This window comes from Euleptes europaea, chromosome 17 (assembly GCF_029931775.1).
Source record: "Euleptes europaea isolate rEulEur1 chromosome 17, rEulEur1.hap1, whole genome shotgun sequence".
Taxonomy (NCBI): domain Eukaryota; kingdom Metazoa; phylum Chordata; class Lepidosauria; order Squamata; family Sphaerodactylidae; genus Euleptes; species Euleptes europaea.
The window spans coordinates 25,145,513-25,433,870 of NC_079328.1; the positions used below are offsets into that span (position 1 = coordinate 25,145,513).

The window sequence follows — 288,358 nt, forward strand, 5'->3', positions numbered from 1 at the left end:
AGGGCTGGGTATGACATAAATGCCACTAGGTCGCCTCGCCAGCCCAGATCGGGACTGAGGGGGTGGCTACCTCGTGGGCCAGATCCAGCCCACGGGCCTTATGTTTGACACCCCTGGTCTAAAGGAAGCTGGCCCATAACTTAGTGTAGCAGCTTTGAGTAATGGACTCCTCCCCCCTTATTCCCTCCCGGCCCTCTTTATACACATTTAACTCTCGAATAAAATTTTGGGTGAAGGCTTTTGATGTATTTATTTCTAAGACATTGCTTAGGAGTGGTTCCGCCTCTTTCCCCCAACTTCTGCATGTTTTGGTTTCTGAAAATATGTGAATACAAGTTGGAGAGCTCATAAAATGTCATGGTGAAGTGTGTGAGTGGGGGAATGACAAATAATTGGGAAAACTCCCTTTCCTTGATGGTACAAGACAGTTCAGCAGCCCTGCGCTGTACCTAGGGTTGCCAACCTCCAGGTGGGACTTGGAGATCTCCTGGAATTACATCTGATCTCTAGATGACAGAGATCAGTTCCCATGGGGAAAATGGAAGCTTTGGGTGGTGGACTGTATGGCATTATACCCCACTGACGCCCCTTCCAAGACTTCGCTCTCCCAGGCTCCACCCCAATTTTCCAACCTCAAGGTGGCGACCCTAAACGTAACACATTTGCTAATGGCACTGACTGCTGCCTTAAAGTAGGTAAGCAGGAGGATTTAGCCCCTGAATTGTGTGCTATAGCCAAGGCAGGGTGGCATTTTAATCTCACACTCCCCATGCTGGATTTTCCCACACCAGATTTTGGCTCCAGCTTGGCTCCTTAATTGCATGGGTTTTCCCCCTTATCTTACTCATAGTATCATTTCGGATTGGCACCAGGGAAGGGTGGATTTTCGAGAGGGAACTCAGCCAGGGGTATGATGCCATAGAGTCTACCCTTAGAAGCTGCCATTTTTTCTAGGGGAATAGCAAAAACAGTAGCACTGTGACTAAATGGAACTGACAACCTCATTATATTAGGAAAATATATATTGCATGTTATATTTAGTGCAAAACCACTCCACATAATACAATGAAACCACATACAGTCTCAGGAGGGTGCAATAACAAAAACCGAGCAATTAACAAATCCTGATATATCCAAAAAGAAAATATATGCACATTGTGATTAATGCGCACCCTTCATACATTTCCCTAGTTCCCCTAGTTTTTTCTAGGGGAGCAGATATCTGTAGTCTGGCGGGAGAACTCCAGGCCACACCTGGAGGTTGGCAACAATACATGAACATCAATTTTAATATTTTGTAGACTGGAAGCTGACTCTATCCTAGGGTTGTCAGGCTGTGCCTAGTAACTGGCTTTGCGGGGGGCGGGGACATGGCTCCATGGTTGGTGTGCCATCATGTCACGTCTGGAAAAACACATCACTCTAAAAATCGGTGGAAACTCTCTACGGTAAGACTCTGTGATTCTTAGTGCTACATGATGTCACTTCTGGGTTTTCCCTGGAAGTGACATCACACCATGTGTGATGTCAGTGTGTTTTTTTTTTAATTCTCCCGTTGACGCATGGGTGATGTTGTTGCCAGTGGGAGGCCTCCCACCATAGTGGGAGCCCTGGCGATGCTACTCTATCTAACCTTTACAAAGGTGTAGCTGTGTTACTGTGCCATAGCAAAATAAAACCAAAGTCCAGTGGCACCTTAAACTCTAACAACGTTTATTTCTGAATAGCTCCATAAAGCTCACAGGGAAATAAATGTCAGTCGTGAAGGTCCTCCTGGACTTCTATTTTACTTTCCATCTTAACCTAGTGAGCAGCTTCCTTGTGTCCTGTAGAGGGCGGTCTCCCTAAACAGTAAGGCTGGGCGCCCTGTGGTGGTAGTAGGCAGCTCCAGGCATCCTTGTCGCAAACTGGTCCTGCTTCTTTTGCTCTTCAAGTGTTATGTATTTTTGCGTTTTTTTTTTTTTTTAAAGAAAAGTTAAGCAAGAATGTTACTCTAACTTGTAGGTGGAGGTTATAAATTCCAGGAGGGTTAGTTCTGTGAGTCAATTGCAAGGGAGCGTGAATGAAGGGTCACTGAAACACAGTGAAATCATTTGGGACTCATATCTCATCTGACCTGCTGTTTGGTTTATTTGCACTTACCTTGTTTATCTCTTATTTAGTGGTAACCAGTCAGATATCTAGCCCTGACCTGGGTAGCCCCAGGCTAGCCTGATCTCGTCAGATCTCAGAAGCTAGGCAGGGTCAGCCCTGCTTAGTATTCGGATGGGTAACCTCCAAGGAATGCCAGGGTTGTGATGTGGAGGCAGGCATTGGCAAACCACCTCCGAATGTCTCTTGCCTTGAAAACCCTACAGGGTCTCCATAAGTTAGCTGTGACTTGATGATGTGCACATACATGCACACAATCAGATGTCTAGAAATAACCACACGATTGTGATAAATCAAACTTAGAGAAAGATAAGACAGATATTTTCTATAAATAAGCGTGACAAGCAAATCAGATTTCTGTGGCTGGAGGTCTCCGAAGAAGAAGAGGTAAGATCTCTTGGTGAGATTTTGGGTAACCTGGGCTATTTTGATAATCCCTAAAAGTGAGACAAAAGTTGAGACCTGATGTGTTTTAAAAACTATCATAAGCCATAATATGGTTAAGCAATGCTGGGGACGCTGATAATTTTAGCATTATGTTCACAGACTTTGTGGGGTTAATTCTTTTGTGCCTTTATTTTTTTCCTGTCTTGCTCAATAAAACAGATCTTTTCTTTTCTCCATAAAAGAAAAAAGTTTGTGCAGGTGTCTTGTCTGGTTTTTTGGTTCAGAGAAAAGGACGGACTCACATTATCAGAGTGAGAGACAGAAACATTTCTCTAACATGATAAACCATGGAGATCTCTGTGACTAAGCAATGTTTTTGGTTAAATTGCTATAATTTTTTACCTTTTGTATAAATGATGCATGTGTTTTACGGGCTTATGCTGTATTAATAATAAATCTGAATCTGTGACTAAGCAGTGTTTGCACAGGCAAATCCTTGAAACTTGTCTAGTGCAGAATCTTTAATAGGGCGCGTGGGTTAATCTCTCGCTGTACTGCTATTTACAAAATGAGGAATCCTGATTACATTCACTGGGCCCTTCAGGGAATCAATCTCAGAATGGGCCAAGAGGCTCTCACACATGAAGCCGCCTTATACTGAATCAGTTCCTTGGTCCATCGAAGTCAGAATTTTCTACTCAGACCGGCAGCGGCTCTCTAGAGGCTTGTTAATGGTTCCTCATCCATGGAGAGGAGTGACTAGTGGAGTGCCTCAGGGATCTGTCCTGGGCCCTGTGTTGTTCAATATCTTTCTAAATTATTTGGATGAAGGAATAGAGGGATGCTTATTAAATTTGCAGATGATACTAAATTGGGAGGGGTAGCAAATACGGTAGAAGACAGAGCCAGGATACAGAATGATCTTGATAGGCTGGAGAATTGGGCTAAAACCAATAAAATGCCTCTGTCTCTCTGCCTGAGCTACACAAACAAAGGCACCCAACCTGAATAACCACACTGTCGCATGCTTGCAAGAAAGAATTCATTGGATTACTTATGCAGCATCCCTGCGGGCACTTTCTGAATAGCCCCATGTCACAGCTCTGGTATGTGGACAACCTACATACTGTTGCTTCTTGCTTGTGTGCACATTGGTCACATACATTGTTTTCTTGTGGTTCTTCCTGTAGTTTCTGTAGTGGCAGTGTAGATTTGAACTTTTTTCATATGTGTGGGAATCTTTTTTTTTTAAGTATATATCCCATGCTGCCATGATCCTTTAATTAATTAATTTAGTTAATAGTTCCCGAGGCAGCTCTCAGCAGTTCCTGAAGGTCGTAAAGAACTGCATCATAAGAACATAAGAAAAGCCCTGCTGGATCAGACCAAGACCCATCAAGTCCAGCAGTCTGTTCACACAGTGGCCGACCAGGTGCTTCTAGGAAGCCACAAACAAGACGACTGCAGCAGCACCATCCTGCCTGTGTTCCACAGCACCTAAGATAATAGGCATGCTTCTCTGATCCTAGAAAGAATAGGTATGCATCGTGACTAGTATCCATTTTAACTAGTAGCCATGAATACCCCTTTCCTCCATGAACATGTCCTCTCCCCTCTTCAAGCCTTCCAAGGGATTGCATCCAAATGCCATGTGTTACTGTGCAACTTCAGAGATCATGGCTGAGAGGCACAGCATCTGCTTTGCATGCAGAAGGTTCAATCCCTAGCATCTCCACTTAAAAGGATAATATAGTAGGTGATGTAAAAGACCTCTGCCTAGGATCCTGGAGAACTACTGTCAGTCAGAGCAGATAGGGTGGCCAAGCTCCAGGTGCTGCCTGGAGACCTCCCGCTATTACAACTGATCTCCAGGCAACAGAGATCAGTTCCCCTGGAGAAAATGGGGGCTTTGTCAATTGGACTCTATGGCATTGAAGTCCCTTCCCTCTTCAAACCCTACCCTCCTCAGGCTCCACCCCAAAATTTCCAGGTATTTCTCAACCCGGAGCTGGCAACCCTGTTCATATATGTGTTCAACCATATGTGATGGCGATTCTGGAGTCTTAACTGAATCCCAGTTGACATTATTCCTGATATCCTGAGCATTTCAGTCTTGAAATATGCAAGCTTACTACTGGTGTATGTCACTGATCCATCAAATTGTTGCAGTAGGCAGGTTGGGCCCCGATCCTACCGGCTCTTCAGAAATCAAGAATCAAGTTGGAAAGATCAGGATTTTCACCGCTGTTGCCCCAAGGCTGTAGAATAGAGTCGCTGACCTCAAGGAGGTCTGGGTGTGTTTTGCTTACAAGTGAGCATCTGCGCATGGAACAGAGCCTCATTAGCTGCAGCGAGGATATGGAACACGGCAGATCTTCGGATGCTGAGCCTCTTCTAGGCTTCATTCTAGGAACTCCGATTACTCAAATGCACCTCGGCAATTAAATTTAAGTGGCTGTTTTCCCACTTTGTCTCTCGTGGCCTGACATGGTAATGAGGTTGTTTCTGGATTACTTTTGACTACGGAGCTCTGAGCATTGAAAATATGTTGTTGGACAGTGGTCTTCAGGACCCTTGGAGAGTTCAGGAACCCCTCCTGCTATGCTATGATCCCCTGTAGAGCAGCCAGTTTTGCCTGGAGAGAAAAGGTACCATTCCTTCTGCCGAGGGTTGCCAGGTCCCTCCTCGCCACGGCGGGAGGTTTTGGGGGCAGAGCCTGAGGGAGGCGGAGTTTGGAGGGGAGGGACTTCAATGCCATAGAGTCCAATTGCCAAAGCTGCTATTTTCTCCAGGTGAACTGATGTCTATCGGCTGGAGATAAATTGTAATAGCAGGAGATCACCAAGGAAAACTGGTGTTCAATTCCTACTTTTCCTTGGTGATGAGGGAAGGGAGTTGCAGCCTAGGATTGGCATTGAGGTAGTGCACAAACACCTAGTTTCGTTAGATGAAACAAAGTCCTCAGGGCCAGATGAATTGCATCCAAGGGTACTTCAACAGTGGCGGACTGTGTCTAAAAATATTGGTTGCCAGGAAACAAAGGGGCCCCACCTAAAAGTATAAGGCTATCATTTAATTTTTATAATAATAAAAATTTAAAAAAATACATAAGTGGAAAAAAAGTACAATTAAAATTTTAGTTGCATACAGTAATAGTATTGGAACTTCTATTATATTTTCAAGCTACTAAAAGGTCATTAACATTTTTAATATATTGTCTAATGCTTAAGGAGGCCCACTTCATCAGAGGCCCAGCCATCGGGCAAGCTGACAGTCCGCCACTGCATTTAAAGAACTTGCAGGTGTAATTTATGAGCCTCTGTCCATTGTTTCTGAGACTTCTTAGTCAACAGGCGAGGCGGCTTTGGCAATTGGTCTCTATGGCATTGAAGCCCCCCCCCCGAGCCCCGCCCTCCCCCAAAATCTCCAGGTATGTCCCAACCGGGAGCTGGCAACCCTCATGATCATGACCCTTTGCTCAACATCTATCACATGGTGTCTGGCCTGGAAGATTTCCAGTCGTGCCTTGAGGACCGCGGGGGAATTTTTGGCCCCAGCCAGCAGCCAGCGGGAGGAGCTTGGCCAACCGGGTGACTCAGAATCAGCAGAGCGCCGGGAGCCGCTGCAGTCGGGAGTCGCCTCTCCAGGGGTTCGCGTCCCCGGGTCCGTGGGTTCGCGGCTCACATTCAGAGGGGTAAGTTCCCAGGGAATTTGGCAAGAATCCCCCCCCCTCGCCCCTTACCCCTTGCCCCTTACCCCTTGCCTTCTGATGAGAGTAGAAAGCGGTCTGAACAGTCGTAGACCAGCCTGCTGTGTTTCAGCAGCTGGAAAAAGCCTCCTGGAAGGCGATCATCTTCCAGCTGCGCTGGGAGAGGGGTGGTGCTGATTTCAATGGCCGGCGGTTGCAGGCAGAGGTTATTCTGCAGCGTGCAACAGAACGGTTTACAATGCTTTCAGGAAGGGGGGTGTTGAGCACGATTTACGAAGCGAAGCATGCTGAGATCTAGCGATGCAGCCCCTGCCTACTCTCAGGTCCCTTGCGATAAAAAGGAATTTTTCCCCAGGAAAGAGTCTTCTTGTGCCTTTGGCCGTTTATTCATGGAAGGTTTTGCATTGGAGTTGTCACTCTCTAGATGCACATTTTCCCCATCTGAATTCTCAAAACTCTGCACGGCGGCTTATTGTGGAGTTTGGAGAATATGGATGGGTGGGGGGAAAGTGCATCTAAAGAGTGGCAACTCCGATGCAAAACCTTCCATGAATCAATGGCCTTTGAGTTGTGTTTGAACTGCTTCCACGCTTCAACAAAGTCGTTGTTCAGCGTTTTTCATCCTGCAGGAGGGAATCTTTAAATTGCAAAGTGGCAGCGCGTTTATTCAAATCCAGTTGTTCACCTGTTTCGGGATAATGCAGTAATCTGCGTGCGTGCAAAGTAGCATCATGCGATGGGTTCCTGGCCAGGTTTAACGGTTTACCCTCAGCGCTGAGAGAGGGGAGATAACTAAAGTCTCATATATGAATAGACTTTGCCCTTAATTCACAGGTATCTGTGGCTCACGAAAGCTTATACCCTGCCAGAAAATATTTTTGTTAGTCTTTAAGGTGCTACTGGACTCTTGCTCTTTTCTACTACTGTACACTTTGCCCTTGTGGGTATGCTCGTGTTGAAACTGTTACTCGCGTCTTGTTATACTGCCCTTTCTATGCAGAAATCCGGGTTAAATTCTTATTACCCTTGCTAAGTAAAAAAAGAAGGAGTCATCTGATAAATATAAATTACTGTTCTTATTGAATAACCAGAACCCAGACCCAATCAATCGGGTAGCAGAATTCCTACAACCTGCAATAAGCATAAGGGAGCTTGTTTCTTAACTGTGCAAATTTTAAACTTGGATGTATTTTAACTGTTCTGCTTATTCCTTTTTATGCCAATAAAGGTGGTGATTGATTGATACGCTCCTTCAAAAAGAGAAAAGAATAACGGCAGCCGGGGTTGTTCATTTAAACAAGCCGGAGGTTTGGGCAATAAGCGGTCCATACGGAGAGGGGGGGACCCCTGTTTTCCGAGAAAGGGTCCTTTGCAGGGAAAATGCCCTCTTGGCTTTTGAAATCGTTTTTATTTAGAGCACTGGTTCCCAACCAGGGGTCCGTGGACCCCCAGGGGTCCGCGAGAACTAAATTAAGGTCTGCGAAAAAAAGTTATAAACCCATAATAAATTAATATTTTCAATTAAAAGTTCTCTATTATAAAATATATATATTCAAATATTATTCTAAGTTTAATGTTTAACTAACAGTTATGATTAAAGTTTATTTTCAAATTCTCAGAATTTTTATTTTGAACCTTGGGGTCCCTGCACCGAACAAAAAAGTCCTAGTGGTCCCTGGTCAAAAAAAGGTTGGGAACCACTGATTTAGAGGAAGTGGTTTGAGGTTTTGGGGTCCAGGCGGTTCCTGTTTCAGCCATATGGCTCACTTGAGAGGTTTCACTTTCTCCAGCTCTGTTTTGAGAGAGGGGCAGGCAGGGCAGGAACCGGCCTCCATTTATGATCTGACATTGCAGGGCTTTCTGTTCTGATTTCAAGGTTTTTTAAAAAATATATATTGTAGTAATTCTTCGCCCTGATAAATAGATGTGATGCTGTCACTGGTTAGGTTGTCCTCTGGGGTTCTGGGACTTCCAGCCTGGATGGGTCTTGCCAGCAGCTTTAATTACATGACCAAACAACCCTATCTTTACACCAGATGACAGGCTTTTTCATGGATGCCGCGTTTTAAAGGTGGCACGTTTAATTTAATGTATGTTCCATGGTCAGATCCCCGTGGCGCGGAGTGATAAGCTGCAGTACTGCAGTTTAAAGTTCTGCTCACGGCCTGAGTTCGATCCCAACGGGAGTTGGTTTCAGGGAGCCTGCTCGAGGTCAACTCAGCCTTCCATCCTTCCGAGGTTGTAAAATGAGGACCCAGCTTGCTGGGGGTAAAGGGAAGATGACTGGGGAAGGCACTGGCAAACCACCCCGTGAACAAAGTCTGCCTAGTAAATGTCAAGATGTGACGTCACCCCATGGGTCAGGAATGACCAGGTGCTTGCACAGGGGACCTTTACCTTTTTTATGTTCCATGGAGGCTTTTGAATTACCGTGTACTAGTGTTGCCAGCTGCCTGAAGAACTGTCCTGTCACTTTAACAGATGTTTAATGGGATGTCATTTATTAGTTGATGCTATTGACCATGAAAAGCTTCAGCTCCCCATTTCTACACATTAAGCCTCTACTGAAGAAGAAGAGTTGGTTTTTATATGCCGACTTTCTCTACCACTCAAGGAAGAATCAAACCTGCTTACAATTACCTTCCCCTCCCCACAACAGACACCTTGTGAGGTAGGTGGGGCTGAGAGAGTGTGACTAGCCCAAGGTCACCCAGCTGGCTTCATGTGGAGGAGTGGGGAAACCAACCCGATCCACCAGATTAGCCTCCGCCTCTCATGTGGAGGAGTGGGGAATCAAACCCGGTTCTCCAGATTAGAGTCCACCGCTCCAAACCACCGCTCTTAACCACCACACCATGCTGGCAAGACATATTACTCAAAGCTTGTTGGCAGCCCAACATTTTGCTGTCTACCGCCCAGAATAGAGGGCATTTTGAGGGAGAGAAATCGGGTTTGTTTAAATGTATTTAGTATTTCTTCTACCCTCCATTGTAGACAGTCTTCCTTATAATTTTAGTTTCATGTTTTGTTTCTTGGTGTGGTTGTTCCCTTTTCCTCCTCTCTAGCCTTCGTTTATGTCCCTTTATATTATCCTGGAAACTGCCCCCTTCTCCATCTCTCTCGCCCCTCCCCATTGTGTTGCATGTTTTTAACATGGATATTTGGAGAAAAAATTATAAGAAAAATGGAAAATACAATAATTTTTTTTACAAGAAATCCTTGACATTAATGCTTGGGCTGTGGAGTTACTCTTTCCTTTCCACGTCTTATGTATAAAACTCGCATCTTATCCAGCTTTATTTGCTGAAGCATGGAGGTGTAAGGTAGCATTGTGAACCTTGCATTAGATGACACTTCTCTAGATAGGGTGTTGGAGGATGTGGGGTGAGAATTGGGGGATTTATTATTGCAGGTTAGGAGGGACCTCGTCTACTGCACTACCCATGGCCAGCTGCAGCATATGGGCCATGCCATCCATTCTCCCCACCATCTCCCGCCCCACTGTGGACACGTGAAACAAACTGCTGGTCCCTCAAAGTCAGTATTGTTTTCTCAGGCTGGCAGCGACTCTCAAGAGGTTTCAGGCATAGGTCTTTCACATCACCAAGTATCTGATCTTTTTAACTGGACATACCGGGGATTGAACATGGGACGTTCTGTGTTCAAAGCAGGACCTTTGCCACTGAGCCACAAGCCCTGAAATATTTACCTAGTGGATCTTGTTCAGTTTCTGTGATATCATGTGCTCTCCTTTTTGACTGGGGTACCCGACCTGCAAATCTAGCAGCCATTTTCTCCAGGGGAAGTGATCTCTGTAGTCTGAAGATCAGTTGTAATTCTGGGAGATCTAAAGGCCTCACCTGGAGGCTGGCAACCCTTTTGTGTGAGCTCATGTGCCCTTCCCTCCCACCCAAGGATAACAACATATTGTTCTTTCCCTTTCCATGCACCAGCTGCAGCTATTTTGTGTTGATCGCTCAATGGAGCTTAAGTTCATCTCTATTTTTAGAACTCTTGCATTCATTGATGCTGCCTGACTCATCCCCGGTAGCGCTGCGAGGGTGTTTTGGTGTTGCATGCAGCACACCAAGCCAGTGACATCACTGAATCACACACCTGTCTCTGTGCTCATAGGCTATGTCTTGTCTTTCAGTGGAGTTCTCTGAGTCTGGATTTTTTGCAGAAAGTGATGCGTTCCTGGCAAGTCTGATGAGGTAATGCGTGAACATTTGAGGCGTATATCTTGATCTTCAAAGGAGTGTGATGAGCACTACTGTGGGAAACCTATTCAGAATGAACTGATCACCCTTTAGAAAACATACATAACAGGCTGGACAAAGCTAGATATTACTCTCTGATATTAAGAAGAAGAGTTGCTTTTTATATGCTGACTTTCGCTACCTTTTTAAGGAGAATCAAACCGGCTTAAAATCTCCTTCCCTTCCTCTCCCCACAACATACACCTTGTGAGGTAGGTGAGGCTGAGAGAGCTCTAAGAGAACTGTGACTAGTGCAAGGTCACCCAGCTGGCTTCATGTGGAGGAGTGGGGAATCAAACCCTGTTCTCCAGATTAGAGTCTGCCGCCCTTAACCACCACACCACACTGGCTCTCAGATTAGATTTCACGCCTGATCTAAGTCGCTCTGAAAATATATCATTTACAGTGAGATTTTTGGATGAAAATGGAGGCAGAATTTGTGTGCAAGAACATTTCCTAGGATTCAGGGCACCTGGCACCCCCTGGAGCTTGGCACCCTGGGTGGCCACCCAGCTCACCCACTCCTAAGGCTGGCCCTGACTACACCATGAAAGAAGGGAGGGGGATTTCGTGTGGGGGGTATAGACGCATGAGCCCCTCATCTTAAGTAAGGCTTAGAAGATCAGAAACACTGCACCTCCACCAAGTGCTTCTAGATTCAAGTCTGGCCTGAATGTCCAATCGACCAGATGTCTGTGAAAGGAAAATCTATTGTGCTGTGAGAAAGTGGTCTGGCAGCCATTGTATCTTATGCACTCCTTGTTTGAAAGGAGGTGATGGCAGGGAAACTTTAGAACTGCACCTCTAGCACAGGGTACTGCTTTAGGCTCCAACTGAGGGTTGCATGCAACTGTCTCCCAATGTGTTTTTTTTTAATACAAAAAGCAGCCATGGGAGGCTCAAGTGTTGACTCTGCAGCACTGGCAGGAGGGCTGCCTGTCTCTTCCCATTTGGACCATTTTCCCACTCAGTCTCTTCCCATCCCCAATCCCGGCAAAACTGCTTTTCTGCTTGCAGGGAAAACAGCGTGGTTAGCTGTGGCCCTTGCCCTGAGAAAACGGTGCCGGGGGAGGTTGAGTGCCTATATTTGCCCAGAGGGTGGAAACTTACTGTGGGTGTCCCATGCAAGTTTCCAGCCCCGTGCAAAGTTGCTTTTCATATGGAATCCGTATTTAAGCTTTGCACGCAGCTTCAAGTTTAACCGGAGGAACAGAAATTTCAGTTTCTGCTGAAGGCGCTGTCCGGGGTTGCGGTAACTTGCTCATTCCATGGTGTCTCAGCAAAGAATTCCATATAAAATGAGCAACGGGCACGTCACGAAGGCATCGTGTTCTTCAGAAAAACCAGACTCGGAATGCTACTGAGACTATGAGTCCAAGGAAAAATGACGAATCGTTGCCTAATCAGCCTGCAAGTGGAGAGTCAGATGTGTGATTCAGAAGTGTAATCCAGTTTTTGCATCGCGTTCAATAAAATAAGAAAGGTCCCCAGAACCTTTCAGGGAAGGGAGAACTCTATGAGCTTTGATGGCGGCTTCACTGCGTCATTTTCCCACCTGCCTTTATAGAGAGAACATCCAGGGCCTTTTGGAGTTTGTGAGGCAGGTCCAGAGATTAAGGAGCGTTATTTCTTCCGTCTAGCTGACTTTTGGATTATTCAGTGTAATACTTCTCAGATAGTATTTATTTACAGTCATAGACCATCAGATAAAACAGGATTACAGAATTGCTTGATGAATAGTAAAACACGTCAGAATGTGGCTAAAATTACAATACTTAAAATGGCAAGAGCATTGCAAAAATGGTCCAGTCGTATATATTTGTAAGATCAGTATAAAACCCGTCGGAGAGGTTCCGGGCATTAAAAATCTTATGCTTCCTAGGCTATTGCATAGATTTAGTCCAGCTACCACAAAGTTAGATCAAAGCTTATTTTCCTCCTGCTTGGTAAATTCCCTGAAGAGTCAGTTGAGCTTTTGGCAAAGAAGCTCCTATTTCGAGAAGACCCTCAGTTTACGCTCCAAACTGCCAAGTTCTGCGCTGTTGCTATTAAAATACGCAGAGCTTTATTAGAGAATGATCTCTAATATTTTAGAGAATATTTTACAGTTTTATCAATTTTAAGGTGATAATTTTAATCAGGGGTTGTTTTATTGATCTTACACCTTTATTTGTACAGGCAGTCTGTGATTCTGTGGTGCAAAACTATTGAGTCTGGAAATTTTGATGTGTTGGCATCTGATTGGTCAGTTGACCGTATTAATAAATTTGATTTGATTTAGCCCAGCTCTGCCTTATTTTAATTGCTAGCCAAGCAAATCTAGCAACTTTATCTATTATCTATTGTATCCAATAATAAAAGCTTAAGATGTTGTTTCCTCAAAACTCTTGGACCTGGGATCAGTGATCTTGTCTGTATATGATCATAGAGTTTGCATTCGAATAACACATGTTCAGAGGTTTCAAGTGCATCTTGTTTACAGATACATTTGCGTGCTTCCAGTGGGGGACTCAGTGTATTATTGTGCTGTTATTTACAATGTTTCAGCCCAAACTCCTAATTTCTATACTTTTATTTAAAAGTTGTGGGAGGGGTGGAGTTGTTTAAGTACAGGTTTGAATAGGACAAGACCACCTCTGTAACCACAAACAGCCTTACAGCCTCTCCCGTTTATGCTGATGAGTTAAGCCAGAAGGAATATACCTGCTTTGCAGCTAACTCTGGTTAAGTCTAACCAGGATTGCCTTTGCAACCAGAGTCTGAAACTGGTTTCAAGGGAATCATTTAGCAGCAGTGGAGATTGCCCCGTGGAAGTCAGAGGCAAGCCGTTGAAGGGAGGTGGGGCGGGGCACAAATTGTTCAAGGCCCAGCTGTTATGAGGAAGTGGTTATTTTTGCAGTGACCAAATGAACAACAAGGTTACTGGAATTAGGGAGATTTATGCTCTTTGGTCCCTGACCTGGATGGCCCGGGCTAGCCTGATCTCATCAGATCTCAGAAGTTAAGCAGGGTCGACCCTGGCAAGTATTTGGATGGGAGATATCCAAGGAATAACGGGCATGACGCGGAGGCAGGCAATGGCAAACTACCTCTGAATGTCTCTTGACCTGAAAACCCCACCGGGGGTTGTCGTAAATCAGATGTGACTTGATGGCCAAAAAAAAAATGCTTTGGGGGGAGTAAAAGGATCAGGGCTGTAGTCATTGTCTGTTAAATTTAGGCAGTTTTCATTGCACTGCTCACTGTGTATATATTCTGGTTTTGTTGCATTGTTCTTCAATTTTGTAATCGAACGTAATTGTCCATATTTTACAGCTTTCTGCTGCATACTGTAATTTTGTAATCCAGTTTCTATTGCTTTGCTTGCTGTATTATACAGCTGCATTCTTTTTAAATTTTGTAATCTGCCTTGAGTCTAGAAAAAGGTGAATTAGAAATGAAGGTTATTTTTTTAGTGACTGCTGTATATTTCCAGCCATTGGGTGGCAACCACCTGGAGAGGGAGGGGACAGGGATGAATGATGTTGTGACAATGGCACGATGTCACTTCTGGTGAATATCCAGAAGTGATGTCATGTCATTGACATGATGCTCTAGGACTCAGACAAAAATCTGGTTTTACCTTAGAGCTTTGGCCAAATCCGACAGTATTGCATCCGCAATTCAATACATAGAAATGGTGTGATGCCATTGCCATGCCTGCAATGCTTCTTTTTGGGGGGCAGTTTTTTTCTGCTGCTGAGTGCCTTCAGCCCTCCTAGAAGGCAGGTATCGCCATACTCCTTTTTACCAACGATTATGCCCATGCAAAACAGAGAAAGTGGAAACCATAGAACATATTCTGCTGCAATGCCCTTTTTACAACGATATAAGATTGCAGTATATTCTCCCCGTATTGTCATCCTTTCCTGGGAGATCCGAAGAAGCTAAAGTTCCCCTTCTCTTAGCAGACTCCTCTCGGGAGATAACCACCTAAGTAGCCAAATTTTGCCTTCGGTCTTCGAAAACGGCTGACTGAAAATCTTACCCCATAGATGATCTTTCCTCCTCCAGATCATCTCTCCCAGAACCATTAACATTTTTAAAATTATTTTAACCTAACTTTTCATTTTTATTTAGAGCTGATCTTGTATCGAAATAAAGATGATTTGATTTGCTGCTGAGTGGTGGTGTGCAATGAAGAGAAAGGCTGGGATGTCATCCTAGGCTGCTGTGATGATTTTATTACTTTTCCCCCCACCCCAGTTCTCCTTGGTAAGCATCGCAAAGATGTCCATCGTTTCCCCAGAAGATCTGGAGAGTATTGCCCTGACTAGGGCGGGGTTTGGCTTCATTCTCAAAGCTTTCCATGGACCTCGGAATGCTGATGTTGTCTTGAAGCTGTTGACTTGCAAGAACGCAACAGACAGGTGGGTCTCCTGGCAACGGCTCCTTATTGTATCAAGCAACTGAGAACAATTTGAATCCCAAACTAGTATTATTATTGTAGATCTTAAACAGGCATAACAACTGCTGCCTAGGACCTGGTCAAATCTCCTCCTAGGAATTTCCTAGCAAGGAATGTTTCCAACTCATATTTATGGTCACTACTGTGTTCAGCGACACAGTTTTGTTTTAATAAACCTTTTGAAATGTTTTAACAAACACAATTACTTGGAAATGAAATATCTTCAAGTTCAGGATTCTCTGTCGGGATTCAGATAGTTCTACTGGAAGAAGGGAAACTCCAGCAGCAAGCTGCATGTGAAGTAAATGTAAATGCTGTAAAGTGTTAACCAACTTATGGTGATGCCAGCAAAGGGCTTTCAAGGCAACTGAGAAGCAGAAGGGGTTCGCCATTATCTTCCTCTGCAGAGTCTTCATTGGTAGTCTCCCAGCCATGTATCAACCCTGCTTAGCTTCCAGGATCTGACAAGATCAGGCTACACCATGCTGCCTTCCTTCCCAACTTATTATTCTACTGCTGAACAGAGCTGAAATTTGACTAGAGAGTCAACCAGATGTGATTAATTGGTTGTTACCTACTTAGAGAGCTTGATAGAGTGAGTGACTCAAATACTAAGTTTCTGTTATAGCATCATTTTTGTTACCCATCTTGAGTTTTGATTTTGAACTGGTCCTTTTGCCGTGTATCAGCCCCTAAGGTGGCTCACAATAATTCCAGGTTAAAAATAACTTTAAATTGTTCAGTTATCTCTTTCTCCAAATAATAGTTCAGAATCTTGAGTGTGTTAGCGTGAAGACTTCATAGAAAAAGCCTCAGGCCCAAAGATTCAAGCATGGAGAGAGGAGATTAAGTTGTGTTAGGAACGAGAAATAGGATGCATTAAGTCTTCAAACATGTTTCTGTGGTCAAAGGAGTGTTAACCAAAAGGCAATAAAATTGTCACTTATTTTGAAAGCAATAAGAATTCAAAACTGAATTGTGGATTTTACCCTGTAGATCCTTTACAAACTGAAAGGAAGATTTTCCATGTAAATTAATTTCAGTCCTCTGAAACAGCTCCAGGATATTAGGTGGGATCCTCAGATAAGGCACCCCACAATAGTCCCCATAAATTGGAAGAAGCAGGTAGGGCAGCCCACGAATTCCCACATTCTGCCTTTCCAGGTGCCCTGTGCAAAGTCTGGAGGGTGGTGCTCTTGAAATGGCTGTTTACCATTCTTGGGGCCCTGGGAAACCCTCATGAACTAATGAAGCGGCCTTAATACTGAATTAGATCATAAGTCCATCAAGGTCATTAGTATCTGCTCAGGCTGGCAGTGGCTCTCCAAGTCTTTGGTTGAGATTACCTGATCCTTTTTAAAGTGGAGATGCCGGAGATTGAACCTGGGGCCTTCTGCATGCCAAGCAGATGCCCTACCACTGAGCCAGGACCAACATTGCTAGAGTCTGATACTGACCCCGTCAGCCCTTCACACATAATCTCGAAGAGATGTGTACTCGCCCCTTGCATTGTGCAGACAAAAAGATCTGAGCTCAACTATGGAAGAAAGTGACCGAGGGAGCCTGCAGCAAACCTATCGGTAGAGGACCACAGTTCCCTTGCATTTTTTTTCCTTTTGTCGTCTTGTCTAACTCATTTCACTTGAAGCGGTTTTGTGAAATCGCTACCTAAAGCTCCTAATGTATTTGCAGAGACTTGAAGGCGCTGCTTGAAGACGTAGCTGGCATCCAGCGTGTTCATTGTGAAAGGCTCATGCCTTCTATTGGCATCTACCAGTTCCAAGGACTCCTTGGGGTTGTTACTGAATGGATGCACAACGGATCGCTCCATTCCCTCATCCATGAGGTATGCAAGAGAGAAATCTGTCTCTTTTTCTTGTGCAAATAGTTGAGGGGGGCTTTGAGATCCCCCCCAAATCAAGTAGGAAAAAATGTATATGGCCAAAGATGGTTACATTTTCCAACCAGAGTATTAAATTTCATATTTTTATATTAGGTGTAGTTGGTTTTTTTGTCACATGAACACATGAAGCTGCCTTATACTGAATCAGACCCTTGGTCCATCAAAGTCAGTATTGTCTATTCAGACCGGCAGCGGCTCTCCAGGGTCTCAAGCAGAGGTCTTTCACATCACCTACTTGCCTAGTCCCTTTTACTGGAGATACCAGGGATTGAATTTGGGACCTTCTGCATGCCAAGCAGATGCTGTACCACTGAGCCACGGCAAGCTAGAAACCCAGAATAGAGTTTTGAGTGTAAACACTGAAGTGAATGTGTTGTTTGGATCTCTCTCTCTTTTTTTTTAGCATGAACTCTATCCGGATTTGCCTCTTCCTCTGTGTGTAAGGATCCTGACAGATGTGGCAGAAGGCCTCCGCCATCTACACGGTTTGGAGCCTCCCATCCTTCACCACAGCCTGAAACCTTCCAATGTCCTCCTAGATCTTGAGTACAGAGCTAAGGTGGGCCTTTAAAAAAAATACCACACCGTTTCCTTCTGGTGGTGGAAAGGGCTGTCAGGTTGCAGCTGACTTACAGCGGCTTCTCATGGGGTTTCCAAGGCAAGAGATGAGCAGAGGTGGTTTGCCATCGCCTGCCTCTGGGTAGCAATCTGAGACTTTCTTGGTGGTCTCCCATCCAAGTACTAACCAGGGGTGACCCTGCTTTAACTTCCAAGTTCTGACGAGATTGAGCTGGCCTGGGCCATCAAGCTCAGACCTCATTTCCTTCAAGCTCACAGTAAAATGCATTTAAAAGAAAGCTCTGAGATGAAGATGGCGTAACTAGCATTATGCTCAGAACACTGGATGAGTTTTGCCAATGGCATACCTTACTCCTTAAAGTGGTTCCTTCCTTCCTTGATTCCAGATATCAGATTATGGCCTTCCCACCTGGAGAAGGCAACAGTTAAGATCGGTCCTACAGAACTGCAACAACAGAAGTTGTTGGGATTTGCTTTACCTGGCCCCTGAAATACTCCAGGGGGGCGGCTTCTCACAAGAAGGTGATATTTACAGGTGAGTTGAGTTGTTACAAAGCAGAATTCCATCGCTTGAAACTTCTATGTTTGAATGGGGCTTTGGCATTGCCATTCAATATATATGTGAAGCTGCCTTATAGTTTAGCAATCTGCTCAGATATGAACACACATGCGTGAAACTTCTTTATAGTGAATCAGACTGTGGATCCATCATAGTCAGCAGCTCTCCAGGGTCTCAGGTGGAGGTCTTTTTGCATCACCTACTACCTGATCCCTTTTGACTAGAGGTGCTGGGGGTTGAACTTGCAACCTTTTGCGTGCCAAGCAGATGCTCTGCCACTGAGCCACAGCCCCTCCATTATTCCTGTTAGCAGCAGTTCACCAAGTTCTTGGGCAACCTACTTGACATCTGGACTTTGAGGGTCAAGCCAGATGCTGGAAGATCTGTGGACGTATTTCCAAAACGCTGTTACTGCTAAATAGGGAATGTGGCTTGGATGTGTGCTGGAAGTGGGGCGGAGCTACATCTTCCCCACCAACTCTCCCAACTTTGTTTCCCTAATGTGGGCAAGGATACAGCTTGCTGTGGGTTTCTACCAAAACAGGAGTTTCTCCATAAGGAGAAATACAGATGGATCATGGAAATGGCACCTTAGTCTTGTGAATTTGCTAGCTGAGATATCAGATGCTCCAGAGTAACACACTCTTTTCTCCTGATATTTATGCTTAGTTTTGGAATGATGTGTTGGGAAACCCTAAGCAGACAGAAGCCACTGGAAGGTAGGCATCTGTGTGCCTTTTCTGAGCCTTTATTTATTCCTGTGAGTGTTTCTGTTCTTGTTTTTGTCTGGCTTGTTGCTTTCCTGAATATAATCATGCCTCTAGGACCAGAAGGAGCATCTTTTGAAATGTTCCTGCTCATTTTCTAACATGCCCTGTCGTAGCTCAATTTTGGGATGAACTGGTTGTAACTGTTTTGTGGTGCACAGGTCTACCATGCATTTCCACAGATGCATCGGTTTGATGCATCTTATTGGACTTCCTGTTGGAGAAATGCACTGTTCGAAATTTCCACAGATGTTATGCTTTACAGGGACCTCTGAATTCTGTTAGTCCACTTAACCTGCTCTGAGGAAAATCATTCAAGGACCAAGTCAGAGCTCCAGTTCACAAACAGACAGAGACTATGGTGCCATCATTTAGAAAAAATTTCACCTCACTTCCCTATACAGTTTTCAGGGTTAACCCTTCTTGAAAAGATCTGTTGTCCTACGATGACATGAGACAGATTTGGAGAGTTAGGATGTATCTGTAATAGTTGTTCATGTTCAAATATCCATATTGGAAGCTAGCGAGCTTCTAAAGGCGGCAGCACAACCATTAATCCTTCAGCAGATTCCCAGAGAACATCATCTGCTTTCAGTTTTAAAACTTGTGCAGCGCACTGCCTCCCAATTTGGCTTGCAGCTTTTTCTGTCATCACTCCGATGGACAGAACGATTATTGTAGACTCCACCCCACAGGTCCTGCATCCGCAACCATTAGCAAGCGATCAAACGGAATAAGAAATGGCCAAGACTTGCTTGATGCTCCAGGATAGCATTCCTATAGTAATCTTTAATAGAAAGTTTGGAAACTGGACTTCAGCTCCAATCCAATAAGCACTAGGTGAATCTAGAGAAATAGCTTGGGTGTGATGGGGAGAAAGAACATTGTTCTCTACATTAACACCGCAGCTGAACAGAGGTAAACAGAATGTTAATTCATGCTATTTTAACATAACTGTGGCTGAAAACTGGAGGGATAGAAAGGGTAGAAATGATTGGGGGGTGTATCTAGTGTTGCTAGCCCTTGAAGTCATCTGTGAATGAGGGCTAGGTTCACCGCCCAGCCTTGTGCAAACCGAAGGGGGAGGGAATTGGTGTGCTCCCATACTTCCTTTCCGTATGCAGTCCAATTGTTAATTTCCGTATGCAGTCCAATTATTAATTATCTGGGAGCGGGTGGGGTGGCTCCCAAATTACAGCCTGTTCTTGGGTTTAGTTCCCTAAGCTTTCCACTCGAAGCTTTCATCCTGTGCTCAGGTGGATTGGGCAGGTGTCCGTTCCTTCTGGGATTCTCAAACCATAAACAACACAACTGCAACCCTTCTGACAGCCTCTCTTCAGATCTTGCACAGTCTTGATGGAACTTTCCACCACCAGGACTGGATCAATAGCTGTTTTGTCAGAAGGAGGATTTAAGGTTCCCTGTATTGTGCTGTTTCCCTTTGGCTGAAAATGCTGCCCCTCCCCATCTGGAGTGCTTAAAGCCCCAGTAGAGGAAAAGATAGGCACAATATAGGGTGCCGGTCCTGTTTTCCCTACCAAGATTAATATCTGCCAGGGAGGAGAGGAAAAGATGCAGAGTATAAACAACAAAGTGAGCCCCACGGTGCAGAGTGTTAAGCTGCAGTACTGCAGTCAAAGCTTTGCTCACAACCTGAGTTCGATCCTGACGGAAGTCGGTTTCAGGTATCCTGCTCAAGGTTGACTCAGCCTTCCTTCCGTCTGAGGACGGTAAAATGAGTAGCCAGCTTGCTGGGGGTGACTTGCCGGGGAAGGCACTGGTAAACCACCCCATAAACATATTCTGCCCAGTAAATGTCATGATGTGACGTCACCCCATGGGTCAGAAATGACCCAGTTCTTGCACAGGGGACTACCTTTGCCCTAAAAACAACAAACTCTTCCCCCTCCCTCAAGTGCCACTGTCCTGATCAAACATCCTCAGCTTGTAGGGTTGCCAGCCTCCAGGTGGAGCCTGGAGTTCTCCCAGAATTACAACTGTTCTCTAGACTACAGAGATCAGTTCCCTTGGAGAAAATGGCAACTTCAGGAGGCAGATTCTATGGGGTACCACAGATTCTAGGTAAAATCCCTCACCCAATTCTCCCCCTTCACAGGCACTGCTCCCAAGTCTCCAGGAATCTCCCTGGTAAAGTCGGCAACCCTCCGCAGCTGCTTTTTAGGGCCAAATGACATAAGGCATTCCCATTACACAACTCCAGCCTGTGGGCAGTTTGGAGTGGACTGAAAGTCTGGATGGAAAAAGGTGGAGTTTGCTTTCAGTCTTATACTGCCCTCTTGTGTGGATGTGTGTGCATACTTGTGTGTGCATACTTCATCTATATAATTGCATGTGGAAATCACCGACAGTGTTGTGACTCTTGCATGTGGAAGGCACCGACAGTGCTGTCCCTCTTGTGTGGATGTGTGTGCATACTTCATCTATATAATTGCATGTGGAAGTCACCGACAGTGTTGTGAATCAATAGACCGAGAAGGGTGTACTCTGTTTAGGATTGTTCTGTAAACGTTGCCGGTATAAACCCTAGATAGCAGCAAGGCTCACATCCACAGCTTTGGTAAAGAAACGGTTTTTTTGGGTGCCTCAGGCAAGAAGACCCTGCTTGAAGCGGTGACTGGTGTCTGCAGCAGAGTGCGCCCTGGGGTTGAACCGGCGTTTATTCCCAGTGACCTGCCCCATCGAAACAAGCTGCTGCAGCTGGTCGCTGTGTGTTGGCACCAAGAACCCAGTTACAGGCCGTGCGCCGCAGGTACGTTGGCTCGGCCCTGACAAAATACTTGGATTTTGACATAGGGCCCCATGGGTCCTGCATTGGGGCCCCACGCTTGTCTTTGCCGCATTGGATCCTGTGGAGTGCTGTATTGTGTACATTCACAGAATTATTCCATTTGAATCTTTGAAGCTTCTTTGGGGCTCTCTCCTTAGTTAAGGAGGTTGGCAGCAGACTCATAGAGTCTCATAAAGCTGTTTTGGCAGTCAAGCAGAAAAAAACTGTTCTGGCTCAGTGTAACCTTGGCGGATTGCCAAGCCTTTGCAACTGGTCAGAATAGTCTGAAAAAACATACAGTGTGACATAGGGTGAAGACGCCTGGTCGCTTTAGCCTCCTTAGTCCCTGTTTCAGCCAGGGTCCAGCCAAGATTGAAAGCATGTGTTTTCGCCGAACGTGCGTTCGATCCTGGCTAAATCCTGGCTGAAACAGGGAATAAAGGAGGCTAAAGTGACCATGCGTTTTCGCCCAATATCTGCTCTAGCTGCTTAGCTAGAGACTAGGAGAGACTCTTAACTAAGAACTATACGAAGCTAAAAGTTATTAAATTGAGATGTTATAGGTATTCAGTAGTTATTATTATTGTAGTTATTGTAACCGTAATAACTGAAAGCTAGTAAGGTATCTGGGCATACATGAAATCTCACAACACAGGGACGCTGACTAGACATGTATGTAAAGCACCATCAAGTCCCAGCCGACCCAGTGCGGTTTACACAAGTGCAAATATTTGAATATACCCACAGAAATATTGTGCATTCCCTCCCCCTTCTACAGATTGCGAAGCGCTGCTACAAGATGTTCTCGGTATGTTTGGCAAGGAGATGCTTTCTGACGCCATCTACAGCCTGATTCACGCCAAGGTGAGTGACCCCCATTTGTCTCCCATGTGGTTGTCATCATGTCTTGCCTTTTGGGCTACCAGCTTCAACACCACCACAAAAGGCTCAGTTACTAGACACCAGGTAAACCAGTGTGGTGTAGCGGTTGAGAGCAGTGGAGTCTGATCTGGAGAACCGGGTTCGATTCCCCACTCCTCCACATGAGTGGTGGAGGCTAATCTGGTGAACTGGATTGGTTTCCCCACTCCCACACATGATGCCAGCTGGGTGACCTTGGGCTAGTCGCACTCTCTCAGCCTCACCTATCTCACAGGGTGTCTGTTGTGGGGAGGGGAAGGGAAGGTGATTGTAAGCCGGTTTGATTCTTCCTTAAGTGGTGGAGAAAGTCGGCATATAAAAACCAACTCTTCTACCGATGATCAGACCTAGCTTTGCAGTGTGCTTTTTGTGGTGTGTGGATTAAATGAATTTTGCAATGTGTTGTACACTATAGTTGATCCACACCCCCTACCACTACCATACTGCAAAGAGTTACCAAGCATTTCTAAAACAGAGTTCTCGACAACTGTTCTTGCGGCACCCTGTCAGATGGGTGCTGCTATTAACATTTTACAGATGGAATCTGGACTGAGACACTCTCTATCTTTTCTGCTCACCTAGAAGTGATGAGCAGAAGGGCTGGCTGGTTGCTAAACACATTGCCAAGCTTGGTTTCTCCCATTCTTCCCCACCCCCACCCCAATTGCTGTTGAAGCCAAAGAAAGACAGGAGTCAGTATGGTGTAGTGGTTAAAATGTTGAACAAGGACTGGGAAATCTGGGTTCAAATCTCTACTCAGCCATAAAGCTTTCTGGTGTTGTGCTTGGACCGGTCACTCTAGCCCATCATGACCATGTGTACTGGGAGCCCACCAACCAAGAAATAAAAGGAAGTATTTCTTCACACAACGCATAGTTAAATTGTGGAACTCCCTGACCCAGGATGTGGTGATGGCTGCCAACTTGGAAGGCTTTAAGAGGGGAGTGGATATGTTCATGGAGGAGAAGGGTATTCATGGCTACTAGTAAAAATGGATAGTAGTCGTGATGCATACCTATTCTCTCCAGGATCAGAGGAGCATGCCTATTATATTAGGTGCTTTGGAACACAGGCAGGATGCTGCTGCAGTTGACTTGTTTGTCGGCTTCCTAGAGGCACCTGGTTGGCCATTATGTGAGCAGACTGCTGGACTTGATGGGCCTTGGTCCGATCCAGCATGGCCTTTCTTATGTTCTTATGCGTATGTATCAGGAGCATGTGCTGCAGGCAATCCTCTAGATGTATGCAGTAGTCATTTTGTTTGAAAGGGTGCATCTTTTCAGCGTTGGTACACATGCGTTAGAAGCCTGATTTTTTTTCCAGGTTCAGGTTCTCATGTACCCAAAGCTGCAAATATGCACATTGTCCATCAGACAAAGAGGTAACCGTACATATTGGAAGGATTTCATGTTGTGCACTTTCTAGTATGTGTATTCAAATTTAAAACTGAAAAGGGCTTCTCTCTTGGTCTAGCCTACCTCTGAGGGTTGTTGCTAGAATAAACTGGAGGAAGAGAAAACCGTGTAAGTCACTCTGAATGCCTTTAGAGGATGGGTAGGGTAAAAATGTAATTAAAAAGTTGACAGAGAAAGGATCTCCTCATATAGAGGTGTGCATATGGGAGAAATGGGCCCACCACCACAATGCCAATGTTGGATCCCTCCCCCCCACCGCTGACTGCTGGTTTGCAACTTATAGAACTCATCTGAGATTGAAAACTAATACACAAAGCAGCTTAATCATAAACTTTGCCAGGCTGACATCATAGATTACCCTCCCCCACATTCCTTGAAAGAAGAAAAAGAAGAAGAGTTGGTTTTTATATGCCGACTTTATCTACCACTTAAGGGAAACTCAAACTGGCTTGCAACCACCTTCCATTCCCCACAGCAGACACCCTGTGAGGGGGCTGAGAGAGCTCTAAGAGCTGCGACTAGCCCAAGGTCACCCAGTTGGCTTCGTGTGTAGGAGTGGGGAAACCAACCCGGTTCACCAGATTAGCAACCGCCACTTGTGCAGAGGAGTGGGGGAATCAAACCAGGTACTCCAGATCAGACTCCACCGTTCCAAACCACCGCTCTTAACCACTACACCACGCTGGTCATCCCAGCAGCGGACTTGGGTTTATTTTCTTGCGGTGATACCCTTGTCAGTTGTCCACCCTTTTACACTCGAGCGAAAAGCAGTTTCCAGCTATGCTTCTCTTTTTCAGGACTGCGCAACAAACGCTGCCAAAAGCCCAGCTTCTCCTGGCCTTGAAATTGATTTGCGCAACTTGGAGGTGAGCACATTCTGTTTGTTTGAGGCATTATCCTGGAGGATGGGTGTGGCCTCTGCTAAGACGGGCCCTCGCCAGCCCTCAAAGTGTATATTTACTGGGAAACGTAGAAGGAATCCTTTCTCATGCTTTTCTTGGGAGTTATGACGAATGCGCCTTGCTGTAAGAATGTTGAAATATTGATGGCTGTTATATAGTAGGGGTGTGGTGCGGATGCCGGCATAATTTTTTAATAGTATTTCAGAGTTTCTTATGGGTAGTCTATCATAAGAACGACGTGACCAATGTCACGTCATGAGACGACAAGAGTCACTGGAAAAGACAGTCATGCTAGGAAAAGTTGAGGGCAGCAGGAAAAGAGGCAGACCCAACAAGAGATGGACTGACTCAATCAAAGGAAGCCACTGCCCTCAATTTGCAAGATCTGAGCAAGGCTGTCAAAGATAGGACATTTTGGAGGACTTTCATTCATAGGGTCGCCATGAGTCGGAAGCGACTTGACAGCACTTAACCCACACACACACACACACATCATAAGAACATAAGAAAAGCCAATACCAACACCTATAATGTCATAAAAAAGAAACCTTAAGTTATACAATAAAATATTACATATGGCTTGAATAATATTACAAACATAAACAATATTCATCCCTGAGTTTTGTCATGTCGTACTTTTATGACACACTGAAAGTATTTTGCCACTTTTCTCAATTATGTTGGGAGAGGGATTATTCAAGAGAAAAGACACCTTTGCAGGATCAGATAACACCTGTCTTGGTAAACAAGACTGGATTAACAGTTTGGATCAAATTTTATCGTAATAAGAGCAATAGAAAAGCATATGTGAAATTGTTTCAATTCAGCTCTTACCACAGGGGGAATTCCTTGCTGAGTGGGGTAGATAAGAAAAGCAATGCTGGATCAGACCAAGGCCAACCCAGTCCAGCAGTCTGTTCACACAGTGGCCAACAAGGTACCTCTAGGAAGGCCAAAAACAAGATGACTGCAGCAGCACCATCCTGCCTGTGTTCCAAAGCAGCTAATATAGTAGGCAAGCTCCTCTGATCCTGGAGAGAATAGGTATGCATCATGACTACTATTCATTTTGACTAGTAGCCATGAATAGCCCTCTCCTCCGTGAACATGTCCACTCCCCTCTTAAAGCCTTCCAAATTGGCAGCCATCACCACATCCTGGGATGTGTATGTGATGAGGGTATCATTGTGTATGGATTAAAAGGGAATTTTGTAATCTGTTTTTTTAGATTCAAGGCAAAAAAGAAAGAGAAAGAAGAAGCCAAAATCGTTAATTTTAAAACTGTGTGTGTGTGAATGGATGAAGCAAGGTTTGAGGCAGCAAAATTTGCATATTTCTCAGCTAGATATAATAACAAACAGCTTAAAGGAACTGCCAAACTCTGACATATTCAAAATATTGTCGAAGGCTTTCACGGTCAGAGTTCATTGGTTCTTGTAGATTATCCGGGCTGTGTAACCGTGGTCTTGGTATTTTCTTTCCTGACGTTTCGCCAGCAGCTGTGGCAGGCATCTTCAGAGGAGTAACACTAAAGAGACACTCCTCTGAAGATGCCTGCCACAGCTGCTGGCGAAACATCAGGAAAGAAAATACCAAGACCACGGTTACACAGCCCGGATAACCTACATGAACCAATCTAACGTATTCCTTAATCAAGGGGAATTGGGACAGGGGAAGGGAACACTTGCCAGAAAATCCAGGGTACTGCTGCATCAGGGCAGTACATTTCTGCTGTTACACTAAATTGTAGATTTCCCTTTTTGTCACAGGTAACCAGTCCCCAGGACAAGAACAGGCCAACCAGAAAGATTACTCTAGAAACACAGAGCTTGCCAGGTTTCCACCCTGAAAGCAACGCACACAGGCAAGAAAAAGAAGCTGAGCAGACACTGTTTGCCAATGCCACCCCTCCTAATACAAGTTTGGAAAAAGGTATTAATAAACTCTCTTTCCCCCCCCCCTTCTCCATGTAAAACTCTGGTTCCCAAAGGATACCCACAACAACAAATGCAACTCAATTCCCCCCCCTTATGTTGAGAAATTCTGTGACTCCCACTTCTATGATCAGCAGCTCTCTGCTGGCGTGGAACAAAAGAGCTACATTCAAAAGATGGCCAATGTCCTGTAGCGTATAGAGTGTTGGATCAGGATCAGAGAGACTTGGGTTCAAGTCCCCACTCTGCTATGGAAGCTCACTGGGTGACCCTTGGGCCAGTTACATGCATCAACCTCACTTGGTTGTTGTGAGGATAAAAATGAGGAGAGGAGAAGGATGTAAGCCATTTTGGGTCTCTATTGGGGGGGAAAGGTGGGGCATAAATGAAGTAAATTAAAAAGTGATAAAATAAAATGCAACTGGAAAATGTCAGAAGGGGTTACGTCTTCTATACCTCAGTCCTACTGGTGGAATTATGTGTTTCCAAACATCACTGAGCAAGCAGCCAGAAAATGCACCGCTTTAGGATTTATCCTGTGCGGTTCTTCTAACCAAAAGGACGTCTACTGACTCCCAGCATCCTTCCTCCAGCTGGCCAAATACCGCCTGCTCTTCTTTAGTTGGCTCTGAGGGGAGAGAAATATGTGAGAACGTGGATAAATCCCATCAAAACGTTAGGCGTACAGCCAGCTTCTAGGTCAGGTTGAAATCCCGCAGCCGTGCTTTCCTAACAGGTCAGCAGGATGCAAAACAAGTCTGAACAAACAAGTCTAAAGTTTGAAGGTTATCTTCGAGTCACTTCCCATTTTACTTTGTTTTTTAAGATGTGCCTGGGAAAGGAGAACCACCTTTCTCAAAGTGCAAGAAGTTAAAGACCGGCATCCTGCAAACCTTGCCAGAGCTGGTCCGCTGAATGTGTATGCTTCTCAGACAGCATATGTGGCGCTCTCCCTAGGGTTGCCCACTGTCCCGTTCCTTTCATAGAGGCTTCATGGGATGTCATTTACTTCCATGGCATGGAAAGACTCACCTGCCCATTTCCACACATTAAACCTCTATTAAAGGGACAAGACATTTTTTTCCTCCAGGTTATTGGCAGCGTTGCTCAGGCCTTGCAAACTGAGGGCCGTGGCTTCCTCTGTAGAGTCAATCCATCTTCCACTTTTCCTGCTGGCTTCAGCTTTTCCTAGCATGATTGTCTTTTCCAGTGACTCTTGTCTTCTTATAATGTGACCAAAGTACAACAGCCTCAGTTTAGTTATTTTAGCTTCTAGGATCAGTTCAGGCTTGATTTGATCTAGAACCCACTGATTTTTTTTTTTTTTTTTTTGGTGGTCCAGGGTATTTGTAACACTCTGCACTAAAAAGTCATTACAAGGTGCTTTGAGGAGAAAAGCTGCATATAAGTAAGACAATAAATACAAGTTGCTGTATTGGATTTAATTCTGAACTCTGCATAAAAGGACAATGGTCTGCTTCTTTTCCCAAAGCATTTACAAACCAGCGTTTTAAAAAAATATTAAATGGGCAACTGATTCTGGGAAACAGCTCGTGTTTGTTTGATCTGGAAGAAGATCTAATGGCAGGCTGCTTGTGTTTTTAATTGTAAGCTCCATCCAGCAGTACTCTGAAGAGTGGCATAGAAATATTCCAGATAAGTTAAAGGAAGTGGTTTATTGTAGGTTTATTGAAGCATCTGTATGGTTTGCTGATCCTTCCCTGGTTCCAGGTCTGTCTGTCTGTTTTTTGCTTCAGTGCAATTCTTGAACTAATTTCTGCAGGTCCTCCAGCATGTGGCAGCAAAGGATTGAGCTCTCGCCATTCCTTATCCACTGTACTTACACCGGATCCAAGCGAAGAAGTCTCAGTTCCCTTGCGCAGGAAGTCCGAGGGTTGGCAGCCCCCGCCTGTGCATGGAACTGATCGCAGCCCTTCCCACAGTAACCTTCCCTCCACCTGGCCTGGACGCCCATTTACAGGTGAATTTTTTTTAAATAACTGTTTGTTAGGACGAGCCAGTTCTGTTTCAGATCAATCCATCCTGGATTGCAGTATGTTACTGATTTACTGTGGCTTGTACAAGAGAAGGAAGCAATATGTGAAATCAGTATACCTTATTGGGGGGGTGTGGGGAGGAGAATGTCCACGAAATGAGTCAGAACCTTCCTTCAAAATGAACAATCCAAGTCTCAGAAACTGTCCAATAAACTTCACTTTTACAAAGACAGATTGTAGCTGGGGAACCAGCTGAAGCCACAGCCCTACACAGACTTGGGAGCGAGCCCCCAAGTGAACTGCGTAGGGCTTACTCCCAAGTAAACAAGCATAGGATTGAACTGCAAAAAAACGATGACAGCTGCTTCTGACACTGAGTCCAGATGGCAGGCATGTTAGTCTGTAACCGTGCAATAACACTGAAGTCCAGCTGCACCTTAAAGCCTAATGAAATTCATCTCGACGTAGGTTTTTGTGAGTCAGAGCTCACTTCATTAGATGCATTGGAGTGTACGTCTTTTTTTTCCAAATATTTTATTGGTTTATAATATTAAATAGGGATACAGGAAAAAAAAGAAAAGGGGAGGGGGAAAATATCAGCAAGAAAATACATATTTCTACCCCCTTATAATATCCAAATTATCGTTTAAATCCTCATTCAGATTTTCATTCTGATTATCATTGTTTGTTAAAATAATGTATTTAATCATCATTAAAGCTTTCGTAGTATTTATAAAAAAATTATTGTTGTTTTTTGGTTTTAATATATTCATAGAAGGCATGCCATTTATCTTTATTTGCTCTTTGAGTATTTGTTTGCAATAGTTCTGATAGGTGTGCCATTGTTATAAATTCATACGCTTTATCAATCCAAATTTCGATTTTTGGAATTTTATCTGTTTTCCATTGTGATGCTAACACTATTCTTGCCGCGGTTATTAGGTATTTTAATACGATCTGTTGATCTTTGCTGCATTCATCTAGTATTTTACTCAGTAGGAAAAGTTTGGGATCGTATGAGATGGGTTGACCAATTATAATTTCTATGTTCTTATGAATTTTCTTCCAAAATCTTTGGAAGTACACGTCCACCAGCAATGATAGAAAGTACCTCTAGCTTTGCCACACTTCCAACACAAACCAGATGTCGAACTGTTCATGTTCTGGATATCGCTCGGCGTAATGTACCATCTGTGTAGCATTTTCAGCCAATTTTCTTGGATCCCTTGACAAAGAGTGAATTTGAGATTTCCACGAAATAATTGTTCCCATTCGTCCGTTGCTATAATCTCGTTCAGGTTTTCCATCCATTTAATTTGACATGATTTTATTTGTTCGTCTTCCGTATCATACATCAACAATAGCTTATAAATTTTTCCTAAAAGATGGTCTGCTGGCTTGCTTATCAACTGTTTGAAATCTGTTTTACCTTTTTGAACTCCCCGAGTCCAGCAGTCCTCTTTGAATCTTGAAATTAGTTGATGGTAGGTCAGCCAAGGCATCTGTGGATAGTTAGTTTGTATGGAGTGTACGTCTTCAGTAGTTACTTATACTTACAGTTAGAAGCAACAAATGGGCGGCTGTGGGGAGATGTTGCACAGAGAGGCCAGTTTGAAACAATAACCAGTAAAAGAGAACTCAGTCCATCAAATCCAGTCAAGGAATCTTCACAGTGTGAAACAAGATAAATAGAACTAATTAACAGCAGTGTTGGGGATGGGGGTGTGAGAGTCCCCAACCTAGCTGGGCAAACTTCGCCAAATCAATTGCTCAGACTTGGATGCAGAAACAAAAGATTTATTGAAGGCTTCAGGTAGAGAAGACAGACTCATGGATTCAAAGTTGCGAGTGACTAGCTTATCGGGGTTACAGTATTTATCTACTACAGGGCACGAAGGTTCACACGCATGGGAGGCATGGGAGGTTACAAGGCAAACCGGTGCAGCATAAAACATCAAACAGTCCTAGAGAGACAGTGAGGGCTATCTGCATTTCAAGGCCGGACTTGGCCCGAGGGAGTGAAGGCAGAAAGCACAGCAGGGGAGGAGAGGTGGCACCTGGGCAAGAAGGACGAGGCGGGGGACTCAGGAAGATACACAGAGGTGCGAACTGCTTGTACGAGTTCAAAGGGGTAGAGATAGAAACAGATAAGGGCCAAAACCAGATGGCCCTCACATTCTGCCCCCCTTAAGGCCCCCCTCCCGCGAGTTCGGGAGGTCGAGGCTTCTCGGGATAAGCGCAATGGAATTCGTGTACGAGCCGGGGGGCGGCCATATGGGGGGCTGCAACCCATTCATCGTGCGCAGCGCCTAGATGTTTCCACCGTACAAAGTAAAACAGCTTTCCCTTTTTCCACTTGGAATCCAAGACCTTGGATACTTCCATGTGGGTATCTCCTCCCACAACAGTGGGCACTTCTGGCTTGGAAGGGGGGTGGAACTGGGGAGCGGAGACGAACGGTTTGAGCAGACTGATGTGAAAAACGGGGTGTACCCCGCGAAGAGTTTTGGGAAGACCCAGCTCCGCAGTTACCTCGTTTATCACCCGGGTAATGGGGAAGGGGCCCACATAACGGTCACTGAGTTTTTTACAGGGTCGAAGGGAACGCAGATTTTTCGTGGAAAGATAAACCTGTTCTCCCACCCGGAGTTCCCATCCCTGTGACCGGTGTTTGTCAGCCTGTTCCTTGTATTTCCGCTTGGCCCGTTCAAGGTTCTTTTGTAGCCAGGGCCAAGTGGAACTGACCGCCTGTACCCATTCCTGCATCTCGGGCACTGCCTCGAGTTCGGGGGAGACGGGGGCGGCACCGAAAGGGCCGAAATCGGTTCCGTATACCACACGGAAAGGACTAAACCCCGTGGAGGAGTGGGGGGCGTTGTTGTAAGCGTATTCGGCGAAGGGTAACAGGTCCACCCAGTCATCCTGATGGTAATTGACATAACATCGGAGGTAGCACTCGACCACGGCATTCACCCGTTCGGTTTGGCCATCAGTTTGCGGGTGGTAGGCAGATGAGAGACCCTGTTCCCCCACCCCCATAAGCTTCAGGAAGGCCCGCCAGAATTTGGCAACGAACTGGGCCCCTCTGTCGGAGAGGACCTTCCTAGGGATCGAGTGAAGCCTGAGGACATGGGTGACAAACATTTTGGCCAACCCCTGCGCCGACGGGAGTCCAGCGCAGGGGACAAAGTGGACCTGCTTGGAGAAGAGGTCCGTAACAACCCACAGTACGGTTTTGCCCCTGCTGGGGGGTAGATCGGTGACGAAATCCATGGCGATCACCTCCCATGGTCGGGTGGGGATCTCCAGAGGTTTCAGAAGCCCTGGGGTTTTGCCCCCCCTGTTTTTGGCAGTGGCGCATATGGGACAACTGCGAACGTACAATTCTACATCCCCTCTCATGCCCGGCCACCAGAACTGCCGCCGTACCAAATGCAACGTCTTGACAAACCCAAAGTGACCGGCCAGCTTGGCTCCGTGGACCAGTCCCAAAACCTCCTTGCGAAGAGAGGCTGGGACATAGAGTTTCCCTTCCTGCACCCACCAGGACTCTTGCTGTTCCATACCGGAAGGGAGCGTCTGCTGCTCCGCTTCCTGTAGGGACGCTTCCCGGAGGCGTTGCTGGAAAGCCTCCGGGATTCCCTTGAGCGAGGGACCACTGGGGTGGCGGGTGGAGACCGCCAAACCCGGGATCTCTCCCCTTTGCTCTGGAGTGAAGAGAGAGTCCACAGGACGGTCAAAATCGTTGCGGTACTGGGGCAGTCGGGATAGAGCATCCGCTAGGGCGTTTTCCTTGCCGGGCACGTGTTTGAGGGTGAACCGAAATTTGGCAAAGAATTGGGCCCAACGTATTTGCTTGGCGTTGAGCTTTCTAGCCCCTTTGAGAGCCTCCAGATTCTTGTGATCGGTACACACTTCAAACGGGAATTCTGCCCCCTCTAGAAAATGCCTCCATACAGTGAGGGCGTGCTTAACTGCCGCGGCTTCTTTCTCCCAGATGGCCCAGTTGATTTCGGACTGGGTAAACTTCTTGGAGAAATAGGCGCATGGCTTTAAAGCGCCACTTTCGTCCCGCTGCAGGAGGGCCCCTCCCATAGCTACATCGGATGCGTCCACCTGGACCACAAACGGTTTGGTGCAGTCCGGGTGGGCCAGGACCGGTTCGGACGAGAAGAGTAGCTTCAAGTCCTCGAAAGCCTGTTGGCAGGGAGGGGACCATTGCAGTCGGGCCGAAGGCAAGGCGGCATTGGCACCCTTTCCCTTCGTGCGCAGAAGGGAAGTGAGAGGAAGAGCCACTTGCGCAAAGTTGGGAATAAAATTGCGGTAGAAGTTGGCGAACCCCAGGAACTGCTGCAGTTGCTTGCGCGTAGTAGGGGGTTCCCAATCTCGCACAGCCTGAACCTTTCCGGGGTCCATTTCCAACCCCTGGTGGGAGATTACATAGCCTAGAAAGGTAATGGAAGGCTGGTGGAATTCACACTTAGACACTTTGGCATATAACTTGTGGTCCCGTAACCGCTGGAGGACCTCCCGCACCAGCCGGACATGCTCTTCCATGGTTTCAGAATAAATGAGTATATCGTCCAAAAATACCACCACCCCCCGAAACAACAAATCATGTAACACTTCATTGATTAACTGCATGAACACACTCGGAGCCCCAGAAAGTTCGAACGGCATGACTAAATACTCAAACATGCCAAAACAGCTTGAAAAAGCCGTTTTTGATTCGTCCCCCTCTTTTATGCGGATGCGGTGATAGGCTTCCACTAAATCCAGTTTGGTGAAAATCCGGCCCTCCTTCAATTGTGCTAGCAGGTCTGGAATGAGAGGGAGGGGGTAAGCGTTAGACTGCGTGACAGCGTTGAGCCTCCGAAAGTCAATACACAGTCTTAAGTCACCCGTTTTCTTTTTGACAAAAAAGGCGGGGGCGGAGTACGGAGCTTTGGAGGGGCAGATGAAGCCCCTCGCCAAGTTAGTGTCCAAATAGTCCCGCAACACTGCCTTTTCACTGGGGCTCATGGGGTACACCTTTCCCTTGGATAACTTGCCGTCTCCAACTATTTCAATCGCACAGTCGGTCTCCCGGTGCGGTGGCAGTTCGTCACACTCCCGCACATCAAACACATCCGAATATTGGGAGTATTCCGAGGGCAGGTTGGGGGTATTGGAAACGGGTCCTGGGGAACCCACTAGGGCGGCCGCCGGGGTCCCGGTCATGCGGTCCCTGTCATGCATGGCGCAGGGATCCTCTGGGAAGGTAAGGGTCCGCTTGACCCAATCAATGGAAGGGTTGTGGCCCCGTAGCCAGTTCATTCCCAGCACTACAGGGGCAACTATGGGGGCAATGGTAAAGTACAGCTGTTCCCAATGCTCCCCTACAGTCATGACTATCGCGGTAGTCCGGTGAGTGACAGGCCCCTTTTTAAAGTCACTCCCGTCCATCTGGGAGAAGCGGAGGGGACCCGGGAGGCGCTTGCGGCGGACTTGCAATTTCCGGGCTGCCTCCTCACTAATCAAAGTGCGGGCGCACCCCGAGTCCACGAGCGCGGGGAATTCTAAAACTGGGCCCCCCTTGGGTAGTGAGAGGTGAACCCGGATATAAACATTATCCTCCTGGGCGCTTACCATCGGTGGAGCTCCTTGCACAAGGGACGGTGCGGTCTGCTGAGGAGCCCCCCTTACAGCAGACCGACGGCGTTTTTTGCCGGCACATCCCACTCCTCCTCCTCGCTGGACGAGGGGGACGAGGTATTTGTAATCCGTGACTCGGCAGAGTCAGAGGTTGCACTGGTAATCCGGGGTCCCGATGAACCGGTCGAACTGGCGATCCCATCCAGGGCGTGCGCGTGTAGTGCCGAGGGAGTGCTCCGTCGTCCTGGAGCGTTGCTTCGGCGTCGCGGCTGACCCTCTGCGGGGGCTTTCTCTGGTTCGCTCGGGACGGGACGAATGGAAGCCGGGCGTCCGGAGCGGGATGGGCATTGGGAGGCGAAGTGACCCTTTCCTCCACAAACCAGGCACACCCCTGCCTCGAAGCGCTTGCGGCGCTCCGCTGGCGTGGGGCCGCCGCCGCCTGGGGTGCGAGGGTCACGGACCCCACTTGCCTTGTCTCCTCTCGGTTTAAAGTCGCGGCCGGACCGTTGCTTGGACAAATTTAGGAGCTGCTTCCTATTTTCTATATCGGCGGCGTGACGCACCCAACCCTCAACGTCAGGGGGGTTACCTTGCATAAAGGCCCAATGCTGCAGGTCCGGGTTTAGGCCCTCCCTGAACAACTGCACCCGGGTAGCCTCGCTCCAGTCCAGGATCCGACTCGATAAGGACTGGAACTCGCTCGCATACTGCGCCACCGACTTGGTCCCTTGGCGCAGTTGCATCAGAGCGGCTTTGGCCCGCTCCCCCAGATTCGGGTCCTCAAACCGGTTACGGAGTGCGATCATAAAGTCATCCAAACTCTGTAGCACAGGGGAGCGGAGCTCGTACTGTAACACCATCCACGCGGCCGCTTCGCCTTGCAGGAGGGAGGCCACATACTGGACCTGGGACTCCTCGGAGGTAAAGGTCCGGCCCTGCTCCCGCATAAAAATGTCCACTTGGACCATGAAAAAGGTCAACTGGTCCCCCGACCCATCATACGTGATCTTCAGGTCCCGGCGGGCCGGGGTGCTGGGAGGAGGCGCGGGGGGAGCCGCCGGTGTCCCATCCGGAGGGTTACCCGGCGGGGGCTGTACCTTCAGCGCGTCCATGGCCGCGGCCATCTCCTCCATCACAAGTTGCATGGCATCTATGCGCTCCACCATCGCTTGGCGTTCCTCCTGCCACTGTCTCCGCTCCTCATCCATCAGAGCGTCCCGACGGGCGGGGTCGTCCTCGAACCCCGTACCAGTTAAGGCCAAGCGGCGGTGCTTTGCCTCGGTCCGGGAAAGCGACCAACCTTTCGGCGAATCCAGCCAAGTGTTAAAGGTGGTCTTGGGATGTGTGCCCGGTCCCGGGCCCGGGCGGGGCGCACCTGGCACCTTCTGGTCCGGTCTGTCCTTCGGGGCCGGCTTGTCCGGTGCGCCGCTTCCGTCCGGCGAGGCCGGAGGGGTAGTTTTGTCCTCGTCGCCTGACATGGCTGTCCCGTAGGGTACAGATGCAGAACGAAGAGGCAAGGACTCGCAACTTAATGTGAGAGTCCCCAACCTAGCTGGGCAAACTTCGCCAAATCAATTGCTCAGACTTGGATGCAGAAACAAAAGATTTATTGAAGGCTTCAGGTAGAGAAGACAGACTCATGGATACAAAGTTGCGAGTGACTAGCTTATCGGGGTTACAGTATTTATCTACTACAGGGCACGAAGGTTCACACGCATGGGAGGCATGGGAGGTTACAAGGCAAACCGGTGCAGCATAAAACATCAAACAGTCCTAGAGAGACAGTGAGGGCTATCTGCATTTCAAGGCCGGACTCGGCCCGAGGGAGTGAAGGCAGAAAGCACAGCAGGGGAGGAGAGGTGGCACCTGGGCAAGAAGGACGAGGCGGGGGACTCAGGAAGATACACAGAGGTGCGAACTGCTTGTACGAGTTCAAAGGGGTAGAGATAGAAACAGATAAGGGCCAAAACCAGATGGCCCTCACAGGGGGGGGGGGAATCATGCTGAGCTATTACCAGGAGTGAGTGAGGAAGTCCAAGTCTTTGTTCATGCCTGGGAGAGAGATAGTATCTCGCACATCCGGTAGCAGTTTTTACGTTTGTGTGGGTGTAGTTGGTTATAACTGACCACTAATTTTTCTCACTGCTATGAGCTCTAACTGAATGCTTATACATTTTACTGATTAGTTGATGGAGTCAGATAAACCACTCTTGGTATCACATTTTTATCCCACCCTTCCTCTAAGGAGCTTGCTTAATTTAGTTGTTAAATAGTTCTTTAAATATGTTAAATGTATTTAGTAATTGTTCCAAGTTCATATAAAACTATGAAATTGTATTGAAGGATTGTGTTGCAGCACAGGGATACAGTTGTTCAGGAGTGCTATCTGGGGTGTCTGTTGACCACTCCAGTCAGGGTTGCCAACCTCCAGGTGCTTCCTGGAGATCTCCCAGTATTACAACTGATCCCCAGACGACAGATCAGTTCCCCTGGAGAAAATGGCTGCTTTGGAGGGTGGACTCTATGGTATTATATATCAATTAGGTCCCTTCCCAAACCTTCCTTCCCCCCAAGCCCCACCCCCAAAATCTCCACGTATTTCCCAACCCAGAGTTGGCACCTCTAACCCCAGTGTTAATTCCTCATCTACTTTTGGGTCTCCCAGGAATATGATTTTTTTTAAAAAAAAAAAATCCTAATTGGTTAATCTGCCTTGAAAGTTGCATGAACAAGGCAAGTTCTGCTCATACATACATATTTATTTGCAGTCATAGTGTTGGATGTAAATATACACTCTCCTCTGTGACCAGATTTATTATCACAAAGTAGAGACGACGCCAGGTTTAAGAAGCAAAGGGAGAAAAAAGCTTTTTTTTATTTTGCCAGGCAAAAGAGGAAGACATTTCAGCCCTTTTCGGGTTCAAAAGTGAAAGTCTTCTAACAGACTCCGCCTAGTCCTCATATTTATACTTTTTTAGAGTTCTTTGTTCTAAGAGGATTTGAATATCTCCTCCTTTCAAATCCACCCTAACTCGACCATCAAATAGAGCGAATTACCTAGCTAAATAGTATAGGGTAAAACAAGTTCAGAATACAAATGTAATTAAAATGCTTAAAAAATGGCAAAGGCTACAGAGGTACATAGTTAATATCAAACAGAACAAACCTTGAATATCATTAAAATTATAATGCATACTAATAGCAAAAGATTACAAAGGATAAAACTGTCAAAAATAAACTTGCTTAAATATATAGATACAAACAGTACATGCAGTACACATTGACTATTTCCTTGACTATTGTAGAGTCTTAACTCTGCCTTGTTTTAATTGCTAGCCAAGCTAATCTGGCCATGCTAGCATATAAATTAACTATTGGATCTGATAGGAGGAGAGCTAAACGTCGCTTTCTCATAGATCTGGGGCAGTCCACTAATAATGGAAATAATAAGTTCTGCTCTGTTTTCACACACCCCTTTTTAAATAGAAGTCTAAGTAACCCCAATGCCCTCTTAATGAAATCCTCCATTTAAAGGGGTGTGGGTGTGTGAAAAACTTCAGAATAATTGACCAATTTTGTTTATAGGGCAATGCGCAGAGCAGCAGCCTGAATAGCTCAGACTAGCTCAAATTTGTCAGAGCTTGGAAGTGAAACAGGGTTAGCCATGGTAACTACTTGGCAGGAGACCAACAAGGAAGTCTGGAGTTGCTATGCGTAGGCAATGGCAAACTACCTCTTTCTCTTGCCTGGAAAACCCTATGGAGAGCTAGCGTGGTATAGTGGTTAAGAGGAGTGGTTTGGAGTGGTGGAGTCTGATCTGAAGAACCGAATTTGATTCCCCACTCCTCCACATGAAGCCAGCTGGGTGACCTTGGTCAAGTTACATCTCTCTTAGAGCTCTCTCAGCCCCACCTACCTCACAGGGTGTCTGTTGTGGGGAGGGGAAGGGAACGTGATTGTAAGCCCGTTTGAGTCTCCCTTAAGTGGTAGAGAAAGTCAACATATAAAAACCAACTCTTCTTCTTCAACTGCCATAGGTTTGCTGCGACTCAATAGCACTTTATTATGATTATGTGGATTATATAGTGGTATGGGATGCAGAGGGACGGGGTGGTCATATAATCCCAAAAGTGTAGGAAAGAGTTCATTCTATGATATTCCTCTGTGCTACAGATCCATGCTATAGAGGAAGCTGCTGCACCATCCTGGCCTGCAGGCGAGAAACCATCTTGAGCTTTATGACAGAAGGGCGCCTGAACCACATCTTGGACGTCCTGCGTGCCCAGCAGATTTTATCCAGAACAGACTACGAAACCATCACTTCGTTCTCTACCGTGACCAGCCGGGCACGTGCTTTGCTGGACACCTGCCTTAGCCTTGGGGAGAAAGCTGCCCAGACCGTCGTGGGCATTCTGTCTGCCAGCAAGTGTAGCCCTTTGGCAAGAACGCAGTGAATCGGATGGCTTTTAGCACAGCATGTTGTTCGGAAATGTCTCCGTGAAGGGTGACTTGGCGCGGGCATCGATTCATGTGTTTCCGTGACCTTCTGCCATGGACGAGAGAGTCTCGCACGCTTCCGCTCAGTGACTAACCAAAGGAGAATTGGATTAAGCTGTCAAGTCAGCCACTTCCTGAGCTCATAACCGTCAGAGTCTTTTTTAAAACTAATGATGGATCTTGGAGAGGTTGGAATTAGGGCACAGCTGAAGTCTAGCGTTGGCTCTTCCTATTTGGAGAGAATGCATTGTGGTGCTCTCGTTTTTCATACTGGGAGGAGAGGAGATTGCCAAGACTTGGCAAGTGGAGGGGAAAAGGCACCTAAGGTTGGGGTTGGCCCGCAGAGCGGCAACAAAAGACGCCTGCTGGGGTAAGCAAACCGTGAGGGCAAACTCAAGCCAGCCGTCACACCAGCAGGGCATCCTGGTTCAAATGAACTTTTGTTAATTGCAGAGTTAGAAGGTTTCTGAGTAATCATTGAGGCTCTTGGTTGGGTGTCATGCTCAGCCTATTGCTGTCTGAGCTGGGAATCGAGGCTGGTGAGTTCTCAGAGAGGCTCCGCTCTGCCTTAATGGGCATGTCCATCTGATGGATAAAATGGCGCTGAATGTTTCTAATGAGTCTGGCAGCGTCTGCTTAAATTAGCGGAGGCAATTAGCTTGGCAACAGCCCAGACAAAAGTCTGTAAGTCGCAAGTGGTGGATTGGCTTTTGAAACTAAGCAGGTGAGAGACTTCCTGGGATGCACATTTGCCGTTTTGAACTCCTGGGAGGAAGGCAGGGTGTAAAACTATAATCAATATGTATTGGGATTTGTCTTCAAACCCTTAAACAAATCACACTTCTTTAGCCGTTGTGGGTATTTTCCCCTGCAACTGGCCCTGTGAGATGCATTAGTCACTGCCGGGGATGGCTCTCCAAAACTGAGAATTAATTATGCTTTTTTTCTTAGGTGTTACAGTCAGGGGTATAAGTAAAAAATCTTACTGGTACCATCATGTGGGGGGGGGGCTTGAACCAGAAGATGGGAGATAACACTGGTTGGCCACTGTGTGAACAGACTGCTGGACTTGAAGGGCCTTGGTCTGATCCAGCAGAGCTTTTCTTATGTTCTTATCTTACTGGTACCAGTTAAGTGCAGAGGCGAAAAATACATACTGAGAAAAAGGAGTGAGAGAATAAAACTAACACTGTGGTGACATTTACTGCTGAAATAACATTATTATAATCTTTACAGACAGTCAGATCTCCAGTGGCCAATCAGAAGTCCTTCTGGGAGACCCACCCATTTTCTAAAACACTTGGCGGGTGTTTTAAATGGAGTGGGCAAGCCCCAGGTGCCCTTGAGCACCATGTTGGAGACCTCTGAATGAAGCCATATTTTAAAGCAGAGAATATTCACTGTCATGCAAATGCTCTTTACATTTCCAGGAAGATTCTTTCATTAAATGTAATCATTTATTATTTATATGTATTAGATCCAATTGCGCCTATTCCATACATGTTAAGTACTAGTGCAATCTGCTGTGGTCCCCTGGGACAAAGTAAAATGTCTTCCGGAACTGTTTTTCTCTCATTTTAAATCATGTTTATTAGGTGTGTGTGTGTGAATAAGAATACAGAATAGAAAAATAGATTTTAAAAGTCATTACAATCATTACATCTAGATAACAACTGATAATCAAAAAACAAGAGATGACAGACAATATTCTTCTTTGCAATACACAGTAACACAACATTATATATTAATGAAAACATGGATGGTTCACCAGTTATCTTAACGGTCTTATTGTAAAACATAGATTTTCTATATGATACTTCTAGAATACTGTTTTAAAATTAGACATTGGCCATTTATGCATGGTCAATTTTGATGCTTGCTCAAAGCTCTTTTTTAAAATGTGACTTTACAAAATGCCTATTCACGGCCCCGAAGCAAAAGAAGAAATTCTACCCCACCCCACTCGCCTGCTCCTTTGTTCCTGTTTGCATAGCCATTAGCATGTGCATAGCTAACGCGCTGCTGTTATTTTGCATGGTTCCTTCAGGAGATTCTTCGCAGCAAACACCAAAGGTCGTGTTAAAGGGGCTCTTAAGTAATGCAAAGCTGGTATGCGTCGGCTTTGCAGTCACTTACGGAATGACGGTTCAGCGTGCAAAATTTAAAAAAATAACATGCGGGGCAATTCAGCCTGGAACGCACTGCTAATTACCATGCATAAATGGCCATTATTATAGAACAGCATTGTTATTAAATCAGATTATTGAATCAAATGTAACATATAATATATAAAACTATTTATAATATGACATGTTGTTTTAGATATCTGAGATTTCCCCAAAAAAATACTTAATCAAGATATACTTATTTTATTATAATTATTTTTAAGAGTAATGCAAATAATATGATTTCCACTTTTCTTGAAATTTAGATGGTTTTCTGTTAACGTAGTTTGTGAGATTTGCTGCAGATGCATATCCTTTCTGAGTTTTTCCTGGATTTTTAAATCTATAGGTATTTATTTAGGCCTTCTTCCAGGTTGCAACTGTTTTTTTTTTTCAAATGGGGGCCAGGACCCAAAAGTGGGTCACAACTTTTTTGTGGGTGGATTGCGAGGCCAAGAGTCTCAATGGCGACTTGGGTTTGCTTCTGCAGAGCATGCAAAATGGCCTTTGCCAATGCATCTGACCACTCAATAATGCTGTATCTTTACAAAGATGAAACGTGAAAAATAAAAAACCCGAACTTGTTCCCTGTTTAACTAATTGGAGATTTCCGTTTTTGTATTTGGGGGAAGAAGGAGCACGGGGTTATTGTTGTTTTTATGACCCACTTGCAAAGTTCCAGGAGTAAGTCCCAATAAGTTCAGTGGGATTCACTCCCATGTACGCATGTAGCCGAAGAGAGCAATCCTAAAGAGGTCTAGTCAGAATTCTACTAGGGTCTAGTCAATGGCACTTACTCCCAGGAAAGTGTTCTTAGGATAGCACTATTAGTTTACAAGTGGGTCCCAATTTTAAAAGTCTGAGAAGGAAACTTCTCACTATAAATTGCCTTAAGCTTTAGGGAAGGGCTTGTCTGAGGACTAATATGACGATCACTTAGGTTGCCAAATGTTTTATGCTTCCAGGGTTTTATTGGTTGGCTTTTTAATGGTTATGAATTTGTTTTGTTTTTGTTTTTAAATTTTAATTCCTTTCCCCTCCTGGTTCTCCAGATTAGAGTCCGCTGCTCTTAACCACTACACCACGCTGGAAATAAAAAGAGGCAGAAACACAGAAAGAAGGAATGACAGTAGCGTTGGGGTGGGGGGAGGAATGACAGTAGCTGAAATAGAAATAAAAAGAGACAGAAAGAGACAGAAGGAATGACAATTGTTTGGGAGAGGAGGCATGACAGTAGCCATGGCTTAAATGGGGAAAAGAGAGAGAGAAACAGAGAGAAGGAAGGGAATGACAGTAGCAGGAGGGAGGAGGCAAAGGTGCGGCAAATGGGATGGCTGCCCCAAGATCCTTGCAGGTCCCTGTTTATATTAATATAATTGCTCATGCTATGAATTTTAATGGTTTTATGTTTATGATTTTGTCTTGTTTCATTTTGTGAGCCACCTTGAGCAGGTCTCTGAAGAGGCGGCATATAAACGTTTTAAATAAATACATAGCTCTCCAAAGACTTCGGCAGAGGTTTTTTCCAGCATCTGTTACCTGACATCCTTTATCAGCACCCATGTTTGAACCTGACCGCTTCTGCAGGCAAGACAGGTACTTTGCTACTAAATTATGGTTCTTCCCCTGTGAGGTGACTGAGCAGTAAAGGGGGTAACTTTCTCACCTCGATTAACAGCTAGTGAATGAAGCTTGGTGGTTCTGCATTTAAACCTATACAAATATGCATCTAATTCCTAAGCAAATCCAGAGAGAACAGAACAGTGGGAGAAACCGGTTGCATTGGCTGAGAAAGACGGCCATTGCTGCCAAGTTGGGAAGTGGGTGTAGGCACATTTCCCTACCCTAAAGGGAATGTGTGACAATGTAGGCGATTGCCTTCAGACAAGAAACAGGTTTAAAACTCACCGTGGAGGCTCTCATGAAGTCTGGTGGTTGCAATAACAAACATTTAAAGCTGCACACAACAGTCACCTATTGTCTCTCTTGTGAATGTAAACAGTTGCTGCAATAATGGGTCCTCTTCTTGAATTTGTGGCAAAGCTTCAGGCATTCTTAAGCAAATACCTCTTGGACCTTGAGATCCCATATCTACTGAAGAGTCCTAAGATTTAGCATTTAGCACGCTGGGCTCTGTAAAGCTTAGAAAGTTTCCAGTTCAAAAACAAGACAATTAAGTGGGGAGGGGAACATGATTACGGGTTTTATGTGGGGGGTGGGTGGAGAAAATGGATAGAGAGAACTTTTTCTCCTTCTCCCATAACCACTAGATAGAACTTAGAGAGAGGTGCCTAATTACCTTGACGGGCAATTAAGTTGTAGAATTCACTGCCAATAGATGTAATGAGGTCCACTAGCATAAATAACTTTTAAGAGGGGGTTAAGCAGATTCATGGAAGGGAGCTACATCAATGTTTGCTGGCCATAATGAGCAAAGAACACCTCCACATAAAGAGGCAGTAAACCTCTGAATACTAGAGCTAGGAGGTAACAGCAGGGGGAAGCCTTGTCCTCTATGCCCAGTTTGTTGGTCCTCCAGGGCAATTGTTTTGGAAGCATCATCAAACTGGATGCTGGACTAGGTGGACCACTCATCTGAGACAGCAGGGCTCTTCTTAAATTCTTACAGCTCATTGGATGTTTGTGCATGTGTTGGCTGTTAAAGCTCATAGGATGCTTGTGCATGTGTTGGCTCTATGCTGACACCAGGCTGAATGCATGCAGGCCAGATTGTGCAATTTCACCCCCTCCCCATGCATGCTGCCTATACATGCTTGTGTTATGCACACAGGGCACACCTTTCTGATGTAACACTATATACTTTGCTCATACATGCCTGTACAACTTGGCTTCTGAGCACTTGCGCTGTGTACCTTTGAGCCCTGTGCAACAAATTGAACTGGGTGGAAGAGGAGGAAGGGGGTTGTGGTTGCTCCTGCTTGCCCTCCCCAGACATGTGTGCACTGATCATATCTCCTCCACAAGGGTCTATGTGCCCCTGGACATGCAGTCAACATCCTTCATGTTCGCAAGGTGCCAAGTGTATTTCAGAGCTCGCGTGCCCTGCGTTCATGTATGTCCCTCAACACAGTTCATGCCAGATCACTTGGCATTTCAGTCACCGAGTGATGAGCATACGTGTGTGAACTAGCTCAGCCTGCAGCCTGACCTTGATTTAGCAGATAGCAACCTCTGAACCATCTCACAAAAAGAAGTTATGGTCAACAAAGGGCATGCTAGCAGCTGTGTCGTATCCATCAAGTTGCTTACATACCAAGTGGTCCCTGAAGAAGGCCTATTGGTCGAAACAGAGTGATAACCAGACCTCTGTATCAAGAATTACACTCCACTATACAAAGTGAAGACTGGAACCACATGATTATATACTCTTGAGTAGCAGTAATTATTTGCAGCTGTTCATTGCATGATTGTAGCACTGCACTCAAACGAACAAAACGTTGTCGAAGGCTTTCACGGTCAGAGTTCAATGGTTCTTGTAGGTTATCTGGGCTGTGTGACCATGGTCTTGGTATTTTCTTTCCTGACGTTTCGCCAGCAGCTGTGGCCGGCATCTTCAGAGGAGTAACACTGAAGGACAGTGTCTCTTTGCAGGAACAAAACGTTGTCCACTTGTGGACTTGTTGTTCATATAATTTGTTTCATGTATTACAAGTTGTGTATATGTAATTTGATATGAAAACATAATATTACTTTTTCATGTTAAAAAATTGTACATGTGGCATATTTACTGCTGATTTTGTTTCATAACTACATACCAAGTGCAGCAAAGAGTTCTAACAATGCCAAAGAGCCATGCCCAGAGACACAGCCTGTATAAAACTAGTTACTTCCATAAAATGTGCCCATTCTCTGAGACTGCCTGCAGGAATACTTGGCCTGTTGGCATTTGTTACCATTTTTGCTCAACGGTTGGCTGAACGTTTGGCTGAGTTAAGAAAGGCTGCTCCAATCTCTATACAAGGGTAGCATTGCACTAGCAAAACCCAAATCTGTAAAATATTTAGCCAATGCACTGGCCCTTCCAATTCAAATTAAAAATACATTTGTAAAAAATCTCCTAAGCCTTTGTTTTCCAAGAATCACCGTGGTTAACTAAAAAAAAAGGGGGTGGCATTGGAAGATTTCCAAAATTTTGTGAAAGTTTGGGTTGGTCTCTTCAGGTCCTCTTCTGCACAGCAAATGTTGGGATACAGATCAGAATTCTCACATTTTTGCCAGCAGCTGCCCAACCCTCATGGAAAACAACACATGCATTTTCTACATACATTGCAGGTAACAGTTTTCCCTTTACAAAGATTATGTCTATTCAGGAAGGGAATATGTGTGAAAACAGCCTTGTTATTGTAATATATTGTGCAAATTTTAGAGGTGCTATAGACCCAGGCTAGCCTGATCTCGTCAGATCTCAGAAGCTAAGCAGGGTCAGCCCTGGTTAGTATTTGGATGGGAGACCACCAAGGAATAGCAGGGTTGCTGTGCAGAGGAAGGCACTGGCAAACCACCTCTGTTAGTCTCTTGCCATGAAAACCCCCAAAAAAGGGGTTGCCATAAGTCGGCTGCAACTTGAAGGCACTTTACACACACACACACACATACTGCAACAGCTAAGGATATATGATCCAAATCTCACCTCAGTTAGAAACTCAGCAAGGGGCATTAGATAAGCCTCAATTCTCCAACACAGTTTAAAATGTTTGTTTTCCTCCTCCCCCAAAGTGTTTTCCTTCCCCCACCCAAATAAATATTTAAGTGAGGATTTTCTCCTCGAGCTTTATCTCTGTCTGCAATCTTGTGCCATGATTCTAGGTAAAAAAAACCCTCCCACAAGTCAACATGGCAACCCTGATTGTAAGTGGTGGCAATATGATCCAGAAGAAAGGGTGGAGATATTTGCTTTAAACAGAGGGTTCAGCGTCGTATGAGATGCTCCAAAACAACAAAAGGTGCTTCACAGCCTCTGAACTTTATTTTACCTCATCTGAACTAGGTGGATCTTAATACATAGTTCATATAAGGATAAAGTTTTTTTCTCTTGTAGCTAAAAGCTGGAAGGAAAGTACTTCATTGTGGATGTAAACCCCTCTTATTGTTGCTTGTTTGAGGATGGTTTATGACGTTCTTTCATTTTAGTAAATATGGCAGTCAAAGGTGAATAAACACCCTATTTAAGGTATGAACAAAGGCCATTTGACTTTACAATGAAATGCCAGGCCAATTTGCTTTGCGCTCCATGCAAGATAACAATGTTTGTTAAAATGATGTATTGAGAATTATGACCTGGTTCTATAGAGAATGTGGGGTGTTGTTTTTTTTTTACTCTTCCCCTTCTTTTGTTAATATAGGAGTTAATTTTTAAACTGTTCTAGAGGATCACATGAAGCTGCCTTATACTGAATCAGACCCTTGGTCCATCAAAGTCAGTATTGCCTACTCAGACTGGCAGTGGCTTTCCAGGGTCTCAGGCAGGGGTCTTTCACATCACCTACGTGCCTATTCCCTTTAACTGGAGATGCTGGGGATTGAACCTGGGACCTTCTGCATGCCAAGCAGAGGCTCTACCACTGAGCCACAGCCCCTCTTTGTTATTCCCCAGTAAGCAAGAATACAATCTTCTCAGATGGGAAACATGTGGATTTTTGCTTGCTCCTTAAGCATGTTAAAAGTGCTGTAGTCACTGTCCTACCATTTCTTCAAGGAGTGCAAAGTGGCATTCTACAGTTCTATTCTCCCTCTCTTTTTCTTCATAACAACCCTTTGAGGTAGGTTAGGCTGAGAGAGCGTGAGTGGCCCAAGGTCACCCAGTGAAATTCATGACTGATCAGGGATTTCAGAGCAGGCTCAAACCCAAGTGTTAAGCGGGTCTGCTCCGAATCCTGCCATACAAAGCAACTGCTTCAACACAAAAAAACTAGCTTGTCAGAAAGATTACTCTAGAGCCGTCTCCCTGGCAGATCTCTGTGAGAAGGAATTGCTCTTTATGTATTATGAAATATCAGCCATGTGAGATACAGCCCAGGTGCATGTTTGCCACCTCAATGAGAACTAGGTCATTGAAAAATGCAAACCCCTTGTTTTTACTTGCAAATTTTTGTGGCTTCTTTATTTATGCTGAGAGAGAGACCATGAAGCGGCTTCTCTGCCTCCACCCCATGATGACTGGAAGGTATATGTGAAGCGGGTCAGTGCCTTTCGAGTGACTAAGCTCTTAGAATTGATCCCTTCCTGAGAAGTGGTATGTTATCTTATTCAGCAAGTTACCTACTAAGCAGGACTCAATTACTTTACTCGCTTAAAAAAGAAAGTCTTTTTATTGATATACTTTCAGTAAATATGTGTAAATGCAAGTTACAAAGTCTTTATGTTCAGTAACAATGTATGTTTACAATGTATACTGTAAAGCAAGCAAGTTCTACATACTATTCAGTATTAAAATCCAACACTTTAAATATAACAGTCAAATAAGTCTGATTTAGTTCTAAGTATCTAATGCACACTCTAGAATAATATATTTGTAAAGCCATACATACCAACAGCCTCTTCTTGAGACCCTCTGAAAGAGGTCTGAAGTACCGTACTAGCCTTTCTGTGTCTATTTATACTATTTCAGTCACCTTGTGGCTGTGAAACTGTTTCTCAAGGTATGTGAAACCGTTTCTCAAGGTAGGTTTCACTGTCCTTCTATCAAGAAGCTAAAGGTAGGTGAGGGATTGACTGTCCTTCAATCAAGCCTCTTATTCCATTACCTTATTTGGATTTCCCCTTACAGGAGACTTACTAACTATAAACAATCAGTTTTAAGCTTTATCATTACTCTATATATTCAATTTTAGTATCATTCTCATCTACAGAAAAAGACATTTCATTTGAACGCATTCATTAAGTTCTAGGACCTAGCATTCATGTTTAAATCATAAAACACAATTATAGTTTACATTACAACATCAGTATCACATGAGTAGATGGACAGCATATCTGTATGTGTAGTCATTGGAGTCTGACATTGGAGTCTGCTTTCATTAACTATAAAGGACTTGAGAAACCGATTCTTAGTCTAGAAGTCAGGTAAAGGACAATGAGAAACTGATTCTCAGTCTGGAGGACAATGAGAAACCGTTTCTCTTCTGGGAAGGTCTTTGGCAATGATATGTCACTTGAATGTTACTGAAGCCTCTGTTAGAGTGATAGAGACAAAAGCCTCTTGCATATAACATTCTTCTTCCTTTTATGTATTTTCTGCAGTCTGTATATGTAGTTGTGTTATGTTCTGAATAATTCTGCATATGTACAACATTAATACCATGTTCATGTGCTCTAATATGTCAAAGCCTGTAACATGTGGGTTGTGAGATCCATTTTAATAGCCTTTTGATCCAAAACAAACACACCCACCCCACCAAATTCCAGAGGACTATCATTTCTGTGGGCCTTTTGCTCCTCTAGCGTTTCATCTTTTGGAATAAGATCCCCCCATCACAAAACACACTTTCCCCACTTCCTTTTAGATCTGAGATTGCAAGGCAGAAAAACAATGGTCAGCCGTCTGGGCCAACTGGACCAAGGTGTTGGAGTCAGACAGCTGATATCTGGATTCAAATTGCAGCACAAGTATGAATCTAACAGTGCATTGCTAAGGAGAGTTACTCCAATCTAAGCCCATTCATTTCAATGGGCTTAGACTGGAGTAATTCTCCTTAGGAATGCACTGTAACTCTCAGCCTAGCCTACTTCACAAGGTCGTTGTGAACGGGGAATAAATGACTTATTTAAAACATTTCTACACTGCCTTTCTACACAATCTAAGGTCCCCAAGGCGGCAACATTAAAATTCCAAAGCTGAAAACATTCAGACATGAAAAAGGATTTAAAATACATAGATACACACATAATATTTAATGCAATTAAATAAAACATAATTTAAACTTATAAAATATAAGCAAATAAAAATACAGAAACGGAGGAGGGCCAATAGGAGTTAGTGAGGGAACACCAAACAAGACCCCCCCTCCAAAAAAAGGTCTTCGCCTTCTGCATAGAGACAGTTGAATCTCCCTGGGGAGGAAGTTCCAAAGATTTAGCCATGGCCAAGAAGGATTCCCACCAGTCTAGCTACAGCTGGTGAGGGCACCTAAAGGTGGGCCTCTGAAGGTGACCAGAGAAGTCGAGTTGATTCATATGGGGGTAGCCGATCCTTCAGGTAATTAACTTCATGTATGATGACTGGCTGAAGGAAGAGTAGAATACAAAGGTTTAAACAAATTCTGCCATAACTTTTGTGAGGGGACATGTAGCCTAGTGGTAAAAGCACGTGCCCTGCATGCAGAAGGTCACAAGCTCAATTCATGGTATCTTCAGCCAAAGCATTTCAAGTAGCAGTTTATGAGAAAAGACACACACACACCCCTGGCCCAAACCCGCAGGTGTCAGCCGGCACAGGTAATGCCACACCTGGTGCACCGTTAGTCTGACTTGATATAAGAGAGATAATTCACAGTGGGTAGCCGTGTTAGTCTGTCTGCAGTAGTAGAAAAGAGCAAGAGTCCAGTAGCACCTTAAAGACTAACAAAAATATTTTCTGGCAGGGTGTGAGCTTTCGTGAGCCACAGCTCACTTCTTACAGTAGCTCATTTCATTCTGAAGAAGTGAGCTGTGGCTCACGAAAGCTCATACCCTGCCAGAAAATATTTTTGTGAGTCTTTAAGGTGCTGCTGGACTCTTGCTCTTTGATATAAGAGAGATTCATTTTGCATTTTTATAAGTTCACAACATGGAGTGATCCCGGGAGTAAAAAACATGTAGAAAAGCTAGCTAGATAAATGCATCCTAGAGAGATACACAATTGTTAGTTCTGAAAGATGCATGTCCTTTCTGGGTCTATCCTCGGTTTCATGCCATCTTTGGATCAAACTAAACAGATGACAGCAAAACCAGGTTTGGGAAAACGGGTCTCTTCTGGTCTTCTAAAAAGTACCACAGGGAATACCTGATTTGCAAGCAAAGTGTCACAGGAAAGGAAAGCATACTTGACCCTCCTCTAACTACCACTCCCCTCTGCCAGCTAGGATTCCCAAGTTCATGTTTGCCTCAATTGGAAGAAAATTAGCTGAGGGAAGGGAGTGCAAAGGAGAAGCGGCAACCTAATAAACAGCACGATGGCTAAACCAAGTAAACATATAAAGACACATAAAATGAATATGCATTTTGCATGAATATCATTGTTTGTTACTTTAGATTCACAACAAGTTGTATATATTCCTTTGGGGTCTTTATCTGTTTACTTGGTTTAGCCATTGTGCTGTTTATTAGGTTTGCGCTCAGTTTTTCAGCACAGGTTTGTTCTTGTAATTGCTTAAGGAGAAGTGACAAGCACAGAAGCTTAGAGACCACCTCTCACAATCCAGATCCTTGTTAAGATATTCTAATGAGGCCTAATTGTTTTATGTGGATAAGACTGGCGACAGCAAGGAGCAGGGTCTTGACTGCAACAACCCCAAACATCTGGAAATCCCTATGGACTAGTTTATTTTTGATGGCATTCCAAAATAGTTGCCAAAATCTAGCTTTTTCCCCCCACAGGCTTTGATGAGTCTACTCCAAAGTACTATGGGGGGTTGTCTCACTGCTATATTATTCTAGTTTTTTTGTTGTTTTATTTCACTACCATAACAGACTAATAAGGCATCCCCCCTAAACCTTTTAGATGTTCAAAAGAGACCTGGATTCCCAGACCAGGGAGGAGTGATGGAGCATTTGTGCCAAGAGAAAGGGGGGGAAGTGAGAGCAATACATGGATTAAGCCAAATTGGAGTTGACAGTAAACCCTAATTTTGTTTAATCCATCTCCAAATTTTAATTGCTGTTCTCATTATATGTGTAATGGTACTGAATCATTGAACTAATGTTTGGCTGTTTTTGGCATGTGCCATGCATTGTGTGTAGTACATTGTGTGTAGGGATGTGTGTTCTCTAACACTTTTTAACAAATCTGTTTTTAGTATTGCACACTCCAAGACTTTGGTAGTCCTGCAAGCTTAATTTCTGCCTGTCATAATAAAGGTGTGTGAATCTTTTAGACTTTCTTAAAACTTACGGGGAGATAGTGAAAAATTTAGGATATTTTGGGGGTGTGTGCATGTATGTGTAAGTGCCATCAAGTCACGTCTGACTCATGGCGACCCTATGAATTAATGACCTCCCAAACTGAGGGCCATCCAATCCATCTCATGTTGGGTCCTCCTTTTTTTCTGCCGCTTTCAAATTTTCCTAGCATTGTTGTCTTTTCCAGTCGCTCTTGTCTTGTATTCTTGGTAGACTTTAATTAACTTTTTTGGGTCTATTTGGTGGGGTATTTGCTGTATCAATTCAGGTAAAACATATACACTACAAAGGAGACCCACCGTGGAGTTAAGTGGGAAGGGGATGAAGTCTGGAAAGACTAACAATGAAGTTTAGCACACTGCAAGATATATTTGGTCTTATATTAGTTTATCTTGTACACCCCATCTTGTGAGATCACTGAATTAGAACTCATTCACCAATTCAAGATGATGTCCCCACACCACCCCATGACTTAATAGAGACTCTGGATTCCTAAATCTCTATACGTATAAATAGCTCTATAGGTACTAATGCAAACTCTTACAGTAGCTCATTTCATCCTGCATTATAATTTATGTTTACTATACTCTGATGTTGTTTGACTGCTGTTCTAGGTGACCTGATTTCTCTTTTGATTGCATCTTAGTTTACATCAGCCTTTCTTTCCTCCCACTGGGTGTTTAACCAAGCCAATGACTGAACACCTCTAGGCATCTGAGAAAGTGAGCTCTGACGCACAAAAGTTCATGGTGAAATAAATTATGCTAGACTTTACAGTGCTACCTGTCTCTTGTATAATTGAGCAACTAAGCAGGTTACATGGTGCAAAGTGTTAAGCTGCAGTACTGCAGTCAAAAGCTCTGCTCACCCCGACAGAAGTAGGTTTCAGGTAGCCAGCTCAAGGTTGACTCAGCCTTCCATCCTTCCGAGGTCGGTCAAATGAGTACCCAGCTTGCTGCGGGTAAAGGGAAGATGGCTGAGGAAGGCACTGGCAAACCACCCCGCAAACAAAGTCTGCCATGGAAACATCGGGATGTGACGTCACCCTATGGGTCAGGAATGACCCGGTGCTTGCACAGGGGACCTTTATTTTTTAGCAGGTTAACCATTTTGGAATGCCATACAGAGATACATTTCATGACTGAAAGGTCTTCCAAACCAAAAAATAAACAAAAATACCAAAAAAAATCTGTACATAGAAAAGTTGCATGTTACAGAAAAGGCTAGTCTAGAACCCTCCTCCCTTTAAAAAATATATTCTATTTTAGTAATTTATATGGCTCTGTCAACCAAAACTCAGTAGCACCAAAACTTCCGAACTCCCTCCTCAGGGGGATTAAGAACATAAGGACAAAGGAAAGGCCATGCTGGATCAGACCAAGGCCCATCCAGCAGTCTGTTCACACAGTGGCCAACCAGGTGCTTTTAGGAAGCCCACAAACAAGACAACTGCAGCAGCATTATGATTCATCTGTCTCCCTCTATTAGTGTCTTTCACCAGCAGCTCAAGACCTTTTTGTTTTGTCTGGCATAACCCAATAACAGTATTAGCCCTCCTTCTAGGGCTGTTTTTTTTTTTTATGAATTTTAAAAATTTAACCATATTTTTAATTGCCTAAATGTTTTGATATTCACGGCCTTGTGGACGCTGATTGGGTGGAAAGGAGGCATAGAAATGTTTTATAAATATAAAGTTATATTTAAAAATACAATCAGTTTTTAACAAGTTACAATGTGAATGTTTTTCCAGCATTTAATTCCCCATTCTTACTTATTCTCCCGTTCTCACAGGACATACAATTGGAAAGCCTCTGAACTTTTCCTCCTGATAATGATACTTCCCACCCTTAAAGTAGGGAGGAGCCTTCGACCATGTCAGCCTATATCTGCAGTCTGAGGACCAATCTAGACATGGCATCCTTATGGCTGCCAAGAGGTTGCTGCTATTTTAAAGTCATTTAAATATGCTGCAAGAGCCCAATCTTGATTGGGTGCACAGCACAGCTCTCTTGTTCCCCTTCCCCACCTTTTCAAGTGCCAAAACAGCTGCCAGGGGAGGGTTTTTTTTAGCACCTGATAAGGCATGGGGGGGGGCGACAAGCGCCTCACCCACTGCACTGATCAGACCCTTGCAGCATTGTAAAATGACTTTAAATGGCAGTAGTGTCCTCACAGAAGCCATGAGGATACCATCATGTCTAGTTTGGCCCTGAGTATGCCCAGACTGGGTTGCCATCTTAATTGATTCTTGGCACATGAAAATTGTGCTGAATTTTCAGTGACGTGCTGAATTTTCAGTGACGTGCAGCAACTTAGCTCTGAAGCAGGAGAGGAGGATTCGAAACAAAAGCACTCTCAAGTACGCATGCTTCTATAGAATGACCCTCCTTGGGCTTTCTGTTACGTCTCCACATGACTTAGTCCATTTATATATTTAAAAACTTTCATTTTGAAAGGTGACATGTGTTTCCAATGTTTGGTCTTCTAAAGAATAGCTTATGATTACTTAGGTGATGCTGAAGTGCTCCCAATAAAGGACCTTTACCTGTGGCACTATAAACTGCCCCTGTGTACATAAACAGGCTCAGGAATCCTCCTTTTAGACGTGACACCCTTGTAGATAAACGTGTGTCAAGAACCACCACCCCCTTCTTCTCTTTTCATCTTCCTTTCCTTTCACTTAGTCTGCATAAGCTCGCACACATTCCTCTAACTGCAACAAGTAACAGCTGCCGGCATTTAGCTTGTTATCTAGTTAAAGGGACTCTGATGTTCCCTGCAAGGGAACTCTGTTCGGACCTAACGCATGCGTAATTAGAGAATCGCTCCCTGCCAAAGTTGCTGAGTTGTTGATTTCAATAGCCAAGAATGACACCATGGGAAAATTAGAAATGTATCCTTATTGAAGACAATTGTTAGAAGTGTATAAAAGTTGATCAATGCTGAATGGCAGTGTGATTCTTTCTGCAGTGTGATTCTTTCTTTTGGTCTCGGCTGGAGAAACTTGAACCCAGGTTGTACTGTCAAACTGGTACCATTAAATAGCATAAGCTGTAAAAGTAATTCCTGATCTCCAGTGCGTTATCCTTGATCAGATCTACCTGGGGTAACGTTTTAGGCACAACAATGCAACAATGCAACCATCACATAGGTTTTTAAACTTAATCTCTTTTACTCCATTTTTCTTTTAAAAGTTTGTTGTCTTGAGACTATTTGCTTGGTGCAATAAATAGCTGCCATGTTAATAAGTTTAAATCCTACCTGCTTTTTTTTTTCATTCACTCCTGTTTGCTCTAATTATCCCTGACCTGTATTGCAGCCCTGGGCGGTTTCTTTCCAGTTCTTGCTAGATCTCCTGGAAGTACGTGGACAGAGGCTTGAAAATATACTCAGTAATACCTTTTGGCTTATTTTTTGTGTGTAAATGGATAATTATGCCAGCAGAGAAGTTGAAACACCTATCCCTGTGTCAAATGCCAAATGTGGAAAATTACATGTGGAAACTACAAACACAGGTGGGGGACTCCCCCCAAACCCTGAAGCTGCACAAAACAAAATATTATGCTAGCAAAGTCTACTCTTGACAGGGTGTGAAGAGTTTTAATTCAAGCCCATTTTACCAGCAACGTGAATTTAAATGTCATTGCTTGAACACTCTCTAAAGGACTTTGGCCTGTATTAGTTTTGCCTGCTAACAGTATGCTAGCATCAGTGTAAGCTAATATGTTATCTCCAGTAGATTCACAAAATCCTGACCTGGATAGCCCAGGCTAGCCTGTTCTCATCAGATCTCGGAAACGAAGCAGAGTTGGCCCTGGTTAGTACTTGGATCATGGGAGACCATCCAGGAAGTCCAGGGTTTCTGCACAGAGGCAGGCAATGGCAAACCACCTCTGAACATCTCTTGCCTTGAAAACCCTACGGGGTTGCTATAACTCGACTGTGACTTGATGGCACTTTTCATCACCACCACCACCAGATTCACAAAAGATTGTACAGGAGGTTTTCAACAGCTCATGCTATAACTTGGATATTATAACACACATTGCCTTCTATGGAACATTTATTTTTATTTAGGTTATTTATAGCACACCTTTCTCACTGAGACTCATGGTAGATTACACAGTGTAAATCCAGAGGCAGATTTCAAATAACATCAATAAATAAAATTGGGAAAGGAGAACCATTTATACTCCCTTTGAACTGTGTGCTCCATCTTAAACCAGCCACTGCTTTCCCAGGCACACACTGAATGGAAACAAAATCCCCTGTAACAGGCAGATCATGAGAGGGAGGGCATCTTGGCCATCTTCTGGGAATGGAGTAGGGGTCACTGTGTGTGTGTGTGGGGAGGTAGTTGTGAATTTCCTGCATTGTGCAGAGGGTTGGACTAGATCAGGGCTTCTTAAACTTTTCCCACTTGTAACCCCTTTTTGCCGAGAAATGTTTACGCGACCCCGGGTATATAAAATAGGTATACAAACCAAACATTTACTGATAATAAATCATAAAGAAATTTATTTTAAAACAATTCTTTGGTATACATAGAATGTTACCATTTATTAAAGTCGAAAGCAAATTTGCATACTAATTTGCATACTGTTGCCAAATTTTTCGTGACCCCCACATTCAGTTACGCGACCCCATATGGGGTCGCGACCCAAAGTTTAAGCAGCTTTGGACTAGATGACCCTGGTGGTCCCTTCTAACTCTATGATTCTATTTATTGCAGGTATTACATGGAATTTGTTCTTGTCTGGAGGGTTTTTTCCTTTATTTTGCATGGACCGATATGACAGTGCAGCTTTTTCTTATTATTAAACACTGAACGAAGCCCACCAAAACGACTTGCTGCCCTTTACCTGGAAGCAAGCAGCCCTTCTCCCCAACCTCTCAGATTCAGATTCATTTATTAATATGGCAAATGCCGTTAAAAACATTCATATCAGTTACAGAATTAAAATCGGGGAGTACACAGTAACTAAAACTATAGGATATACAATTCATAAACAGTTTGTGTGTGTGTTAAGTGCCGTCAAGTCGCTTCTGACTCATGGCGACCCTATGAATCAAAGTCCTCCAAAATGTCCTATCCTTAACAGCCTTGCTGAGATCTTGCAAACTGAGGGCTGTAGCTCCTTTTATTGCATCAATCCATCTCTTGTTGGGTCCTCCTCTTTTCCTGCTGCCCTCAAATTTTCCTAGCATGACTGTCTTTTCCAGTGACTCTTGTCGTCTCATGATGTGACCAAAATACGATAGCCTCAGTTTAGTCATTTTAGCTTCTAGGGTCAGTTCAGGCTTGATTTGATCTATAACCCACTGATTTGGTTTTTTTGGCAGTCCGTAACACTCTTCTCCAACACCACAGTTTATACTATTTATATATATAGTTTATATAATTTAAATTTTACTTCTAAGAGCCCTGAGCTGGATGGCCCAGGCTAGCCTGATCTTGTCAGATCTCAGAAGCTAAGCAGGGTCAGCCCTGGTTAGTATTTGGATGGGAGACCACAAAGGAATGCCAGGGTTGCTGTGCTGAGGAAGGCACTGGCAAACCACCTCTGTTAGTCTCTTACCATGAAATCCCCATAAGGGGTCCCCTTGACGGCACTTTACACACACGCACAGCCCCAGGGCCGGATTTAGGTTTGATGAGGCCCTAAGCTTTTGAAGGTAATGGGGCCCTTTATATGTCCAGCTGTCCTTTGTCAACAACAAATTGTTGTTGTTTTTTGTGTTGAATATATGCTATATGGTAATCTATGGACCTAATAGGTATCTAAAGCCATTTGCACATAACAAAAATATGTATTTTATCAAAGTAATTGTTGAACTGAAATATAATTAAGAAGAAGTATATGAATAGTGAAATAATCATTGAGCTCTAACTTAAAATGATTTTTTTATTCATAACAAACTTAATAAGGCAAACACTGTTGCTGTATAATTCACAGCGGGTAGCCGTATTAGACTGTCTGCAGTAGTAGAAAAGGGCAAGAGTCCAGTAGCACCTTAAAGACCAGTCCAACGTATTATTAAGGACCTACAACCAATGCTGGATTGTGACACTTCCCTTGCTGAAGCACTGGGGGGGGGCCGTCCCTTTCTTGCTTACAGACAGCCGGCTAACCTAAAACAACTTCTCATCCTTGATGATAAACGACTTAACAGGAACATGGACTCTGGCACCAAGGCCTGCAACAAACCAAGGTGCCAACTTTGCCCTCATATAGATTCTAGGAACATCATCTCTAGACCCACCAATGTCAGCCATACTATCTCAGGTTCATACTCCTGCTCATCTTCTAATGTGATTTATGCCATCACATGCCAGCAATGCCCTTCCACAGTCTACATTGGACAAACAGGTCAGTCTCTTAGACAAAGATTAAATGGACATAAGTCTGACATCAGAAACCACAATATTCAAAAACCAGTGGGAGAACATTTCAACCTTCCAGGACATTCTGTTGCAGATTTAAGAGTAGCAGTTCTCTTACAAAGGAATTTCAAAGGGAGATTGGAAAGAGAAACTGCTGAATTACAGTTGATATTCAAACTAAAGTCAATGCATTTACCTGGGCTGAATAAAGACCTCGCATTCATGGCTCATGACCAATGCTGATTTCTCCACACCCATCTCTCCCCTGGACATCACAGACTCTTCTGCACACCACACCTAATCCCATCACGCCTGCTATTCACATTTGCATACTGTTAACATTTACATACTAATGCTTGTCTGAATTCACTCTCCTCTACTTAAAGACAGATGGATTCACATTCTAGCTGTATCTGAAGAAGTGACCTGTGGCTCACGAAAGCTCCTACCCTGCCAGAAAATATTTTTGTTCGTCTTTTAAGGTGCTACTGGACTCGTGCCCTTTTCTACTACTGTTGCTGTATGTAGGTTTTATCTTATCTTATATTTTTTATCTTATATTTATCTTTTATTTATATTTTATCTTATCTTATATTTTTTATCTTATATTTATCTTTTATTTATATTTTGTCTTATCTTATATTTTATCTTATATTTATATTTTATCTTATATTTTTATCTTATCTTATATTTATATTGTATCTTATCTTACATTTATATTTTATCTTATGTTTTTATTTTATCTTATATTATATCTTATATTTTTAATCTTATATTTATCTTATAATATACTTCTTCTTACATCCAGTTTTTTTTTCCTTTAAATTTTTGCCCCCCCCCCCCCCCCGAGAGTGGGGCCCTAAGCGACAGCTTGTTTAGCTCATACGTCAACCCGGCACCTCGCCTCGAGGCGGGCGCGGCCGGCTTGGCTTGGCTCGGCCTTCCCTGCCCGGGAATCCCCCTGACGGGGGGGGAGGGAGGGGGGAAAGAAGACACCGCCGAGGGGTGGCGGGGCGGTTGGGCCGGCCGGCCGGGCAGGCAAGAGAGAGGCGCGGTGGGCGGGGCGAGAACGCGGGGCGGCGCGGTGGGCGGGGCCGAGGCGAGCGGCTGATTGCGCCGCAGTCCCCGAGGGGGGAAAACAAGCCGAGGCAGCGTGGTGGGTCGGGCTGAGCCGGGCCAGAGCATCCTCCGCCGCCGCGCCGCGACCACCGCCCGGAAGGGAAGGGAAGGTGGGTGGTGGGCTCTGTCTGCCCGCGGGGCCGGCCCTCCCCTGGTCCCAAGAGGGGCGGCGGGGGGGGGAGGAAAATATATTGGGGGGCGGTGAGGGAGCGGGCGGCGGGATTCACCTCAGCCGACGGCCTGAGGTGAGGTAATGAGGCGGAAGGAGACCGGGCCGGCCTCCCCCCCCCCCCGCTGCGGTTCCGGGCAAGGCAGGGGGGCGCCTGGAGGGACAAAAGAGGCCGCCCCCCCCCTCCGAAGAAGGGTGGTCGGGGAGCGGCGCCGGTGGGCTCCGACCGAGCTCCGGCTTTCTCAAGGGCTCCGGGATAACATGCCGGATTAGAGACACCTTTCTTGTGGCGGGGGGGGGGAAGGGCGGGGATATTGGGTCACCCCTCCCCCCCCGGTGCGCGCGTGTGTGTGTGTGTGAAAATTAACATTTCTCTCCCTGCCTTTTTTTTTTTTTTTTTGCATGGGGAAGGGAGGGATTTGGGGTTCCCGCATTATGTATTCCCAGGGATGTATTAAGAGTTTGAAAACGTTATAAAACTTCCTGTGTATTCCCACCGATGTATTAAGAGTGTGAAAATGTTATAAAAAATACTGTTCGCGCTTTGGGGGTTACTGCATTATGTATTCCCACCGATGTATTAAGAGTGTGGAAATGTTATAAAAAATACTGTTTGCACTTTCTATGTATTCCCACTGATGTATTAAGAGTGTGGAAATGTTATAAAAAATACTATTCGCACTTTGGGGGTTACCGCATTATGTATTCCCACCGATGTATTAAGAGTGTGGAAATGTTATAAAAAATACTATTCGCACTTTGGGGGTTACCGCATTATGTATTCCCACCGATGTATTAAGAGTGTGGAAATGTTATAAAAAATACTGTTCGCGCTTTGGGGGTTACCGCATTATGTATTCCCACTGATGTATTAAGAGTTCGAAAGCGTTATAAAAAATACTGTTCGCACTTTCTATGTATTCCCACCAATGTATTAAGAGTGTGAAAATGTTATTAAAAATACTATTCGCACTTTGGGGGTTACCGCACTTGTATTCCCACCGATGTATTAAGAGTTTGAAACTGTTATAAAAAATACTGTTTGCACTCTGTTTGGCCCCTTTAGCTGCGAAGACGTCTTCCACCCATTTTTTAGCCGTGGTATCCAAAACCCCTTTTAAAGCGATGTTTTTATAACATTTTCAAACGCTTAATACATCGCTGGGAATACATAATGGTAACCCCCAGTGTGGTGGGTGTTTGTCCCTCCAAGGATGGAGATTTTCTCAGCCCCTCTCCTCCAATTCAGCCCCTTTTCTAAGGTAGGGTTGCCAGGTCCCTCTTCGCTATCGGGAGGTTTTTGGGGCGGAGCCTGAGGAGGGTGGGGTTTGGGGAGGGGAGGGGAGGGACTTCAATGCCATAGAGTCCAATGGCCAAAGTGGCCATTTTCTCCAGGCGAACTGATCTCTATCGGCTGGAGATCAGTTGTAATAGCAGGAGATCTCCAGCTAGGACCTGGAGGTTGGCAACCTTATTCTACGGTCATAACATAAGGAAAGCCCTGCTGGATCAGACCCTGGCCCATCAAGTCCAGCAGTCTGTTCACACAGTGGCCAACCAGGTGCCTCTAGGAAGCCCCCAAACAAGATAACTGCAGCAGCATTGTCCTGCCTCTGTCCCACAGCACCTAATATAGTGGGCATGCTCCTCTGATCCTGGAGAGAAGAGGTATACATCATGACTAGTATTCATTCTGACTAGCAGCCACGGGTAGTCCTCTCCTCCATGGAATGTGCAGTACAGGTATCGTAGAAGGTATAGTAAAGAAGTATAATAGATTAGAAGTTGTAGAGTAATTGCATAAGAATATAAGAAAGGCCATGCTGGATCAGACCAAGGCCCATCAAGTCCAGCTGTCTGTTCACACAGTGGCCAACCAGGGGTCTCTAGGAAGCCCCCAAACAAGACGACTGCAGCAGCATTGTCCTGCCTGTGCTCCATAGCACCTAATACGATAGACATGCTCATAAGAACATAAGGAAAGCCCTTTTGGTTCAGGACCATCAAGTCCAGCGGTCTGTTCACACAGTGGCCAACCAGATGCCTCCAGGAAGCCCCCAAAGAAGATGACTGCAGCAGCATTATCCTGCCTGTCTTCCACAGTACCTAAGATAATAGGCATGCTCCTCTGATCCTGGAGCATCTGATCCTGCATCATGACTAGTATTCATTCTGACTAGTAGCCATGGGTAGCCCTATACTCCATGGAATGTGCAGTATAGGTATCGTAGAAGGTATAATAGATTGGAAGTTGTAGAGTAATTTCATAAGAATATAAGAAAGGCCATGCTGGATCAGACCAAGGTCCATCAAGTCCAGCAGTCTGTTCACACACTGGCCAACCAGGGGCCTCTAGGAAGCCCACAAGCAGCAGCATTGTCCTGCCTGTGATCCAAAGCACCTAATACAATAGGCATGATCCTCTGATCTTGGAGAGAATACGTATGCATCATGACTAGTGTCCCATCTGGCTCCATACACTCGGATAGAGTAGAGGAGGAAAAAAACTTTGGGAGTTGAGGTAGTGCAGCAGTTGGCTTTCCCCTCAATGGAAAAATTAATATTTTGGTCTTTATCTTTTCTGGGGAGAGAAATTATGTGGGGTCTTTTTTCCTGCCTGTGGAGGATTTCTCATCCCCTTTTTGTGGTCCCATCCCACTCCATTTACTTGGATAGAGAGTAAAGGATGAGGGAGGCTTCAGAGGTTGGGGTAGAAGCAGCAATCGGTTGCCCACCATGGAAAAATTAATATTTTCATCTTTGTTGGGGGGGGGGGAGAGAAATTGTGTAGGGTGCACCCCACGCTGCGGAGGACTCCCCACTCCCATTTCAGCTGCCTTTGTGTGGCTCCATCCAAGTGAATGGGCATTCTGCTTTATTCACTTGGATAGGGTGAAGAGGGAGGGAATCTCAGAGCAGAGGCAGAAGCAAACTATTTGGCCAGGTCTGGTAGGAAGATTAATTTTACTATTTCCACCTTTTTGGTGGGAGGTGGGGGAGACATTGTGTGGGGTGTTTGGGGGAAAACTCACACCACACAATGGCTCCCCACCCCATCTAGCTTTCAACCGCTTTCCCCATTCCATCTCAGTGAATCAGCACTTATCTCCATTTGTTTGGGGGTAGGGTAAAGCAGTAGCAATGAGAATGAGAAAAGTTTGCTCTCCCTTCCTCCCTCTCAAGGACTCTCCCTATTTATTAGGAGCCTTCCCTCCTTTTACCTGGGACTTAAAACAATGCTTTCAGGTTTTATAGACATTTTAGAGCTGTGTGGGTAGTTTTAACAGAATTTGTATTGTTTTGTTATTTTATCAATGTATTGTTTTGATTGATATTTATTGCTTTGTTTCATTCTGGATTTTTTTGTTAACCATCCTGAGCTATGGTCTGGAGAGGTGACATACAGGTGTTCTAAATGATAGCTAGATAAATTGTAAGTGCCCTGGCTGGCCTGCCTGTTAAATTGTGCTGGCCCTGCAAAGAACCGAGGCACCTTGTGGACAAAAGTTGTGGTGGGGGGCAGCTGTTTGTAAATTAAGGCATTTCTTTTACCCCCACCCCACATGAATATACCAAATCACAGAGTGCTGAGAAGAAGAGGTGCGCTGTCAAGCTCTTGCTTCTCCAGGTGAGATATTGATGTTGCTGCTTCCTCCCCGTTTTGTTGCCTGTAAGGGGGGGAGTGACTTATGTGTTGTTATTCTTTGAGCCCCTGCTTTGTAACCTTCTTCCCTGCTTCAGTTGCATGCACATTTACAGACATGTGGATCTGTTCAGTTGCTATGAGCTGTCAGGAAAAAGCAGGGGTGGCGTGGGAATGGGAGACCCGCCTTTTGCCGCAATTTCTCAGACCCTGTTGTTCCAAGGGTCTTGAGCATGGGGGTGGGGATTGTGTCCTCCCCAGGATTTCCTATTTAGTTTGGGGCTCCTGGACTTGTCAACAAGTATCTATACTGTACTGTACTTATAAGCACCTTTACACCAGTTTCCAAACACTGGACGGAGTAAAATAAGTAGCACAGTTGAAATAATACATTCTTTCCAAGAAACATTAAAAGTAACCATTAATTGTAGAATAGCAAGAATAAAAGGCAGGCATTCTGCATTATCTGTACTTTCTGGACTGTGCCCAGGAAAAGCCTTACATAGAGCACATTAAATACTCTAGTCCAATGCAGAGGTCACTAAGGCACAGATGACTGCGGCAAGAACCTGATCTTCCAGCAGAGGGTGCCGTCAGTAAATCAGACAAAAATGAAATGAAGCAATCCTGGATTTCGAGGTATTGGGAGTGGCCCCAGATAAAGCAGGATCTGAGAGTATACCCCAACTGTCAAGGAGAGTGTGACCATGTCAAGAAGAGGCCTTTCGTTTTCTGTGTGGCCTGATGTGTCACCACTTCCGTTTGGTCAGGATTGAAGGGGGGAAGAGTTGATAGAACAACATTGGTTGGATCAGCACTGCCAGGGAGGGGCCTACAAAGAATTTTCCCTCACCCACCTCCTTGAGAATAAGGTTGCCTAGACATAAAGCTAATTTCTTGCTTTTCCCTCCTGCCTGTCCTATGAATAATCATCACAGAGTAGCCTTATTCTCCCTTGTTAAATGCCCCAGAACCATTTATGTGCTGATATGCTAAGATGTTGCCTGTGACTTTGTGAAGCCCCATTGGAAATTTGCTTAGCCATTCCCTTCCCAAATCCTCACAGAGGGCTGTGGAACCTTTCAATATGATCCTAAGCAAGTCTACACAAAAGGAAGCCCCACTTAAATCACTTAATCTTTAGTTCTTAGGTATGCAACCTTTATTGGTCAGTTGCTGTGTAAATTCCATTCTAAAACTATGGATAGGAAAAAACAGAACGTTCTCCACCCTTTTCTCTTGTTGAAAGCATCATGGAGTCCCCATCATATGTATGCACGTTATATCCTTGAGTGAATGTACGTAGCTATTTAGAGTTTTTAATAAATGTTTTATGTTTTAAGGTGTCAAACTGGAGCTGCTGCCTCTTAAAGGTTCTGCAGGTCTTCTGCCCAGTTTCCAACCCAGAGACAAATGAGTGCAGTTATTATGTCTTCATGTGCTCTTCCAAAGAGTTTAGGGTAGAGTGTGGTTCCCCCTTCTAATAGCCTATGGCGATAGTTACTGGCCAAATGTTGCCCAGTGAACACTATAGTTGAGTCAGGCTGTCCAATGGTTATCTAACCACTACAGCTAATCTCTGCTGTGGTAACAGCTTTGCTAGGATGGTACTTCTAGGGGCTGGGGAGAGGTGAACTCACCACCCGTCTCTCCAATCTCGAAGTAGAAAAGTAGATGCTGATCATGATCATTAAAGGCATAGAGACAGGCAATGTTTCTTGGAAACAGGCAATGTCTGGATGGCGTTCCATTGAAATAAGTGGAACTTCTCCTGACCCCATTTGGATTTATTCTGAAGTAGCTGTCTAGAAGTGCTCTGCAGAAGTTCACAAACGAGGCAACCCATTCTTATGCCAGAGTTTTCTCTGTTGTTCCCTGCTGTGAAGTGGAATGCTACCCTCTATTTTCTTCATGCTTTTCTTTCTTACCCTATTTTGCCACTTTGTCAGCCCCTGTATGTCTTAGGGCTCATTCAGCCTTACCGTTTTCACTAAGCATAATTACAGTGGAGTTCTATTCCTGTGGTGGTTAATTGGCTTAGTATAGACACATACATCCTTTCTGGTGCAATTAAAGTTCTTTTGCATTCGTTTCATAGTTATGCTAGCATTGTTTTCTTGTGGGTTCCCTGCATTGTTTTTTGTATAGTCTTTTGCAGTGAATTTTCAAAGCAGCTTTGCAAAGATCTCCTCACCACATTTATCCCCCGTCTTTCATCTTTCCCTATCTGTTGACTATTTTTAATCCCATGTTTCTTCCCCCCCTCCCCCCCCCCCCGAGTCCACTTTGCTGAGATGGTACTCGTATGTAAACTCTTATGAAATGTTGTTGAGTCTTGAGATAGAAGAAAAGGGTACTGTAGCCCACTGTTAGATTCCAGGAGGTCAACGTTATCCCCCCCCCCCAAAAAAAGCCAGAGTTAGGTGCTATCTTGGAAAGCTTGGAACTGGTGTGAGACACAGTTTATTCAGCAAGTATCTAGAAATTGACACAAAAGCAGCAGGGCAGGTGTGTGTCTTTCCCCCCATTGTAATTCCTGTTATGACACAATACATGGTAATTTGTAGTCCTCTCTGGTATAACTAGCATTAGCAGATCTTCTCCTTTAGTGCCAATAATTCAAGAAATTCAGAATTTTCAGGGTTTCACAGCTCTTAGAATGCTATTGTTACTGTTATTAGCCTTTAAAGGAAAAAGCTTGGCCATCGAAGGGTTATAACAGAGCAGCCATCATAGATAGTGAGAGTGGAGTCTAGATTGGTTTCTCCCATTTTTCTCATGCACTGATTCTTTTCATCCTTCTCTTGATAGCTTAGCCATTAAGTGTTATATCTACCCTGGCCTTGATTATGATTAATGCCAACAAAGGTTCCTATTGAAGTTGGGGGTCTTCATTAGCATTATTTGTGTTTTTTTGGTGCAGATGCAGCCCTTAATGTAGTAAAAACTGTTGGGGAAATGTGGGGTGCAGTTGATGCAAGAGAGAGAATGGGTTAGTGGAGGAGAAATGCAAGATTCCACAGCTCTTTCCCAATCTAATCATGTTTACTGATTAGGAAGGTTGTACTGCTTTTTTTGTTTTGGAAACAAAACAACTGTGGTACTTATGGAACACTGTTTTCAGATCCTGAAACATACACGCATGTATGTATGTGTGTGGCATGCCTTTTTTGAAATAAAAGGTGGTACTTGTAACATTGCTATACAGTGCCAGAGAACACCCATCTACGGGCAGTGAAGAACAGCGTCATCTCTGTGATTTAGAAGACAAATGCATTTTAGAGTGGCTTTCTTTCCAGCAGAGAAGAGGAGCTCAGGTTACCCGGGAAGATTTCAACTGTTATGACACTGCTAAAAATAACTTCCTTGTTGAACCGAGTTGTTTGTTACATTTAAAAGCCAAATATTTTACAACCGGTTAGATCAGCTATGACACAACATTGGTTAGGCTAAAGCCTGGCAGCGTTTTCCCTGGCATGATGAAAACAGCTTATTTCTTGAAACATTGGTATGTCAGAACCCACGAATGGGTCACACCTGGCCTAGGATGGCTTGCACCCGGAGCACCTTCATTTTTTGTGTTTAGGGTTGTTTATGAGAGAAGGGGAGAGTGCAGAAAGAGGAAAACAAGATTATGGTAAAAGAAAATTAATGAGACTTTAATCAGGGGGTTGTCCCTAATATAGTGATTAATATGTTTTGCTATGTGAACTGAATGTACGTGCACACGAAGAGTATTACATTTAGAGTATGACAACTGCTTGCATTATAAAGGAAGAATTGCTCTGTGCCAATGTCCCCACTCTTTGGCATTGTAGTTGAAGATATTTATATCTCTGTTGGAGGGTTTGTATCTGGCACAACAACCTTTATGTTCTTGACATCTTAGTGTAGGAATGAGATGTTTAAGCAACAAGCTAAAAGAGGTCTTCAGTAGAATTTTTGAGAAATATGCTAAGAGTGCAAGTAAAGGAGAAAATTGCTGATTTGAAATATCTTCTCAAGATATTGCTTAAACCGGACCTTGATGAGTGAAAGCATATGAATTGTCTTCTAAGCCACCAGGAATTTGGTTTATAAAGAGTTTTATAGCTAGCTAATTTATGGCTCAACCTTATTGGGTGTTAATATTGATTATCATATTATGGGTTGGGTTTTACCACTCCACTCAGTTGATGGTAGGTTTCTGCACCTTTTTCCACAGCAGTGAAATGTCAGAGGTAAGGTGAACTTAATTCATGTGATAATAGGTAACTTCAAAAGAGCCCCGTGGCGCAGAGTGGTAAGCTACAGTACTGCAGTCCAACCTCTGCTCATGACCTAAGTTCGATCCTGACGGAAGTCAGTTTCAGGTAGCCGGCTCAAGGTTGACTCAGCCTTCCATCCTTCCAAGGTCGGTAAAATGAGTACCCAGCTTGCTGGGGGTAAAGGGAAGATGACTGGGGAAGGCGTTGGCAAATCACCCCGTAAACAAAGTCTGCCTAGTAAATGCCGGGATGTGATGTCACCTCATGGGTCAGGAATGACCCGGTGCTTGCACAGGGGACCTTTACCTTTTAGGTAACTTAATTCTGTTCCTTTGAGCTTTTATAATGGTGTATTTTTGCCATTAAGTTGATGTCTGTTGATGAAACTTCTGTAACCAGGTGTGTTTACACTGTTTCTTTTCTTATAAAAACACACAGAGATCTCTAATTTTATCCATGTTGTCTCCAGGTTTCTCTATGAAGACCTTGTATAGTCAGTATTATTTTCTACTCTTTTCAGATGTTACATGTCCCCTTCCATTTGCTTTCTGATAAATAACCCCCTCCCTTGGTCAGTGCATGAAGAACAGAGAGCATAACACTGACAAATTACATCTATAAATGTTTCTGTATTGTTCTTCGAATAGATTACATCTGGATGAAATTTGAAATTTAATGTTGTGGTTTGCATAATGCAGAAGGATGTATTATATCCTCTGTATGCCTCTGAAGCTCAACCTTTTATTGGAGACCAGACACTAGGGAAGCAGGCATAAATTTTGGTCGCTACCAAGGTGAACCAAAATTTGTGGACCTCTGGAAACATACCTGACGTCTCAACTGAGTATGCATAAATCACAGAGGATTTTTTCTTTTCTGAAGACCAGCATTTCCTGTTAGGTTTTCCCCCTTTCCATACAGACTATCTTTTATTTAAACACTTCTTATGTACGTAAAACATTCCTAACAAAATGTTTCAAATATGGGAACCTCAGTGAAATCAGAGGATAACTATACATATTTATGTATTTAACAGTCTACTTGGAACATCAAACACTTTTTATTCTTTATGTAAGGCTAGAATGTGTTGCATTTCTAGGTAGGTTGAGCTATGCATATGTAACTCAGTTGTATTTTGGCAATAAGCGGTAATGTCTGGTTTTCTGTGGAAGTAATCATAGTTTTTTGGCTAATTGGATACTTACGCTAATTGGATACTTACGCCTTGAATAATGTAAATTTCAAATTTCCAAGCTGGTCTGAAATGAATAGAGGTTGCATAAGAGTGGTGCTTGTTGGAGGGTGATATAAAGATTCAGCTAGAGATTCCTAAAATAGCTAAGTAGGTTACTTATTCATATTTATGCACACTCAGTGTCTTGCATACATCCGTGCTTACTTCAGAGGTAAGTCTGTGCAAAATTTTGTCCTTTTTTGTTTTTGTGCTTTTGTATTGTGACCTCCACACATTCGTCCCCTGTAGACCATTTTGCAAATGATATTTTCTACACGGGGATAATCCCTGTGTAGGAGGGAAACATGTATGAAAAAAGAGTATTTGAGAAGATTCTGTGGTAGAACTCATCTTTTCTGTCAGTAGTCTTGAACAACTCAGGCAAAGACCTTCCCAGTTCTCCTACACGCCATCCTGATCTGGGGACCTTTTTCTTATGAAGCTCTAGCATTGAACTCTGAATACTTGTGACATTACTTTAAGACAGCCTTGCAAATGAGTCCACAGAAAACTAAGGTTGTTTTGCTTGCACATTAGTAATTTGTGATGGATGCATCATGACGGATAGATGGAAAAATAAAAAGACCCAGCTTTCCAGCTTGGTTGGAGGCAATTTGTATCTACCACTGGGCAGTCGCCACATTTCTTTCTCAGTCAATTAAGATTAAAAAATACTACTTTCCTTATGGGTTATTTAGATCCTTTTTTTTGTCTCAGTGTGACATTGTTCAGGGCTGAATTGGCCACATGAACAGTATCATCAAAGTAAAGAATCTACTACTAGTAACCAGGCAACTGACTATTTTCAAGCCTGCTTTTGACTCATTTTAAAATCTGTGCAAACTTTAGGATGAAGGCATTCTGAGAAACTACCAGAGATCTGTCATGAAATAACAGGTGTAGTATTAGTAACAAATAACAGGTGTATCTTAATCTCATTTAGATGTATCTTAAGATATGAGCTTTGTTCTGGCAGTGCACAAACAGAAATGTAAATGGACATAGCGTCGTTCTGCTTGGGCAAGATCTTGTGCAACACATAGCACTTTCCTCCCTCTATATTACTTTGCCCAGGAATTGATTGCTCTGGATCTTATCCAAGCAGGAACACAAGTGAGGATACTACACACTTGACTTAGTACGAATGGTTTCCATGGTCTTTTTCTTGCATTTCTGCTTGCACAAGAGATCTAGCTCAGGTGGACATTTTGTGCTGGATCCATCCCAAGCAGTCTTTTCACAAGGAACATCTGAACTTCTGCACTAAGGCTTCCAGAGATGTAAATACCATTTCAGCCATGTGGCTGATTGCATCCTTTCTTTCAGCCCCCCTCCCTACCATGTATACTTTAAGATAGGTGACAGATTGTAATTGTACTTTCCTCTTTTGCAGCAGTTTGTGACTGGAGCTGGGGTGAATACATGCTGATAGCATGACGGAAGAGGCAGAAAAATTTTCATCTCTCAATTCACTGGCTAAATACTATCCCGTTAAGGAAGCTGACAAAACTGATCACAGTGGCAGAGGTCAAAGGAATGAAGGGAACCAAGGAACAATGCAACTGAAAAAGGAAATCTCTCTTCTTAATGGGATCAGCTTAATAGTAGGAAACATGATTGGTTCAGGTATCTTTGTTTCCCCCAAAGGAGTACTTAACCACAGTACATCGTACGGATTGTCACTAGTCATATGGGCAATTGGGGGCATTTTTTCAGTCATTGGTGCTCTCTGCTATGCTGAACTTGGAACCACTATCACTAAGTCAGGAGCCAGTTATGCATATATCTTGGAGGCCTTTGGAAGCTTCATTGCCTTTATACGCCTGTGGACTTCACTACTGATCATTGAGCCAACCAGTCAGGCGATTATTGCAATAACTTTTGCCAACTACATAGTGCAACCGGTCTTCCCTTCTTGTCAACCTCCTTATTTTGCTTGTCGACTTATTGCAGCTGCCTGTATATGTAAGTATTTTGCACAAGCAAGTGTGGGACAACTGGGTTGATGTAGGCTTGGGGAAAGAGAGCAGCCCGTCTGTGTACTTGTGGCAAGGTTGCTTTAAGTGCTTGTGGGCCAGTATGCAGCTGTTTCCAAAAGCAATTCATAACTTATTGCATGATACTAGGCAAGGCAAATAAGCTTAAGATGATATAGATAAGAAGAGAACAAGAAAATCCCATGTTTACAAAATAGCCATCTAGCAAAAAAAACCTTTTGAATTAAAAAGGTTGTGGAGTTTGGTTCCTAAGGAAGTAGACCACCTGTGCTTCAACAGAAAGTCCAGCAAGAAAATAGTTAAGCCCAGTCCTGTCATGTAGCATCAAAGTCATCAGATGGGAAACTAAGCAGGAAAGCAGTAGAATCCTCAGGGCAGCCAAAAGCAGAGGACTCCAATAACCTACAGCTAGAATCAGCAATTGTTTCCTTGACACTGACATGGTAGAACTGCAAGTGAGATATGTGCTGTGGTCCTGTTAGCAGATTAAGGCTCTGGTCTTGTTCTAACTTGCAGTTCTACATTTTGTACAGGATTTGCCATTGTAGCCTGGTGACAACTTTGCTTCTGACTTTCCATCAGTAGTTGTCATAGTGCCTCTTGAGGAAGGTTGTTTCGCTGGAATTCTTAGGCTAAAATATGGAGGAAGCCAATTGTGGAGGCTGGTGAGCTCCGGGTCTCTTGATGCAGTTAGCTAATGGTTCTGTGGAGCAATCTGTGAAGAGTACCCTAGTTGTGGGGGAAGTGGGAGGATCTCATCTTGTTACAACTGTTCCTCTAATGAACTTTGGGATCTTCCCAGCTCCCGGTGCTGGCAAGCCTCTCTGAGGGTGGCAGGTTCCTGTTGCATCGCAGGGTCAGATTGGCTCACTACAGAGACCTGATTGTGCAACGCTTCATTCAGTGGCAGAACACAAGCTCATCATACATTGATCCTACAACCGATTACTTTGAAAGCAGGTTTTCTTTTATCTGTGGGACTTAATCCCGAGCAAGGAATCCGTGAGCTGAAATGCATGCAAGCAGTTATTCCAGAAGCCAACTAAATCCCATCTCAATCTGTTTTATGTGTGTTGCTAATACAATTTCAGAGGAGTACATCCTCAGAATATTTCAGTTCAAGCCACAAAATCATTTCCTGGTTTGCCCACAGGTGATGTATTGGAACTGAATTCTATCTCCCTTCACTGCCATCTCTTGACTCCATCCAGTATGCTTTGCTTGCTCAAAACTGTGGATAGAATGAGGGGATCACAGCCTTAAATAGCGCACAGGCTGACTAAAGTATTAGGTGTACTGTTCTATTATCCTGACAGATATTCTTGTGTGCCTATGTATTCTTTCAAAGTGCTTTCTCCTGTTCCCCCATTCAGCTGTGACCACACTAGAAAAGAATGTACTATCTGCCGAGCAGAACACTCACTAACCCCCTGTTGTTCTTTTATTTTCACTTGTATTTTTAACTAGTTGTCAAAGTGACTAGAGTTTCTGGATCTGTGTTGCCACCTTTATGGATGTTGTGGCTATGCTGTATTCTGTTCATGCATGGCCAGAATTTAGCAATGGGCTTGGCTTCCCACCCCCCCAGTGAAATTCAGTTAAATTTGTAGATACTTCTGTAGCTGAGAAGAAGAAGAAGAAGAGTTGGTTATTATATGCCGACTTTCTCTACCACTTAAGGAAGAATCAAACCGGCTTACAATCACCTTCCCTTCCCCTCCCCACAACAGACACCCTGTGAGGTAAGTGGGGCTGAGAGAGCTCTGTGACTAGCCCAAGGTCACTCAGCTGGCTTCATGTGTAGGAGTGGGGAAACAAATCCAGTTCACCAGATTAGCCTCCCCTGCTCATGTGGAGGAGTGGGGAATCAAACCCAGTTCTCCAGATCAGACTCCACCACTCCAAACCACCGCTCTTAACCACTACACCACACAAGCCTAATTTTTTTCTTACAAGAAGGTGTCAAGGGGGAGGAAAACGTCTAACCCTCCTCCCTAGGTCCCAGAGGGGAAAAGGCAAGTTCTGGTAAGACTGGTTTTAATTCACCTCCCTGTCCAATGTAGGCAAAAACCGTGGATAAATGTTGAGGGGGCTGAGACCACTCAGCTTCCCCTAGGTAGTCCTGCCACCAGTCCCGGTTAGGGACACCTTTTCCCTGTTGCCTCAGCAACCACATGCCAAGCTTGCAGAGTAGGACCTTTGCAAGCTGGGTGGCAAAATATATACAAATTCTTGGTAGTGTGTAGCCTAGTCAAAGCCACTAGAAACAGCTTAGAGCTGACAGAGTTTAAGGAGCCAGTCACCTTATACTTGAAGGAGTTTATTTATAACTCAGCACATAGTTCCTTAACACAATGGGTAAAAGTTGGAGCATTCAAAAAACAACAAAACTACATTCAGCCAAAAGGTTCAAAGCAAAAGCAAGGACTTTCTGAATACACAGGATTTACCCTTCCCTGGGTTCTTTCACACGGGTCCATCCGGAGTTGTCAGGATTGCTTCCAGCGAGGCAAAAGAGTACATCTCTTCCTAGGAAGATCGAAGCAGCATAATAAGGTTCTGCCTTATCGTCTCACGACCTCTCACTGTCGTTTCTGACCTTTCCCTAAGGTCTCTCTGGGAACCCCCTTTGGGTAGTCTTATGTCCCTTGCAAGCTAGGGAGGCGTGGGCCCTTCCCCCAATCCCCTGCTCCGCATGGATCATTGCCAGGTGATCTTGATCATAAGGTAAGATCTACCTCCGCCTTTCTAAAGTAGATGATGATGGGTGCCGGCCGTTCGCCCATTACCCCCCTTTCAATCAGGTGATGTTAATGAAACCGCCTGTATCGGGTATTCTCCTAGCACCGCGGCCTTGTCATTGCTCCCAGTTGTGCTCTTTCAGGGAGGAGTAGATACTCCTTAACAACACCTTGCATACCAGAGTTTACAACCCTGTTTCAGGCCTGGTAACAAGGCTAAGCCTGAAGCAAAATGATTCCCACAAGAAATTGCAAGATGACATTGCAGTTTCTTGACAGAAGGACCTACCTATGTGATTATTTTATATTTGGAAGAGCATAATTGTTTTCCAACTGCAAGAGTGGGTTGAGAACAGATTCTCTGTCTTAACATCCTTTAATACAGTGATAGGTCGAAATATTGATTAATTGCTGCACAAATCAGGTGTTTTTCAAGTAGGATGCGATATATATATATATGTGTGTTGCCCAACTTACCTCCTGGGCAGACAGGTCAAGGCAGCTGTGGATGGGGGTCTTGCCTGATAACCTAGTTACCGTCCACTATACTGAGGCTGAGACATTTCATCATACCCTTGTTTACCAAGTTGTTCCATAAGTACTTTGTGCTGTTGTCACAAGATATTCCCCGTGTGTCTAGATTGGCTTGTAAAATAGCCCTGACTTAGCAGAAAGAACTTGTCCTACAGCGTATGGTAATAAATTAAGCAGCCCTTGAGAATTTTACTGTAAACCCCCTTGCAACTGCTCAGCCTCCAGGGGGGTTCTGTGGCTTCAGATTCAGCTGTGCAAGCTGTTTAGACCCCACCGCTTTCAGCCAGGCCCCATCAGTTCCACCCACTGTTGCGGGTGGTGTTGGAAAAAGATGGGAAGACTGTTTTTTTTTTTTTTTGGTAGTTCAGTTCAATATGAACTCACCAATAAGATAGGTGTGTAAGAATGACTACATTTGGATAAGTGGAGAAGGCAGATATCAGTTTTCTTTTCCTATCACCCCATGCCCTCCATTTAGATTGCCAATAAGAGCATTAATCCGTTTGTTAAGATTAATTTAGTATAGAGTAGGGGTGGGGTTGCTTTGAATATTCTCCATGTTTGCTGTTATATGGGTAGCGTAACGATAAAAAGCTTCAAAAGGAGAACCTCCTTCCATCTGCATGCTTAAAAAAAAAAAGGTAAAGGTCCCCTGTGCAAGCACCGGGTCATTCCTGACCCACGGGGTGATGTCACATCCCGACGTTTCCTAGGCAGACTTTGTTTACGGGGTGGTTTGCCATTACCTTCCCCAGTCGTCTTCCCTTTACCCCCAGCAAGCTGGGTACTCATTTTATTGACCTTGGAAGGATGGAAGGCTGAGTCAATCTTGAGCTGGCTACTGAAACCGACTTGTCGGGATCGAACTCAGGTAATGAGCGGAGGGTTGGACTGCAGAACTGCAGCTTACCACTCTGCACCATGGGGCTCATATCCTGCACACTTAAGGTACAATTTATTGCTATCACAGTGGCTCAGCTCAGACCATTTTTCAAATCAGAGTTGGGAGGATTGATAACTTGCTCCCACACTCTCACCTTGGTTATGCTGCACTTTCCCCCCTCCATTTGTGGGTTGCTCTAAGCATTTTTTTTTTTGCTATGATAGCCAAACAGGAAAAATGATAGAGCTGATCTCCAAACTGATCTGAAACCATGATTTGAAGTGGGACTGCAAGTCATGGCTGGAGCCCAGCACTCAATTTGGGTGCCCAGTTTGGAGGTTGTGGCACCCAGAAATTGGCACGTGAGGCTTCAGGAGAAAAAGAGGACAGTATGACCTGGAAGGCCCTGACCTGGATGGCCCAGGCTAGCCTGATCTCCTCAGATCTCAGAAGCTAAGCAGGGTTGGTCTTGGTTAGTATTTGGATGGGAGACTACCAAGGAATACCAGGGTTGCTGTGCAGAGGAAGGCACTGGCAAACCACCTCTGTTAGTCTCTTGCCTTGAAAACCCCCCAAAAAGGGGTCACCATAAGTCGGCTGCGACTTGACGGCACTTTACACACACACATGACCTGGATGGCACAGGTTAGCCTGATCTTGTCAGATCTCAGAAGCTAAGCAGGGCCAGCTCTGGTTAGTATTTGGATGGGAGACCACCAAGGAATACCAGGGTTGCTATGCAGAGGAAGGCACTGGCAAACCACCTCTGTGAGTCTCTTGCCATGAAAACCCCTAAAGAGGTTGCTATAAGTCGGCTGCGACTTGACGGCACTTTACACACACACGGTCAAGCCACAGTAGTCGTATGTATGTGTTTCAACCACCTGATTTACAGACATACACAATGAAATAGACAGGTTTGGATTTTGGGGTGGGTGTAAATGCTTGTGTTCTTGTTTATTGAAATCATAACTTTTCTGAGTGTATCCGTGGAGATTTTAGAAAACTGATGTTAAAGTTTAAGTTATAGCTGCATTATGTTTTACTGTTTCTGCACAATTGGCCTGACAGGAAGGAGATTACAATTTTGCTAGCATGCTTTCCTGTTATAAACAATTGTGTTTCTTTGCGGCTTATCAAGTAGATAATTGTTTAGAGCTGTTCTGTACTTTTAAACCAGTTTCTTCATTCAACAGGGAATTATGTATGACCGCTTGCCACATTTCAGACTGTACGAAAGCATTCTGTAACTCCCCTTAAGTGTACCTAACCTTCTAGTCTAATGATGGAGTTAAACTAATTAACTGACACTCTTTGATGTTGTTTGAGTAAAGGTGTTTCCTGAGTGGTACTTCCTGTTTTCACTAGGAATGAAAGCTGTTTACTTCACCGTGAAAGTGCAAATTGCAGGTTGATAATCCCTAAAGATAATACATAGGTTGGGATCAGGGCCAAGAAATCTTCTCATGCCTTAGAACCTCTCCATATGAAGTGTGTATGTCTCATAATACTAGAACACGGGGTCATCTGCTGAAGCTGGAGGGTGAGAGATTCAAAACTGATAAAATGAAGTATTTCTTCACACAATGCATAGTTAAATTGTGGAACTCCCTGCCCCAGGATGTGGTGATGGCTGCCAACTTGGAAGGCTTTAAGAAGGGAGTGGACATGTTCATGGAGGAGGGGTATTCATGACTGCTAGTAAAAATGGATACTAGTCATGATGCATACCTATTCTCTCCATGATCAGAGGAGCATGCCGAATGTATTAGGTGCTATGGAACACAGGCAGGATGGTGCTGCTGCAGTTATCTTGTTTGTGGGCTTCCTAGAGGCACCTGGTTGGCCACTGTGTGAACGGACTGCTGGACTTGATGGGCCGTGGTCTGACCCAACATGGCTTTTCTTACATTCTTATGAAGTCAGCTCTGTTCTGCACTAAGGAAACAGAGACCACTGATATGAACCCCTCTGCCCACTACAGTTCTGCTTAATCCAGCCTTGCTAAGCTTGTTCGCACTAATATGTAGTTTGTGGCGTGTTAACTCTGGCATGGAGCAGAATTTCAAGCCAGTGCTTAATAAAACGGAACACTGTCTAATGTCCTCCTTGCTTCCCTTTTTTTGTCTTGTAGGTCTTCTAACGTTTATAAATTGTGCCTATGTTAAGTGGGGAACCAGGGTGCAGGATGCATTCACCTATGCCAAAGTCACTGCCCTTATTGTCATCATCATAACAGGAGTTGTTAAACTAAGCCAGGGTAAGATTAACAGCTCAATACGTGGAGGTTTGTATTTATCAGAAGATAAATATTGAGAAGCGCTGTTGGATTGTTCATGGGAAAATATCCTCAATGGTTATCGGTTCTTTCTCCACCCCTCCAGCTAAGTTTTTCCATGGTAATGAACTTCTGTTAGCAAAAACAGAACTCGCATGATTGTGTGATCTTCAGGTAGGAACGAAAACGGGATTGATAATGATAACCTGTTCTAAATTAGTGGCTTAATATTAATTTAATAAGGAAAACGGTTTGGAATACTTCACAGTTAATAACCTTCATTTGTGTTTCTAGTTAAACGCAATGAATATTATTGACTTCAAGAGTTTAAAAGGAACATTGCGTACGCTGTTCTGAGTGTGTGAAAGCTTCTGATAAAACTAAAAAGCCAGTACAGATTTTAAAAGAATTGGTTCCTAGGCTTTGCTGGTATATTTGGTCAGCCTGGTTTAGGCAATCCAGGTTCGCTAGGATTTAGTTCCTAGTGGATGTGCTTATGATTTCCGTAGTAGTCTCAGTTCCTGACTGTATAAACTCCTCTTATGTACATGCTCTCAAATTTGATGGTCAAACTTGCCTTGCAAGCTTCATTTAAATATTGTTAATATACTACTTTTTTCATCTGTTATGCCACTTTAACAGCGGTTTGATGTGGAAGTCCAACCAATGAAGGCCATTTTAAAGCAACCTCTGTGTGGTTGGTTTTGGCAAGGTTGCAGCTTAAAAGCAAAAGCACTCTGCACTTTACCTTTCAGTCATGCTCCCCTTCCCCTTTGTCTGTTCAGTTTTTAAACAACTGGCCCTGCTGACTATTTTTTCTGTGAACTATAGTATTCCAGCTTTTGTGGCTTTATCAGGTGTCTGTGTATAAGCTTTTATTCCTGTTTATTTTGGAAGGTTTCTTTGTGTGCTGACTTGAGAAAATAGGAAGCCTGCATTTCCACTCTGCTGAAAAAGTGTTTTGTACCATTTGTCCTTTCCAAATTTGAAAGAGTTGTGGTATCAGTCCCCCACCTCCCCGCCTTTTGCGCCTGTGGAGGATAACACATGAACATAACACAGTCACATCTCTCCTGAAAATGTGATTTTTGTTTTTAAAATCCTTTTAACTCCTTAACCATCTCTGTTCTAACCTGGCTGCTGTTTCATCTTCACAGTGCTGCACAGGGAGGTTAAAGATATGAAAATTAAGAGAGATGAATTGGCTATGCCACAGTCATCTTAAGCATTGCTAAGATTTCAGGATGAGAAATGCTTTAACACTCTTCAAAATTGCTTTTGCAGTTCAAGCCAAATAAAATAAGTTTTTTAAATGCATTTATGAAACTCTCTTTTCCATTCTAAGAAAACAATTTTAAACAGTCAAGTTAGATGATGTTCTTGTTACTGCTAGTTGCTGTAGAGAAGGAATTGTAGTCTAGTGATATATCCATTTTTGTATACCAGCTATTCAGAAATTAGAATGGTTTGGTATGTATGACAGTCCCATTGCAGGAACCCACAGTACAATTGTAAGTGGGACTGCTGAAAATATTGCTTAGATCTGTTCTTATTCCCAGGAGAATATTGTTAGGACAGTACTGTCAGCATCCCAGGTTTTTGTTTCTGACCCGTTGTCTCTGCAATCATAATAAGCTTTCCCCCCCAAGATCAAGTACCCAATTCAGGGTAATAGTTAAGAACGTTGCTACTTGGTCATTTTATTTTATACCGCATCTGATTTTTGTAACTTATGCCTGACCTTGCAGAGCTAGCTTCAAAACTAACTTTAACATTTTAGAACCCAATAACAAATGACACGAGGCCTCACTGTCCGAGACTGATCATCTTAGTGGTCCATAGAACAATTCCACTTTCATGATTAACTTTGGGTTGGGTCCAAAACCCTCATCTCGCTGAATGTTACTAATAGAAATACCTTCTTTTGTTAAACGCTTTAGATTAGTGTAATTTTAACCTACATGTCTAGAGGAGTGGATAATAGGTGAGATTGGAAAGATCACACATAGATTTTGATTCTTTGGGTATATACTCCTTATTGATCCCTCCAAGGAAGGGATCCCTCCATACCTTGGGAAATGTCATTTAGGGTAGCTACCCACCTCTGTGGATGAACATCACAGAACGAGTGACTCAATCCAAATCCGTAAAACCCCACATGAAGGTTGACCCCATTAACATTTCCAAAATCAAATTGAGGGCTTTAGTGATGTTGGACTTAGTTTTGCTTATGGGTTCTACACTAAGATGAGCTGTTTTCATTCTCCCTATTTTTGAAATGATTAACTCTTTTATATACATGCATTTAACATTTTGTGTGCAGTGAAAGGAAAATATGAACTAATTATAGCAGTGACTTAATGGTAAAATGGATTGCTGTACCCATTTGTATGTGTGTAAATGGTATTTTTAATATTTAAAAACAGACGTATTATGATAAATCAGGATTATACCTCAGCAAGGGATCATAGCATATCAATTGTGTCAGCTTCAATTTGAATTTCAAGCTTGTATAATGTTCGTTGTGAGCTTGCCTATGTAAGCTTCTGTGTAAGCTGGCCATGCATTGAATTGGCCTTTCAGTTGAGCAAAACTGAAGCTTACATTTTCACTTTGCAAGGTGAACAGAAAGGAGAAAAAATGGGGGCTAATCTATATATGCAGCAGAATAAGGAGGCTGAGGGGTTGACTGTACCACTCTATCCCTGCTGGTGGGCATGCTGTTTTTCAGTGCCCTCCTCTATAACTTCTTGAAAGCAGAAAAGTAGGGCATCAGGGAGAGAGGATCTAACTGTGCTAGTTTTCTAATTGTACAGGTGGTTTTTTTTATGTTGTCTCTTTGCAGATGTATTTGCAAGGAAGCATTTTATTAAAAATGAAATCTTGCACCTGTAGTTGGATGTGGTACAGTTCATTCGTCCTTGTTATTCTACTGCCCGTGTAGATCGGATCTCTGCTTGCCACCTTCAAGGAGCTTTCGTTCTTGGCTTATGTCCTATCCTTGAGTAAACAACTTAATCTTGTGTGTGCCAACATTGTATTGATTTCTGTGTTTTTTTCCTTCTGCGCCCAGGATATTCACAACACTTTCAGGATTCTTTTGAGGGATCAACTTGGAACCTTGGGGGCATTTCTCTTGCACTTTACTCTGCCTTGTTCTCCTACTCAGGTTGGGACACCCTTAATTTTGTAACTGAAGAAATAAAAAATCCAGAAAGGTAAAAATTTCTTAAAGGAGTTGCTTCATTAAATTGAGTTTGAGATATCTCATAAGAGTCTGTCACTAAAAAATGTGTCCTGAGCTGACAGGGAATCTGATCTCTGTAGCTAAAGAAATATTTTACACTGACATTAACAACTCAGGGCTAACATTTATAAAGGGCAACCTACAGACTATAAAGCCTAAGAAAGACCCATGAAGAAAAGCTTGGCTGGCTGCAGCAAATTGTCAGGGTTGACAGCTCTGAATGTGTTGCGTTTCATGACTTTTCTGGGGGGTAAATTAACTAGCAAAGATACCCTGGCATTTAAAAATGTTTCAGTGTATGCTGAAAGTTTCATAGGCCACTGCAGAACCTTTTAGTAGTTAACACAAAAGTTGTGTGGTAGGGGAGAATACCCAAATACAAACAATACGATTTCTCTGCCACATTTCATTACATGGTGACATTAGACCTGAAGATCTGTCTCACCTGTACCACTTTTGATAGGCAGTCACATAATTGAACATCTTTTTTGAAAGAAAGAAAGAAAGAAAGAAAGAAAGAAAGAAAGAAAGAAAGAAAGAAAGAAAGAAAGAAAAGCCATCTCCCTGCATGTAGAAATCTAATAAGTTGGGGTGGTAGGAAAGGTTCTAGTGTCACCTCCCTGACTTTCTAGTTTTCTAGGTGAAGTAAGATCTGTGGGGTTTGTTTGTTTTTTGGTATGTGTAAAGGAACATGCCATCATTGGCTTCAGACTGAAGTGGAACTGCCCAGGCATAGTTTTACTTACTACCTCAATAGAACAAGGCCCTGTTACTATTTGAATAGAAGGCTTAACTTTCACTTGTGGATTTAATCAGTTTGTGCTTAAGTCAATCTAAATACGATTATAAATAGCTGATGTCCCAAATTTCAAGAATGCATTTTTCTTGCACCATTACCACTTCTAAGCTGTTTTTCTTTCATTTAATCAGGAACCTGCCACTGGCGATTGCTGTTTCTATGCCAATTGTGACAATTATCTACATTTTGACCAATGTAGCTTACTACACAGTGCTGGATATTAATGCTATACTTTCTAGTGATGCGGTGGCAGTGGTAAGTCAAGTATTGTTCTATTGTGTGTGTGTGATAAGGATGTAATTCTTGGATCAGCTCATCAACTCTGTGGGGTTCTTGTTGAAGATTAAGGTGTGCCAATTTCTGCTTGGCCACTATCCATGGCTTGACTGCCTTTTGACTTTTCCAACCTACTTAGATCAATTTATCTTTCACACATGGGTGAACTGGTGTGACTGTCCAAAGTGAAACCAAGAACCGCCTTAAGGAATGCATTTTAGAGCTCTATATATGCAGCAAGTAACCTGTGCATTTCTCCCAGGCTTAATAGCTTCCTTATAGACCGAAACACAACTGGTGCAGAATTAGTAGTGCTGGCCTTGTGAACATGTGAATCTACTTTCTGCTGAGTCAGACAATTGGTCTCTCATGAGTAGTATTGTCTACTTGGACTGGCAGTGGCTTTCCAGGGTTTCAGGTGGAACTCTTGCACATCACCTGCTACCTGAGCCCTTTCCCCCCCCCCCAAACTGGAGATGCTGGGGGCTGACCTTTGGCATGCAGAACAGGTGCTCTGCCACTAAGCCACAGCCCCAACCCTGTGGATGCTAGAGATCGGCAAAGTTGGCTATTTGGTGAGGTTCACAACAGTTTAAGGGCTTTCCAAGATAAGTGTTGCTGTATTTTGCATAGAGGAGATTCCAAAGTGAACTTTCATTTAAGGGTGAAGCACCCAGCTAGGTTGGAAAGGGCCCCTGTAGGTTCTGATCGACCCTTTACATAGTGAACACTGTTCTAGAGACCATGCAGCAACACTGAGGCCTTGGCAGTGGGCTGTCATCTCAACCAGATTAAAAATGGCACTCTTTGCCCAGTCCGCCATCCTGGCACTGGACTACCAATGGGCTGCAACATGAGCTGTCATGGCAGGTTGAGTTGGATGAGGCAGGGGGAACCCACTGTTGGCACCCTGCCTGGATCCCCTAAAAAAACCTAGCTCCAGCGCTCTCGTAGCTGCTTACTTCTTAAAGGTGTTTTACAGATTGTCAGTTAGTGCCAAAAGAGGTTGTTTGAAAGATGTTCCTGTTTTTTTATTCCAATGTTATTGTTAATTGTCATGTTGAACGAGACCAGCTATCTTATTTCTTATCTGTTTACTTACCTAGGTGTTGACATGCCTAATGTTTGAACTTATCGATCAAGCTGATAGGTTACATCACCTCTCTGCTTTCTAGTCCCACTAAAACTGTTGTGATGTGTAGAACTCTGTTGAATTAAAGGTTAGCATTTTAACTAAGTTTTTTTTTCAAATAAATATGAAGGCCTGTGGTCTGTTATGTGAGGTAATGTTAGCATGGAAGCAGATATTCACGAACGTGCTTTAACTCCTGTACTGTTCACGTACAAGGAACAGAACCGTGACTTCTCTTTTAAGATCTTGAATACTTTAAAATCCTGTCACGTTGGTGGGTGTGAATGTGAGTTGGTTAAAGTTTGTATCCCACCCATTTTCCAAGGAGCTGAGGAGATGGTGCTTAATTTTGGTAAAAAATAGTGTGACGAAGGCCAGGCAGAAGAGAGAGAAATTTTCCCAGTAAGCTTCATAAGGATTTGGCTTTCCATGTTCAATCCCACACTTCAGCTGTGCCACACCAGTTCTTTCAGATTAAGGATCTGCGTGTCCTTTTCAGTGTGCCCCACTGCACTGTAGGGAGCACAGCCACTTGCACTGTGGGAAGCAGTCCTAAAACACTCCACCCAGATCCTGAATGAGTTCATTCTTTACCTTTCTTATTGTGTGTGTATGTGTGTGTGTGTGAGAGAGAGAGAGAACAAGAGAGAACGAATGAATATGAAGTAGAAGTTCCAGGAGACGTGTGTGTGTGTAAAGTGCCCTCAAGTTGCAGCCGACTTATGGCGACCCCTTTTTGGGGTTTTCATGGCAAGAGACTAACAGAGGTGATTTGCCAGTGCCTTCCTCTGCACAGCAACCCTGGAATTCCTTGGTGGTCTCCCATCCAAATACTAACCAGGGCTGACCCTGCTTAGCTTCTGAGATCTGACGAGATCAGGCTAGCCTGGGCCATCCAGACATGACTGCCACCAAAAACAGTGGTTTTATTCTCTGTCAACATGGAAGCAAAACAAGATCCATCTACCCGTTTCATTGGTAGCTGTTTACTGGAGGGGGTAGGGAAGGAGTTTGGACTGTAATGATGTGTCATGTCATGCTTTTTGGATTTTTGTTGTGAGTTCAGGGAGAGGACAGAGGAGGCGAAGATTCAAAGGGCCATTTTTTCGGAGGCAACCACACAGCTCCTGCGATGTGACTGTAGTGTTAAACAGCACAACATCTTAAACATGGATCCACTGAGATAAGAAGGGGAGAAAAATCTCAAATTTGGGAGGTCCTTAAATTGGATGCTTTCTTTTTATGTTTAGAGCAGCAGGTTGTGATACGAACGTCTCGGAACCATATCTCGCTATTTTTATTTATGCTGATAGTCCTGTATGGTTTCTTGAGATCTATTATGATAATACATTTTACATATTGTTCCTCATATAGTTTCCTTTGTGCCATTACTTGGGAGTACCTCTTCCTTTCCCTTCTACCTTTTTAAATCGTAACCATTCGGTTACACTGAATTGTGAGTTTTGGTGTAAATAATTATAGGAAGATATGGGAAGTCAGTAAAAAGATCTTCTCTTAAGCTCTTGTTAAGCTTATTCATTATTCTTATATATCTTCACCCACAATTCAAAGAGGTTCCAACAATTTAATACTAACTTTGTTCAAGATCTATCTGTCCATTGAAGCTTCTTAGCTGTGATTTAACTTCTCTAGCTTCTTCTGCATATTTGTCTCCAGTACTGGTTTGTGACATCATAGAGAGTACTGGTTTGTGACATCATAGAGAGTACATACAGCACAGATTTGTTTTACTATTTGTCCCCTCTTCCCAGGGAACAGTACTTCTGCAAGGTATCTTTAACATCACCACAGCGTAGCGTAGTGCTTAAGAGCGGCGAACTCTAATCTGGACAACGGGTTCGATTCCCCATTCCTCCACATGAAGCCTGCTGAGTGACCTTGGGCCAATCACAGTTCTCTCCGAACTCTCTCAGCCCCACCTACCTCACAAGGTGTCTGTTGAGGGAGGGGAAGGGAAGGCGATTGTAAGCCGCTTTGAGACTCCTTAAAGGTAGAGAAAAGTGGGGTATAATAACCAACTCTTCTCTTCTTCTACAGTTCCTAGGATTCTTTGGGAAAAACTGGGACAACTGAACTGATGGAAAGTGAAGTGTGTATGACCTTTGTGGCCCATCCATGTGGCTCTTGTGACCACAGTTTTTGTGAATGGTAATATGTCACTTGGGAGTTGCTACTCCTAAAGTTGCTGCTAATAGTACTAGTAGAGTGATTACTGCCTTACAGAACAGCCCCTGAAGATAATGTAGGAACAGCCTGTTTCCTGCCCACTGGTTTATCATCTAAAGTGCACAGGCTGAAAATGACAGAGGAAATATTCCTAACAAAGTTTTCAGCTGGTAGAAGACACTTCTGCCAGGGGAGAAGTGGGCAGTGATTTTTCACAGATTTCCTCCATCACACAGCAGATGCCCCATGGAATGCCCAACCTCTCTGGTAGTACTGTTAGCAGCAAATCATCACTGTCAAAGTAGCAACTCCCCAGTGACAGATTATCACCGACAAATAGTGTGGTCATAAGAGCATCCTAGATGGGCCACAAAGAGCATAAACACTTTAAGGGGCACAGCAGACTGTAGCAGGGGTGGGTAGGCAGAAAAGTTTGAATCCTCAGGTGCTGCTGTGTGCTAAATCAGATCCGCCTGGGTGCTGCATACAAGATGCTGCACATGCGCCTTTTTCTCCTTACACAGCACTTGTGATACTTTCATCCTGCAATCATTGTGTACCCAATAAACTTTTCACTCCACCAAACAACTTCCTGCTTTTATCTTTCTCCCTCTGGCATTCTTTGAAGTCATCTTAAACAACTGTGTCCTGTTTACAAGCCACACCAGCTTTCCAATTCAGAGGCATGTGATTCTCCTCCCCTTTCTCAAAGTGTTTCAAGCTAGAACAGTTTCTTGACTGGGGATTGCATTTTGGAACAAGACTGTTCTTGCCTGGGTGTTGGTTTATACAGCAAGCCTGTCCTGATTCAGGGGATAAAGAAACCGCACATCTACAATGTGTAACTCTTGTTGGGATCTGATAGAAATTTCATTGCAAAATATTATTTTATTTCTTCACTAGACTATTTATTCTACGGGCAGGATGTTTATTCTGGATGTTTATTCTGTTTATTCACGGGCAGGATGGTGCTGCTGCAGTCGTCTTGTTTGTGGCTTCCTAGAGGCACCTGGTTGGCCACTGTGTGAGCAGACTGCTGGACTTGATGGGCCTTGGTCTGATCCAGCAGGGCCTTTCTTATGTTCTTTTCCAGCTGGTTGAGACTGAGTGCTCCATTCAGGAGAGCATTGTATTGTTGCACCCAGTCCTGTTCCTTTGTTACAGTTGTTGCTAGCGAGCATGCCACACCTGAAGATGCCATAATGCACAGTGCAGCTGTTGCTTTATTAGATATACAGCTAAAACATGTGGTTCCCTCTCTGTCCTTCTTAGAATATACTGTTGTGTTAGGAATGAACAAATGTAGTCATTCCTCGAAGTGGAATGAATTTTTTTGTTCCGTTGTTCAGTCTCTGGTTTCTCTCAGGTATTAAATCATAAGTTTGAAGGGATCACCAGGGTCATCTAGTCCAACTCCTGCACAATGCAGGAAATTCACAACTACCTTCCCCCCACACATCCTCAGTGACCCCTATTCCATGCCCTGAAGATGGGGGAGGGGAAACCCTCCAGGATCCCTGGCCAGTCTGGCCTGGAGGAAAATTGATTCCTGACCCCAAAGTGACCACCGGAATTACCCTGGGCATGCTAGAAGGGGCCACGAGAGCCAAGCACTGATGCGACCCTTCATGCCCTCCCTCTCATGATCTGCCTAAGTTCACAGTGTTAGTGCTTTATTGTTAGTGCTGCTGTTAAGATATAAAGATCCTGCCTTCCTTAGCTACAACTGGATAGAAAATGGATCTTTTTTATTTCTGCTTGCACCAGCTCTTGCCTAGTAAAATAGGTCATTTTACAACCTGATTCTATGAGTGTCTACTCAGATTGAAGACTTGGGGCAGAACGGTACATTACCCTGTTTACAGATCTGTTCCAAGTTCTGGCAACTCAAATGTGCAATGAGATTTCCATGTTTGAAGCTTCCAGTGATTTCTGAACCATTTCTCAAGTGATTCCAGATCCCAGTTGTGGACTACACTAAAATTTCCTCAACTTTTAAGTTTCCCCAGCCTTGTAAATAGCGGCTCCCTGGTGCTGTTTCAGGTTGGAAAAACAGAGTAGGGGAAAAGCTAAGCTCTCTATCCCAGTATGCTGTGGTCCTCATTCAAAACACCCTGACCCATCCCTGAGAATTAAATTTTGGCAGGGAACACCCATTGCATATTTAGTTTGATAGGTCCCAGGGCAGATCTGTAAAGAGGATAACATGCAGTTAGGCCCTCAGTTCAGAGTGATTTATTCTCAGGCAATAGAATGGCAACCCTGATGGCCAAGTATGCCCATAATCTGGAGAAGCTGAAATTAATCATGCCAAGGCAGGAGAGCAGCATGCTGGTATAGCCAGTAGGCAGAAATCTGGAAAGGTTGCTAGTGACATTTTCTCTGTTTTGGACAGAGAAAGAATGGATAGAAATTAGGTGATCTGGATACTTTTGTGTATGTCTAATGAGAGATTAGATGACACTTTTAAGTGGACTGGGCTATCTCATGGGTACACCACGGTGGTGGGTTAAATGTTATGTAGAAACTTGAGGTGTTGGTTCAAAATTTGCCAATGTCCCGGAGAGGTAAACATTATGCCGTTGTGTACTTAAGGTCCTGTCTGGTTCTGAATCCAAACCGAATTAAATGACAAAAGCCTTCAGGCTTTATAGACTATAAAATAAGGTCTGTAGAATTCGTGGCCCCAGCCAAGGATCAGTGGAAGTTGCAAACAAAGGGTCAGCCTGTACTGGGAAAATAGGAGGTTGGGGAGGAAAGTTATGTTTCCTCTTTGGCAAACTTGGAAGGAGAACCAGGCCTGCTGACCGAGCGTTTTCCTCTGACGGTTTCTGTGAGATACGTCCCCTGCAAAAGGTTTGCTTGAAAGATCTCTTGTCCCAAGATGTGTTTTTTTTTTCTCCTCTTAGGATATAGGGCAGTTTTCCAGTTTTGTCTGATTCTTATTGTGTTCATGTGCCTTACGTGAGGCCGAATTCTTTTTGTTGCTGTACTTCCCAAAATAGGTTTTTGATCAAAATGCCCATTCTAATGGACATGCTGAAGATTTCGGGGGTGGGGGGGATAGTGAGACTATGTGGGTGTTTTATGCACCATCAAGTCACTTCTCACTTATGGCAGCCCTTTGAATTAATGACCTCCAAAATGTCCTTTTATTAATAGCTTTGCTCAGGTCTTTCAAGCTGAAGGCCATGACTTCCTCTTCTACTGTCTTCGACATTTCCTAGCATTATTGAAATTTCTAGTGATTCTTGTCATGATGTGACTAAACTAGTCACTAAAGGAAGAAACCCTCAGTTTAGTCATTTGGGGGGAACTGTTAGTAGGTGGCAGCATGAGGAATATAGTTGGCATGCACATTTGGGAGAAAATGGCCCTTTAGGTAATGTGGGTCCTAGGCTGTGAGAATTATACGGTGTAACTCAATTCTGCTTGATCATTCCATTGCGAGGAACTTAGGATAGCATCTCAAATGTAAGCATTTCAGGTTCAGGCACCCAACTGTAACCTGCTGGAATCTTGCCCTTATGCTTCCATTTAATTAATATCTGTCTGGTGACTTGGGCTTTTAATAAAAATGAAATTTACGGATGTTTGTGCTTATCTGTGATTTAATCTTTTTAATTGGAAGAGTTGGGGGGGATTTAACCAGATTTCCTTATTAATCCGCTTTTTAAAAAATCACTTCCTGACTGCAGTTCAGGAGAAGCTATGCTCCTGTGGCTTGTCAAACTGCAGTGTAAATGATTTAAACCTTTTAATGCTTCTTGCTCTTCAGAATTTCTCGGAAGAGGCCCTGAGTTTTATGAAATGGACCATCCCCATAGTGGTGGCTTCCTCCTGTTATGGTGAACTAAATGCTTCTGTAGTAGCTGCCTGCAGGTAGGCCCTCAGTTTGCCCGTAGATTGTTACTCGTTTAACCCCTTAGTTGCTTCATCGCTTGTCATCAGTGATTCATGTGTTTGTAGAAAAAAAGATTTGGCAGTGATCAGAGCTAGATCTCTCGTGAAACAAACGGCAAGCCTCTTGGTACCTTGTTAGTCTTTAGTGGTATACACATTACGCTGTTTTCAGGTCCTGTCAAACCAGATGTACACTCAGTGTTTCATGTTTGGCGCTCCTGGCAGGTTTTGAAACTTAGTTCTCAGGCAAGAGCCAGCATGGTGTAGTGGTTAAGAACGGCGGACTCTAATCCGGAGAACTGGATGCAATTCCCCACTCCTCCACATGAAACCTGCTGGGTGACCTTGGGCCAGTCACAGTTCTCTCAGAACTCTCTCAGCCCATGCGGCAAAACATCTCCAAATGTTCTCTTGCCTTGATTTTTATTAGTCAAAAGTAGATGGAGTACACACCCTTATATCTGTGGACATTTTTTTAAATCAGGCCTTAGGAGTGAGAGTATGCGGGATAAACATACAATGCTATAGTTCACACTCCTGCTGTCTTTATAAAGGTGCCCTCCTGAACCATTTGGTTATGTTGAAGCCCTATTACCTTTAGAAAAATGACCTTCTGAACAATTCTGCTTTACATAGTTTGCGGAAGGAGGGCATCTTCTGTGAGTGGAAGGACTCCTTTCATTGGATGAAGGGCTCCTTTGGATCTAACCCCATGGTTGGAATCTAACCCTAAGACTTGTAGAACAATAGCCAGTGTAATCACTTCATTTCTTAGGGTTTTATTTCCAGCATAATTATTGCTTCACATCTTTATGATTCTGCCGTATCCCATTGGACACAGGAGGAGCAAAGACACAGGAAGAGTAAAGATTTAAAAATATGAAGGCAGCACGGACAAAAGTGAACACTGAGAAGTAAGACACTAGAGCCATGTTGCATATACTGTATAGAATAGCTTCTGCTGGCAACTTTGCACTTCAGTGACCAAGCTTGAGATGCAAAATAAATGTGCAACAATTAGTCCATAAGAAGGCAATCATTTACAGAAGTAAAGACTTCAGTCTGAAGCTTCCTTTTTTGTGAGTTAATGTGCCCAAATAAAAAGAACTTTTGCTTCTCTAGCAACCTACAGTTACAACTACACATTACTAAACACTTCATTCTCCTGTGTTGAAATCCCCCTAACATCCAGGTCAATGTAGGCTCAGGACAATGTAGAATCAGGACATCATTGTGGTCTGCTTTTTACAAGTTATGGGTTACTGGTCATACATGGTAAATATGCCAGAAATATAACACTGTAGAGGGAGAATGAGGAACTCAATATATGGCAGCCCTACACTCTCTGTACTGTAGAATTGCACCCCAAGGTGAACCAAGAGGAAAGGTGGGATATAAATGCTTTAATGAATAAAGATTGCATTTCCTCAAAGAAAAATTGCAGCGATTATCTGGTCTCATTTTCTGCTTGGAAGTAGAATGTAGCACGGTACTATAAAAGTCAGATAACTGTGAATATAGCATGTGATTAAATATGTACAGTCACACATAATAAGAACAATCCAGCGGACTTGGAATTTTTTTGTGCAGTTTGATCCGTAGTGAAGAAGAGATGTATATTGCTGCCTGAGATGATTTAGGACAGAGTCTTATAAAACATAACTTTGCAATACTTCTTTTACACTGGAGAAATAAATTTGGAGGCTAGTATTAAAACTGGTATGGTCAGAATTATGTTGGCTAGTGTCTTAAGTCAGCAATTATAAATCTTTTTTTGTAAAAAAAATAATTAATTTTTGACTTGCCAGCTGCAATTCTCTTTGCTTCTTGTACTACTGACGTCTGTTGCTGGCACCCACAGGGTGTATTATGTCCTGTGAATGCCAGTTGGAGGTCACCTGCTCTAGCAAATGAAAACACATTGTTAATCACTGGTTGCCCCACTGGGTAAGTTGACATGTAGCCCAATAGGGCAAACAATGACCCCCTGGGTCTGTTGCAGAGAAGAGCATGGGGTGGGGGTGGGGGGCTTAAACTTTTTCTCAGCACATGCCTGATGCAAATTGGACCAATGTGTGCTTGGGAGACATGGAACTCAGAGACAACATTTGACATATGGACCCAGGAACAATGCATTCTGTAGTTAGACCCTCAGTCTTGCATAATTATACCGTAATTAAATTGCAAGAACCACTTGAACCTGACAGGGCATATGAGACTAATCTTTGAAGTCCTTGAGATACTTCCCTCAGTAATGCAGACCTTAATGCTGTGGCAGAGTTATCGTTTGAGGGGAAGACAATCTTGTTGGGACTCTAAAACTGGAGTAACTGATGGTGCAGTAGTATGAATTCTGAGCTTTCAACTATCTCCTGCACATAGGAGGTATTGCAGTGAATATAAACAGTTCTGTTGGTGACTATTTGTTACATAAGGTTTTATGTTAGCGGCAGATATACATACTAAAAGGCACAAGAAGCACTCCTGTTTTGCAAATGCTGTGTGGAATGTTTCTCAAGGCTGCTTTATAATGTAGGATATCAAGCAGTTGCTTTTCAGATAAACCTTACTGGAGTGCAGACTTGTTAGGCAATACGTGATTGTATCACGGGGCTTCTTGTCAATCCTCCAGCTCCCTATAATCTTCTTTCTCCCTGTGCCTGTTTTGTTTTGATATTGTTTTGATAGCAGCTATGATTTTCTAATGAGGTGAGCCTTCAATCTTTCAGCAGCATGTGCTGAGGGATGTGAGTCTTTCCCTTGTTCCCCTCCTATCAGCGGCCTTTCCTGACCCTGGGGAAGTTAATTCCTGGAGTTGCAACACCAGGAGCAGAGGTTGTGTTTCCAACCTCCAGTACTAGCTGGAGATCTCCTGCTATATTACAACGGATCTCTCTAGCTCTGATCAGTTCCCCTGGAGAAAATGGCCATTTTGGCAATTGGACTCTATGGCATTGAAGTCCCTCCCCTCCCCAAACCCCACCTCCTCAGGCTCCGCCCCCAAGACCTCCCGGCGGCTGCAAAGAGGGACCTGGCAACCCTAAGCAGAAGGCTACAGTGGGGAAGGGAATGGGGGGGGGGAATCATCCTTCCTGCCTCTTCCGGCTGTTGATGAAAGGTGGGGAGGGAAATTTCATCTCCTCCCCACTGCAGTCTCTCAACCCATATTGGTCCATGCAGGTACTGCAACCCTGGAAATCAGTTGCTGGGGTAAGGGGAACAAGAGAGAAAGCCCTGGTCTCCTTATATTCTCTCATTGCAGAATCCAGCCCAATACAGTTTATTTACTGTAAAAACGGCTCAGCGTCACTTCTCTGTTTTGTGACTTTATAATCCCCATTTTGCAGATACTGAACTGAGCAGTGCTTCTGTGGCCTGCTGAAATTTGAAATCTACAGTCCCCCATTTTAAGTCCAATAGTCACTGCAAGGCAATGCTAACCCCTTCCTATGGTGGGCTAATGTAAACATAATGGTAGGTCCCTGGAAAGACATATTCTTTTTCGCTCAATGAAGCAGTTCCTTATCCTTCCTTTCTTGGGTCTTGTATTACATGTGCATTGATACAAACAGGGATCCCTTATATCCGTCTTTTCCAAATCCAATTATGCATTCAGTTGGCGCTTTATGAAGAATCCCTTCATTAATCATAGCTTGAATAAGTGCCGATGTAATACAAAGCCATAGTTAACACCAGGAAGTGTAGGAGGAGGAAAATTGTTTTTGGGGGTGGGTTGGCTCCCAAGTTTTGCAGCTGGGAGCCAGTGTTATGTCTGTGTTTAGAGAGACAAAGAGACTGTGTCCTTATGCTAATTTGATTTAGACTGGCCAAATGCCCATCTGATGCCCAGCATGATAGTTGTGGGAATAGGTGATCAAGCAAGAAGAAAAAGATTCCCTTTGTCATGTGCAGTGTCAGAGAGATAAGAGTAGCTCTAAAAATAAGAAAAATAAGCAAGAAAGCATAAACCAAGGCAGTAGTAAAAACCTTTACAAAATATTTGGGGCAGGGTGTGTGTTTTTGGGAAAGCCTTCTGTTGCAGTCACTGCCTCCTTATGTAGAACGATATAATTTTTTAAAAAGCCTTTTCATATCCCTATTGCTCTTGAAGCCACGCTCCTTTATTATATTTTTATAATGTATGTTTCAGCTTATGGCTTAGTTGAGGAAGAGAAACCAAAGCATTTAGCTAACTTGGTTGCATTTGAATTTGTTCCTAATTCTTTGTGCAGTGGGTTTCCTGATTATAAATTGGTCTCTGAAAATCAATGAGATGTGAGTTGGGAACAGCTAGACTCAAAATGTCCTTCAGCTAATGGTGGTTTGGTTTTTATTGTTCCTTGGATGCTAACATTTCATAGAAAAATCTTTTTGTGTGTTTTGAAGTCATGTTCAGTTCATATTTCTTGGGAAGGGGATGACCCATTCTAATTGTTTTCCTCCCCTCCATTCATTAGACATTTGCTGAGCAAGTGTTTGGAGTATTCAGCTGGATCATCCCAATCGCTGTTGCCTTCTCTTGTTTTGGTGGACTCAATGCTTCTATTTTAGCATCATCTAGGTAAGGGGCTTCTAATGTTGGCGTTACCATACACAGGGCTGCATCTTTCTCTCCCCCCCCCCCAAATTCTGTGCTTCTGTACTTTGGTTAAGCTGGATCTTAAGTATGTTTTTTTCCCTGTAGTTTTGTTGCCTTTCCTTCTGTTTTTGTTTTAAATGTACATAATTGATATTTGTTTTGTAAACTGCCTTCAGCTAGTGGTGGAAAAGTAATCGACACATTTTTAAAGCTTTCATCTTTCTGGTATTAAGATTTCTTCAGAATTATTTTTCATAAAGTGTTAGGAAAGGGCAACAAAGGAGACAGTGAGTGTGAGGGGGGGATTGAAGACCATATTAGGTGCAGAAAACAGATTTGGAATGATGGGATTGGGTGGGAGAGTCAAGGAATTGTGAACGCTGAACCCACCTAGAGGACAGTTACGGTGTAAAGTTTACACTGTAAACTATTGTTTGCACTGTGATCTGAGCATACTAAAAAATGCATTCTGAAAGGATCTTCTTTGAAGTTCTGACATCTTTGTACGTGTGTGGGTTTTTAAAGCTGTATTTTTCTCCCAGCTCTGGCAATGCTGTGGAAAACTTCTCATAACTATAACTACAGTTATTTTAAAAAGTTTATAAAAAGTTTATAATGTCTTGCCTTTAGGGGAAAAAATCCTTATGCTCTCTGGTTAGGCATCAATATGAAAAACAAGGCAGTGTGCATACTGTGTTCACACCGGAGAGAAGTTCTAAAAAGCATGTTTTGTAGCACATTGAATCATAGGCATTTCTATATCCTCAGAACTTAGATACTGGAGTAGTATTATATTTTGATTAATTTGCTTCATGTGTCTCTGTTCCTATCCACCACTTTAGACTTTTACATACCAGTAATATTTTATTTTTAAACAATGAAATGATAATGGCATAGAGTTTGTTTGTTTAGAATTCTTGCATACCCCATGTTTCTCCCGACACAGTGAGGACCCAGGGCTAATCTGCTTGCAAGAAGATGCATGTGTAATAAAGGGTTGTGTCCAGAAGCTCTCTGGAGTCTATGTGCCCACAGTGCAAGCTGACTCTGTGCAGGCAGGGAAAGCTATATCCCCTCGGCTTATGCAGATACCCTGTGCGCAGTGAAGCAATGTTACGATTATAGAGATTTTATATAACCAAGTATAGTTTTTATAATGTATTTTATATAACCGAGTATAGTTTCGAAGTATAGGTTTTCATGCCAAACATTGATCCCTCAGAGTGCAATGTTAGAAAGTTTAAATAGCATAAATCAACTTTGCTTTTATCTGCCAATAACCCCGCAATATATTTATTTAAACTGTATTAGTCATATTCTCTTCCTGCAGGCACCTGAAACAATGTACAGCAAATTACAGTTATATCATGGCCAAGCTGTTGTTTTTCAGGCTGTTCTTTGTCGGCTCCAGGGAAGGTCACCTTCCTGACCTCTTGTCAATGATCCATATTGGGAGGTTTACACCAGTACCTGCACTTCTCTTCAATGTAAGTGAAATACTAAGACTAAATATTAAGTCAGATACTAAGAAGATTGCTGTAAGTGTTGCACATCACATTATTTTATCTTGTGTTTGGTAGTTGGGGAGATTTTAATTAGAAGTAATGCTTTTGGTTGATCTGATGGGCTGTAGAACTGTCATTTTCTCCAGTCTTCCATAAAGCTGTCTCACCTCTCCCCCCCTCCCCCGCTTCCCACAATAAGGAGGATAGGTAGGGAGGACAGCTCCCCATCCATTTCTAATTTGCTCCATTTCCAAAGGGTAACCCCTGTAGGGCTTTCAAAGCTAGAGATGAACAGAAGTGGTTTGCCGTTGCCTGCCTCTGCATAGCAACCTTAGGCTTCCTTGGTGGTCTCATCCAAGTACAAAACAGGGCCGACCCTGTTTAGGTTCAGAGATCTGATGGACTAGCTTGGGCCATCCAGGGCAGTGCTTAGCCTGTGGTTATCAAACAGCAGCCCAAATGGAAAGCGCTACCTGGAAAAGCCCATGCTTGGACCATCCAGAGGATGGATGATCCGTGATGGTGGTACAACCACTGAGAACATCCATGCCCTTGTTCAACCAGATGAACAGCTCTCTAAGCATAGTGGATTTTGTTGTGTAAGATAGCAGGCCCTCTCTGTTAAGCAGCATTGCACTTAAAAAGGGAGCAAGTGCTGTTGCTGATGCCTGTCTTAAAATTTTTCATGTCATTCTTGCTACCTTTCTTAACAGTGTTCTATGAGCCTGATATACTTGATTGTAGAAGATGTCTTCCAGCTTATTAACTACTTCAGCTTCAGCTATTGGTTTTTTGTGGGACTATCAATTGCTGGGCAGCTCTACCTCCGTTGGAAGGAACCAGATCGGCACAGGCCACTCAAGGTGAGGACCAATACTGTGGCTCAGGGGAGGGGGTGTAGCTTGGTAGCAGAACACACACCTTGAATGCAGAAAGCCCCAGGTTCAATCCCTGGTATAGAAAGCGAACAAGAAAAAGGGAGAAAAAATTCAACCCAGAACAGACTATGTAACCAGAAAGGCTGAAAAAAGAAGAAAATAAACTTGTGCATGGGAATATAAATGTCAACTGCAAAACAGCTAAAATAATATTCCAGAAACTTTGATCCAATTATAAATGTTAAAAACTGTGCATCATACATCAATTTTTGATAACATATATATATGTACCTTCTCCTGGTGTAAAAAAAATGCTTATAGTAAAGCTGCACTTGTACACATGGGGATTATAAATAACATAAACAACATACAGCACAATCCTGAAGGAGGGGCAGCTCCACGGCAGCATAGCTGCACCCACCTCCTCAGAGGCTTCCCGGCCGCTGAGGAGGCAAAAAGATATAATCAAAAAAAATTTTTAAACTATGAAAGGGGTAAAATCCCCTATTGCCTGCAATGAAAAAGGTGGTGCAGCCCTGCTGCTGCTCAAGGGGGCATTCCCGGTGCAGAAACAACGGTGCTACATCAGTTTTTTGTTGGCACAGCATCGCTGTATTCAATGGGGCAATTTTCCACATTTTCTTTTTTTCTTTCTTTTTTAATAGGTGTTTTTCGCCTTGCAGTGGCCAGGGAAACCTCTCTGGGGGTGCGCCACCGCCTCAGTCACGCCATCCCCGGCCGCTGCAAGGCTCAGGAATGAGCTGAACGTTGTCAAATGGTAAAATACCTTTTTCTGCTTGGGACACTGAAGAAGCTGCTGGCAGTCAGAGCAGACGATACAGTGGGCTTAATGGTCTTTTATAAGGCACATTCAGATGTTGACACATAGCTTAATATTCCTTTTCCAGTCATTTATCTAGTTAATATATTGTGGAAACCTTAATTTTCATTTCGGTGCTCTATGAGGTGACTATTACAAGCACACCTTTTTTCTTTGGCGTACATATTGAAATTTCTAGACAGCATGAGGAATTTATAAACTGGACAACCATGAAAAAAGCAAATTGAACTGTAAAACCTCTACTTATTTGTTGTCCACATTTCCTCTTTTTCAGCTGAGCCTGTTTTTTCCAATATTCTTCTGTATATGCTCAATATTTTTGGTGGTTGTGCCACTCTATAGCGACACTATTAATTCTCTGATTGGGATTGGCATTGCGCTCTCTGGGATTCCAGTGTACTTCATGGGAGTCTACCTGCCTGTTTCCAAAAGACCTCTGCTTGTCAGCAAAATTTTAGGTAAGGAAGAATTGGTTGAGGACAAGTTGACAGGAGATGCAGAATAAGCTTCTGTTTCTTTGGATAATATTTTTGTTCAGTTCAATTGTCAGTCTGGCTTCAGTAAGCAACTGGTTTTTGGACCGGTATTACTTCGATGGTTTCCTGGTTAATGTTACCTCTTACCTCTTGTGCAGGTGCTGTCACTCGAGCCACTCAGCTGCTTTGTTACTGCGTTCTGACAGAGATGGATGCGTCTGAAGAAACATTAGAGACCAAATCTCAATAGAGATGCAAGTGACTAAAACAATAAACTAGCCATGGGAGAGACTGTGGGCCTGCAGCGTGGGCACACAGGGAGCAAGGCTGGAATCAAGACTCTCCCCCACCCCGAACAGGGGTTCTTGCCCAGATCATACCATGTCATGATCTAGGGCTGGGTTTTGGAGTGTGGTGTTTTGTTTTTTTGGGGTTTTCTTGTAAACTGTGTTTGAAAGGCCAGCCCTCTCAGGCATAGAACTCATCCTGAAAAATAAGGAATATTTCTTTGAAAGCGAACTGAGCATATTAATCGAGTTCAGAAATTTGATTTAACTTGAATTCTGAGCAGCATGGCAAGAGTGTTTTATTTATTTATATTTTTTGTAACCAGTTCAAAAGGCACCAACAAATCCTCACCTGCATGAGGTAAATTTTGGCTGCTGACCTCTGTGGACTGGGGCAAAATGTTCCATCACAGGTTGAATTCAGCATAGAATTCACCTTTTATCACTGTTAGGAACTCTTGTACACAGGCAGAGCACACTTGGATGTCATAGTGTATCTATGGACTGTGGAATTCTTGCTCTGAAACTGCTGTTCAGCTCTTGGAACACAAAAGCAATTTTTTTATTAGACAGGTACAATCAAAGTAATTTTTTTTAATGCTGAAGAACAACCTGGCTGGTCTTGTTTGGTTGGTTCAAATTGGCACCTATAAAGTAGCGTATTCAAATGATAGGGCTTTAAATACTTCAAAAGGCTGAGAATACCAGAGCAGGGACTGGCTGATCAGTTTGCTTTCTTTTTTTCAGTGCTATTTATTGTATAGTTACTAATGAATGCTTATCAGAGACCTCTCCTATATTTAAAGATTTTTTTTTAAATAACTGTTCGGCAATACTAAGAGGGGAATTTGCCAGTTTGGTATGTGGGTCCGTGAGAAAGGATGTGAAACAGTATCCTTTTAAGCACCTATATACTGTGCAAAAGCTTATGTGCCGAGTTCATGAAGACATTTTTTTCACACATCAGGCTTCCCTGAGATGTTTAATATAAAAAGGTGAGAAATGGCTGCACCCCACAGGTGTGTGCGCGCATAGGAATTTTGAAGTTTAAAACCGTAGCCTGTTAGAGACTATATAATCCATAATGTCCCCCACTTTGTTTCACCTTACCATGTAAAAGTGGTGCTCATATGTATGAACTTTCCTCTGAATCATTATTACACTCCAATACACTTTCACAATGGAACTTTTATAAAAAGTGTGCATTGGATAGTTCCAGAATTGTCCAATTGATTGTAACAATAGTGGCTGCTTTTATACCACTGTGATGTATAAGGAACTTGGGGAGGGGTATGAAGAATTAACTTCCACTATGTGGGAATAAAATAATGAGAATCTGGTATTCACGATCTTGTTGCTTGAAGGAAAACAGTAGTACTTCATTACCCCTACCAACTACATACATGAACATAAGCTACCAGTACCACACTGGGGATGCTGGCCCTGACAAAAGTCTTTGAATTAAGATGGTAAATATTCAAAACAGGCAGAAGGAGAGTGTTCAAGTTCAACCCTATTTTACAAGGAAAAACATCATGCCGCCTTCGTGTATTCTCTACCGGCGGTTCTGTGTGCAGCCAAGGTCTTGGACGTTATATTCAGCTTTCCTGTTAGAGTTGCAAACCTCAACTTCTGTACCTTTCTCCATTTTTTTGTGCCTCAGCTGCTTAAAATGTTCCAGCTGGCTCTTCAAAATATAAACAGCAGACGTTGAGAGGATACAGCAGTTTCCTTTGACTGGTTTCCAAGAACCTAACAATTAGAATCAAGTAGTACAGTTGCCTAATTCTAGAAAGGCATGGAGCCAGTTGGCATTTCTCTACTTTAGGACAATGCTTAGACATGGAACTATGCCAGTGCTCATATTGCCATTTTCTGTATGAATGATGCAATAGCTGCTATTTTACCCTGCCCCATTTTACATTATAGCAGGGGATAGGACAAATATTTGGAACAGGAAGTATATTGCCATGAAATTAACATCAGTGTTCGTGGAGAACTTGAGAGCAACTTCTAGTCAAAACAACTAAATGTCCACTCGTATGACTAGGTGACAGAATGGTTGCACCCCCCCTTACTTTCATGTGATCAGGAAGGTGCCATAGAATGCAAAAGCAACTCCCTACTTAGACTGCATGGTAAGTGTTTATACACCTGGGGAGGTGTTCGTATCAATGTGGAGACTTAATATGCAGTTTTAGTACTCTGCTCCAATGGCACCAGCCTTAATATGTCAAAACCATCACTATAATAATCACATAATTTAGGCAGCACAAGAGAGGCTGGTGGAAGCAGACTCTCTACCCACCCAATGCATGAGCATTGAAATCATGCTACCAAAGTTGGGGGACCTGTGTGGATGAACAGCCATTGCCACACATTGGCAGGAGGGACAGTCTTACTCACTTTCTCCCCCTCAGTGCAGGCACTCATGGTGTTGGGCTTGTCACCAAACGGTCACAGGTAACACTGTACAGAACTTGGCCCCATACCTCTTCTCCATACAGTAAACTCCACTGACTCCTAACTTTGAAGAAAATTCACATCAGGATTGGCTAGATTTTTCCATTAAATCCTCCAGGCTCTGAAGTTTTAAGTGCATGTTTTTACACATGGAAGCAGCTGAGCATGCAGGAGACTCAAGTGCACACACGGGTTCCGTTTGCTGAACTGGGGTAAAATTAAGTAGACTTTGTAGCACAGACTGGATTACTTTTAGATGCTCTAAATTCCTGTCCATCTTTTCTGCGGAAACTGCATTGATACCATTCTCTACCTTGACCAAGTCCTCTGTCCCAGCCTTAAGGCAAATTAAGGCCCATTAGCATAAAATCTGAGCATCGGTGGTGTAGGGCTTCTGTTAGCATTAAACTGCAGTGCTCTGGTAGTATGAAAAATGCAGGGCAATAACTGAAGATGGCTGAGACTTTCTCTTGTTACAAAACAGCATCTGATAATGTAGTTCTGTTATGGAAAATTGTGAATAATTCTTGGGACACCTAGGTTTGCAGGCAGCCATTGCTGTCACTGACCCTCTTAAACTGCTGAAATTAGAAGATGAGCAAGGCTATTACTAGGATGTTTGAAGGTTACTAATTCACAGGGTTGCCATAAGTAGGAAGGGAGTTGATGGCACTTAGACACACACACACACACACACAAGGGATGGATGTAGGCTGTCAGTCTGCATGTGAGAATCACTGGAGTGACAACACTGCTCCCATATTAAAGGTGAGAATCAAGTGAACATACAATTGTGACAGAATTAAGGAAAAGTGACATTGATATATTCATTTACACATCCAAAAACCAAGTTCTAACAGTCCAGCAATACTAAAGTGCAAAAGAGAAGATCAAAAAAAATTGTTCTACTTCAGTTCATAGTAGAAGATCTGTCAAAATGCAGTACTGACCAAGAAGGCAAAAGGACTTCTTTTAGGAAGGAGTCTCTTCTTGGTACCCTTCTGGTAGGCACCAAAAGTAGTAATCAAACACCCCAGTGGTAAATTTGGCACCTGATAAGTCCAGGGATTCTTTTATGTCTACTGTTCTATGCGGGTAGAAGTTGCAAGAACGGAATGAGTTATTTCCAAAATCCTTTCAATTATGAAGCAACCGCACAGCATGCACCATAAGTGATACAGTTGTGGTGCTACAAATCTCAAGCCATTGTAAACAGTCATCTTGGCTCTCTGTGCTATTCAGAATCCTGCTCTTGGATCCCATCGTAGTCTAACAACCGTGGGAGGACATCACCCGGATAATTCCCTAACGTTCTTCTGATGTATCCACTATCTTCATCACTGCTTCCACCTAGAGAAATAAAATACATAAATTTATGTGTGGAATGTGAGAGATCCCTCTATAATAACAGCAGTGCTCCAGCTAGGAGTTTTGTTGTTAACTGCCATCTTGAGTGCTATGCCTCGACCCTGTGATTCTTACTTAGCTGATCTAGTTGCTCCCATTGACGCCATGAATTTCCCAGCAGGAATTCTAGAAGTACTAGCTAACCCAATACCCCAGAGGTCATATCCAAATCACAAAGGTGTGTTCTTTTTTCTTGGCCCATGGACTGTCCGTTCTTGATGGGCCAGTTCTAGGCTTTCTGCTACTCAGGATGGTATCAATTGCTCATGCAATCATATGGTCAGGGTCAAAAGGCACTCACTTGTTTCCCTATCACTATTATCTTCACCTTCCTCAGCGAACTCATCTTCATCTGGGTAGTCATTACGCCAGTTGTTCTCATTGTTCTCATCATCTTCATCATCATAGACTTCTTCTGGGATGAGCTCTTCATCCACCTGCATGTTATCAAAAAACACTCTTCAGAGAAAACCCACTTCATCCAATCAGGCACGACAAGCCATTGCAAACAAGCATCATAAATCACACAGCTCCTGTAATGGTGGGTCTGGAAAGAACCAGCTACACATTTCTGCTTACCATGAAACTCACTGGGTGACCTTGGGTGAGTCATGCTTTCAGCCTCACCTAGCAGGTTGTTGTACAGAAAAAAATAAGAACAGAAGAACTATGTACAGAACTACCATCTATGGTTTGTGTCTTGTCTATCAACCATTATTTGCAGTTCAAATGCAATGACAAACCACTTTGGTGGACACCAGGAGGTCTCTATAACTAGAACAGTCTGAGCATGGGCGAAGAAAGAACATGCAAGCCCACAGACTTGCAAAGTAGATTCTTGAAATGATAAACCATTATTTAATCATTATGCCTGAATTCAGTCCTTTCCTTTAAGTACGATTAGCATTTAAAATACCCAAGTTAAAATAATTGCTACATAAATAGTTTTGTCTGAAAATGAGTTACAATTTCCTATACTGTTGCTTTTATATTCCACTTTAATATTTTCAGCTAGATTCGAGTCCAGTAGCACCTTAAAGACCAACAAGATTTTTTGGGTATAAACTTTTGAGAGTCAAAGCTCCCTTTGTCAGATACAAGCTCATATCTTGAGTATTCCATAGCTTTTCATCTCTTTTGCCCTTAATGTGACATTTCCAACTTCCTTACCAGTTCATACTCCTGCTTGTAGGGCTGTACGGAGAGTATGTTCTCAATCCAGCCTGAGGACGCTGCTTCCATATAATAGATATCATAAACATACTCCTCTTCCTTCATGCGACACTCTGCTTCTTTAGTACTGTCAGATACTGTTAGATGTTCACGAATCATTTCTACGGCATTGCAGAGAATCACTTCTGGATCATCAGTTTTCTGTTAGGATTCGAAACAAACATGGGACTCTCAAATTACTAATTTGGATCCCTTCTACCTAGTAAGCTTCTTGATACATTTTGCTTAAACTAATTTATGCACCAAACCAAGGGATTCACAAGATAGGATAAGGCAGTTTGTTCAAAAAACACACACATATTGTTACATCTGCCTCCTACACTTTCTCCTTTTGTTTCTTTTTTCATCTGTAAAATGGGATGTAACTCAAGCACACAGAAAACTAGCTAATATGAACCTTCTTGCTTAAAGATGAACCTGCTTAGTTTTTACTGAGAAATCTTGTAAACTTTAATCTTTCGAAATTAGTTCACTTATTGCTATTATGATTTGGGCTATAGATGCAGTATTATGGGCATTTGAAAGAGCATTGCAACAAGTCATCCAAGAAATATGTTGCTTGATTTTCCCAGTTCAGATGTCACCCAACAGTATGTTTAACAAAAAGACATGCAAGAGATTGGGCAACTGAGGAACTGGGCTCCAGTCTGTGAAAATATATACCTTGAGTAATCTATTAATCTTTAAGGTACCAACGTAATTCATGATGTTTTTGCACTGCAGCTGAATACTGCTGATTGATGGCATCTAGTGGCAGAAGTGCAGAACATTCCCATTAAGAGCGAATAATTTAAGAATTTGTGACCTTTTTTTAAACTTCTAGGTCAACACAATCCATTAAGGCCAAACAAAAAAGTTTTATACTAGAAGTACTTGCTTTGAGGCATGCTGTTAATCAGCATCTAAAGTTATATGCTGAAAGTTTCCCACCAGTGAATGATGATTTCTGTAAGACTCGTCTGTAGTTGCTAGTACTAGAGCAGTGGTGGCGAACCTATGGCACTTGTGCCAGAGGGGGCACTCAGAGCCCTCTCTGTGGGCACGCGTGCCGTTGCCCCAGCAGAGTTTGCCTGAGTTCGTTACTTGAAAGCCAGAGGGACGCGGGGCAGGGCTGCTCCCTTCCCCCTCTCCACACGCACCTGAGGGCATTTCTCACATCACCCGCCCCTCTGCCCAGCAGCCCAATGGGAGCGCTTCCTCCCTCCCGTCACATGCAGCAGGGCGGCTCACATGCGGCGTGAGGGTGCGGCGTGGACGGCAGCCTGTTGAATCTGTGGTGAAGGTGATTCCCGTGGTGGGGTTGGAGAGGAGCTAGGTTGGAGGGGAGCATAGCTCACAGCGTGGCATAGCTGGAGGGGAGCAGAGCGCCCGGGCCACAGCGCGGGCTTTGCAGCGCCTCCCACCTTTCAGTGAAATCCCCTACTAAAAGAGAAACACCCACTTACCCAGCATGTAATTAACCTGTGGAATTGCCGTGTTGGCACTTTGCAATAAATAAGTGGGTTTTGGGTTGCAGTTTGGGCACTCGGTCCCTAAAAGGTTCGCCATCACTGTACTAGAGATTTAAAATTTTCAAGAATTTTGAAGCCATGGGAAAAACACTTTCCCTGGGAAAAACCAAATGTTGGGAAAAACTAAAATATATGCAGTACTTATATTCCTACCTGGCCTAAATTTCTTTTACTGATTGAATAACAAAACTGCATAATGTATAACTTAGCATAAAAATTATACTCTTTGGCTTATTTATTAAATTTAAAATTATAAATATTTTCATTTTCTATAACAAGTATTGTAAGTATACCCAATACTTGAGAAAAAGTTGCAGGCTGTGGAGCTCTATGCTAGTGGAGCTCATGTATTTTTAAATTTGCTATCTGAGAGGTAAGAAAAAATGATGGTAGAAAACAAACTGTATAGTAAACAAGCATATTATTTGGACAGAACCTGAGTTAACGATAGGCCGGACTGCCAGCATGTTTGGATATTAAGCTACACACCCCAACATAGATTCCCAACAGGAAAGTGTGGGTCCAGCTAGCAATGAACCTCAGGTAAAACTCCCATGCATAAATGACCAGTGCTAACATTTAGTAAGGCTGTGCCAATTAACCCACAACAGGCTCCACCAAAGCTTGTAAATAGTTACTTGCCAGCTGAAAGCAGAGATTGCCTCCTGGTTAGTAGATAAGGTTATTCTTGTCAAAGGAATCATAATGGAGCAACCCCCCACCCCCAAACAGCAAAAATGTTCTGGAATTAGGTGCATGGCTAAACTCATCCCTTGAATCAAGCATCTCAAATTTTACTGCTGCAGAACACAGTACTGAAAAGTCTGTGGATTGTTCCAAGCTGGAACTCTGAAGGCCAGGTGCCCCAGCTGAAGGAGTCAATTACAATTCAAACAAAAATGGTAAGGAATGCTCCCCACAGCAAAACAGATTTGTGATTTTTAGTTCTTGCACCCAGACGCTTCTCAAATACACCACGGAATATCATCATTTATTTCAACCTGTGTCTCAAATTCAATGTTTGCCTTTCCAAGCTAGATAAACATGGTCAAAAAATATGATGATGTATACAAAGCATAAGTTTTCAAACTAAATATGCTATCTTTGAATGCCCTACCAGCATGCTGCATTTTAATGCAGGCAGCTGACCACTCAAGGGAGGGGCCGTGGCTCAGTGGTAGAGCATCTGCTTGGCATGCAGAAGGTCCCAGGGTCAATCCCCGGCATCTCCAGTTAAAGGGAATAGGCAAGTAGGTGATGTGAAAAACCTCTACCTGAGACCCTGGAGAGCCGCTGTCGGTCTGAGTAGACAATACTGACTTCGATGGACCAGGGATCTGATTCAGTATAAGGCAGCTTCATGTGTTCATGTGGCTTAATACCAACCTGTGGTATACCAGGGTCTTTCTCCTCATCTTCCTCTTGTACGACATCAAACAACTGAAATTCACCAGAACAGCCTGAAGGACCATGGCTTCCTTCAAGGGAAGGGTCCTTTTTTGCTTCAGAGGCCAGCTGCTTGTTTTCGTTTGATTCCGCCCCATCTGCAGGAAGAGCACTTCTGTCGTCAGTGAAATTTGGACGGTGGCTGGCTATCAGGCGATAGCGGCTCTCCTGCCTTCTGGCTTGCTTGGAAGAGCGAAGGTTTTGCGTTATTCTCTGAGTGCTTCCCAATGAAGGTCGCAGGCGCTGAGCTGCTTTGTCTTTGGTAATAGCTTCTTGGATGTACTTCTGAACAGGCTCATCCTGAACAAAGCAAAAATGGAGCAAGTTCAATTACTGTCTTAGAGGTTTTTGATTTTATAAAAAGATAATATGCATATACAATCACGACCACTAGAACAGCAAAGAAATACAAGGGTTGCCTGCAGCAAGGACATGCTAGAAACCACATACATTGTTGCTGTCATTCTTTTGTCACACAACTGTGAAGGAAGTGTCATGAGATCCAGTAATTCAGGGATATGCTAATGCAGGTGCTGAAGAATGACTTGCAAAATGTGAGCCTAGTTCAAGAAGAGGATTAGGTGAACATATGAAACTGCCTCATGCAGACCACTGGCCTGCCAAAGTCAATATTCTCTGTTCTGATTGGCAAGATCTCAGTTCAAGGTCTTTCACATCGCCTACTGATCTTTCTAACTGGACTCTGGAATTCAATCACGATGGGTAGCCATGTTAGTCTGTCGATAGCAGCAGAAAAGAGCAAGAGTCCAATAGCACCTTAAAGACTAACAAAATTTCTGGGCAGGGTATGAGCTTTCGTGAGCCATAGCTCATACCCTGCCAGAAATGTTGTTAGTCTTTAAGGTGCTACTGGACTCTTGCTCTTTTCTACTGCTATTGACAGACTGGAATTCAGTGGCACCTTAAACACTAATGGAATTTATTGTAACAAACTCTCTCATGAACTATATGGAAGTACTAAGAAATTAACTTTGATTCACAAAAGCTTCTGCTGGAATAAATTATGGTAGTCGCTGAGGTGCCCCTGGGCTCCTGTTTTATTCTGCTGCTGCAGAGTAACACAGCTGCTCATCTGGAAGTATTAGCTTGGCAAAGATTCCTAGAAGAGCAGCCATGTTAGTCCGCTGCAGTAACAAACTGAAGCCTTGTGACACCAAGAGCCAGTGTTGTGTAGTGGTTAGAATGCCAGACTAGGATCCAGGAGATCCAGATTCAAATCCCCACTCTACTATGGAAGCTCACCAGATGACCATGGGCCAGCCTCACACACTCACCGTAATCTACCACAAAGGGTTGCTGTGAGGACAGGATGGAGGAGAGGAAGAGCATGTAGGCTATTTAGGATGCCACTAGGGAGAAAGGATGGGTTATAAACTGAGCAAAGAAATAAAAACAACTAGTTTAAATGTTAGGAAGTTATGTTCGACCCCAAAGCTTCCACACTTTGTTTTTGAAAAGAGCAAGAGTTTCAAAAACAAGATTAGCTTAGTCCTTAAGGTGCCACTGAATTCTTGCTCTTTTCTATTGCTACTGACAAGACTATTACGGCTACCCATCGTGATCTAACACCTTGTTTTTGATGCCACAAACAAGCCAACTAAAAAGTGATGTCAATGCTGGCGCTTCTGGGTAGGGTTGCCAGCGCCGGGTTAGGAAACATCTGGAGATTTGGGGGTGGAACCTGGCGACGGCAGAGTTTGAAAAGGGGAGAGAGAGCTTAGCAAGGACGTGATCTCATAATTCACATTGGTATCTGAAGAAGTGAGCTGTGGCTCGCGAAAGCTCATACCCTACCAGAAAATATTTTTTGCTAGTCTTTAAGGTGCTACTGGACTCTTGCCGTGATCTCCTAAGCCTGCCCTCCAAAAACTGCCATTTTCTCAGGAGAAACTGATCTCTGTGCTCTAGAAACCAGCTGTCACATTGGGGTAACACCAGGCCCACCTGGAAGTTGGCAACCCTGCTTTCCCTAAGGAGAAGACTGAGTCAAGCGAAAGACCCACTGCGTTGCAGGTAGGGTTGCCAACCTCCAGGTACTAACTGGAGACCTCCTGCTATTACAACTGATCTCCAGCCTATAGAGATCAGTTGACCTGGAGAAAATGGCCACTTTGGCCATTGGACTCTATGGCATTGAAGTCCCTCCCTTCCCCAAACCGGCGGCAAAGAGGGACCTGGCAACCCTAGTTGCAGGTGGCGGCGCGAGTCAAAACGACACGGCCGCCAACTGGCCCTCACCGGAGAGGCCACGGTGGCCACCAGTTTGAAGAGATTCTTCTCCACTCCATCCCCACTGGCGCCGGCAACCTCCGGCTCGGTGCGGAGCCGCTTGCAGGCCAACAGCAGGGCTTCGGCCGGCGCCGACCCGCCGCGCTTCCGCTTCACGCGCACCACCGCCGCGCGCTCCATGGCAACGAGCGCAGGCCCCGCTGTGCGCGACGGATGCTGGGAAGAGAGACGGAACGGCCCCGCCCCGCCCCGCCCCGCCCTCAGGGTTCGCGGCATCCTCCTGATTGGAGCGCCTCGCGTCGCGCCACTCCTCCCCCTCCCAGGAGCGTCGCTCAAAGAGATACAGTCGCAATGGCTTGGCGACGAGAAGTGTGCGTTTCCATGCGATACAGTGGTTAGAGCGCTGGGAAACACCGCGACACTCTGAGCCTGCACGCATGCGTCAGAGCGTGCATATACACACACACACATATAAAATATGTATATATGTATATAAATATATACACATACATATATATGTATATATGTATATAAATATGTATATATGTGTACATATATATGTGTTTGTTATATATGTATGTGTGTTTGTATGCATTATGTTATATATATGAGTGTGGTTAGAGCGCTGGTCTTTAATATATGTATATGTGTATATAAATATACATACATATACATATATGTATGTATATAAATATGTATATATGTGTACATATATGTGTGTGTGTTTGTATGCATTATGTTATATATATGAGTGTGGTTAGAGCGCTGGGAAACACCGTGACACTGAGCATGCATGCGTGTGTCAGAGCATGCATACACACACACACACATATATCTCTGTGTGTAATATATATATATATATATATTTCCTGGGTTTTTCGAAGCCCTTTGATGGAAAGAAACTCAACAGACTGAAGTTCTATCCATCCATTGGCTTTCAAAGTGGCAGAAATATAATTCATGGGGTCTCTACTGTCAATTGTAACAATTTCTGCTAGTGAAAAAAGCTGAACCGCAACAAAATCCAAGTTACATTAGTAGCCAGGAGCAGGAATTCTGCATGACAGGACGGCCCACGTGGTTCCCCCTCCATCGTTATCCTCACAACAACCTTGTGAGGCAGAAGCCACAGGGACAAAGGCTCCTTTTCATTTCGGAGATCCTATCAGGAGCAAAAAGGCTATGGGATGTACATCACAGAGCTGTTGTCGCGGGAATAGAATGGATAATATCTCTTGATCAAACACCCACTTTCTCTCTCCGTGTGTCTCTCCCACGGGGAATCCGGAAGTGTTTGATTTTCCATATATTTTTCGGCGCTTTCAATTGGGCCGCTGTGGCGCGTTGCATCTTGGGAAGATGGCGGCGCCCAGCGCGTGAGGCGGGTGACGGTTGCCAGGTGAGTGACGGGTCGTCTTGATCCGTGGTCGTTGGAGGTGGGAATGGCGGCTGGGCCTCGTGGAGAACCTCCTCTGCCTGTGACTCCGAGACGGCAAAAGAGTAGCGAGGCAGCTCTTCCGCTCGGGCCTTCTTCCCTCTGGGGCCGTTGTGCCTCTGAGCGTGTGCAGAGTCCCAACCCCCTCCCCAACTCGTTATGCGCTCATTTTGTAGGAGGATGGTGAGGGGAGAGAAGAGCAGGGTCATAAATCGGTGGGTTATAGATCAAGTCGAGCCTGAACTGCCCGTAGAAGCTAAAATGACTAAACTGATGCTGTCGTGCTTTGGTTACATTATGAGAAGACAAGAGTCACTGGAAAAGTCAATAATAATGCTAGGAAGCGTTGAAGGCAGCAGAGAAATGCCCAGATATGCCCACATCTCAGCAGTCCTTTTTTTATATATATAATATTTTTTTTATTTTTCTTCATTTAATATATATACAGAAACAAATATAGTAGTAATAATAAAAAGAAAAATAATATTTCTAATATAACAGTCAAATGACTTCCATCTCCCTCTCCCTCTTCCATCTAAAATTAAATTGTATAAACTTTTGCTAACGGAACTAATCCCAATATTATTTTAATTAACCTGTTCTTATCGTATCAAACATTATTAAATCAGTGCCTAATATAAAAGTTAATACAAAGTATAAATAAGGGATTAGATCAAAGGGTATCCTTTAAATGGTCCCGTTAAAAAATGATTTTCACAGTACATTCTCCAAACCTCCTATTCCCCCCAAAATTGTTCATTATCATTCTGATTTATCAAAGCTGTAAGCTTTGCCATCCCACATCTCAGCAGTTCTGCAGGCAACATCGCTGTATCCAATACAAAGAAATCACTCTGTGATAACAAGAAAATTAAATTGCAATCAACGTGGCAGATAGAAAGATACATAGAATTATCTTTGGGTGATGGTTAGCTGGCCTTCTGATGAAGTTTTTAGCAACAATTCATCACAATCATGTGTTTTGCCTGAAATGAGTTCATATACCATAGTTACAGGACCATAGGTCCTTCATATAATACAGGATAAATTATTTTTCCAGTTCTTTGACTGTTGTTTTTCTGTGTGTTTTTGTGCACAAGGTATCACCTAACATGCTTAAATAGCTTTATAAGGTAGAATATGTGAATAAGCTAAAATCGAGCACTTTAGAGAGCAACAAGATTTTTGGGCCTTTAGCTTTTGACAGTCAAAGTTTCCTTTGTTAGATAGAGCTTTGACTCTTAAAAGCTTATGCCCTGAAAATCTTGTTGGTTTCTAGGTACTACTGGACTCGATTCTAGCTGTTCTACTGTAGACCAACATGGTTACCTTTTGAAACTATGCAAATAAGGTAATTTCTGTTGGATAGAAAAGGAGGGAATGAATAGGGAGGGAGGAACAGGGGGCAAAAGGGTTTTTTTTGGGGGGGGGTTGCCTCCTTCCTTTCCCCTCTGCCAAATAATTCCCAATTCTTCCTCTCTTCTGGCACGTCAAAGAAAGTGTTCCAAGGATCTCCCCTTATGTTCATAAAATATATTTAACAAATCCAGACACCACTGAAGCGAAATAGCAAGCTGTTTGACTGTAGGAAGCAGCTTCAGTTCAGCTCTGGACACTTTAGCTTGTCTGTATAGTAGTGGCTGATACCCAGTGTGCACATTGGTTCAGTTTCACTGAATGCCCCTGGCAAAATGGTACCAGCCATCTCTACACGTATGCTGGCATGTGTTTGGAGCACACACATGGGTGCTACTCTATAAAGTAGGCTACTTTGGCTGTGATAGCTTTTCTAGGGCAAAGGCATTCCAGACAGTTCTGTTGGCATTAGAGAGTTAGCATGTTATTTCTGAATGGTAACTTACCAAGGTGGGAGATATAATAAAGTCCCTTTATTACTCTTGTGGGGAGGGTAAAATTGAAACAGTCTCCCACGTTTTAATCAACTGTCCTCTGTATGCTAGAAGTCGTTTTCAATTAATAGACCCAATCTTCGGGGACAAAGAATGGCTACCTGTAAGCATTAAGGCCTCCATCCTTATGAACTCTCAGGATCCACTAATAATTGATGTGGTGGCAAGATTTTTACTGAGGGCAATTAAAGTGCATGAAAGCTTGTGCAACTCATGAGGTAATTTTAGGGCTGTGAAGTGAGTAACTTCTAATGTATCTAAACCTGTTTTAGTGTCAATTTTAGGGAGATTATTCTAAATTGTTTTTATCATGTTTATATAGATGTTGTATAACTAATGCCAAAAAAGGCTTCGTATTCGTAACTTACCAAGGAGTTCCTTTGCTCATAGTTGTTCCTGAGCCCCAAATTGGAGAGCACCTAAATAAAAGCTTTCATCGCAGCAGCAAAGACGAAACAATAATGAAAGTTTTCTGTGGAAGAGCCAATCCAACCACGGGAGCCGTGGAGTGGCTGGAAGAAGATGAAAACTACGACTATCATCAGGAAATTGCAAGGTATGGGAAATGCTTCTTTCATTATGTGAAGTCTAATAGCAACATGGTGAAAATGAATCATGGTAACAAGTGAACAAAAGTAGTTGGGATAGTTTATTTGCATGAAAGTTAGTTCCTTATCAAAGAGGAGCTAATAGTCCCACTGTTACTGCTGATAAACATCCTAGAAAGTCCTTTATTTCAACTACTGTTGGGCTCATCTGTGAGATGCACTATTTTTCTTTATTCTTCAATATGGAAGAAAAAAGTATGTGCCTGATTGCCTGTGCAACTATCAACATCTGGTTTCTTTTGTGGATTATATTTTTGATCTTGCCCAACCCAGTTGCTTCCTAACTCACCAAGGCATGTCAGCATTCTGTTCTCTTTTACAATTTCTGTCCCACTGCCAGCATGGCGCATGGCTATCTGGGCATGAATTTGGTGCTTTGTTGCGGTTTGTAAACTAACCTCACCCAGGGAGCACTTTACGTTCTCAGAAGAAGGAAGCACATGACCCAGAAAACCAGGAATAGCAGATGAATCAGGAATGCCACCGGCATGAGCCCTCAGCAAGTGACCCACTTTTTAAATTTTACTCCTGACCCATGGATAGAAATGCTTGTACCTTGGAACTTTTCAAGAACTGGCAGCTGATCAGTGTATAGAATTTGTTTTCTGTAGGACCATGCTGCCATTGTCACTGGAGAATGAAAGCTTGTAGAGCAATAGCAGCCAGGTTTTCGAAAGGGATGGTGACTCTTCATCTGTTCACAGCAGAGCAGAAGAGCCTCTCGCCTTTTCAGTTGAACGTGTAAATCCTCATCTAATATAGGGTTGCCAACTTCCAGTTGGTGGCTGAAGATTTCCTGCTATTACAACTGATCTCCAGGCGACAGAGATCAGTTCCTCTGGAGAAAATGGCCGCTTTGAAAGGTGGACTTTATGATATTATACCACATTGAAGTTGTTCCCCTCCACAAACCCCACCCTCGTCAGGCTCCACCCCCAAAATCTCCAGGTGTTTCCCAACCCGGATCTGACAACCCTAATCTAATATATGCTTTTAGCACTTCCTGATGCCAGTCATCTTTGCTAGTTTTCTTAGTCTGAACTGTGTTTTTTTTTTAAATACAAAACTTTGTTTACAGGTCATGTTATGCAGACATGCTGAATGACAAAGACAGAGTGAGTAATTTTTAAAAATATATGTATATTCTGCATTTTGACCATGTGTATATTGACTCATTAGAGAACTAGTGTGGTGCAGTGGCTAGAGTGTCAGGCTAGGACCTGGGAGACTCCAGGTTTGAATGCCCACTCTGCCAGTGGAAGCTGGCTGGGTGACCTTCGGCTGGTCAGTCACTCTCAGTCTAACCTATCTCACAGGGTTGTTGTGAGGAGAACAATGTAAGCTTTGGGTCCCCATTGGGGAGAAAGGCATAGTATGAATAAAGCAAATGAATTAGCTCCTGTCCTGTGATTGCCTCAGATTCTGCCCCCACTTTTAGCATTGCCACCTTCAGGGATTTTCTTCCTTTCCCTGTGCCGGGTTGCAGATGGAATGAGAGGACTACAGTTCTTGCAAGGAAACCAAACTGAAGCATTTACTTTAGTTGTTGATGAGCAAGTGAAGAGCTTTCCAAATGTAATCTTTTAAAGTCTGGAGGGCATTGCCACTTTGTGAAGAATGTCTGAGACGAATTTTGTCCAGTTTGATCATGTCAGCTATTTTCACTTTTTTCGGGGCGGGGTGGTGGTATCCTTGCAAATAGAATAAAGTCCCCCCTCAGTTGTATATATAGCCGCTGTTAAGTGCCATGGTGTCGGAAAGAGACGAATTCAGTTAGCGTGTTAAAAGTGCAAATGTGCTTTTAAGAAGATGTCTTAACACAACACATGAGCAAGTCATCAAAAATATAGAAAATAAATCTTTTCAAGATGTTTGTCAAATCAGCTTATCCATCAAATTTTGGAAAAGTTTTGGATACCAAACTGTTGTAGGACATTTCCCACAGTCTACCCACTTTTACCCCTACTTCGAAGGGGCTCAGGACAACAGTATACGCCATTCTTCTCTCTTCCACTTTATCCTCATAGCAATCTTGTGAGGTAGCCTAGTCTACTCAACCTTTACAGAATTTTGAAACACAGCAAAAAGTATTAGAAATAGTATATTAAACTGTGCAGAAGGAGGTATTACACAAGTAGAAGACAGTGGGGTGGGAGCAGGATAACTCATACCACAATACAGATAATGCACACTATATGCAGAGGTCTAGGCCACAGTCCCATTCTTTGTAAAAAAAAACACCTTCCTGAACCATTCCATTGTGATATAGCTCTATTACCTTCATGACTTAATAGTTTTATTTGCATTTAGCCATAGGCCATTACAAGCATGCCAACTATTACCTTCATAGAAAAGCCCTCCTGAACAATTCTGTGCTACAATTAAGTGCAGCCCCCTTTTTAGTCTAGCCAAATGTTTTTAACCCATTAACCTAACCAATGGATTGATTAAATTTTGCTGCCCTGATATTTTAAAATTTAAATGATGTTACAAGAATACAGTATAGCCTTAGATGGGCCAAGTGTAGATGTCTTTGAAAACGTATTTGGTTGATAGTTGATTTGGTTTTTGGACCTGCATGCTATCTGGTAACGGTTAAGGTGTGCTGGCGAGTTCTCTGAGAACGATGTTCCATCTGTCTATTAAGAGTTTTTGGGACAGTCATGGAACTCACCTTCATCTTTCTTTTGCTACAGAATTCCTGTTTAGAAGGCAAGACTAAATATTCTTCGGAGTAGCACTGGGTGACATTCAGAAGCATCTGAAATAAACAATTTCAAATTTCAATCTTGCCAAGCCTGAACAATGTTTTTAATATCTCGGCAGTTCTGAGAAACTCTTAGCTTTTTGTAATTTTCGTTTGAAATTCACTTTTCAAGAAGGTGACATTTTTAGACAGTGGGGGGAGAGAGTCATAAAGCAGTACCCAGAGGGAACTGTGTCTATCTGTTTCCAGCTTTAAAAGCAGCTAATCTCCAAATGTTTCTCTTTGACAAGAGATGTGTATGTATTGGCAAGAAGAAAGATGAAAAATCCTCAGTAGCTTTCCTGGGCAAAAAAACTGTGTTTTAACACAACAGGAGACCCTTCCATTCCCCAGAAGCTTTTACTGCTGCATCTGCCAGTACTGGACAGTTTACAACTTCTGTTTGGAAAGAAAGATTTACAGCCCATTCCTGAAATAGAGGGGGATTAAACAGTTCCCGGAGGCGGCGCAGCTGTGATGCCTCTACAGAGGCTTGCTGCTAGTGCATCAAGCCAAAAAAGAATTTGAAAGCACTTTTCTGAAAGAAAAAAAAACACCTGTGAAACTCCCCATAGAGTGCCAGTGGGGCTACGGCACAATTTTGCAGGCGTAACTGAACGCCTGCGAAATGCCGCGTTCCCAGCTCTGCCTCCAGGATCACCCCCCTGGACGCCGGCGTGGGGGGAGACGCCGGAACACTGCCACCAGGAGGCAGTGCGGGTGCCCGAGCCCCGCACTGTTGTCGGTGTCCAGGGAGGCTGGTGTAAATTGCCCTACACTGGTGTCTGTGCCAGTTTGCATGGCGCAAGTGGCACAGATGCTGGCAAAGGGGTCACGCCGGCTCCTATGCGGCTCTGCCCCCCCCCCCCCCAGGAATGGGCTGCCCGAAAGCATTTTTCAACAGATTTTATTGGGGGGGAGTGGAGGAAACAGAAATATCGGCGAAGCTTGAAGGGTTTGGGGTTGAATCAGTTTTACAGTTCTTATTGCAAGGTATTTAGGGTTTGGTTTTTTTTACCATTACCTTTTCAGACTTTTTCTCAGGAAAGCATGGGAAGGGTGTTTTTGTTTACAAACATTCTAATGAGCATCTGTTCTGCAGATGTGTTTTCCCAGAATGGTATATTATTAAAAAACAAGGAAAATATTTATATCGCCCCTTAGACTGCAGTCAGTCTTAATCTAATCATTCCTTGAAAAGAGAGCCTGTTTTGATCCTCAAGTGCAGCATGCCTTCAGGGTCAGGCCTACAGCATGTCTGTCCAGCAGCCGAAACAAAGGAGGCTCGTGTGGAAATTAACCGAGGTCTGTCTGTCTCGACAGAACGCAAAGTACTTCCAAGGTATTTGTGCTGCTGTGGGCAGAGTGAAATTAAGAGGTGAGAGAGCAGTCGTCCTGGACATCGGCACGGGCACAGGGCTCTTGTCCATGATGGCGGTGACAGCGGGGGCCGATTTCTGCTATTCTGTCGAGGTAAGCGTCATCCCTTCCCTAAGGGCATTGCAGCGGTGTGCAAGATGCTTATCAATCCACATTCAACCTCTGCAGCAGCTGGAAAGAAGGGTGCCTTCAAAAGGGAACGGTCCACCTTAGAACTGAAGCGGTGCAGTCCGTTCTGTGACTTCAGAACTTGGTCTGCAGTATTCGTAGACCTGGCTTCAGTGTAGGTATTCTGTCAGAAAGATGGACTGGATCCAGAGAAAATTTCTGTTGATGAGCCTGGCTTCGGCTGGGGAAGGCAGGGTAGAGGATTGACAAAATAAATAATAGTAAGTGAAAGGAAGGGGGTGATTTTTTTCTGACATCCCCCCCCCACACCGGTACTGTTTCTCAGGGATCCCTTGCCCCCAAAGATCAGCATTTCGGAAGGCATTTTGAGCTGCAGCAGGAGATGGGGGAGCCGCATTGATGGACGTCCTTTTGGTGGAAACTTTGTGCACTGCCCAGCCCTCATTCTTCACTTCTAACGTAGATCTTAGTTTTTGCATGGGATTCATATCAAACCTTTGGCCGACGAGAGCAGCTTTCTTGCCCATTAGCGGTCTGTAGCCATCTGGGGTGTTTCTCCGCCTTTCGTTTGCCATGTATATTTTGGCAGGAGCCGAGGTGTTTCTGACAGCTTTGGCTGTGGAAGCAGTCTTGTGCTGCCAGGCTTCGTGTTTTCATTAGGTACCAAACTGAATATGCCCAGAAGGTCTCTATCTCACTGGGGCAGTCTTGTCCATGTTTTTGAGTTTGCAAAGTTCCATTTCTCAAGTTCTTTTTCTAAAAAGGAAACTCTTCCTGTTGAGTTAGATACTTAATTTTATTAGATACAATATTTTATTCTTGCAGTTCATGCCAAAGCTAGTTCCATCCGAGGACTTTTCAGTATGTTTTTTGGGGGGTTGGTTCTGGCCCCATACTGTTTTGGTTTATCCCCTAATTTCTGCACACATTTTTGTGCCTTTAGTTTTCTCTTTGTTTTGACCTCCCCATGTTTGTTTTGTTTGTTTTGTCCCCGCCAATATTTTCAAGTTCTTTTCAAGCTCATTTTTGTTTGTTTGTTTTGCCCCCCCTTTCATTTTTTCAAGCACTTGTACCCCATTGTTTTTTTGGAAGCCGATCTTGAGTTAGCTTTTTTGTAGCGCGTACTGTTCCTATTGGTTTTCTTTGTCCTGCCCACTCCCACCCACCTCCCACCCACTTTTCAATTATTGGACTGTTGTCATTGTTAAACCACTCCCTCCCCCCCAAGAGAGTAATTAAAAAAAAAACAGCCCTAGAATAGCAATGTAATGCTGTAGTGTTGAAATGGTAGCTTAAGCAGGTTCTCTGAATTCCTAGCTTTCATTAAAAAAAAAAGGTAAGTCTCTAGTTAGTGACACATTTTTGAACAGCTGCACGCGCATAATAGAAACTCTCACATGTTGTCATTTAGGTTTTCAAGCCAATGGCTAATGCAGCTGTGAAGATTGTGGAGAAAAATGGCTTGAGTGACAAGATAAAGATAATCAACAAGCATTCCACTGAAGTCACAGTTGGGCCTGGTGAGAGTCACGTGAGCTGCTCCTTTATGTTGCATGGGGGGCACCATGGTGTAGTGGTTAGAGGTTGGCATCTGGGAGACCCAGGTTCAAATCCCCACTCTGCGGTGGAAGCTGGCAGGGTGACCTTGGGCCCGTCATTTTCTCTCAGTCTGATCTATATCACAGGGTTGTTTAGAGGATAATATCAAGGTGGGGAGTGATGTTGTAAGCTGCTTTTGGTCCGTGATGGGAAGAAAAGTGGGGTATAAATATATAAATAAGATAAACTAAAAGAGTGAATGCTGCATAAAGAGTGGGTGTGGTGCAGGAGAGGAGTTCCCTCTCCTTGTAAATTAGGGTGGGTGGGTTCACTCATTGCTTATCTGTTTAAGAGCTCCATCTAGAGCTGTTGCAGGCTTGTTATGAAATCAGTTGGACCGTTCCCATTAGTATTGTGTTATGCTTTCTAGATGGAGATATGCAGTGCCGTGCAAATATCCTGATAACAGAGCTCTTTGATACTGAACTGATTGGTGAAGGGGCTTTGCCCTCTTATGAGCATGCTCACAGATACCTTGTACAGGTAAGGGACGAGCTACAGTTGGAGCGATCACATCACTTGTGTTATGGGATGGTGTTGACTGCTGTCCTGTAGTAGAAATTCTAACTGATTTTAATAAATCATTTTCCTAACATCGAGACATTTTGTTACCATTTGCCAATATTTTTGTTCTGCTCTCACTTCATGGGCTTGCATCGCTCCTCTAGAGTTTGTGGTGAGCCATGGTCCTTCCCAGGAGCCTGGAGCTGGGTCATTCCAGCATTGTGCTGTGTTTCCGCAAAGCCTTCAAAGGACGGTGGGGACAATCCACCATCCTTCTCCCCAGTACAAACCTTGGGACCAGGACTCCCAGGATCCCAGTGGTCTGCAAATTTTGACTGGCTGCCAAGGCCTAGCAGTAATTTGTGGTTTCCTGCATGTCGTGTTTGAAACTGACTTCAGGATTTATGGTTGACCTTTCGTGTATAGATCTATATAGATTTGTAGATGGCTTTAAAAAGCAGTTAATTCTGAAAAGGTTGTTGAACTCTGAACTGGGACCAACACGAAACAGGAATCTTGTTTCACTTTAAAGACTAGCAGAATTTATTCCAGCATAAACTGTCATGAGCCAGGGTGTGAAGTAGATGGGGAATTTCTCGGTTTACAGATGGGGAAACGGAGAGACGGAAGGGACAATTTCAGCCAAGACCAGGCCTCTTAGCTAGTTCCTAAACCATGGTTTTAGTAGTAGCCCATACTTTGTGTGTTTAAAATGATATTTCCCAACTTGCTTTTCTCAAAAATGTTGTGAAACAAACCTTGTTCAGTTCCTTTGCATTTTAAAATTGTTGCTTTGTTTAAATGTTTAGGAGGGATGTGAGGCAGTGCCCCACAGGGCAACGGTATATGCTCAGCTGGTGGAGTCTGAAAGAATGTGGTCCTGGAACAAGCTGTTTCCCATTCGCATCCAAACTGAGGACGGCGAAAAGGCCATTGTTTCCTCACCTGAAATGGAAGACTGCCCCGGCGCTCCTTCCGTCTACGATATCCAGCTGAATCAGGTGCCCTTCAATGACTTCACTGCTCTCAGCGACGTTGTTACAATGTTCAGGTGAGTGCTGGATTTAGTCCTTTCTTTTATAGCTCACTTTTTCATCCCGGGGGGAGACCCAAAGTGGCTTACAATGTCGTTCTCCCCTGCTTCCATTTTATCCTTGCAAAAACTACCACGTGAGCTATAGGTTAGGTGGCGGGGATACGAACCCAAGGTCACCCAGTGAGCTTCATCATGGCTGAATGGGAATTCGAACCAAGACCTCCCAGATCCCCGTCTGACACTCTGAATTTCAGTTATATTTGGAAATTGAGTATGGTATATGGTTTATAACTTTAAAAAGTGTCTGAAAGAGAGTCTCTAAAAGAAGAGGTAGCCTGTAAGGTACCACAAGCATAAGACTTTCTATTATAGTTGGTTGGTTTTTGCCGCTACAGATTAACAGATTTACTGTAGTTTAATTAAATATGCTTGTCTTTTAGGGGGCAGCAGACTTTTTGATGCCCAGGAACGACCCTCACACACACACACACCAGGTTGGCCTTTCCCTTCTGGGAAAGCCCTGCCAGCGTGGCTGCACTGACGGCGGGGGCCGGTGGTGCCCGGACGCCAGCGTGTTTGCCCCCACACTGGCGTAGGTGCCACCTTATCCCGTGATAAGGTGACACCTACACTGGCGCGGGGTCATGCCGGCTCCTAAGGAGCTTCGTCCCCCCTTCAGGAATGGGCTCTTAATGTATTATATTTGCTATTTTTATATCCTCTGTGTATCAGTTTTTTATGTAAATATATTTGGTATCGTATATCTTATTGAGCTGGTCTCTGACTGTAACAAACCATTCATTCATTTATTCATTGTGTGATGCACTGTCTGTGTCCCCATTGAAGTGTTTCCATTGAAAGGATGCCAGTGTGGTGTAGTGGTTAGAATGTCAGACAAGGATCTGAGATCCAGATTCTGCCGTGGAAGCTCACTGGGTGACCTTGTGCCCGTCCGTCTCTCTGCCTCTCTTTATCCCTCTCCCTAACCTACCCCAAAGGTTGGTTGTTGTGGGAGGTAAAATTGAAGAGGGGAGAATGATGTTGTAAACAGCCTTGGGTCCCCATTGGGGAGAAAAGTGAATGAATGAAAAGAAAGTGGATTTTTTTTGAGCTGGTTTCTTGAAAAACTCTTAGTGCTTTTTAACGTTGGGTAAAGAGAGTCTCTCTAAAATGAACTGATTGCAATTTGTTATTTCCCACAGTGTAGATTTCAGCAAGCGAGTAAGCCGAGCCCCCGCCTACTTCACAGTGCAGCTGGAACCTATCAGGTCCGGCCAAGCCCAAGTGGTCCTGTCCTGGTGGGACATGGACATGGACCCCGAAGGGTCAGTCAAGTGCACGATGGCCCCGTACTGGGTGCAAGAGACTTCTGAGGATCTCCCGGTAAAGTGCTGAGCCTTTTAGAAATTCTGCTTTTCCTCGCATAACACTTTAATGCTAAGAGATTAAAACCTGTATGTGGAATGGCTCTCCAGTCGACTACCTCTCTTTAAAGGCGTCATACTTATGTGGCGAGGCCCAGTTTAAACATGCTGGTGGAGACACATAAAAGAAAGTTGAAGCACGCAAGGATCAGTGTGGCCAGCATCTCATTTAAATTTGGCCTGCCGGCATCTCCGCATGCATCTGCACATGTAGCGGTTGCTTGCCAAAGCCACATGGGGGCTGCACTGATGTTGTCATGCTGCTTGCATGGTGCAGTGTTTAGGAATTTCTTATTAGGATCTGGGAGACCCAGGTTCGAATCCCCACTCTGCCATGGAAGCTCGCTGGGTGATCTTGGGCTAGTCACTCTCTCTTAGCACGACCTCACAGGTTGCTCTTGTGCGGACAAAATGGAGGAGGGGAGAATGGTGTTATAAGCTGGTTTGGGTGTCCTCTGGGGAGAAACAAAGGGCATAAATAAACTAATGAAAAATGGATGCATGTTCAGAGGCCAGCAATCCAATATAAAGAAGACACTAACTTCATGTCCCTTGAAAATGTTCTGCCATCTGTTCTGAAAATTAAGAAGAGGCATTGCTGTCTGAAGTTTTCAGAATGCAGGTTTAGGAATCCTTGCAGTAAATACCCTGCTTTCCACTGCTGTCAGGTTGGATCCAGCAGTGAATTTCTGCTGACGAAAGGAGGGGGAAGTTTTTACCCATTCCCCCTGCACCGCCCCGCCTTGTATTGCAACCCCCCAGGGCCTCCCTTGCTGTTCTGGAGGATTCCTCAAGAGTGCTATTTCAGGCAGCATTTTGGTTTGCAGCAGGAGGCGTGAACCTCCTTGCGCAAATTACCAATGGCTTCAACTCATTGTCCTCACCTAGCACAACCTTCGCACTGCAAGCCCCTTAATTGGCACAGTGTGCAGCAAACCCCTCCCCCTCTCTGCTCTGAAACGGAACATGTGCATTTCGTTGCTGCCCTTTCATGCGCTCCTTTTCTCCTGCTGCATCACTAAAAGCTCCAACTGCTATTTTGCTCTCGTTCTTTTTGAATTTACTGAGTGTTTTTTTCCTTGTTTTAATCCCCCCCCCCAGTGGAGAGATCACTGGATGCAGTGCGTCTATTTCCTTCCAAAGGAGGAGCCTGTTCTGCAGGGTCAGAGTGTGAACCTAACTGCCTTTCGCGACGATTACTCAGTGTGGTATAAGCTTCAAGAAGTCCGGTAAATTGAGAGGGGCCAGGTGCTAAGCAAGATGCGTTGTGCTAGGGAGGCTTGTTTTCTGAATGAATGTCATTTTAGGACGATGTCACTCCGGCCTGATTGACACATGCAAATCAGATGGTCAGGTGAGCTGTGGACTGCACTGTGTCAGATTTCAGGGGATCGCATTTTGGAATGTCCTTTATATTTAAAAGTTCTCTGTACGCAAAGAGAGGAAATAAACCTCCCCCCCCCCCCGCTTCCTGCTTTAATTCAAAGGAGCATTCAGATCTGGGAATCCACCATCTATTGGGTGCAGTCCATTTTGCCATCTCATTCTCTTGCATGTGTGAAACAGGCCTAAGTCTTGGGCAGTTCCTTGGAAATTCTAAGCACCCTGCAATGGATGAATGTGTACATATGTGTATTTTACATCTTGATCGTATGTAGGTACAAACATGAAATAGGCTGCCTGAACAACTATACTTCAGTTACAATAATAGCAGTTCTCAATGGCAGTGAAATAAAGAGGGGCTCTGCAGCCTAACCCAACAAAATAGTATAACATGATCTGTAGGACTGGCCTGTGATGCTCATTTTTGGTTTGTAAGAATATTTATTTATTTAGTGTATTTAATCCTGCTTTCCTCCCCAATAAGGACTCACCAGAAATACACTTATGACCATCTTTATATAAAAACAATATAAAAAACAGAAGACCCAAAATCAAACAAGACCGCCTAGTCTGCTGTCTGCCAGGTTAATCCCTCTGGCCCAGGCCATGGGCTGTGAGCCATGGGACATGAGCCCTTTGGCTTTTGCCCTTCGGCCCATTCCCCCCCCCACCCCCGCCTCTAAATACCTGCAGCAGGAATCATCTCACCAACATTAATAAAATCCAAAGCAATGACAGCATGGAACATCTTTGCCCATTTTCCAAAAAGAGTCACTTGGAGCATTAGGATTCTTATAAGGGAGGGCGTGAAAAAGTAAGTTGTTGGTTAAAACCCTAACAGCAAGTAGAGCACTGAACAGACATCTGCCTGAAGACCTAGTCAAGATTTTACTACCTATCTGGCTGTGCAGGACTCTGTCAGTACTTGGGCATCCCTTACACCTCTCTCTTGCTTCACAGAAAGGCCTGCCCATTGGCTTTGACAACCACGGCTTCTTCTTTCTTCCATTCCAAAGCAAATAGAAAAACCCATTAGCTGTCTCAGCAGCTGGGCGAGGACTCCTGTGAGCTCATCCCACATTGCGTGGTGTGGTTAAGAGCAGTGGTTTGGAGCGGTGGAGTCTGATCTGGAGAACCGGGTTTGATTCCCCGCTCCTCCACATGAGTGGCGGAGGCTAATCTGGTGAACTGGATTTGTTTCCCCACTCCTACACACGAAGCCAGCTGGGTGACCTTGAGCAAGTCACATTCTCTCAGCTTCACCTACCTCACGGGGTGTCTGTTGTGGGGAGGGGAAGGGAAGGTGATTGTAAGCCGGTTTGAGTCTCCCTTAAGTGGTAGAGGAAGTCGGCATATAAAAACCAACTCTTTTTCTTCTGTAAATAGTTAAAAAGCCTGCCACTCTATTTGCACAGTCTCTTAAAAGTAGGGTGCTCCGTCGAGTCGCAGCTGGTTCATGATGACCCCATGAAATGCCACCTCATGGGGCTTTCAAGGCAGTTAGATGAGCAGAGGCGGCTTCCTGTGGCCTCCCTCTGCATAGCAGCCCCCATCTTCCTCTGTGGTCTCCCAGTGTGATGTAGTGGTTTGGAGCAGTGGTAGAGAAAGTCGGCATATAACCAACTCTTCTTTGTCTTCTTCTTGGTGGTCTCATCCAACCTTAGCTTTTGGGATCTGATGAGATAGGGCTGTACCGTGCTGCCTTCCCTCTGGCCACACTGAGGCTTAAATACCTACCAACAGAAGCAGGCCCCAATCTCCTGCCAGCTGCAGAGATGTTCCCAAGATTCCCCTCTGCGGTTGGACGCACCCACGGAAGTCCATCTCCTACACAACTGCTGTCGCTTCCTACAGGCGCTTGAATGTGGCAGGGGGGAGCGAGAGGCGTTTTCAGACTTTGTGCCAAAAGCTTAACAGGCTATTTTTAAAGCGGATGAGTAACCTCGCTTGCATAAGCAAAGAGCTCCAGTTCCTCTGTAAACAGGGCCCCATGAGGACATATTGCTGCTCCCGAGTAGCAGTTCTGCCTCAAACCCCTGCAGGCCAGCAGCCCCCGCTAGCCTGGAGTTTCGGAGGCAACCCGACTAGCCCTTTGTTGTTCTTCTCGTCTGGGGGGACAGCTGTGAACCTTCTATTTCTTTTGCTCTTTCCTTTGTTTTTAGAAGCCTGGGGGATGCGGGTAGTGCAGGGGATGAATGGTCTGCCCTGACCTTTTGGCCCTGCTGTTTCACCGACGGGGTTGTTTTCAAGTCCTGGCATTAAAACGAACCGGCTGCATCCACCCCGCTGCGCCTCTCTTCTCTGCCTCGGCATGGAAGGTGCTTCTTCCTTAGTAGAGCAGGAGCAATTGAAAGAGAACTGTTCGATCAACTTGTTGAATTGGAAAGATATGCCCCAGTCGTAGATGTACTTCTGCAGCTGCCTTCTACTGAGTCAGACTCTTGGTCTGTCAAGATCAGCATTGTCTGCTCTGATCGGCAGTGGCTCTCTGTGGTGTCAGGCAGATCGGCAGCTCTTTCTTCAATCCTGAGCTGCTTGCAAAAACTGGATTTTAGAAGTACTACAATAAGAACACGTGGCTTGTGGTTCCACAAGCTCAACCCCAGCGGCCCCCTACCCTACCCTATAAAAAGCATTATTCAAAATAGGGGTTTGCATGACTCACTAAAGAAGATAATAACAATAAGATTTCAAAACAGTAACAATTGCACATCTATTCAAAATCAAATTAAAACTTTTTAGTTGAAATTTATTCAACAGAACTGATGGACTTGATCCAGTGGTACCAGCTCTTCAAGGAAAAAAATTGATAGGTTCCACCAAATTTGCCAGCATGGTGCCATAGCTCGATTGTAAATTAGTGAACAACACAGTTGAAGGGGCCCACCTCTAGCGCCCCCCCTGCTGCCCCCTTGCCTCTTAGGTAATCCCACTGCCCCCCAGGGGGTGGTACTGCCCACTTTGGGAGCCGCTGCTGTAGAGTATGTTCCCCTTTATACCTAGGTGTAAATCTGCCACTATCTCTTCCGTATTTTGCCTTCCTGACAGTCCCACGATAACAGACGTCTGTTCACATTGGGTAGGTTAGATGCATTCCATCAGGGGAGCTAACAGATCTTTTAAATAGAGCTCTATACTGTGAACGAGTACATCAATGTGGTTCTGGCCAAATAGGTACTCTTCATTATTCTTTATTTAGTTGGGCCCTGCTCAACTAGGCTAGAAACAAATGGATAAAACCTTTTATCCAGGACCCTGTGTGTAAATTGGATAATCTGGGGGTCCTTTTAGCAGGGGTGGAATTTAATACCACATTGGCAGTTGCCAAGTTTCTTTCCCAGTCAATTAAAATTAAAAAAATATTAAATCTTTTATTGGTTACCCAGATATCTATTTATATACAAATATAAAAACACAGTTCCTTTTCTTTAGTTTGAATCTCAGTGTGACACTGTTCAAGGCCGAATTGGCTACAAGAGCAGTATCATTAAAGTAAGGTATCAGGCAGAGGCTTTCGTATCACCTTTTAACTGGCGGTGCCAGGAATTGAACCTGCGACCTTCCGTGCACCAAGCAGATGCTCTATTGCTAAGCCTCGAGGAATCTAGGAATGAATCTAACATTAGTCCCCCTATTTGGAATGCATAAGGTGAGGTATGTTTGGAAAGTACAGCACCGAACGGGCTTTGCGTCCCCTTGTTTGTAGAAGCCAAGAGGCCGAAGCCGAGGTCCGCATCGAGAGTCCTGTGTGTCGGTGCCAGGCCCACCTGCTGTGGAACAGGCCGCGGTTTGGAGAGCTGAACGATCAGACCCGGACAGCCCAGTACGTCCAAGCTCTGAAGGAGGTGAGTGGTGTTTCTTGCATTCATCGTGGCGTCCTTCTGGCTCGTTCTCGGGATGCCAGTGTTTTGCATCGCTGAAGTGTCTGTGCCTGCTTGTCAAGTTCACCAGGAAAATTGACAGCCTGTGGTTTGGCAGAGGGGAGCTGAGCGTTATTATTCCTCTGGACCCAGAGAGGGTTGTCAAATGTGGTTCAATAAGCTACCTTCAGCAACAAGACTGGCTATTAGCCTTCCACCTCAATGTACCATGATCGTTTCATCTAGCAACGTGATAGACGTACATCCATTGTGTTTATGAATTCCTGATAGACAAAGCTTCTGCGAAATGGGATTTGCACCGGGTTCCCATCTCGGGGATTACAATCTTGACCACGAAGATACCGTGCTCTAACCTGACTCTCAGTGCATGAGACTGGGCGCTTTCTTATCACCCTCAAGCTCGGGCAGACGTGTTCACCCGAAGCGTCTGGAAGTTTATCTTGTGTCCTGTTAATTCTCAGAACTTTGAACTTCACTTCGTATATTTTCTCGGGACTTTCTATTGACACCATACCTTTGTTCTGGAATGTTTGATTTTGCCTGTTATGTTGAATAATCACCAATTAGCTATCAGTGCTGTCCTTTGTTTTTCACCTTCAGCAGCAAAGCTCTTCTAGGAGATGCCTCTATGCAACGCAAATGGAAAGGGGGAAAAAACCAACCCTGATTTTATTACATTTATTACCAAGGCAGCCAAAATTGGCGAAGCCCTGTCTGAGTCTGCCTGGTGTAAAGAGGCCTGTAGTTTGTGACTTGTATCCGCTGGAGGATTTCCATGGAAGGGAGGGGGCTTGTTTTTGTAGATCTCCCACCACCACTTCAAAACTCTCCCCTGTCACGCTATTCCTGGAGTGGGGTCCCTGGTCCCTTAGAAACACAACATTTTGGGCTGCTGTGGGGAGGGGGAAAGTGAGGAAATCATGCTTCTGGACAGAAATCACCAGTGGATCCAAGACATGGTTGCTGGAATATAAGATCCTGTGTTTTGACTGATTCAAAGTTGAACACATGAAGCTGCCTTATACTGAATCAGACCCTTGGCCCATTAAAGTCAGTATTGTCTACTCAGACCGTCAGCAGCTCTCCAGGGTCTCAGGCAGAGGTCTTTCACATCACCTACTTGCCTGGTCCCTTTAACTGGAGATGCTGGAAATTTAAATATATGCAAAAATTCCAAAACATTCCAATATATAGAAAGATCAGAAATGCGGACCACTTTGGGTCTCCAGCAGTCCAGATAAGGGATACTCTGTCTGTACAAGCAAATGCAGCAGTCCTTCACTAAGGAACTTCTGCATCTGGGAATCGGGGATGTGCTGACGGTATTTGCCTTTTCTCTTTTGAAGGTTCTGAAGCCAAACAGCATTTGCCTGAGCATCAGTGACGGCAGCCTCCTTCCCATCCTGGCTTGCTACCTTGGAGCGGAACAGGTGTGAGACACCCCCCCCTCAGTTTCCCAAGCTAGAAATGCTTGTTTCTTTTAATAGATGCTGACACTCTTTTTCTCTTTTTTGTGTTTTTGTTGCATGGAGGTCCGTTTGGTTTCAGTGCTTTTCTTTAAGAACTGTCAGTTGTGTGTGACATTTTCCATCTCCCGCAACACTCCTGCTTCCTTAAAGGACCCCAGCCATCCTCTCCTGCTGTCCCTGACCCCTAGAACTCTCCCAGAATAGCTGTGTGAGGCTACATTGCTCTTTTCTTTCAATATCCTCTTTGTGAATCCCGCATTCCCCCCCCCCCCCATGAAGCCTTTGAATTAAACCCTTGAATATATGAAGCTGCATTATACTGAATCAGACCCTTGGTCCATCAAAGTCAGTAATGTCTACTCAGACCGGAAGCGGCTCTCCAGGGTCTCAGGCTGAGGTCTTTCACATCACCTACCTGCCTAGTCCCTTTAACTGGAGATGATGGGGATTGAACCTGGGGCCTTCTGCATGCCAAGCAGACGCTCTGCCATTGAGCTACAGACCCTCCCCTGAAAGAGAACCCTTGGCCCTCATTCCCCAACTGAAATGGACCTTAAGTATTGATAACAGTGTATTGCTTACATTCATCTCTCACCTGTCTTGCTTCTCCCGTCTCACATCCTCCCTTTGTTGTTTCCCTTAACTGCCAAAAAGCAGCTTGTTAGTTCTTGAGAGGGGAGACCTATTGCTCTGTAAAGTCAGTGTTCAAATTATTGGGAGGAAGGTAGGAGGGGCCCTTAATGAAATCCACAAGCCTTGCCCCTCAATTTGAGCCCAAACCTTTCCTTGTTAGCCAAACCCCAGTCTCTGTTCCTTAAAGGATGCTGTACAAATGTAGCATCTGTTCCAATAAGTAAGGACCTCGAAGAGTCATGCATTGTCTTGGTTTTGGCTGTAAGTTGACATTCAGAAGCCTTGCTTTTAGAACAGGAGGTCTTTGGTATGTTTTAGAAGCTGCCCTGAAAGAGAATAAGGTCTGCTTGGATTTGTTGGGGGTGGAACACCGCTCTTTCTGCAAGCCAAAGGTGCAGATATGCTTGTAAAAGTAGGAAGGATAATGAGGTCATTGTGAGCCATGTTGATGAGGGCGTATGTGCTAGGGTAAGGAAAGGGCACCTAGAGAATCTTCTGTCATCTTCAGTTCAAACTGTACCAAGACCTGATTCCTCGCTTAACTGCAAAGAAGTGAGAGAACAGATGCTTTGTTTTCACAAGCGTTATTTTTGGGTTCCTGGTGCCAAAACTGAACACACAAAATTTGCAGCAATAATCCCCCTTCCCCTTAATTCATTCTGTGGGGTCTGGAAACGGAAATACTGCCCCCCCCCCATTGTCCTGGGCTTTACCCATTAGAGACACCCCCCCCCCCCACATGCTTACATCTCAGAAAGAGTATCTGGATATATAAGCCGGATGAGGCAGGGTGGCACAGATGCCCAGAGTAAAGGAAAGCAATGGCTATTCGCCATGGTTAGTAAAGGGAGCTTCCATATTCAGAGACAGAATATCTCTGAGTGTCAGTGCTAGATGGCAACATCAGGGGAAGGCCTCGGCATCTATGCCTAATTTGTTGGCTTTCTGGGGGCAACTGGAAGGCTGTTCTGCAAAATAGGATGCTGGACTAGATGGACCACTGGCCTGATCCAGCAGGGCCCTTCTAGTGTAATGCTGTCTGTGCTAGACAACTCCCAAGGAGCCTCCTGAGAGAGCTACCCATGTGATGTTCAGTTCCTTGAGGGAACAAGTAAACCTCTCCAGTTTCCTCAAAAATGTCCCAGCTCCAAATTTCAGAATAATCGAGTCAGCCTGTCCTGTCCTTCTTCTAGGTGTTTACGCTGGAGAGTTCCGCAGTCTCCCATTCGCTCATGAAGAAAGTGAGTAATTCACCCTGTTTTGAATGATTGTGTATATGCACACAATAACTTCTTATGGTCACTGTAATGAAGGGGTGCCATTGCAGATGAATTCCAGTTGAATCTCTGCACCTTTTTTTCCCTGGCTTGGAAAATGCAGTTTACAGGTGTTGTGTGTATGAAACGATCTTGCCTTTTACACACTGAGCTAATCTAATGGTTTTGTTGCTTGTAATCTGTGTGTGTGTTGTGTGTGTTAAGTTCCGTCAAGTCGCGTCCGACTCATGGCGACCCTATGAATGAAAGTCCTCCAAAATGTCCTATCTTTGACAGTCTTGCTCAGGTCTTGCAAATTGAGGGCAGTGGCTTCCTTTATTAAATCAATCCATCTCTTGTTGGGTCTTCGTCTTTTCCTGCTGCCCTCAACTTTTCCTAGCATGACTGTCTTTTGCCTTCTCATAATGTGACCAAAATACCATAGCCTCAGTTTAGTCATTTTAGCTTCTCGGGTCAGTTCAGGCTTGATTTGATCTATAACCTACTGTTTTGTTTTTTTGGCAATCCACGGTATCCGTAACACTCTCCTCCAACACCACATTTCAAAGGAGTCTACTTTCTTCCTGTCAGCTTTCTTCATTGTCCAGCTTTCACACCCATACATAGTAATAGGAATACGATGGCATGAATTAAGCTAATCTTGGTGGCCAGTGACACATCCTTACACTTCAGAATCTTTTCTAGCTCCTTCATGGCTGCCCTTCCCAGTCTCAATCTCCTTCTGATTTCTTGGCTGCAGTCTCCCTTTTGGTCGATGATGGAGCCAAGGAATTATCTGTACTGAAGATAATCTTATCCTGAGCCAAACCGTTGGGTGTTCCAGTCATGTACAACTGCTATGAAGACTGAATGGGTCTTTATGTGAACTGTAGACGTGTGGGATATCATTTGGAAGGGTAAAACGTAATAAAAGGTGATACAGCGATGGAAGCCGACCATACTGGGTTGGATCAAGACAGTTTTCTCATTCAAATCCCATCTGATTCTGCTCATTCATACAGCTCTCAACTCGCATGACTTTTGTTTATGCAGGTCCCATAATCCCCAGCGTAGCCTTTTTTGGTTATCCAAGGAGAATGAATGAATGAATGGATTATTTATTTATTACTGTCAAAGACCAGCACAAAGATATATACAGTATTGGCAGTAATTACATAAAAACCTGTACATAGATGGTATAAAGATAGCAAGTATAATTCATTAAATCAATACCGAACTGCGGTTGACTCTAGCAGCTGCCCAAAATCTGGCAACTCTGTCCAATTCAATTCATTACTGTCATTGACCATCAAAGTAGATATACAAAGGGATTAACATTGATTAAAAAGATAAAATTATCCAAGGCTCATAGGCCGAGAAAAGCAAAGAAGTGTACAATGATCTACCAGAGGTGTTTTGGAGGATAGGAATAATAAAAGCGTATAAAAAAATATTTTTAAACAGATCGTCATAGAAAGGGCAATGCAGTAAAACGTTTCAGCTTCCCCACTTGCATAAAGACATATATGTCCCTGGTATGGCACACCATGATATCTCCCTTCCATAAGTGCTGAGGGAAGAACCAAGGTAAAAGCTCTCCTATATTTCAGGCCAAGGTAAAAGCTTTCCTATATTTGAGAATTAGTAAATTAGCCAGATATTTAAATGGCACAAGCTTCCTGTCCCTGAAAAAAACGTTATTTTGTGGCAAGATTCTTTTTAGCTTTAGTCTCTTTTCCTCTGCTTAAGCTTTAATCCCCTCAAGTGCCAGGAGGGTTCATGAAACAAAATTTCCTTAGGGTAAGCAGAGAGCAGTGTGGTTATTGGGGTCTAGGGTTGCCAGCTCCAGGTTGGGAAATACCTGGAGATTTTGGGGGTGGAGCCTGAGGAGGTCAGGGTTTGGAGAGGCGAGTGACTTCAGTGCCATAGAATCCAATTGCTAAAGCAGCCATTTTCTCCAGAAGAACTGATTTCTGTCGCCTGTAATAGCAGGAGATCTCCAGTCATGACCTGGAGGTTGGCAACCCTATTGGGGTCCCAAGCAGACTGGTAGGAGGGAAACTGTGAGAACCTTTATCACAGAGCCCTTTAAGTGGGAACACATGGACTGTTGTGGAAATTGTTATACAGGACTTAAGTGGGGGGAATGAAAGGAGAATGACTCCAGGGTGTTAATTAACAAAACTTTGCAAGAAGCTGCTTCTGAAAAAAAATGGGGATACATTGGACTGCCAAAAAAACAAATCAGGGGGTTATAGATCAAATCAAGCCCGAACTGATCCTAGAAGCTAAAATGACTAAACTGAGGCTATTATATTTTGGTCACATCATGAGATGACAAGAGTCACTGGAAAAGACAGTCATGCTAGGAAAAGTTGAGGGCAGCAGGAAAAGACGAAGACCCAACAAGAGATGGACTGACTCAATCAAGGAAGCCACAGCCCTCAATTTGAAAGATCTGAGCAAGGCTGTCAAAGATAGGACATTTTGGAGGACTTTCATTCATAGGGTCGCCATGAGTCGGAAGCGACTTGACAGCACTTAACACATACACACACAGCACTCTCAGAGCTTTTACAGAAATAATAATAATTTTAATTCACATTAAAATGTAAAGGCTAGTTCAGCACTGGCTTCCTTAAAGTCACCTGAAGAATAAGAAGTCTTTAAGACAGTTTTGGAAGGAAGGTGCGAGGAGGCCAGAGAAGTGTGTACTCTATACTTGTCCACTTCATGGCTGATCAGGCAACAAGCAGATGTAGCAGTCCATGCAGACAAGATTCTAGAAGATCGGGGAGACCTGGGTTTGAACTCCTGCCTGGGCTGTGAAGCGAAGCTCTGCCTTGGCCTCACCTACTTCACAGATCTGATGTGAAATTAAAAAAAAACTGGCATAACCCCATCCATATACCACCACCTTGAGCTCCTGGGAGGAAGGATGGGATAGAAATGTGAGGAACTGAATGGGTGCATCTATTTACCTTTAATCGTTGCAGTCCTTTAGCGCACTGTTGCATGCTTAAAACCTCACTGAAACTTTACTCTTTCCCCTCCTAAGATTTTTAATGCCAACCACCTACAGGATCAAATTAAAATCATAGAGAAACATCCGGAACTGATTATCTCTTCTGATCTGGGGGACAAAAAGGTAAGCGGATTTGTTTTTGCTTCTAATTTTAAAAACAAAACGTAAGAACATAAAGGCCATGCTGGATCAGACGAAGGCCCATCAAGTCCAGCAGTCCGTTCACACAGTGGTCAACCAGGTGCCTCTAGGAAGCCCACAAGCAAGACGACTGCAGCAGCAATGTCCTGCCTGTGTTCCACAGCACCTAATATAATAGGCATGCTCCTCTGGTCCTGGAGAGAGTAGGTATGCATCATGACTAGTCTCCATTTTTACTAGTAGCCATGAATACCCCTCTCCTTCATAAACATGGCCACTCCAAGTTGGCAGCCATCACCACATCCTGGGGCAGGGAGTCCAACAATTTAACTATGCGTTGTGTGAAGAAATACCTCCTTTTATCTGTTTTGAATCTCTCACCCTCCATCTTCAGGAGGAAACAAAGAAAACAAAGCCCCACAGCCGCGAGTCCCTGGAAGACTTGCAGCCTTTCTCTTGCCGTCCAGTGGGTCGAATCCTGTGGGTCTGTTCTGCTAGTGGAGGAGGTTTCCACTGGTGGACAGAACCTTCTCTTCGCTCCCTGGGAAAGGCATCACTTGCTGTACAGTCCCTTCATCGGATGGGCATAATGCTCAGCCGTGTTCAGGATTCCACCGGGTTAATTATTTGTACACTTTCTGCTGCACAAATGAGAAGCGGAGTCACTTGCCTAGTGGATGCGAATAATAAGGCCCCGATCGAGGAGTCCAAGCAAGCCCCCTGCCAGACTCTCTCTGTCTTTTATATGTTGATTCCTTTTTTCCCCTTCTCTTTTGCCTCGAAGGTGTCGTTGTTAATCGGAGAGCCCTTTTTCTCCACGAGCTTGCTGCCATGGCACAATTTATATTTCTGGTACGCCCGGTCTGCAGTGGCAAGCCATCTCGCGAGCGACGTCACCATCCTCCCCCAGTCCGCTTCGCTACATATGATGATCGTGGAGTTCAAGGTAACGAAACTGGTGTTGTTTTTAAATCTGCATTTAAAATGGGGAGTGTTCAGACACTCCCCATTTCAATGCGCAGGTTGTTTGCATGGTGTTCACCCCCGACTACTTCAGGGCTTTGTTTTCATTATGCAAGTCTTTTCCAACCTTTAGAAGTCACATAACTCTAAGGTTGCCAGGTCCCTCTTTGCCACCAGCGGGAGGTTTTTGGGGCGGAGCCTGAGGAGGGTGGGGTCTGGGGAGGGGAGGGGCTTCAATGCCATAGAGTCCAATTGCCGAAGCGGCCATTTCCTCCAGGTGAACTTATCTCTATCAGCCGGAGATCAGTTGTACTAGCAGGAGATCTCCAGCCAGTACCTGGAGGTTGGCAACCCTACTTTGCTCTCTCACCATGTTTTCTCTGCTTTCTGGATGCCGCCAGAAACAGCATCCAGAAAATGCGGGGAGTGAGCAAAGTGACTTCTAAAGGTCGTAAAAAACGTGCGTAATGAAAACGAAGCCCCGAAGTAGTCGGGGTGGTGGTTAAGAGCAGTGGTTTGGAGTGGTGGATTCTGATCTGGAGAACCAGGTTTAATTCCCCACTCCTCCACATGAGCAGCAGAGGCTAATCGGGTGAACTGGATTTGTTGCCCCACTCCTACACACAAAGCCAGCTGAGTGACCTTGGGCAAGTTATAGCTCTGTTAGAGCTCTCTCAGCCCCACCTACCTCACAAGATGTCTTGTTGTGGGGAGGGGAATGGAAGGTGATTGTAAGCTGGTTTGATTCTTCCTTAATTGGTAGAGAAAGTCAGCATATAAAAAACAACTCCTCTTCTTCTTCTGATTGCCACGGAAACAACCCGTGCATAAAAAGCCACACTGTGAGTTTAAAATTCTTACGGTGAAACTGTACGGAGAATATTCCGACACTGTGAGTTTGACTTTACAATAAACTAGAGTTGCCTGCAAGAAAAATAACAGCCTGGGGGGCTGGGGGGTTTAGATCAAGGAGAAATGGGTGCAGGATGAAAAACCTCCCACTTCTCCTCCACTGCTGCTTCCCTGGCCCAATTTGCCCCCAGCCTCGGGAACCAGCGGTGTGGCTCCTCCCCCTGTCCTGCCACTCCACTGAGCAAGGCTTATTCATTTATTTATTAAAATATGACCCACCTTTCCTTTTGGCTCAAGTTTGACACCTTCCTCCAGCCTTAAGGATCCTTCCTCCAAGTTAAGCGGCTGTTCCATTCCATTGAAGGAAGAGCCACTTAAGCAGGAGGAAGGCTACTTAGAGGATGGTTGGATCTACCCTGGTATATTCCAGGATAGGTGGTGTTATTCTGAACTGGCTAGCTCCAATCAAAATTCAAGCTGCCAAATTTCACACCAGTTTCAGTTTCTAAGACGTCTGTTTTCTGTTGCCCCAGGTCGGACCAAAACCAGCGGGTTGAAATTAAAGCAAAAGAGTTTCCATCTAGACATTAGGTAGAATTTTCTAACAGTTAGAGCGGTTCCTCAGTGGAACAGGCTTCCTCGGGAGGTGGTAAGTGCTCCTTCCCTGGAGGTTTTAAGCAGAGGCTAGATGGCCAACTGTCAGCAATGCTGATTCTGTGACCTTAGGCCAGGGGTGTCAAACATAAGGCCCGCGGGCCGGATCCGGCCCCTTGAGAGCTCTTACCTGGCCCACGAGCCAGCAGAGGCAGCCACCCCCTCCCATTCTCAAGATGGGCTGTCAAGGCATGGCCCGGCCCGACCAAGTGACATTGATGTCATATCCAGCCCTTATAACAATTGAATCTGACACCTCAACATTAGGCTGTTCATGAGAGGAAGGGCATCTTGTCCATTTTCTGGGCATGGAGTAGGGGTCACTGGGGGTGCATGTGGGAGGTAGTTGTGATTTTCCTGCATTGTGCAGGGGGTTGGACTAGATGACCCTGGTGGTCCCTTCCAACTCTATGATTTTGTGATTCAAGGGCAGCACCACTTGGAGCGTGTTTCAGTAGCTTGTAGCAGATTGATAAAACAGTCCAAAGCAGGATAAGATTGGGCTGGAAAATGCAAAAAGAAGAATAAAATTAGAATTCCTTATCGGAGCTCTGGCTGGATGCGGCCATCAAGCTGGTAACGAAAATATTAAAATGGGAAAAGGGTCCAAAGAAAGGGAGAAAGGGGGAAGAGGGAGAAAAGGGGGGAAAGTAGAAGTAAAATAAAGCAAGGTTAAAAACTCTGAATGTGAAATGAGCCTTGAGCATCTATAATCTCACACTCAGAAACGGCGCCAATAAAACAGCAAAACAAAGACAAAAGCTTAAATAAATAAGATAAATGCTTCAATAAACTTAAAACAGGCAGTGGAAGATAAAAAGAGACAAATAGGAGCCCTAGTTAAAAGCCAATTATGCGCTAAAACAAGGAAAAATAAAACCAGTTAACCGAGCACGTCCTTGGGCATCCTGCAGTATCACGCCAGAAGTATCACGCCAGAAGTATCACGCCGGAAGGGCTGTTGCTATCACAGTAGGCTATATCGTGTGTTTCAGTAGTTAAGCCACGAAATGACAGTGCCTTCGGTGTGTGTAGTTAGATCAGCTCCATTTGAAAAGAAGGACAATTTCTGTGCCTGATAGAATTTTGAAGTGGGGGAGGGAACCCCACTATGTACCGGATCTCACTACCTAGCTCTTGCGGTGGGTAGGTGACTTCTGAACCCCTCTCATGATCTAAAGGCTCTGAGTCAAGATGCTTGAATCCTGTTGGCACAACTGGAACGGGATCTACCTTCATCACTCCGGCTAGCCAGAAGGTTCAGCTGTTAAGAAATGGCTGCTCATATTCCAGGCAAATTGCATTGATTATCTGCAGAAAGATTATGGCTGCAGCCCTTGAGCTTCTTTGCTCAGCTTCCAAAAAAGCCCTATGGCCCGCGCAGGTTTTGCTGTTCCTTGATCTTCCGTAGGAATGCTTGCACGCTGTGTCATCTACAAATAGTTCTCTTTTCCCCCAATTTTTTTTAAATTAAAGTAAAAAGTAGTACACATACATACCCATACATACCAAGTCTTTCAGAGGAAACATATATTTAGAGCCATTCATAATGCTTCAAATATCAGCTTAATGTTCTTACTACTTTTTATCATTACTGCCTATATACTCTTGATTTTTACTTTATCAATATTTTAACTCAATTTAAAATTAATCAAGCTACTGCTTACAGACATCTGCTTTGTACTACCCCTCCTTCTCTATAAACTTCTAATATTAGTTTTCTAATTATCTAACACCCTATAACCTTAATGTGATTACACATAGTCAGTATATGGTTTCCATTTTATCCGAAACTCCTCCTCAGGTCTTCTGTTCACTAAATGTGTCAACGTTGCCAATCACTGCAAACTCTGCCATTTTCTCTCTCCACTTTTCAATCTCAGGGAACTCTTCTTGTTTCCAGCTTGATGCCAGAAATAGGTCTCTTTTTTTTTTTTAACATGCAGAATGTTTATTGCAGTTTAATATACCTGGCAAAGGAGAGGATTTTCCACCTGCTTCTTTGCAGTCTGTGCTTTCAACCTGCCAGCTCGCATTCAAAGCTTTTTTTCTAATATCGCTCTGTGTTAGGCAACTGACACTCCTACAAGCGCGGCTAATAAGTGTTCCAGGAATCAAAAAAATCTGCCACACTAGTTTTTTTTTTTTAAGCAAAGTGTTCTTGGCATGTTGCTTTGGCAGAAAGGCCTAATTCTGAAATAGGGCTCTCACTTTTTTTTTAAGGCATGAAATTAGTCATGACAAAAGCTAGGAGGACGCGAGGAACTGTTGGAGCAGGGGAGATAAACGGTTTGGAAATTCTCCCATTCCGGTTCTCTCGTTCCAAGATTCTAGAAGTTCCCAAGCACAAGCAAGGGCAGTTTCTCCCCTCAACAGTTCCCCCTCCCTTTATCTGACTCTCATCTGCCCTTAACCTTCCAAGCCTCCTGAAGCATGCTCTGTTCTCCAGCCCATTTTTCTGTGAGAGAGGTAGGTGGAGGGTGGGAATTTGCAAAGTCATATTTTCTTGCATATCTGTGAGGTCCCACAAGTTATGTAGAAATCCCTGTCTTGGTTTTGACTGCCTTGGATCTGCTGGTTTGATGATCAGCTCATGGCCACCCAGTTTCCCATCAGATAGAGCAACTCTTCTAATAGCTCTGATCAAACTTGTTTGCATTAATTTTGAAATGCTGAAGGGGGAGATTAACTTGGCTTCTTCTTCCCTAGGACTTGTGGAGAATACGCAGCCCATGTGGTACCTGTGAGGGGTTTGATGTTCAAATTATGGATGAGATGATCAAGGTAGGGAATGCCAGCTAAAATGTAGCTTTTGTTTTGGGTGAAAGCTCACATGAATGCTAATTGGTGCATACGCAGCAAGGTGAGAGCCAGCGTGGTGTAGTGGTTAAGAGTGGCGGACTCTAATCTGGAGAACCAGGTTCGATTCCCCACTCCTCCACACGAAGCCTGCTGGGTGACCTTGGGCCAGTCACAGTTCTCTCAGAACCCTCTCAGCCCACGCGGAGGCAGGCAATGGCAAACCACCATCTCTTGCCTTGAAAACCTACAGGGTCACCGTAAGTCAGCTGTGACTTGACAGCGCGCGCACACACACACACACAGCAAAAAGGGCCAGTATCTTTAGGCTGAGGGTTAGATTCTTGGAGCCCCTTCTAATTATTGCTTCTCTGCTTTACTCCACCCAAAGGACCTGGCTGGTTGGAACCAGCGGAGACCCCCACCTGTGGTGGCGGGGGGGGGGAGGTTTTCAGCCAGCTGAGGGATGCCAGCTCAGCCTTTGACCTGACCCACATTACTCCTTTGCAACAGCAGTGCAGCCATTCCTCTAGTTGCATGGCACCCCTCCCAATATCAGATGAGAGTGTGTCCTCAGAACTGCTGCAGAATCTTGGGATGCATCTTGTCTTTTCAAGGGGCACATCTGCTTGGACAGAAGCGGGGCCTCGTGCATAGTACGTGGAATGAGGGGACATCCCAGGGGTCTCTGAGGCAATGCAGAGACCTCCGAGTGTCCTCCCAGTTGGTGTTCATGTGGCTTAACTTGGCCAGTAATGCTCTCTCAGCAAAGTGTCCTGATGTGTAATTGGGGAGGGGGGGCTATAACATTTGGAGCGTGGGGTCAGAATGGTGTAATCATCCTGGTGTAAACTTTGCTTCTTTCATAACTGTGCAGCTGAGGGAGGGTCCACATGTTTTTCTTGCACAGAAGCTTTAGATATGGCTAAGTTGTATATCACAAACAACTTGTTGCATACATGGTTGATTCAGCCATAAGCACCCAATTGTGGTTTGGCACTGTGTGAAGCAACACTATTCTCGCACACTCTCACCTCCTCTTGCATGCCTGGAGTCAATTACTGCCTTTGATTCAGTTAAAAACCACAGTTTGCCTTTGTAGCGGAACTGGACCAACGGTAGTTTGTACTTCTGTGCCAAACCACGGCTTGCAAACCTGGTTCGCTAGAGACGCAGAAACCATAGTTTTCTGGCTCAGGCAAAACATTATAAACTGTGGTTTACGTTAAATTGGAAGTGGCTCATTTAATCATTGGCGTATGGGGGATGGAAAAGGGAAAGGAGCAAAGGAAAGTTCGAACGTGGGCTCTTTCCTGTTATGTGTGAACCTCTTCTTAATTTCTTATTTTAGTTTCAATTGAGTAATTTATTGCTCATTTTAGAATATAAGAATAGTCATGCTGGATCAGACCAAGGCCCATCAAGTCCAGCAGTCTATTCCCACAGTGGCCAACCAGGTGCCTCTAGGAAATCCACAAACAAGACAAGTTCATCAGCATCCTGCCTGTGTTCCACAGCACCTAGTTAGTTGCGTGCTATGTGTTTAAAATCTTTACCAGTGCCCAGCGTATGATTTTCCCACACCCCAAACGCCAGTCAGCATGGTGTCGTGGTTAGGAGCGGTGAACTCTAGCCTGAACAACTGGGTTTGATTCCTTGCTCCTCCACATGAGCAGTGGACTCTAATCTGGAGAACCGGGTTTGATTCCCCACTCCTCCACATGAAGCCTGCTGGGTGACCTTGGGCCAGTCACAGTTCTCTCATAGCTCTCTCAGCCCCACCTACCTCACAAGGTGTCTGTTGTGGGGAGAAGGGAAGGTGACTGTAAGCTGCTTTGAGACTCCTTAACAGTGGAGAAAAAGCAGGGTATAAAAGCCAACTCTTCTAATTCTTCTGCAGCTGTCATTTGCAGAAGTTTGTAGCTTTCCAAGGCTAGCTAGCTATTTATTCATTCATAATATTAATGAGTCACCTCTCTGCCTGGAAGCACAGAGGAAATGTACAATATAAATTCCCAGTATAACAAATTAAAATACTGAAATTGAATAACGGGAAAAGCAGTGGCACACATATAACATAAGAGAGTATGCAAATCTAGCAATGAATGTGAAGAGCTGTAAGAAATGTGTAATAAAACAACAAATGACACAGCAGCTGGTCAACGGCAAAGTTTAGCGGTAAGCAATAAAAAGTGACAACAGAAAACCTCACAATAGATGAAAGAGAGCATCAGCACCGGTGGCCGTTGACATTACCTAAAATTACTAATCCCAAAGAGAAATTTTGTCTCTTTCACGGTAATAAAGCAGTGCCCGCCAGCGCTCCGCCTTCACCGCAAGAGACCATGGGCCCAATTAACTTAATTGTAAAAATGTGGAGTTATTTTGAAAAGTACCACTTAGGAATGTCTGGGATGACGAGCGCAATGAGTCACGTTAGCAGCTGCGAAGCTGCAGCAGAAAGTGGCGTAAAAGGGTGAAAGAATTACAGAGGAAATGGTTGGAGCTGTTTAATTCGGAGTAAACAGACTCCCCCACCCCTAGGCTTCCTTCCTGGCCTAGAGCCAAAGCTTTGTATAGTGAACCCTCCTGGAAGGCAGGTATCTCCGTACTCCCTTCCACCAATGACTATGTTCACGCAAAACAGAGAAAGTGGAAACAATAGAACATGTTCTGCTGCAATGTCCCTTCTACAACGACATAAGATCGCAGCACATTCTCCCCATATTGTCATCCTTTCCTGGGAGATCGGAAGAAGCTAAAGTTTCCCTTTTGTTAGCAGACTCCTCTCGGGAGATAACCTCTCAAGTAGCCAAATTTTGCCTCCGGTCTAGTGGGATTCGTAAACGGCTAATTGAAAACCCTTCCCCATAGAAGATCTTTCCTCCTCTTCTTCAAATCCTCCTTCCCAGAATCATCAACTTTTTATTATTTTATTTTATTATTTTAAACCTAACTTTGATTTTTATTCAGCGCTGATATTGTATCGAAATAAAACTTGATTGATTGGTATAGTGAACCCACAGCCTGCCCCCAACACAATTGGGGAGTCTTGGACAAACACTGGCTCTGAGCCCAGCAGAGACCTGGGGCAGGTTTTGCGTGCCGTTGAATTAAGGTACTTGCTCAAGGCCACGTGCAATATTACTGCTTCTTTCCTTGTCCATAAGCCATCTGTAGCTCGTAGGAGAGCTACCTACAAAGGTTTTGAAGTGGGTGGCAAATTAGAAGAAGAAGAGTTGGTTTTTATATGCCAACTTTCTGTGCCACTTAAGGGAGACTCAAACCGGCTTACAATCACCTTCCCTTCCCCACAACAGACACCCCGTGAGGTAGGTGGGGCTGAGAGAGCTCTAAGAGCTGTGACTAGCCAAGGTCACCCAGCTGGCTTTGTGTGCAGGAGTGAGGAAACAAATCCAGTTCACCAGATTAGAGTCTGCTGCTCATGTGGAGGAGTGGGGAATCAAACCCGGTTCTCCAGATCAGAGTCCTCTGCACCAAACCACCACTACACCACACTGGCTCCAAGTAGCGCTTGTAAGACAAAGAGGAGTGGAAATGTAGACAGACAGGTCAGGATGCTGACGAAGTGGTTTGCTAGAGACCTGCCCTTGAAACGGTTGCTCTGTTAACCCATCAGAATGAAATTCCAATGTGCAGATGCTCTCTGGCTTCTCAGAGAGAGGGGGGTTCCACGCCACCCACCCACCACCAATACCTGCAACCCCTTTTTAATTGGTCATGCCAGGAATTGAACCTGGGACCTTCTGCCTGCACAGCAAATGCTCTCCAGATATGAACCGGTGTCTTGTTGATTGGCAACCCAGGGCTCTGCCAACTGAGCTGTAATCCCTCAACGCTGAGGTGTCTGCTCCAGCAGTCTCAGCAGCCACAGTACTGGTCCAGTTGACACTGTGAGAGATTACGCAGTGAGATCGTATATGAAAAATAAGGTCAAGTCTTCTGTCCATCAATGTGAAGAAAGAAAGAATCCATCCTTCTAGTGTATTATCTTCCTTTTTAACTTAGTTTTTCTCTCTGCCGGCATGGAGTAAATGTTAAAATCTCAGCTTGGTAAAGGAGGATTTTGGTGGCCAGTGTGGCGGCTCAGCACTTCAGTGCTTTCCGAGGATTTAAGGTCAGAATGCTTTTATGAGCTCTCTACCCAATTTACTACAGGGCTTACTTCTGGCTTCTTTTTCTCTGGTAGAATTCCTTAGACTTCAGGGAATCGAGAGAAGCGGAGCCTCATCCACTGTGGGAATACCCTTGCAAATCGATATCTGACCCTCTAGAGGTCTTGACGTTTGACTTCAGAGAAACGGTGCCAGAGCACTCCATCGAGAAGGAAGGCACTGTGAATCTATCGAGGTGAGTGGCACTCAGAAAGGACCTAATGTAAGGATTTGTACCTTGTTTTAATTCTGCGAATACGCTCCTGAAAACTGTACTGCCCGCGCTAAGCATTGCAGCCTGTGCCTCGCTAGCTGGCCATCTGCAAAACATTCTTACTACCCTGTCTCACTATTTTACAAATTAAGAACATAAGAAAAGCCACGCTGGATCAGACCAAAGCCCGTCACATCTGGCAGTCTGTTCCCACAGTGGCCAGCCATGTGCCTCTAGGAAGCCCACAAACAAGATGACTGCAGCAGCATTCTCCTGCCTGTGTTCCACAGCACTTAATATAATGGGCATGCTCCTCTGAGACTGTAGGGAATAGGTCTGCATCATGACTAGTATCCATTTTGGCCAGTAGCCATGGATACCCCTCCCCTCCATTAACATGTCCACTCCCCTCTTAAAGCTTTCCAAGTTGGCAGCCATCACCACATCCTGGGGCAGGGAGTTCCACAATTTGATTTAATTGCAACAAGATGATGTACATGGTATAGGAGTATCTCCTCTGGAGACGGGGATGGGGGGGGTTCCCATAGCTTAGGGGATGCAGACTAGATCAGTTCCCCTGGAGAAAATGGCTGGCTTTGGAGAGTAGACTGTATGGCATTATACTCCTGTGAGATCCCTCCCCTCTACAGTTGCAAACCTTCAGGTGGTACATAATATAAGAAAGGCCATGCTGGATCAGACCAAAGTCCATCATGTCCAGCAGTCTGTTCACAGAGTGGCCAACCAGGTGCCTCTAGGAAGCCCATAAACAAGACAACTTCAGCAGGACCATCCTGCCTGTGTTCCACAACACCTAAGATAATAGGCATGCTCCTCTGATACTGTAGAGATTAGGTATGCATCATGGCTAGTATCCATTTTGACTAGTTGCCATGGATAGCCCTCCCCTCCATGAACATGTCCACTCCCCTCTTCAAGCTTTCCAAGCTGGCAGCCATCACCTCATCCTGGGGCAGGGAGTTCCACAATTTGATTTAATTGCCACAAGATGATGTACGCGGTATAGGAGGACCTACTTATCTAAAGGATTGACTCCTCCCCTTTGTCCCCATGAGCCAGCCACAGATTTCAAGGGGCCACTTATTGCCTGTCCCCCCACTTCGAGTGGCCCACCTGGCATTAATCAGAACCCCAATTCCTTTAATTCACACTCTGTGGAACAAGTTGCCTGAAGAGGTGGGGGGGGGGCATTATTAGAAATCTTCAGGGGGTGCTGCAAAGCCATTTTATTTTCCTGGGGTTTTAACCGGGTTTAAACAGTAATCCATCTTTTGGGCGGGAGGTTTACCTGGGTTTTTTTTTTATCTGTTGGTTTTAAATTTTTAATTATTTAACTGTGACGCATAAGCTGCCGTGATCCACAAGGAAAGGCAGTGTATAAATATTTTAATAAATCAATCGATAAATTAAAACATTTTTAAAATTGAATACCAGGTACGGTAAACCGGAAAAGGCATTCGATTAAAACGAGGGCACTCATGAAAAGAAAACACCACAGATGGGCAGTGGAGTCTGATCTGGATAACCGGGTTTGATTCCCCGCTCCTCCACATGAGCGGCAGAGGCTAATCGGGTGAACTGGATTTGTTTCCCCGCTCTTACACATGAAGCCAGCTGGGTGACCTTGGGCAAGTCATGCTCTCTCAGCCTCACCTACCTCACAGGGTGTCTGTAGTGGGGAGGGGAAGGGAAGGTGATTGTAAGCAGGTTTGATTCTCCCTTAAGTGGCAGAGAAAGTCGGCATATAAAAACCAACTCCTCCTCCTCCTTCCTCTTCTTCTTTTTCTTCTTCTTCTTCTGATGTTTTTATTTCAGCTTCCTTGTTATTCACTCATTGCTGTTTGTTTTCCCCTTTCTTGTGCTCTGCTGTTGGAGTTACAGCAAAAACTTTGTTAACCAGCACTCATGGGGAATGGGAGTTGCCGGTTAACCAGATATGCCAATTAACAAAGCTTTTACCTGGTGGTGAGAGGGCAGCAGTGTTGAGTGGGTGGCAGCTGTGCCCAGGCCCTGGTCAGGATCCACTGCCTCCTTTGACACTGCTCTTTTGACAGTGCCAACTTGGGCAGGTCTCTTGGTCATGATGGCTAACCAGGTGCCAGTTAACAAGATGTGGATTGCCTCAAGCACTTTCAGTGGAGAGGTAGCATAAAAATATTTTTAAATCAATAGAGGTGGTATAAAAATACTTTGAAATGGATAGGAATGAAACTAGGTGCCAGGCAAGCTACTTTAAGGGAGGTGTTCCACAATCAAGCCCCCCCCCCCCCACTGGAAAGGCTCTCTCTCTGGTTGCTGCCCACCTAACTTCAAAGGAAGGGTCTCCCGGAACAGGACCACGTGATGCTGGTCTTTTGAGCTGATGAACAAGTTCCTAAGTTACATTGGAAGAAAGGGAGTGCAGAGTTTGGCGACAGAGCAAGGTGGACGTAAAGGTTTAGAGGATCAGCACATTCTTAGCCCCTTTCAATTAAAAAAAATCTTTCATGCATGTAATAGCTTGCTGTTCTTAATGCATAATGTATAAATTACATTACAACAATATGCTTGAATCGATTTATGAAGCTGTTAGTTCTTCCTTTCCAAATGCAACCATCTGTTCCCTGGTTGATCATTTCTCCCTGATCCAAAACGCCGCGTGTGGTGTTATCGTTCTACCCGTTATAAAATATTGGAACATCCTGTGCAGTAAGGATCAATATTTGTCTGTACAATGATCCTTATTTAAACATCAAATGTAGCTGTGTGTGCGTATGTATGTTTTGGAGGTAGAATTATTTAACTAGCACCGGCAAGCGAGTTGCATCAGTTATACGCACACAAGATGTGCTAACTAAAACCCAAATCAGAGATATTTAGCTCTTGCTTCTCTGAGGCCTGTGTTTGTCATGTTTTCATGAGAAATAACCAGGTATTTTGCAGCAAATCCAAATGCCAACATTCTGGAAAGTGGGCTTCTTGCAAGCAAAAATTAGTCATAAAATATACTTGGCTTGTCCCAACTGGGTGTTTGAAGAGCTCTGCACTCGAGATTCTTCCTTCATGTTCTTCTAGCTTATTCAAAGTGGTGCCCCACAAAGGATTGCTGACCTCCATGAGGGGGGCCTGGGGGAGTTTCTCCATGAATTCCAGCTTATCTCCAGACGGGAGAGATCACATGAACACATGAAGCTGCCTTATACTGAACCAGACCCTCAGTCCATCAAAGTCAGTATTGTCTACTCTACTCAGACCCGCAGCGGCTCTCCAGGGTCTCAGGCTGCAGAGAAGAGACGAAGGGAGGTGTTTTTAGAGATGGGTCTTATTTAAGTTTTATAGTTTTATTGTTCAAGACCTCGGTCTAAGAACAGGGGAAAAGAAAGAAAAGAGGCTCCTCCCAGGCTGCTCACAAAGGAAAATATTGTTCATATTTGAAATACCGTTCATGTTTCAAAAGAATTTATGCAATGCATACTGTGCACATCAGCCTGCCGGTGTTCTTTAACGTTTGCAGAAAATCAGTATTTGTGGTTCTTTCCTTCCAGGACTGGGAAGAGTCACGGAGCTGTTCTTTGGATGGAATATAACCTGACTTCCAGCCTTTCGGTTAGCACAGGACTCGTGAAGGTTTCGGACGAAAAGGTATTTGCTTGATTCTGTTCCATCCACGCTCCAGAGAGGAAAAGGGGAATGTTGAATTGCAACAGAGCAATGTCCCTCTACCCTGCTCAGGTCTATTTCATGGTTTTGCCTTTTCCGAGTTGGTCAGCAGTTTGTTCTAATAAATCTTTGTTTACATTATTTATGCGGGAAATACATGTTTGAAGGGTACTGTGTAGACACAAATGTGCAACGTATTTCAGATTACCAACCACACTGGGAAGACAGAAAGTAGAGGGCCGAGTTCACGTGTGTGTTTCATTTTTGCATAACGTATACTGGCTTGGATACATGAACACATGAAGCTGCCTTATACTGAATCAGACCCTCGGTCCATCAAAGTCAGTATTATCTACTCAGACCGGCAGCAGCTCTCCAGGATCTCAGGCGGAGGTCTTTCACATCACCGACTTGCCTTTAACTGGAGATGCCGGGGATTGAACCTGGGACCTTCTACTTGCCAAGGAGATGCTCTACCACTGAGCCACAGCCCCTCCCACAGGTCTGCTAACAGAGGGGCTTTCCACTGGGGGAGGGAATGTTCCTCTGACATATAAAGGGAAAGGCAGCTGCCGCTAGAGAGAAGCACCTTTGCTAGGGGAACAGATCTGTAAGACACAACCCACGATGTAAAACATAGTTATGCCAGGCCCAAGGGAATGTATTTTCCTTTTTCGGCAAATTCTGTTGGAACATTATCACTTTCACAGCTGTGTGTGTGTGTGTTAAGTGCCGTCAAGTCGATTCCGACTCATGGCGACCCTATGAATCAATGTCCTCCAAATGTCCTTCTTACAGCTGTGTGTGTGTGTGTGTGAAGTGCCGTCAAGTCACAGCCGACTTATGGCGACCCCTTTTTGGGGTTTTCATGGCAAGAGACTAACAGGTGGTTTGCCAGTGCCTTCCTCTGCACAGCAACCCTGGTATTCCTTGGTGGTCTCCCATCCAAATACTAACCAAGGCTGACCCTGCTTAGCTTCTGAGATCTGACAAGATCAGGCTAGCCTGGGCCATCCAGGTCAGGGCTCTTACAGCTAGGGGTGTACAAAAAAAAAATCAATAAAATTCAGATTCGGTTCTAATGGACCTGAAATTTTTTTCAGGAAACCCAGATATTCTTGAACCCCCATGTTGGGAATATCGGGATTCCCTAAAACTTCAGGTCCATTAGATCCAAATCCAAATTTTACCCCCATCTCCCCTCCCTTCACTTTCCTTGAGTCCAGCAGCTGCGCTGGCCGCCTCCAAGCCCCACGTGGAGCCTGGCGGTGGCAGCGGTGGCCAGGGCAGAGCTGCACGCCGGGCTCGGCTAGGCCAATCCAGCGTGCAGCTCTGCGCCGCCCGCTGCCTCTGAGATCCAGTGGAGACAGAGGCAGCGGCAGTGGAGTTCTGCACCAGCCTGGCTGGCCAGCAGGTAAGTGGGGGGGGGGGAATTCTCCCCCCCAGCCTTTTATTTTTATTTTAAAGTGGCGGTAGTGCCAAAGCAGCCTGAAAAATGCTAAAAAAAAAATTCAGGATGTGCTTTTTGGCTCCCTTTAAATTACCTCTATTTAAATCAGGCCTTTATTGGCATAATAAATAAATAAATAAATACAAACATCTTGAGGTTAAAAGGAGGTTTTAAAATTTGGAACAAGTCTCTTCCTTAGATCATATGCGAGGTTTAAATTTTTAAAAAATAAGTCCCAAGAAGCTAGCAACCCCTGCAGTAACCTGAGGATAGCTGTCATTTAAAAGAAATCTGACTAGCTCCTTATCGGTGCCACCAGAGCAATCTTTCAAGAGGGGTTCAGTGATCTGTTCCCGTAAGGGTGAGCCAAGCTCACAGTGTAGCAATACATGGGCCACGGTTTCGACTTGTCCAGTGTCACAGGAACATAGCCTTTTCTCGTAGGGGACCTCTATTTTGGGGGAGGAAAGGTAGGGTAAAGGTCCCCTGTGCAAGCACCGGGTCATTCCTGACTCATGGGGTGACGTCACATCTCGACGTTTACTAGGCAGACTGTGTTTACGGGGTGGTTTGCCAGTGCCTTCCCCAGTCGTCTTCCCTTTACCCCCAGCAAGCTGGGTACTCATTTGACCGACCTCAGAAGGATGGAAGGCTGAGTCAACCTTGAGCCGGCTCCCTGAAACCGACTTCCGTCGGGATTGAACTCAGGTCGGGAGCAGACCTTAGACTGCAGTACTGCAACTTACCACTCTGCGCCACGGGGCTCCTGGTGGGGGAGGAAACCCCCCCCCCCGAAAATACTGATAAGGTATTTTTGGGGTGGGCGTATTGGTTCGGCTTTGCCAAGCACACTTCCTATTTACATGTGTATACTGAGAGGCCTGGTCTATTGCTGCAGTAGAATGTAAACTGACTACGCCACTTTGGAGGAGGGATTACTTTGGTCAAGGTTTCTCTGTGTGAATCATCTCAAAATGGGGAAACCAGCACAGCGTACAAAGAAACTGTTCTCCCAAATATGCTAAAGTTGTAAAAAAAACCCACAAATTATGGAGAGTTTTCAGTTGGGGAAGCATTTAAAAACACGACTTCCCTGTAGCCTTAAGTGGTACAGCCCATTCTGCCATCTCATTGTGTTGTGTGTATTCACCAAGCGCGAGTTACTCCAGAGTCAGTTTTTGCATAGAACCAGCAGCCTTGGGGAACTCTAATCCGGACTTGGCTAAGAAGCTATTTCCTATTCCCCTCCCCCCATTCCGGAGGAATAAGACGCTGCCTAAAGCAACAAAAGAACAGTCTCAGCCTATCAGTGTAATACATTCCTTGGGCTGGATCCAACCCGCTTTTCCACTGGTGAAAAATGGTGCAGGGGGTCCCCTCCCTCTGACCATCAAAAAGACTATGCACGGACGAAAGCGTAATGCCTGTGAAATGGAGCAGCCTTGGGCAAGATTGGGTGAAAAAACTCACTGGTGCATGTGAACCGGCATGCTTGTTTTCTCAAAAAAAGTACTTGGCTGTCGGAGTTTGGATGCTCACCTCTGGGCCTGATGATCTTCCTCTTGCTTCTTTCCTACAGGGCTATTGTCAGTGGACTCCTCACTGCAAGCAGGCTGTGTATTTCCTCAGCACCGTTTCTGCGCCCGAGACCGTCGCCGACCGCCCCTCTGTGGCTGCGTACGCTATAAGCTTCAATCCCAAAACCGGAGAAGTTCTCATGGATTTTAAACTCTTAAGTTAATGTGGCATCCTTCCACTGAAAAACGCCCCCTCCCCCTCCCCCCAAGATCCTATATATGGGGCACTGCTCTTCTGTGGGCTCCTGCCATCCCTTAAAAGGCAAGAACGATACCTGAAGTGGGCTCTGAGCAGTCGTAGCAGCTGTAAGCAAATATGCTGCTTGCTAACGATAAAACTGAATCTCTGAATAGCTCTGAAAACATCATTGAAGTACCTTATTAGTGTAGCGTACGCACCAGGCTTCCCAGACAGAGAGCTTATATTGGTTGGGTTCCATGGATCTGTTCTCTGGTAGAACAAGCTTTCCCCCTTTGCAAGATGTTTGAAGGGAAAAATAAAAGAGAGGCTCAGTAGCTCATTGGCAGTGGTTCCTTCCGCTGTTGGCAGGATTCTCTGCTGGTGGAATGGATCTGCAGGATCCAATCTACTGTCTGATGTTTTTATTTGCCTCCTTGCTAGACTAGTTGCTGGCTCAGATGTTTATAGCTATTGCTTGACGGGCAGCCCAATCCTGAAGGGATCCGCAGCAAATCTGCAGCAGCGAGGATCAGCACAGCCGCATCGCCTCCTCAGAGACTTCCCGGCCACTGCAGAGGCAAAAAAAGGCTTAAAAAATTAGAGAAAAAGGGGGAAATGCCCCATTGCTTCCATTGGGGCTGTTCCACCCAAAAAGGTGGTGCAGCACCACTGCAGCGCGAGGGGGTGTTCCTGGAGCAAAAAGGGGTGAGGAAGCTGCTTAATGGCAGCTCCACCCCCGGAACACCCCCCCCCCCATGCCAGCGTGGCTGTGCTGGCATTGGGAGCCAGCAGCACCCAGGAACCGGCATGTTTGCTCCTGTGCTGGCTTAGGTGCCACCGTCTCCTAAGGAGCTTCGCCTCCCCCTTCAGGAACGGGCTCTACTTTTGCAGAAGTGCACAGAACTCTCTTCTTTCATTTTCACTGCGACAGGTGAACAGTTGAAACACTAGATCAGTGTTTTCCACGTTTTGTTTTGTTTAAGTGCGTACATTCATACATTGCTTTGTAGCAGAAATTATCACAGCGGTTTGCTACTAAACATCAAAACAACTGAAACGGGAACAGGACAACAATTCATCAAGGCACGTAAAGTTCAGGCAAGAATATTAATGAGTGGTTCAATGAAAACCATTCAGTAAAAGGCCTTTTTGGCAGGATCGGGGTTAAAATTCTGAGAAGCCGTCATGAGCCCCCCAAAGGGCAGTTTTTCTACCTTCTAAAGGCGGAGGGCACAGCAGACAAAGAACACTGTGCAGTGATTTTATTTATTTTTTGCAGTAAAGGGAGGCAGTTTCAATTCCAGCTGGACGTTTGTGAGGGGGAGAAGCTCAAAAGAACTTTGTAAAAAGGTGAAGATCAATTGGTGGTCAGGTCTATCAGTGGTGCGCTAGCTATGGTATCCAGAACTTCAGTCTCCTTGTTGAGAAACTGCTGGCTACTAACTGCTGATGAGAGCCCCTCTACAACGGAGGGCTTATTGGACGGAAATCCCCAAGGGATTTGTGCCATTTTCTTTCTGCTTCTGCATTCTGCTTCTAGCTCTGCAAACAAACCCTCCCCTTAAAAAGTGAAAAGTGCAAACCTCACAGGATCCAGGGGAAACAGTTCTTTGGCCTGGAGCTTTTGGGAGGGAATGTTTGCATAATCTGCCCCTTTGTGAATGGTCACAGATGACACCCCCCCTCCTTCTCAGGGAATAAGCACTACCAAGACGAGGGTTTTTTTTTTGGTCAGATTTCAGCTACAAACTTCTGCTTCCCCTCATTTGTGTGTGCTCAGAATAAACTTTTTAAAATTGTATTTCAGCCCTGAGAGACTTTTTTGTGCTGTGCTTTCCCCATGGACTCAAGCCTCTCAATTTGTGCTACTTAATGCTAGAAGGAAGAAAAAGAAGAGTTGGGTTTTATACCCTGCTTTTCTCTACCGAAAGGAGTCTCAAAACGGCTTACAATCACCCCCCCCACACACACACACAACAGGCACCTTGTGAGGTAGGTGGGGCTGAGAGAGTTCTGAGAGAACTGTGACTAGCCCAAGGTCAGCTAGCAGGCTTTATGGGTAGGAGTGGGGAAACCAACCCAGTTCACCAGATTAGAGTCCGCCACTCATGTGGAAGAGTAGGGGAATCAAACCCGGTTCTCCAGATTGGAGTCCACCACTCCTAACCATGCTGGAAGGTTGAGGAGGCAGTTCTCCCGCTGGAAACAAGGAGCTAGCCTAGTTCTCCCAGGGCAGAGAAGAGTGGGTCTGTCTGTCTGTCTGTCTCTCTCTCTCTCTCTCTCTCTCTCTAGCTGCTCAGGATTATTTTGAGGCAGGCGTTTTGGGCAATGAAAAAGAAGAGTTGGTTTTTATATGCCGACTTTCTCTGCCACTTAAGGGAGACTCAAACCGGCTTACAATCACAACAGACACCCTGTGAGGTTGGTGGGGCTGAGAGAGCAGGACTTGCCCAAGGTCAACCAGCTGGCTTTCGTGTGGAGGAGTGGGGAAATCAAACCCGGTTCTCCAGATCAGACTCCACCGCTCCAAACCACTGCTCTTAACCACTACACCATGCTGCTCCCCTCCTGAAGAGTTAATCTCCCCTCCCCATGGGAGTGGCTGTACCCAAGAGCAGATGTTCCAAAGGGACTTGGCATTGTACATAAAGCCTCTTTAAGCAGGTGCACCCCACGCTCATCATATCTCCCACCCAAAATTTAGTATAACAGACAGCTTGTTAGATTCACCTCCTGTTGTGTGCACTAAAGATTCTTGTATCAGCTGCTCATCACCTCTCTTTCCACACACCCGCACACAGCCAAAATCTTTAAATTTCATTGAGAGATCTTTGAATGTGCCTGACATGAGCCAAAGGGCCAGAGCATGCGTGTTGTAGCATGTTGCTGTCCGAGAGGAGCCTTTGCCAACCTGATTGGCTTGCTTGTACTTCCTTCCTGGGTTGTGCTGCAGCTGCAGATTTTAGTTCAGATTTCCCCATTGTTCAGGCGTTCTTGTGATTAGCAAGCAAGCTGTGGCGCTAACGGTGGAGTTATCAAGCATCTCTGGAGCACAGGCTAAGGCCGCTTGTCATAGGGCTTCAGTTGAGACGTGTTGAAGAAGCGGGATTCTGTTCCTTTAGAGAGCCACTAGAGGGTGCCAAAGCCTTTCCCCCTTTAACAACATCTGGGACGTGTTTCTGACCTTGACTGGCATCACAAAGGTTTTGTGCATGGGTTCCTTGTGGAGAAACACATGATAAAAATGTCTTAAAAATAGATCCAAAAAGTGGCTAGTGGTTGTGTAAGCCCGTGTAAGCCAATCCATGATGCACATGTATTCCTTTCCTTTTTTCATTGTGTGTGATGCGCGTGGCTGTCACTTGGAATTGGGTTGGCGTGGATCCGTTCCGCTAGCAGAGGCAGTTCCCTCTAGAGGGAGGAGCCTCTCGCATCAAGGGGGAAGATGCCTGTCGGAGGAAAGCAGCCCCATTAGTGGAACGGAACCACAGGATCCGACCCACTAACATTGTAAGCCAAACGAGTACAAAAAGAAGTTGGTTTTTATACCCCGCTTTCTCTACTGAAAGGAGTTTCAAAAGGGCTTACAATCACCTTCCTTTCCCCCCCCCACACACACAACAGACCCCTTGTGAGGTAGGGGCTGAAACAGTTCTGAGAGAGATGTGACTAGCCCAAGGTCACCCAGCTGGCTTCATGTGTAAGAGTGGGAAACCAACCCAGTCCACCAGATCAGAGTCCGCCACTCGTGGAGGAATCAAACCCGGTTCTTCAGGTTAGAGTCCACTGCTCCAAACCACTCCTAACCATGCTGGAAGGTTGAGGAGGCAGTTGTCCCACTGGAAACAAGGAGCTAGCCTAGTTCTCTCTCCTGGGGCAAAGAAGAGTGGGGGTGTGTGTGTCTGTCTGTGGTGGAGCAAGTGGGGCTTATTTGGACAGTTCTCTTGGATTTTCAACTTCTGGACAGCTGGTCAAGCTGTCCTCCAAGCATGACTCGTGGGATTGTTTTTGCACTGTCCGAAGAATCAGAGTCCGGAGAGAGAGGAGTTTGAGGAAGGGATAGAACAAAGGAGGTGAAAGAAGCTCTTGAAGAAAGACCCTTAACAGCCATCTGCCTGCTAGTGGGGTCTGGAAAGTAGAATCCGCTGGAGCTGTTCTAAGACATCGGTCTATAGAAGAGGAGTTGGTTTTTATACCCTACTTTTAGCTATCTTTAAGGAATACCAGGGTTGTTGTGCAGAGGAAGGCATTGGCAAACCACCTCTGTTAGTCTCTTGCCACGAAAACCCCAAAAGGGGTCGCCATAAGTCGGCTGTGACTTGAAGGCACTTTACACATGCACAAGGAGTCTCAAAGCATCTTACAATTACCTTCCCTTCACCTCCCCACAACAGACACCTTGTGAGATTGGTGGGGCTAAGAGAGTTCTGAGAAGGACTGTGGCTAGGCCAGGGTCACCCAGCAGCCTTCATGTGGAGGAGTGGGGAATCAACCCCAGTTCTCCAGATTTGAGTCCGCCGCCCTCAACCACTACGCCGTACTGACAAGGCCAGAGACTTCTGTGGCCTAGGTGCCAATTCTGGCAGAAGAACAAAGTTCCAGTCCTCACTCAACTGATGCTTTTTCTGGGAACCTGAAAACCATTCCTCAATGCCTGTTGCATCATCCCTGAGAAAAGAGCCCTGATAACCACAAGTCTCTCTTTTCTATTTCTTTCTTTTTCCTTCTTTTTATTTTCATTATTATTGTTTAGCCCTGATCTGGATAGCCTAGGCTAGCCCAATCTCCTCAGATCTCAGAAGCTAAGCCTCAGGCAAATGTGAAGAGAACTGGGTCCTTGAAGAGAACAAATGGTTGTGTCCAAGCAGGTCACCTTGGATTTGTGGCCTGTATATGTGGTTCAGCACTCAGGGCCACCAGGTGAAATCTGTGGGAATGACTTCATGGAGTCTTGGAGCTGGAATGACATCCAGAGGAAGTTTAGAACATGTATGGAAATTCCTGTGAAGACTGGCAAGGGCCCATCTTGAAGAGTTATAAGGAAGGAGAGGCTGATGGAGTCCAAATTTTCTCCTTGCAAGAGGAACTCAGTTCCTGCCAACCTGGCTATGAATATGCACTAAGGTACAGGATGCCTCTTGTCTTAGAGATGAAGATAAATATGTTTTGAAATGCACAGCAAATATATATTTCAAAAAACCCTGGAGAAGTAATCTACTTACTAAAATTTGTGTTTTGAAGCCTTTGGGCTAGGGACAGCATTTTAAAAAGATAAAATATAGAAACAAACATTTAACTTCTCAAATGGCTGTTGAGAAACTTCATGAACTCTCCTTTGTTTCTTTTTATTCCTTTTCAGCAATTCTTTTGTAAAAAAAGGAGTGTTTTGTGTTTGGCTTAGGGTTGCCAGGTCCCTCTTTGCCATCGGTGGGAGGTTTTTTGGAGCGTAGCCTGAGAAGGGTGGGGTTTGGGTAGGGAAGGGACTTCAATGCCATAGAGTCCAGTTGCCAAAGTGCCCATTTTCTCCAGATGAACTGATCTCTATCGGCTGGATAGAGTACCTGGAGGTTGGCAACCCTAGTTTGGCTCCACCTCCTGCAGTATCCATTTTAGGTTTGGCTCCTCCTCCCGCAGCAGCCATATTGATTGGTGCTCACCACCCCTTCTCAAAATTCCAAAGGTACCCACAGGCTCAGAAAGATGGGGAACCCCTGAGCTTATAGCATCATAATGCTGTAGCAGTATAGTGTTATAACATTACTACTAGTGATAAAACCCCTGACAAAAAGGGGGATATATGGAGGGGGGGAGATAAAGGTGGGTATGAGGTCATAGGAAAGAACCAAGGAATCCCTACGTGTGGATGCTCTGTTGCCAGTGCCAATGCTTCCACCTTGAGACTGCAAATGGAATCATCCCCATATAGGAAGTGAACTCTTTTCCCGTACCTTTCCCCCCGCAATCAAGAATTTCTTCCCCTGGCTGCTTCCCTTACAACTGGGAAAGGGGAAAATGCAGGCACACAAATCTGGTATGTATTCTACCCCCACCCACCCCCAAAAAGCAAACCTGTGTCATGAAACATGGAATAAGATTAAATTCCAGGACTCCAAATATGAAATGAAAGCACATGATCTGGGCATGACCTGATGCTATATTTACAGTCTTATCTGAAGCTCCATTTCAAAGCATTATGTTACCTTCCCTTTTCGCGCTCCAGCAGCATGTCCAGGAAGTCTTAAGTACCTAGGAACTGTTTTATGTTTTTTTTTTTTAATTCTGTGAACTTATCACGGCTAAATGAATGTCTTCTTCCCCAAGGTCCACCCTACCAAAAAACCGATAGCTAGGGAGGAGACAATGGGTAGGATCCAGTCTAAATGGGCAATCTTTACAGATTCCCCCCCCCCCCCGTTCCACTGCAGATCACCAGAGTTGCCAGGTCCCTCTTTGCTACCTGCGGTAGATTTTTGGGGCAGAGCCTGAGGAGGGTGGGGTTTGGGAAGGAGAAGGGTTTGAATGCCATAGAGTCCAATTGCCAAAGCGGCCGTTTTCTAAAGGTGAACTGATCTTTATTTTCTGGAGATCAGTTGTAATAGCAGGAGATCTCCAGGTAGTACCTGGAGGTTGGCAACCCTAGCAGATCCCCCATGTTTTTCTCTGGTTTCCCTAAGCCCCAAGAGCACTCTTTCACGGAGATTAGTGAGCTGCAGTGGAAGGGGGGGAGGCAAGAAAGTTCTATTCTGCTACTGGAAACTTTAGTCTGGCTCCAACCCAATATCTTGTCTCAAAAGATTAGTGTATGTGTGTGGGTGTATATATAAGCTCATTAAAAGAAATACATGTACTGTACTCGGTCTTATTAGCCTGGGTTTTATTGATTTCCTTTTGCTCCAAAGGGAAAAGTAGCAATGGGTCTGGCCTCGGTTTGCACTCGAGACTTCATATCAGCAACCCGTGGGAAAGCTCACGGAAAGGGGTAGACGGTCGAAACCTTTCGGCTTTGGTGTGTACGCCGCAGTCGATACAAACCCAACTCCGCTGAGCTTGTGTGCGTTCGATGGATGTCAGCTGACTTGGTATCCTGCAGCACTCATCAATCCATACTAACTAAGTTAATGGCTAACCAATAGAGGTGGCCAGATTTTTAGCTCAACAAAGGGATGCGTCAGCCTAGTAGAAGATTACTCGTCTTGAAGAGAGGAGACGAGTTCTCGTCTAAGACTCCAGATGAAGCTCAAATTGTAGCTTTGCTGTTGATTCCCATTAGGGATACAGGGGGGAGTCACATAATATACACCTCCAAAATGGGCACAACTCTTGGGTCTGGGGGAAGGGGTTTCTATTCATTTCAGCAGCTGCCTCGTATTGCAGAGTGTTATATCAATACAGAAGCGGATCAAGGACAGTGTGGCAGAGGAGAATTGTTAAAACTTGGCAGAACTGGCTGATTCTCTTCTGGAAATGGTTGAGTGAATGACAAGCAGCTACTGCCCAATCCAGACGCAGAGTGTGAGTTAGGGTTGCCAGGTCCCTCTTTGCCACCGGCAGGAGGTTTTTGGGGCAGAGCTTGAGGAGGGTGGGGTTTGGGGAGAGGATGGACTTCAATGCCGTAGAGTCTAATGGCCAAAGCGGCCATTTTCTCCAGGGTAACTGATCTCTATCTGCTGGAGATCAGTTGTAATAGCAGGAGATCTCCAGCTACTACCTGGAAGTTGGCAAACCTAGTGTGAGTGGTCCAACTCAGGACTCCTGACATTAGTTGTTGGAACAGCAAGGTGTTGACTTGGAGCCAGAGCCCCAAATGCAGATGGCAGAAGCATCACAACGGTCCTGCTGGATCAGGCCAACAATCCACAAAGACCAGCATCCTGGTCCATGCAGCATCCAGCCCAATGACCCCAAAAGGCCTTCAAGCAGGGCACTGAGGCTCAAACCTATCTCTGTGGTTGCCCCCACCTCCAGCACTGGCATTCAGAGGTGCACTCTTTTGGAACATTGAGCTTGCCATGGTTGCTTCCGCCTAAGCATGCTCCCCATGCTTCCCCCCCCCCCCAGCAGCCACTGAGGTGTGTGGCTTCCCCACAATATTATACAGTTGCCCATATTCTGACTTAGGGTTGCCAACCTCCAGGTACTAGCTGGAGATCTTCTGCTATTACAACTGATATCCAGCCAATAGAGATCAGTTCCCCTGGAGAAAACAGCTGCTTTGGTATGGCGTTGAAGTTCCTCCCCTCCCCAAACCCCGCCCTTCTCAGGCTCTGCCCCCAAATCCTCCCTCCGATGGTGAAGAGGGATTTGGCAACCCTATTCTGACTCCCCCCTCCAGACATGCTTTGGTATGATCGTTCCTGAAAGACCACCATCAAAACAGGTTTGGGAAGAGTGGGGGTGAAAAGGTGGACATTTCCACCCCTCTTCCCCCAACACGCATTTGGTACCAATTCCTCCCTGTTCTTCTCCCACAGTGTGTGTTCTGCCGCTTTAAAAATAACCAGTAGTAGATAGGGTTGCCAAATGCCGGGTGGTGGCAGGCAAAACCCTACCAATCCTCCCGGCTGCCTGCCAACCAGCTGAGGGTCAGCGGGCAACGTGTGCACATGCGCCTGCCAACTGCGTCACCTCACTTCCAGTTTACACCCGGAAGCGCTGCATCGCAAGGGGCCGTTTACCACTCAAACTCCCAGTTTGAGTAGTAAAAGGCCCCTTGCGATGCGGCGCTTCCGGGTGTAAATGCGTTGTGAGGGCCTTTTACCACTCAAACTGGTGGTAAACGGCCCCTTGCGATACGTTTACACCAGTTTGAGTGGTAAAGGCACCTTGCGATGCGGCACTTCCGGGTGAAAACCGGAAGTGACGCAATCGTGTTGGCACGGCTGTGCACATGCGATCTTGCCTCACCTCTGCCCCAAAAACCTCCCACTGGAGGAGAGCGGGGATCTGGCAACCCTAGTAGTAGAGCTACCACTATACACTATAGCTGTACACCCACTACTGTTTACAAACAAACAAAATCCTGCTGGGGTAGGGATACGGTTGCCAGGTCCCTCTTTGCCACTGGTGGGAGATTTTTGGGGCGGAGCCTGAGGAGAGCAGGGTTTGGGGAGGGACTTCAATGCCATAGAGTCCAATTGCCAAAGCGCCCATTTTCTCCAGGTGAGCTGATTATCACCTGGAGATCAGTTGTAATAGCAGGAGATATCATGGGGATATCCCCCAACTCTATGAAAAGTTGCCAGTCCCCCAGAGCGGCAGTCTGATGATTTAAAAAAAAAGAAAATGGATGTGGTCACTTCCTGAGTAAACCTGAAAGTGGCATTGCGCCTCTCTAGGGATCACCAAAAACTCTGTGGTTTATTATAGAGTTTCCGGTGATCCCTAGAGAGGACTGATATCACTTCTGGGAAAGTGCCCCCTATGTTCCCATCTGTACTGGGCTTGCAACCCAAATTCTATGGTATGTCACAGAGTCTCCCCTCCAAAGCTAATATTTCCTCCAGTAGACCGAATCTGGAGATGACTTATAATTCCAGAAGAACCCCTTGCCTCACCCTAATGGGTCCTTGAAACCTCCAGAGGTTTATTCCAAATAAGAGGTAATGTGGAAACAATAACTACAGTATCAAGAGTGAATCCCCCTCCCACTTTTTGCAGTAGAATCCTGTCCATAGAATCCAAGCAGAAGGTTTTTTTTTCAGCCTTATTTTTTTTATTATATCATTTGCATCATCCATTCATTCCTTTCAGCACCAATAAAAAGTGAGCGAGGAAAGAATTAGTTTCATTTGTCCAAAATACCTTTCCAAGGAGGAGTAAGCTGTTCATTTCTTTACACACAAAGAAATGGTTGGAACATCTTCATTTGGCTTTCCTACATGCCAGAAAGTTTTATGTGCTTACCATATAAAAACGTTTTTGTTATTTAAATACAGAAAAAAATCATTGAAATTAAAAAAAAGTTGTAGGCATTCTAAACCTATTAATACAATATTTATAAAGACAAAGATTCATAGGTTAAAATATGTGCAGGTTAAGATTGGAGGAATAATAATTAGTTTTAATTCATCTGTGTCGTCGATGAGATCTGTTAACGGGTGGTATTTTGACATCCGTGATTGAATTCTCCACTGTCCCCTCCTCCACCCAGTTGGACCCAGGCAGCGTCCCTTAACAGTGCACCTTGGACTGAAATGGATTGATTCCAACAGGCTGGCATTCCGACTAAGCCCGAATTATAGCTGACAGCCCTAAAATTGAAGGAGAATAGCTATCCATCAGCGACTCAGAGAACTGCTTTAAGTAGCACATGTAGATTGAGCATCCATCAGTGCTTCCTAGTGTTCAGCATATCTGGGGAGCCAGGGACAGTTCAAGAACACATTGCCCAGGGAAGCTCTGGAAACTTACATGATGAGGAGAGTTTTAAGGGATACTTGAAGTCTCCAGAGTTATGCAAATCCAGGGGGGGTCTATATATAAGAACTTCCTTGTTTGCATTAGATCAAGTGGCCAGCATTCTGGGTTGGATCCAGCCAGCTTTTTCACTCACTCTTGCCCAATTTCTCTTTCTTACTAAAGCTCTAGCCCCATGTGGCTTTTGTTCATGCATAGGGTTGTCATCCTCTAGGTACTAGCTGGAGAGCTCCTGCTATTACAACTGATCTCCAGCTGAGAAAATGGCCACTTTGGCAATTGGACTCTATGGCATTGAAGTCCCTCCCCTCCCCAAACCCCACCCTCATCAGCCTCTGCTCCAAAAACCTCCCGCTAGTAGCGAAGAGGGACCTGGCAACCCTATTCATGCAGGTTCCATGACCCCCAGGCTAGCCTTTTGGGTTTGCAAAGGGCACCTGCCTTTCACCAGCAAAAAAAATCCCTGGTTGGATCCAACCATCTGTTTCCAGCCAGACTTGGATGAGGGAGCGTACAAGCAAGAGCCCTTCCCGGGCGTGTTTAGTAATTGTGGCTGCCAATTGTGGCTACATGGTGCTCCCCAAGATTCTTTCAAAAAAGGGGATCACTCTTTCATCCCACCATTCAGGGCAGAAGTAGACTTTGGGAACAGTCTATCTTCTAATATTCAGGTTTGGCGCTCCTAGATCAAGTGACCTGGATCCTACACATTGCACCCCACTTTTCCCTTTTCCGCATGAAGGTAGCCTTCATGCACCTATTTAAGGTACAGCAAGCGTGTTGCCCAAGACAGCAAAGCTTTTTAGTCAAGGCCCTGAAGGAAGGCATAGCATGTTATCTTAAAGTGGCCTGCCTCCAGGTAATCTGAGATACATGATTCACAACCCCCCAAAAAGGATGCACACCTACAGGGCCTATGCCCTGACCTGGATGTCCCTGGCTACCCTGATCTTGGAAGCTAAGCAGGGTTATCCCTGGTTAGTGCTTGGATGGGAGACCACCAAGGAAGACCAGGCTTGCTATGCAGAGGCAGGCAATGGCAAACCACTTCTGTTCATCTTTTGCCTTGAAATCCCTATGGGATTGCTGTAAGATGGCTGCAACTTCATGGCACTTTCCACCACCACAGGGCCTATGGATGCTGCAAAATATTTGAAGTGCATGGTGCCGACATAGACGCATTCATCCTAGAAGGCTGCTGATCACTCTGGTGCTCTATGGCTCTGCCCTTTCTTGGTGTTGTATATGTGGCAGCTGTATCGGTCTTCTACCAATCCCACATATATCACATGGCCTTCGACTCATGGGGTTGGATCCAGCCAACTTTTTCATTCAGTCTCCCCCAATTCCCCTCCTTTTCTACAGCTTCCATTCCACATGCCTTTTGCCCATAAAGGTCTCATCATCCACTGCACAGATGTTTTATTTTCGGTGTGTCAAGTGGGTCTGTCTCCTCTGTTCTTCACCATCACAAAAATTGGTTGGATCTGACCCATGGTCCCTGAGAAAGCAAGGTTATCATTGACAATGGGTGGCTTTGAGGAGATATAAATGACTTTCTGTTCTTCTGTGTTTGATTCTCATAGTTAAAAAACCCCACAGTAGGGATGAAGCTAAATCTTCATAACATGGTTATGGGCTGGATCCAAGTAGCTTTTTCACGCAACCTTGTCCAGTTTCCCCTCCTTAGTACAGCCCCCAACCCACTTGGCTTTTGCACATGCAGATCCCAGGATCCCCAGCATAGCCATTTAGGGTGGGCAGAGGGGGACCTTCTTTTTCCTTTTCCACCAGCAGAAAAAACTAGTTGAATCCAACCCTAAGGGGTTATGCCACAAAGGCATCAACTGGAGTTCTTTTGCATTTCCAGTGTTAGCATGATAATTTCACACACATGACACATGTTCAAACCTTTAGCATTCCCATGTACTTAGTGAACCCTTGCCTTTTGGAGTGAGAACTCTGGACTTTTGCTGGGGACCCAACTCACAGGATGCGTGGTCTTGGGAACCAGTTCTTGAATACAAAATAAAGGCATGTGAACTCAGCGTGGTCATGCTTCTGCAATTTATGTGAACAGGGCAAGCAGAAAAGGTATGTCCCCTTTTTCGTTTTGAAAGAAAAACTCCACGTTATACCCATCATAAAGAACACTCTATATGCGTATCGGGTGCTTTCAAATTGGCTCTTGAGTTCTGAAGCTTCAATTCAAAGTAGTCGGTTCCTGGGCAAGAGCAACAACAACACACCTCTCAAAGTCTGCCTCTGTTTACAGGAGCTGGAAAATACATGGCCAGCCAAGCACTCAGCTCCATTTCTAGAGATTAACGTTTGGGTTAAAAACGGAAAGAAGAGCTCTGAACGACCCTTGTGGCACAGTGGATTCAGATGGGGGGTAGGTTATTTGGATGTGCTCCAGGAATGTGGCCTCATTTGACTTTGCTTCTCATTCATGCCATCGAAAATAAAACTGGGTTCAAAGACACAGAGCAACCCTACGTATAGAATCACAGAGTCATAGAGTTGGAAGGGACCACCAAGGCCATCTAGTCCAAACCCCTGCACAATGCAGGAAATTCACAACTACCTCTGCCCCACACCCCCAGTGACCCCTACTCCATGTCCAGAAGATGGCCAAGATGCCCTCCCTCTCATGACCTGCCTAAGGTCATAGAATCAGCATTGCTGACAGATGGCCAACTATGTAGAACTATGCCTTTCTTTTGGAGTCAATGCACTAAAATCCCACTGAAGTCAAAAGGCTTAGATGGTAGTAACTCTGTTTAGGACCACACGGTTAGCTGGGCACATGGTTATCAGAGTAGCACGTCACTTAGTAATTACAATGAGCAATAACGGTAAACAATTGGGCCATGGCTGCATTGGGATTTTCCTTTTTTAACTTTTTAAAGTATACATTAATACATTAACATTTTGATTTTAATATATGTTTTAATATATTTAATTGTTACCCCTATCCTGTTGTTACCCCATTCTCTGGAGCAAGGAAACCAGTTTCTTCCCATGGGCCCTCTAATGGTATTCCAACTTTGCAAAGCAGATCCAGGTATCAGAAGGCACAAGGTCAATGCAATAAAGCAGGCAAGGAATACAATTTCCCCTCCTAAATCCTTCTCCCCATCTTTGACCACAAAACTGTTTAAAGGTAACAGACAACGTCCGTTATGGCTAATCCAAAAGTAGTCCATTCTTTTTTTAAAAAAAAAAAGGATTAATTTTTCTACTGTTAAAAATGGAGAATCTCCAAGAACAATAAACTCAGGAAATTTACTTCAAAACTGACCCCATCCTCAAAATCTCAATGCATCTAAAATTGAGAATAATAAACTTGGTTCTCATTTTAAATAGCAAGAATTTACAGAAAGTTGAACCAAAAAAAAAAAAAAAGGAATTTAGACAGCCATTAGTTGCTTGTTTTTACTGTAAATAATATAGTATTGTTTGGCAGTCATTTGTACAGTTTTTACGTCTATACCACACAGTATGTCTATTGGAGCTACTGAGGGGGTCTCAGAGAATGCAGAGAGCAAACTGTCATTTACGCGGTTAGGAAAGCTATTAAAATGCTGCACCTTGAGTTAATATTAATATGAATGGCAGATATTCTAGGCAGTGATGGTGGGCTGCTGACACACTGTAATTCATACTGCTTTAAAATAATGGAAATAAAATACAAGCAAGATAGAAAATAGAAGCAATGCTTCAGATTATTAAAAAAAACCTCTCAGGTTTCTCTGGGTCTGTAAGTGAGTAAATGCTTTGCTTCACACACAAGTAGAGAAAGTTAGTGGAAATAAGGTTGTATGGTAGGATGGATCCTGTAACCCCCTTCACTAAATTTGATCCTATGATACTCTTATGCTAAGTATTCCTTCATGGGAGATAGCCTTCCTCCAATGGAGAAGGATTTTTTTTTTCTGATAAAGAAAGCCTTCCTCAGATGAAGAAAAGTCTTTCTTTATTGAAGGAAGTCTTTCTCCTGGAGGAAAATGTGGTGGAAAGGCATCATAAGAGGCATAAGATCTAACCATACATCTTTGCCTTTGAAAATGGAATCCTGCTCTGAAGGGAGGGATGGTTCTAATTTCCATGAGCTGGTGGCCATAAACCACCACCAGGTTTGGTACAGCTTGTTTAAGAAGCTGCAAACCAAACTAGTTTTCCGCAGGTGCGATTGGAAGCAGAAAAGCTGAGAGACGGGAAGGATGTGGAACTCAAAATTCATCTTTGTGGCTTCTGTGCAGTCCCATATGGGAACTGCCCATGCACAGGCCAGCCGGTCTGTGCATGCACAGTTCCCATGCGTGCCTGCACAGAAGACCACTCAACGAACAACAGTCGCAGGTAAGTGATCTCCCCTCCCCGAAAGTTCCTTCAAATTTCTCAACCAAGTAGAACTGTGACTAGCCCAATGTCACCCAGCAGGCTTCATGTGGAGGAGTGGGGAGTCAAACCTGGCTTTCCAGATTACAGCCCGCCGTTCTTAACCACTACACCACTCTGGCTATCCTTCCCATCATACCCTTCTCAATCCATTTAGTTATGCTCCCATTGTGTTTAATTTTTTCCAGAAATATTTGTTTCCCTACCAATCAGTTTTCACCTGTGTGCTGGTATTTTAACCCCTTTCCCCACCGGAAGAAGCAGAACACTCTTTCTGCTACAAAGCTGGCAGCATGTGGATCTTCTAATCATGGCCCGGGGCAAGAGTTTCCCAGCAAACAAATGTCAAATGATAAGCATAAGCGCTTCCTGTTCTTAAAGCGGCAGGCATGCCTTCCACAGCATCACTCTATGTCTGATACTCCATCCCACACAGCCAATTCCGTTGCCACCTGTACAGTGAAGGACCCCTTTTCTCCTATCCTGATTCTCCTCCTCCTCCAGTGAATGCAGCAACCATGTGGTGAGGACCAATGACATTGATTCTTCCCATGCAAATGATGCCCAGCCTCACGGTTCCGGCATCTGTCTGCTACCAGAGCAGTATGATAACAACCAATTTTTTGGGGGGGAAGGTCTCATGCTCCAGCAGTTAGGTAAGGACCAGCCTGTGTTGGTGGGGAATCTAGCAATTCAGACATTGCTAGAATCCTTGCGGCTGGGAAAGCATGGGTGGTGGAGTGCTAGCATGTGAGTGGGTGGAGTCAACCACAATGGGCCCTGCTAGAAACCAAGGGCCCTGGCAGAAGCCCCACTTCAGGGTATGCTGACACCCTGACTGCATAAAAAATGTATTGTTTCAACTTTACAGTTTCAATTGAGCGCCTGCAGGAAATACTCTGCTATTGTACAAATTGGACAGGTCACTTCTAGGGGACAAAATTGAATTCTACGCTCCACAGTACTGTGGTCTGGGCAGCTTGGATTCTGAATTCTCGCGGCGGTCCTTGTATTTCCCCCCTCCCCTCCCCTCCGCCAGTCCCTTCCTGACCGTTCCACCTCCACAGGGAGTGGCATGCAACGCGGATGCATGCTTCTGATGCAGGCATGCGACTACAACATTAACAGGCTACAAAATTAAAAAGAGAAATTAAGCATTTTTAGCTCGTTAAGGATATATAAAGAAATGATGCCAAAGCCCACTTCTGGAGCTGCACTAACACAGAGACGGATTACAAACTAAATTTGTGCTATATATAAGTATATATAAAAAAAAAAAAAACCAAGAGTTTAGTAAGAATGGCACTGGTTCAGAAGGAATCGGGACTTCTCGCTTGGTTCCTTTCAGTCCACAGTGAAAGTATAGAAATACAGGCCTGCCCGGTGGCCTGGGCAACTTGCGAAGCTTGTCTGTGGCTTGGCCCCCCACCTCCCCAAACCCCCCTCCCAGCCGTTCTTGCCTTCCCTTTTTAACATCCTCCTGTCTTGGTTGTGAATGGTGAGGAATGTCAAAAGCAGGTAGAGTCAATGGCCGCAGGGGAGCCCGAGTCAGGCCTGGACTGTCTGGTGGGGAAGGGGAGGGCGTCAGAAAACGTCACTCTTTGACCTGCATCTTGGTCACAAGTTTTGGAAGTTCCCTCTTCTAAATTCTTGGAAACGGTCCTTCTTTAAGGATCCTCCTCTCCTGTGGAGACCATCAGGCGCATGGCGACAGGCAGGTGATCTGTCAGACCAGCTAACTGGGTAATAAAGCTGAACTCTTCCACTTCCTGTGAAGAAAGGACAGAAGAAAAGCTTTTAGGCTTAGTAGAGGCAGAAGTATGTGATGCCACTTCCCCACTTTCTGATTTCAGCTTGCCCTTCACAAGGGCAGAAGCAAAACTGACGTAAAATAAATCCACTTTGCTGGGGGCAGATTCCTGATCTGGAAATAGGGTTGCGAGGTCCCACTTTGCCACCGGTGGGAGGTTTTTGGGGCGGAGCCTGAGGAGGATGGTGTTTGGAGAAAGGACTTCAATGCCATAGAGTCCAATTGCTAAAGCGGCCATTTTCTCCAGGTGAACTGATCTGTGTTGGCTGGAGATCAGTTGTAATAGCAGGAGATCTCTAGCTAGAACCTGGAGGGTGGCAACCCTATCTGGAAATCAGAATGTCAGCTATTCATTACTTCAGTCAAAATAAACCTTTGAAGTCAGGATCTATAAATTACAGTCAGTCTTCAATTAAAAAAAGAAATTCCAAATCAAGTTCGGCCTCCATGACTCTTAGGGTTGCCAGGTCCCCTCTTGGCATCGGTGGAAGCTTTTGGAGGACGGGGCCAGGGAAACCATACAGTTTTTTTTGGGGGGGGAGAATGCTAGAGCGTCCCGATTTTGATACTGGTGCTTCCGGGGCAAACCCGTAAGTGACGTCATCGTACCGTGTGCGGCCGTGCGCGTGTGGGATCACCGCCAACCAGAAGCAGCCTGACTTCTGCATCCAGCCTGGTTAATTGGTGGGCAATTGCCCACTGGAACCAGGCATATTCCCCCCTGCATCCCCCTGTAAAGCTAATGACACACACCCTGTGATATGGTGGCATGATGCTGTCTCTGCATTGTACAGTCTGCACACCTAGAAGTGGCAGCCACTGGCTAGTATGGGGAAATTTACAGATGGATGAGAGCTGTGGTGGTATGCAAGGTTCTGCCCTAGTGCTGCCAATTCTGGATTGAGAAATTCCTGAAGATATGGGTGGAGGGGTGAAGCCCGGAGGAGATGGTGTTTAGGGAAAGGAAGGAATCAGCAAGGATGTGATTCCATACAGTCCACACTCCAAAGCAGACATTTCCCCAAAAGGGAACCGATCTTTTCTGTCTGGAGATCTCCAGGCCTCACCTGGAATTTGGTAATCGGGCTGTCAATTCGGTTCGGTCCGAACTGAAAATCAACCGAATTTCCCCTGATTCGTTGCTTTTCTGTTCGGATGGATCCGAACTCAAAACTGGTGGGCAACCGGGGGGCCGAATTCAGCGAGTTCGGGAGTTCGCGAATAAATTCGGCCAATTCGGCCGTCAGTAAGCAGCATAACCGTCAGTAAGCAGCATTCTCCTCCCCCGGCAAATCGGTGGCCAAGCTGGGTCTTCTTCTGGCCAATCAGTCAGGATTGAGTACTGGAGGAATCAGCTGATGTGCGGCCCGGCCAGGGAGAGAGAGAGAGAGAGCGAAATCCTCGTGTGTGTGTGTGGGGTGCTTGTGCACATTCGCTCCTTTCTGTGGCTGCAGGGGGCGCATTTTTTGGGGTGCACACACAAAACTTTCACTGGAACTTCAGATGAAGCTTCTTAAGGTACCCCCCAAGTTTTGTAAACATTGGGTCAGGGGGTCCCGAGATATGGGCTCCCCCCTTTTTCTTTCCATGGCTGCTGGGGGCGCATTTTTGGGGGTACAAATCCCAAACTTTGAGCGGAGTTTCAGACCAGTGTTCTTAAGATACCCCCCAAGTTTTGTAAACATTGGGTCAGGGGGTCTCGAGATATGGGCTCTCCCCCTTTTCCCTCCCCCCCTTTTCCATTTATGTGGCTGCAGGGGGCGCTTTTTTGGGGATATAGCCCCCAAACTTTTAGCATAGCTTCAGTGAATTATTCTTAAGATACTACCCAAGTTTTGTAAAGATGGGTTCAGTGGGGGCAGAAATATCGCCTCCCCCCTTTTCTCTTTCCATGGCTGCAGGGGGCGCATTTTTGGGGGTGCAGACACAAAACTTTCACTGGAACTTTAGATTAAGCTTCTTAAGGAACCCCCCAAGTTTTGTGAACATTGGGTCAGGGGGTCCCGAGATATGGGCTTTCCCCTTTCCCCTTTCCCCTATTGGGATGAATGGGGCAGCCGATCCGATCCTGTGTGCATCTCCTCTCCAGAGCAAAACGTTCCGTGCCTAATTGGAATCATCTTGGATTACAGCCCGTCCTGATGGAACAGAAGACAGCCACAGTAAGACCCCTTTGGGGGCTTTAATCTATAATTTTTCTCCTGTGTATGTGTGTGTGTGTGTGGGGGAAAGCAGAGTCTGTGTGTGTGTGGGGAGGGAGCAGTTTCTGTGGGTGGGGGGGAAGCCAAAGGGGGCTTTCGTCGGTTCTGCCTGGGGTGTGTGTTCCCCCTCAAGTCTCTCGCTCCCTGGTTTGAGGGGGGAGGTTTCAGTTGTGTGTTGCAAAGGTGTTGTTTAACAAGGTTGTGTTTGCAGTTGTTTTGCTAATTTCTCCGCTGTTGTCGGGCTGGGAGCTTTGTGCGTGGGCGGCAAGCTCTGCTGAGAGATGCACAACATTAAGGGTGGGGGGGACCCCTTTCAGGGCTCATATCTCAGCCCCCCCTGACCCTATCTTTACAAAACTTGGGGAGTCTTTCAATAAACGTCCTTTGAAGCTCTGCCAAAAGTTTGGGACCTCTAAGCCCAAAAATGCCCCCCCCAGAGCCGCGGAAAGGCGCGGTTGTGTTTTTAATGGCTTTATTCGGCCGAATTTGTTTCCGAACTTTGAATTCCCGCCGAATTGAACGGATCCGAAGTGGGGGAGTTCGGACTTCGGCACGTACCGAATTCACAAGGGCCAAATTCGGCCGAATCCGAACTGTACCGAATTTTTTTTTGACAGCCCTATTTGGTAACCCTATCCTGCCTACTTTGACACCATTTCCCTCCCACCATACCCTCCCAGCTGCCATTTCCCACCCCCAAAGCTACCATAAGACTTTGGGAGGGCTCTAAAAAATCATGGTAGTTGCTACAGCACTATAGACTGCTATATTCGTTAAAATATTTATATCCTCATAGGTCAAGGCTATAGCGACTACCAATTTTTTAGAAAGCACCCCCCCCCCAAACCTTCTGGTGGTACAGTGGTTGGGGGGGATGCAGGGGAAATAACAGCGAATAGAGGAAAGTGTACAGAAAACTCCTCTGCAGCAGCTATGTCACATTGTGAATGGCTCTGCTTTCACAGCAGCTATGAATGCAAATAAAGGAAGCCACAGCCTTCAATTTGCAAGATCTGAGCAAGGCTGTCAAAGACAGGACATTTTGGAGGACTATCATTCATAGGGTCGCCATGAGTCGGAAGCGACTTGACGGCACTTAATACACACACACATGCATGCAAAATGGAGAATCCTTGTAATGAATGAAACTGAAAGCACAACCATGGTGGCATTGTTTCTCATTTTCTTCATTTCTCCTCCTAACACAGAGAGATAGAGAAAGATCAGGAGAAACATTTTTCGCCCAACCACATGTTTGCACCAGGACTGCCTTCTGCTTTCTTCTTGGAAAACAGCAGGTCACCAGGAACTGTGGCAAGCACGTCAATCATTGGCTAGAACAATTGGAGGCTGCAGAGGATTTGTTCCTTGCTGAATGACAGGGCAGAATCCTGCCTGCCTATTTTCCCCTGAAAATTGGAATCCAGGCCAGGTAATGGCCCAGATAGGTACTGAGTAGCATGCCCAGTATCTGGCCCCAACCCAGGTCCCAAGTAGACATTACATGTAACTGGGGCTGTGCATATTGGAAAACTCGAACCGAAAATAAACCCGAAAGAGGCCTTTTTGGCATTTTCGGGTATAATTTAAGCCAAATATTAAAACTTCGAATCAAAGCCGATCACCAAAAAAGCCAAATAGGTATTCAGCTTTTTTCAGTTTTGGCTTTCCTCAGCTTTTTCCTATGGGAATTTTTTTTTAATGAGCTCTTGGGGGGGGATTTTTTGAGGGAGTCACCAAATTTGCAGTGTAGCTGCCAGGGGGAGATTTTTCATGGAGCTTTGCAGCGGTTTCACAGCTGGTTTGCGTTGCTGCAAATTTTTGGTTATTCATGGCTGCTCCGATTTTTTTCGGATTGAGCAATAAAAGCCGCATTATAACCGGGGCAAGTCAAACCACTTTTGCGCCGTTCTTTCCTGTTGCTGCGCAGTTTTTGGCTCGGAGCTCCATGAAAAAAACTGCCTTTGTTCCTTGGTTTGGAACAATTGTCCCTGCCCATGCCGGCTAATTTCTCCTCCCCCAAGAACGGCGATTGGCTGGGGGAGTTTCGCGCTCGGACAAGAATACAGCCCCTTTTGCTTCCCTGCCCCTTGCCTGGGATGGGCCTTGGAGCTGGGCCCACACCTCCAAGCCCAGGGGGACGTCAGATGGACAGCTCCAGGGGGACACCAGTGGGGCCACGCCATGTGCACCTCGCGCGCTGGGGGTGGTGGTGGCGGCAGCTTGGTCTAGGGCAGCTGGACCCATGGGGGGATGTTCAAGGGAAGGGGCTGTTGGCCCCTCTACCCCAGCGGGGTTTTTCCTTGGATTTGCTGCTCTCTAGATGCACCCTTTCCCCATCCAAATTCTCAAAACTCAACAATCAGCCCCCAAGAAGAGTTTTGAGAATTAGGATGGGGAAAATGTGCATCTAGAGAGCGGCAATTCCAAGGCACACCTCTTGAAGCGGCACAGGTTGGAGCTGCTCCATTCCCACTTTCAGCTAAACACTTCTCTGCCCCCCCCAATCCTGTCTGTCATTAAAAGGCAATGGGTTCCACACCTATAGAAAATAGAGGGAAGCTTTGAGGAAAGCGCTGCCTTGCCCCCCCCCCCCCCGCAATTTGGAATCTGACTGTTCCAAAAGCAGAACAGAGCGAGGGTGGAAGAAAAATGGAGGAGACCAGAGGGACTGGTGCTTGTTTTTTGTGCTGGGGGTGGTGAACCGCACGAGGTAATCTGCTGGGCGGAGTTGGGGCGGAGTTGGGGGCAGGCATAAACAATGAGCTTGTTGGAAGGGGAGGCCTCCTGCAAAAGAGACAGACCAAACCGTTGTCAAATACAGCGTGCTTTGTTCCCATGAAAAACCAAAACTACATCGAGATTGACGGGGATAAATCGTGGCCATGAAAAAAACATTTAAATCAGGGTTTTTTTGGTCCGTGGCAAAAGAGAAGCAAAATCTATCATGAAAAATGCCCCAGGGACTCTCCTTGCATGGGTCAGGTGGTGCAATTTTATGGGGTCCCAAAGGGTCGTCCCCTCCTCCATAGAAAAATATGGTAAAGTCATCAGTATTCTGCACATTGAAAAATTTCAACCTGTGGGTCGCCTGCCTGAGACCTTATTCAAGGGATGGACTGGGAAACTATGATGGCCCAGGAGCATGCCAAACTGAAAGGGCTCTGTGATGCAGTGGGACAACTCTGTGGGAGCAACTCAACACAGATCCATTCAGCAAGGTCAACCTTCCTGTTGCTACTTCTTGCACTGCCACTAGGCACTGCTTCTACTGAAGGGTCTGAGACAAGTAGACCCAGCAGTGTTGGCAAAATTGCTGGGGGTTTGACTCTGTGTTTCTGGCAGCTAGTGAACAGCCTTCTATGTCAGTGGCCCTCCGGGAACTTTCTCTGTAAGTTAAATGACCAATGCGCCCTCTGCTTTCCACTTACCACTTTCCACTCAAGGTACAGTCCTTCATCAGTGTAAAGCATATAGTCGATCCGCCTCCCGTTGCCCTTCAGCGCTGCTTTCCTCCCCTTCTGACTCGAGCCGTGGGTCTTGCTGGTGGGAAAGACGAGGTACCTTTTGCGCCCGTCTTCACTTTCCATTGTCCTATTTCACAAACACACACAGTTGTTTATCGCCATTTTATCAGCACCTCTGTCACTGACTTCTTTTCTTAAAAATAAGTTGTCTTAAGTGATGCTTTCCTTGCTATAGAAGTACAGAACACAAGCAAAACCTACGGGACCAGACGAAACTCCATCTGCAACAGCATTCTTTCTCAAGAGAACTGGGAAGCCAATGAAGACAAGATACACCCTCTACTCTTTGCCCATTCTCACCAGTTGTCTGTGGACCTGGAAGGTCCCATTTAGGCCTCAAGGTTGACAGCTCCTCCACAAATTTGTCTAATCCCCTTTTAAACCCATCACTAATTATGTGCTATTCATTGTGTTTTCTCATCTCAGTTTTTTGGAATTCCTCCCCCACATTGCTTGCCTGCTTATACCTATTTCTTGACAACTCATTTCTTAAGAGCATTTTTTCTTGCTAGACTAAATGCTGACCCTTCTATGTTTATGCAAGGTAGATACATAAATCAACCATATTCGGAAAGGATCTGCCCGTGTTCTTCTGGTTCTATTGATTCTCTAGCACATGTGCTCCTGGAATGTCGATATTATGAGGATCTAAGATCAAGTTATAGTATTCCTCTTCTAACAGATTGGACTAGTACCTCTGTGTCTGAATTAATACCCTATTTATTAAGTGACAGTGATCCTAAGGTTACATTGGAAGTGGCAAAATTTATTTCAGTGCTATCTCCCTTAAACAATAGATTTAGAATTATGCTGCTCAAGATTTATGAATCAAGAAGCTTCTAAGGGAGAAAGGAACCAAACAGAATTATGTGCTATGTAAAGAAATATTACACACTCTCTTTTCTAAATTTACATTTTATAAATACTATTTTCCCCCAGCTGGCATATGAAATGGACTTGCATCAAGTCAGATGATTTAGCTCTATACTGTCCACTCCAAAAATCTTTGTGAGCATCTGCTATTTTGAGATCCTTTATCTGGAAATGCCAGAGATTGAATTCAGGACTGTCTTTGTACAAAGCAGATGCTCTACCACTAAGACTGAGCTCCTTATTTTGGGTGCCTTATACTGAATCAGATCATTGATTTATCAAGGTCAGTATTGTCTCCTCTGCCTGGTGGGAGGTCTCCAGAGATCTTTGTGAAGATCTGCTACTTTCAGACTGTTTAACTGGGCATGCCAAGAACTGGACCTCCTACATGCAAAGCATGTTCTCTACCATGACTCATTCTTAACCCTGACAGCCAGTGTGGTGAAATGGTTAGGTTGTTGGACTAGGATCTGGGAGATCCAGGTTCAAATCCCCACTCTGACTTGGAAGCTTGCTGGGTGTCCTTATTTATTTATTTACTCACTCACTCTCAGCCTAACACACTTCACAGGGGTGTTGTGAGGAGAAAATGGAAGAAAGGAGAACAATGCAAGCTGCTTTGGGTCCCCCACTGGGGAGAAAGGTGGGGTATTAATGAAGTAAGCAAATAAATAAGTTAAAAACTATGAAGAATTGTTGTGTGGGATGCATGTGGGCATATATGGTTCTAAAACACTCAATCCAAGTGAAACCATATTAGATTGTGAAGGGATTGACTGATGCGCAGCCCAATTGCATGCAAATTTACCCAGAAGTCAGTGCTACTTTCAAAGGAGCACATAGGTTCATGGTACTGAAGGGGTTGTTCTTCAAATAATTTTTTTTTTGGCCTAATCAAGTTCATTATTTGGATTTGATGTGTACAGTATGGATTTAAGCTGAAACAGATATAAGAAATGTAAGATCAGCAGGATGATGCCCATGATTCTTAGATAATCAGAAAGTGTGAGAGACTGTTTTTTCAAAAGGAGTCCTATGGTTGGATCCAGCCAGCTTTTTCACTCTGCCTCACCCAATCTCCCACATTATTACAGCCTTCATCCTACATAGTTTTTGTCCACAAAGATCCCACCATCGTCTTGGTGGACAAAGGAGACCCATCCTTCTTTTTCACCAGTGGAAAAACTGCTTGGATCCAGCCAATAAGGCTAGACCCCTATGACTTTGTTCCACTATGTTGGATCCTATGATATTCTTCTGCTAGACTTTCCTTTAGGGGAACAAGAAGAAGAGTTGGTTTTTATGCCCCACTTTTCTTTACCGTAAGGAGTCTCAAAGTGGCTTATAATCGCCCTCCTTTCCCCGCCCCACAACAGGCATCTTGTGAGGTAGGTAAGGCTGAGAGAGTTCTGAAGGAACTGTGAAGGCCCAAGGTCACCCAGTAGGCTCCATGTGAAGGAGTGAAGAACTGAACCAGTTCTCCAGATTAGAGTCCACCACGCTGGAGATAGACTCCTCCAATAGAAAGTGATATTATTCGGATGGAGAAAACTTTTTGCTGGAGGAGGCCTTTCTATGTTGGAGAAAAAACTTGATAGAAGGGAGGCACAGAATCCAACCCATAATGTTTGAAGTCCCGTGGTTCATGCTCGAGAAAATCAACAATACATTAAAATAATTGCTACAATTGACTCGTACTACAAGGCAGGCTATTTATCAGCCTTTCAAATGTAATATCCGGTTTTTAACATGTACGGCAGTGTTATCTCTAGAGACCTAATCAATTGACGTCTGTTGGCCGCTTCTGATTCATTTCAGTATCAGGGAATCAATAATAATCAATGCCCTTCTTCAGAGGAGCATTTTTAATTAACCAAGAGAGTCAGGGTTGGGAGGTTTTTGCTTTTTGTACAAAGAATGGTTCAGATCTGGACTTTCTTCTAATTAATTGTCTTCAATAGCACCCTCGACGGGCCATATTGCAGCCTGCTTGAGAAAAATCATGAAATCTTCATTCCTCCCCTCCCTCAATCCTAATGCAATGCAATGTAGAGCTTCAGCTCAGGATGGAATTGACCCCTCCTGAAACACCAGTGGATTATCTCCACTTCATAAGAGCAAATTAAATTTAAAAAACAGACCGAAGTGTTGAGGCGTGCTCAATGTGTTTCGCAAGGCTGTGTGTAAACTCAAAAAGGCATCGCCGTTCGACACTCCAAATGTTAAGCCTTTAGAAAATGTTGAGCCTTCTGAACCAGCCTTTCTCAATGGCTCAAGGGATTTTGCTGGTTAAGCCTCCTGTCACCTCTCTGCACCTATCCTGCCCCCCTCAGGGGAACAGTGACTTCTTGGCCCTTCAGTCCCTCAAGCCTCTCTGAAATCAGCAAGGCAAGCCTCAAGGGCTTCCCGAATTCTAGTGGGAGTTCGGCCACCATTTTGGTTGTGGAGACCAAGGATCAATCCCTTTGGATACCAGGAACAGACAAATGTAGCAGTGAGGGAGGAGACTACCTCCCTCCTAAATCCACCACCTGAGGTGACAGCCTTATCTCACTTCATGAAGTGGCCCTGCGCTTTCTGCCAAGGAACCTCTATGTATTACCGAGGGTTCTGGGTAGTATTACAGGGCATGCAGTGAGATGCTACACCTCACAATTCAATCTCATGCCTGTGGCACTAGAAAGGAAGCTACCATTTCCTTCCCATATCTCAGGAGGTAAACAGCAAGCCTGGAAGAGGAAGGGCAACCCACAACTGTCTCTTGTCCCTAGATGGACAAAGAATTCCCAAATGTGCCTGGGCAAAATAACAAGAGATTGTCAAGCTTTCACTAAGCACAACTGGTAGATTCTTGATCTGTGTCAATGGAATGGAACATCTGCAGTGGGCTTAACGCATGAACCTGTGTAGACTCCTCTTTTTGTACAAGGAGTGGAGATCAACAGCTAATCTAAATTGTGCATATCTTAATTAAACAGCCTCTTCCAATGGGGGTCCCCACAGTGCCCTATTAATCAAGCAGGAGCTAGAGGAACATTTGTAACTAAGTAGCAATAGCATTTATTGATTGGTTTAATAGGGAAACAGGCCCATGAAGTCACTCACATTGATGTGTTTAACACTGTGATCTCTTTAACCTTATTAATAGGTTTCTAGAGATTGGAGGTAGAAGTCTAATGTTAGTCTAATTTACTGGGCTCCTTTCAGAACTATCAATGCCATTGTAAACAAGTTGATAAATTAGTTTTCAGGTTTTAGTCAAATTTTATTATTGAAGGATTCTCCTAAGGGTTTATTTTAAGCCTAATCCCGACGGAAATTGGTTTCAGATAGCCAGCTCAAGGTTGACTCAGCCTTCCATCCTTCTGAGGTGGACCCAGCTTGCTGGGGGTAAAGGGAAGATGACTGGGGAAGGCATTGGCAAACCACCCCGTAAAAACAAAGTCTTCCTAGTAAACGTCAAGATGTGATGTCACCCCATGGGTAAGTAATGACCTGTTGCTTGCACAGGGGACCTTTACCTTTACCTTTAATCTTGTTTAGACATGACATGAGGAATTCTAAATAGGTATTTGCAATCTCCTGTTCTGTTCATTTTGAAGACGACAATACCATTTCAAAGCTGCTAGACAATTTATCGTTTGTGTATGGCCTTTCAAGGCAAACTGCGTTTGGTGCCTGGAATTGCTCGTAGATACTATACTTTGAAATCTCAGACAAGAGCTTCTTTTTTAAATATTCTGCAGATATCCAAGGTTTAGGTTGTTACTGTCATGTCTTTGGAATGGTTCAGCGGCATGCCAGCCTTGGAGAAATGAAGTCTTCAAGCCTCAGAATACCTTTCTAGGAGTAAGCCCCGTGGAATAACATGGGGCTTACTTCTGAAAAAACTTGCTTAGGATTGCTCCATGACAGCATGTTCACACAGTGCCCAAAATGTAGATTCTAAACTGAAAATGATGAAGCAATGAACGTGTACCTTGTTCAGTCCATAAAATGCAGATTGCAAACACACTCACCCCTCTTAAAATGCAAGTAAAAAAGCACAGAGCCTAAAGTTTGATTCACATGTGGAGGTGAACAGTATACCCCCTCTGCTTTCCATGCACAGCCCTGGGGCAAATGGAGGATGCATGCCATTTATAGACAGAACAAAATGTGTGATCTTTGTCCTGCCTATTTGAGCCCCTTGATATAGCGGTATGCAGAAGTGAGTCTTGGATTTACATACATGAACACATGAAGCTGCCTTATACTGAATCAGACCCTTGGTTCATCAAAGTCAGTATTGTCTACTCAGACCGGCAGTGGCTCTCCAGGGTCTCAGGCAGGGGTCTTTCACATCATCTACCTGCCTTGTCCCTTTAACTGGAGATGCCGGGGATTGAACCTGGGACCTTCTGCATGCCAAGCAGATGCTCTTCCACTGAGCCATGGTCCCTACAAGGGAGTTTTCATACTCAGAGGCAGTAAACCTCTGAATACCAGAGGTATTACCAGAGGTAAACCTCAGAATACCAGTGCTAGGAAGCAACATCAGGGAAAGGTCTTGGCCTCTATGTCCTGATTGTTGGTTCTAAAGGGGAACTGGTTGGCCACTGTGTGTGAAACAGGATGCTGGATTAGATGGACCCCTGGTCAGATCCAGCAAGCTCTTCTTATGTTCTCATGCATTCCTGCTCCATTCATGAAATGTATCTATTCTTACCTTTGTGCAGACACTTCCCATGTGTCCTGCTTGCATTATTCCTCCACCACAAAAGCAAGTCATGTGTGAACTGTACAGGCATCAGAGCGGCCATGAGATTGCTACAAGCTGGCCATGGTGGGAATCCATGGTGGACATCCAGCTAGACAGTGTTCATGTTTTTGTGTCCTCTCATCATCTGACTTAAACTGTGAGTCTTGTGGGGGCAGGAAACATTTGTCTTTGGTGGTGTTAATGATTGCAGAATTCAAAGTAGCCATATTTATAAGCAGGGGAAAAGGCTATACGCACTTCTGTAGGTTATCTGGGGTGCAGATCTCTTCATCATACAGTCCTTCTGGATCTAGCAAGGTTCCTGTGAACAGAAAGGGACATGTGATTCTCCAGTCAGTCTTTTCCAACTTGTATTAGATGCCTGATTCTGCCTTGCATAGTTTGTTGCTGTTGTTTTGCATGAGGGTGTGAGCTGTGTCTGTCTGCTGCATCACCATGTTATTTAGGCCCTGGGCATTTTGATGTAAGTTCACTCATTGCTTGGAGTAATTTCAGTCTTGCACAATAGCATGTTTCTGAATCCTAACAATGGGGGGAGGGGAATCTAGCACAATAGCACACCAAATTTAATGTTTGTTGTTTGCATATTTTCAAAATATCAATGCAATCTTTTCAAGGTGGCTACCAGGTAAAATGATTAAAATAACAAGTCAAGCAAACAATAAAGGAATGTGATAAAACCAGCAACAAAACTCAGAATATAGTGTCAGGAGCTGTTACAGGCAAGGGCATGTAGCCGTTAAAAGCAAGGGCAAACGTGATAGATTGGTTGAAGGCTTTCATGGTCAGAGTTCATTGGTTCTTGTAGGTTATCCGGGCTGTGTAACCGTGGTCTTGGTCCTTCGGCATTACTCCTCTGAAGATGCCTGCCACAGCTGCTGGCGAAACGTCAGGAAAGAAAATACCAAGACCACGGTCACACAGCCCAGATAACCTACAAGAACCAGTGATAGGCACCATTTCCCATGGTGTCTAAAATAGGATGTTGAGAATATGAATGGGAACACTGCAGAAAAGGAACACTGCAGAAAAGATCCTGTTTGATGTGGCCACCCATCTCACCTCCACAGAAGGTCTCGATGGATGGGCAGATGCCGTCCTTGAGCTAACTTGGGCCCAGACCATTTCAGACTGGCCAAATACCTGGCTGGCCCAGGCTAGCTCGCACAGTACTGGCACATTAAAATTGTGCCCAGAAATAGAACTTAATTTGCTGCTAGTTTTTCAGAATTAGGGAAATATGTTCTAAAGGATTCGCTGCAGTCAACAGTCTAGCAGCTTTATTCCAGGCTAGCTGAAAGTTCGGACAGTCTTCAAAGGCAGCCCTACATAAAGCACATTACAGTAACCAGGCTAGATGTGACCATAGCATGGATATCAATGGAAGGTTAATTTTGGGCCTAAAATGGGTGCAGCTGTTGATCAAACTGAAGCTTTGTGTGACAGATACTAATTCACCATCCCGCTGCAAAGTTGGTGGTGTTTTTTTTTTACCTCACTTGGTCTCAAATAGTTTAAAAGTAGATGCCTGGGATTATGTGTGGATACTGACGGGATGGTTTTCAAACTACGGACTCTCTCTCCCTTCCTCTGAATCTGGGTTGTGGGGCCATTTCTGCAGAAATTCTTGGACACAACCACTACTCAAGGTTTATTCAAGGCTACAGTTTTATAGGGTTTGGTTCAAGTGTCATGGGTTCCTCAGAGAATCCTGGGAAGAAATGACAAGTAAATCTGATAAATTTTATAGTGTAGATATCCCTGACGGTCTCACTCAAACCGCAGACTTCTTGTTCCCAGCATTTCTTTCTTGAGGTGTATTTGTATCTTCCACCTTATTGGCGTGCCATCAAGTTGGGTTTATGAAACCAGACCATTTCACACACGCAGATATAGGCATGGCTGTTACATCTGGGAGCAAAATACTGAGAAAATGGAACAGTTCTTAACATGTGTGTGTGCGAGTGGGGGGAATCAGTGATCATACAATTCAAAGGGAGTTTGGAGAGAGCTTCTTCTACAAGCTGCGTTGTTTGATAGCTGGATCGCCATCCCATCCCATCTATCAAGAGGGGCGTCTGTGTAGTAGCGTGCACAGGAGATGCGATAACTGTGCACAGCTTCCGTCGGGCACTTCTGACTTCTTCAGAAATGTGTAACATGCTGATAATGGTCCTTGAACATCACAGCTTGAGACTATTTAATTTCCATTATGGGCTGCTGAAACAGCCCTTCCTGTTTTAGCGCGCACGTCCTGCAGGGAGCCGTTTGGTGCTCGGCACTGCAGTTGCGGTGGGCTGCGCTGTCCTGACAAAAAATTAGAAGGCAAGCAAGAGAAAGCTGTGGGAAGAGAATCATCTTTTTTCCTCAGGTTAGCTCAGTGGGCTTAGATCTTTCTTTCCTCTGCACGTCAGATGGCTTGTGTGTAGGGGTTGCGAGTTTCCAGGTGGCGGCTGGAGAACTCCCAGAATTACAACTGGTCTCCAGGTTACACAGATCAGTTCCTCTGGAGAAAATGGCTGCGTTGGAAGGTGGACTCTATGGCATTATACCCCACTGAGGTCCCTCCCACCTGAAACCTGGCCCTCCCCAGGCTCCATCCTTAAAATCTTCAGGTATATCCCAACCCAAAGCTGGCAACCCTATTTGTGTGTTTACTTCCAAACTCAAAGGCCCCAAAAGTAGGGTTGCCAGGTCCCTCTCCGCCACCAGTGGGAGGTTTTTGGGGTGGAGCCTGAGGAGGGCGGTGTTTGGGGACTTCAATGCCATAGAGTCCAATTGTCAAAGCGGCCATTTTCTCCAGGTGAACTGATCTCTATTGCCTAGAGATCAGTTGTAATAGCAGGAGATCTCCAGCTGGTACCTGGAGGTTGGCAATCCTACCAAAAAGCTATATCAACATAAGGAGGAGCCACCCTCCTCCCATCCTGGGGATGTTCCCCCCCTGCTAAGGTGACATATAAAACCTTTGCCAACATTGTGGGGATGACTTGTAGAGTTCTGAGCCATGAACACCACACTAAACCTTCAAGAGGCCTAGGTTTCTCATGCAGCAGATCAGGGTGGGAACGAAGTGACAGAATCTTGAGCAGATGGTAATGGATTGCACCACCAAAGGGGTGGGGGCAACAAAACCCAACCCAAAGAAACAGATTCGGTAACCTAAAAAGTTGAGTGAGCAAGCTCAAAAAATACGTCAGCAGAGAAACCAACATAAAAGTACACTTTAATAATAACAATACAATATATTTAACAGTAAGCCACACAACACAGTAAAAATCTTCCCCAATGCTAAATAGCCAATAAACCAATATATGCAATATATTGCACAATGATCTATTGTCTTGCCATATAACGAGTATTTATCACTTAATAGGTTTATCAAGAACACCAACACATGTTTGTCACATAATAAGTTAATTTAGCAAAAGAGGAAGACTGTCTTATCCGAAGAGGGGAGGTGCCCACATTACCTGTGGCCGTACATCCTGTTCTTCTGATCTGCAATCATAGTATGAATCTTCCTACCTTTGTTTTAAAAATGACCCTCTTCTGCATCCTATTCTGCACCCAATGCACATGAGGGTCAAAGGTGCTTATGCTTTAGTGCTTCTTTACCCATTCTGCCCTGCGGCCCACCAGAGAATGAGCATGTGCTCAGTGCGGGTGACCTGCACCTAACTTAGCACATTAGTGTCTCACACCACAAGAACTTGCTGGCCTGTAATCTGGGCTTCTTGAACAGGGGTCTCCTTCTGGCCCTCAGCTTCCTTCACAACTAGAATGGCCATTTGCCTGTTCATGTTGAGCCAACCCCTGCCCTTGGTTCCTATCCCCCAACCTTGAGAAAATGAGGAGTGGGAGAAAAAAAATGGCTGGGAAATGACCTCCCTAGAGATGCTCTAGGAATTTCATTATGTCTCTATGGTCTTTACCACCCAGAAGCGATGTCCCATCCTCCCCAAACTCCACCTTCCTCAGGCACCGCCCTCAACATCTCCCCGCTTTTGCCAAGGCAGAGTTGGCAACCCTATTCCCAACCCCAAGGTTGCCCCACACCTTACCGATTGCCCATGATTTGTCCTCCCCAGGACCAAGGCGGCATGGGTCCTTGTAGCGTGTAAACAAGGAGTGCTGCTGCTCCAGCTTGTCATCTACAGGGAGAAGACATAAGTCAAAGGAGAGGCAAACCAACTGGAGGTGAAGGAAGGAAGAGGAGCATCCCACAGAGCTCAACTTGGGAGGACGAAAGGCACGAAGGGGCCGTGCAAACGGACCAGTTCCAGTTGACGATTTTACCCAGATGTTTCAAAAATGCCACCTATTTCTTTTCAGAGACTTGTTCTGTTCCTTTTATTTGAGGAAGGACCGTCTCCTTCCATATGGAGCAAACTACTGTCACCAGGCAGCCATTTGATGGCTATCCCACAACTTATGGTGACCCACCTGGCATTAACCAGAGTCGGACCTTTTTCCATCGTGACTCTGCGGTGCTATTCACACACACAGCCCAAATAATGCACTTTCAATCCACTTTCAATGCACTTTGAAGGTGGATTTTACTGTGTGAACTGGCAAAATCCACTTGCAAACGATCGTTAAGGTGCACTGAAAGTGGATTGAAAGTGCATTATTTGGGCTGTGTGAATATCACCGCTGCGTTTCTGTGCATTTTGTCCGCATTTTCAGGGATCTGCTTTATCGCGAATTTGAAAACACGGGCAAAATACGGGGAAATGCAGGGGGAGAGAGAGGCGACCTCTGATGGTCGGAAATGGCCTGCATAATCCAAGCAATGACCTGAAGTCATTGGAGGGGTGACCACAAGGGAAACCACTAGGTATAAAAGACCATTGTTTGAGAAAACCTATGGGTTAGATCGAGCCAGCCTCTTCTCTCCATCTCACCCTGTCCCCCTCTGTATTACAGTTCCTGGTCCTACATGGCTATTGTCCACTCAAATCCCATGATCCCCTGCACAGGTGATCCAATGGTACCTCTTCCTACTTTCATAATCAGAAAACTGGCTGGATCCAACCAGTTGCTTGGCCAAGCTGTCTACTATAACCTGCTGTGAAGGTAATAATATATAAACACCAAAAGCACCCCTCCATCATTGCTCCACTTCTAGCCAGAGAAAACTTCAGAATTTCTTTTTCATTTCTCCCTGGGGAATCCCATGAGTGGGCACAAAGGGTGCTAATGATATCATTTGTCACTGTCTACTGTCAAGGCAACAAAAGTAATACGTTTGTGTCTCTTTTTTTAAAAGAAAAGAGAACAATCCCAACTGTTCTACAGTTTAAAATAATAGCATGCGAAGGTGACTGATTCAATCACCTCTCTCGGCCCTGCTTCTATATAGCGCAGTGTCTACATTTGCTTTCGGGTAGTTATTTAACATATCGATTTAAGAAATGCACGTCCCTGCGTTTCTCAAACAAACGTCGAAGCTGCCTACCAGTTACAAAACAAAAATGCAATAACCCAGGCAGTGAAGATCTAATCCAATCTAACTATAGATAATACTGCTGAATAAAAGCAGCAATAATGAAACAGGGTATTTTAACAGAACAATAAAATCATGTAACCAAGGACATGGCAGAAAAATGGGTCTTTGTCATCCATGCTGGTGCTGCTAACAATAAGAGCTTTGAGGATCGTGCATATTGAATTCTGGCCATCTGAGAGGCTAGAGAGCCAGTGTGGTGTAGTGGTTAAGAGTGGTGGACGCTAATCTGGAGAACTGGGTTGGTTTCCCCACTCCTCCACATGAAGCCAGCTGGGTGACCTTGGGCCAGTCACAGTTGGTTTTATTTTTTTAATATGCAGACTTTTCCTACCAATTAAGGAAGAATCAAACTAGCTTACAATCACTTTCTCTTCCCTTCCCCCCAACAGACACCCTGTGAGGTTGGTGTGGCTAAGAGAGCATGACTTGCCCAAGGTCACCCAGCTGGCTTTCGTGTGGAGGAGTGGGGAAACCAACCTGGTTCTCCAGATTAGCCTCCGCCGCTCATGTGGAGGAGTGGGGAATCAAACCCGGTTCTCCAGATTAGAGTCCACCACTCCTAACCACTGCTCTTAACCACTACACCACGCTGGCTCCCAGTTCTCTCAGAACTCTCTCGGCCCACATGGAGGCAGGCAATGGCAAACCACCCACCTCTGAACGTTATCTTGCCTTGAAAACCTCACAGGGTTGCCATAAGTCAGCTGTGACTTGACGGCACTTGACACCACCATCTGAGAGGTTAGGAAAACAAAAGGGAAGTTGGGTTGCCAGCCTCTAGGTGCGGACCTGGAGTCCTCCCAAAATTACAACTGACCTCCACACCACAGGGATCAGTTACACTGGAGGAAATGGCAGCACTAGAGGGTGGACTCTGTGGAATCTCATCCCTGCTGGGCTCCCTCCTCTCTCCAAACACCAGCCTCCCCAGGCATCGCCTCCAAATCTTCAGAAATTTTCCAAACTGGAAATAACAATCCTACGAAGGTACCACAACCTGATGATGTCAATTTAGAAAAGGATTTCTTGGCGAAGAGGGGATAATAGGAAAGGAAGGACCTCATCTCACCTGATGAGCAATTGTCGAAGTTCAGATCCCCGCAGAGTACATCAAATGCCACCAGCTCCTCTGGATTGGCTGTGCTGGAGGAGGAGGTAGATTTTCTGAAATCAGACAGCCAATCCTGAAGCAGATCCAGTTGTTCACACCGAACAGTAGTGTCTCCTGTAGGTAGTAACAAACAAAATGGGGAGAGGGGGAAAGAAACCATGCTGAAACATTTCAAGGTTCATAACATTTGGAATGATCATATCTTAGAGTGCCCGACCCTAAAAATAAATGCAACGCAAAACAGAAATCAAACAGCACCTTTAAGACTAACCACGTTTATTTTCTCCAGGGAACTGAAACCAGCTCTCAAGCTGTTTTCCTATGCAAAAACCATGCTGGGATGGGAGTTATTTCTCCAAGTGCGCTGCCCCACACATCAGTATCAGCTTTTGTGAGTCAGACCTCCCTTCTTTAGATACTATAAAATGGAAATTTCACACCAACATTTATAACCAAAATCACAAACAAAAAAAGGGGGCGGGGGAGGAAGAGTTATGTTGAGTGGAATATCAGGGTTGCTAACACTGAACGAATGATCAGACAGGCCCCTAGTCCAAGCCTCCCAAGGCCTTCAGTTACAGAGGAAGTTTCCAGATGGGGACATGCTTGTGTGGTTTCCTTGCTGCTTCTACACGGCAGGTTTCCCCACTGTTTCCTTGCCCCAGTTTCCCAGCAGCAGTCATCCTTGGTTCCCTGGGCCATCATGGCAACCTCCCAGGGGAGGGGCTGTGGCTCAGTGGTAGAGTCTCTGCTTGGCATGCAGAAGGTCCCAGGTTCAATCCCCGGCATCTCCAGTTAAAGGGACTAGGCAGGTAGGTGATGTGAAAGACCTCTGCCTGAGACCCCGGAGAGCTACTGCTGGTCTGAGTGGACAATACTGACTTTGCTGGACCAAGGGTCTGATTCAGTAGAAGGCGGCTTCAGGTGTCCAGGTGTCCAGATGGTGGCTGGAGATCTCCAGCTATTACAACTGATCTCCAGGTGACAGAAATCAGTTCCCCAGAGATCAGTTCCCCTGGGGAAAATGGCCGCTTTAGAAGGTGGACTCTATGGCATTATGCCCCGTTGAAGTCCCTCCCCTCCCCAAATCTCACCCTCTTCAGGTTCCACCCCTGAAATATCCAGGTATTTCCCAACCTGGAGCTGGCAACCCTAGGCAAAAGACAGAACTGAATTGGGGTCCTCCTGCTTCATTGAGTATTTTACTCCTACCCTATCTGAATTTCCCCTGCAAGCATCAGTTTTGGAAAGGTGCATCAGCAATCGCATTAAAAACAAACAAACACCTTTCCCCTGTCACCCCATTTGAACTTTGATCTGATGCATAGAGCCAATGTTGTTGTTTTTTAAATGAAATCCAAACTAGCCGTGGGCAACGAGGGCTGGCACAAAACCAGCTAAGGCTGGAATCAAAGACACAATTTGTAAAAGTTAAATTGGAAGCTGAGGCTTGCTTGTGGATCACGGAACAGGCCAAGTGGAGAAGCTTCCATGGAAGCCAAGAACCATCACTGGGACCCACACTGGGGTGGAGATGAGGTCAGGTTTCCTTGCTAATGATGAGCCACCCATTTTTCTCTGTGCTCCTGTTGGGATTCTCAGCTCTGGTCTTTTGAGCTCCTGGCCTTTTCTTCAGAAAACCCTGCAGTCAAGAACACCTGCAAGACTGCCCACTGTGGAAAACATTCTTCCGTTCCAGCCACAGAGCTTCGGCAAAAAACAAACACAGCCCCTTTAGTCTTCCCAGCAACCATGCAAGGCACGATTGTCCCCATTTTACTGATGGGGGAACTGAATCCATAAGGATATAAAGCGAACCCACGCCTGCGGAGGGACATGGGCCAAGAACACACCTACTCATGTGCAAAGCTCGTAAGAATATAAGAACCTTGTTAGGTTATACCAAACCCAAAGGGCCAGCACTCTGCCTGCAACACTGGCCAGGTAGATGCTGTTGGGAAATCCACAATGGGGGTACAAATGTGGTAGCTCTCCCTCCACCCACCTGTATTCAGACACACCAGTACCAAGTGACATTTTTATTCCACCCTTTCCCCCTTCCTATACTTTCCCCTCACAACAACCTCGTGAGATGGGCAGAGAGAGAGAGAGAGAGAGTGGCGTAAAGTCCATCCAGTGCATTTCGTGACTAAGTGGAGATTTGAACCCAGGAGGAGCCTGGGAAGTGAAAACGGCCCTGGAATTGGCCCAGCAGAGCAGCTCCGGTGGGTGCTGTAAGCCGGCATTAAACTCAGTGGCACCCACAATGGACATCGGTTCACCCGTTGCCTCATCCCACAACTACATATCATGTGAAAAGTGCATTATAAGATACAGAAGTTATATACACGCCAAAGACCCTCAGCAAAATTCTAACACTTTATATATGGACTCAATAATTGAATAGTCCCATTTCCATATTCAACAGGTATGCATGATCTGCCATGAGAAGTTCCAGGAGAAGGAAGACATTCCACATGTATGAAGACGGTTTTCTCGAGTTACCCCATTTCGGCTCTCTTCATCAGTTCCACTTCATAAAGCTAAATCCTTCATATTCATTTCTCAAAAAGTGATGTCACCATCCTCTGCATTTCCAATGTTCGCAGCAGGGATACTGGCCAATCCCCCCCCCCCATTTGAATCTATGTCTCTTAGGTCCTAGTCCAAAACTAACTAGAATGTCACACTGGCTTGAAGAAGAAGAGTTGGTTTTTATACCCTGCTTTTCTTTACCAAAAAGAGGCCCAGATGGCTTACCATCGCCTTCCCTTCCTCTCCCCACAACAGACACCATGGCCATTCATGCATGGCTGTTTCCTTGAGGTCACCCCACTGACTAATTTGGGGCTTTGCTTTGATTATGCTTGCTTTTTCGGGCTGTCAGAGGTCGCCTGGCTCTTCCTGCACATTTCTGCGCATTTTGCCAGCGTTTTCTGGATTCGTGTTTAGCCAGCATCCAGAAAGCTCGGCTAAACACGGTTCCAGAAAACGCAGGCAAAATGTGCAGAAACGTGCAGGGAGAACAAGACGACCTGTGACGGTCGGAAAATGCATGAATAATCAAAGCAAATCCCCGAAGTAGTTGGTGGGGCGACCGTGAGGAAACAGCCATGCATAAATGACCCTTGTGAGGTAGGAGGGGCTGAGAGAGTTTTGAGAGAACTGTGACTAGCCCAAGGTCCCCCAGCAGGCTGCAGGTGGAGGAGTGGGAATTAAATTCGGTTCACCAGATTAGAGTCCACTGCTCATGTGGAGGAGTGGGGAATCAAACCTGGATCTCCAGATTAGAGTCCACCGCTCTTAACCACTACACCACACTGGTTCTCAACATATTAGCTGCTAAGAACCCACCTATGGTTAGCCAGTGTGATGCCGTGGTTAAGGTGCTAGAAGGAGACACAAGCACAGGTCCCACTTGATCATGAAGCTCATTGAATGGGCAGGACCACAGCATGCAGAGACAGGGTGACTTCCACAAAATTCATTGTGGGTTGTGTGAAGTCAATTATTTTCTGTTGCCTCTCCTGGAGTCTACTGCTGTTTCACAGGGTGCCCCTAATTTCGATTATTAGGAAAGAGGAAGAAAAAAATCTCTCTCCACCGCACTTTCTCCAAGTTATCCACAGATTTACAGACCTCTGCTGTGTCCCCCTGTGCTTGTCCTTTTTCTAAATTTAGAGAAAGCCCTAGACTCATTAGAATATTTATGGCATCTGCCAAGGCATGCAGAGCTGGAACCAGTTGAGATGCAAACATATACAGAAAATGTTATGCATGAAGGCTGGAATCGGTCATCGGCTCAAGGTAAGGGAGAGCTTTTGAGCAAAAGAATAAAAATGTTCAGCTTGCAAACATTAATCCTGATATGACAGAGATGCTGGCTGGGAAACCTGAGATTCTGGAGGGAGTTGAGCTACGCACCTAGCATGGTTAAAAGCTTGGAGTACTGCTGGATCCAGCCCTTTTGCTGGGAAACCAGGCAAACCAGGGGACGAAATGGGCCTTCGACCACCTTCATATGGTACAAATATTGTCCCCTTTTTGGGACTCAGCCATGCTAATCCATGCTATGGTAACCTCGAGTCTGGACTACTGCTACTTGAAGGCAACAGGCAAGCTACAATTGGTACCGAACACAGCAGCTAGGACAGTTGCCCTCAACAACAAGGGGTGGGGTGGGAGCAAGGGGTGGTGGTGGGGGTTTGTAGCCGGCAGTGATGTCAATGCTCTAAGGAGTTCGCTCATCTCTATGGTTTTTTTCCCCTGGGTACAAACCAAAAGCACCATCACAATGTCGCTCCCTTCTCCTTGCTCCTGATGGAGCGAAGAGGCCTGGCTTAGGGTTGCCAGCTCTGGGCTGGTAACCACCTGCAGTTTTTGGGGGTGGAGCCTGAGCAGGGTGGGGTTTTGGGTGGGGAGGGACTTCAGTGGGGTATACTGCCATAGAGTCCTCCTTCCAAAGCAGCCATTTTCTCCAGCTAAACCGATCACTGTCTCCTGGAGATCAGTTGTAATAGCGGGAGGTCTCTAGCCACTACCTGGAGGTTGATGAAAAATGCACCTGTAAAATATAAGAATGACTCAAAGGTGCTGAATGCTAAACATTTACTTATAAAGACAAAAATGAGCACATAAGCAACCTATCCATCTACCTAACAACATTGTGTCACGAATATAAAACATATACAAAACATTCATATGGGATTGCCACACCTATAACATACAACATTGTTGTTAGGTAGATGGATAGGTTGCTTATGTGCTCATTTTTGTCTTTATAAGTAAATGTTTAGCATTCAGCACCTTTGAGTCATTCTTATATCTTACAGGTGTATTTTTCATTAAGGTCATAGTACTGTTTTTTTCAGCAGCACCACCTGGAGGTTGGCAGCCCTAGCATGGCTAGGCCTGTAGCCCAAAGGTAGGAGCCTGCCTTCCACCACCCAGGAATATGGCAGGCCTATTTCTCAAGTATATGAGGAAGGTCCCGACCCTGCCTGGGTATTAGAGGTTCTGTAAAGCAAAGCTCTTTTGTTGTGCTTTCGGTAGCCTGAGTGAATACTGTGGCTTGCTTCCTTTCATCAGTATTTTTTTGGGGTCAATATTTGTATTTGTTTTTTTATGTAAGGCACTTTGCTTCCTGTTGATTGAGAGAAAAGTGTGGTATAAATATTAGAAAGGAAGGAAAAAATAAAGAAAGGAAGGATGGAGGGAAGGGGAGTAAGAGTGAGAGCTGGTGTGGTGGTTAAGAGTGGTGGTTTGGAGCGGTGGACTCTGAGCTGGAGAAGCGGGTTGGTTTCCCCACTCCTATACATGAAGCCAGCTGGGTGACCTTAGGTAGTCACAGCTCTCTTAGAGCTCTCTCAGCCCCACCTACCTCCCAGGGTGTCTGTTGGGAGGGGAAGGGAAGGTGATTGTAAGCCAGTTTGATTCTTCCTTAAGTGGTAGAGAAAGTCAGCATATAAAAACCAACTCCTCCTCTTCCTCTTCTTCTTTATGCAGCAAGTACAAGGGCCAGAGCAGGCAGGAGGTTGCCATGAAAGGCAACCAGGTAATCTAGTTTATGGACTATGAGAGATGATGTTCTGCAAACAGTTTGCCTGCTCTTTACCAATTCTTCTTCTTCTTCTTCTTCTTCTTCTTCTTCTTCTCCTTCTTCTCCTTCTCCTTCTCCTCCTCCTCCTCCTCCTCCAGTTATTCAGTTCTGAATGCAAATCAAGCACTAGCTCTTGATGATGTCGATGGCTTTCCAGAAGAAGAAAATGAACAATTCACTGGACACAACATTTGCCTGTCAAGTCAGGCTCAACAGCAACCCACCAAGGCCTGTGCGCTCAGCCTGGCTTGCATCATCGGGGTGGCTGTCCCTCAGTTGCAGAGTTTGATTTATGGCCTGACATAACCGTCTGCCTCACGGGCTGTAAATATCCATGCCTTACTTTCTCAGATCATCATTCACGCCATCCAGTTGTCTGCCTTCAAGGATAATTTGGGGCTGCTTGAAAATCTTTCTCTCCAATCTGCAAGAACAGCCTCCACGTGCATTTTCATTAACTCCTTCTGAACTGCCTTCTGTATACTGTTGAGTCATTCAGCAGTTTGCAGTTGTCTATTCCTGGGAAGATGGGGGCCTGATTTGGACTGGCCCCACGACACGCAAGGAGAAGGGGCTTCTGATTTGCCCACTCCATCATTTTTCCTCACCTGAAGTGGCCCTCTGTATCCCCCTCCTGTTGGGCACACTTAAGTGTAGCCAACACCAGTACTATATAGGGTTGCCAACTCTAGGTGGTGGCTGGAGATCTCCTGCGATTGCAACTGATCTCCAGGCGACAGAGATCAGTTCGCCTGGAGAAAATGGCCGCTTCGGCAATTGGACTCTATGGCATTGAAGTCCCTCCCCTTCTCAAACCCTGCCCTCCTCAGGCTCCGCCCCCAAAATCTCCCGCCAATGGCAAAGAGGCACCTGGGAACCCTACTGTTCTAATTGCCTACTGATTGAAGACCAAGCTGCTTTTGCATTGCCTGGGCTGGGGTCTCTGCTGAACAGCTAGACCACCTGCCCGCTGGGGTCTCTTTCTGTCTGGTGCTTACAGCTTTACTTGAAGAGAGGGGCGTCTCTAGACCATCAGCCTTGAAATGGGAGCTCCCAAATCTTGGAGAGGTTCGCTGGGGAGAAACCTCTGGAGTGGTCAGCTCTTGACTACAATAGCCTCCGCTTCTCTCGGACTGCCAGGGCAATTGTGACTCATGCAGCTTTCAATGCTTTCCTTTCTCCGAGGAGTCAGTGAATATTTCCCACAGGAGGTTGAGAAGTCCTCCAAGAGCTCGTTGTTTTCACAGATAATTTGCCCTCCTTCGCCTACTACTCCAACTAAAGAGAGTTGCATTCATGTTTTTCTTCCCCCCCGCCCCAGGGCTGTCTTAACAGCATTATGGGCCCCAGGGCAAGCCAGTGTGCTGGGGCCCCTACGACAACCACTCACGGGAATAAAAAGTAAATGGTCGATAATATTAAACATATATTTATTTTATTGGCACTTCAACAAAACTGGTGTTAAAATATTATTTTATAATATTGTCGAAGGCTTTCACGGTCAGAGTTCATTGGTTCTTGTAGGTTATCCGGGCTGTGTAACCGTGGTCTTGGAATTTTCTTTCCTGACGTTTCGCCAGCAACTGTGGCAGGCATCTTCAGAGTAGTAACACTGAAGGACAGTGTCTCTCAGTGTCAAGGGTGTAGGAAGAGTAATATATAGTCAGAAAGGGGTTGGGTTTGAGCTGAGTATTGTCCTGCAAAAGTATTGTCCTGTAAGTATCAAGATAATGTGCTAATGAGGGTATGGTATGTTAATATGGAACCATTGTATCCTGAAGTGATCTGTTAATGTGTGTAATCCCAAGCTAATCTGTATGGCTATTGTTGAATGTTGTCTTTGTCTGGAGGTTTTTCAGGGCAGGAAGCCGAGCCTTATTCATTCTTAAACTCTCCTCTTTTCTGTTAAAGTTGTGCTGATGTTTATGAATTTCAATGGCTTCTCTGTGCAATCTGACAAAATAGTTGGTAGAATTGTCCAGTCTTTCAGTGTCTTGGAATAAGACCCTGTGTCCTGTTTGTGTCAGTCCATGTTCAGCCACTGCTGATTTCTCAGGTTGGCCAAGTCTGCAGTATCTTTCATGTTCTTTTATCCTTGTTTGTATGCTGCGTTTTGTGGTCCCGATGTAAACTTCTCCACAGCTGCAAGGTATACGATATACTCCTGCAGAGGTGAGGGGGTCTCTTTTGTCTTTTGCTGATCGTAGCATTTGTTGTATTTTCTTGGTGGGTTTAAACACTGTTTGTAGGTTATGTTTTTTCAAAAGTTTCTCCATCCTATCAGTGACTCCTTTAATAAATGGCAAGAATACCTTTCCTATGGGAGACTGTTTTTCTTGAGTTTTCTGATTTTTGTTTGGTTTAATGGCCCTTCTGATTTCATTCTTGGAGTAGCCGTTTGCTAGCAGTGCGTGATTTAGATGGTTAGTTTCTTCCTTGAGAAACTGTGGTTCACAGATCCGTCTTGCACGGTCCATTAATGTTTTGATTATTCCTCTTTTCTGTCGGGGGTGGTGGTTGGAGTTTTTGTGTAAGTAGCGATCTGTGTGAGTTGGTTTCCGGTAGACCTTGTGACCTAACTGAAGGTTTGTTTTACGGATGACAAGGGTATCAAGAAATGGGAGTTTACACTCAATTTCCTTTTCCATGGTAAACTGAATGTTTGGATGGATATTATTAAGATGGTTTAGAAAGTCCATTAATTTTTCTTCACCATGGCTCCAAATGGTAAATGTATCATCTACGAACCTGAACCAGACTGTAGGTTTGTAAGGTGCAGTAATAGCAAACTTTTACATGGAATATTTTGAAAAGACAGCATTAGAATCAGCACCATTTGAAAAGGAAATTGCTACGATCAGCAAAAGACAAAAGAGACCCCCTCACCTCTGCAGGAGTATATCGTATACCTTGCAGCTGTGGAGAAGTTTACATCGGGACCACAAAACGCAGCATACAAACAAGGATAAAAGAACATGAAAGATACTGCAGACTTGGCCAACCTGAGAAATCAGCAGTGGCTGAACATGGACTGACACAAACAGGACACAGGGTCTTATTCCAAGACACTGAAAGACTGGACAATTCTACCAACTATTTTGTCAGATTGCACAGAGAAGCCATTGAAATTCATAAACATCAGCACAACTTTAACAGAAAAGAGGAGAGTTTAAGAATGAATAAGGCTCGGCTTCCTGCCCTGAAAAACCTCCAGACAAAGACAACATTCAACAATAGCCATACAGATTAGCTTGGGATTACACACATTAACAGATCACTTCAGGATACAATGGTTCCATATTAACATACCATACCCTCATTAGCACATTATCTTGATACTTACAGGACAATACTTTTGCAGGACAATACTCAGCTCAAACCCAACCCCTTTCTGACTATATATTACTCTTCCTACACCCTTGACACTGAGAGACACTGTCCTTCAGTGTTACTACTCTGAAGATGCCTGCCACAGTTGCTGGCGAAACGTCAGGAAAGAAAATTCCAAGACCACGGTTACACAGCCCGGATAACCTACAAGAACCAATATTATTTTATAGTTTAGTATAGTCTAGACTACTGTGTAGTAGTATTTATTTATGGCAAGTCACTTAACATTTTTTTTGACACTGCATTTCGAAAACTAAGTAGCAAAGATGTTATTATCCGAGCCATCCGCTCTCCATCTTGAATGCTCTAATTACTCCGAATGTTGACGGAGAATCATGTGATCTAGTGTTGAGCCAGCCAAACTTGGACCTGGGTTCAACCAAAGGTGTACTTGGATCAGGAGCTAGCTTTCATTTAACCTACCTCGCAGGGTTGTTATGAGGATAAACGGGAGGGCAGCCTATGCGTGCCACCCTGAACCCAGCAAAGGAAGGGTAGAGTTACAAACATGAGAGACAAAGAAGGTTCGCCTCAGGTCTGAGGGTAACCAACCACTACATCTTCTGATTTCCTCGGTGTTTATTTTAAACAACTTATTTGCTTTCGCAAATGCAGCCGTCATTGAAGGGGGGGGGGAAGCACTTCAAACGCCTCCTCCTGTACCTTTATCTGTTTAGCAAAGCATGGGGGGTGCTGCTCATAAAAGATTTTTTAAAATTCATGCAGACAACTCAGATAGCAAATTAAAAGCAGTCGGTGTGAAGACTGCATTGAAGTCTTCGCACCATGAAGGATATGTAATTAAGTACACAAACAAGGTTGCCAGCCTCCAGGTGGGGCTTGGATTCCTCCCGGAATGGCAACTGATCTGCCAACTACTGAGATAAATTCCCCTGGAGAAAATGGCAGCTTCTATGTCTATGGCATCCCATCCTTGCTCAGCTCCCTCCCCTTCCCAAATTCCACCCTTCCCAGGGCCTGCCCCCAAATCTCCAAGAACTGCTCAACTCAAAGTTGGCAACCCTAGGGGTAAACCCCTCCCCCCAATTAAAATGATTAACTCTGGTGTTGCACTCAACCCGGCTTCTGCTTTCCAGCACAGAACTTCCATTCCTAATTTTGGCAGAGGTGGAGGAGGAGGAAGAGGAAGAAGAGTTGGTTTTTATATGCCAACTTTCTCTACCACTTAAGGAAGACTCAAACCAGCTTACAATCACCTTCCCTTCCCCTCCCCACAACAAACACCCTGTGAGGTAGGTGGGGCTGAGAGAGCTTGAAGAGAACTGTGACTAGCCCAAGGTCACCCAGCAGGCTTCATGTGTAGGAGTGGGGAAACAAATCCAGTTCACCAGATTAGCGTCCGCCGTTCATGTGTAGGAGTGGGGAATCAAACCCGGTTCTCCAGATCAGAGTCCACCGCTCCAAACCACCACTCTTAGCCACTACACCACGCTGGCTCTCAGCTGGCCCATGTAGATAATTCACAGTGGGTAGCCGTGTTAGTCTGTCTGCAGTAGTAGAAAAGGGCAAGAGTCCAGTAGCTCCTTAAAGACTAACAAAAATATTTTCTGGTAGGGTATGGGCTTTCGTGAGCCACAGCTCACTTCTTCAGATACAGCTAGAATGTGAATCCATCTGTCTTTAAGTAGAGGAGAGTGAATTCAGACAAGCATTAGTATGTCAGTGTGAACAGTATGTAAATGTGAATAGCAGGTGTGATGGGATTAGGTGTGGTATGCAGAAGAGTCTGTGATGTCCAGGGGAGAGATGGGTGTGGAGAAATCAGCATTGGTAATGAGCCATGAATGCAAGGTCTTTATTCAGCTCAGGTAAATGCATTGACTTTAGTTTGAATATCAACTGTAATTCAGCAGTTTCTCTTTCCAGTTTCTCCCTTTGAAATTCCTTTGTAAGAGAACTGCTACTGTTAAATCTGCAACAGAATGTCCTGGAAGGTTGAAATGTTGTCCCACTGGTTTTTGAATATTGTGGTTTCTGATGTCAGACTTATGTCCATTTACTGTAATCTTTGTCTAAGAGACTGACCTGTTTGTCCAATGTAGATTGTGGAAGGGCATTGCTGGCATGTGATGGCATAAATCACATTAGAAGATGAGCAGGAGTATGAACCTGAGATAGTACGGCTGACATTGGTTGGTCCAGAGATGATGTTCCTAGAATCTATATGAGGGCACTGAGTGAAACAGGATGCTGGACTAGATGACCTACTGCTCTGATTCAGCAGGGCTCTTCTTATGTTCTTGTGACCTATCTTCCATGGATTTGTCCAAAGCCACTGACGTTAAGACCCATCATGTTTGGTTAGGGTTGCCAGCTTCAGGTTGGGAAATACCTGGAGATTTTTGGGGCGGAGCCTGATGAGGGTGGGGTTTGGGGAGGGGAGGGACTTCAATGCCATAGAGTCCAACTGCCGAAGTGGCCATTTTCTCCAGGTGAACTGAACTCTATTGGCTGGAGATCAGTTGTAATAGCAGATCTCCACTACTACCTGGAGGTTGGCAACCCTATGTTTGGTCCTGGGACAGTTGAAGAAGCCTACAGGCCTTGAGAGAATGCTGCTCATGCTTGTCAAGAAGCATTCCTGGCCCTAAAACTCAGAGACTAGATCTAAGTACATTGTATTCATATCAGATTAATGAACATAGTTTGCCCCCAAACCTCTTGGGAATTGTAGTCTCATGAGAATTTGGGAAGCCTTAGGGCACATATGTGTATCGCTATGCTATGTTTCAAGATGCTTGAGGGGAGCGCTCTGAAGACCCAAAGCATGTTAGCTTCTCTGGCTCCTGTGGGTGGGGGAGTAAGAGCTGAGGCAAATGACGCCAACAGGTGTAAGGGTGAAAGTTAGGGTTGCCAGGTCCCTCTTTGCCCCAAGTGGGAGGTTTTTGGGATGGAGGCTGAGGAGGGTGGGGTTTAGGGAGGGGAGGGACTTCAGTGCCATAGAGACCAATTGCCAAAGCGGCCATTTTCTCCAGGCGAACTGATCTCTATCGGCTGGAGGTCAGCTGTAATAGCGGGAAATCTCCAGCTAGTACCTGGAGGCTGGCAACCCCAGTGAAAGTGGTAGAGAAGGTGGAGATGCCTGCCCCTTCCAATCTACTCCCAGGGTTCGCCGACTCACTTTGCCTCATTATGCAGTTAAGAGCAGAAAGTCCTCAGGTGGTTGGGGGTTGGTGGAGCAATATTATATCCAAGAACTTTTTGTACTAACGTGTTTTTGTTCTCGGATCAGAGCCGGACTTCCCTCGGGCAATAAACAATCTGCTCTTTCCACAACAATTTCAGATATGCTTTCTTTGAAAAACAGATCCCAGACCCTCTTGTACCTTTTATGTGGCTGAATTTCCCCCTTTTCTGCCGTCACTCTCCATCTCTCTTTTTAAACACGAGAAATGTTTTGGATCCAGTAATTTAGCAGAGCCAAAGAAACACGGCTGTTAGGAACCTTCAGGTTTTTCTATTTTGTTCCATAAACGAGAAGAGATTTATTGCAGGACATCTAAGCTCTTAAATGTAAGCTCTTGCATTTGAACAGAGCGTGACAGATAAGAATGGAAATACAGAGCAACCCTACGACGGACAAACAGGCAAGGAACTTTGTAGCCTTAAAGGGAGACATTCTGGTGAGCAAGAGGAGATTCATTTTTGCCGTTGTTCAGACCTGAAAGTGGATTCAACAAAGTCTTGCTAAAGAAAGCGGATGATATAAAGGAACTGCACAAGCACCAGAGAAAGGGTGAAGTCATGAATGCATGAGTTGCAACTCTCTAGGAGATGTGCTTGCAATGCAGCAAAACCACAGTAGAATCTATGCCATGGATAAAGCCATGTACAGCTAAAGTTGCCATCCTCCAGGTGGTGGCTGGAGATCCCCCACTGTTAATACTGATCTCCAGGTGGCAGAGATCAGTTCCCCTGGAGAAAATGGCCGCTTTAGCAATTTGTCTCTATGGCATTGAAGTACCTCCCCTCTCCAAACCCCGCCCTCATCAGGCCCGCCCCCAAAATCTCCAGGTATATTCCAACCCAGAGTTGGCAACCCTATGTATAGCAAAGAGCAGATTTGGATTGAAGGACCCTGGAGGGGGGCTATCTTGAACTGGTTCAACCATGTCCAAACTACAGAAGACATGGGCATCTGTGATTAGAGGTGTAATTTAACCTAATGGGTAGGGTTGCCAGGTGCCCGGTAATGGCGGGCAAACCCCCGGCAATTTGCCCCTTTGCCTGCCAACCAGCTGACGGTCGGCGGGCAATCGTGCACGTGCGTACATGCCGCTGCAGATCACTTCCGGTTGTAAAGAGTTTGAATGGCATAAGGCCTCTCGCGAAGTGGGACTTCTGGTTGTAAAACGGAAGTGACGCGCATGTGCATTGGCACATGTTGCTGCGCGATCCCGAGCTGTGCCTTAAAAGTCTCCCGCCGAGGAGAGGTAGGACCTGGCAACCCTACTAATGGGGGGATGATGCATTTGGGCCATTTTAATGCTTCCCACTGTGTACCATTTCCCCTTTGAAACTTCTCGCCCTCTAGCTTTTAGCACGAGCAAGAAAAATAAGGGTGGCATTTCCCCCCTACCAGGGTAAAAAGGAACTGGGGAGTGGCTTGGAAAATGGTGCAGGGGAGGGGGAGAGTTAAAGGACTCCATCCCCAGCACTGTGGCCGCAGTCCATATAGTTTTAGTTGAGAGTGTGGGTTAAAAATATGTTACATGAATACCGGGAGAAGGTGGGGTTTAGCTGCCTTTCACTTCCATGCTCAGTTTCCTATTAAACGTAGACTGCTACTTTGATCAGAGATAGGAAGACAATGACTAAAAAGAAGAAGAAGTTGGTTTTTATATTCTGACTTTCTCTACCACTTAAGGAAGAATCAAACCGGCTTACAATCACCTTCCCTTCCCCTCCCCACAAAAGACACCTTGTGAGGTAGGTGGGGCTGACAGAGTGTGACTAGCCCAAGGTCACCCAGCTGGCTTCATGTGTAGGAGTGGGGAAACAAGTCTAGTTAACCAGCTTATTCTCCGCCACTCATGTGGAGGAATGGGGAATCAAACCCGGCTCTCCAGATCAGAGTCCACAGCTCTGACCATCTTATCAAGTGCACATTGTAGGTTTAGGCAACCTCTGTTTGACTTGGGGCCGTGCAGGGAAGGATGAGCTGGTTTAACCATTTTGGCCTCTGCTCGGTTTCACTACTCAAAACCATCTCCCCCCAATCTATTATAAGCATTTTAAAGGAAGAAAAGATGTGTCCTTTAAAAACCCGTCCCTAAAATGCTAAAAATGAAGCAGGAAACCTGCTTTGATTAGTGAAACCGAGTGGAAGTTGAAAGATTAAACTGGTTCTCCCTTCTCGGTTACCTCCCGAGGCAAATTGAGGTTGCCCAAGCCTGCAATTTAAATTTTATGAACAGAACGAGTTGCGTGATCTTGGTCACCATCTGCTTTTACCATTAGTGTTCATGATATGATAACCATCTTCAAGTATTTGAAGGGCTGTCAGGATGGTGCCAAGTTGTTTTCTGTTGCCCCAGAAGGTCGGACCAGAACCAACGGGTTGAAATTAAATCAAAAAGATTTCCTTCTAGACATTAGGAACAATTTTCTAACAATTAGAGCGGTTCCTCAGTAGAACAGGCTTCCTCGGGAGGTGGTGAGCTCTCCATCCCTAGAGGTTTTCAAGCAGAGGCTAGATGGCCATCTGTCAGCAATGCTGATTCTATGACCTTGGGGAGATCATGAGAGGGAGGGCATCTTGGCCACCTTCTGGGCATGGAGTAGGGATCATTGGGGGTGTGGGGGTGGGGAGGTAGTTGTGAATTTCCTGCCTTGTGCTGGGAGTTGGACTAGATGACCCTGGTGGTCCCTTCCAACTCTATGATTCTGTGATTCTATGAATTGTGTGCATCAGAAGCATATAGTTTGACTAGAGCAGCTCTGTTTTTTGACTGCAGTTCCGTGTAAAGTAGTCTACGCAGGAGCAGAAGTGTTATTTGAAAAAAAAAATATTTTCACACAGAGAATTAAACTTTTACTGACAGTTTATGTTGGAACTAGAAAGGGCAAAGTTGTGAATTTATCTGATACCAAGAGTCTCTATGTGCTGTGATTTTTCCATCATCCCTTGTGGATGTTAAAAAAAACCCACCCCTTTTAAATTTATAATCTAATCCCAAAGCTTTACTAGATGACATGATGTTTATCTTGAGATAAGATTTAACTAATATTTGGATTATCAACTGTTACCCAGATTGGGTGAGAGAAGACAGCCCTGTTTGCTGAAGTAGGCTTGATAAAGAAACAATATCACTCCAGACTCTTTCTGAAGATTTGACCGCCCCATCCCACCTTCAAAGAAGTGACGGGAGGGGAGGGTTTTGGCTGCCGGTGGTGAGAACAGAAAACCAGTCTCCGTTCATCCTCGGGCCTGACATATGAAGAGGGTTGGGCCCAAGGGAAAGGGGGCTTAAAGGGTCTGGGTCAGGAAGTTCCTCCATCTTTGGAAGCAAACAGAGGAGACCCCCACCCTCCCTCCCTCTGTTTCAGAGCTGGTGCAAGCTGGTTGCCCATCTGGGGGGCGGACATAATTTTTTTTTACCCATCTGGCACAATTGGCAACAAGCTGGGGGGTATTTTTCGCCTACCCTACTCTGAAAGTAGGGTTGCCAGGTCCCTCTTCTCCACCAGCGGGAAGTTTTGGGGGCGGAGCCTGAGGAGGGTGGGGTTTGGAGAGGGGAGGGACTTCCATGCCATAGAGTCCAGTTGCCAAAGCGGCCATTTTCTCCAGGCGGACTGATCTCTGTCACCTGGAGATCAGTTGTAATAGCAGGAGATCTCCAGCCACCACCTGGAGGCTGGCAACCCTACTCCACCCTCAAAATCTCTGGGAATTTTCCAACTTAGAGTTGGCAACCTTATGCAGTACTAGTGTTGGTCCTGCTGGCCACACTTAAGTTTGCCCAACAGGAGGGGGATACAGAGGGCCACTTCAGGTCAGGAAAAATAATGGGGTGGGCAAACCAGAAGTTCCTTCTCCTTGTATGCCGTGGGGCCAGTCCAAATCAGGCCCCCATCTGCCCAGGAATAGACAATTGCAAACTGCTGAATGACTCAACAATAGACAGAGTATCGGCTGGAGATCAGTTGTAATAGCAGGAGATCTCCATCTACTACCTCGAGGTTGGCAACCCTATCTGAAAGTGATAGGTGGTATGCGGGAGCAGTGCAGGAAAAGGTGGCTTCATGATTCATGGTACAACTCCCATGAGCACCCTGAGGCATCAGTCTGAAAGATGAAGGGGTAACCCTCAGATCAGACCTGCGGCCTCGGTGCCTGACAGTGACCTGGGACAGGAACTCCTTGAGGGGTACCGCTATCCTTGACCTATAGACCTCGCGGCTTGGGGGCCTGGACATGGCACATCTCCCTCGAGCACTGAAGAAAGCTTGGCAAGGAGGAGCATGAGCTGTACCACATGTGACGGCTCAGAGCCTCGAGCCAGGGTGGTCTCCCAACTCAAGGATTTGTTCAAGTATGCCACCACTGCGGCCAGAATCGTTTTTGCAAAGAGATGGAAACAACCATCTCTTCCAGGGATAGAAGAATGGAAAGATAAACTGATGGAATATACAATAATGGCCAAAATGACCTACTTGATGAACACAACAGAAGAGATGTCTCATGATCAGCACAATGGAAAGTGGAAACTCTTCTATAGATATCTTGAGGCTACTTGAAACCACAGTAAAAACCTAACGTTATATAACTACTAGTTAGTTTTTTGAAGTACAGTAGTAAACTTCCTGAACAGTCATAAGAAACACATGATGACGTTTATTATTAGAATGAACCTATATTTGTACTTGTATATTCGTATTAAGGTGTTAACCAATTCGAGAGATACAATAATCTTTAGGTAGCCTGCTCGGTTAATTTTTCGTATGAGCAAGAATGTATGTTTTTTTCCCTATGTTTTGCCAATACCCTGCCTTTCCCTACCTTTTTTACCTTTTGTATCCTTAATAAAATAAAATTTAAAATTAAAAAAAAGAACAGTGATGCACAAAAAGAGGAGGCCTGACTCTTCTGCTTCCCCAAAATTGCCCCCACTGCAGTTAGCTCTGGGGGTGTTTTGGCTTGTGCACACTGCAGATCCCTCTTGAGAAGATAAATAAAGTTGGCCCTTTGATTATCCCAGCAATGGTGTTGGCTCTCTTTATGCATCCGCGGACAATCGTGTTGATTGAACATGGTAGGAGCATCAGCATCAAGTAACTTACTGCAGAATTCTTGCATTTGAGATTCATGTATAACTAAAGCACTTTTCAAGTGTTATGATTTTTGAGCTCAACCTGCCCATAAGGGGAGATTGTACTACCCTTGAGCCTCCTCATACACATGGCTGTCCTTTTGCATAAAAGGGCAACCAATGTATTTTTCAGTCTCAGGATGCCCGAACCCATAAAAAAATCTGGATTTCTAATTGGGTGTACCAATGCTGAAAAATAGGCACACTGCCCTAGGCGTACAAAATGGCAATTGCGCATATTGAGACGACTGCAGGTGGTGAAATCTCCCCTTACATAGTCTGGGTGCCAAACCTTTAACAGCTGAAAAGGGTTTAGGTGACGTTTATGTATCCTGGGACAAGAGGCCAAATGTGAGACAAGACTTTTACTGGGGGAGCTAGCCAGTGCCCAGTATGGAAGATACTGACCTTCCAAAGTCTGAAGGAAGTCTGAAGGAAGACAGGGTAATTTTAGAACAAATTAAAAAATAAAGCTGATGCCCATCAAAAAAAAAAAAGGATGCTCCTTTCTTTATTCCAACGATCTATGCTTCACCTTTTGGTCACAGAAATGTCACACAAGGTGAGTCAGAACTTTAAAACAGCATAAAATTATTATGCTAAGAATTTTAAACCTAAAACCTGCAGTCAGCAGGAAAATAAACACAACAATTATGCAGCAAACAACAGCAGTGAAATATTACAATAATAAAGGCAGCAATCTGTAGAAAGGTCAGCAATATACAGTAAAACTCTTTGGTCGTTTATGTATGGGAATTTTACCTGAGGATTATTGCTTGCCGGACCCACACTTTCCTGTTGGGAATCTATGCACCAGCAGTCTCCAACCTCAAATCAAGAAGCATTTTAGTGTAGGAGTGGGGAAACCAACCCGCTTCACCAGATTAGCACCTGCCGCTCATGTGGAGGAGTGGGGAATCAAACCTGGTTCTCCAGATTAGAGTCCACCGTCCCAACCACCACTCTTAACCACTACACCATGCTGGCTCTGACAATAGAGAGAGTAGTTGCAGAACAACTCCAGGTCTTCCTAAAGGATTTATCTGCTCCAGAACCCTTTCAGTCCGGTTTCAGGCCAGGCTACGGGTCAGAGGCAATGTTTATATATTTATGTATTGAAGAGATTACTATGCCACCTCATCAGAATCCTGCTTGAAGCAGCTTACAACGTTGGTGGCTTTCGTTGATGATTGCGGTTTGAATGTAGACAAAGAGTATGCCTCTTTGTTGCTCTGACTGGATTGATCAGCAGCCTTTGGCATTGTGGGCCATGCCATCTTGTTGATATGATCAGAGGTAGAAGCTTTTCCGCTATAGTTGAGGGCAGCCGCGGATGAAATCGTCCTTATGACTGGACCCAGAGGGTTGCAACTGGAGACCAGTTGTCATCATGGGGCATGTCCTTTGGGATTTCAGAAGACTCAATCCTGTCCCCTATGCAATTCAATCTCTGTTGAACGCCATTAGGAGAAATCATATGTGGCTTTAGACCTGGCTGCCATCAATATGCTGACGACACCCAGTCCAGTATTTCTTTATCCGAATTTCCCAGTAATGCTGTGGTTAAATGGCTAAGAGTGAATGAGTTGCAACTGAATCCTGACAAAGAGGTAGTTCTGGTTGGGAAGGTATAGATCTTGAAGAACATTGTGTGCTTCCTTCATTTGACGGAATCCAGCTAACGCTCGCTGACTCAGTTAAGAGCCTAGAGGTTATACTAGCCCCAGAATTACTGCTGGAGAAGAAAATGAATGCAGTTGCCACAAACACTTCCTTCCAGCAGCCCCCTCCCTTGACTCAGCTGATCTAGCTACTTGGACCCATGCCACAATAACATCGGGGAGGGGCCATGGCTCAGTGGTAGAGCCTCTGCTTGGCATGCAGATGGTCCCAGGTTCAATCCCCGGCATCTCCAGTTAAAGGGACCAGGCAAGTAGGTGATGTGAAAGACCTCTGCCTGAGACCCTGGGGAGCCACTGCCAGTCTGAGTAGACAATATTGACTTTGATGGACCAAGGGTCTGATTAAGTATAAGGCACCTTCATGTGTTCATGAGACTAGAATCAAATTGGTGCCCATAACTGAGAAGCAAAATAGGGAATACAGCCTCTGCTGTATACAGAGTCTAAGATGTTGGTGCATGCCCTCAACAGACCAACTCACTGGATCTCCTGATGTGTCCAGGATATATTGTATATTTCCCAGCTCTGCTAAGCAGCGGCATGTGATGAACACTGGGCATCTTCCTACATTTTCTAGTTGAAAATTGGAACGTATGAAGTTACGGCAACCTCAGTACCATGGAGAGCATCCCCCTTTGATCACTGCTCCTTTACACTCTCTGCCCAGCCTTGATGACGGACAGGATAACATTGGAGAAAAGAACCCGCTCGTCTACACCACCGATGAGGGGTGGGATGCTTGGCAAACCACGAGCACAATGACAGGTAACATAAATGCTCAAGTCAACACACCCAGAAACATGGCGCAGATTACAATGGTCTAGTGTGATCATGTTGACATGTCTAAGAGAGATGCAAACCTGCTATCCAAATCCCAGCTATCTAGAGCTTAAGGAGCCAGGGAAAGGAAGTTTTTTTTTTCTGAGTCCTTGCTCAGTCTACAGAATACTTAGCTTGGTAGTTAATCCAGCCCTGTCTGTAACATATGTAGTACAGAATTGTATGGTACTGCCAGGTAGGCAGGTAATTTTTGGAAAGATCTGGCTGTACCTTTATCGTTACGATCATCTGATAATTACTTACTGGTGGTCCCTGGCCCTAAGAGTATGCAGCTGTCCTCGACAAGAGCCAGGGCCTTTTCTTAAGGTCCCGCAGGGCCCTGATGTCACCAGACAGAGCATTCCACCAGGCTGGATGCAGGACCTTTTTGGCCCTGGCTCCAGCCTAGTGTATGATGTATGATGACATCAGGGCTCTGCGGGACCTTAAAGGGTTCCGCAGGGCCTGTAAGATGAAGCTATTCCACCAGGCCTATAGTTGAGGGCAGCTGCGGGTATCAGATCTGGTGGCTTCCCTACCCCCCTCCTCTTCAGACTATAAATTATATTGTGGGGGCAGTCTGCCATCTATCTCGGAATGAGGTGCCATCTCGGGATTCTTGGAGATGGTTTTTAAATTGAGATGCTACTGTTTTAAATTTAGGATTTACTGTTTACTCTTATTGTTTTAATATTTCGTTGTATTTTTAAATGAGGTTACCCGCTCTGAGGCTGGCTTTGGCCGGGGAGGGCAGGCTACCAATCACAAAAATGAAATAAATAAATAAAATAAATAAACAAATCTCTGTTCTGTAATAGGCAGCTGGAATCGAAAAGGGCAAACACACCAATGGGGCAGTCTTAGTAATTCTGGGGCCCTGGGCAAACGTCAAGGACGGAAGCCACCCAAACTCCCATTCTTTCCACTCAACTGAACAAATTCCATCGTTGCTCATCCTCAGACTCCAGAAACCAAAACTTTGCCTTCTTAATGCTAGATTGTAGACAGTATACTTCATAACAGCCCCAGAAGGTTGGACCAGAAACAACAGGTTGAAATTAAATCAAAAGAGTTTCAGTCTAGACATTAGGAAGAATTTTCTAACAGAGCAGTTCCTCGGTGGAACAGGCTTCCTCGGGAGGTGGTAAACTCTCCTTCCCTGGAGGTTTTTAAGCAGAGGCTAGATGGCCATCTGTCAGCAATGCTGATTCTATGACCTTGAGGCAGATCATGAGAGGGAGGGCATCTTGGCCATCTTCTGGGCTTGGAGTAGGGGTCACTGGGTGTGTGTGTGGGGGGTAGTGGTGAATTTCCTGCATTGTGCAGGGGGTTGGACTAGATGACCCTGGTGGTCCCTTCCAACTCTATGATTCTATGAAAAAATGGCCAGTTTCCACAATGCACATCCCTTCAAAAACGAGCCAAAGTTTGAATTTTGACTTCATTTCCCTCCCTGTTTTCTATCACCCCCACTGGTCGCCGCCCTCCATCCATCGCAATTGCCTAGGGTGCCTCATAGGTAACACCACCACCCCGAAGACCCAAACGAGCAGTACCATATGGCACAGTACCTGCCAGCGCTTGCAAGTGAGTGCAGGAAATGTATCCCACAATTCTTTGGTCCTGAGGTGTACTTCCCACTTGCACCTGGGGAGAGAGGAGCCAAAGAAACAGAATTGTTAATAGACATCTGAATGGGTTCTAGGATCAAAGTCCCACAATCCAATTTGAAACATTAGATCTATTATGCAGCAACAATCTCAATTCTCGAAGAATGAGCCAGGCAGAAGACAAGAGAACGTGTTGCTTTTAGGGCTCTGGGACCCAGACAGAATGTCTCTTGGTAAAAAAAATAATATGGAGGACACAGCCCATCACGAAGTTCTCATGCACAAGCCTAATGGAAGCTGTCTCTACAGCAGTAATAATGTTGTCACTGCTACTACATTCACCCTTTGTCTCCCCTAAGGGGAGAGGCCATGGCTCAGTGCTAGAGCATCTGAATTGCACACAGAAGGTCCCAGGTTCAATCCCTGGCATCTCCAGTTAAAAGGCTGTAGGTGATGTGAAAGACCTCTGCTTGAAACCCTGGAGAACCACCGCTAGCCTGAGCAGACAATACTGATGTTGATGGACCAAAGATTTGATTCAGTTTAAAGAAGCTTCATGTGTTCATGTGAAATTGACAGGTTGATATTATTATTATTTCTTGACGGCATTTACACGTCAGATTTCTTGCATCACGAAGGCTGCCTACGTGAAAGGAGACCTGAGGAGATCCCCCATCTGGGCACAGATTAGACCCACCCTTGCTTACTGAAGCATCAGGTGCTTTTGCAACCAGACCTTTTCAGATCAAGATTATTCCCCAATATTGTTCCCATTATAAAAACAGAAAGCTGAATTAGGGTGAGAATAAGCTCCAAGGTGATCCATTTGGTCCATGCATTTTCTTCCCTGAAAAACAGAAGCATCTACTTTTAATATGATTTAATATTTAATATTTTTCACACATGGATCTGCTGTGGGTACCCTGGTTCCACATGAAACCAAGTTCAACTCAAAGGTGATCCTGCATGTATCCATTACATGGATGCTCACTAGAAAACAGGATTTCTGGTGTACAAAAAGCTACCCAGCATCAGACTAACCACTCCCTATCTCCCCTGCTTAGTTAAGGTTGAAGGAGAAAGACTGTATGAATTGGGTGGCTGCAGTTACATGTTTCCCAATGGAGCAAGTAGTGGCTCCCTGGGGCCATTTCAGATTGGAAAAATGGTGTGGGGAAGGCCCCCTTCTCCTCATGCATTGTGAGCCTAATCTGAAGCAGGCCTGTGTGCACCCAAGAAGCATGGAACTCCCAGCGCATGTGAGACACAAAGTCCTCAAGGCCTTTGTAACATGTACGTTAAAAGGTAAAGGTAAAGGTCCCCTGTGCAAGCACCGGGTCATTCCTGACCCATGGGGTGATGTCACATCCCGACTTTTACGAGGCAGACTTTGTTTAGTGGGTGGTTTGCCAGTGCCTTCCCCAGTCATCTTCCCTTTACCCCCAGCAAGCTGGGTACTCAATTTACCGACCTCGGAAGGATGGAAGGCTGAGTCAACCTTGAGCCCGGCTACCTGAAACCAACTTCCTTTGGGATCGAACTCAGGTTGTGAGCAGAGCTTTTGACTGCAGTACTGCAGCTTAACACTCTGCGCCTCGGGGCTCCTAACATGTATGTTAGCCCTGACATTATTTTACCTACTCCATCCCCTGAAGTCTGCTGCTACTCTGCTGGGTCAGATTTGAATTCCATCTAGTCCAGAATACTGTTTCCAACAATGGCCAGCAAGATGCTTCCAGGAAGCTAAACATTTAAGCATGGGTACTTTCACTCACGTTTGCCCCTGTCTCAGTTGTTTCTTGGAGTTATCTATGAGTTTTCCCTCCATTAGAGATGACCTTGCATTCAGCCCTCACAAATCCCGGGACTTCCCGTCCCTCTATTAACCCGATTCATCCCTCTCCTCTGAGCTCAGCCCACTTGAAATCCCCATGCATAAGGCAAAGCGCGGGACACAGAAGCTTGGTTTCTCACAGCCAGTTACAAAGCAGTGTATAAAGAGGCAGGTATTCAAATGCTTTCTGCTTCCTGGGAGCTCTTTCTGAGCAGAAGAAAGGCTTTTAAAAACTGAGGCTTGGATTTCTCTCCCCCCCCCCTTTCAGATTGCTCTGTTTTTTGTTCTTAAAATGCTTTTGGGTTTTGGGGGGATTTTCTCTCACAATAAGCTCTACAAAGTAAGCCAACTACAAAGCAGCATTTAAAGGGGCGAGGACTTGATTTGAACTTGGAGACTGCTGGTGCATAGATTCCCAACAGGAAAGTGTGGGTCCAGTGAACAATGAACCTCAGGTAAAACTCCCATGCATAAACAACCTAAGAAGGCATCCCCAAAGGGCAGAAATAAGTATACACGTGCCTTCAAGTCACAACTGACTTATGTCAAACCCAGCAAGGGGCTTGCAAGACAAGCAAGACAAGCGAGAAGCAGAACTGGTTTGCCATTGCTTTCCTCTGGAAAGTCTGCCTTGGTGGTCTGCCATTAAAGTACCAACCCTGCTTATTTTCCGAGATCTGATGAGATCGGACTATACCAGGCCACCTTCCCTCCCAAAGGACAGAAATAGGGGGAGGGGGAAAAAACCCTTGGACAAAGACCAGAAAATCAGGATAAACAGAAACAGTTGGAACATAGAAGGTATCAGCATGGATTCGGCATGTGCTATGTATGACCTTTTTAACCTCCAAGGAGCTCAGGGGTCTGTTTGTGGTTCTCTTCCATTTTATTGTCACAACAACCTTGTGAGGTAGGTTAGGCTGAATGACAGTGCCTGGCCACCAATCCCCAATGATCTGCATGGCAGACTGAGGATTTGAACCAGCTTTGTCCAGTCCTAGTCTAGCCTTCAAGCTATCTTTAAATATAAGGAGAGGCTATCCTTGTTAGTGTTTGCATGGAATACCTTTTTAAGGACATGGGATGCCTTTCAGAGCAAACAAAGCAGCTTTCCTGTTAAACAAGATGCCATTTGTCTTTGACGGTAACTTTCGGAGACAATCTGACACGCACCTTCCTCCAGACTTTGTATATTGATTCCTAAATTCATCATTCGATAGCTTCTTCTCCCTCCCTGCATTTAGTTTGGAACGGAAAACTGGGTTTTGCAGGAAGCGTGGTTCGAACAATTTGTGTTGGCCAATCATTATCATTATTTCTCAATTGCACAGCAAGCTAACTCCCATTTATTCATCTTGCTGATGGCTTTCCAGCAGGGTTGCTGCTCCTTCTTCTTCGTAGTATGACGGTGTTCTAGCACAGTGTTGCATTCACCCAAGAAAACAGAAAGACAGAGAGCTCTGGACAGGAGGCCACTGAATGCATTTCAGTGCAGCCATTCTTAAGTCTTTTATGCATGGCTGTTTCACTCGCCGTCACCCCTCCGACGACTTTGGGTCTTTGTGTTGATTATGAATGCCGTTTCTGACCGTCAGAGGTCGCCTTGCTCTCCCCCTGCCTTTCCCCGTGTTTTGCCCATGTTTTCAGAGACCTGTTTTATCTCAAATTTGAAAACGTGAACAAAATGAGGGGAAACGCAGGGGGAGAGTGAGGCGACCTCTGACAGTTGGAAATGGCATGCATAATCAACAAAAGACCCATAGGTGTCGGAGGGGTGACGGTGAGTGAAACAGCCATGCATAAAAGACCTTACTGGATCTAGGTGTCCTCTGCATGGAAAGGCAAGATGGAAGTCACATTCTGGTGCCTCATCCACTGAAGTCCCATACCGAAACAGATCTTAGGGGAGCATCTTAAGTGACGGTTCAGTCAGAGATTAAATTACTGTAGCACTACTGACGTTCACATCTGCAAACAAAAATGTATTTTGCATAAAGATTTAAAATTGAGAGAAAGATGTTGTGGGGAGGGGAAGGGAAGGTGATTGTAAGCCGGTTTGATTCTTCCTTAAGTGGCACAGAAAGTTGGCATATAAAAACCAACTCTTCTTCTTCTTGAACACATTAACACATGAAGCTGCCTTATAGTGAATCAGATCCTTGGTCCATCAAAGTCAGTATTGTCTACTCAGACCAGCAGCGGCTCTCCAGGGTCTCAGGCAGGGGTCTTTCAAATCACCTACCTGCCTAGTCCCTTTAATTAGATATGCTGGAAATTGAACCTGGGACCTTCTGCATGCCAAGCAGTTGCTCTACCACTGAGCCACAGCTGCTGCCTCATCTTCTTCTTCTTCTTCTCCTCCTCCTCCTTTCAGCATGTATGAAAGTGCCCTGATCAAGTGACAGGAAATGTACAGTGGACAAATAGGGAACCCCGTCATGCAGATGCCAGTTCAGACCTCAAACCAGAGCAAAGACACCCTATGGAAACAACCTCTGTCTACTCACAGTCGTGCAACTGCTCCAGGGATGCCCCCAAACCAGCTGCTCAAATTGCAGGAAGACTTCGCCCTTTGATTTTGCTGTAGACTCTCAAACCTTTAGGCAGCATATTTAACATTTCATACGAATGCTCCACCAAGGCTTTTGGGGCACATGCAGCTCCAGGAAAGCATGGAGGGATGCCTGGAAGACATTGCCTAAAACCAATTCCTTTTACACTGTCAAAGAGCAATATGGACTTAATCACCCAAAGGCACCTCCGCAACCCTGGGCTTGCTGCTGAGGTACATGCTCCCTCCACCTCCTGCTGAGTTATATACATATAATTTTAAAGAAGTCTTTCCTTTGCAGTGGCAGGACCATTTATATCTAAAAGGAGTAGACCCATTTACGTGCAGGAGCCCAACAGGCCATCCGTCATTCCGGATCGTTAATGAACTCGGCTGCAAATAGGTTTTCATACCCCACGGAGAAAGCACATTCATTCCTTTTGACATTTACCTCATGCTTGCCAGAGGCTCCAGCCAAATTATGTCATTTGAAAGAAAAATTAGTCGTGGCGATTGCACAATTAAGACCCCCAGATCATCCGGTCAATATTTTCTTTGCAAGCACACTGCAAAGTGCCCTTAACCTGACCTCGATTACCAGAAGCAAAATTTGTATCAGGCCAGCTCAGGGGGTAATGAGGTGACACGCGTCCACCTGGGCCTGCTCGGGTTAAAATGTTGCGTCCACCTGGGCCTGCTCGGGTTAAAATGTTGTGTCTGAGTGGTCTTGGAGGTGGGACAACAGCGCCTAGTAGGAAGGGAATTCCTCCCACCCTAATAAACAGATTACAGGCATATGTCCTTTATGATGGATGATTGATTTGAAAAAGAGCTTTGAAAAAAGGAATAATTCCTAGTTAAGCACAGGGATATTGCAGATCATGTCTATTGTTCTCACAATACAATAATTCATATTTCAGCATCTGGGCTACATCCCAGGTTAGACAATACTCCTGCCTCTTGCGTATGAGGTTATGAATGCACCTACCACACATCCAAAGCCATCCATGTGTGAGCATAATGTTTCAACAGGGCACATGTGAATCAAATCCAGTGCACGTCAGCTTGAACGGTGCCACTGTTATTCCAAACAAAAACTGAGAATCAGTTAAGTAACTTGGGCCCGGGTGTACTGAAAGGTTACTCCCACATGTGGGTGGCCCTGGAGGTGGCCCTGGTCTGAGTGGCCCTGGAGGTGGGACAAGCCTGCCCAGTGGGTGGGAAGGGAAGATAGGTTCTTGCTCCCCTGATCCGCTGCACAGGAGAAGAATACACCCCATTCCTAGTCTATATAACAGGAGCCCTGCAATGTCTTTCCCGACTATCCTGTAACGCTTTCCAATTCCATCTGCAAGGGATGCTCCAGACACACCTGCAAATGAATCATCGAAGGTCTGGGGAGAGATGCTTCTGACTCCACTCCAGCATCCTGGCTCAGTCTTGAGCAAGGCACTGCCCCCCCCCCCCCCGCATTAAGCTTTCAAAAGGATCTGTGGGCAAACGCTGTTAGAAAACATGGCTTGCATTATGATTTAAGCAGCTCTTTCTCGGCACTACTGGGAGAGACAGAGGAGCTGGGCAGAGTTTTTAAGCTTTACTCTTCTCCGCATCAGCCAAATCTGTAGCATTGAATTGTTACTAAAATTTTGACTAAAGTTTGACATTTGGTGATGAACTTTATTTCATTCATTCATTCATTCATTCATTCATTCATTCATTCATACCCTGCCTTGCTTTGGTGATGAACTTTATTTATTTAATTCATCCATTCATACCCCGCCTTGCTTCCCAAAGGGGACCCAGTGCAGCTTACACCATTCTCCTCTCCTCCTTTTTATCCTCACAACAACCCTGTGAGGTAGTTTAGGCAGACAGAGTCTGACTGTCCCAAAGTCACCCAGTGAGTTTCTATGGCACGAGTGGGAATTCAATCCTGTGTCTCCCGGTTTCTCGACCACTACACCACACTGGCTCTCAATTGATTCTAGTAGAGCTAAATGCCCATTCCTTTATTGCTCCAGAATTCTGCTGCTTCTTAATTCCCGTTGAATGGGGAGAATTTTAAAATCAGTTTTGGAATTTGAGCGCATGCTGATTGCCACACTTTTCTGTTCTTTCAACTCCATCTCCTCCCCCATGGGTTGGGTCCCCTGTGCCCATGATGCAAGAGATACCAGCGCTTTCCTCCAGTGTAAGAAACCTTAGAGTAGGGTTGCCAGGTCCCTCTTCTCAACCAGTGGGAGATTTTGGGGGCGGAGTCTGAAGAGGGTGGGGTTTGGGGAGGGGAGGGACTTCAATGCCATAGAGTTCAATTGCCAAAGCGGCCATTTTTCTCCAGGTGATTCTGATCTCTATTGGCTGGAGATCAGTTGAATTAGCAGAAGATCTCCTGCTACTACCTGGCAGTGGGCAACCCTAGTAAAGAGGCATCTTGTATCAGGAGACCTCCAGGCTGGGAAATTTCTGGAGATATGGGGGTGGAGCCTAGGGCGGGGTTTGGGGAGGAGAGGGGCCTCAGCAAGGTATAGTGCAATAGAGCCCACCCTCCAAAGCAGCCATTTTCTCCAGGGGAACTGATCTCTCTAATTTGGAGATCAGTTGAAATTCCAGGAGATCTCCAGGCCCCACATGGAGGTTGGCAACCCTGACAGTGGGCACTTTCACACATGCCGTATAATGCACTTTCGATCCACTTTCAATGCACTTTGAAGCTGGATTTTACTGTGTGACATGGCAAAATCCGCTTGCAAAATATCGTTAAAGGGCATTGAAAGTGCACTGAAAGTATATTATTCGGCATGTGTGAAAGTGCCCCCTGCTTTGTCAATGTATATTTGCATATCGGTCAAGCAGCAGGGGAAAGATTTACTGGAGGCAAATGGAGCATGTACAAAATTCAGAAATAAAAAAATGGAACGATGGTGTATTCCAGTGAACCATCCATTCCACTTCAAAAACAAAATCTGGGAAATTCAGAAGTCCAAATTCCCAAAGTTTGGAGAATAATTTCAGAAGCATCCTTACTTTTCCAGAAATCATTTGGCAGACTTTTTTTTTGGGGGGGGGGGGCGTCAAATCAACCTACGCCGACCCCATAGGGTTTTCAAGGCAAGAGATGAACAGAGGTGGTTTGCCATGGCCTTCCTCTGTGTAGCAACCGTGGACTTGCTCAGTGAAATCCCATCCAAGTTCTAACCAGGGCCATCCCTGCTTAGCTCCTGAGATCTGACAAGACCAGGCTATCCTGGGTTATCTTAGTTGCCACCTATTAGCTTATACAAAGCTTGCAAATTCTTTCCACACGCCTACGTTTCAAGAGTAGTTTTGGCAGCAGCGTCCCAGATATTTCCCACAGGAGCCTGTTTCTCTTACTTACCTGACTGCTCAGAAATATTATCTTCTTTTCCTTACATACACTTAGATTTTTTTCCCCCTCAGCACTTTGGCAAGGCATCAAGAGAAGCAATTGCTTGAAAGTAACGCTGGCCGATAGGCACAGCCTGATAATGCTGTTCAGCGGAGGCAATTTTGTGCTCAAGATTTCCCGGCGTATCTGGGATTAGACGGTGGAAGCGTTTCTCCGTTCTTGTGTCCCGCTGCCAAAAGGCAAGACCACAGACAGGATGCAAGAGCAGGTTTGCTTGGGGCAAACATACTCCGAAAGGCAGCAAAACATTACAGGTTTTCTCGAAGGAGGTTTTGGGAAAAGAATAGGTTACTTAATGTTATACTGGCCACTTCAGGCTCCAGTATGGTGTGCATGAGAGAAAGGTATAAAATCACAACCCCGCCCCCACAAAAATTTCCGGGAGGGTGAACACCCTCTACTGCAAGCACAGCTACCTCACCCTCCTCTGTCATGTTTGGCTACGTAGCTTTCCACAGGCCTCAGAAAAGAGGGCACGAGATTGAGGTTTGCAGTACCTCCCACCTTCTCTTTTTGCCCCCAGAATCTTCAGCCCTGGGACAGGGCCTTCCCTTTACCCCTGTCAGTTCTTTCTCTCTCTTTCTCCCCCTCTCTGTTTCTTACCCACTCCCACTTCCCCCTGAGCTGTGTTCTGGCTCTGACAGGCTGGATCCTTTTCCCCTGCCTCTTCTCTATTGAGGCAGGATTGACTGCCTTTAGGTAGACCTGGCTAGATGTGGGAGATTCTCTCATCTGGCCTAAGGCTGGACTCTCTCCGGCGCCAGCCAACGACATCATCAGTCGGCATAGGCTGCTGCAACAGCTGGCTCCTTTCTTCATAGATCGGCGAGGGACCTGGAGTCAAGGATCAGCATTCTCCTGTCTCCGCTCTCAGCCTCCGCAGTGGCTTCGGGGGACCCTGCTTCCGATAAGAATTCAGGTCAGTCTGAGCTCAGCGGTGCAGCTGAGACCAGTGATGGTCCTGTCTCCAGACAGAGAGCCATTGTGGTATAGTGGTTAGTGTACTGGACTAGAATCTGGGAAATACAGGCTTGAATCCCTGCTCTGCCATGGAAGCTTGCTGTATGACCTTGGGCCAGTCACTCTTTCTCAACTTAGCCTACCTCCTTGGGTTGTTGTGAGGATAAAATGGAAGAGAAAAGAAGTAAACAGCATTGGGTCCCCATTGGGGAGAAAGGTAGGGTTCAAATGAAGTAAACAAATAAACCATGCGTGCATGAGATATCTGAACTGAGCTACTGTCCCAGGCCCTTTATGCAGGGATGTTTCCCCGCGGTCACCCTCTCCGACTGCTTCAGGGCTTTCTTTTGACTATGCATGCCTTTTCCGCTCATTAGAGGTCACCTCGCTCTCCCCACGCATTTTGCCTGTGTTTTCCAGATGCCGTTTTAGCCAGAATTTGGAAATTGCAGGCAAAACACGTGGGAAGAGAGAGGCGGCCTCTGATGGGCAGAAAAGGCATGCATAATCAAAAGGAAGCACCAGCAGTCGGCGGGGGTGACCGTGGGGAAACATCCCTGCATAAAAGGCCTCAAACTTTGGTTGTCAAACAGCAGATGAAATCCCAATATTAGGAGAGGCTTGCCAGACTTGCCATCATAATTCTCTTTTGTGGTTATTTTTTTAAAGGAGAGGGCAGCAGAGAGGAGACTGGGGAGAGGGTGAACAGATGTGAAAGTCCAAATGTTCCTCTGCCGTTGGTAGATGTGCATGAGTTTCAGCAGCTGTCACTTTTCTTCTCTTCCTGGAATGAAAAATTACACCGCCCCAAATTCCCACTTGGGTATAATTGTTAAAGTACAGGAACACTGGCCTCTGTTTACCTTAATTCTCATAGGAAAGATGGCCAAAATATAGAAATGGGTCTCAGGAGGCAGGTAAAGGTTAAAAGTCTGCAAAGGTTGGTATGAAACATTGGAAGAGAAGGGGGAGGCCTTCTCCTTTTATCTTGGCCAGCAGAGTCGAATGATAACCAGTCGTTTGTCATCCGATGGTTAAATACTCAACGTTCTCCAGCAAAACTCTCGACTTATACGGCAGCCATGGTAGTCTAAATGCAGATGCTGTAAAGGGAAATGAGAGCCTTTCCCAAGAGGCCTCTAGCCAGCACGTGCAATTGCCCTGAGGGCATGAGAAAAGCCACACGTTCCTTGAAGCTTTGGAAACTCATTTTTTTTTTGTTGGTCTTGTGAGCCGAGAGCCTGTTGCATATTTGGCTTCTTAGTGGGGCCGTAGAAGATTTGCAGAAATCCGTTTTTTATGAACTTGGCATTCTTGCCTTCAAAGATTTTTTTTTGAACTTTATAAAGCAGCTATATTAGCTATGCAAACTTAATATAATATTGAATCATGTTAACACAGATTTAAATGTAGGTATGAAATGTTAATGGAAACTAATTCCAGACTCTTAAAAAAAAATTCCATTGGAACTGCCCACTGGCACAAGGCCATATCTGGTGGAAATCGCTACATGATATTGGCAATGCCCACTAGAATATAAGAAACCAGGAAGAGCCCTGCTTAAGGTTGCTATAGTGGGAGACCATCTACCCTGGTTCCCAGGTCTTTGCTGCCACTGGGTAGAGTGGTGGTGGTGGGGAATGGAGGGGGGAATAGGCATTGCTGCGATATCCCTTCTGGTGGGAATCCGGAAGTGACATCTGCATGTGTTTGGTTTTGGTGGACTCCTACAGTCTCATGATGACAGGCTGACACCACTTCTGGGTTTAGGCTGGAAGCAGGGTTGCCAACCTTCAGGTAGGGGCTGAAGATCTCCCGTAATTACAACTGATCTCCAGACTACAAAAATTGTTTATTATTTATGTATTTATAACATTTATTCTACTTATCCTGGAGAAAATGGCTGCTTTGGAAGGTGGACTGCATGGAATTACACTCTAGCAAGGTCCCTCCCCTCCCTCAACTCCACTCTCCCAGGCTCCACTCTCAAATCTCTGGGTATTTCCAAACCTGGAGTTGGCAACCCCAGCTGGAAGTGATGTTGTGGCATTGCCATGATGCCTATTTTGCACGTCACTGCTCCCTACAACTCCTGCTTAGCTGGCAACCTGAGCCCTTTTGGATCAGATCAATAGCTCACCTAGTTAAGTCTCTTTTCTCCCAACAGACCAATCTCTAGCACCAGACAGAAAGTACAGAATGGAGACCTACATGTCCTCCTGTTGTTTTCTCCCAGCTACTGAGACTGAAAGGTATATTGCCTCCAAACATGGAAGATCCATTTAGCTCCCATAGCTATTAGCCATTGGCTTTAATTGCTTTCTGACAAAATGCATTAGCCATGAGGGCTAAATGATATCACAGTACCACTGTGCCAAATGCTAAAAGCCTATTGGAACCACTGGAAATTAAAACAGAATATAGGGAGTAATCTACTCAGAAGTAAGTCCCATATTATTCAATGGGGCATACCCCTGGAAACTGTGTGAATGTTTGCAGCCATAGTAACTAATACCTTTAATCTCAAACAGAAGGAATCTGAATCAAGTTTTACTAAAAAAAAACACCTGAATATAAAAATGAACAAAAAAAGCCTTCTTGTGCACTTCCCTACCGTTCAATAAAAACAAGACAAAAACCTTCTTGGGCTTATAAATGACTTCCATGCTTGTTTAGACCTTTAGCTAGCAACAGGAACGTATTAGTCAGATAGGATGGAATATGCACTAGGGACAATCCAGCGCATGGCTGAGCAACCTTCATTACCGATATCAATAGGCTTTCAGCATGCGCAAGTTTGCACTGTGTAATCTTTAATGCTCTGAACACCATTTTGAAAATGCAGCTGTATCATTCTTCCAAGGTATTCCCAGGTGGCTTGGAGCCTGGGCAAGATTCTGTGTTTGTGATTTTTCAGAAGTCATAACAGTAAATTGATTCTTCGTTCCGAGCTTGGCAGTGGTTTTAGTGAAGACACCAAATCAATAATCAAGTCTATCAATCCTCTTGGTACATGGGAAAGAGGCTTGCTTCCCTGCAAGGGTGGGGGTGGGTGGAAAAAAAACACTCCTGTCTGCCAGCTAGCCCAGATGGGTAATAAGTCAATGACTCTGCTTTGAGCCCTGGAAGCAGGATGGTTTCTAATCACTTATTCCTTAATATATGCACTTGCAGAATGGGGAGTGTGTGACATGAACAATTTCCAAATTCTGGAGATGTTTTGCTTTATTTCAGGAAAATTCTGAACAGCAAAAGCCAAAGATCCACAGTCACTGGTCACTTATGCATGGGTACTTTCACTTACGTTTGTCCCTGGTCTGTCTCGGTTGTTCCTTGGAGTTATGCATGAGTTTTCCCTTCATTGGAGATGACCTTGCTGGCAGCCCTCACAAATCCCGGGACTTCCCGTTCCTCTGTAAACCTGATTCTTCCCTCTCCCCTGAGCTCAGACCAGGTGAAACCCCCATGCATAAAGCAAAGCATGGGACACGAAAGCTTGGTTTCTCTCACAGCCAATTACAAAGCAGCGTGTAAAGAGGCAGGGATTCAAATGCTTCCCACTTCCTTGGAGCTCTTTCTGAGCAGAAGATAGTCTTTTTAAAACTGAAGCTTAGATTCCCCCCCATCGTTTTAGTTTGCTCCGTTTTTTGTTCTTAAAATGCTTTTTTATACAGCAATTGGGTTTGGGGGGGATTTTCTCTCGCAGTAAGCTCTACAAAGTAAGCTAATTACAAAGCAGCATTTAAAGGGGCGGGGACTTGATTTGAGCTTGCCGACTGCTGGTGCACAGATTCCCAACAGGAAAGTGTGGGTCCAGCGAGCAACGAATTTCAGCTAAAACTCCCATGCATAAACGACAACTATCCAACCAGAGTAGCTAAAACTGTGCTAGAAGGGCCAACGGTCTTACTCAGTGTGCCATACGGTCCTGTTTGGTATGTTCATATCATCAGGCCCTCGTCCACTGGCTTGAGCAGAGGCAACGTGCACAGTCATTTGTACCACTATGGTGCTACGCTCTATTTGGCCAGTGGAAAGAAGGAATCATTCTCACTCAGAGATGACACATGAGATGGTGGCGGAACCACTACTGCCATCTGGTGACTGCGGAGAGGAGGATGGGTGTGTGTGCGTGCTTACCGGGAAGCATAACAATGGCTGAAGGAGGATGGAAAGAGGATCAGATGTGACGTTGAGCGGGTAACACAGCGCAGGGCAATTATGTTATTGGGTACAGTTGAGACACGCTCTGCTGCAGGCAATTTGCTGGCTTTGCGAAATTGATCGGCCTGGTCAGATGTTCAGCATGGAAGCAGCCAGAGGGATCGTGTATTTTGCAAGAGTGTTCGGTGGTCAAACTTAACTTGTTCAACTGTGATGGTCAGATGTGAGCCGATTACCAGGTCAGTATGGCTCGGCACCGAACAACTCAAATGCCTGCTGAAGTTTACATGGTTTAAAAAAAAAACCACGATGTCCTTTTATGCATGGCTGTTTCCCTCCTCCAACGACTTCAGATCTTTGTTTCGGCTATGCATGCCATTTCCGGCCGTCAGAGGTCGCCTCACTATCCTCCTGCATTTCCCCGTGCTTTGCCCACGTTTTCAGGGACCTGTTTTATCACAAATTTGAAAACCAAGGAAAAACGTGGGGAAACCTAGGGGGAGAGAGAGGCTGCATCTGACTGTCGGAAACGGCATGCATAATCAAAACAAAGATCTGAAGTCGTTGGAGGGGTGACCGTGAGGGAAACAGCCATTCATAAAAGACTGATGTTTTCACATGTACGAAAACACTGGCAGTCAAAACGGATCGACAGCAATTCATGTTGCTAAGAACTACTTAGATGAACACCCAATTGTAGGTTATTTTTTATTTATGTGTAGTGTTTATTTATGACTGGTTTATCTCATGTGTCACTGAATTAACTGTCTATTTAAACAATTGCCCGCTGAGCAGAATAGCAGAGAAGCAAGGACGAGAAGGGCGAGTAGAATGTAATCAGGCTATGTGAGAATGTGCATGCATGGAAAGGCAATTGCGCTGCTCTGTTAGGAAAGGAATACAGTGAACCAACCCGTCAAACAGCCACAAATCGTTCAATGAGGCTATGAATGGTGGTGGAAAGTGCAGTCAAGTCGCAGCCGACTTATAGAATCATAGAATCACCAGGGTCATCTAGTCCAACTCCCTGCACAATGCAGGAAATCCAAACTACCTCCCGCCCACACACTCCCGGTGACCCCTACTCCATGCCCAGAAGATGGCCAAGGTGCCCTCCCTCTCATGATCTGCCTAAGGTCATAGAATCAGCATTGCTGACAGATGGCCATCTAACCGCTTCTTAAAAACCTCCAGGGAAAGAGAGCTTACCACCTCCCGAGGAAGCCACTGAGGAGCTGTTCTAACTGTTAGAAAATTCTTCCTAATGTCTAAATAGAAATTCTTTTGATTTAATTTCAACCCGTTGATTCTGTTCTGACCTTCTGGAGCAACAGAAAACAACTCGGCACCATCCTCTATATGACAGCCCTTCAAGTACTTGAAGAGTACTTGAAGTATCATATCACCTTATGGCAACCCCTCACGGGGGTTTCAAGTCAAAAAGACAAACAGAGACGGTTTGCCACTGCTTGCCTTTATGTAGCAACCTTGAACTTCCTTGGGTCTTCCTTGCAAGTACCAACCAGAGCCAACCGTGGTTAGCTTCCGAGATCTGACGAGCCTGGGTCATCCAAGTCAGGGTGAGACCAGGTTGGAGCAGATGAAGAGTCCATTAAAAAAGTAGCTCCATGTTTGTGAATGGCAAACAAGATGTAAGCTGAACCCACGGCCATTTGAGCAACCCTACAAGTAACATCCTGCTTTGGGGAGCTCTACAATGAGGACCCTACCTAAGGTGGGGCAAAGAGCTGTGCCCTCTGGCTTCTGAGATTCTAGCAAACATGGCTTGGATCTTTCAAGCATCTCTTCCCAACCATAAAGACTAGACCCTTGGTTCATTAAAGGAAAGCTGAAATGTACAGCTTTCTGGTCATAGAACATATGCTCCCACAGAATCAGATGCCGAAGAGGGCCAAAGGACTCTTGCCCTTTGGCTCTTAGCATGAGGGTTACAGACTTGAGCTGGGCAGAAGATCAGCCAGGACAGAGAGAAGGTTCTGGCACTCCAACTGTTCCACATTTCCCCCCTCAAACTTTTGGCTGTACTTTCAGTCCCTTCTTAATCAGCACTGCCATGAGAGGTTCACATACATTTAGAGAAGTCTTTGGAAATGGAAAGCTATAAATCTTGGAGGATTCCAAGCAACCGGCTCCCATTTGCAAATTAAGTAGCGACCTCTAATTCTCCAAAGGGCTTTTTTAGAAAACAGAGCTATTGAAAAAAGCAGAACCCATTAGAAGCTGGGCCTTGAGGTAGAATCGGTTAAATTAGTAATGCTTCGCATTTATTTAGCACTTCCGGTGGCCAGCACACTTTGCTTAGATTCACCCTTCCAAGGGACAGTTTTCTTCTCCCCCTGTTGCCAAAGGAGAGAGGAGCTGAGGCACAGAGAAATCTGACTAGAGAGGCTATAGCTGATACTTAAACAGGGCAGTCTCCTAAAAACAGGCAGAGTGGAAGGTAAAGAGGCCCTGGCAGAAGAATCCAAGGGTTCTATAAGATAGTTGGTATCTATGATTCTGTATCTGTATTGAGTAAGCGCCAAACTAGACGAGACGGTGTTCCTGAGTTTGCCCTGAGTTTGTGCCGCAATTTTCTAGAGTAAGTTCCACTGAGGAACTCCTTTTAGCCATGTCGTGGGGGCCCAATTCTGGTCAAGAGTACTGTGCAGGAGGGCCTCCTGTCTCCCCCTCTGCACCTTTTTCCTGCCGTGAAATGGCTCCAGGGGGCATTATTTGCCAACACACACCTTCCATGCCTCTACAGCTCCCTAGAGCCACAGGTGACACAGGTCCTGCTCGTCAGATGCCTATCAAAAGGACACCCAAACACAGGAAGTGGTAGGGTTCTTGGTAGGGTTGCCTGGTGCCCGCTGGTGGCGGGCAAACCCCTGGTAATGTGCCCCTCTGCCCGTTGACCAGCTGGCGGGCAATTGTGCACGCGCGCACTGACGTGGCACTTCCGGTTTACAACTGGAAGTGCTGCCTCACGAGAAGCCTTAGACCACTCAAACGCAGGCACACAAGATCAGAAACGAAACCTCCTCCCGAAGGTGAGTGGGGACCTGGCAACCCTAATTCTTGGCCAGACCATTGGTCTGTCAATGTTTGTACCTTGCACCCGGCTCTGAAGGGTCTCAAGTGGAAGTCTTTTTTTATCACCTAATACCTGATCCACTTAACTGGAGATGCTGGGGATGGAAACGGGGACTTTCTGCATGCAATGAGCCTAAGGGAGAAGAGCATATGGGAAGAATCCTACCTTGAGAAACAGGGCCCCCTTTGAAGCCAAGGAGTCTGTTCCTTTTCCATTGGGATAACAGTGATAGGCAGCATCCATGACTGGATAGCGACTGGCAAAAAGCAGGCCACTGTTCACAAACTTAAAGGTACAGCAGCCGTGGCAACTGTAGACCCCAACGTCGTATAGAACATATTCAAAATAATGGTGGAGCTGTTCTTTCAACTTCTCCGCTGCCCTTTTGTCAAACACTTCCTGTAAGCACAGGAAGTCCAAGTTGGCAGGAAAGAAAGCGGAGATCTCATGGTCGAAGGGCTCGTCCGTGTTCTTCTTCTTTCGCATGGAGGTCTTCTTCATGAGTGAGGCCTTGTAAAGGAGCTTGCTGTTGACGGTGTTTTGGTCTACCGGGCCATCTCCAGCCCGTGCCTTCACTAGGGACTCTCGCGAGGCAGTGTAGCTATCCAGACTCCCCGAATCCCCTTCTTTCTGCTTATGATTTGGGGTCTGTCCTTTCAGGCTCTCAGCTTCAGATTCTGGCGAGCGGTCTGCTGCCCCCCTGCTGTTCATCTGCCCCCCTGTGCCATCAGCTTCTGGGTCCGAAATGTGCCCGTTATCATCTCCACCTATCTTCACAATGCATGTGTTACCATCTTCTCCCCCATTGGTGTCCCCTCCAGCTTTGGCATCTTTGCTCTCTTCGCTGTTGTTTGAACCCGAGTTATCCCCTTTGTACTCCATGGAAGTTGTTCTTTTGATGCCTGCGCTGACCGCCCGGTTATTGCTATCACCGCTTTGAGGGGAGACCAGGCTGCTGAAGCTGGCCGCGCTGATGGACGTGTTTGTGGGGGAATCGATGTAGATCTTGATCTGAGGCCTGCTCGCCCCGTTCCGGATCCTTCGCCCAACTTCCTTAGCTCGCCCCTGCGTGTTGAACACATTGTTGCATCTTGCCAAAGAGTCTGGGAGAAGGCAAACGTTGGCGCTGCCAAAGCAAAAGCTTTTCCCATTGCTGGCGGCTTTCCACTCGGTGAGCAGCGTACTCCCGTTGACTTGTCTTTTGTCCTGCAGCCGGGAGTAAACATATGGCCGTCGGGCAGACTGGAGCGGGGACCATAGCAGGAAACCAATCAGGGCGAATGGAAGGGAGACCACCAGCAGCGCTAGATAAATGGGGGTGGTTATGAAGACACAGAGAGCGTGGAAGTAACATGGGTCATCTGCCCTTTGGTGTTTCTCGTACGTGGTAGGCACAAAAGAGGCCACAAGCCGATCTCCAAGCCAATAGCATGGGAAGATTAAGCCCCAGGAGAAAGAATGCAGCGCTGACAGAAAGCCGTTGGGAAATGGGGAAGTATATAAAACCATTGCAACTCCGTTAGGACTCCCTTTCAGGACTTTCTACATGGTGTCACCTCCGTCAGCCATCCATCAGGACATTTGTTAGCGGACAAGGTTGCGGTCAGCAATTATCACCTTAGGCGCACCATTTCATTCCGTTATGGTTTGAAGGAAGGGAGGCAACCGGTTCTTTGGGCTCTTGGCGTCTGTGTGCTTCAGAATGTTTCATCACTCACTGCAACAAGCCATTCCAGACCAGTAAGAAAGATCACCTGCAAAGACAAAAAGGAGGGGGGGGAATGCCACACTTAGCCAGTGATTTAAGGGAGGAGGCAGCAGAATCCAAGAGCCCCAAGAAAACATCTGTCTAGTCCAACTCTTTGTCCCCCAAACATATGACTGCTTCTCCCCAACCCACCTAAAATCAACCTTATGCAATGCGCACCCCAGGCAGAGAAATGGTTTGTTACCAAAAATAAAAATAAAATAAAGCAGATAGAGATGTACAATCCATTCATTTATTTCTGCAGAATTTTCTATTTTTCCAACCTATGGATTCAAATAACCATGAAAACGTCAAGGAAAATCTCAGAGAGTTTTGCTTTCAAGAGATGCACATCTGAACATTTGTCCAAAGGTAGACGTGAGCTCTTGCTTTCAACGGGATGCATATCTAAAGAGGGAAGGTTGAGGAAGTTGAAATCTGCTGATGGAAATCCCTTCTGTTGATTCCCCCCCCCCACTTGATCTAACCGAAGATTGTTTATTTATTTAAACTATTTATACCCTGCCTTATTTCCTCAGACTCAAGGAGGCTAATAAAAAGCTGCAAAAACAACAAAACATCATAAGGCTCCAACATTGAGTTAAAAACCAATGTGTGTATAAAGTGCCGGCAAGTCTCAGCATTTTGCCTGTGTTTTCAGAGACCGGTTTTATCTCAAATGTGAAAACGCAGGCAAAACACGGGGAAACACAGGGGGAGTGCGAGGCGACCTTTGACAGTTGGAAACAACATGCATAATCAACACAAAGACCCGAAGTTCTCAGAGGGGTGACGGTGAATGAAACAGCCATGAATAAAAGGCCCCAGTAGGGTTTTCAAGGCAAGAGACGTTCAGAGGTGGTTTGCCATTGCTTTCCTCTGCATAACATCCCTGGTATTCCTTGGTGGTCTTCCATCCAAGTACCAACCAGAGCCGTTCCTGCTTAGCTTCTGAGACCAGATGAGATCAGGCTAGCCTGGGCCATCCAGGTCAGGGTTAAAAGCCAATACACACAGTAAAAATGCAGGCCAAACAGTTGACACTCCATCAGATCTCCTCTTGAATAAAACTCTCTTATACGTCTCCTGAATGCAGCAAGAGAAGGTGCCCTCTGCACCCACTCCAGTAGGTAATTCCCAAGGAATGGACCTACCACACAGAAGAAAGTCCGTGTCCTAACTGGACAATAGGACACCCCTGCATTTAAGCAGAGAGCCACTTGATATTATGCTGATTGTGAATATGACTCATGGGTAGGGTTGCCACCCTCCAGGTTCTAGCTGGGTTGGTTTCTTCACTCCTCCACATGAAGCCAGCTGGAGGACCTTGGGCAAGTTACAGCTCTGTTAGAGCTCTCTCAGCCCCACCTACCTCACAGGGTGTCTGTTGTGGGGAGGGGAAGGGAAGGTGATTGTAAGGTGGTCTGAGTCTCCCTTAAGTGGTAGAGAAAGTTGGCATATAAAAACCAACTCTTCTTTCTTCTTCTTCTTCTTCTTCTTCTTCTTCTTCTTCTTCTTCTTCTTCTTCTTCACAAGAAGCTGGAGATCAGTTGTAATAGCAGGAGATCTCCAGCTAGTGCCTGGAGGTTGGCAACCCTAGTGTGACTGTTGGTGAACTGTGGCCAGAAAGGGGAAGGGACAGGGGTGAGGCAGCCTCAGCAGTGAATGGAGTGGGGACACAGTGTGTGGAAGCTATTCCCACCCGCTTCCACGCTGCTTGCTACTTCTTCTGCAGGGGTTGTCTTTTCCCACCCCAATGTGGAGGCAGCCAGGGATTGATGCGTGCACCAGAGCCCTCGCTGAGTGCTGAAATGGATCAAGAGTTCTTAAAAAGCACGCCCGACTGCAAATTTAAAAGCTTGATAGCAGGACTGCGTTGACACTTCAGAGGGGATTTTATCGTCTTTCACAGCTTGAGGCTCTGCTCTTGCTGATCTCAGCTCTGTCTACCTCTTAGCAAACACTGCTTGCCAGTTATCAGGAGGTAATTTCTAGACAATATTCCATGTGGCATCTTTATCACCGAAATGAATCTGCCCAGAAATAACATAATCTACAAATGAAAAAGGAAAGGAAAGAATTGAAGGATATTAATTCGAGGCAAAACTACACTGTGGCCTGGAAGAAAAGGGAAGTGATTTTGAAAACAAACACAAAAAGGGAACATGACGTATTCTAAAAGAGCGGATCATTAGAATGCCTAAAAGGAGAATGGGAAAATAAAATCAATCTGAAGGGGGGGGGGTCATCTAGAAAACTGACCCAGCTGCAGTGGCACAGTGGCTACCTTCACATAATCAAACACGCTCTGTTAACCAATTCAGAAGAACGATGGCCCTTTCTAAGTATTGCCAAGTACTCACGTGAGGTTGAAAGCTGCAATTAAATCCACCCTTTGGGTGGAAAGCACCGTCAAGTCTTAACCCCGCTTATGGCAACCTCATAGGGTTTTCAAGGCAAGAGTTGAAGAGAGATGGTTGGCCATTGTCTACCTCTGCATAGCAACCTCGGGCTTCCTTGGTGGTCTCCCATCCAAATACTAACCAAGGCCAACCCTGCTTAGCTTCTGAGCTCTGATGAGAGCAGATTAGTCTGGGCCATCCAGGTCAGGGCAATGCATCCTTTACACACCATGAAAGAAGGAAGACAGAGAACTCAGTCTGGCACCTTCTACAGTAGGAAAGTTGCAGCAGAGGCCAACATCTCCTACCCCTGACAAGCTGGCTGAGAGCATGAGGCAACTATCTCCTGCTAGGACCCCTCATTTGAGACCCTCGGGTCTGCTAGAATCCAAATCAGCTGTGTAAATAAGGGCTTCACACTAGGGTTGCCAACCTCTAGCTGGGGAAGGGCTGTGGCTCAGTGGTAGAGTCTCTGCTTTGCATGCAGAAGATCCCAAGTTCAATCCCCGGCATCTCCAGTTAAAGGGACTAGGCAAGTAGGTGATGTGGAAGACCTCTGCCTGAGACCCTGGAGAGCCGCTGCCAGTCTGAGTAGACAATACTGACTTTGATGGACCAAGGCAGCTTCATGTGTTCATCTCTTGCTCTTACAACTGGTCTCCAGCCAACAGCACTCAGTTCACCTGGAGAAAATGGTCGCGTTGGCAATTGGACTCTATAGCATTGAAGTCCCTCCCCTCCCCAAACCCCGCTCTCCTCAGGCTCCGCCCCAAAAACCTCCCACCAGTACCGAAGAGGGACCTGGCGACCTTACTTCACACCCAGCCTTGTAGACTGAAAACTGCTCTGTATTATCTAGTGGATGAAAGTTGACCTCTACTGATCAATCAACTAAAGATTCAAAGCAGCTGACCTACTTAGATTATTGATATGGGTTTGCTCAACTTGAAAAAAAACGAGTGATTAATTTTATTCTCGTTCTATGTATTTGCTACAGCCGCTGAGACGGATCCAGCCAGCTTTTCACGGAAACTTGCCCAGTTCTCCTTTCTACTGCCCCCCATAGCTTCTGTACATGAAGGTCTCATGATCCCCAGCACAGTCTTTTTTTAGCTGATCAGAGGGGGCTTTCCTCTTTCCTTTTCCACCAGCAGAAAAACTGGTTGGATCCAGTCAAATGGCTAAATGCCTGTCAGTTTGCATAACTGGTTTCACGAGTGCCATGGTGCTGCTGGTGTTTTAGATGGTTTTTAATGAGGTTGATGTTTTAGCAGGCTTGGCAGATTGCATTTTTTAAAGTTTACATGACCCATTTGCTGTTTTTTATGATCGAATCCACCTCAAATACTGTGGTGGAGAGGGGATTTTTGAAGGTTTTAATGAAAGTAAAGAAAGAAAGAAGTACTGTTTCAGCCCATGGTAATGGTTCTCAAACTTTTTGAAGCGGGACCTACTTTTAAACGTCCTATATTTTGCAAATTAACTCCACTCTGCCCTCCTCTTTCTCAACAAAATGCAGGAATTTTCCATCAGTCCAACACTGAACAAGTTTATATTTTGTTTATAATGTTTATTATTTACAGATAGCATTACTGAGAAACAGGCTGTATCTCTTGGTAGGGTTGCCAAGTTCCTCTTTGCCACTGGTGGGAGGCTTTTGGGGCAGTGCCTGAGGAGGGTGGGGTTTTAGGGAGGAGAAAGACTTCAGTGCCATAGAGTCCAATTGCCAAAGCAGCCATTTTCTCCAGGTGAACTGATCTCTATCGGCTGGAGATCAGTTGTAATAGCAGGAGATCTTCTGCCACCACCTGGAGGCTGGCTACCCTATTTCTTGGCCATTTTGAACATCAAACTCAAATCTGCCATTGAGCCTCCCAGAACTTCCTCTCCCAACACACCTTATTCCTTCTCCCTCCTGGCCTCATGATCCACCTGTAAGAGACCACAGGTTGAGAACCAATGGCCTATAGTTTATCCTTTCAAAACTGAGATAAAATAGGTCCCTGAAAATGCATGCAAAACATGGGGAAACACAGCGGGGGAGTGAGGCGACCTCTGAAGGTCGGAAACAACGTGTATAAGCACAACAAAGACCCGATGAATTGATCCTGCCTACAAAATGCTGCTTGTGGATCTGGGAAGCTTGGTTCTCTTTAATTTAAAACTTTTTTAAAAAAAAAATTATATATATATATATATATATATATATATATATATATATATATATATATATATATGATGAAACAGTAATGAAATTTCACTAAGGGCAGTCCTCCTGGTCCAGCAGATACAAACTAATGGAACCTCTGACCTTTGATGTATTTATCCAGGGCTGTGGAAGCACCATGAAGGCCTTTGGCAATCCACAGGGTACTCCAAATGTGTGTGTGTTTTAAAAAAACACATCCCTGCCCAATTGTATAATTACCCAGTAGACCAGAGAGCTCTAATCTACTCTTGTCTCTGGGGTAAATGACATGCAATTCTTTAGGGCGTGGAAACGCCAAATGGCTAAGGGACTCATTATTATGTTCTGCTAGGAAAAAGATAGCATGCGTTTTTGGTGGGGATTGTAGCATTTACTTGGAAGACGGTCAATTTGAATTTAAGAGTCAGGTTCTTTCCCTTACTTTTGTCTCTTTAGAAGTAGCCACATCAGATCAACCGAGTAATCAAAACCCTGGGTAATTTCTTCCTTAAAATATCCTTAAATATACCTTCAATAAAACTTGCAGCGTAGAACACTTTGACCACACAGGCCTCTGAGTTGATCGGACTTGTGGTGACAGTTTTGGTTTTTGTCATGGGTGGCTTGGCACAAAGTTGGGTAACATGGCATAATCCAATTTTAACTGTTTCTCCCAAACAGAAGTGCCCTTAAAAGAATTTGGCAGGGTAGGGGTAGTTTACTAGGGTTGCCAACCTCCTGGTACTAGCTAGAGATCTCCTGCTATTACAACTGATCTCCAGCCGGTAGAGATCAGTTTCCCTGGAGAAAATGGCAGCTTTGGCAATTGGACTCTATGGCATTGAAGCCCCTCCCCTCCCCAAACCCCTCCCTCCTCAGGCTTCACCCCAAAAACCTCCCGCCGGTGATGAAGAGGGACCTGGCAACCCTATAGCTAACTCAAGTAGGAATCAACATGATTAATAAATTATCCCCCGCCATCAATAAAACAATTCTTTTTCTTTTGAGACACATCCAAAATTATGACCTCATTGTGCTCAGTCCCTATCAGAGTAATGGGATCGGAATAGGGTTTTCAACATTGCCTAGGCAAATGCTGGGAGATTTTGGAGAAGGTGCCTGGGAAGAATAGAGTTTGGGGAGTATGTGGTGTCACTTCCAGGAGACACTTTAGAAATTCCTCCTAATCTGTGAGAAGGAATTCCTAGAGCACCATTAGGGAGGCAATTTTTCCTCCTGCTCCCTGTGAGGGAGGTAGGCAGGACTAAAAGAGAATGACACCATGATTTAGGAGTCCATTTTTATAAAGGGAACAGTGTTAACTTTTAGCTGTAATGTCTGTGAACATTTCCGGTAGTTTGTTGTATTATACTGCCTACATTGTATTTTTAATTGTGTAATTACATCCTGGCCGGCCCTCTCTACATTGAGCCTCGGAATAAGTTCCCAGCAAATATTCTTTCCACTTTCCACGTATTATCTGATGCCGATAAACTAATTTTCTTGCTTTCCGATATTGACCCTTTTGTTTCCTGGAAAATGGCACTTCATGGCGTTGCGGCCAGGAAAATCAGGGCAAAGAAAGCTATCGAATGAGGAAAGGAGCCAAATTGGTGTATTTTAATCTTACGACTTTTAATGGTTTTATACATATATTTAAGTTGTTGTAATAATGTCTTGATTGTAAAGGCCTCTGGCCAAGCACAATAAACATGACTGATAATTAAAATTGTGTACACTTTGATTCTCATCAAGACAGACTATAAATGAAATTAATAAACACAATTAAGATTAGTCATTGAGCATTGTAGCTGAACAGATCATTGATTTCAGGTCTCTCCTGTCCTAGTTTGACTCTATAACCACTTCACAACACTGTCTCTGAAGTGCTCTGGAGTATTCAAGAAGCAGCAAAATGTCACTCTTGTCAATTTGCCATCCCCAACTGCCCTGGCCTTTGGATTCTGGAGCTACGCCATGTTGAAATAGCTGTGAATTTTTCTGAGGCTGTTCGGCGTGCTTGGAAATTCCACCTTTGGAATTTATTCTTGTTGCTTTTGTTTCAGCCCAGAACAGCAAAGTCGAGCACTTTTTCATTTTCTCCAAATATACCACTCTAGTGTCTGTAAGCTGCTACAGGCAAGCATCTGCTATAAACCAGCTGTCAACTTAACTGGCCTATGCTATCAAAATGTATCGCCAACATGCATTCATAAGTTACGCAAGACTCTTGGCCAGGGACAGCAGCTGCCGTCAGGTTCCTTTCTGCAAGAAAATCCTCAAGTACTTACATCATTCTTTGTTTAACAAAACACAGCCAGGAAGACATCACGGCATGCAAAATATTCAACAAATTCCGAGCATTGTGCTCTGGACCTCTCCGTATGTTCACCAGGGAGATTTTAAAGGCAGTCAAACATTTGTTACTCAAGCAGCGGGGATATGAAAAGAAAGACCCATATGGCTTTCTGGGCTGGTGGCGTGACCATTAGATTTCATCTTCATAGAATAATCCCATTTTGGCTGCTTAAAGCATCAGATCGCCTTGAGCAAGTGGCTCTCTCTCTGGGCGACTTCAAACTCAGTAGCTTTCCTGTCGGAGCTCAAACCCTGAAGCTGGAAGACATCTGCAGAGAGGAATTCAGACCGAACTATAGTCCAGTGGTACTCACTCTGTGGCTAACTTCTGCTATTATCAACCAAAAAGAGGTGAGGCCAGTACTTCAAGGAGGCTCACAGTTTACCTGTTCCTCTGGCAGCAGCTGTTTCAAGGTGGGAACGACCTGCCAACCAGAAGTCCCAACAGGCCAGGACCTTGCCTACTTTCCTGAAACAAAGGGCAGGTGCCACGTTGGGTGGGGGGAAGATGCGGAGAAAAGCCACAGGTGGTATGTCAAAGAGCCAAATATGGCTCCAGAGCTACTAAGTATCGCTGCTCTAGCCAAAGGAGGGTACCAGGAAAGGGAACCAGTCAGATCTGCATGGAAACTTCTTCACAACAACAGACAACAGCTAGGGTGCTAACAGCTAGTGGGGTCGGGAGATCTCCTAGAATTACAACTGATCTCCAGACTACAAGAGATCAGTTCCCCTGAAGAAAACAGTTGTTCTGAAGGGTGAACTTTATGGCATTGCATCCCTGTTGAGCTCCCTCTCCTCCCCAAACTCTGCCTTCCTCAGACAGCTAGTGATGCACTGCAGGGCATGTGCTGATGTGAGGAGCACATACCTTGTAGTATGGTACTACCCACTCCACGTGCGGCTGGTGCAGTTCCAACCCAGCAGCAGCCACTTTACAATGATTATGTTGAGCCTCTTTGGTCATTTATGCATAGGTACTTTCACTCAAGTTCCCTCCCCCCACCCCGGTATCAGTTGTTCCTTGGAGTTATGCATGAGTTTTCCCGCCATTAGAGATGACCTCACTGCCAGCCCTCACACATTCCAGGACTTCCCGTTCCTCTGTTAACTCAATTCTTCCTTCTCCCCTGAGCTCAGCCTGCTTGAAATCCCCATGCATAAGGCAAAGCATGGGACACACAAGCCTGGTTTCTCTCACAGCAAGCACACAGCCAATTACAAAGCAGCATGTCAAGGGGCGGGGATTCAAATACTTCCTGCTTCCTCAGAGTTCTTTCTGAGCAGAAGGCTTTTAAAAACGAGGCTTGGGTTTCTCCCCCCCTTTCAAATAGCTCCATTTTTTTTCTTAAAATGCTCTTAAAATGCTTTTTAATGCAGCGATTGGGTTTAGGGGGAGGGAACTTTTCTCTCACTACAGTCAATTACAAAGCAGCATTTCAAGGAGCAGGGATTCAAATACTTCCTGATTTGAGCTTGGAGACTGCTCGTGCATAGACTCCCAACAGGAAAGTGTGGGTCCAGCGAGCAACGAACCTCAGGTAAAACTCCCATGCATAAACGACTTTTAATTCAGTCATGGTCAGCAGAGCAGACACTGCGGAGAGGGTAATTCCTCACTCCTATACAAAACCTTCTGGGACAGTTTTCCTCACTGGTCCAAGGGGGACAGAACTCCTGTATTCCTTTTGAGAGAATCTGTGCTCTGGCTCTGATTTTTCCTCAGCTCAGTCTTTCCACCTCTTCTAATTGTCAGAAGATGCAACAAACAGCTTCACCGTGCTGGAAAGCAGGGATGCTCGAACACCTGCCACTTCTGCTTGCTGGCGGCGAGCAAGGAGACAGTTTTTCAATGGGCTGTTCAGCTGTTTGCGAGCAGCTCAGACCTGTTCATCAGGATATTTCTCACATATTCCAACAGTGCAGTGCCATCAGTATTTATTTTGCACCCGTGCTGTAGTCCTGGTTTCCTCCTCCCCCAAGAGACCTGTTCTCACTGCTTCTTGTCTATATAAAGAGTCAGCAACTTCTTCAGTTGTTTTTTTTAAAGTCGTTTAAGCCATATAAAAGTCATTTTAGAAATACAGTCATATAAGCCATGTTATTGTCAAGATTATTTGTGCAGGCACATTTTTGCACAGCTTACGAGAGTTGTAGCACTCTCCCCGCATCCTAACACAACCACCCGTGACCCTGGAGAACTGATTTCGCTTACTGCAAAGATGCAAAAGGTGGCTTGCAAGACGGAAGGAAATAAAATGGAAAGACAACAGCTAGTGCACAGCTGCAAAAGCTGCTAATCAACTGTTTGAGCCAGATGGCAATGACGTGAGAACATTCAAGGCTTGACTGGCCAGTAATTGTGGCTGCTGAATATGGCATGCTTGCATCGTAGCATCCCCACTGTAAAGAGCAGGCAAACTGCTTGCAGAACATCATTTCTCATGAACCACAAACTAGACTTACCTGGTTGCCTGCCTCCTCTGGCCCTTGTATTTACTAGAAGAAGAAGAAGAAGAAGATGAAAGAGGAAGAAGAGGAGGAGGACTTGGTTTTTATATGCCAATTTTCTCTACCTTTTAAGGAGAATCAAAGCGTCTTACAATCTCCTTCCCTTCCTCGCCCCACAACAGAGGTAGGCGAGGCTGAGAAAGCGAGGCTGAGAACTGTGACTAACCCAAGATCACCCAGCTGGCTTCACGTGTAGGAGTGGGGAAACCAACCCGGTTCACCAGATTAAAGTCTGCTGCTCATGTGGAGTGGTTCTCCAGATTAGAGTCCACTGCTCTTAACAAATACACCACGCTGGCTCTCTAGAAGGAGCAAAATTGGGGAGGAAAACAACACCACACGAGGCCATGATGTCACTTCCAGGTGACAAGGGACTTCACACCACTCAGCCTTGCTGGATCTCTTTGGAGGGTACATGCTGTGGGTAGCTCTGGCGTTGCACGGCCTACATAAATTGTGCAATCCAGAATACAGTCACTTATTTTTCAGAATCAGCTTTTCTTCTGCAAATCACAGGGAGGGCAAGGTTTTAAATGCAGTGCCAAGATTACCACCTGTAACTTTTGGCCTTCTTTGCCAGTGATAATAACGGGGAGCTCGTAAAGGCTTATGCTTCATCATGGATGTCAGGTCTTGAGTGTTTGTGATACTCTGCTGGGGCAAAATGGAAGATTTATTTGGTGTTACCTGCTTACATTCCTTCTTTCCTGTGTATTAAACTGTCTCAATGGAAAGACAACCACCCCCTTTTAAATAAAACAACCAGGCTGTGCCAATGACATGCAAGAAGCTTGGAGGCACTCAGAAATCAATGGTAAGACCTTCTGAGAAATCCTATTCCCAGGGAACTCCATATTGCCTTCTAAAACCACAGCAAAACAAAATATCTTCCATTCTGTAAAATGCTTCCATGAGCAGCACTCCGCAAAGGGGGACAAGCAGTTGCTTGCATTAAATGTCAGACTATTTGTCTATATGGTTAGGAGAAGGGAATTCCTCAGGGGACTATCTCATGTCTGGGGAAACAGGTAGTGTCGGAATCAGCCTCTGGTTGGTCTCTGAGGGGTGCATCCGGAGGTTGCCACAAGTGCATAATAAAAGGACTGAGTTAACCCAGCGGTTGGAATCAACATATTTATCCAAATACCAGTTAGATATACAGGTTGTTTATGCATGGGTACTTTCACTCACGTTTGCCCCCGGTCTGTCTTGGTTGTTCCTTGGAGTTATGCATGAGTTTTCCATCCATTAGAGATTACCTTGCTGCCGGCCCTCACAAACCCTGGGACTACCTGTCCCTCTATTAACCTGATTTTTCCCTCTCCCCTGAGCTCAGCCCGGGTGAAATCCCTGTGCATAAGGCAAAGCACGGGACACCCAGGTTTGGTTTCTCTCACCGCCAATAACAAAGCAGTGTGTAAAGAGGCAGGGATTCAAATGCTTCCTGCTTTCCTGGAGCTCTTTCTGCACAGAAAAAAAGGCTTTTTAAATCTGAGGCTTAGATTTCTACCCCTCTCTCCTTTCAGAGTGCTCCATTTTTGGTTTTTGTTCTTAAAATGCTTTTTTATGCAGCAATTGTTTTTTTGGGGGGGATTTTTTCTCACAGTAAGCTCTACAAAGTAAGCCAATTACAAAGCAGCATTTCAAGGGGCGGGGACTTAATTTGAGCTTGGATACTGCTGGTGCATAGATTCCCAACAGGAAACTGTGGGTCCAGCAAGCAACAAACCTCAGGTAAAACTCCCATGCATAAACAACCATACAGTTAATTCATATGCTATTTTTTTAGATATACATCTAAGATATTGTATTTATCTTATTTCTTAAAATTTTTTTTATCTTATTTCTTAAAAAAAATCATCCATTACAAAGTTAACAGTCAGCAGCAAATGTAACCCACGTTCCCACCAAAATCCTGTCTAAACAGTTCCATCTTCAGGCTGATCTACACATTATGAAGTGCGCAGGTTGTATCTGAGGACCCCACCCTGTGTAACAGCCAGGCATGAGTTGGGGGTTCTCCTCAGTTCCTAGGCCTGCAGTCTCCCACGGGACACATGGGTTTGTCCAGTGAGTCAAATATCTCCCCTTGGGACTGTTTCAGGTTGGGAAAATAGTGCAGGCAGACAGCTGAAAATCCTCTGCATTTGCCACAGTCCCAATCTGAACTGGGCACCACATGTGTGGGAACAGAGGAGAACCCACAACTCATGTCTCACTGTTACACAGTTCCAGACCTAAGCTTTGTACTCTGTCATTAATCACATCATCTCCTGAATGCTAACAAAGACCCAGCCCCTCCTTCCCCAGAGTGGACTTGAAAATTAAATCATGAACAAGTAGAAGAAGAAGAAGAAGAGTTGGTTTTTATATGCCGACTTTCTCTGCCACTTAAGGGAGAATCAATCCGGCTTCCCTTCCCCTCCCCACAACAGACACCCTGTGAGGTAGGTGAGGCTGAGAGAGCATGACTTGCCCAAGGTCACCCAGCTGGCTTCGTGTGTAGGAGTGGAGAAACCAATCCAGTTCATCAGATTAGCCTCCGCCGCTCATGTGGAGGAGTGGGGAATCAAACCCGGTTCTCCAGATCAGACTCCACCGCTCCAAACCACTGTTCTTAACCACTACACCACGCTGGCTCTCTAGTGAAGGTCAAGTTGGGATTTTGCAAACATGCACATTATACAATTGAGTCTGGTTCATACAAGTGCCCTCTATTTCCCTACACCAGGGGCTGACAGCTGAATGTGTAAAACAAACATCATGGAGGTTGAGACAGCAGGACAATTCTGCCTGTGCATCCTTTCCTCTTGCAGACAGAGAGCGATGGATTTGTGCACGTCCGAATCCATGCCTGCACTCGTTGGGATCTCAGGATTGCTTGTGGCTCCTTGAGACATGGCAAGACTCAGACTGGCTACTGCACCGAGCCCGAAAAGACTGGCAAGCTCTCTGCCAACATATAAGTTCTGTTCAACGGCATATGACCAACAACTCAAAGTTTATATAACCGTATACCGGTTGGCTATTGGCCAGCCCTGGGGAAGTAATCTTTGCCCACCCACTAAACTGACCTCATTAATTTCAAAAGCAAAGATGTCTTGGCTCCAAATCCTTATTTGGGTACAGAGCTATAGTAGCAATAGCCTGCGAATCTGTGACACTAAGCTATGTTTACACAGGAGAAATGGAAAGGGCTATGTTTGCAAAACACCTTTCAGTACAGCTTAAGCCTCCTGCTTCATAGGAGCTGCCATAACTCAGTTTATATCAAAATAAATCTCGTCTTTGCAGGCAGCTTGTTTAACAAAGCTCTTTTAAGGTGGAGTGGTGTTAGCCTTGCTTGCCTTTGAAAACAGCCGCAAGAAAAGGAAAGTGGGCCAGGGTGGGGGCAAGGAAGGAAGGCTGCCTGTTGACCCAACTTAAAGCCACCCATAAATCTATGAATTCTGAGCAGGTTCCTGGTCTGGTCAAAAAAGCCCGCATGTTCTAAACATTGAAAGCCTGTTCTAAAATGGTGACCAATGGTGCCCACAATTAGAATTTATTGCCATGATTGTATTCACAATGGGGTTGATCGCTGAGTCAACTGCAAACAAGAGGAACCAATAGGGTTGCCAACCTCCAGGTACTTGAACAAAATAGAAGTACATGCTCATATGCAAACAAGTTTTATCTGTGTATCAAAAAACAATAATACATTCTATATGAAGTGAAGCAATACCTAAGCTAACTTATCTAATGTGTCTACAGACAACAACATACATGGAAATAGGAAATATGTACAATAGTTACAGGAGTGAAAAAGCAGTCCCGATGGGGGACTACAAATATACTATTCAGAATTTATTGTTAAGAATAGAGAAACACCAGGAAGGTGAAATACGGCTGACGAAGCCATAAATATGTTGGTGAAAATGCTCATAATCCGGAATGCGTTTAGAACTTTTCGCCTTTTGCGCTCCATGCGCTGCTGGCATTGAATGAATTTTCCATGCATTGCTCATGGCATTATAAGCAAAGTTTGGACTTCCCTGTATAAGAGGCTCTTTTCACTCCTGTAAATATTATACATATTTCCTATTTCCATGTATGTTGTTGTTTGTAGACACATTAGATAAGTTAGCTTAGGTATTGCTTCACTTTATATAGAATGTATTATTGTTTTTTGATACACAGATAAAACTTGTTTGCATATGCGCACATACTTCTATTTTGTTCAACTAACGTTCTAGTACGGTTGATATAATTGTTAGTTCTATTTCCTCAACCTCCAGGTACTAGCTGGAGATCTCCTGCTATTACAACTGATCTCCAGCCGATAGAGATCAGTTCACCTGGAGAAAATGGCTACTTTGGCAATTGGACTCTATGGCATTGAAGTCCCTCCCCTCCCAAACTCCGCCCTCATCAGGCTCCGCTCCCAAAAACTCCCGCCCGTGGCAAAGAGGCAACCCTAGGAACCAATTAAAAACACGGAGGGTTAAACTGACCACTGGACTTTGTTTCTGGGTTGCAGTCCTCTTGATGTTGGGCTCACGTCAACGGTTGCCAACAGGTCAAATATCTCCAGCCTAAGCAATGATTTTGAGCAGCATCCATGTGTTGACTGTTAGTGGGGCACAAAAATGTGACTGTCCTTTATTCTTACAATGAATTGATATATAAAATGAATGGAAGAAATGCAGGGGTCAGCAAACTTTTATCATTAAAGAGCCAAACAACTTCAAAATTCAGAGCAAGAGATCTGGAAGTGGCACACAAGAGGTCTCACCATAAGTAATAAAGATACACAGGTGCACCCTGTGCAATTGTTTTAATGCACTGTGCATGGTTTTCACTGGGATTACTGGTAACTGTTCATCTCTACCATTGTAAAACATCTCTAAGAAGCCCTTGACTCCCATAAAAATCTTTGCCAGCCATTACTTTCATATCCTGATAGTTCCGGTAACCCACCAACCCTTCCAATAAACCTTAGCTTAAAGATTAACCCTATCTCATCAGAGCTTGGAAGCTAAGCAAGGTCAACCATGGCTAGTACTCTGATAGTAAACCACCGAGGAAGACTGAGGTTGCTACACATTGGAAGGCAACGGCAAACATTTCTTCACTTCCCTTGAAAACCCACAGACAGGTAGCCATAACTCAGTTCTGACTTGATGGTACTTCATCTTTTTAAAAAAGAAACTGTGTTTTGCTATGTGCTCACCCACACCTGGCACTAGATCCATAGGTTGCAGACCCCTGTTCTAATAGCAAAGCCAGCACAGAAGTTGCTATTTCAATAGCTTCTTCTCATTCCTGGCCTAAAGCTCCTGAGACACAGCAACACCATTGGGGACTTAGGGGAGGGGTCATAGACCACAGGTGGAATGCGGGCTTTGCATGCAGAAGGATTTTGATGCAATCTCCACCATAGGGATCTTCAGTAGTAGATAGATTTCTGGAGATCTGCTGCCTATCAAAATAGAACAGACAATGCTAGGCTAGATGGATTGATGGCCTAACTCATTACAAGGTAGCTTCATATGTTCACATCATCCCTTTTCAGACATTCAGTATTGGTGCACAAATCAGACATAAAGGGAGAATGCATCACTCGCAACCATCCTGATAAGTACATTAGCCATTTTGTGCGAATAGGGTGATGCACATATTTTCCACCTACGTGTGCCATTCTTGTGCATTGAAGCTGGAAGACACACATGTTGCCCTATTCATGCAAAATGGGGACTGCACATATCAATTATCAAGATGGGCACAAGCCCATTACATGTTGTGGCCCCGAAATTGAATGTCCTAGTGAGTGGCGACATCTCATACTTTTTGACTTGATTCATGGTATGATGGCCAAAGATTCTGGCTGCGACTTATTCCAAATCCTTGTTCCCCTTCCTGTCTTACGTGGATATGGAACTGAGGGTTCTGTCTGCTTACATTGAGTACTACAGTGGATCGCAGGCGCGTTCATGCAGTGCTTGAGATGAACTGACGGTTTACTGGTTGGGTCTCTGTCACCCCTGCAGACCACACTGGAGATGTTCTCAAAAGCCAATTGAATTAATGCGCACTGAACAACCACCACCTCTTTGAAACAGAGAATACCTTGCCATTTATATAACACTGATTGTCATACAAGTCAAGCAAGGTGAGATTTTTTTTAAACCAGAAGTTAATGCAGCATCCGCAGCACCTTAAATAATTCCACCCTGCTCAGCGGAATGTTGCGGTCCCTGGATGCCCAGCTCCGAAAATGTTCAACGAAGTGTAGAAAAGGGTAATCAGTATAATGAAGAAGCCTAACGAGCTTTGTTATCAATAGGTTCCAGAACTCAAGGAGATTTCTACCTGGAATAATGAGCTAGAATTCTGAGTGCACCCAATGGACCCATGGGACTCTGAGGAAGAAAAAGCAAGAAATGGTAAGGTTGCAAATATAACCAAGACAGTTTACCCTGGAGCCAAATTGAGAACAGCTTTAATTCAACCCAGCTATCATCTGACAAAGGCATGCAACATGAATTGTTGTGACACTCAAAATATTTTGAACTTTTAGATTGAACTTTACTACCACTATTATGTCAGAGGACATGACTTTTCCCTTTCATTCTTTTTACGGTAAAAATTTCTTGTCAAAGTTGCCCTTATGTATATATTCTATCATATCATGAGCTAAGGACATCTATCACTTTCAAGCAAAAGGATAGGCTCTGTTCTTTATTAAATTTATATCCCACTTTTCAATCATAAGGTCACCTAAGCAGGGATGCTTGAACAAGCACCAGTTCAGTTGATGTCCTATTCATTGGCTGCGAACAGAGAGCTGATTTTTCGAGGGAGTATTCGTTCACCCGTTCATGGCTGTTCGGCCGGTTTCTTTACCCTGTTCCTTCCTAGCATTGCAATACAGTGCAACTGGCTCTTCATGCATACACATTCTCACACAGCCCAACTGTGTTCAGCAGGCATTTGAATAATCTGTTGCAAACTGAACAGGCAGGTGATCTGATCAGTTCTGATAATCAAAGCTGAACCTGCTGAACACACTGATGGCAAAATTCATAGATCCCTACCTCTAACAAGAAGTTGAAATAACCCTCTTCTTAACTACACATGTATATGTCTCCCTTCTTCATAAGCTTCCCATTTACCCACCCCCGGCCCCAATTGCGTAACCCCCAAAAACTAAGAAGCAGGAGAAAAAAACGGCCTCCATATATTGACACTCAAGGGATTTCCCCTAGTCTCTATGGTAAAGACCACAGAGACTAGAGGAAGCTGCCTAGAGCATCATCCTAAAGTGACATCACATCTTCCCCCAAACTCTGCCCTCCCTAGCCACCATCTCCAGAATCTCCTGGTGTTTGCTGAGGCAGTGTTGGAAACAGAAGAAAACCTCTTTCCCAGTTGTGGTGTTTTCAGTCACAGGCTGGGAAAGAAGGGCCATCTCAGAATGCAGGGAAGTAATCCACAGGTGCATTCACAAATTCTCCATAGGACAGGGGTGCATCTAGACTACATTTTCCATTTACAGAACAGGAAGTGCATTTTCCACCAATTCCCCCTTCCTTCTTTAGAACCCTGACATATCCTTCTTGTCATACTTCAGGATCCCCCATCCCCCAGGGGTTGCATTTAATAGAGATCAGTGAGCTGCAGTGGGAGGGGTCAGGCAAGAAAGTTCAGTTTTGCTGATGGAACTGCCTTCCATTAGTGGAAAATTTCATTTGGATCCAACCCACATAGCTTTGCCAGGTCCCTCTTCACCATTGGTAGGAGATTTTGGGGGCGGAGCCTGAGGAAGGCAGGGTTTGAGGAGGGAGAGGAGATTTTGGGGGCGAAGCCTGAGGAAGGCAGGGTTTGAGGAGGGAGGGACTTCAATGGCATAGACTCCAATTGCCAAAGCGGCCATTTTCTCCAGGTGAACTGATCTCTACCGGCTGGAGATCAGTTGTAATAGCAGGAGATCTCCAGCTAGTACCTGGAGGCTTGAAACCCTACAAACTATTCTGATGACCGGAATTAAATGCAAACTGTGACACTTGGGTTGGTGACCGGTGTGCCTGGATCCATGCAAAGCAGCTGTGGAAAATGATGCCAATTCAGTCACAAATACTAGTCTGATCATGCCTCAACAGTTGGGGAGAAGTGGGGAGTTGGGGAACCATTTGCCCGGAAAAGGTTAGCAACCAACAATGTAACTGGGCCTAAATACCCTTTTCCTAGTTAGACAACTTCGATTAAATCACACAGCCCACTGAAGAATTCTGCAGGGGGTCGCCACTCGAGACCGGTCTCTATAGCAACTCCTATCCATTCTACCTCCCTCCCATTTGGCATCAGCTGGGTGTACTAAAACACCCAGAGGCAAATGTTTACATGAGGTAAAGAGGAAGCATCAGCTGTAATATTTCTCTTGCAGCACTTTTTGCTCCTGATTATTTCACATGGCGGAATTCAGAATCAAGTCCTGCTTCAACAGATTGCTTTCAGGGGCTAATTTGGAACGTGGAAGCCCGCAGAGAAGTTGATGGGGTTTCCGTGGGGTGGGGGTGGGGGGAAGGCAAATCAATGGTGTGTTGTACTGTTACCCACTCATGTACTTACATACCACCCCCTGGGGCGCATAACAAAGCCTGGCTTCATAAAACGAGGGACGGACAAAAGGAAATGCAGGCAAATGGCCTTTTATTGCAGGTGGTAAGTCTAAGGCTTTAATAAGGCCAGCCACACGGCAGTCACTCCTCCATTTATTACTGAGCCATTTATTACTGAGCACCAGAAACAATTTCCCCCGCCGGCCACCCAAATACCTAGAGCACAGAATGCAATATAATGAGAGAGCCAGCTCTTATCACAAAGAAAGGAAGGGCTTGAACGTAGCACGGGGATTTGAGACGGCCCTGAACTTCGAATGAACCATTTCTGCAAAAATCAAATAAGAGACAGGTCTGAAATTCTCATTTCTTTCACAAGAACCTTTCAGGGTTTTGTGTGTGTGTGTGTGTGTGTGTGCGTGTGCGCGTGTGTTTTTTAAATTTATTTACAGATAATTCTCAAGAGGCATGGAGTCCTTATAACTCTTCTTCGGTTTGGTGCTCGTAGAAGCGTGCCCAGAAGATGCAGCAGACCAAAGACACCTTCTTCATCATCCTTTCTGTGAGGTGAATATAGGAAGTTGCCTTCTCCTAAGACTAATCTTTGGTCTATCAAGGCAGGTATTGTCTACTCTGACTGGCAGTGGCTTTCTAGGTGTCTTTTGTATCGCTTCCCTTCTAGATCCTTTTAACTGGAGATGGTGAGGACTGAACCTGGGACCTTCTGCATGCAAAGCAGATGTTCTGCTACTGAGCCCAGCCCTTTGCCAAAGGTAAAGGGAAGAGGAGATATTCACCCCAAGGGTGGAGAAAGCCCTTCCCTTCAGTATGAACTGGACTGTCATGCAAGCACCTGGTTTGCACTAACCACCCACCTCCCAAAAGTGGTGGAAAATGTCTACACGTGCTTAAGTACACATTGAGAAACTCATACAGTGCACACTGGAGGCTATCTGTAAGGAGGAAGGAAGGGGGCTTGTAATGCTTCTCCACTAGTCTTTCAGCACTGTAATGGAGTGAATGAATGTGTTTATTTCATTTCTTTATATATCTAGAAATCTAGATTCATTGTAGTCAGGCACTGGAACAGAAATGTGCAGTTGGGTTGGAAATTGTCTGGCAGCACAATCCTAAGACAACTACACCCTTCTAAGAGCAGCAAAGTCAATGATCTTGGAAGGGTGTAAGTCTGTTTAGGATTGCTCTGTGGGACCCTTGGATGAACGCTGACCCTTGTAAGAAACGTGACAGTGGGGGACAGTGTTCCTGTTACTTGTTTTTGACCAAACAGCAGCCTGCAGTATCATCAACAAAGTATCCTTTTGGATCAGCTGTTTCAGATGAGTATTGGAGGACACCATACTCCACTTGGTGTAGTGGTTAAGAGTGATGGTTTGTAGTGGTGGACTCTAATCTGGAGAACCAGGTTTGATTCACCACTCCTCCACATGAGCGTGAGACTCTAATCTGGTGAACTGAACTGGTTTCCCCACTCATACACATGAAGCCAGCTTGGTGACCTTGGGCTAGTCACAGCTCTCTTAAAGTTCTTTCAGCCCCACCTATCTCACAGGGTGTCTGTTGTGGGGAGGGGAAGTGAAGGTGATTGTAAGATGGTCTGATTCTCCCTTAAGTGTTAGAGAAAGTCGGCATATAAAAACCAACTCTTCTTCTTCTTCTTCTTCTTCTTCTTCTTCTTCGACTACTTCCAGAAGGTAGGGTGTTGGAGAAGTATTGCATAGTGAAACTAAACACAACAGAAAAGTAAAAGCCAAAAAGAAATAAAGAAAAAGCTTTAGGTCCCACTAAAAGCTTTGGGCCTTGACCTGGATGGCCCAGGCTAGCCTGATGTCATCCGCTCTCAGAAGCTAAGCAGGGTCAGACCTGGTTAGTACTTGGATGGGAGACTATTAAGGAAGTCCAGGGTTACTACACAGAGGCAGGCAATGGCAAACCATCTCTATTCCTCTCTTGCTTTGAAAACCCGATGGGGTCGCCATATGTCAGCTGCGACTTGACAGCGCTCCCCATCATCAAAAATAGGGTTATGAGCTGGTGGCGGCAGGAAAAACAGCCTTGTGAACCCATCCTTGTCTGCTTGCTTATTTGCAAGTTTGAATAATCTATGGTGAGTCATGGAGGCATTTGTCTGAGCCACTGAGGCTGTGCTGAGTATGAGATTAATGTGTGTGATTAAAGCAGTGCTTAGTCTGTATCTCACCATGAAGCTTGGGGCAAGCATTATTCATCCAAGACACAACCCTCCAGGGATAAATTATTATTTTTTCAACACACACGTTCCCCGAGAGTCTCTCTTTGGGATACAACTACCATATACTTACGGATATGAAGGTCACCATCCTTAAGCTCAAAAGCCAATGGGATTCACTGCCACTGGATAGGGGGGTGGGCTCTAACTTGGGTTGCTAGCCTCCAGGTGCTGCCTGGAGATCTCCCACTGTTACAACTGATCCTTGGGTGACACAGATCAGTTCCCCTGGAGAAAATGGCTTCTTTGGAGGGTGGACTCTATGGCATTATATACCAACGACATCCCTCTCCAAACCCTGCCTTCCCCAGGTTCCACCCCCCAAATCTCCAGCTATTTCACAACCCTGAGTTGGCAACCCTAGCTCTAACAAGAGTGGTTCCTCAGTGGAACAGGCTTCCTCGGGAGGTGGTAAGCTCTCCTTCCCTGGAGGTTTTTAAGAAGAGGTTAGATGGCCATCTGTCAGCAATGCTGATTCTGTGACCTTGGGCAGATGATGAGAGGGAGGGCATCTTGGCCATCTTCTGGTCACTATGGGTGTGGAGGGGGGAGGTAGTTGTGAAATTCCTGCATTGTGCAGGGGGTTGGACTTGATGGCCCTGGTGGTCCCTTCCAACTCTATGATTCTATGATTCTATGATCAGCCTGGCCCCAAATAGATTTAAATGCCTGCTAAAAATCACCTTGTCATTCTAGCACTGACACAGGCAATCTTCACATTACAAAATCTTCATGTTGGTTGGGGGATAACACGAGGGTTGCCAGCTCCGGCTTATGAAATACCTGGAGATTTTGGGAGTGGAGCCTGAGAAAGGTGGGGTTTGGGGTGGGGAGGGACTGCGGTGCCATAGAATCCAATTGCCAAAGCGGCCATCAGGTGAACTGATCTCTATCGGCTAGAGATCAGTTGTAATAGGAGGAGATCTCCAGCCACCACCTGGAGGTTGGCAACCCTAGTCAACGTGAGGACTTTTTATCAGATGTGTGAAGAGAGGGCTTTTTTTGCCTACAAAATGCATGCTAGCCCTTTTATGCTTGTGACTGCGACCTGTGGGGGGAGGCACCTTCAACCTCCCCTCCCCGGCAATGCTTCTGATTCCTGAAACTGCCCTGGGGAACTACTACTGATGCTGTTGTGAAAATTACACGCAGCCACACAAGTAATGAGATTTTCACAATGGCGTTAATAATGCCCCCACTGGGCCCGAGGACACAAAAACACCACCAGGTAGGGGGCAGGCTGAAGCCACTTCTCCCTGTGTGCTCAGAAATGGTCTGGCACGCATCTGGGAGGCACAAAACTCTTGTCGCACAATGGATACAACGTCCTTGTGTTGCCCACTAACAAACACAAGGACTTTGTAATGTGAAGACTGGCCTTCAAACTCATCTACTTCTATCCCTGCACTGGCAATCTGCCTCCACATGCTCTATTACTAGGGTTATCATTTGCCTGCTCTAAGTGGACAAACCATTACCTGTGCTCCCTGCCTAGGGTGGCCAACCTCCAGGTACTAGCTGGAGATCTCTTGCTATTACACCTGATCTCCAGCAGATGCAGATCAGTTCACCTGGAGAAAATGGCCACTTTGGCCATTGGACTCGATGGCATTGAAGTCCCTCCCCTCTCCAAACCCCGCCCTCCTCAGGCTCCACCCCCAAAATCTCCCGCTGGTGGCAAAGAGGGACCTGCCAACTCTATCCCTGCCACCTGCCGGCACTCAATTGAGGGCTAAAGGAGGGGGGATGATGTTGTGTGCTGTGGCAACATCACTTCTGGGTGAAGTGACATCACTGTGTTGAGCAGCTCTCTAGGAATCCTCCCAATCTCTATGGTCTTTACCACAAAGTCTGGGGAAATTCCAAGAGCATTGCTTGGCGCAGTGATGTCACTTCCCAGTCTTCACCTGAAAGGGACGTTGCCGCGTTGCCTGACGCTTCCCCTCCCCATGTCCTCCCCAAGCTTGGAAGGGCAGAGATCAAATGAGTAGAAGGTGACCTTCACAAAAACCAAGAATTCCATTACTATCCACTGATCAGATCAATCTAGATCTATCTATACAAAAACAGACACGAGGCTGCCTCTGACAGCTCAAGAACTGGAATTGAGTTGGAATGCTGAGAGATATTTTATAAGCAATTTATGATTTACAAGGTTATTTTGTAGTTGAATCACTGCCTGGCATCACACATTACCATATTCTCAAAAGTGGCACTTGGAAGCATGAAACTGATTGGGAATGGGGTGGTGTGGTGGCAGAGAGGTATACATACATTTCATCAGTGATTGCTTCCAAGAAACTGGTTAAAAATCAGATGACCTTCAACTTAAATTGTAATTTAAAGATGACCGGTCCTTCAGTAGAAACACTTGCTGCCCCCTTTCAGAATCACTGCCTCTAGGGGGACAAAATAGGGTTGCCAAACTCCTGGTACTAGCTGGAGATCTCCTGCTATTAAAACTGATCTCCAGCTGATAGAGATCAGTTCACCTGGAGAACATGGCTGCTTTGGCATTTAAACTCTATGCCATTGAAGTCCCCCCCCCTCCAAACCCCGCCCTCCTCAGGCTCCACCCCAAAAATCTCCAAGTATTTCCCAACCTGGAGCTGGCAACCCTAGCACAAAACCAGGTCCAACACAGAGATTAATAGAATTAATTGGAATTCAAAGTTTCACCTTGACTACCTTCAAAGGATCTTCAGAAGAAGATGAAAAGCTGAACATAAACCCCAAATAACAAGGAATCCTGTGGCCCCTTAAAGAGCAATAGATTTTGTGGCCACATTAAGCCTGCAGTATAATGGGAAGTGTTGGAAATGTCAGAATACAGATGCAACATTTTATCACATGTGGTGGACATCTAAGAAAGCACGAAAATACTGGATAGCAATACATGATAAAATGCAAAAGATACTAAAATTTAAGTGTGTGATAGATCAAAAAATATGTTACTAAGTATTTTACCAAGTAATATCCAAAAATATATATAGCGAATTATTTAAGTACATAGCAATGGTGGTAAGAGTAACATATGCAGCAAAATGGAAGGCAGAGAAATACCCTGATTTGAATGAATGGATGAATAAGTTAACTGAATATGCGACTATGGTAAAATTTACATCCTTTATACACAATAGACCAATTTTAGAATTTCAGAGAAAACTGAATGCCTTATTTAATTATATAGTTGAAAATTAAGAAGAAAATTAAGTTAAAATAGAAGAAGAAAGATTTAGGCAATATATGTCTTATCATAAATATGTTATTAGCTATGAAGATATATTGAGAACACAGAGTAATGTAATTTAAAGAAGTGAGCTACTAAAATTCAATTTTAAAAAGTAAGCCCCATATAAATTGTAATAATATGATGGTTTAGGTTTAAATGTTTATATGCTTGTTTGCATATAAAAATAAAACTTTTAAAGACACCCCCCCCAAAAGACACTGTATCAGCATGAAAGGCTGTGTAGCTAGGGTTGCCAACCTCCAGGTACTTAACAAATACAGACACTTCTGCGTACACAATAGTTGCAACCAAAAAACCACAGAAACACAATTCAATATTGCATAACCATTCAGTATTAATAAAATATACACAATCGAACACCAATCTATTTCCACTACAGTGGAACCAACACACCAGCCATGGAGCATACAGTTACTCCATATCCTATGTAACAATTCACAGGTAAGTAGCAATTCATAGGTAAGTATTACAATAGTGTAACTACAAGTTCTATTTAGTATACAAAAATATTAATTTGAATCTGTTCATTGTCTTTTCCAGATGTCAGGTAGAAGAGGAAGACGATCGTTTCTGTTCTTCAGTTCCTAAGGGAAACCCACAACTCAGAGGAAATCTGTCTAGTCCCTGCAAGGCAGAAGAAAATGTAAACGTTCTATCCATGGGGAGAGTGAAGAATTATATATATGCTAAATTATATGACACAAAAGAATAATACCAACTGGAGATAAAGGTGTCAGAGGAGGAACTAAAGAAGAACAGAAACGATCGTCTTCATAATTATTATGCCCCTGTGGAAAAATTTACGTAGGATCTAGCATTAGACCTATTAAAAATCGAATTTTAGAACATAGGTCTAGAACACGTGCACGCGTGACTTCTGCTCCCGTGGTAGATCACTTTCTCCAGTTCCGTCATAGTGAAAACGACTTGCGTTATTTTGTCATCTGGCGCTTGAATAAGAAAAGATTTGACAGGCGGGATAATGAGAAAATACTTAGGCAGAAAGAATCATACTTTATTCATCTCTTGAACACCATTACGCCTCATGGTTTGAATTTAGAAAACGACTTTTCTTGTTTTCTGTAATGGAATTAGAACAATGTACCTTTAAGAAAGACCGACTTTGTGGTAGCATTGTAACAGATGCATATGGTTAACTGTCTCATCACACACACCAGCTAGCTATTTAGCAATGATAGAATCTTTTACTGGTAACTGCTACACAATGTATCCTTACCCTGAATGGGACGTGTGATGTAACCTACAACTTATTGAGGAATATGTAGAAATATAAGAAGACCATTGATTGTAAGTATATTTATTTATTTATGCTGTTGTTACACTGTATTGGCAGCTATATGCTATTTGTTAATTATTGTAAGTCATCAGCCTTTATTGGATTGTGAATGCATATTTTGCACTTTTATAATATAGGAAGGACTGATGAAGAATTATTAATTAAGAATTTGAAATGGCCGTATCCTCATCAAGACCTTGGCTTCTACAAGACTACATGATATTTTATTTCAAGGAACTTACTTTACTCTTTCAAGAGACATTTGTGAATCCGTTTGACTTTCTTGTACACTTGTCACTTTATTTGTTTGTTATAATGTAGGTCATGTCTGTATATGTTCACTATGATGTGTTTGTATATAATTAAGTAGATTATAAACATGTTTGCACTTTTGTTAACATATTTTGCTCCTGTACTAATTTCCTAATCTCTTTGATACTAGTACAGTGGTGTCTATTTCCTCCCCAACTGCCAGGTAGTAGCAGGAGATCTCCTGCTAATTCAACTGATCTCCAGCCGATAGAGATCAGATCACCTGGAGAAAAATGGCCCCTTTGGCAATTGAACTCTATGGCATTGAAGTCCCTCTCCTCCCCAAACCCCGCCCTCTTCAGGCTCCACACCCAAAATCTCCTGCCGGTTGCAAAGAGGGACCTGGCTACCCTATCCTTAAGCGGTAGAAAAAGTCAGCATATAAAAAAACCCCAACAACTACTCTGAGCTCTTTAGAAGAAGTGTGGGGTAAAATATACTAGATGGATAGAATTTTATACAGGGGTTCAAATGAAACTCATATGAAGTTGCCTTCTACTGACAGACCTATTTAAAGGTCTATCAATGTTTACTACCCATGGAGACTAAAGGGAACCTGCACATTTGGAGGCAGTAAACCTCTGAATACCAGTGTCAGGAGGCAACTGTAGGGGAAGTCTTTGGCCTCTGTGCCCTGTCGTTGGCCCTCCGAAGTACTTGGTTGGTCACTGTGTGAGACAGGATGCTGGACTAGACGAGCCAATCCAGCAGGGCTCTTCTTATAAGCTCATGAGTTAGACTACTGGTTTATCAATGCAAGTATTGACTACTTTCACTGGCAGCAGCTCTCCAGGGTCCCAGGTGTCTTTACCTACTACCTGACCTTTAAATTAGAGATTCTGGACACTGAACCTGGGGACTTCTCAATGCAAAGCAGATGTCCTACCCCAGAGCTGTGGCCCATCCTTCAAAGGTTCTTGAAGTAAAGGTTGGGGAGATATTTTGAAAGAGTGCTATAAGGTTCTTTCTCTGAATTCCTTTTGGCAACTGCTGTGACTAGATCAGGAAGCAGTGTCCTTCCCTCCCCATCAATCCTTCTAATGAAAGAAACTGCATTCCACATTCTGCGTTAGGCTAGAATAACTCTACTTTGGATTGCACAGTTGTTCATGAAATAAAGAAATGAGAGGAATCATGGGACATGGTTGCTAGGGAATCACCCACGTATGTGCTGTGGGCCTCATTTCGCAAAGGCGAACATACGTGTGATTGCAAGCAACCATCTGGTTTATAAAATTGTTCATGATTGAAAGAAAGGAGAGTCTCTCTCTCTCTCTCTCTCTCTCTCTCTCTCTCTCTCTCTCTCTCTCTCTCTCTCTCTCTGCATCCACACAACATGGAACGTTACATTATCCTTGTGCTATAGCAATCATTCACAAATGGATTGTCTTGTCCGCACATGGAAATCCAGTCCAAATGATTACTATCAATATATCTATTTCTCTCTGTTTCTTTTTTCAAGTTATAAACATTTAATCTTACAATAAAAGAAAAAAGGGAAAAGATAGATATAACATTACTAAAAATCAAATACTAATGATACAAATTATTTTTAAAAAACTAAACTAAAACAGTACTACTAATATAACTAAAATGGCCTGACCTGGATGGCCCAGGCTAGCCTGATCTCGTCAGATCTTGGAAGCTAAGCAGTGTCAGCCCCGGTTAGTATTTGGATGGGAGACCACCAAAGAATACCAGGGTTGCTGTGCAGAGGAAGGCACCGGCAAACCACCTCTGTTAGTCTCTCGCCATGAAAACCTTAAAAGGGGTCATCATAAGTCGGCTGCAACTTGAAGGCACTTTACACACACACACAATATAACTAAAATACCCGTAGCACTTAATCAAGTAATACTCTATTTATCTAAAATCTGCATGATTATTACATTACTACCTCTCTACAATTTACACATTGGGGCGCTTTCTCCATCCCCGAAATTGTTGAATTCCAGCGAGCGTCCAGCTCTTCCGTATTTTTTATCGTTATTATAATACGTCAACTTAATTAAAGCATAGGTTTCAATGTATCTATTTCTCAACATGGCACCACCTGTGGATAAATCAATGGTTCAGGGCCATGAAGAAAGAAAAGAGATATTTCTGCAAACTTGGTGGACCCCCCCCCCGCACGCCCAGGTTCGCAAAAATCACAAAACCTTTTTAAAAGGGAGAGTTTCCCCTCCAAAGAGAGGAACGTCATCTGTGCTTGTGTGGACAATGCTCCTTCCTCAGCCCAGTGGCATTCACCCTCCCCACCGTGTGCAGGAGATGTCAGAGGAGGGGAATCAGCTACTTGAACCAGATCGGAGGGGGAGGGCAGGAACCATGGCAGGGAAGAGGACAAATAGGTAGGTAGAGAGGTGGAAGAAAGGTGCAGAGTAGCATGGAGGTGAACATGCCACTCTGTTCTGTTTCTGTTGCCCCAGAAGGTCGGACCAGAACCAACAGGTTGAAATTAAATCAAGAGAGTTTCCGTCTTGACATTAGGAAGAATTTTCTAACAGTTAGAGCGGTTCCTCAGTGGAACAGGCTTCCTCGGGAGGTGGTGAGCTCTCCTTCCCTGGAGGTTTTTAAGAAGAGGTTAGATGGCCATCTGTCAGCAATGCTGATTCTATGACCTTAAGCAGATGACGAGAAGGAGGGCATCTTGGTCATCTTCTGGGCATGTAGTGGGGGGTTACTGGGGATGTGGGGGAAGGGTAGTTTTAAATCTCCTGTAATGTGCAGGGGGTTGGATTAGATGACCCTGGTGATCCCTTCCAACTCTATGAGTCTATGATTCTAACAGATAAGAGAAATGGCAAGTGGCTAGGCAAAGCAGCAGACAAGAAATCAGGGAGATGACATTCCCCACCAGTTTGCCTGGGGGGAAGTGGGAGTCTGAGCCACCACCACTGATCGGCGAAACCCATGGAGGTGGCAGAGCTAATGGCAAGAGAGCAGGTGGGCAGGCAGAGCAGTGGGGAGAGTAAAAAGTGCAGCCATAGAACTCTGCTGCCATCATGATTCCACCCCCCCCCCCATACACACACTGATAGTACAATATCCAAGGAGGTGTGGACACGACAGCTATAATACTAGGGCTAAGGATCTTATTAGCTGTGGATTCAGGACAGACAAAAGAAAGTCCTTCTCCACACAATGCACAATAACCTACGGAATTCACGGACAGATGATCTAGTGATGGCTGCTGGTTTAAATAGCTTTAAAGGGGAATTAGATATGTCCATGGAGGAGAGGTCCATCAACCTCTACCGGCTGGGATGGATCAATGGAACATCCATGTTCAGAGGCAGTACATCTCTGAGTACCAGCTGCCAGGGAGGCAATGACAAGGGTCACTGGAGCCTCCATGGCCAAGGGCATCTGGTTGGCTGCTATGAGAAACAGAATGTTGGGTTAGAGATGGTCAGACCCAGCAGGACTTTTCTCCTATCTTTATAGTCCTCCTCTTAAGTCTCCTACTGGTTGTAATGTCAGTGGCAGCAGAGCTGGTCCCAGTAGGTAATGGGCAAGTGGCTTTGACTTATGGAAAATTTGAGGAAGTTGGTACACAAACAGTGGGGGTGTTCAGTCCAAACCAGGAGATCTTAGCTTGGAAGAGGACAGCCTCCCCCAGATAAGGTGGGCATTTGCTTCTGTGGCATCTGGGACACACATATCTCCCCATCTCTCCTCCCCCAAGGTATGGCTACATCCACACTTCATTGGCTATTGTTGCAACAAAGTTATCATTTGCAACTAGATTGTCTTGCCCATGCAGGAGAATCCAGTTGTGAAGGATTGCTCCAAGGTGATGCCTGTGGGCCCCATAGAACCCATCAGCACCTTTCCTGGTGCTCACCAAGTGTTTTTAGAAAGTGTTACGGTGTGTGTATGCAAGAAAATATTTGAAAAAAGATGGTCCTTTTAAAAAGCACAATGTTAAACAGAATGTCAGCCCTGCATGGTGAAGAGTTATTTAGAGCTATGTATAACCTCACTTCCTGACTTTTTGTGGTTGGTTCAGCCTCCTGCAGCAGCCGTTTTGTGGTCGTGCTTAGAATTCCAAAGGTGCCAGCAGACCTAGGGTTGCCAACTGCAAGGTAGTAGCAGGAGATCTCCTGTTAATTCAACTGATCTCCAGCCGATAGAGATCAGGTCACCTGGAGAAAAATGGCGGCTTTGGCAATTGAACTCTATGGCATTGAAGTCCCTCCCCTCCCCAAACCCCGCCATTTTTCAGACTCCGCCCTCAAAATCTCCCGCCGGTTGCGAAGAGGGACCTGGAAACCCTAAGCAGACCTGAAGAGATCCGGGACCCTACTCTAAGGCAATGATAGCACAGCAGCCAAGGATGTGTCTATGCTCCATATGTTCTTCAGCAATCAAATATTTCCAAGCAGGTAAAAGTATGGTATAATTTGCTGAGTCAGCAGGGATGTGGTATCATTCTAGGACTTTAGTTTCTCCTAAGACTCTTTGGTACATCATAGAGTTTGCCTTCCAAAACTACCATTTCCATCAGGGGAACTGATCTCTGTAGTCTGGATATCAGTTGCCACCTTGAGGCTGGCAACCCTAAGGAGTGGCCCAAATGACTTCATATTTTGTGTAAGAAATTTCCTTCACCAGCAAAGTGTACATGATGTACAGTGTTGAGCTTGGATAAAAATTAGCTATTGGCTGACAAACATTTTTTTTGAAAGGGCAAACCAATTACAAAACCAATCACACTAACAAGCCAAAACCATTTTATGTGTTCATCAATTTAGATTGAAGGTAGCAAGCATGGAAAATGAGAGAGGCTAATTCTAATTTAATTCTGATTTAAATAATTGTTTCCCTCTGATTAACAGTCAGCGTAAGATCCAGTTGGTCTAGGAATTATTCTTACAGCTAACCTCATGGTGGGATTAGATTTTGCAGCTGATGAGCCCCATGGAGCAGAGTGGTAAGCAACAGTACTGCAGCCCGAGCTCTGCTCACAACCTGAGTTCGATCCCGACGGAAGTTGGTTTCAGGTAGCCGGCTCAAGATTGACTCAGCCTTCCATCCTTCTGAGGTCAGTAAAATGAGTACCCAGCTTGCTGGGGGTAAAGTGTAGACGACTGGGGAAGGTAATGGCAAACCACCCTGTAAAAGTAGTCTACCTAGTAAATGTTGTGATGTGACATCACACCATGGGTCTGTAGTGGACTGGTGCTTGCACAGGGGACTACCTTTACCCTTACCTTTACCTAGCAGAACATAAAAGGTGGCTATCAGGGCCGGCCACAGGTAGTAGGTGCCTGATAACAAATTAACAACAACAACAATAAAGAGTTGACGCTGAAAGGGTCTGCAGATGTGGTGCAGGATTTCCTGACTCCTTTTCCCACATTCTCCTGGACTGTCATCTATATGACACCGCAAGAGAAAAACTCATAAAACCCTCAGTATCGAACCTTGCCCCGAACTTTGCCTCAAACAAAAAGAAAATGCTTCATAATCTACTAGCAGATCGGGATCCTGAGATCACAGCAAACGTGGCTAGATTCCTGCTGATAGCTGCTACCCAATGGGAACTCAGTCAGAAGACAGACTATAACACCAAGGAATGGACTACATCCCAATTTTGAACCTGATTTCACTCCTTGTATTTTAGAACTGTATTATGCCATTAAAGGTATTTGTACTGTTATTGTAAGAGTTGGGTCTGGGTAACCAGGACCCAACTTTAACAATACGAATGAATACCTTTAATACTCTGTTTCCCTGCCATCACACAGCAGCTGCAAGAAACGTCTGTTAAAAACTAAAGGAGAGCCTGTTTGGCTTGGAATGCTGTTGCGGGGGAAGGAAGGACTCCTGCCTCCCCGTCCCCAGCCAAAATGGCACGGGAGAGACCCAAGATTCAACTTCTGTACTCCATAATGTGCGAAGAGCTATCTTTAGTCTGCCATTTGGCTGCTATTATTGCACAAGGAAGAAAAGGCGAATCTATTTTGAGTGCCTGCATTTTAGACAAGGGCAGGGGAGAGAGGCTGTGGCTCAGCGACAGAGCACCCGCTTTGCGCACAGCAGGCCCCAGGTTCAAGCCTCGGCATCTCCAGCTAAAAGGAAGAGGGGGCAGATGATGTGAAAGACCTCCACCTGAGACTCTGGGGAGCCACTGCCATTCAGAGCAGACAGTATGGACCTTACAGACTAGACTTCTGACTCAGTAGAGGGCAGCCCCTTGTATTTATGTCATGTTTAACACCTTCACCCTTCTTAACCTCCCTGGAACTCACACTCCGTAGAGGCATCACTGTCAAATCAAGATGCATAATTACACAGAATGCATTGACCCAACAAATTAGCGACCCACAACTCGCACATTTATTCCGAATAAATGACTGTCTTCTTTTATTGACTTTATATAAATTATATAGCAGAGTCCGAGACACTATTTGGGTACCTGGATTTTCCGATGCTTGTAAGGCAAATAGCCCAGCCAATCACTCAAAGATTTTAAGGGTTTCTGTTAACTGGGAAACAGGTCATGTTTCTCTGTCCATTTGATGTAAATGCTCTGTAGTGAGTGGCTTTAAATCCACGCACAATGGCAGAACAAAAAGCGAAGAGAATCGGAACATAATTTTTGCACTCTGTCTGCTGACTGCTGGACGGACAGGGCTTTTGTAAAACAGATTTACTGCTGACATCTAAACCCCTGATTGCTGTAAACAAAGGCTAAGAGAGAGCCAAGGGTTTTAAAAGGGACATTTAGGTACAAAACCCAGCTAAGAGTTACCTGAAGAGTATGCAATAAAACTAGTGATGTGACAATCCTCACAAATAAGGAACTCATAAACCCAACCTGCTCCATTTGCAATGCCTGTTTTCTGTCCAGTCGAGTATATCTGTTTGTACAGATTTATGAATTGTTTGCAGTTTAAAGTGGGAGCAGTATTTTTAAGTTGTATTGATATCTGCACAATTACGGGCAGTCACCCACTAGCCACTGTGGATGTATGTTCAGAACCTATCGGCTAAGATCAAGTGTGTAGTTGAGTTGGCAGAGGTGGTGGGAATTGTAGTTTGCTTGACCAGATATTACAACTGAACTCCAGCCAATAGAGATCAGTTCACCTAGAGAAAATGGTGGCTTTGGCCATTGGACTCTTTGGCCATTGGACTCCCCTCTCCAAACCCTGCCCTCAGGGTCTGCCCCAAAAAACCTCCCACCGGTGGTGAAGAGGGACCTGGCAACCCTGTTTCGGTTCAGTCTAGAAGGCTGCAAAAACACAGTTCACATCAACCCTGTCAGGAAGACATGGAGGGGAAGACAGGGAACAGTAGTTTGCAGCAAAGGCAGTCTCTAGTTAGAGTAAGGTTTGTGGCTTGGGTGGGGGGAATAGGTGAGCACGAGATCAGGCACTTTTGTGCGTGGTGGTGGGTGCCTGTCCACAGTTGGGTTTCCTTGAACACTTGAAACATTTTCGAGAGTTTGATACGGATGATCGAAAACTTGCAAACTCTTTCAAGTCAAGCACAAGGGTATTCACCCATAAAAAAAAAAAAAATTAAAACCAGGGAAGCCACAGATGCTCTTTAATAGAATATGGTCCATTTTCTCCAGGTGAACTGATCTCTGTCACCTGGAGATCAGTTATAATAGTGGGAGATCTCCAGCTATCACCTGGAGATTGGCAACACTACCTATTTATATTATTGCACTTTTACCCTGCCCCCCCCCCCCAGCCCAAAGGCTGGTCTCAGGGTGTCTATTAGGCCCCTCTCCTCTCCAAATCCTGCCTTCCCTGGGCTCCTCTCCCAAACCACCAGGAATTTCCTAACTCAGAGTTGGCTGCCCTTCAAGGTCACTCAGGCCATTTATGCACTGCTGTTTCCTCGTGGTAACTCTGCCGACTGCTTTGGGGCTTTGCCTTGATTATGCATGCATTTTCTGACCGTCAGAAGTCGCCCCGCTCTCCCCTTGCATTTCTGTGCATTTTGCCCATGTTTTCTGGATTCATGTTTTAGCCAGCTAAGTGGGATACGAACCCAGCTAAAACCATTAGTTAAGTCAACGTGTCTACAGGAGCAAACCCAAGCATGTCTAGTCAAAAGTAAGTCCAATTTTATTCAGTATGGCATAGAGAAAATTGTTCTTAGGATTGCAACTACGTGTAGATGAGTGTGTGAACAGTAGTCCTGATCCAACCTGGCAATCCACATACAGCTTCTGGGCATAGATCACCTTGCTGGCTGTCATCCATGTGCATTCAGACCTTCTAAAAACCCCACATTGACTAACTGGAGGTATATGCATAATAATCCTTGAGAGATCAGGTCTCTCGCTGTGTTTATTCCCTAATAGATGGCCAGCAGAGTCAGTCTTGACAGCCTTAATCAATTGTTTTTATGGCTGGATCGAGTCCGGGCAGTCCTCTCTTTCCTGTCCCACAAAAAGGCAATTGATGTTGTCAAAGCTGATGCTACAGACCATTCATTCACACACACAAACACACATGATGCTGCCTTATACTGAACCAGACCATCAGTCCATCAGCATCAGTATTGTCTCTACAGACTGGCAACAGCTCTCCAGGGTAGGGTTGCCAGCTCCGAGTTGGGAAATACCTGGAGATTTTGGGAGTGAAGCCTGAGGAGGGCAGGGTTTGGAGAGGGCAGGGTCTTCAATGCCATAGAGTCCAATTGCCAAAGTGGCCGTTTTCTCCAGGGGAATGTTGCCTGGAGATCAGTTGTAATAGCAGGAGATCTCCAGCTACCACCTGGGGGTAGCTGGACACAGACATAGACAATAGACAATACATAGACTCTTTTTTGCAACCTTTCGCTCAGAAGACGACTTCATATATCTTGGATACCAAAGATTTTATATCTCAAGTTGAAAATATGAATATTCCTTCTACAGCAGTTTTTGCCACCTTGGATGTCTCTGCACTATATACGAACATTCCATTGGAGGAAGCACGGAACATCATAGAAAATAAGCTAGACGGTCGCGCTGATAAACAATCTCCCACTCATTTTTTGCTCAGTTTACTGGATGTTATTTTTGAAAACTTTTTCAGATACAAATATCAATTGTTCCTACAAGTCAAGGGAGTGGCTCTGGGGGCGGCTTGTGCCCCCTCGGTAGCCAATCTTTTCATGATTAATTATGAGCAGGATTTCATTTTCAAACATCACATTTTTGTTTCCTACATTCTGTTCTATCGTCGTTTCATTGATGATCTTTTCTGCATTTTTGATACAGAAGAACATTTCTACATTTTTCTTGAATGGATTAATTCAGTTAGTGATCATTTGAAATTTACAGGTCTTTGTAACTCATTTTCCATCCCTTTTCTAGATGTTACAGTATACCGCACAGAGGTACACACGGTAGCTGTTAAACCATATTTAAAAAGTACAGACCAGGGGGCTGGTCTCCATGATACCTCACACCACCCCCAGTACCTTTGCAACAACCTACCTTTCAGCCACTTTTTGAGGCTGAAACGCAACACTACACGGAAAGTGATTTCACACAAGCTGCATTAGCTCTTAGTTGGACTTCACGTGTTTTTCGTTCTTCTTTTGCTATTCCAACGGTGACATCTGTTCCTGCAGGGTTTCCTTCCCTTGGTTTCCCCTGCTCCCGGGAGACTCCCGTTCCCAGCATGCATCTCCAGCCAGGAGATCCACATTGAGGACCTACGATTCTCCTGGGCGTTACAGCTTTCGCGCAGCCCCGCCGCTTTTTTCCACTCCTGCCGCTTCGTGAGTGCCTCAGTGCTTGGGGCTCCGTGTTCCCCCGTCCTTCTGGACTCTGTGCCCTCCTGGCCATGGAACTATATATTGTTTTTTCCGTTTGATTACGGCTTTGAACATTTATAGGACTGCAGATATTTGTTTCTGTGATAGCACTTTGTTTGGACTTCAGTTTGGTTATTTTTGTGCCCTGATGGTATTTTGGGATTGTGTTTATGTATATGTAATTGATATGTGTGTGAATTTAACACCGTTGTAAATTTACATATGACAATAACACTAATTTTCTGTTACTAAATTAGTTTGTGTTTATCATTATAGTGTTTATGTAGTGGTACAGTAACTTGTACACCACTCATCTTCAATTTCAGCCCATATGCCGGTTGTTGCAACTAACTTTGTTATTTCAGCATAGGTCATTGTTGTTTTTTTTGCTAGCTACCTGGGGGTTGGCAACTCTACTCCAGGATCTTATGTAAAGGTCTTCCGCATCAACTCCTACCTTGTGCTTTTTAACTGGAGATGCCAGGTGGTTGAACCTGGGACCATTCTGGATGCAAAGCAGAGGTTCTTCCACTCAGCCATAGCCCCTCTTCTAAGCTTTATGCTTTTGTGTGCCATGCCAAACAGCAGCGGCACAGATTTGCATTAAAATCTGTAGTAAGACTTGTCTTGCTAAGTCACATCAGAGGTCCATCTTAGGGGTGCCAACCTCCAGGTGGTTGCTAGGGGTCTTCTGGGATTCCCCTTGACTCAGGGAGTAATTTTCAAGATCACCATGGCCATTTATGCAGAACTGTTTCCCCGCGGTCACCCCTCTGACTGCTTCGGGGCTTCCTTTTGATTATGCATGCATTTCCTGACCGTCAGAGGTCGCCACACGCTCCCTGGGTGTTTCTGAGCATTTTGCCCGCGTTTTCCAGATTCTGGCTAAAACAGCATCCGGAAAACATGGGCAAAATGCACAGAAATGCGCAGGGCAAGCAAGGCGGCCTCTCACGGGAAAGGTATGGATAATTAAAAGGAAGCCCCGAAGCAGTTAGCGGGGTGACCACAAGGGAAACAGCCCTGCAAAGATGGCCCATGACTTTTGCCATGCTGAAAATACCCTTGAAGTATACCCCTTTTTGCCTCTGTTGACTGTGAGCCTGGCAAGATGCTCAGAGGGGTAGCCTGAAGACTGTTTATTTATTTAAGGAAGGTGTTCACAATAAGCTGGCAAGAACTCCTGAATTTAAAAATACCTATTCCACTTCAGTTTGTGCATTTCCAATAATGCTCAGACACTAAAATACACATAGATCCTTTGGCTTGGTTAGCGGTTATCGAAGTCTCTGTTGGTGCTCCATTCACTTCTTTGAAGCCTGATAGAGATCAGTTCACCTGAAGAAAATGGCCGCTCTGGCAATTGGACTCTATGGCATCGAAGTCCCTCCCCTCCCCAAACCCTGCCCTCCTCAGGCTCCACACCAAAAACCTCCCGCTGGTGGTGAAGAGTTATGAAACTGCTCCTTCAGAAGAGAGCAACCCTCTCCAGGACAGGCTGATTCCTCATTCCTTGAGCAGCTTGCTTATTGACCAACAACACCTGCCTTGTCTGTGATGAGCTTCAGTACAGACCCTCATCCATCCCATTATCTTTTCCAGGTAACTATTCATAGGTTTGCTGGGTCTCCCACCAGCAACTCCCCAACCACCACCACCACTTGGTAGGCTAGTGGGGGTGAGGGGGAAATGAAGGAAAAAATGCTGTTGCAGCAATGGCATGATGTCATTTCTAGGCTGAACCCAGAAGTGATGTCATGCTGCTCTAGGATTCGGATTCTGCTGAACTTTAGAGCAGCAGGATATCACTTTGGGGTTTGGTCCAGAAATGGCTGTATGATAGAGTTTTGCCCAAATCCTAGAGCGTCGCCTCAGCATCACAGTGACGATGTGAAGTCACTTCTGGTATTTGCCAGAAGTGACTTTACACCACCAGCTAACGCCCTATGCCCCTTATCCTCCACCATCGGATGGCAACCCTGGGGTGTGTTGCTATCAAACATAAAGGCCAGGTTGGGGGCTTAAGAAAGATTAGTAATGAAAGGGGGAGGGGAGGTAACACTTCTTTGGCTGAAATTGATTGAATCCACTCAGGTTCCAGTAGGGTTCTAGTATGGTTGCCAGCTCTGGGATGGGAAATACCTGGCGATTTTGGGGGTGGAGCCTGAGGAGGGGGAAGTTTTGGGAGGAGATTGCTATCCAAAAGGGGAACCTTGAAAGTCAGACCCTTTGTATGTGTCCCAAGGGGAAAGATTGGAGCTGAACTGGACTTACTGAAGAAAGAAGACACCATTTCTCCAATAATTATTATTACTTAATTACAATAAAAAACTATATCCTAACCTTCCATGCAGACAGCAGATCCTCAGGGCAGGTTACAAATTAAGCAGATTACAATAAAAACAGCCTCTGGTTTAACCAGTGTCATTAAGATCCTATAAAAGCCATGAACCAGCAAAGGTGCTCCTAAATGGGTCTCTCTTCCACAAATGGCAAAAATAGGATGAGGCAGGCTTCCATTGGGAATGCAGAAAAATACAGCAGGATATATTGCATGAGCTGCCTCTCAGTTTGAAAATCACACACTGAAAACATTAAATGTTCTGGTTATACAAATAAGAATCAGATTTTTCTTTGACTTAACCGGTTCCATCGTAAATTCCTGCTCAGAACCGGCTCTCAGCAAAATCCCTCAAAATAGACCACAGACAGATATAGAAACCACATGGACAATTTTCACCCACAAACTGATGCTGCTAAACCATGTCCCAAGCAAGGAAGCAACAGAGAAAGCTGGCTTCGGTCAACAGCCCGTCGGAGGGGCAAAGATCGGCCGTGTACGGGCCTCTTGTTCGCACCTTGGCAAGCCTGGGCAGTTTGACCAAAAAGCTGGTCAGTTGCCAACAGGACTCTCCTCAGGGCCCACACAGGGTCATTCGAGGTGGTGGAGTCAAGACATTTCCACCCTCTAGGCTGAAAGAACCAAACTGTGGATTTTAGTTGAGCATAAAAGCAGGGCCCGACTGCTGTAAGGGTGTTCTGATGTAGTATAAGAAGCTGATCACTGGGGTGGGGGGAAGAACTCTTGGGTAGGCAGCCCAGGGGAGGGACCGTGGCTCAGTGGCAGAGCACGTGATTCACGTGCAGAAAGTCCCAGGTTCAATCCTCAGCATTTTCAGTAAACAGATTATAGGTAGTAGACACAGTGACAGATAGGGTAGCCAGCTCAGGGTTGGGAAATACATGGGGATTTTTGGGGTGGAGCCTGAGGAGGGTGGGGTTTGGGGAGGGAAGGGACTTCAATGCCATAAAGTCCAATTGCCAAAGCGGTAGGGTTGCCAACCGCCAAGTACTAGCTGGAGATCTCCTATTACAACAGATCTCCAGCCTATAGAGATCAGTTCCCCTGGAAAAAATGGCCACTTTGGCAATTGGACTCTATGGCATTGAAGTCCCTTCACTCCCAAACCCCACCCTCCTCAGGCTCTGCCCCAAAAACCTCCCGCCAGTGGCAAAGAGGGACCTGGCAACCCTACCCATTTGAGAGCATCGCTGCCGCTTGCTGCAACATCCTCTGGTAGCACGGCTGCCTGTCCCCTGTGGAAGAGAGAGAAGAACTGGATGTGCCTGGGGAAAAAAAGGTCTTGGATGCTGTCCAAGATACATCTGCCATCTGTCTAATAGATGTTCCAGTTCACTGTGCCAACACAACAGGTCTGAGACTGTGGCTGCCCAAGCATAACTACTTGTAGAAATTATCTGCTTCTCCCCACCATCCAGGGTGCTAGCTTAAAATATGCATCAGGGGCCCTATGCTTTGAAACGAGAAACGCATGAGCTGGAGATTAGACTTTATGCACATAGGAGAGGGACCATAGATCAGTGGCAGAGCATCTGTTTTACATGCAGAAGGTCCCAGCGTCTATCCCCAGCATTTCCTGCTAAAAGGAGCAGGTAATAGGTGATGTGGGAGTGAAGGTGATATGTTATAGCCTGAACGCGTCAGATCTCAGAAGCTAAGCAGGGTCACTGCTCAGAAGGGAGACCACCAAGGGAGACTCTGAGGAAGAATGCAATGGCAAACCACCTCACTTGCCTTGAAAGCCCCTTGCTGGGGTCTCCATAAGTCAGCTGTGTCTTGATGGCACTTTACATACACACAACAGGCGATGTGAAAGACCTCCATCTTAGACCCTAGAGAGTCACTGCCAGTCAGAATGTGTGTGTGTGTGAAGTGCCATCAAGTCGTAGCCGACTGATGGTGAGCCCTTATGTGGTTTTCAAGGCAAGAGATTAACAGAGGTGTTTTGCCAGTGCCTTCCTCTGCATAGAAACCCTGGTATTCCTTGGTGGTCTCCCATCCAAATACTAACCAGGGCTGACCCTGCTTAGCTTCTGAGATCTGATGAGATCGGGCTATACCATGCTTCCTTCCCTCTGCCAGTCAGAATACACAGACTTATAGTCTTGAAAGACTAATGGTCTGACTCTGTATAAGTAAACTTCATTTAGGGTTTAGTTGCAGAGCATCTGATTTGCATGCAGAAGGTCCCAGGTTCAAATCACAACATCTCATTAACGTTGAACACATAAAGCTGCCTTAATACTAAATCCAGCAGCTTAAATCTCTCTCATAAGATCCATTAACTGGGCATGCCAGGAACTGAATTTAGGACGTTCAGCAACCAAACAAGGATTCTTTCACCAAGCTACTGACCCTTCCTAAAAATAATAATAATATAAAGTTCTCTCCTTGGAGCCTGAATGCCATAGGCTATTCCTGTGTTGTCCCTCCCAGTGAGCTATGGAGGGGCTGTTAAGTATCTAAGTGGGAAGAGGGCACATCTTGTTTCTAGCATACATGCATGATTGCACATGAACTCTAAGGTGTCATGTCATGCACAGCCTGTAGGCTTGCCAGGTCCCTCTTTGCTACCGGCAGGAGGTTTTTGGGGCAGAGCCTGAGGAGGGTGGGGTTTGGGGAGGGGAGGGACTTCAATGCCATAGAGTCCAATTGCCAAAGCAGCCATTTTCTCCAGGTGAACTGATCTCTATCAGCTGGAGATGAGTTGTAATAGGAGGAGATCTCCAGCTAGTACCTGGAGTTTGGCAACCCTAACAGCCTGCCATGTCAGATGCTTCATGTTCTGGGGTGTGTTGAACTGTTGCTAACTTATTTTAAGAGAATGGTGTTATTCTTGCTTATCTTTAACCAAAGAATAACACCTCCCTGGTTTTTAGAATTGGGGGGGGGCAGGTGATAGCAGGGCAAGCAAGTACAGCATAGAAAAGGCACAACAACAGAGCATATTTTGCAGTCCGTTTTCACTAGCGTAGAAGCTATTATATTAGCAGAATTTTCCCCGTGACAGTATCCCAAGAGCTATTTCTGTTTGTGCAATGCGTAGCATTGTCATAACAATGTTGGTCTCCATTTTTAATTCCATAATGCAGTTAACAAATGGCATTTCAAAGCATGAAATGGTTGCACAAAGATCAGATCAGATCCAGCATTGCCACTTGAGCAATGATTTGTGCATTAACAGAACAGTGCTTAGCTGGAGATGAACTCCAATGAAATTTCACTGTATTATGACCAATGACAGGAAGGAGACTCTTAAGTTCAAGAACTGGGGGTTCTTACAAGCATGTGTTTGTCATAAGTGGCTTTAGAAGGGTATGAGATGGATTAATGGAAGAGAGGTCTGGCCCATCCATAGCTACTAGCCATGGTGAATAAAGAGTCCATAGTCAACCTTGATATCCAATCCTTTGAATACCAATGCTAGGAGGCAACATCTGGGGATAGCCTTGGCCTCTGTTCCCTGTCTATTGGTTCTTCAGGAGTCTGGACTAGATGGACCACTGATCTCATCCAGCAGGGGCCTTCTTGTATTAAATGCTGGGAGATTTTGTGGGCGGAGCCTAGGGAGGGAACAGTTTGGGGAGGGTGGGATGGCACTTCTGAGGTGACGCTCTAGGTTGCTTCCCCTAGTATCTATGGTCTTTACCACAGAGACTAGGAGAAATTTCTAGAGCATCACTATGCAGAGGCCATTTCTTCTCCCTCCTCAGCTCCTCAGGGACAGGACTAAGGGCAGGCAGTTCCCTGTCCCAGGCTTAGATGCAACAAAGTCAGTCTCACCTACTCTTGCCTTATTGGGTTTTTTTAAAAAGGGGGAGTCTATCTTTTCTTTTTATTGGTTTTTTTTTGGGAGGGGGGGGGTCTTGCAAATGTCCCTGCCCCATGCAGCAATATATACTTACTAGGGAGAATTTCCCGATCAACATTCCCCAGCCTATTTAATATTAGCAACACATGCTGTTCTTTTTTTTACTTCTTAAATGTCTTTATTATTGCAAAGATTAAGGGTGCCAAGCCCTACACTGATTAATAATACTTAGGCAGTGTTGGCAAGGAGTTTGGAAGTTTTGTAAAAAAAATTTAACCCTACTAGTATTTGGAGCCACAGGTGTTAAGGGATTTGTGGTGCTGGGTTATGTATAGGGTTTAAAATAAAACCCTCCCTGTTTGGTTCTTCAGGGCTCCTGGAACACTGTTTCTCTGTATTTACACACCCCGTTAAACCAACGTACAGAAATTCTTTGTCAGCAAAGTGAACCTTAAGCTGAGGCAATTTCTGGTTCTTTGACTCCTTTACATCAGCAAGCTGTTGACAAAAGCTTAATTATACAGGGTTTCTAAACAACACCAACTAAAAACCAAGGTATTGCTAGCTGTGTCTTTTGAAAAAGCTCTTTACAACAGTTATACTTTAAAATCTGACTGTGTAAATAAGGGAAAAGCCAGCGTTCTTCGGGTGACTTTGAGCAATAAATGTTTGCTGGAAAATATCGCCACAAGGTGAGAAAGTCTGGTAAACTCCCCCCAAAATGGTTAATAATGCTTACAAATGCACCACTGATGTGGTATGAGAGGCAGAGCAAATTTATTTATGAAAGTATTTGTACCCTACATTTCCTCTTGGCTCAAGATTTCTCCTAATCAGACTGCCATTCATACTGCATGCATTCAATTTCCTAGTAGCTCCTAGGGCTGCCAACCTCCAGGAAGGGCCTGGAGTTACAGCAGCTCTCTAGATGACAAAGATCAGTTCCCTTGAAGAAAATGGCATTTTTGCAGGGTGGGCTGGATGTTATTATACCTAGCTAAGGTCCCTCTCCCAAATCCCACTCTCTCCAGGCTTCACTCCTCAAATCTCCAGGAATTTCCCAACATGGAGTTGGCAACCCTAGCAGCTCCATACTGTCTCCATACTGAGAGCCAGCATGGTGTAGTGGTTAAGAGCAGTGGACTCTAATCTGGAGAACTCGGTTTGATTCCCTCCTCCTCCACATGAGCAGTAGGCTCTAATCTGGTGAACCGGGTTGGTTTCCCCACTCCTACACATGAAGCCAGCTGGGTGACCTTGGGCTAGTCTAGGGTTGCCAGGTCCCTCTTTGCCACCAGTGGGAGGTTTTTGAGGTGGAGCTTGAGGAGGGCAGGGTTTGAGGAGGGGAGGAACTTCAATGCCATAGAGTCCAATTGCCAAAGCGGCCATTTTCTCCAGGGGAACTGATCTCTAACGGCTGGAGATCAGTTGTAATAGCAGGACATCTCCAGCCACCACCTGGAGGTTGGCAACCCTATCCTACCGGCTTACCGAGACCAGGACTCATGCAACAGCTGAAGAGCCAGCGTACCACAGGCTGGCTTAAGTATCTCTCACATATCCAATGTCAGATTTAATTTTCTCTGCAGCACAATAATTATGGTTGCCAGGTCCCCCTTCATGATCAGTGGGAAGTTTTAGGGGGCGGGGCTGGGGCAGCTGGGTGTGTGTGCAGGTGCGTGCACGTGATGATGGCACTTCCGGTTTTACTTCCGGAAGCGCGGCGTCACTGTGGCTGATTTAACACTCAAACCCCTGGGGGTTTGAGTGATAAAGCAGCTGCAGCGATGCGGGGCTTTCGGAAGTAAAACTGGAAGCCCCATAAGTGCGCCCACGTGCGCACGCAGCCACCCCTCCGAAACAACTGGGTGGATTGGCGGGCAATTGCCCGCCAATACCACCCACCTGGCAACCCTAGGAATAATGTTACCGGCTGCCATTCAGACTTCTAGCTACCAAAGGAAAATGCATCATTTCCATGGGGACTGGCGTCTTGAAGCGTTGGCAGTAGCAAACCTTCTGCGACTCGAGCTTGAATTCCAGCTCGCCGGCGATCGTTAAACATTTATATATCTCTTCACCACCTTTTCAAAGTGATTTATAAATAAGGCTCAACTGTTAAATATTGCAGTCACCGATGCCCACCATGAGCGGCTTTGGCAGGGAGTCAGTCGGAAGATTTCTCTGCTCTATTGATCAAAAGCTTTCAGCATCCAACAGAGAGATGGGAGGGAGGGGGGAGAATCTTGACAACACAATCAAGGGCATGATTGGAAAGCAAGCTGGCGTTGGGACAGGCACAACAGAAGCAAAGGACAAGCATCATTTGCAGCGGGGAAGAACTCTCTCTTAATTCTCCTTAAACCGTACACCCACACAACTTGCGTCTCACTTCTTGTTTCTGCTGCCTAGGGCAATAATAAAACAGGGTGTGTGTGTCATGCAGCCGGCAGACTGAGGTACACAACTGCTGGGCTGCGTTCAGTCCGGGGGGGCCCACCAACTAGGGTTGCCAACCTGCAGATGGTGGCTTGAGATCTCCCGCTATTACAACTGATCCCCCCGGCGATAGAAAGCAGTTCCCTTGGAGAAAATGGCCGCTTTGGCGATTGGACTCTATGGCATTGAAGTTCCTCCTCTCTCCAAACCCCGCCCACCTCAGGCTCCCCTCCAAAATCTCCAAGTATGTCCCAACCCGGAGCTGGCAACCCTACCACTAACTATCCAGGTCAGCTTCTATATTGGGGATGTTTTTTGGAAGGACCTGCCGCTCCTAGTGCGCATGTGTAGAGAGTAGGGTTCACAACTCTCCGTTGGGAAATTCCTGGGGATTTGGGGGCAGTGCCTGTGTGGGAAGGGACTTTAATTTCCACCTTTGGAAGTTGCCATTTTCACTCTAGTCTGGAGATCAGTTGTTATTCCTGGAGAACTTCAAGCTCTACCAGCAGCTTGGGAGTCATATCAGAGAGCAAGGGCATTCTAAGAGGAACAACAGACCATTGAGGTGTGGCCATTCAGTGGTGGAGAAGATTCCTTTTTAGCATAGGCAGGACTCCTCTTCCTGTCATGTGCCTGTGATATCAAGTAACTTCCTGTCACATGCTTGGTCTGGAAGTAGGGTTGCCAACCTCCAGGTACTAGCTGGAGATCTCCAGCTATTACACTAATCCCCAGCCCATTGAGATCAGTTCACCTGGAGAAAAAGGCCTCTTTGGCAATTTGACACCATGGCATTGAAGCCCCTCCCCCCCAAACCCCACCCTCCTCAGGCTCCGTCAGGGTTGCCAGGTCCCTCTTTGCCACCGACGGCAGGTTTTGGGGGCGGAGCCTGAGGGGGTGGGGTTTGGGGAGGGGAGGGACTTCAATGCCATAGAGTCCAATTGCCAAAGCGGCCATTTTCTCCAGGCGAACTGATCTCTATCGGCTGGAGATCAGTTGCAATAGCGGGAGATCTCCAGCCATTACCTGGAAGTTGGCAACCCTAGGCTTCACCCCAAAAACTTCCCACCGGTCGTGAAGAGGAACCTGGCAACCCTATCTGGAAGTGAGAAGCACACAGTCTTCTGAGCAAAAGGTGCCGGAAAAAAAGATTGCCTTTCTCATGGGTTTGTTGTTCATTTTATATTGGTCTGTTCTTCCTCCCTCCCTGCTTACACTGTTTGGTCCACGTTATTCCCCGCTGTAATTAATTTGATTTCTGTGACTTGTTTATTGGTCCATGAAGAGGTTTTAAATCATTGTTTTTAGCAACCTATGGGGTTTGCAAGTTTTAGTGTGAGTCTGTTATATAGTTATGATGTTACTCATTAACGTTTGTGCAGAAGCTGCCCTGAGAGCACTTCAGTACTGGGAGGTGATCTGTACATGTCTTAAATAATATAAATATTTGGGAGATCCCGAACTGAAGTGACATATGAAGCCAGATTTATAAATATACTATATTTTTCAGCAGTTGGCAGTGCTTTTTTTTTTAACCACAAACTGACATCATGAAGCATAAAAAAGAAGTTTGCTACTACAAGTCTAGATGTGCTTTTTTAAAAAAAATGTGGTTAAAGCTTTCATCTATTAATCACGCTGAATAATTGATAAGGCCAGCCTATGATGAGAACCTTATTTCCCTCCATCCCCGCCTTGTCTGTTCCGGTGACTTGTCTCTAAACCGTTTGCGGAGCTTCAAACACAGCCGCGCCAGCACCCCCTCTGGGATTTCAGCGAGCCCGTTCGCCTCCCCCTACTGCTTTCTACAAATCAAACCTTCTTCAGTAATCTTCATCTAAGCACATGTTTAAGACTTTGCAGACCCCAAAGCAGCTCGCCGCTGCTGGATTAAGCCACCAAGGCGCATGGGAGTCGGCGCCAGCTGCAAAAACGAGATGCTGCGCCTTCTCGTTCTCCTGCTATGTATAATCCGCTGGAGAAGCAGGAGGACGGTCAAGTGCGGAGTTCCGCTCCTCAAGTGTAGGCAGAGGGCTGGGGTGGATCTGGATGGCAAGTGGGGGAAAGGAGAGGCCACCAGCCTGTTAGCTAGATGTTTTAATGTGTTTTCTATATTTAGAAAGCAGCCCAATTTAATATTTATAAGGTGCACTTTCAATCAGGTGTTTAATTTCCGCTTTCAGGGAATTTGACGGTGTTAATTCAGTGGCACAGCCTTCCTACTGCGCCGGGGATATAAAACTCTTTTCCTATTTAGCAAAAGGCAGGCCTGAGAAAGAGAGTTTCTGCTCGTACCTCCCTTTGTCCACCAGCCTGCCTTAACAATGGTTGGTGGAAGACAGACAGAAACATTTATTGCGGCATTACGCCAATAAAAATTTAGAACATAACAGTGTTACCGCGGATACATTGATATTGTTTAAAAGTTGTGTCGTGTTAATTTAAAAGGATATATATAGTTAAAATGTTTTACAAATTAGGCAGGAAATAAACATTTTGCCACCAATTCAGAATTTTTTTTAGCTTCGTTTTTCGTTGTTTTTGTTTTTTTTTTACTTTATTTTACTAAACTTTGACGAAGTTTATAAATTGCTGCGCAGAATTTGGTGACCTCACTAATTTGTTGGGGAATTTCATTCGAGAGGAGCTTCCTAATCAGAGGTTTTTCAGAATAACCCGAAATTTTCTCAAACAAGGACCGGGTCAACTTAGAGCGGGCAGCCTTGTAGAATGAGCATCTGAGAAACATATGTTCCAATTGGTTCTTGTAGGTTATCCGGGCTGTGTAACCGTGGTCTTGGAATTTTCTTTCCTGACGTTTCGCCAGCAACTGTGGCAGGCATCTTCAGAGTAGTAATACTGAAGGACAGTGTCTCTCAGTGTCAAGGGTGTAGGAAGAGTAATATATAGTCAGAAAGGGGTTGGGTTTGAGCTGAGTATTGTCCTGCAAAAGTATTGTCCTGTAAGTATCAAGATAATGTGCTAATGAGGGTATGGTATGTTAATATGGAACCATTGTATCCTGAAGTGATCTGTTAATGTGTGTAATCCAAAGCTAATCTGTATGGCTATTGTTGAATGTTGTCTTTGTCTGGAGGTTTTTCAGGGCAGGAAGCCAAACCTCCAGACAAAGACAACATTCAACAATAGCCATACAGATTAGCTTTGGATTACACACATTAACAGATCACTTCAGGATACAATGGTTCCATATTAACATACCATACCCTCATTAGCACATTATCTTGATACTTACAGGACAATACTTTTGCAGGACAATACTCAGCTCAAACCCAACCCCTTTCTGACTATATATTACTCTTCCTACACCCTTGACACTGAGAGACACTGTCCTTCAGTATTACTACTCTGAAGATGCCTGCCACAGTTGCTGGCGAAACGTCAGGAAAGAAAATTCCAAGACCACGGTTACACAGCCCGGATAACCTACAAGAACCAATGAACTCTGACCGTGAAAGCCTTCGACAATATATGTTCCAATGTTTCTATTTCCCCAGAGTTGCATGGACAGAATCCCTCTGCTCTTGGCATCTTGTTATACCTCCCCTGTAAAACCGCGGAGGGTAGAGCTGAACACCAAGCTAAAGTGAAAGCCCTTCTGTGGGTGTGGATTTCAAGGATGGAAAGGTATGCAGCTGGGGCTGGGATGTATCTAGTCGTAGGGGCAGACATAAATGTGGGTACCCTCATCAGGTCAGACTGCCGTTCAATATCATTTGCTCTCTGAATTATAATTTTCTTTGCTTGATCTCTACCCACCTTCAGCAAAGCCTGGGAGGAGAGACCCAAACTCTCCAACTTACTTTTCACGGCCTTCTGCCATTTGGATTCATAGTTGTCATTTAATGTCAGGGGGAAAAGACCATGGGGATTGAGTTTTGTTTTTAGCCATAGAAGGGAGGATGATATGCTCACTCTTGCTTCTACTCTTAACATACCTGTTTCTAGATGGGCCAAGGGGCTTGATACACATCTGGGGACCTGGAGGGCCAGTCTAAGAAACTTAGACTGGACTCGTTCCAGTGGCGCAAAGCAGGAAGAGGGAGGTCCAAGGTGTGTACCGTAAAGCATTTGTGCCAAAGTTTTGGCCTGATATAGTTTAAGAGCTGCTGGGATGAAGTGCACCCCCTTTGTGCGGAGGAATTTGGTTATACTATAGGCTGAGCTAACCCCCAGGTTGGCCACGTATTTGCTATGGGCCAGCTTAGAGCCTGAGGTTGGTGGAAGATTAAAGCTTTATTGTTGGGGTGGCTTGCTGGAAGTTGGTGGAAGTTGCTGGAGGTTGGTGGAAGATTAAAGCTTTATTGTTGGGGTGGCTTGCTTCAAATTTGGATTAAAAGCTTTGTGTGGTCTGTGAGCATGCTTACTGCTTATTGGGGGAAATAAATTTTTCTTCAAGGCTCAGGATTTAACCACTGCATGCGACCCTCGTCAACAAAAAACTTGAACACCTCATGCCGATATGTTCCATTGTCCTTAAGATATGAGAGGCCCACAGAATAGCCTTTTTTCTATTTGGAAGCATCTGTAGATAGGGTTGCCAGGTCCCTCTTTGTCATCGGCGGGAGATTTTTGGGGCGGAGCCTGAGGAGGGCGGGGTTTGGGGAGGGGAGGGACTTTAATGCCATAGAGTTCAATTGCCAAAGCAACCATTTTTCTCCAGGTGATCTGATCTCTATCGGCTGGAGATCAGTTTTATTAGCAGGAGATCTCCTGCTACTACCTGGCAGTTGCCAACCCTATCTATAGAGGTTCCTACATCGAAGACTCAATGACTGCAACGACATATGGGCTGGATCCTGCAAAATCTTAAAAACCGAGAAGGGCACAGATCAAGTCTACAAGCGGTAGCCTTCACAAACACCCAAGATCATGTTAACATTGATCAGGGACACCATGCTAAAACTACCCTTGGAAAAAGGACCAGATGGTGTCCAGAGACTGCTGTTACCTGGCTCCAAACTGGTGTTTTGGGTTTGCTTCTGCTGGGATATTTTATCAGCAAAGAATCTAGCAAAATCTTCATCTATATCAGAAAACCACAGTGTGGCCCAAGAAGACGGTTGTTATCCATGAAGGCTCACTTGACAGTTACCATTTTCACTTGGATGTCAGTGAAATAAATGAAAAAAGGAATGTAAATTTGTAGAAACTGGATTTCAGTGTCGGAACAAGGGACTATTCTGATTCCACCACCCCCTCTGTATCACAACTGGAATGATTTCCTTGCCTTTGGAAATGTGTATGAGGCTATTGGGGTTGTGGAATGGTCTAGTATAGCTTGATTTCGTCAGATCTCATAAGATAAGCTGGGTCAGTACTTGGAAGGGAGACCTCCAAGGAAGATTCTGCAGAGGAAGGCAATGGCAAACCATCTCTGCTTCTCACTTGCCTTGAAAGCCCCACTAGGGGTCGTTATAAGTCGGCTGTGACTTGACGGCACTTTATACACACACACACACAATGCTATTCCTCTATGGTTAGTGAACATCTGTATTTTTTATATTTTATTAATATAGAAGAAAGTGGTGAGGAGGGAAGAAGCCTTAACCCTTACAGCTTACCACATTACTTGTACAGCCGAAATCTGGTACATGTGTTATGTAGAACACATTGATTAATGGGGGGGGGGGGGGAAATTGTAGCATTTGGACATTTTATTAATCTCTCCCTCAAAGGAGGGGACTCAGCAGGTACCCCAAACATTGCCAGAACATCCCCACACAATCCAGAAAACTGAAATTTGGGATTCATGTAAATCCAAGATTTCCAAATTATGTGAAAACTCTGAAAGGGGGAGATTTGTAGATCAAAAAGGGTGAAGTTACTCCCATATTAGCTAGAAAGCTAAAATTTTATATGCGTACAATGCAAAACACTCCTATTACTTGAAATGTCTGGAAACGGAGCATTTTAACATTTAAAACATGAAAAACAGCACAAAGCAAGTGACGCTTCACAGGGGATGGGCTGTTTTGTCATGGGAACTTCGGTGTCCCTCACATGTTCAACTAGGGCTGCCGACCTCCAGGTACTAGCTGGAGATCTCCTGCTATTACAACTGATCTCTAGCCAATAGGGATCAGTTCACCTGGAGAAAATGGCCACTTTGGCAATTGGACACTATGGCATTGAAGTCCCTTCCCTCCCCAAACCCCGCCCTCCTCAGGCTCTGTCCCAAAAACCTCCCGCCAGTGGCGAAGAGGGACCTGGCAACCCTATGTTCAACTCAAACAAGTTCAGCAACATTTTTAGCAGGATTGGCAGTGAGCTGGAGAGGGAAAGAGGGCAAGCAGTGTTCTGACACTGTGCGGTGATGTGCACCAGAGTCAAACTGCATCTTCCCACCACCCTGCTCAATGCCAAACTACACATTACATTTTGTGGCAAGTCATGTTGGAGCTCCCTCAGGGAGTAGGGCAAACTCCTAGAGCTTCACATGGGAGTGACATCACATCCTTTGCAAAAATTTACCCTCCTCAGGCACTGCTCTCAAAATCTCACAGCATTTGTCAAGGCAGTGCTGGTAACCCTAATTACTTGGTTTTATCACACAGATGTACACCAGTAGTTTTAAGTTGATACTTAGATTATCAGGCACTTGTAGATCTGTTCAGATCAGGACCACAGTGCATGGAGAAAGATGGCTTCAGCCTCCTCCCCTATGCCAATTTCCCAACCAGAAATAGTCCCGTGTTTGCCCCATTGGGGAAATTTGCATGTGCTGATGAGCAACAGGTCAACTTTCCCTCTCCCCTTTGTTTCTAAATTCCAGTTCATCTGCTATTTTGAGGTCTTGTAAGGGGAACAGATTTGCTCTGCCTCTCTTTGGCCTAGTTCTCACCGAGGTGCTAAACTTGTGACCGAGCAAAACTTCTGCAGGCTGCAAGTGAGGACTCATATGACCAGACACTGCTCTGTAACAACCAATCAACCCACTCTGTACTTAGAAAACTAGTATATCAGGGGAAAGAAGAACCTAGCATGCCCTTTCCCTGGCATCACAGCTCTTTATGTGAAAGAAATTATCTTTGCCCATAAGAACTTTTAGTCAAACGTGTGAACCCTCAAAGGCAATTAAGCTTGCCAACCTCCAGATGCAGTTCTGCTGGAATTACAACCAATTCCCAGGAGGAAATTGCAGCTTTGCAGGGTAGATTTTATATAGCATCACATTGGCACCAAGTTCCTTCCTCTCCCCAAACTCAACTCTTCCCAGGCACACACACCCCCAAATTGGCATCTCCATGCTAATATTCCTATCTGCAAAGAAAACCTCCTCTTCACTCAAAAAAGATCCAAAAATTTGAAGGACATGCTGATTAGAGGTAAACTGGATCCAATCCCAAGGATTTCCTTGGGTGTAGATGGCTAGAGGAGACCTACTGGGAACTATCCTTGTGGCAATTGCTCACTATGCAATCTATGTTTACGTACAGATAACTTCCAGGATACATACAATAAAAGAGGTTTTTCTATTAGATCATTTGTCAATTGTAACTCTAAGGGTGTTGTATATGGGATGAAATGCCCCTGTAAACTTATTTATATTGGTTATATGGCTCGGGCTATCAAGATCAGTACTGCTGAACACAGAAGCTGCACCAGATGATTACAACAGAAATCTCCACTAGTAGACTGCTTCAAACAATTGAAACACACAGACAAAGAGCTGCAGTTCTGGGTTCTGGAAAAGGTCCTTCCTTCAAATACAGACATCATTCAAAGATTGAAGTGCAGAGAGACATTTTGGATCTTTACCCTTAATACATTAACACCTTATGGACTGAATGACCAAACAGAATGGATGTATACTTTAAAAATTCTGTATTTTGACTTACTTTTGTATGTACAAACCACCCCCAAATCTTCAGGAATCTCCCAAACTGAAGTAGGCAAGCCTAACTGTTATCTGAAGTGATACAGTCCAGAGAGTGAGAGTTGGGCATTTTAGGCAGCTGTTCTTTAATATCTTGGCACTAAAAGAAGATGCTTTGCCCTGCCGCTTGACAGTCATTGCACACTCTCATATTGTATATTTTTAAAAAAACACTGAAGGATTATGGGGCGGTGAAGGATGAAATGCCAAGTGCACAATTACCTTTGAACACTAATATGCAAATCCCAGGGTTATAAAAATCAATGCGAGGTGTTGCATACAGTACACACCCCCTTACTGAAAAGCCTTCCCATCCTGAGCTCGCTTAGTTTTTAATTTCAGGGCATTTGTCTCTCCTTTGCTGTACCCCAGGGAACAGGGTTGGCATGGTAACTGCTGTCTCTGTGAATGGCTGGCTTTCCTTTTTTTTTTTTTAAGCAAGTCATCTGATTCTTTCTTGTGTGCTCCAAGATCAGGTACTCTCAAATCCATAGTGTTTGTTTGCAGTCTAGCGCTTGGTGAGGATTGGGAGTATTTTGAAAGTTGGCAGGGGGGTATGTGTGTGTGCTTTAAAAGAGGTTCTGTCAAGCACACCATTATCAAGAGACTGGACAACAATTCAAACATAACCAAGATCAAAGTGGAGAAACTAGTCAGAAGAGTCTTTTTCCCTGTGCCTGTGCAGACTAGGGATGCTCAAACACCTGCTGGTTGAGCTCGACTACTGCTTGTCAGTTGTGAGCAGAGACCTGATTTTTCAATGATCGGTTTAATAATTCGTCGATCTGTTCGTCACTGTTTGACAGGTTGCCTTCCTTACTAACCGTGCAGTGCAGTGCGACCGGATTTTTGCGCGTGCGCATATCCATGAAGCCAAATTGAGTTCTTCCACCTCACTTCCTTGCCGCGCAACTGCTCTGCTCAGCAGGCAATTATTTAAGTAGACAATTAGATCACTTGCAAATCATACGAATCAGTCATCACTAAATGCTGTATTTCAATAAAATCCTAACCTTTGGTGTTCGTCTAAGTAATCTTTTGTGATGCTAATGGCCACTGGTCACTTTGGATCATGACCACACGTTTCCAGTTGTCCGCAGGCAAACAGTGCAGGAAGCCTGTTGCATTTATTCCTTTAGGAAATTTCTATGCCACCTCTCCAGGGAACCTGCCCAAGGTGCCTTACAAAATAAGCCATAATAAAAACATGAAACGCCATAAGAGATTAGTAAAACCCAGCATTAAAAACCCAGAAGAGCATTAAAAACATTGACAAAGAGTCTTAATGGACTTCCCAAAAGCTTTGGGTTGGCTATGATTGAAAACAGGAAGTTGGATGAGACCAGCTGTCTTCAACCTTTCAACTCAACTTCAGTCTTCAGGCTGCAGCAATGTGTCCCGCTCAGCACATAATGTGAAGTCACATGACATCAGTCACACAACAGAAAAAGGAGGAGCCTGAGTCTCCAGACCTGCCCGCATTCAAAAGTAATCCTCTCCACCATTGAGTGACCTCACTGTACCATCCAGCCACACCTCTCAGTATGCAAACAAACCGAAACAGGAGGAACAGCACACATGCGCACTAGCAACAAGTGGAATAACCTCCCTAGTAAGACCAGGGCCCTGCGGGATTTTCAGGGATTCCGCAGGTTCTGCAAGACGGAGCTATTCCGCCGGGCTTATGGTTGAGGCCAGCGATGGTTCTCATAAATACTGGCCTCCCTAATCCTTCCCGCTTCCCCGCTGCTGAGCGCCACCCTCGCTTATATCATCTTGTGGGTGGTCAGATTCATCTGCCGGCTGCAGACGGTTTTTTATTGGATTTTAGCGCCATCGGGGGGGACATTATTGTCCTAATCAGATTGATCTGGGCTATTTTAAACTGTATTTTAAAATGTATTTTAAAATGTTTTATTGTTTTTATTAAATTTTGGATCATGTAAGCCACTCTGAGCCCGACTTTTGGGTTGGGGAGGGTGGGGTAAAAATGTGATAGATAGATAGATAGATAGATAGATAGATAGATAGATAGATAGATAGATAGATAGATAGATAGATAGATAGATAGATGTTTCCAAAAGGCGACAAAAAAAGACACCTGTATAGGGCTTTGTGATGCAGAATGTGGGGCTCTGTGAGTCACCTGGGGGTCCTTAACCATGGTCTGAAGACCACTGAACTAGACACACCCTGGTCTGACTCAGCAAGGCTCTTCTTATGTTCTTATCTGCACCTCCTCCTGAAAATGTTCATCCTCGGAGACAGACGATTTCTACCTGCGTTCCCTCCGGCACAGCAAAGATTACCTGCCTGAGTCACCACTCGTCTAATTGCTAAGCACTTTGAATGACAAGTATGTGAAAACGAGATCAATGTAATTAAGGTCTGAGTAATGAAAGCAACTCAATATTGGAAGAAAAAACGCCAAGCCGCAGTTAACCTAATAGCAGGTATGGCACAGAGAGAAGAAAAGCACTTTCCACCGCCCTGACCTTTTGAAAACATAAACATAAAAGAAAAGGGCAAGTTAATAACCTACCTTGAGGATTAAGAGCAGGGAGTAGTGTTAATTTTAATTTTTTTTAATACATAGCCTTCTCTCTCTCTCTCTCTGTGTGTGTGTGTGTGTGTGTGTGTGCTAAGTGCCGTCAAGTCACTTCCGACACATGGCAACCCTATGAATCAATGCCTCATCATATGGTTTTTGAGGTAAGGAAAAGTAGCACTTATTTTTATTTTATTTTTTGCCATCAAGTCACAGCTGACTCATAGTGACCCCATAGAGTTTTCAAGGCATACGTTTGACGCTTTAACCAGCTGTTGAAAGGTTAAAGACCTGGCTGGGGTTATTTATAATTTAGTTTTAGAAGCAGATGTACAGGCTTTTGATAAAAGAAGTTTCTATTCAAATCGGGCAGGGTCTTGCATCTATTATACTCCCCCCTCCCCACTGCCTTTATTGCGAGGGACTCAAACTGGTGTATGTTATTCCTCTCTCATTTTATATTCTTGTACCTCTTCTGACAATGAAGAAAGCTGACAATGAAGAAAGCTGACAGGAAGAAATGTGGTGTTGGAGGAGAGTGTTACGGATAGCATGGACTGCCAAAAAAACAAATCAGTGGGTTATAGATCAAATCGAGCCTGAACTGACCCTAGAAGCTAAAATGACTAAACTGAGGCTATCGTATTTTGGTCACATTATGAGAAGGCAAGAGTCACTAGAAAAGACAGTCATGCTAGGAAAAGTTGAGGGCAGCAGGAAAAGAGGAAGACCCAACAAGATGGATTGACTCAATAAAGGAAGCCACAGCCCTCGATTTGCAAGACCTGAGCAAGGCTGTCAAAGATAGGACATTTTGGAGAACATTGATTCATTGGGTCACCATGAGTCGGAAGCGACTTGACAGCACTTAACACACACACACACACACACACACACACACACACACACACCTCTTCTGAAATGCATTAAGCTGAGAGAGTGACAAGCTCCCAAACCTGCATTTGAATATTTTTTGCCATCAAGTCACAGCTGACTTATGGCAATCCCTGGTGGGCTTTTCAAGGCAAAAGACGTTCAGAGGTGGTTTGCCATTGCCTGCCTCTGCATCACACCCCCGGTATTCCTTGGAGGTCTCCCATCCAAATACTTGCCAGGGTCTAGGCTGAGTGTGTGTGTCTGGCCCAAGGTCACCCAGCAAGTTTCCATGGCAGAGTTGGGCTTCGAACCTGGGTTTCTCAGATCCTAGTCCAACATCTTAACCACTAAGCCACCCTTGCTCTCTTCTAGAGTCCATTAAATAGCAAGTATTTATGGATCTTGCTTAATGCCCTTGGATGGAGCAGGTTGTAAATCTTGAAAAAGAGAGGGGTGGGGGACACAGAATATATTTATAGAAAAACAAACTTAAATAACACACCACAAAACATAATTAAAGTTCATTAGTTCTCTCTAATGCTTACCAAATTTGAGATGATTAATACTTGTCCTCTTTTAAACCAATCAACTAATCAATTGATACAATCTACATGAATGTGAATGTTACAAAAAAAACAATGCAATATATGAGCCCTATTGAATGAACTGCATGATCTCACGGTTTAACCTAATTAAAATCCATTGACTAAAGGAAAGCCCCTTATCAAAGCATCTCTCTTATTCCCCATGACAGTAACACACCAAGTACCAAAGAGTTTCAAAGGGGGAAAAATAATTTAAGGAAACAAAAATTAACTCACACACTGCCATTTAAAATTTGCTCTCACTAACCATTCAATTCAGGCTTTAGTCGATTCACTAAAACAACGAAATCAGGCAGTCTTAGCATGCATTATTCATTATTTCTGGCTGCACAACTCCTGGCTTATGCTATATGCTGACCTTTGGCACAATGTTTTCACAGGCTCATTTGGGTATTAGCTCTGTCAAACAAATGGTTGCATTTGTTAATGCGACTGGGCAAAAAACGTGTGTGTGCTGGTTCAGAGCTTCTGTGGTGTCCTGTTAAGGCTGAGAACTGGGATACTTGGGTTCAAGCTCCACTCAGTTATGAAGATCACGGTGATCTTGGACCAATAATTCTGTCTCAGCCTAAAATGGGAAAGGGACACTCACATCCTGAGCTCCTTGGTGGGATAAATACATACTTGATAGCTATAGTTGTTGGGAGCAATACTAAGCAATACTGTTGGAACACAGTCTCATTTTATTCAGAGGGTCTTATTCACAGGAACATATTCTTAGGATTGCAGCTGTTGCAACCTTGTGATCTCTAGGGTTGCCAACCACCAGGTACTGAAGCGAAGAACATTTACAAACAAGGTGAACCTGGAGATTGGCAACCCTATTTCAGAGTAGGGTGTATGCAAGAATGGTATTGGGATGATGGCACCGGGGGGGGGGGGTTCTGTACATATTCATTTATTTAATAAACTTACTCTGCATACCTTAATGGAAAAAGGGCCATCGCGGTGTCCAAGAATAATGAAACCTGACTACAAATGTAATAAATCTATACAATACAATAAAAAAGAAGATATGAACAAGCCAGCTCTAGAATAGAAAAATAAAGTGATGACCAAAAAAGAGGATTCTGTCATCACAATCAAAGCAAAGGAAACACAGTAGCGATCCTAAGAGAAATAATCAGCAGTACCTTGACAAGAACTACACAAAGGGCTGGATCCGGTAGATCTGTTCTGCTGGCTCAGCTACTTCCCTCCAGCAAAAGGAGCTTTCCACCAGAGGAAATAATTTCCACTACTGGAACGGATCTGCGAAATCCTACCCAGTCATTGCGAAATCACAAGGGCAAATAACCAAGAGTTATTATGCATGGGAGGTTTTGCCTTGGATTTGCTGCTCTGCAGATGCACATTTTTCCCCATCCAAATTCTCAAAGCTCAAAAATAAATCCCCATGCAGAGTTTTGAGAATTCAGATGGGGGAAATGTGCATCTAGAAAGCGGCAAATCCAAGGCAAAACCTCCCATGCATAAATGGTCCAAGTCTTGACCCCCAAGTGCAGTGCCAGGCATACAGTTGCAGGGAGGTAATTCCAAAGTCAGGGTGCCACAGCAGAAAAGACCCTATCCTGAATGACCACCCAAGTCACCTTCACGATAGGGGCCCACAGATCAGGATCTCTTATGAAGCACATTACAATCAGGAAAGTTCTTGTGGGAGAAAGCAGTCCTGTAGATACCCTAGTTAACCAACTGTCTCCTGTCATTTTCCCCAATCGAATCCCTCCCCATTGTTATTTGCCTCATGGGGGTGCAAATGCACTATACAGATAGCAATTTACATTGGGTGGAGTGTCAATCCTCTTCCCTTCATGTAATGACTCTGTTAAGCTGATTCTTCCCTCTCCCCTGAGCAGAGCTCAGGTAAATCTCCATGCACAAAGCAAAGTGCGGGACACGCAAGCTTAGTTTCGCTCACAGCCAACTACAAAGCAGCATGTCCATAGGTGGGGATTCAAATAGTTCCTGCTTCCTCTGAGTTCTTTCTGAGCAGCAGAAAGGCTTTTTAAAACCGAGGCTTGGATTTCTCCCCCTACCCTTCTTTTCAGATTGCTCCGTTTTTTTGTTTTATGTTCCTAAAATGTTTTTTTTTATGCAGCAATTGGGTTGGGGGCGAGGGAACTTTCCTCTCACTACAGCCAATTACGAAACCGCATTTCAAGGGGAGGGGATTCACATATTTCCTGAATTGAACTTGGAGACTGCTGGTGCATAGATTCCCAACAGGAAAGTGTGGGTCCAGCGAGCAACGAACCTCAGGTAAAACTCCCATGCATAAACAACCTATGTCAGCTGTGTCGTGCACACAGGGCTATGGTACACTTAGACTGCTTTTGACCTAGTTGAACTGTCACTGCTTTTGACCTAGTTGAACTGCTCCTAAAGGTAAAACTCCAGCAGAACCATAGTTCTGGAAACGAGCTAAAGATCTCCAAAAATTTCTCAGCAGCTTTCCAAAGCCACAGTTCCTAACTTTGTTTCAGAAGTTACGGCTGATATCCACTCCGCTGTGCCACTGTAATCCTTTGCCACTGGACTGGCTAGCCTACGCCAGAAGAAGAAGAGTTGTTTTTTATATGCCGACTTTCTCTACCACTTAAGGCAGAATCAAACCGGCTTACAGTCACCTTCCCCTCCTCACAACAGACACTCTGTGAGGTAGGTGGGGCTGAGAGAGCTGTGACTAGCCCAAGGTCACCCAGCTGGCTTCATGTGTAGGAGTGGGGAAACAAATCCAGGTCACCATACTAGCCTCCGCCGCTCATGTGGAGGTGTGGGGAATCAAACCCGGTTCTCCAGATCAGAGTCCACCGCTCCAAACCACCGCTCTGAACCACCACACCATGCTGGTGTAGTAATAACCCACCATTTCATGATGTCAATTCAATTTTGGTGCTTCAGCCCCACATACCAGGGAGTGCGCTATGCACAATCCTCTCGATACACGCAGTCACCATTTTGTGTGACGAGGGCAACACACATATTTTCCAACTTTGGTACACACAACTGGAAACCCAGCACACAAGGCAGACGGCTCCAAAAACATAACCACCGAACAGGAGTTTGAGTCACTACCTCCCAAAGAGAGAAAAAGAGACCAAGGGTGATGGAAATGGGGAATGTATTAAGACCGGCGCAGTGACAAAATAGAATGTAACAAAGGGAATGTAACAAAGGAAATAAGATTATACTAATTCAAAAATGGCATAACGAATGGGCTGGCTGCCTTAAATCAGGCAATTTGAATTATTAATGAACCCGTTTTTGCCGCTGTGGAGGTTTGTTCTATTGGGAAGACTTCCTCAGTGCCGGGATCAGGAAATTGAGGAAATCAGTTTTCAAAAAGGTCAGATGCACCAAGCTACAGAGAGATTTGTCTTTTCACACAGAGCCTGGTTTCCTTCACTGACACACACAGGAAATCACAACCTGCTTGTTCGGTAGAGGGAAAAAAAAGATGAGGGAGGAGGTTGGTTGCAGAAATCTGCGAGCTAACGCTCTCATTTTTGGAAGGACAGTCCTGTGACGTGGAAGGCTATTCCACGTCGCGAGCTTGTAAAACAAATCAAATGCCGGGATTTTCCTCGGTGGGTTTAGATGGGCTAATGAAAAACACATATGCGAAATTACAATCCGCAAACTACGGGAGATAAAGTTCAAATAAAATATGCTTAGAAGCCTTAACAAATGAAAGAGCCTGAGGTAGGGAGGAATAAGGATAAGCTTCCTTCCCCCGGGCACTGTTTTCGGGTAAAAAAAATTAAGACTACTTCATCCCTCACTTTACACATAAACGGACAAATACATGAATAAATACATATAGTTTCACTCATCATATCTTGTAAGTAAGGGATACCTATGGAAATCTCTTTTAGTAACGAATTCCATAAGGCTGGGGCCACAGCTAAAAAGGCCCATCACACCCACACAACTTCCATGAATCATCAGGACAGCCTCAACCTCAGCCTTAGCCTGTAGATCTCCTGGAATTACAGCGGATCCTCAGACTACAGCTCCCCTGGGGAAATGGATGCTTTGAAGGGTGTATTCTATGACGTCACATCCCTGTTGAGCTCCCTCTCCTCCACAAACGCTGCCCTCCCCAGGCTCCATGCCCAACTTTCCATGAATTTCTCAAGCCATCGTTGGCAACCCTAATGTATACCACCCAGAGCCCCTTGGATAGGGTCGCCGATCTCCAGGTACTAGCTGGAGATCTCCTGCTATTACAACCGACCTCCAGCCGATAGAGATCAGTTCCCCTGGAGAAAATGGCCGCTTTGACAATTGGACTCTACGGCATTGAAGTCCCTCCCCTCCCCAAACCCTGCCCTCCTTAGGCTTCGCCCCAAAAATCTCCCACCGGTGGCAAAGTGGGACCTGGCAACCTTACCCTTGGAGAAAGGATAGGATAAAACATATACTAAATACCTAAATTGTGTGGATACACACTTGGATACATATTTTATACATGCTTTATATTAATTCAGTAAGTGTTACATACCCTGACCTAGATTGTCCAAGATAGCCCAATCTCATCAAATCTTGAAAGCTATGCAGGGTTGGCCTTGGTAAGTACTTGGATGGGAGACCTCCAAGGAATACCAGGATCGCGGCACAGAGGCAAACCATCTCTGATCATTTCCTGTCTTGAAAACCCCACCAGGGGTTGCCATAAGTCAGCTGTGACTCGATGGCAAAGACAAAAATTGTTGCATTCTCATAGCAATTCCATAATGATAATAAATAACCATTCGGGTATCTAATGTATGCTCCCAAACTCAATATCTAGAACATACTCACAGAAAATCAGCAAAAAGAACATACATATAATTTTCATACCAGGATGTACACAACTCCAATCGGAATATTATACATTGGAGAGAATTCTTACCCAGGAAGAATTGGGGACATGTTAGTGATAATTGATTCAAGTACCTAACAGCAATTAAAGTTAAAAGGGAGAGAGAGGCACTTCTCTGCAACATAGGATTATACGTATAAAACAACTCTGCACAAATCACACTCAAACAGGAGGCTGAAGTTTGTTTCCTGAACAATGAATATGTACTATGCACAATATATACAAGAAAAAGTCACCACCAGATAGGCGCTAGTATAGTTCATCAAGCTTTCCAAGGTAAAGTTACTTGTCTTGTCCGTAGAATCAATATTAAACACCAAGCTTCTTCCATTTCTTGAAATTCCCTTAAAAGAGTAATGCCAAATGTCCGGTGGGGACCAAAAGTAAATCAATGATGTTCAGAACCGGATCAGGAACACAGATCCATGGTATTCTGTGTGTTTCACCTTAAGGCTTCATCAGCCTAAAGTATACAAAAACGCATATACAGTCCTATATGCGTACATAGTGTGTGTGTGTTAAGTGCCGTCAAGTCGCTTCCGACTCATGGCGACCCTATGAATGAAAGTCCTCCAAAATGTCCTATCTTTGACAGCCTTGCTCAGATCTTGCAAATTGAAGGCTGTGGCTTCCTTTATTGAGTCAATCCATCTCTTGTTGGGTCTTCCTCTTTTCCTGCTGCCCTCAACTTTTCCTATCATGACGGTCTTTTCCAGTGACTCTTGTCGTCTCATGACGTGACCAAAATACGACAGCCTCAGTTTAGTCATTTTAGCTTCTAGGGTCAGTTCAGGCTTGATTTGATCTATAACCCACTGATTTGTTTTTTTGGCAGTCCACGGAATCCGTAACACTCTCCTCCAACACCACATTTCAAAGGAATCTATTTTCTTCCTATCAGCTTTCTTCACTGTCCAGCTTTCACACCCATACATAGTAATAGGGAATATGATGGCATGAATTAATCTAGTCTTGGTGGCCAGAGTCACATCCTTACACTTCAAAATCTTTTCTAGCTCCTTCATGGCTGCCCTTCCCAGTCTCAATCTCCTTCTAATTTCTTGGCTGCAGTCTCCCTTTTGGTTGATGGTGGAGCCAAGGAATAGAAAGTCTTGAACAATTTCAATTTCCTCATTGTCAACCTTAAAGTTGTGTAATTCTCCTGTAGTCATTACTTTTGTTTTCTTGATGTTCAGCTGTAGTCCTGCTTTGGCACTTTCTCTTTTAACTTTCAGCAATAGTTGTTTCAAATCTTCACTATTTTCTGCCAATAATGTAGTGTCATCAGCATATCTCAAATTATTAATGTTCCTCCCTCCAATTTTCACTCCACCTTCATCTAAATCTAATCCAGCTTTCCTAATTATATGTTCTGCATATAGAAGATAGGGAGATAAAATACATCCTTGTCTGACACCTTTGCCAATTGGAAACCATTCCGTTTCTCCATATTCTGTTCTAACTGAGGCCTCTTGTCCAGAGTACAGGTTGCGCATCAAAACAATCAGATGTAGTGGCACACCCATTTCCTTTAAAACCAGCCATAGCTTTTCATGATCCACACAGTCAAAAGCTTTGCTGTAATCTATGAAACACAAGCTGATTTTCTTCTGAAATTCTCTTGTACGCTCCAGTAACCAGCGTATATTTGCAATATGATCTCTAGTGCCTCTTCCTTTTCTGAAACCAGCTTGAACATCAGGCATTTCTCGTTCCATATATGGTAACAGCCTTTGCTGTAAGATTTTGAGTACATAGTACATATTCATTGTTCAGCACCGTTGTTTGGTTATATGTTTGTTTGCATAGTCCTTGTCTGTGGATGGTAGTTAAATTTTTTTTGAAAATATTACACTTGATATTGTTTGTTATAAACCGAGCCTATTATTGTTTATTATATTGAACTATTTCAGTACAACTAGGAGTAATATTGTTTAGGTTACCCCCAAATCTCCAGCAATTTCCCCAGCTGGAGTTAGCACCCTTACACAATGAAATACTACTCTCAGCACACATTTTCCCCAAGGAGGAACAGATCCAAATCCCTGTTATAATTGGTACCATTTTTTATGAACTATCCCCTATGTCCCTTTTGAGTTTGGTGCTCACTGTGACCAAAGAGGACAGCAGCATTTGGAACCCACCCTTTGACAGCCATCACATATGATTTTGTAACTTACGCAAGAATGCTCAGCCCTGTTTTCTGCTGAACTTACACAATGTGCATGATGCAGCAGCTTAAATCTATATGTTGTCGGGGACAAGACGGACGACTGCGGGTTTTTTAAAAAAATTTTTTACTAAATTATATACCAGATATACAAAAAGATCTATGAGACATATTCCTTCATATGATAACAACAGCTAGAATTAACTTTGCAAGATATTGGAAAGGAAACAAATTCCCAGATATAAATAACTGGATAGATAAAATTAAACAAATTTTTGTATTAACTAAGATAACTTATTATAAAATGATAAAGATAAGGAAGATCTAGATGCTGTCTGGATCCCAATAATCTCCAGAATGAAAAAAAAAACTTTCAAAAATCTAGAACGTGGAGAGGAAGACGAGTAATGTTTTTGCTGGCTTTAATATGCGTAGCTGAGTTAGTTATCATCATCATCATTATTACTACTACTACTTTTATCTGTAATGGTATGTAATTTTGATTGAGATTTTTTGTTTCTTTTTCTTTCCCCCAATGTTATGTATGTATGTAATTTTATGTATGTAATAACGTTTTTAAATTAAAAAATTGTTTTTTTTAAATTCTGCTAGGGTCCAACACAGCCAGCTACTTTTTTGGGGGCTAGAATGGAAATGAAAACAAAAATATCTGAAAATGTGCATAATTAAAAGAAACTAAGATTTGCAACAATACACAGACAGGAAAATGAAAAATAATGTCGCAGCCTCTCTTTTTAACTAGGTTAATGTAGGTCATCTGCAGGGCTGCCTTCTGAAATCCTGGTATGGCAAAGTGCAGCTATAGGAACATAAGTCACCCACCTGGAAGGAATGCTTCAATTTCTGCCTTTTAAGCTCTCTTTCAGTGGTTCCTTCTCCAGCATCAGCTTGTTACTGTCGGGCTCCTTTCCTGAAATAAAAATTTACCCTTTTCAGTACTATTTCAGTATTTGTGAGAGTTTTGAAATGAATAAGCGAGCCTCTCCCTCTCTCATTAAGATTATACTGGATTATGTCCTAATTTTAAATTTAATACCGATAATTATGTGTCACTATTTTCAAAGAGATCCTTTGCAAAGAGTGACTGTAATTTGTTGCTCTGGCTGAGAAGCATCGGAGTGAATAGTATGCTTTTCATTCTGTTTTGAAAACTGTCTTTGCCATATTTTACTTGTGTGTTTAAAACTATGCCTTATTCCTGTCTGTGCAGTTTGCAAAGCTTGATTGGTCTTGTGTTCATGGAATCAAATAACTAGTAAAGGAAAGCATCCCCTTGAACCTCCATTCTGCTTGCTGGGTGGTCTACTGCTATTCTACCTTTTTAAAAAAATTATAAACACAATTGGAATTGTTCAGGGAACTGTCTGTGGGAAGCAAAAGGACAATCTTCTCTATTCATTTGCCAACCGTGCCACATCAGGGCTTCACTTTGCTAGAAGCTCCAGGAGGGGCCTGAAGATCCCACAGAATAACAACTGGTCTCTAGACTACAGAAATCATTTTCCCCGAATGGCTGCTTCAGAATGGCTGCTTCATCCCTGCCCCAGGATGTGGTGATGGCTGCCAGCTTGGAGGGCTTTAAGAGGGGACTGGACATATTCATGGAGGAGAAGGGTATTCATGGCTGTTAGTTAGAATGGATACTAGTCATGCTGCATACCTATTCTCTCTAGTATCAGAAGAGCATGCCTATTATTTTGGGTGCGGTGGAACACGGGCAGGATGGTGCTGCTGCAGTCGTCTTGTTTGGGGGCTTCCTAGAGGCACCTGGTTGGCTACTGTGTGAACAGACTGCTGGACTTGATGGGCCTTGGTCTGATCCAGCAGGGCCTTTCTTATGTTCTTAAGGTGGACTCTATAGTACCACATCCTTACTATGTTCCCTCCCCAAACTCTGTCCTCCCCAGGCTCCATGTCCAAATCTCCAGAAATTTCCAAACCTGCATTTGGCAACCCTATTTCTGGTCAGCTGGATCGTTCATGAGTGAACCTGATTTCATGGTTGCCAGCTTCTTGGTGGGGCCTGGAGATCTCCTCCGTAAACGCCGTTCTCCCAGGCTCAACCCTCAAATCTCCAGATATTTCCAAACCCGGAGTTGGCAACCCTGTTTGATGAACCAAGAAGTTTCGTCATTTGACTCCGCAAGCCACTTGGCAGCTGAAAGCATCTTGAAGGAAGCAGAATTCAGCCTGCATGTCTGGAGCCAACTCAAGAGCCATTTATGCAGGTTCAATTTTGATGCTCGCTCAAAGCTCCTTTTTTAAATCCGACCTTTAAAATGCCTATTCATGGTCCCGATGCAAGAGGAGAAAGTCAAACAAATTCCACCACCACCCCACTTGCCTGCTCCTTCGTTTGCATAGCCATTAGCAATTGTCGTTTGCATAGCTAATCCGAGGCTGTGATTCATCATGCTTCCTTGAGTGGATGCTTTGAGGCGGGGAAGGAGCAAATTTTAAAAAGGTCGCGTTAAAGGGGCTCTTAAGAAATGCGAAGCAGGTATGCGCCTGCTTCACAGTGACTTCTGGAATGACAGTTCAGCATGAAGAACTCAAAAAAATATGCAGGGCACTTCAGCCTGGAACGTGCTGCTAATTACCAAGCATAAACGGCTGAGGAGTGCAATCCTAGACAGAGTGACACCCTTCTGCATCCCCTGAAGTCAGTGGGTTTAGAAGGGTATAACTGTGGTCGTTTATGCATGGGTACTTTCACTCACGTTTGCCCCCAGTCTTTCTCAGTTGTTCCTTGGAGTTATGCATGAGTTTTCCCTCCATTAGAGATGACCTCGCTGCCAGCCCTCACAAATCCCAGGACTTCTCGCTCCTGTGTTAACTCGATTCTTCCCTCTCCCCTGAGCTCAGCCCAGGTGAAATCCCTGTGCATAAGGCAAAGCACAGGGCACCCAAGCTTGGTTTCTCTCACAGCCAATTACAAAGCAGTGTGTAAAGAGGCAGGGATTCAAATGCTTCCTGCTTCGTTGGAGTGCTTTCTGGGCAGAAGAAAGGCTTTTAAAAACCGAGGCTTGAATTTCTCTCCCCACCCCTTCAGATTGCTCCGTTTTTTGTTCTTAAAATGCTTTTTATGCAGCAATTGGGTTTTGGGGGCGGCATTTTCTCTCACAGTAAGCTCTACAAAGTAAGCCAGTTACAAAACAGCATTTAAAGGGGTGGGGACTTGATTTGAGCTTGGAGACTGCTGGTACAGAGATTCCCAACAGGAAAGTGTGGGTCCAGCGAGCAACGAACCTCAGGTAAAACTCCTATGCATAAATAACCTCTGTTTAGGACAGCACTGTGTGTCAACAGTCATTTCACTGCTGAAGTGGGGGCAGTCTTCAGCTATGAAATGGCCCTTTACAGTTTTACACAATTTGTTCCAACTGCAGTACTTAAAATATATATGGGGTTTATTTTTTTTAACGAGGACTACTATTATCACTCATTGCTTCACAAATTGTGAATCGTTTCCCCATGGGAGCTCACAGTTCCTTGCCTTGGATCTGGTCAGAACTCCCCTTATCTAGATCACTGGCTTCATTTATGGGCTGGTCCGAGTCCTGGAGATTATCTTCAGAAGTACAGAGTTCTCGGCTGCCCTTACCATACCGACCAGGGGGAATCAAATCCAGGATTTATTGGCTGTAAACAAACATTCCCCTGTTGGCCCAGCTGCAAGAACCATCATTGATTTTCCCCCCAAGAACAAATCTATGTTGATGTTAGTGACAATGATCTGCTTGGGGATGTCAGCCTCCAGGTGGGACCTGGGGATCCCCCAGAATTAGAGATCACCTCCAGTCTACAGAGATCAGTTCCCCTGGAGAAAACAGATGCTTTGGAGAATGGACTCTATGTAGGGTTGCCAACCTCCAGGTAACAGCTGGAGATCTCCTGCTATTACAACTGATCTCCAGCCGATAGAGATCAGATCACCTGGAGAAAATGGCTGCTTTGGCCATTGGACTCTATGGCATTGAAGTCCCTCCCCTCCACAAACCCTCCCCTCCTCAGGCTTCGCCCCAAAAACCTCCCACCGGTGGTGAAGAGGGGCCTGGTAACGCTAACTCTATGGCATTGTACCCCGCTGAGGTCCCTGTCC

General features: G+C 44.8%; 5 protein-coding genes across 5 annotated transcripts; 3 read left to right on the forward strand and 2 right to left on the reverse strand.

Annotated features, from left to right (window-relative positions):
- Nucleotides 1–13,412: 13,412 nt before the first annotated feature.
- Nucleotides 13,413–38,822, forward strand: LOC130489126 (receptor-interacting serine/threonine-protein kinase 2-like). Its single transcript, XM_056862856.1, has 12 exons — nucleotides 13,413–13,424; nucleotides 14,776–14,915; nucleotides 16,646–16,799; nucleotides 17,260–17,415; nucleotides 17,822–17,970; nucleotides 18,664–18,713; nucleotides 21,370–21,531; nucleotides 22,328–22,413; nucleotides 24,683–24,751; nucleotides 26,557–26,719; nucleotides 28,505–28,702; nucleotides 38,526–38,822. Exons 1-12 carry the CDS (start codon nucleotides 13,413–13,415, stop codon nucleotides 38,804–38,806), a joined length of 1,620 nt encoding a protein of 539 aa, XP_056718834.1. The 3' UTR covers nucleotides 38,807–38,822.
- Nucleotides 38,823–69,334: 30,512 nt separating this feature from the next.
- On the forward strand, nucleotides 69,335–96,433 carry SLC7A6 (solute carrier family 7 member 6). The gene is made up of 9 exons (XM_056862516.1): nucleotides 69,335–69,892; nucleotides 76,217–76,342; nucleotides 79,434–79,578; nucleotides 80,538–80,661; nucleotides 92,362–92,465; nucleotides 93,874–93,970; nucleotides 94,702–94,851; nucleotides 95,982–96,165; nucleotides 96,342–96,433. The coding sequence occupies exons 1-9, from the start codon at nucleotides 69,361–69,363 to the stop codon at nucleotides 96,431–96,433; spliced, it is 1,554 nt and encodes a 517-aa protein (XP_056718494.1). The 5' UTR covers nucleotides 69,335–69,360.
- Nucleotides 96,434–100,167: 3,734 nt separating this feature from the next.
- SLC7A6OS (solute carrier family 7 member 6 opposite strand) lies at nucleotides 100,168–106,969 on the reverse strand. The gene is made up of 5 exons (XM_056862517.1): nucleotides 106,790–106,969; nucleotides 104,471–104,830; nucleotides 101,511–101,714; nucleotides 100,642–100,777; nucleotides 100,168–100,283 (listed from the first exon to the last, which is right to left on the reverse strand). Exons 1-5 carry the CDS (start codon nucleotides 106,958–106,960, stop codon nucleotides 100,168–100,170), a joined length of 987 nt encoding a protein of 328 aa, XP_056718495.1. The 5' UTR covers nucleotides 106,961–106,969.
- A 3,551-nt stretch (nucleotides 106,970–110,520) lies between these two features.
- PRMT7 (protein arginine methyltransferase 7) lies at nucleotides 110,521–147,847 on the forward strand. The gene is made up of 17 exons (XM_056862518.1): nucleotides 110,521–110,681; nucleotides 111,812–111,848; nucleotides 114,803–114,952; nucleotides 116,400–116,508; nucleotides 116,958–117,070; nucleotides 117,901–118,142; nucleotides 119,330–119,510; nucleotides 120,653–120,780; nucleotides 124,641–124,779; nucleotides 126,162–126,245; nucleotides 128,111–128,158; nucleotides 131,232–131,321; nucleotides 132,124–132,285; nucleotides 136,518–136,592; nucleotides 140,818–140,978; nucleotides 144,542–144,638; nucleotides 147,686–147,847. Exons 1-17 carry the CDS (start codon nucleotides 110,587–110,589, stop codon nucleotides 147,845–147,847), a joined length of 2,073 nt encoding a protein of 690 aa, XP_056718496.1. The 5' UTR covers nucleotides 110,521–110,586.
- Nucleotides 147,848–163,951: 16,104 nt separating this feature from the next.
- On the reverse strand, nucleotides 163,952–221,537 carry SMPD3 (sphingomyelin phosphodiesterase 3). The gene is made up of 7 exons (XM_056862620.1): nucleotides 220,112–221,537; nucleotides 203,875–203,950; nucleotides 182,439–182,594; nucleotides 179,922–180,011; nucleotides 176,095–176,158; nucleotides 170,127–170,289; nucleotides 163,952–164,453 (listed from the first exon to the last, which is right to left on the reverse strand). The coding sequence occupies exons 1-7, from the start codon at nucleotides 221,453–221,455 to the stop codon at nucleotides 164,352–164,354; spliced, it is 1,995 nt and encodes a 664-aa protein (XP_056718598.1). The 5' UTR covers nucleotides 221,456–221,537; the 3' UTR covers nucleotides 163,952–164,351.
- Nucleotides 221,538–288,358: the final 66,821 nt, after the last annotated feature.

Bases quoted from the DNA above. Each gene is read 5' to 3' on its own strand.
- LOC130489126 (XM_056862856.1), top strand. The intron at 16,800-17,259 runs GTATGCAAGAGA...CTTTTTTTTTAG, and splicing joins TCCATTCCCTCATCCATGAG to CATGAACTCTATCCGGATTT. The intron at 18,714-21,369 runs GTAGGCATCTGT...TGGGTGCCTCAG, and splicing joins CAGACAGAAGCCACTGGAAG to GCAAGAAGACCCTGCTTGAA.
- SLC7A6 (XM_056862516.1), top strand. From the start codon at position 69,361: ATGACGGAAGAGGCAGAAAAATTTTCATCTCTCAATTCACTGGCTAAA. The intron at 79,579-80,537 runs GTAAAAATTTCT...TCATTTAATCAG, and splicing joins GAAATAAAAAATCCAGAAAG to GAACCTGCCACTGGCGATTG. The intron at 92,466-93,873 runs GTAAGGGGCTTC...GTTGTTTTTCAG, and splicing joins TCTATTTTAGCATCATCTAG to GCTGTTCTTTGTCGGCTCCA.
- SLC7A6OS (XM_056862517.1), bottom strand. From the start codon at position 106,960: ATGGAGCGCGCGGCGGTGGTGCGCGTGAAGCGGAAGCGCGGCGGGTCG. The intron at 104,831-106,789 runs GTGAGGGCCAGT...TGCTTTGTTCAG, and splicing joins TGGCCACCGTGGCCTCTCCG to GATGAGCCTGTTCAGAAGTA. The intron at 100,284-100,641 runs GTGAGTGCCTTT...TTATTTCTCTAG, and splicing joins TAATAGTGATAGGGAAACAA to GTGGAAGCAGTGATGAAGAT.
- PRMT7 (XM_056862518.1), top strand. From the start codon at position 110,587: ATGAAAGTTTTCTGTGGAAGAGCCAATCCAACCACGGGAGCCGTGGAG. The intron at 110,682-111,811 runs GTATGGGAAATG...CTTTGTTTACAG, and splicing joins TATCATCAGGAAATTGCAAG to GTCATGTTATGCAGACATGC. The intron at 114,953-116,399 runs GTAAGCGTCATC...GTTGTCATTTAG, and splicing joins ATTTCTGCTATTCTGTCGAG to GTTTTCAAGCCAATGGCTAA.
- SMPD3 (XM_056862620.1), bottom strand. From the start codon at position 221,455: ATGGTTTTATATACTTCCCCATTTCCCAACGGCTTTCTGTCAGCGCTG. The intron at 182,595-203,874 runs GTACTGTGCCAT...TACTACCTACAG, and splicing joins TCACTTGCAAGCGCTGGCAG to GAGACACTACTGTTCGGTGT. The intron at 164,454-170,126 runs GTAAGTGGAAAG...CTTTCTTCACAG, and splicing joins TGTACCTTGAGTGGAAAGTG to GAAGTGGAAGAGTTCAGCTT.